This window comes from Diceros bicornis, chromosome 26, assembly GCF_020826845.1.
Source record: "Diceros bicornis minor isolate mBicDic1 chromosome 26, mDicBic1.mat.cur, whole genome shotgun sequence".
NCBI lineage: Eukaryota > Metazoa > Chordata > Mammalia > Perissodactyla > Rhinocerotidae > Diceros > Diceros bicornis.
The window spans coordinates 2,902,211-3,190,568 of NC_080765.1; the positions used below are offsets into that span (position 1 = coordinate 2,902,211).

The window sequence follows — 288,358 nt, forward strand, 5'->3', positions numbered from 1 at the left end:
TCACAGCCATCGTGATGGCCGTAATTTAAAAAATGGAAAATAAGTGTGGGTGAGGATGTGGAGAAATTGGAACCCTCATATATTGCTGTGGAAAGCAGTTTGGCAGTTCCTCAAAAGTTAAACATAGAATTACCATATGCCATATTGCCCCGTAATCCCCCTCCTAGGTACATACCCCCCAAAATGGAAAGCAGTAACTTGAATGTTACACACCAATTAAAAAATACACAAATTAGCAAATGGACAGAGGACTTGAACAGACGTTTCTCAAAAGATGATATACAAATGGCCAACAAGCATATGAAAAGATGGTCCACATCACTAATCATCAGAAAAATGCAAATCAAAACCACAATGAGATACCACCTCACATCCATTAGGATGGCTACTATAAAAAAGAAAATACGTGTTGGTGAGAATCTAGAGAAACTGGAATCCTTGTGCACTGATGGTGGGATTGTAAAATGGTGTACCTGCTATGGAAAATAGTATGGCATTTCCTCAAAAAATTAAAAGCAGAACTACCATATGATCTAGCAATCCCATTTCTGAGTATATGTCAAAAAAGAATTGAAAGCAGGATCTCAAAGAGATATTTGCACACCCATGTTCATAGCAGCAGTAGTCACCATAGCCAAGAGGTAGAAGCACCCAGATGTCCACCAACAGATGAATGCACAAACAAAATGTGGTATTTACACACAATGGAATGTCATTCAGCCTCAGAAAGGAAGGGAATCTTGTTCAATGCTACAACATGAATGTATCTTTAGGACATTATGTTAAATGAAATAAGCCAGTCACAAAAAGACAAATACTGTATGATTCCACTTATATAAGGTATCTAAAATGTGAAATTCATAGAAACAGATAGTAGAATGGTGGTTACCAGGGCTGGGGGAAAGGAAAAGGGGCGTTGTTGTTTAATGGATATAGAGTTTCAGTTTTGTAAGATGAAAAAGTTCTGGAGATTTTTTTCACAAGTATGTAAATATACTTAACACTACTGAACTGTACAGTTAAAAATGGTTAAGATGGTAAATTTTATGTTGTGTTTTTTACCACAGTAAAAACAATAACTCACACAACTCAACAGCAAAAATCCAATCTGATTTAAAAAATGGACAAAGGACTTGAATAGACATTTTTCCAAAGAAGACATATGAATGGCCAATAGGTACATGAAAAGATACTCAGCACCACTAATTATCAAGGAAATGCAAATCAAAATCACAATGAGATATCACCTCAAACCTGTAAGAATGGCTGTTATCAAAAGACAAGAGACAACAAGTGTTGATGAGGCTGTGGAGAAAAGGGAACCCTTGTGTACTGTTGGTGGGAATGTGAATTGGTACAGCCATTATGGAAAACAGTATGGAGGTTCCTCAAAAAATTAAAAATAGAACTACCATATATCCAGCAATCCCACTTTTGGGTATATATACAAAGAAAATGAAATCACTCTCTTGAAGAGACAGCTGCATCTCCATGTTCATCACAGCATCATTCACAGTAGTCAAGACACGGAAACAACTTAAGTGTCCATCAACAGATAAATGGATAAAGAAAATGTGGCATATATATACAATGGGATATTATTCAGCCATAAAAAAGAAGGAAATCTTGCCTTTTGCAACAATGTGGAAGGACCTTGAGGGCATTATGCTAAGTGACATAAGTCAAACAGAGAAAGACAAATACTGTATGTTCTCACTTATATGTGGAGTCTAAAAAAGCTGAACTCACAGACATAGAGAGTAGAATGGTGGTTGCCAGGGCCTGGGGGTAGGGGAAATGGGGAGATGTTGGTCAAAGAGTACAAACTTCTAGGTGTGAGATGAATAGGTTCTGGGGATCTAATGTACAGTATGGTGACTATAATTAACAATACTCTATTATATACTTGAAAGCTGTTAAGAGGGTAGATCTTAAATGTTACCATCACATACCCCAAAAATGGTAATTCTGTGAGGGAATGGAGGTGTCCACTAACCTTATTGTGGTAATCATTTCACAATATATACATGTGTCAAATCATCACATTGTACAGCTTAAACTTACATATGTTATATGTCAATAATACTTCAATAAAGCTGGAAAAAATAATAACAATGTATTGTGGGGTTCATATCATGTGTAAAAGTATCATAACAATAGCATAAGGGCCAGAAGGGCAGAAATGAAAGTATAATGTTATAAAGTTCTTATGCTATACATGATGTGCCTAACTATTACTTGAAGGTAGGCTCTGATGAGTTAAACATGTATACTATAAACTTTAAAGTAATCACTAAAATAATAAAATGAAGAATATTGCCAATAAGTCCACAAAAGAGAAAATGGAATACAGGCATACCTTGTTTTATTGTGCTTTGCTTTACTGCACTTCACAGACACTGCGTTTTACAAGACTCTCCACTAGCAAAAAAGATTACGATTCACTAAGGGCTCAGATGATGGTTAGCAATTTTTTAGCAATAACGTTATTTTTTTTTTTGCTGAGGTGGATTCTCCCTGTGCTAACACTTGTTGCCAATATTCTTCTGTTTGCTGAGGAAGATTTGCCCTGAACTAACATCTGTGCCAATTTTCCTCTACTTTGTATGTGGGTCGCTGCCACAGCATGGCTGCCAAAGAGTGGTGTAGGTCCGCTCGTGGGAACCGAACCGGGGCCACTGAAGCGGAGCACGCCGAACTTAACCACTAGCCCACAGGGCTGGCCCCAATACAGTATTTTTTAATTAAGGTATGTACATTGTTTTTTTAAACATAATTCTATCACACACTTAATAAACTATAGTGTAAACATAACTTTTATATGCACTGGGAAACCAAAAAATTCAGGTGACTTGCTTTATTGTGATAGTCACTTTATTGAGGTGGTCTGCAACCAAACCTGCAATATCTTTGAGGTATGCCTGTGACAAAAAAGTACAGTCATGTACTGCATAACAAAGTTTCGGTCAACAAAAGATTGCACATATGATGGTGGTCCCATAAGGTCAGTACAGTATAGCCTTGGTGTGTAGTAGGCTATACCATCTAGAGTTTTATAAGTATACTTTGATGTTCACACAACAACAAAATGGCCTAATGATACATTTCTCAGAATGTATCCCCATTGTTAAGCGACACCTGACTGGACTGAATTAATCCAAAAGAATGCAGAACAAGAGGAAAACAGGAACACAGAACAAATACAAGACAAATAGCAAGATGATAAAAGCAAACCTAAAATATCAATAATCACATTAAAAGTTAATGGTCTAAACATCCCAATTAAAAGGCAGAGGATACAGTAAAAAGTATCTGACAAAATTCAATACCCATCCATGATTAAATAAAAAATCTCCCAGCAAGCTAGGAAAAGAAGGGAACTTCCTCAACCTAATAAAGGACATGTTAGAAAGCTGACAGCTCACATCCCACTTCATGAGGGAAAACTGATTGGGACAAGGATGTGTGCTCTCATCAGTTCTATTCAATATTACCATGACAATAAAGGCAAGAAAAAGAATGCAATGACATACAAATTGGAAATGAAGAAGTAAAAATGTTCTTTATTCGCAGATGACACGATCGTGGTCACAGAAAATCCTAAGCAATCTACCAAAATATTGCTAGAACTAATGAGTGAACATAGGAAGATTATAGGAAACAAAACAGGGTCAATATACAAAAAATCAATCATATTTATATATGCTAGCAACAACTGAAATTTTATATTTGAAAACACAATAGCAATTATAATATGAAAACATGAAATACTTAGAGATAAACTTAACAAAATATGTGCAAGACCTCTACACTAAAACATTACAATAAATCTGCAAAACATTTTTGAGAGAAATTAAAGAAGATATAAATAAATGGAGAAATGCATGTTCATGGATTGGAACATTCAATATTGTTAAGATAGTCATTGTCCTCATATTGATCTAGAGATTCAGATCAATCTCAATGAAAATTGCAGCAGGGTTTTTTTTGGTAGCAATTGACAAGCTGATTTAAAATTTATATGGATATGCAAAGAACTCAGGATAGCCAAATCAGTTTTGACAAAAGAAACAATAATACTAACAAAGTTGGAGGACTTACACTACCTGACTTCAAAACTACAGTAAAAGTTATAGTAATCAAGACAGTATGCTGTTGGCATTAACATCAACATATAGCTCAATGGAACAGAATAGAGCTCAATGGAACAGAAAAAAGACTAACATATATCTGGTCAACTGATGTTCTATATTGGCACCATTGTAATTCAATGGGGAAGATGCTGGAACACAGGATGTATTAATTATCTACTACTGCATAACAAATCACCCCACAATTTAGTGGCTTAAATCAACAAACATTTATTATTTCACAGTTTCTATGAGTCAGGAATTTGAGAGTGGTTTAGGTGGGTGATTCTGGCTCAGGATCTTTCATGAGGTAGCAGTCAAGAAGACATCGGCACGGGCTACAATCACATGGAGGCTCAACTGGAGCTGTGGGATCTGCTTCCAAGATAGCTCACTCACATGTCTATTTGGAAGAGGCCTCAGTTTCTTGTTAGCTGTTGGCAGAAGGCCTCAGTTCTTCCCCATGCGGACCTCTCCATAGGACTGCTTGAGTGTCCACAACACATGGCAGCTGGCTTCCCCCAGAGCAAGTGATCCAAGGCAGAGAGAGCAAATGGGAAGCCACACTGCCTTTTATGCCTTAATCTTGGGTCACACACCATCATTTCTACCACATTATTCATTCATTATTTCTATTCTTTAAAATCAAGTTGTTAAGTATAGCCCACACCTAACAGGAAAGGAATTAGGCTCTATTTTTTGAAGGGAGGCATATCAAAGAATTTATGGACATATTATAAAATGATATCCATAGATATCCACTAGATATCCATATGGAAAAAAATGAATATCAACCCCTACCTCACACCATTCACAAAAAATTAATTCAAAATGGATCTTAGAACTAAATAAAAGATTTTAAACTATAAAACTTCTAGAAGGAAACATAGGACATAATCTTTGTGACCTTGGGATAAGGAAAGATCTCTTAGTACACAAAAAGCACCTACCATTAAAAAAATTCAATGATGTACAGCAATATGGATAAATGTCAAAAACAGTGTTGAGTGGAAAAAGCAAAGTGGCATAATGATATACGCAAAGTTAAAGAATACCAAACAATAATATACCTAATATGGATACCTACATATGTATTGAGAGTATAAATGCATGCATAGGAAGAAGACACACAGCTTCAATATTGTGTTTACCTCTGGAGAGGAAGAGAAAGAGGGGAATGGCATCCAGGTGGCATACACAAAGGAATTGCAATGTTGTCTGTAACATATTACTGTTTTTAAAGATCTGAAACATGGCAAAATACAAACATTTGGTAAATCTAGGTGACAGATACATGGAATATTCATTATATTACTTTCTGTACATTTCTGAGGTTTGAAATACTTTATAATAAAATGCATTTTTAAAGGACCCAGGAGATTTGGCAATGGGAGATTATCGGTGAACCTGACTAGGAAAGTCCCTATTATCATGTTTTATATTGAGGTTGGCAAACTATGGGGCTGCCTGTTTCTGTAAATAAAGTTTTACGGGAACAGAGACAGACTCATTAGATTATGTACTGTCTGTGTCTGCTTTCCCTCTACAACAGCAGAATTGAGTGGTTGTGACAGACACCATATGGCCTTTAAGTCTAAAATATTTACTACCTGGCCCTGATTTACATCATCTACAGTGCTTGGCTTAATGTCTTAAACACAGGCTCTCAAGAAATGTGCCGGTGCTCATAAACAGTGCCTGTTGGCTCGTTTGTTCAATCAATATTAATTGAGCTCCTACTAAATACCAAGTAATGTGGTAGGCGCTGATTATATATAGTCAACAAGACAGAGATGGTCCCTACTCTCTAATTTTCTTTGTTCTGGAGATCCAGGTTGCCTCAGGGTTTAATATAGTAGGACTTCTTTGTGCTACTTCCCACTAGAGGGCAGCCTGAAGCTTGTCCGTAATGGCGCAGTAATAGTTGTTAACCCCAACAATCTAAGTACTATCAGTGAAGAACTGTCATGACGGACAAAATACCAAACTACCTAAGGTTTATATTTATTCTCAAGATTGTCACTAAAAAAACTATAAAATGGGTTATTTTTGTCTTTGGAACTCCTAGCTTCTATTCCTTCACACTTTCTGCCCTCTTCCCTGCAGAGGTGGAGTGAGCCATTATAGGTACCACCCGTAAGTAAAAAATGTGGCAGACACTATCAGATGCATCGCTCACCAACAGATCAGTCAGGGTAGGGAGAGATAGGAGATTCCTGGGGAAGGATGGATCAACCTGGTAAGCCTAGACCTACGGGCCAGAAGCAACTCTGGAAGCAGAGACATGTGTTTGCCTGCTTGCACATAGCCACCAACCTGGATGTGTACCCACATTAAAAGAAGAGAAGAAACAAATACCTTCCATTTATTAGTTCACTATTTATTGTCCATCCACTACCTACTTTGTGCTATACAGGATATAGCAGTGAGGACTACATGTAGACACAGTACCAGCCCTCAAGGAAGTCAGGGAAGTCAGATTTCCCTGCACTACATAACGATGTTTCAGTCAACAACGGACTGCATATACAATGGTGGTCCCATAGATTAGTACCATATAGCCTTGGTGTGTAGTAGGCTATTCCGTCTAGGTTTGTGTAAGTACACTATGATGTTCACACAACAACGAAATCACCTAATGTTGCTTTTCTCAGAACATATCCCGTTGTTAAGCGGCACATGACTGTACTTAGAAATGCACTGAAAGTACCAAAGAAGTAAAGACCCTTTCAGTTACTAATAATGTAATAAACCAATAAGGAGTATAATGGCATAAAACAATCATTTTATTATCCTCAGAGATCCTGTGATTCCAGTGGACTGGCTTGTTTTTGTGCCACAATGTCTGGGGCCTCAGCTAGGAAGACTCAAATGCTAGACATGATTGATGGTAGGGGGTTGGAATCATCTAGAGGCATCTTCACTCACACAGCTAGTGGCTGAAGCTATTGTGGGCTGAATTGTGGGCTGGAACACGTACACATTTCCTCTCCGTGCTCTCTCTCCATATGGGCTAGTTTGGGCTTCCTCCGAGTATGGCAGCTTAGTTAAGAGCGAGAATTCCGAGAGAGAAAGGTGGAAGTGCATAGCATTTTCATGATCTAGCCTGGGAAGTACCATAGCATTGCTTCTGCCTTATATTACTGGTCACGGCAATCACAAAGGTCTGCATAGCTCCAAGGGGAAGAGACATACCCTCCCCCTCTCCTCGATGGAAGAAGCATTAAGGTCATACTGCAATAAGAGCACATGGGATGGGAGGTATTACTGTAGCCATCTTCAGAAAATACAGTCTGCCTCAGGCTGTCATGATGGCATAGGATGGGGATATAACCTAGCCTAAGGGGTCAGTCAGCAAAGGCCTCTATGAAGAAGTCTTGTCTTCAGCTGAGGGGGTGAGGGGCTAAGAGGAGCCTGGGAAAGAGTTTCAGGTAGAGGAATCAACATGTGTAAAGGCTGCAGTCCAAAGAGAGGCTGGTGTGTTTGAATGATGTGTTTCAGTGTCACAAAAACATAGATGGCAAGGAAAAAGTGCTGCAGGAGGAGGATACAGAGGGAACATACCATGTGCCCTCTGTGCTGGACCTGCTGAGAATAGGAGCAGCCTCCAGTCAGTGGTATCTTAGGAAAAGAGAGGCCGGAGAGGTCAGTAGTAGGCAATGACCGCTCCCAATCTGGTGAAAGTGGGGGAAACACTGCCTAGTTTCGTCACCATCCTACCCCAGTGGCCCCAGTATGGAAGATATAATTGAATCTGCTCAAGTCTCATCCAGATGAAGTAAGAGAAGTCTGGAGAAAATAACTATGCCAAGGCTCCACGTACCTCTAACACATGCCGGAGGCAGCTATGGAAAAAAAGAGACTGCACAAGGTGTATCAACAATGCAATGGAGGTGGGGAGATCCAGCAAGCCTACAGGCAAAAACTCAAGTTGCTATCCTGTAGCCATCTGCTACCCTGTACTCTTTCCTCTGGTCCTCAATTCAGATCAATGACTGAGTGGGGTGTTTTCCCCTCATTTTATACTTTGGACTGGATGTGTCTCCAGCTGCTGGTCTTGTCTCGAGTCAGATCCAAGAGGTTTGTAAAATATGGATACTGTGTGTCACTGTGCAGGTATTAATACATTATATCAGACAAAATTATAAATATCTGTATGCAAATGACAAGAGAAAAAACCAGAGAGTTAAGTACGGACTAGATCATGAAGGACTTTGTAAATTAGGTTAAAGTCTGGCTCCTGTGCTTCTCTAAACATAATTTCAATCCAGCTGCAGACATATGACACAGATTATGTGGATACTAAATCACCTGCCACACTCACTAAGCTTCTGAAATTTTTGCTTATCCTGCTTCTGCATAAAATGCCTTTACTCACCTGGGGAAAAGCTACCTATTTTCTAAGATTCAGCCTAAGTGTTACCACCTCTCTGAGTTCTTCCTCAGCCCCAAACATACGGCCACTCCCACACTGGTGTCCTCCCACTCTCTCTTGTACAGACTATTTCCATTGCATTTATTTACTTTATTGTGCTCATTCACATATATTACTCCTCACTCTAGTCCCTGGGCTCTTTGAAGACATGTGTCTTATTTGTTTATCTTTGGATGCTCAACATGGTGAGCATGCAATAAATGTTTGCAGACTACTGCACGAGTGAAAAGTTCATCTTCAAAATGAAGCTCACAGGAATCGGACTCCCCTACTTTGGTGGGAGACCACAGACATTTCAGACTATCTTTTACTTGAAGCTGAAGGCTATGCCAAAATGAAGGGTATAGCAACCACCACCATCGCGTAATGGCTGCTTATTCTATACCAGTCGCTGTTCTAAATGCTTGACGTGAAGTATTCTATTTAATCCTCCCAACAGTCCTACTGCAAGTCCGAGGGGTGAAAAGGCTGAGGCTGGTCACCTGGAGAAGAGGGCCCAAATGGACAGATGAAATGAGGAGAAGATCTGGAAAGGTGCCATGAGCCAGAATACAAAGGCAGAGGGGCTGAAAAGCGGGGTTCTTTAGGAAGATGGTTTGGGCTATCGACTGGGGTTAGGTGTTTCCTGCCTATTGCAGTATGGAACCATGAGACATAATCAATACACAAAATGGGTAGGATTTTCATCACACGGGAGCAAATGTACCATTGCTAAAATGAGAAGTAATACTCTAAAACTTATCAAGAAAACAATTCAGAATGCCTTATGTCATTTCTGGTTCCAGAGAAGATGGAGTAAGCACATTACAACATATTCCTCTTGCTAATTACAACCAAACTGCTGTTCAAAACACATGAAGCAACTATCAAAAATCCTCTTGAGGGCTGGCCCCGTGGCTTAGCGGTTAAGTGCGCGCTCTCCGCTACTGGCGGCCCGGGTTCGGATCCCGGGTTCGGATCCCGGGCGCGCACCGACACACCGCTTCTCCGGCTATGCTCAGGCCGTGTCCCACATACAGCAACTAGAAGGATGTGCAACTATGACATACAGCTATTTACTGGGGCTTTGGGGGAAAAAAAGGAGGAAGATTGGCAATAGATGTTAGCTTAGAGCCGGTCTTCCTCAGCAAAAAGAGGAGGATTAGCATGGATGTTTGCTCAGGGCTGATCTTCCTCAAAAAAAACACAAAAAAATCCTCTTGAAAGGTGGAGAAAGGAAAGCAAACTGGCTAGGGGCCCGGGTACTTGAGGGATGATCCAGCGGTGAGTCCCCCAGGTTAAAAAAAAGAAAAAGTCCCAAGGAAAACCCATTCTCTGTAGCCAAATGACTGGTAAGAGGGTAGCCCTGCAGGATGCTACTCTTAACTATAGCCACCCTGCTCTAGGCAAACACCACGAAAGAACGCATACCTTCCCCCCTCCCCATCAGGTACTGCAGAGACTATGGGACAAAGCCCTGTTGACCATCCCCACCTTGTACCACCAAAGCAGAGGTGGCACCTCTCCCCTCCCCACCAGGCACTGAAGAGACCGTGGGGAGGAGTCCTGCTGACTATCCACAACCTCCACTAACTGAATAATAGTAAAAAGGTGGCACTCCATCCTCTCTCAAATAGAGAGTGGGAGCTAGAAAAAGGGATTCTTTAAATATGTGTATGAAGTACTAGACATACCTCCCCAGGCAGCCCATGTCTGAAACCAACCAGTATCAACAGAGCAAAAGCTCTGAGAATTGAACTTCAATGTGGAATACTCTGAGGATTCTAATTGGCCTCTGAGTAGCACACAAGTGGGGCTGGCCAGAACAGCTCTGCAAAGGCTCTGAAAACTAAACTGATCTTCAAACGAGAGCTCACAAAATTGGGCCAGAATGTGCATTCTGAATATAAACATATTGACTGCCTGCTAAAATAGAAGATTTAATAGGAACTACAGACTCATAATATAATACTCAGAATGTCCAGAATAAAATAAAAAACTACTCCTCATGCTAAGAACCAGGAAAAACAACTCAAATGAGAAAAGACAATCAACAGATGCCAATACCAAGATGACAAAGATGCTGGAATTACTGAACAGGATTTTAGAGCAGCTATCATTAAAACGTTCCAAGAAATAATTACGAACACTCTTGAAACAAACTGAAAAATAGAAAGTCTCATCAAAGATAAACAAGATATTAAGACCCAAATGGAAATTTCAGAACTAAAAATTACAATAAGTAAAAAACTCACTGGATGGGCTCAACAGCAGAATGGAAATTTAACAGAAGAAAGAATCAATGAACCTAGAGATATATCAGTAGAAATTATCCAATGTGAACAACAGAGACAAAACAGAAAAAAAATGAACAAGTGCCTATGGGACAATAACAAAAGATCTAACACTCATGTTACTGGAGTCCCAGAAGGAACGGAAAGAGAGTAGTGCACAAAATATATTTGAAGAAATAATGGCTGAAAACTTTCCAAACTTGGCAAAAGACCTAAGTTTACCAATTCAAGAACCTGAGCAAACTCTAAAACAATAAACTCAAATAAATCCACACCCAGACGCATCATAATCAAGTGTCTGAAAATTAAAGATAAAGAAAAAATCTTGAAAGCAGCTGGAAAGAAAGTATTACCTACAGGGGAAGAACAATTCGAATGACTACAGATTTCTCATCAGAAACCATGGAGGAGAGAAGGAAGTGGCAAAACATTTTTAAAGTGTTGAAAGAAAAGAACTGACAATCCAGAATTCTATATATATCCAATGAAAATATCTTTTAGGAAGAAGGTGAAATAAAGACATTATGAGATGAAGGAAAATGAAGTGATTTGCCACTATTAGACCTGCTCTAAAAGAAGTGATAAAGGAAAATTCTTCAAATGAAAAGGAAATAAGAGAAACTTGAAACATCAAGAATAGGCCGGCCTGGTGGTGCTAGCAGTTAAGTGCGCGTGCTCCGCTGCGGCGGCCTGGGGGTCGCAGGTTCGGATCCCAGGCGCACACCGACGCACGGCTTGGCAAGCCATGCTGTGGCGGCGTCCCATATAAAGTGGAGGAAGATGGGCACGGATGTTAGCCTAGGGCCAGTCTTCCTCAGCAGAAAGAGGAGGACTGGCAGATGTCAGCTCAGGGCTGATCATCCTCACAAAAAAAAGTATACATATACTATGTGGGCTGGCCCCATGGCTTAGCGGTTAAGCGTGCGCGCTCCGCCGCTGGCGGCCCAGGTTCTGATCCTGGGCGTGCACTGACGCACCACTTCTCCGGCCATGCTGAGGCCGCGTCCCACATACAGCAACTAGAAAGATGTGCAACTATGATGTACAACTATCTACTGGGGCTTTGGGGGAAAAATAAGTAAATAAATAAAATTATTAAAAAAAGAAACATCAAGAATGAAGAAAAGGCAATTTTTAGGGTAAATATCTGGGTGAATATAATCTTCTCTTGAATTTTTAAAGTTATGTTTGATGGGTGAAAGCAAAATTATAACACTGTCTCATGTGGTTCGTAATGTATGTAGAGGTAATATTTAAGAAAATATCACAGAGGAGGGAAAAGGGACCTAAAGGTGGTAAAGTTTCAACATTCCACTTGAACTGGTAAAAGGCTGATATGACTAAACTATGATAAGAATGTATAATATAATCTCTAGAGCAACCACTGAAAACCTATACAAAGATATATTAGAAAACTATAGCTATATTAAAATGGCACACTAAAAAATGTTCAAGTATCCCATAAGAAGACAAGAAAAGGGAAACAGAGGTACAAAAAAACAGAGAGAACAGAAAATAAGTAAAACGGAAGACTTAAATCCTAACCCACCAAAAATTATATTAAATGTAAATCGTCTAAACACACCAATTAAAACAACAGACCGTCAGAACATATGTTTTAAAAAACATGACTCAGAGTGATGTCACATAAATGGCAGCATAAGAAGCTCTAGGGGTTGCTTTCTTCACTGAACCAACCATCAAGCTGGGAAGAGTGACTGGAATTAACTATTTTGGAACTCTAGAACATGACCAGAAACTTTTGCCAACCAGGAGTCCTTATAACAATGAAGGGAGAGGTTGCTGATCTTTCACAAGTCAGCAGCCTGTGCAAACCAGCCAACATCCCCCCCTGCCTCAGACATGCTGCAGCTGTATAGAGAGCAGCCTGTGTTCCTGAAGAAGCTGGCTGATGCCAGGGCAGCCAGTGGAAACCTTGTCCTCCAAAAACTGGGGGTTATGCATTTTGGTCTCATGGATCCCTGAGGGTCAGCACAGATGCTTGCCTTGGATTTGACCCTCTCCACAGCATCGGCTTCCCCCAGGGGCATCTACAAGATTTAAAGAGACAGAATCCTCCTCCCCTGCTCCTATTTAGAATCAGACATCTGTGTCAAGTCACTGACTGACTGCAGAGAAAATGTAACAGAAATTTTAGTGACTACACAAAAACAAGGAATACACACTTTGCAAAAATGGTTTGGAAAAGTAACAGCCCCCGCCCTCAACAAGCAAAAATTAGCAATCCCTGATGACTACAAGAATCACATTTTGAGAGTTACCACATTATAACACTTAGAGTGTAAATCTCTCAACAAAAAATTATAAAACAGACAAAGAAACAGGAAAGTATAAACCATTCATAGGAAAAAAAGAATTTTACAGAAACCATCCTGAGGAAGCCCAGACACGGGACTTATACTAAACAAAGACTTTAAATCAACAGTCTTAAATATGCTCAATGAGCTCAGGAAACCATGGACAAAGAACCACAGGAAATCAGAAAACAACAGATGAACAAAATGAGAATACCAATAAAAAGACAGAATTATAGAAAGGAACAACCAGAAATTCTGGACTGAAAAGTACATCAACTGAAATGAAAAATTCACCAGAGGGGTTCAATAGCAGATTGGAGAAGTAAAAGAAAAGACCAGCAAACTTGAAGATAGGTCCTTTGAAATTATCCAGTCTTAGGAGCAGAAAGAAAACTAAATGAAACGGAACAGAGCATGAAGGACCTGTGAGAGAGCAGTAAGAATGCAAAGAACAGAATGAGGGCAACAGCAGTATAGGACCTGGCACCTCACGGAATGATGGGGCTGGAGAGCTGGTTAAGAGTCAAACCCGACAGTTTCATGCCCTGGTGACTGGTGAATTTAGTTAGTGAACACACAGGAGGTGGGAGATTGGGAGAGGAAGCGAATATCATGACTTCAGATTTAGACAGGGTCTGAGGTATGAAAAAAGGCAGATAAAGCTGCCCTACAAACAGATGAAACGCAGTCCTAGGGCTCAGAAGAGAAGTCCTGTTTGACGAAAGCGATTAGGAGCCATCTAAACAACCTCGGTAATGGAGGAGATCATGGAGCAGACCAACATCTGCTAAAAGAGTGCCAAGAACAGAACCCTGAACAGAGATGGTGCTGAGCTGAGGAACAGAAACCAGGGAAGGAGCAGCGGGCAGAGAAGAGGAGATTGAATGTCATCGAAGGAGTGGCATGGTGGGACCCAAGAGCAGGAGCATAGGAACCAGTGACCAAGGCGAGGACTGAAAGGCTGGACCGACTCCTAAGCAACAAACGCTGTGCACCTACTACGCGCTGAGCTGCCTTTTAATTATGACGTGCTTGACAAACCCAGACACACAACACTCTACGTCCAACACCTCATCTGGGTCGGAAGCCGCTGGTGACCAGCCCAGAGGCGAGCCCAGGGGACGCGCGAGGCCTAGGCGGCCTGAGGGCGTGGAAGGGGCTTACCTGACAGCGCACCTCCGGGCGGTGGGCCAGCCACGGCCCCGCAACCGGCCGGCCCGGGCGGCTGCGGCCCGTGAAGCCCCGACGTGCGCTAGTCTGGGCCGTGACAACCCGTCCCCAGCCTCCCAGGCCAGCCTGCCCAGAGTGGGTGGAAACCGCGTGGTCCCGACGTGCACCGCGCGCGTCTCGCGTCACTGCAGGCGACTTGCGCGAGAGGGGCGCGAGGAAGCCGGTTGCCGGGCAACCGGGCTAGGCCGCTCACAGCCGGCCCTGGACTGCCACGGTCTTCGGTTCCCGCAGGGAAAGCGCTTGGTGAGGCTCCCGTCCTGTGTCATCACCTTGCAGGCCCCCAGGGAATCCAATTCGATAACTCCTTTCTACAGGATGGGGGAATCTACTCAGTCCCAGTAACCCACGCTCCCTGGGGTAGTGAGTTCCTCCAAGGCTGTAGCTCTTTGAGACCCAAATCCCCCCTCAGCTCTGCCCCTTGCAAGGGCAAGGTTTTTCTGGGACCCCCAGGGACAGAGCACCCGCACACAGCTGATGATTTCCCAGAGGTTGTTTGGCTTTTGTAAAGACTACCCGGAAAATGGCGCATTTAGAATGAAGCCAAACCCAACGGGCACTTTTCTTCACAGTTGCTAAGGGGTTCCCCCTGGCACAGTCATTCTGTCACAAGGTCTGGCCCCAAGTGAACAGCTGACTCCCTGTTCTACTAGTCTGAGCTTTACAGAAAAGCCCTTTTGGTGGGTTTCAAACTCTGAAATTCCTCCCACGTACCACACACTCTGATTCTGTCACCTCTCTTGCTCCTTCATTTTATTGCGAATAGTTCACCTTCCAATTCTAGGTCAAATACACTTTTCATCCTCATTCCAGCCGTAGGTCCCTTTTGCTCTAACCAGCAGCTCTCTGGGCTTCTCTTCTGTCCCCAAATAGTTTGGCTATTATGACCAATCATTTCAGTTCTCACCTCAGTGGTTTTTCACTTTGCCTTCTTTGCCCATCTCCATCCCTTGCTAAACCAGGTTGTATATTTTCTCCAGTCCAGCTGCAGGGAGTGCAAACATTGCTGGCGAAGAGCAAAGAACAGTGCCGTCACTCCTCCACAAATGCATGCTTTCTAACGACATCGTGCTCCTGTCGCAGACTGGAAGTTCTTTTATCCATCCTTGTGACCTTGCCGTCACATTAACTACATTTCCCCCAAACCTCCTATAGTCTGCCACAAACTTTCCACTCAATCCCACTCTACTTTCAGTAAATGATCTCACCTACATCTACTTTGCATCTGTATTTTTTGTATACATCTTTTAAAGAAGAATGTGAAATATAGAAAAGTATGAAAATATCACAGATATAAAATAATCCACCCAGAATAAATAAATATTGTCATTTTGTCATGTCTCTTTCAAACCTTTTTTCCCAAATATTTTTAAATGAAAAAAAGTCTAGAGGAGGAAAATTATCTTTTTCCTTTACCCTTCGAAGTTCTCAGCGGGGGCCCCTGTAACAAAAAAACAGATTAACAAGAGAAAAGCATAGAAATTTATTTAATGTAGGTTTTATGTGACATGGGAGCCTTCAAAAGGAAATGAAGACCCAAAGAAGTGGTTAAACCTGAGTGTTTTTATGCTAGGTTTGATGAAGAGTGGAGAGTCCTGGAAAAATGTGATAGGATGAAAAAGGGTGTGAGCTGAGTGTAGTGCACCGGGGGAAACAGCAAGACCTGTTCAGGTTCCTCATGGCATCCCTCCGTCTTGGAAATAAGGGTATTTCTTTGCCCCAGGTATAAGGAGTGCACCTCTCACATGACCTGCTTCAGGGGAAGGTCAGAAAGTCCTTCCTGCACATGCCATTTCTCAGATTCCTTCAGCTTAAAATATTCAATATACCAAAGTGCCATATTTGGGGGTAGTATGTCTTGAACCCTGTCAAAAGAAAACAGACCAGGTAAAAATGAAATTTCCTTTGTGCCCTGCCCCAGTGCCACCCCTCATCCTGCTTTTCTCTAGAAGCAACTACCGTCATAAATTTTTGTTTTGTACACAACTAAATATATACGTATCCATAAAAGTGTGATGTTTTGAGTGTTGAGATAGTCAATAATTTCCTCACTGGTTTATATACCATCTGTCATACATTGTTGCATGGAGAGAGAAAACAGATTGGTGGTTGCCAGGGGCTGGGGAGAGGGGTGAATAGGAAGGGACTGCTGAATGGCTACGAGGTTTTCTTTTTGGGTGTTGAAAATGTTTTGGAACTAGATAGAAGTGGTGGTTGCACGACAATGTGAATGTACTAAATGGTTAATTTTATGTTATGTGAATTTCACCACAATTTTAAAAAAAAGCAATAAGAAGCCATTGAAAGGTTTTAAGGCTGGCTCGATCAGATGTAACTTTGGGAATGATGATTAGAATGAGGATGGCTTGGCAGGGGCAGAGCTCCAGTTGGGAGTAGATTTAGGAGGGTATTGAGGCTCTTTAGATGAGAGGCGATAGCTGCTGTCATATCACACCCCTGCTTAAAATCCCCAGCATAAAGCCCCAAATCCTTCAAATGGCATTCAAGGCCTTCTACAATTTGGCTCTTAATCTGGTCATTCTGAGCCAGCACGAGCTTCTGTTATTCTTCGATGTGCCAAACTCTCTTTCACTGCTGTTGGCTTTGCCTAGAGTATTCTTTCCCTCACTCCTCTGCCAACTTTTACTTATTCTTCAGGTTTCAGTCTAATGTCATTTCCTCATGGAAGCTCCCCCTGAGCTCCCTGAATGTATTAGTTCCCTTGCCATGTCCTCCTTTTCATGCACCCTTTGGGTCATGCATCGCACTTGTTCAGTGTCAGCTGCCCTGCCAGACTGCAAGCTCCAGGAGGATGGATGTGTCCCTGTCACTGTATCCCTAGTGCCTTAAATATGGTAGACATTGAGTAAGAATTTCTGGGAGGAATGAATGAATCTGCATCTCAAGGAAATTGCTTATTTCTGTCATACTTCAATCTTGACCTCCTCTGACTTCTTTTTAGCTTTTGATGAAAACTATAAGAATAAAAAGAAGTTTTCACATGTTGACGTATATAGGGAAGCCATTCTGGTTTAAATCTGATTCAGCCTGAAACTTGTTTTTCCCAGAGCAGCCTGACTTAACGGCCCACCAAACACGCATTGTACATCTGCTTCAAACATTTTCCCAAAGCAAAGAATGCAGTCTTTACAGATAGGGGTGAATGTCTCCCTTTCTGGAGCCAGTACCAGTACTTCTTTGAAGATAACCTTTTCTTCCTAGAGAACCAAGGTCAAGTTGACCTGCTGTGTATGTGCTCAACTGCAGCAAAACATCTCCTTGTGACTTTGGGGGAAAAAATTGTATCTCTGTCATGCTTGATTATGTGGTCTTTGTTCTGAAATGGTATATAACCATGCTGTAAACTGTGCTGCTCCAGAGCTTTCTTCCCTGGGGAAGAGAGCACTTCTAGGCTAGTCCTCAGCTCAGTATCACTCTATCTTTCTTATCTATAGCTTGGTTATTGATTATTTGCATTGACACCTTAAACATGCGTAAATCTTCTCTTTAAAAACACTTTCCTTGATATCATTACATACTAAATTTATTACCTCATTTCTCTCTTTCCTTTGAATACTGCTGGATTTCTTGAAATGGTGTTTCATCTCTTTCATGTATATAATTCAATTTCTAATGTGTATGTCTGTCTTTGTTCCAAGTTTGGAAGGTCCTTAAAGAAGGGACCATCTCTTTCTCTCTTTTTTTGGTGAGGAAGATTGGCCCTCAGCTAACATCTGTTGCCAATCCTCCTCTTTTTGCTTGAGGAAGATTATCCCTGAGCTAACATCTCTGCCAATCTTTCTCTATTTTCTATGTGGGACACCGCCACAGCATGGCTTAATGAGTGGTGTGTAGATCCATGCCCGGGATCTAAACCTGAGAACCCCAGGCTGCCGAAGCAGAGGCATGAACTTAACCACTATGCCACCGGGCCGGCCTGAGAAGGCACCATCTCTTGCTGATTTTCCTCTCTCCTACAGTCTCTTGTGTACAATAAGAACTCAGCAATGTTTGCCGAGTTGACATGATTTGAGAGGACATACTTGTTGCAATATTAGTCATTTTAAACAATATAGGAATTGAATAACATTTAGTTTTCAAAATTTATTTTGAATGTTGGTCCCATAGGAAAAAATGTATTTAATTAGAGGAGACATGGAGATTTCAGAGGAGATTCTGAAGTACAGTCTAGGATGCTGCCAAGGACTTTGGTATTTAACTTAGAAACTTACACTTTCTCTAGAAGCAGTGCTGCTGTGCTATAGTTATAGTTAGCCTCAGAGGGAAAGCACAGTGCACATGGAATAAGGAAGAAGGGTTATGGAGCCCGTGGGCCCCGTACGATGGCCTGAAGCAGATTTACTGAAATGTGAGAGGTGACAGGCAAAGTAAAAGTGGGGTGTGGAATATCTTGTGGGGTGACAGAAATGTGCCATCCTGCACAAAGTGTTTTCAGTTGGCCAGTCTGACTAGTGGACACAGGAGGTGAGGATGAGAGGTGGCCTGTCCTCCTCCCTAAGACCTGTCAATGGCTTACTACTCTCTATGGAACGAAATGAAAACTTCTTAGTCTGGGAGTCAAATTTTTCTTTTTTGTGTGTGTGTGTGAGGAGATCAGCCCTGTGCTAACATCTGCCAATCCTCCTCTTTTTTTGCTAAGGAAGACTGGCCCTGGGCTAACATCCGTGCCCATCTTCCTCCACTTTATATGGGACGCCGCCACAGCATGGCTTACAAAGCAGTGCGTCGGTGAGCGCCCGGAATCCGAACCGGCGAACCCCGGGCGGCCGCAGCGGAGCGCACGCACTTAACCGCTTGAGCCACTGGGCGGGCCCCTCAAATTTTTCTTTAGCTTGGCCACAACTTACCTTTTCAGCTTTATCTGCCATTTGCTCACGTGTTCTATGCTTTAACCAAACCTGAGTACAGACCTTTCCCTAACGTTGCTGCCTCATATTTATATTTTTGTAGCATTTCCCCCCACCTGGTCTATCCTCTTCCCTAATTTCTACCTGTTGAAATCAGATCTATCCTTTAGGGATCAGTTACAAATGCAGCCTTTCCCAATCTTTCCATGTGGCAACAATCTCAACAGCTCCTACAGCATTTGCTTGTAACAGGCATTCAGAACGGCAGTACTTGGCACAATCTTGTCTTTCACTCCTTGAAACACTGGCTTCCCTTGGTTTTCAAATGCCACATTCGCCTGATTTTCTTCCTACCTCTCAAGCTGCTCTTTCTAAGGTCCGTGGCAAGTTTAGTTTCCTGTACCTGGCTGTTTTAAATGCTGAAATGCCTCAGGGCTCCATTCGGGATGCTCTTCTTTTCTCATACTCTTTCCTTGGCCATTTCAGCTATGATTTCAGTTACCATCAAATTCCCATCACCTCGGACTTCTCTGAGCTCTAGGGGCCCACTTAACATCCTCACCTGGATGCTCAGAGGCAGCTCAACTGAGAACATAGTGTCTATGCCTAGCCCTCTTCTAGTGTTTCTTCTCTCGAGCGTTCCATAAGCCAGAAACCTGGGAGCTCCCTCTCCTGAACCCCTCTATCTAAACCCTCTTAACATGTCTTTCCGGCCTGTCATTACCCCCCCATCTCTACTGCCACTACGCTCACCTCATCTTTGACCATCCTTTGCCTGGACGACAACAGCTTTCTTACTGGATTTCTCCATCGACTCTTGCTCCACTCTGACCTGTTCTCTCCACTGCAACTGGAATGGTCTTTTCAAAATGCAAATATGGTCTTGACCCCTTTGCCTAAAGCCCATCAACTACTTCCCATGGTCTGCGTGATGTGCTCCTGCCTTGATCCAGACTCATCTTGTAGCACTCTCTGCCTGGGCTCCAGCCACCCTGGCCTTCCAGTCCCTTTAGGGGCCCATCGCTAGGCCTTTGCACATGCAGCTCTTTCTACTGGGAGTGAGCTTTCCCTCCCTGCTGCCTCAACACCTCCTCCAGAGGCTCTGTCTCTTAGTCCAGCTATCACTTGATCAAGGAGGCTTTTCTGCAGCACCCCCGTGTGCTCTCAGAGCCCTCCAGCGCCCCTTTATGGCTCTTCCTCCAGCTGTAGGCATACACTTGTTTTTGTGATTACTGATTATCCTGTTTCCCTCAATAGCCTGTAAGCTCCAGAAGGGTGGGACCATGTCTCTATTTGCTCTCGACTGTGTTCCCAGTGCTTGAGAGACACTTGATAACAAGTAATGAATACATGAATGCAACTTTTGGGGACAGGGAACAGCAAGCCTTCATCTTTGAAAATTTCAGCGCCTGCACAATGAATGGATGATAAAATGTGTGGATAACTAAGAATGCGGTGTAAAAAGAGCATTCATTCATTCACTCCAAAATGTTTAGAGGTCTACTATATGTTGAGTAAGGTGTCAGAGACTGAGGACAACCATGGTGAGCAAGATTAACTCTGGCTTTAAATCACAACTGTACGTAGTATGCTTCAGCTGTATGCCCTTGGCTATGATTTCATCCAGGCTATCCTCCCACTTGCCCATTCCAGCCCTTTGTTCCTTTTGACTTTGCCAGGGCCATCCCTGGGTGATAAATTTGGCCCACCTGCATAAACTGTAGCTCCCCCTCCCTTCTTTTTTATGGCATCTTAGCATCACTCTGGTAGCCTGATCTCACGATTCCTCATAAGAAATACTCTGCTGGCCAGAGTGACCAGCTAGCCAGGCTACTTTCCTAGAACTGGGGCTTGGCCACAGGACCCTGGGATGATCCCTCAGGTGTGAGTACCAAGCCTCTGGGGCATCTGGTCAAGGCCATGTGCGGGTGGGGGGAGTGGCGAGGGCTGGAGTGCACCTGGGAGAAAGGTTCTGCCTGGGTGGTACCGCTGGCTCACGCCAGACCCAGGCCCCAGAATGCACTTTGAAGCATGGGGCCCCTGAGGTGGAAGAGAGCTGTGACCAAGAATTGTCCATTCTACCAGTGGCACTTCAAATGGAGCAGCCTCCCTCTGCATTCTGCTGCAGGAGGCAGAACCCAGCCGTAGGCAAGTGTTCCGTCTTCTGTATTGGTCCAAATCATCTTCCCACTGGGCAGTTGCCACACTGTTTTCCTTCTCGTTTTCTTGGTTCTCTGACCTCTTTAGTTATACACTCTAGCTTCTGATTACTTGCCTTTCTCTTCTTATGTGATGAGTCATTTGGGCAATTCTCCTGCTTACCAAGCCCAGGCCCTCCCTCTCTCTCTCCCTCCCTTGTGGGTTCCCGTGGCTTAACACACTGGCAGCATTAGGTTGCAGACAGTCCTGTTGGGGAAAGGTTGCCTTGCAACTGGCCCCTTTCTGTCAGCTCCCTCTGCAAATCCTGTGGTAGCTGACTGGCTTGCTCTGAATCCTCTTATGATTGGCATCTTCCATTCCTGAGCAGAATTTGCCCCATTCAATTTTAAGGTGGCAGGTTATTTTTGCATCTTAAGGGTGGAGGAGTATCCATAGCCTGAGACCCCAGATTTTATGCAGAGCCCTGCTTCTAGATAAATTACAGTATTGATCCCTTTGGCACTTTCTGTTTTATCATTCCCAAGGACAGGAGATTGTACAGAGGATGGAAGATGTTCAAGGAGTACAAACTAGAATTTCTCTAAAGCAGCAAAGAAAATGTGATAGCAGTTGTATGCTTCAGAAAATGTTCAGTTTTTAAGATATATTCTGCACCCAGAGATGCAGAGCTTAAGTGGATTCAAGGAACCCCAGGATATAAAGGTAGGCTTTTCACTGGAACCCCAGACCTCAAAACCACTTTGATGGGTCAGTTTTCACCACTACTCTCTATTGCCAGGTTGAAATATTTATTTGAAAAATTGAAAACACAAATGCAATGTATTATACAGAGAAAGGTCTTATTATCATAATAAAAGTATTGTTGGAAGGAAACAAAAGCCAGTGGCTACCTGCCCTGGGAAGGTAGGCACTCAGTGAAAAATGAAATTCATTATAGGAACTATTTTTAACGGAAAACTGGGGAAAAGGTTAAAAATGGAAGAGAAGAACGAACCCAATCCCATCCCTGCAAACCTCATGTGAAAGAGTTTGTTATAAGTTTGAGACAATTGTATCATCACCAAGATTTATCCGAACCCCTCGGTTTGTCCCTATGAGTAATAATCAGCTTAATTTAGGGCCTTCAAACCTGAGGTAGTTGAGGGTCACCTGAAAGACATGTCTGGAAATGATCTACTCTCAGAATCGGACCCAACGGCATCTGTTTCACGTTGCTTTGGCTCCTGGGGTGAGAGGCTATGCCACCACTGTGGGTTCTGATCCTGTATTTGGTCTGGACCTGGGAGACGAAAGACGTAAGCAGCACACAGCTGGCCTGGTTTGCTGTGCCAATGGCTGGCAGGCCCGTGGTGGTAGTTTTCTATGCTACAGGCAGTGCAGTCTCTGGAGGACCGAGGATGGCGGAGAGAGGGCAAAGCCAGTCTGGTTGGAAGGCCAATGCTGGCACTGAAGGCTTTCGTTGGTAGGAAGGATTTCTAGAGACTTGGAAAGGTGGCAGATGGTAGCAAGAAATTTACCAATTATCAAAGACCAGGGTAAGCGGCGCCGGTAGACCTCTCTAGACTGAGGAGCTGGCCAAGAAGTGAGCATTTCCCAGGGGCAAGCTCAGAACCAGCTCCTCCTCAGTGAGAGGCCGAAGCAAACCAACCTGACTAAACGACATGCATTTGTGACCCCCGTGGTACCTGGTGTAAACCCTGGTGTCTGACTTGGCAGCTCAAACAACTCCAGGAAAGGATGCTCTGGACAATATTGCTTCCTCCAGCTACTGGGTTAGGGACTCATATTTAGGTGGGATCCTAGGGATCCTGCTGTGGGCAGCAGAATCAGGAAACAATCCAAATTATAGTCTAATTTAAACTCCTTGTGCAGATATAAAATAACCCCACCAAGGTAGGTTTTTTTCTTCTATTTTTTTCCTTATTATGTACACACATATCCTTACTCTAGAGGTATTAGAGCACTGTATTACAAAATTAAATAATGGATGTAGCTTTATTTCAACCTCTCATCCATCCTAAGCCACTGCTTTGTTGTTGTCCTGCCTCGCTATGATCTATTTTACACTGACTCATGAGACTTCAGTCACTAATGATGCTCAGGGACTAATTTAAAAGGCTGTTAGGTTATTTTTAGCCTTAGGGTGTGATTCCTGTTCTAATCAAGGAACTTCACACCAAGTATAACATACTCATTTTTAGAAAAGCCAAGGCAGGACAATTTGATTTTGGCTGGAGAATGGACTAGTTTCCAATGTGAGCAATGATGAAAGTAATGATACTACATTGGACAAGTATTTCCTCCTGTGAGACTGAAAGGTGTCCTGGTTAAATGCTTTCCGAACTGTTTTATTACTCAGGCTAGGCCCACGAAGGTTGTACAAATTACTGTGGCTTCTCTTTAGAGGGACTGTTATTCAGAGAATCCTAATGTGGCCCAATATACTAGATCTTTTTCCCTGCTGTTGATCTGGAGCACAATTGTTTGAGTGGCTGAGATTCTGGAAGTGAGGACTAGCTACCTCTGGAAATGCTGAGCCACAGTGAGAAGACACTGATTGGCTTAACGGGCACAACCGGGCCAGGGACGCCCTAGGCCACTCCTTCTGAGCCTCGGGGGGAAAACACTGACACAGAGCAGCATTAGACATGGAGCACTCAGCTTCCACTGCCACCTCTTAGCTCGTATGGAGAGCGCTCATGAGTCTTGTAGTCTGAGGAATCTGAGCTAGCGGGAGATGGTTTTTTGAGTGTCCTACATAGAAAATGCAGAGGAGTCAGGGTGGCTTTAGGAAGGAGGTGGGCTTGATTCACAGTGATCCGACAGGAGCCTCACAACCTGTCACACAGCAGCACCTCGCAATGCTCCTTTGGGATGGGTCCTGGGAAGTGCTTATTGGCTACTACCTATGAGTTGCTACAAATAAGGAAGGAAGACACTGCTTGTCCAAGATTGGAAGGTCACTTAAATGTCAGGGTCCATCTGGAGGTGGATAAGTGCTGTCAGGCTGCCCGGCTCCCGAAGGCTGTTAACGCACCCTGTCCTCATCCTGTCTGCAGGGCGGCGAGGGCCCGGGATGTGAGGCTGGGCCCCCTTTCTTGTTTTCCCTGACCCGGATGCTTTGAAGAATGTGCCCGCTTTGGGATCCAAGACGGTAACAGATCGGGACAGCATCTTGGCCTTGTTTCTGCTTCCTGAAGACTGATGTACTGGGGCAGCAACGCGAGCCTTGCCGTAGTCACCCCTAAAATCCTGATTGCTCCAAGCATCTTTTTGTAGGCTGCTGCTGCTGCTTAACGGAGGTTAGTAATAAATATTAAAGGTACCAAACCAAGCACAGGGTTCTTCCCTGCTGGGAGCAAGTTTGACTGATCTTCTGGGTCTGTCAATTAGGTAGAACATGGAACGGTCTTCTTCAGATTCAAGAGGATGCCAAGGCATGCATTTGGAGAAAGGAATTGGAAACCCTGCACACGCTCCCTCTTAGGGCCCTGCCTGGGTCTGAAGGGAGGTGGCATGGAAAATTCATTCCATGGGGGAAGAAGTGTGGCTACTCTCACCAGCTCCATTCGCGCGTGTGATGTGGTTTTTCAGCCTGGTCACGAGGAGTTCGCGTGAAAGGTGTCTCCTGAAGACCTGGGCTGTGTGCACCCTCCTTGCTCTCACTTGTGAAGGTGGGCAGACGCTTTCAGCTAAGCTCCAGCTTTAGGAAGGAAAGGCACTCGCTCTGCTTCTGCCTTTGCAGGAAAGCTGTGGCTCAGCAGCTCCACCCGACCCTGGGGAGTGGCCTTGGCTGACCCACACTCGCTCAGCAGGACACAGCGTGGAGGCTGACGTGGAGCACCAAGTGAAGCCTGAGCAGCACCATCGCTGTTAACTGCTGTGGTCAGGGGCCCCTGAGAGCTCAGAGCTCCAGGGTTGGTCCCTTTGGGAAGTTGGCTAGATGAATGACAATTGAAAAAAGAAAACCAAAAAACCTCAACCAACCACCATAAGAAGCAGTGGGAATCCACGGAATTGCCAAAAGTAGGGAAGAACTGCCTTGGCATTCTTAGCCAGAACACTCCTGTTCTTCTGACTCTGCGCACAGATTCAGGGTAGTGTCCTGGTTTGGAATCCACCAGCCCTCTGACGCTCACAAGTTTGTGCAAATGATGAAACTGAAAAGACTGAGAAGAAAATAGAAAAGAAAATGCATAAGATCTTCCCTCTCTGGGCTCTCCACAAGAACAATAAGCCAGTCTGACGCAGACACTGATTGTTGGGGGTAAAACAGCAAGCAGGACTGGGAGGAAGGTCCTCTTTGTGGGGTGGCCCTGCTCCCCCTCCTCTCTGGACCTGGGCCAGCCTGGACACTAGGGAGGTGGTGAGAGAGCACAGATCATGGGTTCTAACACAAAAGGTGTCACTGTGGAGGGAGTCTTTGCAAGGCCATGCAGGTCCTCGGCACTGGACAATGAGAATGGTGTGGCTGCCACTGGGACCCCCAGGGTTTAGCTGGTGGCTGGGGGAATAACAAACACAGAGATGGGCAACGAGGATTTACACTCTGATGTGTGGGGCGTCGGTGTGGCTCTAATCTTTTTCGGTTACCACTTCTTGCAGTGTAGGTGGAGATGCTTCTGTTCCTAAAAGATAGTAATAATTTATGTTTCATAGCACTTCATGCATGCACATATTCATTTAACCAATAAAAACTGCCATCATGTCGGGCTCTAAAATACATTATAATCATAACCCTCTATTCCCTGAGTTCAGTGTCCAGGAATGACTTGGATACATCTGTGGCTGGTTCCCAAAGTCAACCAAGTCCAACGAGAATCAGCCATCTGGGTTGTGATCAAGTTAGCCAAGTTGGACATGTGGAAAAGCAGCACTCACAGACTCCCTCCAGGCAATGAAGAGTCTCTGGGCTGCTGGGCTGAATATCACCCCCCTGCACTCCATTCCTCCTAGCTCCTGACCTCTTCTATCTTTTGGGTATTGCTGCCCATTGCTGGGTCTAGACAGTCAGAACCTTGTAATTCACGTGCCCCTGTCTGCTGGAGCTTCACTGACCAGCATACATTCACTATTCAACTCTATGCTGGCCAGACACTAAACTCCTGGGGAGTAAACCAGGCTAACTGGGCCTGGAAGGAAATGGTGGTGAATAAGTGACTAGCCCACTGGTCAACACTAAGGTCTTAAAAGGTAACAACAAAAGCTTTCAATTCACCACAGTTTATGCCAGTTTTGGGCTTAAAGGCTACTTATAACTGAAGAGACAACATGCCCTGTGAGTAGAGAGAAGGATGGGTCCTCATGCTGTTATGTTTGAGGAGCAGGCTCTCGTCACACAGCGTCCTCCCCTCACTGCGGGCCGGTGCTGATCCTCCGAGAGGCCTACCTTCTTCCCAGCCCTCAGCAACACCAGCAAGCTCATAGTGCTTTTTTCGAAGCTCTCCCAGTTTTTGGCGCTCCTTCTGCAGTTCATTTTCTAGCTCCAGCACCCTAACCTGTGGGGAAAGTGGAATTTTCTTTTGAGCAGCGATCTGAGAACTGCCTTATCTTGATAATACCTTTCCTCCGTGTTCCGCTCTCTTCTTCCACATTGCTCACTCTATTTCCATAGCTTACCCAGTTCTCAATTTCAACCTGGCTCTGCTCTGATTTCTTCATCCTCTCATTCATCGTCTATCCCTGTGGCTCCTACGCTTTCTCACTCGGACCCTCTACAGGAAATGAATGATGCTTGACCGTCCAAATGCCTAAATGGCAGTAGGGCTTATCTGATGTTCCTCCAATAAATCACTATCTAAAAACAACTATAATGTTCAGCCTATCTGTATGGTGTGTTCCAATCTACTTGTAACCCTTCTCCTCCAATCCTAGTTCCCTGGAAGTCCAGACAGGAACCAAATATGATGGATCTGGCTTCTCTGAAGGGCTGGTACAACTTACAGTTATTATTGTACAGGAAAAGGCACAGACAATCTCACTAAAGGAAGGGTTGGTTCTTGGCTATCCCTACTCCTCATTAATTTTAGTTATTAATTCAAGAAATATTTGCTGAGCACCCATCACGTACCCCCAGCTCTGTTATAGGTGCTGGAGACATAGTGGTGCACAGACAGACAAGGTCCCTGCTTACCTTGTAGGGGGAAGAGAGAAACTAATGAACAAGAAAAGATCAGATCGTAAAGAAAATGACAGAGGACGAGGTGATAAAGACTAAGTAAGGGTGGTCAGCAAAGGCTACTCTCAGGAAGTAACTTTGAGCTGAAACCCAAATGGCCATAGAGATCAGTTGTTCAGAGAACTAGGGAAGAATGTGCCAGGCAGAGGAAGCAGACTCTAAGATAGAAATGAACCTGAGGTGCCGGAAACAGAAAGAAGTCCTGTGTGGTTGATGTGTAAGAGTGTGAGAGGGTCATGAGATGAAGTGGGAGAAACAGGCAGGGATCATTTCACCTGGGGCCCACGGGCTGGGATAAGGAGTTTGGATATTACTCTAAGTGCAAAGGGAAGCCATTGGAAGATTTTAAGCAGGGAAGTGACATGTAGTCATTTATGTTTTTAAAATATGTAGAGAATGAACGACTGTAGAGGGGAAGGAGTGGAAGCAACTAGACCCAGTTAGTTGGTTCCTTTTTTTGTTTTTAAACTTTTTATGATGGAAAATGTAAAACATATACAGAAGGATGGAGACTGGTACAGTGAACCCCATCATGTACCTTTCACCCAGTTCCACCAACTATCAACTCATGGCTGGACTGATCCCAGCAATATTCTTTTCCTATTCTTCCCCCAACCACCAACTCGGCCCACCACGGGATTACTTTGAAACACATACTCGCATACATTAAGATGACTCCTAGGTTGGGGGCTCGGCACCCAGGTCGGGGGGGTGCCATTTACTGAGATGGAGAAAACCAGAAGAGGGACAGACTGGGTGAGAGGGAAACCAAGAGACTTGTTCTAGACATACTAAGTTTGAGATACCTATTGGGCTTCAAGTGGAGATATCAAGTAGGCAGTTGGACAGTACAGAGCTCAAGGAGAAGATCTAGGTTGGGGAGAAGAATTTGGTATTTATCAGCATATAGATGGTATTTAAAGTCAAGAGAGACTGGATAAGACCACTAAGCCAGAGAGTGTAGACAGAAGAGACTCAGGCCCGAGCTCAGTCCTCTCAGTGTTTACACAGAAATTTAGCCGTATGACTTTTCCTAAAGATGCTGAGTGACCCATCTATAGGCTTAACAGTCTCAATCTGGACTTTACTCCAGGACTGTGTCCAGTAACTCTAGGACAAGGATGTTAGGTTTTTTTCAGGATCCCACTGATTCCTGTTTTGCACGGCATAACTTTACTAACAACTGAGAGAAATGGCATTTGATGGATTAACAGAGGTCATACACGAATAATTCATATCAGAAGTTTTTGAGAAAAATTTTCTACAGTAAGACTATTAAATACCAGTTTATGGTCAGCTAGGAGATCCCTGATAATGTTTAGAGGGCCACCAGTCTAAGACTAGTGGGCAAGAGTTAAGAGTCTGATCTTTACTAATCACCTCTCTCCACCTCCACTGTTTCTTCCAGCATCATTTACACCCATTCTTGGGCGAATAGGTACAGCTGTGTTCATTTCCCCCCAAGTCTCTCTCTCACTGGCTTCTCACCAGGGGAATAATATTTGGGGTCGATGTCATGGGCAATAGACACTGACTAGACTTAGAGATGGAGTTCCTACCTGGGAATCCATCTCCTGGCGTTTGATCTGGGTCAGCGTCATGCTTGAGAAGTCCATGTTGTCTGCAAGGATGGCAATACAGTCTTGTCAAGTAATACCCCTGGCGGATTCTCCACCTGAGAGGTGGCCAGTGCCAACACTCTACTGAAATGCTTGGTTTGCCATTTACCAAGACATGTGTGAAAGCAACTGAGGGATGGAAAGGAAGGAAGACACAGTGACAGAGTAACGAGGATCAGACCCCCCCCCAGGGACCATCAGGCCTGTAGAGTCATTTCTTTGAATTCAGAGAAATGGCTAACTGGAAAATCTACCTGAGGCCTGTCACTACAGTGACATAAATAACATGCTTATGTGGTGTCCTACCTTACGAGAAAATAAGTATGAATGTAAAAAGATGAAAAATAAGAGAGAATTTGGAAACAGAACTGTGGGAAATTGGGATCTTGGTGAGGAACATTAAGAACAGCTAAATAGGATGGATAAGAAAAGCATTGCTTCCGAAAGGCTACCTGTCTCCTCAATCTGTGATTTGCCAGAAATGGTTGAGGCCACAACTGCGGCGGTGGCCTGGTTCACGCCCCGGGAGGCCTGCTGCAGCTGGGCCAGGTTCGGGCTGTCCTTATCAGCTTTCACCTGCCAGAACAAGCAGATTTAGGTTTACACAATATGGAGCAGCAACGACTCAATCAAATAGTTGATCTGATGGTTCTTGATAAAGACGTGACCTGTGGTGGTCACCAATCAACTTCTCAAAGATTGCTGCCTATGGGGCCAACTTCTGGCACATCTCTAATATAAAAAATCATTCCTGGGGCTGGCCTGGTGGCGCAGCGGTTAAGTTCGTGCGCTCCGCTTCGGCGGCCCAGGGTTCGCAGGTTTGGATCCTGGGCGCGGACCGGCGCACCACTTGTCAGGCCCTGTTGTGGCGGTGTCCCATATAAAGTGGAGGAACGTGGGCATGGATGTTAGCCCAGGGCCGGTCTTCCTCAGCAAAAAGAGGAGGATTGGCAACGGATGTTAGCTCAGGGCTGATCTTCCTCACACACAAAAATCATTCCTGCCTTATTTGCTTGGTGGCCTCGAACCTGAGCTGTATCAGTTATTTTGATGAAGTGTTCCAGCTGCGGAAACCAATGTGGGACAACAGTAATTAAGGATAATAAAAGATCACTCCCTGGGGCACTATAAAACTCAGGGAGGGATTTTGGTGACAAGCTGTGCATTAGGATTAGTTGGGGCAATGGTTCAAATGTGGAGACACTGGTTGTGGAACCTCAGAGCCAAGCCACGTAATCAGTTTACTGTGCTGACAAATTCCTTATTTGAGTGCTTCTTAAATGCCGTGATTGCCAATCGGAGATCGGCATGGCTGGGACCCTAAAGGCCACTTGTAACAAAAGTGAGGAGAGCTAAGAGGAGCACATGTGGTGCACGGGTAGAGGGGCTCCTTGCTGACAGATGGAAGGCTTTTAGAGGAGGGTGGTATGGGACCCTTGAGAGGCAGAATTTTAATTTGGCTCCCAACCTACTGGGATCCTGGATAAGTCATCTGTTCTTGGGGCCAACTCCATGGTCCAGGTATTCTCTAACCTACCAGACCTTACAGCATCGTAGGAGTCCAGCCTGGGGCCTACCTTGGATGCAGCCACAAGCTGGGCTGTGCTAGCAGCAATTTCATGTGAACACACCATTAGCTCCTCGAATTTCCCTCTGCCTTGTACCACCAGATCGGCTGCATCCCTGAGAGTCAGGAAAGGACCAGAGGAATCATGTCACTGATGGCTGCACCCCTTTAGGATCCCACTTCTAGACCACCCCCATCAGCCTGGCAAGACAGGAAGCACAGCCCGCCTGCTCTGCCCCTGTGCTGCTCCAGGAGGCCCAGGCTGCCTTGTCAACTTTTAATCCTCTTGACTCCTCATCAGCAGTTCATTTCTAGGGGGCAGGTTTTTCTCCCTTAGTCGTTCTCTGGGGTGGATTAGTGGAATGTGGGTTGGGGTGAGGAGTCTTGGGACCAACAGACACTTACACCATGACAGTGGCCCCCCAGCCCACAGCTTTAGAGGCTGAAATGAGTCCTTCCGTCCATCGAGAATTCTTGGCATAAAACTCCTCAGGGGACGCTGTACCCTAGGGAAGTGAAAAACAATAATAACTCCCTTTTATTGAGTGCTAGCTGCTTTTATATTTATTATCCCATATAGCCTTCACAGTAACCAAGAGGAAAGCATCATTATTCCCATTTTACAGATGAGAAATCTAAGATTGAGACAGGCAAAAATACTTTTCCGAGGGTCATGCAGGAAATAAATGGAAGTAAATCCTAGGCTTTTCTGACTCCAAACCCTATAGCATTTCTATTACATCACAATATTTCTACATTGTATATATAAGAATCTATATATTCATATGTGTACATGAATAACTTATGATCTGAGGGGAGTCTAGCTGCCCTGTGTGATTTGCCAAAAGAGGAGAGTACACAGTGAATAATTTAAAAAAATTATTTCTACTTGGATTCTAAAAATGCTTTTATGTTTTGGAAGTGTCTGATACTCTGAGAATCTGCAGATACTCTGTGCTCAGGCCTTCTTTCTATTTTGGGGACAGAAAATATTACCTCTCAGACTGACAAAAAGCACCATCAAAGCAGATGCGGCTTTGTTCTTTATAGGATTGTTTCATGCTCATAAACCTTCCCTGGATCATGGTCTCCTGAGCTACAGCTGCATGCAGGGACGTGAGAACAAAAAAACATAATGATAACGCCAGCAAACGAGTGAGAAGCCAAGTAAGGCTGCCAACAAGAGACTGAGGCAGAGTCTGTCTGTGAATAATTGCGTGTTGACTGTTTTTGGAAAGAGACATGGCAGGGTCCCCCGTGAAGTCAGCACTAGGTTTGCTCTTCAGATTTTCCCAGTTTTCAAAAGTCCTCCCTTCCTCCTCTGAGGGCCCAGACTTGCGATGCCCACTGGGTTTCCACAGCAGGTTCTCTAATGATGTCCACCTGGGTTAATGAGCCCACAGCTGGAGGCTTGGGCTGACTGCTCTCTGGGGACCTGGCAGTGCCCCACTTCTTCCCATGGCATCTGCTGATGTCCACAGGAGTGGCCGTTGCACCCTTAGAGGGACACAGAGGACGAGATGGCAGCATACCTAGATTTCACTGACTGTGCACGAGCGAGTCGAGTAGACCTAGCCTCTCAGAACTGGGTATCTGTAACCGATGCCCAAGGGCCCTCACCCATGCTCACCCGGCCACTCTCCACTATCTCTCTCTGGAGGTCCTTCGAGGCCACAATCAGGACCTGAATAGCTTGCATTAGGCTGGTACAGGAACCAAGAATCCTGCAAAAAAAAAAAAAAAAGCTAGGGCCACAGAACAGAGACCAACAACAATGAAGAAGGCTGTTCTCTTTTTCATTCCTAAACACAGGCAAACCTGGCATGGGAACGAAGGCAGGGACAGCTCTGGGGGTGAAGCCCTGAAGGAAAGGCAGGTGGGTGAGGAGACCTGACGGTGGATCTTCTTCATAAGGATAGTTAGTGATGATTCTTGGGGTTTCTTTTCCCCTGAATGCAACAGCAATATCATCATCATTAATACCGGAACTGACAATGACAGACTCAGCCCTTCTCTGTGCCTGATTCTATTCTAATTAGTGTAATCCACCGCAGGAGAGACGGATCCTGATCACCCAGGTGCCACTGTGCTGCTCAGACTGACCTTTCGTTCACCTCCAATTTGACTCCCGTGTCCCCTGCTCGGGACTTGCTGAGCATCTCCTGTTAAAAAGAAGCAAGATTTCTCAAGGTGACGGGTACTGAGAATCCACTGGCGTCCTACACTTGTGTCCAACATCTTGCGGTGGCTGAGAAACCCAGATCTAGAAGAGCCCATCCAGATCCCTGCAAGAGTCACGAAAAGAATCCAGACCTCTGATCTATTCAGTGGGAAGCTGCCCCAGCAGGCCGGCTCTACAGTCAGGGGGTATCTTGACGTTCTGGCAACTAGGCTGACGTGCACAGAACTCTGAGAGCTGTGGCGCCATGCCAATAGGGACAGCTGCTCCCAGGTCCTGGAGGCAGGTGCTCACACCAAGGCATGTGGCCTGAGTCTTCCATCAAAGGAGCAAATGTGACCTTTCCAATGGTGCCTACTCAGCTTTCCCCTGAGACAATGTTACCATCGGTTTACTGAGTGCCTGGGACTGAGAGAGATGTGCATTCTCTCATTTAACTTGTACACCCCTCTGAGGTGGGTACTATTACTATCACCATCATATAGAAATAGAATCTGAATCTTAGCAAGGTTTATGTCACTTATCGGATGTCATACAACTGGCAAGTGGTCGATCTGGAACTTGAACGCAGAATGGCCTGACCCAAAGTATGTGATCCTTGAGGACACTGCTCACCTTCCCTTGGTGAGGACCTTCTCAAATTCTATCCCTCAGAGATGCTATAAGTTCAGGTTTTGGTTTGTTTTATAGGTGCCTCCGTAGCCTTAATGAATAACTAAGATACATCCAATGGGCAATGCTGCCAAAGGGAAGCTGCAGGAGCATCACTTTAGGAGATCTTCTTTAGGACCACTTCCATACCTCTATTCTGGCCGTAGCGGTTTCAATGGCAGCTGAAGTGGCAGCCATCTCTTTGTCCACCAGGTCCCCCAGCTCCTCCTGTTTGATATCCAGGCCTCTGGGCAGAAGCTCCTGTAAACAGCACCACAAAAGCTGAAATGATCCTTCGACCTCCTCTCTGTCCTCCTGTGGCAGATCTGTAATCCTCACATGATGGCAGAAGGTAGGAGAGGAGGGCCCCACCACATAACACACTTCTGCAAGCCAGGGAAGGACGTCCCTCACAGGCCTTGTGTGGAACTCTACGATATGAACTCGAGAACCTCATGCTCCACCCCCTCTAATCTCACTCACAACTCATCTCCCTCCAGAAAGCGATCCCTGCCTAACCCCACAAAGCCATTCAGTTGTAGCTGCTCGAACCCTAACCCCACAGTTGCACAGTGTCGACTGTATTTGCTGCGTGGGAGATATTTTAAAAACATCTTCAAATGTGGATGATGTCTTCCAACCAGACAGTCTGCCCCCTATTTAACCTTGCTTCCACAGCAATCATGTGAGGCAGTTACTACTCCTGTTCTACAGATGGGAAGCCAAGGCTCAGAGAGGTCAAATGTCTTGACCACAGTTACAGATAAATGGCAGAGCAGGGATTTGAACTCAGGTCTGATGGCAAAGTCCATGATTTTTAAAAATATTATGTGTTATACAAACAACAGTATAAAATAGATATGAATGGTTTAAAGAATAAGAACAATGACCCATGTTATCCACCACCCAACTTAAGGAATAGCTTAAGAAACATCTGTACCTTTGAAAGCTCCTTTGTATCCTGCTCTGATTCCATCTCCCTTCCTCCCTACTCCCCACCTCAAAATAAACACAGAATTCAGGAGAATGCTTACCACGTCTCTTTTTTTTTTTAATTCCATATGAATGCATCCTTAAACAACACAATGTTAAGTTTGCATGTTTTGTCCTTTATTTAAAAGGAATCATACTGTATGTATTTTTCTGACCTGCTTTTTCACTCAGCATTCTGTGTGAGTTTTGTCCTATAATCTAGTAATTCTATTCCTAGGTATATACTCTAGAGAAACTCTTACACGTGTGCATCATGATCATAGTGACACATCCATAAAGCCCCAAACTGGAAATAACCCAAATGTCCATGAATGAGAAAACAGATATATAAATTGAGCTATATTCACACCATGGAATACTATAGAGCAGCGAAAATGAATGTATCCCCATGGATGAATCTCACACACAGGATATGAAAAAGCAAGCTGTAGAAAAATGTCTATAACACATAGATCTAACAATATGTTACTTAGAGGGGAAAAGGATATAGTCTTTCTATTATCTTCTTCGGGAACTCTGATTAAACATTCTATATATAACTTCTATAATCCAAGTTGTAAAATCTGTGATGTATTCTGTGTAACTCCTTCAGTTCTATCATCCGGTTCACTAATTCTTTCTTCAGCTTTGTTTTAACCTGCTGTTGAGTATATATACTAAGTTATTACTTTCAATGATTATATTTTTCATTTCTAGAAGCTCTGTGGTTCTTTTTCAAATATATCTGGTTACTCTTCAATCTATCTTATTCCTTTGTCATACTTTTAATACCTTTTAAAAAGTTCTTTAACATATAAAGTGTATTTATTGTGAACTTACATTCCTTGGGACTTGATCTGTGAAACTTCTTTGAGGTTTAGATTCAAAGCATATTCCTTCAGAGACAATTTGGATCTGTTTCTGCCAGGTGCCTGGACCTCTAACAACCTGACTACTTTACACTTAATTTTCTGTTTGGGTTTTTTAGGCCATATGGGTAGTATGAGATTTGGACCCTGAACCCATAGAAAGGTGGCTTGTAGTTAGGAATTCTCTGGTTCCTTCTCCTCCCAGAACCAAAGTTGAGACAAGATCTTCCCTGTAGGGTAGGCTTTTTTCCCATTCACTCAAGGTATGACCCTTTAGAGTTCCTTTTTGGGGAGGAAGGCTCTCCATTCCAGCCTTTTATCCTACTTGGGTCTAGGGTTTGTTTCTTGTTCTCCTCTGCACGTGTGGCCCATTAAAATCCAAGCTCTAGGCCACCACAGATAGACAAACACTGGCTCTAGTATCCTCTTGGTTTCTGATTCTGAGAATTTCCTTAGTTTTTAACCAGTTCAGATTCAATTAAAATAATTTTTTTTTCAAATTTTATTCAGTATTTTCTATGTCCTTCCAGACAGGAAGCCTGCCTGAGATCTTTCTATTGTACTTTGCTTTCCTTTCATTAATTTAATTTTTCATCTCCTCATGGTGCTCTATGTACTTTGCACGTGCATTCTGAGTTCTCGATTCTGCACTACATGGGGAAGATGCTCTATCTCCAACAAAAGGCAGACTGTGTAATGCTGCCTAGGCCGCCACCATCAATTTAGTATCACTAAAGTATCACCATGATCATGTCATCCTATTGAAGGAAAGGTCAGCAACTCCCCATTGTCCACAGACATTCAAGGTTCCTTCATCCAGACATTCAAGGTTCTCCACTTCACTGCCCACTTCTCCCCAGTATAAGCCTTCCTCCCCGATCCGATCTTTTACAATCTGTTTTGCTCTCTCCATGTGCATATTCAATTAATTAAACATTTGCTGGGTGTTAACCACCTGCCAGATATTATGCCAGGGACTAGGGATACAATATGAAGAAGGTATGGGCTCTACCTTTGAGGACTCATCGGGGGGAAACAGACAGGTAAGCACGCACATTACAGTGCTAGCCACCAACACTGTAAGATGAAGGGGGTGGGCAAGAGGGGCCCGGAAAGGTGACGAAGGGCCAGACTGTGAAAGTCCTTGTATGTCACGTTACATCATTTGATTTTTGTTATCAAACAAGTGGAATCATAATCAGATTTCTGGTTTTTGGAAGACAGCAGAGGAAAAAGAGGCCAGAGGCAGAAAAACTACCCAGAAGTCTGTTTTAACGAGTCCAAATGAGAGATGATGAGGATCTGAACTCTGGCCCTGATCTCTTCCTTCCCTGAACTTATCATTACCACGTATTTTAGGAATTAATTAAATACTGCTTTGTACTGTACTCTTAAAATAGATCTCACAGTTCTCATCACACTGTATAGAAATGGCTGATTTCCTTATTTTTCTTCCCCATACAGACCATCTTATTTGTCCCTATATGACTACACCTAGCAGAATTCCAAGCACATAGAACACATTTGCTACATCTTTACTGAATGAATAAATATACAGTTATCTCTATTTTAGATGTTCCTTGCCCAACCAGATAAAAATCCTTGAAAACACGGAAACTGTGCTTATTCTTCCTTGCTATTGCTTAGCACAGTGACGACTACATAGCAGATTTTCAATTAACAGCCAATGAATTAAATATAACTGGAAAGTCCTTCAGGGGGCAGATTGTTCAGCTCTAACTCTCACTTTCTAGAATCAAGCTGTAAGTGCACAAAAAAGTGGCTTAAATAACACTGATTCCCATAAATCACCCACATTCACACCCAAGGACAGTAACAACCTTCCCCGGTAACACCACTGATAATACCTCGCCAATGGCAGCAATCTTGCTGAGGCAGCTCCTCACGGCTGTGCTGTCGGCCTTCTCAAGGGTTCCTTCTTCCCCCAGGGAAGCCAGATAGACGAGGGTTTCCCTGCCATACTGCTTACAGGCCTCAGTCAGTGCTGGAGAGGCAAGGTGACAGAGACTTTTAAAGGCCCCTCTCTGCTCCCCTGCTTTCCTGAACGGCCCCTCACCCCTGGTACTCACAGTCTGCAGGCTCTGGCGGAGCTCTAAGGCAGGTGGTGCTCCCGTGAGCAATGGTGTCACTGGTCAAGTGGGCAAGAAGGGTTACCGAGTGCAGAAGCCCACCGATGTCTGCCAGGAGTGTAAAAGAAAGTTGCTCAGCCCTGCCTGAAGGGTGTCGCTTTCATACCTGCTTCTTTCCCGCTTTACAAGTTGCATGCACTCCTTTCTTGGTGCATAGGAACTCGTTGCTATTTCCACATTCCAGTGTTTCTGAACCCTGCCCGGCCATCACTAGTGATAGACCCTATCCTTCGCCTTTCTTACCTTCGGGGCAGGCCAGATACTGGCTGCAGCTTTTATCCAGTTGCTCAATGCAGCTGGAAACAGACTTGACGGTGGAGAGAAGGTGATCTGTGAGAGGGAAGACAGGGGAAATGTCAGAGTTCTCACGGCTCACTTCATGCCCGTTAGCTAAGCCACCTGATGGATGAGCCTACCTAGTGAGTGGCCCCAGCCCTACAGGAGCTGCCCTAAGATGGGGGAGGGAGGAAAGATCATTGGCTACGCTGGTACGCGATTCTCCTACTGTAGCTTCAGAAGCTGTGCTTCTGAGCCTATCTGGTCCCTTAGCCAAGTTCCAACCACACCGCCAGCCTAGATTCTGCCTCTCATTTCTCATTACTGCCCATTGTATCAGATCCAGGCTTTCCTGGTAAGTCTTTCCAGGCCCTTGGACTCTCACTACTCTTGAGCGCAGACCCATGGCTCTATTAGGCTAATCTACCCTCATGGTCTGCACGCAACACAGTCATTCCCACTACTGTGCCTCTGTGCACAGGTCTGTGGAGGCTGTGCTGCACAGGAGTTAAAATATGGGCTCTTGAGTCACACTGCATAGGTGTGGCTCCTGGCTCTACCAGTACTGGCTGTGACCTCAGGCTGTCTGTGCCTGCCTCCTCATCTGAACACAGAGGCATAAGAGCACCACCCTACAGCATCACTGTGAGGATTCGTGGGACCAGGGCGCGTAAAGCACTTAGAACAGTACCCGGCATACAGCAAGCACTCAGTAAATGTGTGCTGTTTTCATTGTTAGTATTCCCCACTTTTCCTCCCCTCCACGGGTTCATGTCTCTCTTTTTCCTTCAAAACCCAGCTCTTACCATCTCTTCTCAGGATCCACCCACAATTGCCCACTTTCTGGCAGTCCCTCAGTGAATTAGGTACTCAGTGTGCCCTTCATCTCTAACTGTTGTTTCCTCACAGATGGGGTCCCTGCTGAATGAGAGGTAATAGTCCTGGCTGTGTATCTCACCATACTGAGACTTTTCTATCTGATAATAAAAACCAACCATCAGCTGTTTCCTCCTGTCCGCCTTGTGCTCAATGGGACCTCTCATGACTTTGCCAACATGTCCCCTATGCTTGAGAATGAGCTGTAATGAGATCTGCTCGTCGCCACGTCCAGGACTGCATGAATCTCCTGGGCCTGGATGCTCCCCCACCTACTGTGCTCAAAGGCTCCCCTCTCATCCAGAGGCTTCTCTGACTCGGCCTCTGCTCCACTCGCATGCCCTTAGGACTCAAGTACATGCAGAGTGGGCCCCTCTTCACACCTGTGACTATACAGGGATTTTTTTTCACTGTTTCTGCCCCTCCATGCGTTAGGACACCTCCCTGTCTAGACTTGAAGTTCACGAGCAACCATCCCTTGATGCAGACCACATTTTCCTTCTTAGAGAGACACAGGATTGCCTGGCCCTCCTCCTACTGGCCTTTGGAATTTTTATCAGGGCTTTGCTCCCAGTGGGCCTTTCATTAGTGGGATCCACGACTAAAGCACAGTTATCACACCTGGGGGCTTTATAAAATACTACTGCCCAGGCCCTGTGCCACAGAGCTTCTGAATGAACTGATCATGGGGGCGGGGGTGGGCATCCCCAGGCAATTCTGACATGCAGCCAGGTAAGAACCCGAGCTCAGCGTCACATGGGATTCAACACCGACACTGAACAGCATCAAGCTGTACGGCCTCAGCACCCGCAAGCCCGGCAAGGGAGGAGCACCTGCGGGTCCGGTGCAGCTGATGAGAGCGGGCTCCTCAAGCTGCCTCAGGGCCTCTTGTACCATCTGCTCTGCAGCCTTCCTCGACTCCACCAGAAGCATTTTTCGTTGGTCCTTTGCAAGCTGACCCATAGATTCCTAGAAATGGTCCAGGGAGGTTAAAGTCTGCCGTAGATTCCATAATCAGCCTTCGAGCAGCATCCACCTGTGACACAGCTGGGATTCTCGGTATCTTAGCTCAAGCTACTGCCAATGAGGCCCAAGCCAGTTAGCTTGACACAGAGAAAAACTCTTTTACTTTGTCCACAGGTGTGTGTCCCCGAGCATAGGAGGCTACGGGGATAGACCACTGCAACAAGTTGTCCACTCTAGGGGAGAGAGATACGTCCTTTCTATGAAAAAGAAAGAGCTTGCTTTCCCTCATCTGCTCTGTGGGTGACATACGGCAGGCTGGCATTAGGAGCGGAGCCTACAGAATGCCTTCACAATCAGGCTGACAGCTCCAAGCCCCTTACATAGACCCCTGGCCTCCATGAATATACCACTGAGGCCCCTGGGTGTGAGGTCTGACTGGTCAGCTGGAGCGAGTATCCATTACTTGCCTGTGCGCTGGACAGTTTGAGCTGGGCGTCTTCCAGCTGTTTCTGAAGAGCAGACAATTCCTCCTCTCGAGAAGCCATGGTGTTCACCAAGCTACCCCGCTCCTTCTCTAGTTCGGCGATCTGGGTTGCCCATTTGTCTTGTGACTGCAATGGTGACCACGTGGAAAGAGTGAGTTGCTGGGAGAATTAAACTGTCCCCTTCCCAGAAGTCCAAACCCACCATGAGGCCACAAGGAACAGGAGGTGCTCTCTCTTTAATCTGCCACTTCCATTCTCCTGAGAGCGTACTGACCACCGATGGGACCAAGCTGGCCGTATGCTGGATGGTGATGGATGCTGGGTGATAGCAATCCCAAAGCCAGAGGGGAAAGCAATGAGGAAGGGAGAGCAAGGAGGTGATGCTCACCTGGGCGGAGGTCTCCAGGCTGCCCTGGACAATCTGGAGTTCCTGTTTGCTGGTGGCAAGTTCTTGCTTCAAGTTCTCTAGTACTTCCGTCTGTTCTTGAGTCTGAAAGGGAAGAAAACCAGGAGCATTCTGATCTGGGTGGTGGTTACAAGGGATAAACACATGTAAACATCCCCGAGCTATAAATGTGAGATTTGTGTACTCTTTTGTATGCAAGTTTTGCCTCAACAAAAAGTGTGTGTGTGTGAGGGGAGGTGAGAACTTAAGAGTGTACCAAAAATTTTCCTTCTGGCCAAGTGGAATGGCCAGCAGAGAACTGTAGGAACACTTCCCAATGCATGCTTGAGCCCGTAACACTAACTAAAGCAGAACCGGATCTTTGATTCAGGCTTCCCAACACTTGGCTCACTGCTGAATCTCAACATCTTGAAATGATTCTTCTTCTTTCTTTTCTTTTTCTTTGTTTCCTTCTTTCTTTTCTAAGTGCTGTTTTTCAAAGAGTAGGTTGTGACTCAGTAAGAACTCACAGCTAACATTTTTTAAAAAATGAAATAGAGCAAAAACATATCCAAATGCATTCACATAGTAAAAATAAGTATTGCTTTGTGAAACTTTTATTTCCACTAGATAGATGTATTTTTTTACTTTGGGTCACAGAAAAGCGTGCAAGCCACTACTCTAAGTGTAAGGCATTCAGTTTTATCCATCCAACATCTCTTCCTCCACGCTGATCTGCCTGCCAACCCTACCCCAACACATGGGCGTTCTCCTGGCTGTAAGTCTTTGTAAACGCTCGTCCCCCTCTTTGGTATCCACGCACTTTCAATTCTTCAAGCTGTCCTGGAGACTCGCCCTTGGAAAGCCTTTGTTGATGAACTCCGCTCAACCTGGGTCCCTTCAGCACTTCCTGCCTCTAACCGTGTATGCGAGGGTAACCATGTCCTGTTCTACATGGCCTCCTGCAGCCCTCTCACAGGCTCTAACCCACAGAACTGCTGTGGAGCAGACAAGGGCTTTCGATCTGTGCAGTGCCCAAGGTCTGCTTCCAATCGAACAGACCCCTCTCACCTTCTCCGCGTACCTCTCCTTCCACTCACCTTTCGCTGGGCCTGCTCACTCAGGCGTTGGAAGGAATCCTCTAGCTCTTTTTTCTCTCGTTCCAGATCCACCTGGGCTTGTCTGGCCACAGACACCTGTTTGGTCACCTCCGCATTCTGTAAGGGAAGAACAGTGTCTTGAATTGGCTCATCTCAGGCTTGCAGGACATCTTCCTTCTAGAACAAATGACAGCATTCAGCCCGTGAGAGTCCTAGAGTTGGACACAGAATGACTTTCCTACTCAGGGAAGCCAGAATAAAGCCGTCATCTTCAGAGAGTCGACTCTCAAGCATTTACGAGAATAATAAAGATGAGGGATAACACAAGAGGGGCTGGCATCTCAGGTGGAGCTCAAGATAATGGGAGGCAAGTGAGCCTGAAAAGCTGTGGTTCCCAAGAAATGGTGGCGACCCACTAGAAACTGGTGAGGGCACTGGACCTGGAGAAGCCACGAAGCCTGAGTTGCTATCTCCCCTGTGGTGTGGGGTCTGCGCACAGCAAGGGGGAGGCTGAGGGTCCTACCTTCCGCAGCAGGTCAGCGTGGTTCTGCACCAGCTCACTGTACTTTTCCTTTAGCTTGCTGTACCGCTGTTCGTTGGCTTGGGCTTTCCCTGTATTGTCAAGGGCTAGGTGAGGAGTGTACCCTTGCTGGGACACTCTGCCTGCCTTCCAATAAGCCAGGGTCCCTAGAAGATCCTCCTTTCTTTTCACAAATGCATACACCATCTCCCTCAAAAATCCTACTTAAATAAACTCCTCTGGGAAGTTTTCTTGAATAAAGAATTCTCCTGACTCAACCCACTCCACTGACTCCTGCCTCCTGAGCATTTATACACACAGTGTTTACTTTATCAGGCTATCGCTCCTTCAAAGATCCACCCTCCCAGGGCAGGCACTCCATCGTCATCTTCTTCTGCGTTCCCCATCTCCGTGCCTCACGTGGGGCTCTCCACCTGCTGGACTCCAATCCGCCCTCTGACTGGTGACAAGAGTTGACATTCCTGACAGCTCTTCTGGGCAGACGCAAGCCTGGGGCTCGGCCGCCTCATCCTTCATCCTGAGTCTAGCTAGACTGCACTCTGCACCCCCACCCTCATGCCTACCCCCCACAGCCTCTCACTCTCGATCTCTGTCAGGCTCCGCTGAGCCTTCTCTGTGTCTTCTCGCTTCTTCTTGAGCTCGTCCAGCTCCGCCCGGAGGAACTCGCTGTCGTCGGCCGCCTGCTGCCGCAGGTGCTGCTGCTCGGCCAGCTCGGCCTCCAGCTCGCTGATGCGGCCCTTCAGCTGCAGCACGGCCCGCTGGCTCTGTGGGAGGGACATAGGTAATGCGTCCGCTCGCCTCATGCCATGGTTGGGTGTGCTGGGCAGGAGAAGTGGGTCCTACCATGTTTCCAGAACCAACCAAACAAATACCTAGGTTTTCCTAACAAGCCCACTCCCAAGGCCTCATGAGAATTGAGCCTTCTGGTCATTACAAGCCACCCAGCCAACAACAACAAGGGATGAGGGCAGGGGAACTCTGGTCCTGTTAGACTGGGAGCAGTGATGGACGAGCTGGAACGAGGAAAGAGAGGATGTCCGCTTGTCCCGTGAGTAATGCCTCTGACCAGCCATGGGTCTGAGGGGCAGGCATATTTACAGCACGGCAAACGGCCATCAGAGGTACAGATCAAACCTTCTTATCGCCGTGTGAGAAGAACAGGTCTTTCTCAGCACAGCTTCACAGCCAGTCGGTGATCCCAGCTGTCTCTGAGGATCACAGGGACATGATGGAGCGTGGCATAAATGCCATTCGCAAGGCAAGTACCATGGAAATGTATTACAATTGAGACCACGGAAGACCAGGTCCTTCTGGCTTTGGCATTTCTACTAACGAAATCCCCTTAAGATGTGGTCCAACAAGCATCTATGTGAAGCAAATTTAATATGCAAATCTGTCACGCTATGGGGAAGCCCAGGCACAGATCAGAGCCCGACTCATACCTCAGTCTTGAAGTTCTCCAGCTGGGCTTTCAGCCCGCTGACCTCTCTGTACAGCTGATCAATTAAGTGACCCCTGGGAACAGAAGAACAAGTCTGCTTCCACCCCCTTCCTTTTAAATGTGAGCTGGGAGATCAGGGGAGGAAGTTAAAAGTTGGTGTTAATTTGGGGACAATTCTCTGAAATTCCATAAATTATACTTTAAGACTATCAGTGTTACCAGATACTCATAATACCCACGGGTCCTCAGTTATTTCAGCCTCATTTGATTTGCCTCTGGGACCAAAGGGGCCAATATTTGAGGGTCAAGACATTTATCTAAGAAGCCCAAGTATCATGAAGCATCCATCTTTGGTTAGGTGTTATGAGTCAGATCACGGCTTCACTTAACTTCTGCACCACCTGCTTTAACCCAGCTTAGACTCACTTCTCATCCTTGTTCACACCATTTTGACTGTTGAAATTGAAGGGATCACTGCTGAATGAGCTGCCAAAGATGTCATCAAACTTGTTGTCAAATAAATTCTGTGGTGACCAAAAAGGATTGAGAACAAAGTTAAAGATCCAGAGAATTCTGTGTGGGGGTCAAATGAATGACATGTGAGAATGGACCCTTTCTTAATTTGGCTCAAATCCCTTTACGGTCCCTCCCAGGGACCACAGGGCAGGGTGCTCAGTCTAGGTTAGTGCTTGGGTTAAAAGGTGGCTGAATCTGGTTAGAGCCAAGGAGCCCTGGCCAGAGCCTCTCCCACCCTCTCCCCTGCACTTGGGGGCAATGGGAAGGGCCAGGTCTCTCTCCCAGTGGTCCTAACCTGCTGGGAGGCATCCATGTCCACGAGGTCATCCTTCTCTAAGACTGGCTCGTTGTCAGGGGATGAGGCCTCGGCTGGGATCACCACCACAGGGCTGATGTGTTCTGACAGGGCAGAGGCTCGTAGGAAGTTAGGTGGGTTCTGAAGAGGCAAGACACATCCTCAAACCGTGCTTACCTGCCGGGCCTGCCAGCCTGGACTCAGCAGATCTTGGGGTGTGGTGGGGCACACTTACCTCAGGCAGCTGAGGGATCTGAATGAGTCGCTTGAAGTACTGTAGGTTGCTGGAGCGGTAGAACAGATCTTTCAGCCTAGGGATGGAGAAGGGCCTGAGGGGTGCTGGGAGCCTTCACCAGCCCCGGGGAGGGGACAGGGCAACCACCCACTTTTCCTACTGCCTGCCTAGCCTAAAGGCGCAGGCTGTCAAGGAGATGGCCTCCATGGCGCTGGGATTCAATTATGACGCTACAAAGACAGACTGTTTACAGCCAGTCCTCACGTATCTGGTGGTGAGGCAAGAGTAACTGAAACTACAAAATCCTTTGGGTGAGTAGATAATCCAAAAACTAATTTCTGCATCATTGTAGAACATATGCTGCATTTTGGCAACGTATCTTCCTAGGAATGTTTGGTGTAGGGTGATATTAAAATAAATTTATTTTCTCCGAGAATAAACCAACTAACCATAGGAAAAGGGAAGGGAACTTAAGTACTAAGGGAGATCTCCTTTTAATGAATTCACCATGTTTTAGAGCTATTTGTTCTCTCTCCAGTTAGACTATAGCCATGTGCTGCATAACAACACTTTGGTCAATGACGGATCGCATCTATGATGGCAGTCCCATAACATTAGTACCATGTAGCCTAGCTGTGTAGTAGACTATACCATCTAGGTTTAAGAACTGTAGGGGAAGAGACATTTTACTCTACCCTTCTAGGTCCTTCTGGCTGGTCTAAGAATTAAATTGACATGAGACAGATTAACAGAAGAAAAGCAAACAAAAGTTTAAATGGGAAAAACCCAGGAAAACTGAGTAACTTGCCAAAATGGCTGAAACCCTCACCTTAAATACCATTCTCAGAGCTAAAGACAAAAGATGTTGGAGGGTGGGGAGAGTCAGGGACTTCAAAGAGAAGGCAGTTCACAGCTAGGCGAAAAGGAGCAAATGTCTGGAAAACAAGTGCTTGGCCACCCAGAAACAGAAGACACAGAGAGGAGCCCCAACAGGCTTTTCTAGGTTCCTCCCTGACTACCATCTAGTTCATGTTAGGCTAAGGTGACAGCTCGCTTCCTGACACAGGATTTTTTTTTTTTTTTAGAAAGATTGGCCCTGAGCTAACGTTTATTGCCAGTCTTCCTCCTTTTTTCCCTTTCTCTCCCCAAAGCCCCACTAGATAGCTGTATGTCATAGCTGTACATCCTTCTAGTGGCTCTATGTGGGATGCCACCTCAGCCCGGCTCGATAAACGGTGCACAGATCTGCACACAGGATCCAACCTGGTGAACCCCGGGGCCGCTGAAATGGAGCGCGCGAACCCAACCGCTATGGCACTGGGCCGGACCCAGAGACAGGTTTTTTTATATGAACTCTTTTAGGCAGTTAAGGGGGAGGTAAAAAAGAACGCTGAGTCTTTTCTTTCTTAAAAAAAGTCAGCCTAAAATAATCCTCATGTTAAAGAGACACATTTTTGGGTGGTAAACTTTGTTCCCCTTCAAACACTCTATGATGTTTGCACAACGACGAAAGCACCTAACGACGCATTTCTTAGAATGTATCCCCATCATTAAGCAATCCATGACTGTAGAAGCTTCTAGAGGGCAGAGACTGAGCAGGCATAGAAGAGTTACTCAACAAGTATTCGCTGGAGAAAAACAATCTATCTATACTGTGTCCTAATCTTGGATGAATATGGGAACGAAGAAACTAAAACCTTTTTTCATCCTCAAGTCTCTATTTTGAATCTAAACATGGAAGGCCAAGAAAGCTGAGAGCACCAGACATACTTTCTGAGATGAAAGAGGATCATGGATCTCAGTACCCTCTGTAACACAGAATTTTCTCCAGCTCGGCCCAATAAACTAAACTCCTGGGGTCTCATCACAGCCCTTCAGACGCCAACTTAGGACTGTCCCTGTGACGTCATTGCTGCTTTCTCTGAATTCGAGGACAGTGAGGCCTCAGAGTCACCATGTCTACGTGGAAGAGAAAGTCAGGCGGCTACTCATGGGAGATGTTTTCATAAGCTAGAAAAAATTAAAGGAAATAAAATCACCTGACCACGCATCCCCCTCTTTCTGGGCTGGAGCCAACAGTAACAGGCTTTACTGCTTTCACAAGCTACTGGAATTCAACGTTCCAGGAAATCAGCCCCAGGGCCTGTCTCCTAGGATTTAATAAGTCATTTATTCTAGAATAAACATACGAGGCTTTTCAAACGGAACAAGGAAACCAGGAGGTTAGTGTGACCCTGAATTTGTCCTGATTGCTGCTTGGGGACCAGCAAGAGAAGCCTAAGCTTGGGATTTGGGAGCTATGCTTTCCCTGTTGTCAAGGGTGAAGAAATGAACAGGAAAAACGAGAGCGTCAAAACAGACAGTGCTAAGCCACGAGGCCTTCTTGCTCCTTCGGTTCTCCTGTCTCTCGCTCCACTCCTTCCCCTCTTCCTGGACACATTTAATTGAAAGATGAGCGGTACTTCTCACCGAGTCACCCATTTTCTTTCCCAAATGCTCCAGAATAATTTACCCCTTAGTGAGACAAGGTCTTCCTCTTCTAGACTAGATAGCTGGCTTATTAGCTCATTAATTCATTCAAATATTTATAAACACTATATGCTTAATTGCATGCTATGTATCAGGTGCTGGGGTTATAACAATGGACAAGACAGTCAAACAGATATAAAGTTGTGCTAAGAACTATGAAGGAGACAAATAGCGTGCTGTGATGGACAATTCGGGGGTGGGAGCTGGAGTTGGAGGAATAGGAGATGGGGAAGAAGACTCCACTTCAATAAGGCGGCCAGAGACTGCCTTCGTGAGGAGGTGACCAAGGACGACCCGGAGCTAGCCAGGCTGAGAGAAGAGCCCAGAGAGAGGGAATAGCAAGCATGAAGGCCCTGACGGAGGAACGTGCTGGGTGGGCTCCAGGAACTGGAAGGGGACCCCGTGTGGCTGCAACACTATGAGCACTGGAGACGAGGTCAGACATGGCAGGCAGGCGCCAGACTGTGCAGGGCCTTGTAGACCTCAGAGAAGAGCTTGGATTTATTCTCAGTGGAATCAGAAGACATTAAACGGTCTTGAGCAAGGGATTTATGTTTTTACAAGGCTGTTCTAGCTGCTGGGTCAGGATAGGACGGTAGGAGGCAGGAGTGGAAGTCCCGGGCATCCTGTCAATGTTGGAGGGTCCTGTTAGGCAGCAGTGGGAGCTGAAGAGATGGAGATACGGTTGGAGCCCAGATACATCTGTAGAGCATCAACTGAAGCTGCTAATGGATGGACATGGGGGACGAGGAAAACGGTGAGTTCCAGATCTCTGGCCTAAGTGGATGGTTGCAGTATTTATGGAGATAGAAAACACTGGGGAGAAAGGTTTTTTGAGGAAAACTTAGAGTTCAGTCTGATATTTAAGTTTGGGGTAGAGATGTCAAATGACAATGAGAGATGGGGATTTGAAGGTGAGGTTCGGCTAGAGAGAGATACATTTGGCAGTTGTTAGCACGTACGTGGTGTAAGACCAAGAGAAATTAGGGAGAAGAAAAAGCAAAGAGGATGAAGCTCTGGGCACAGAGCAGGTGATGAAGGAACCCATGAAACCTCCTTCTGGTGCTTCTGTGGGATTTAGTGGAGAACTGACAGCTTCCTCAGCCCGAGTTTGCTGCTGTCCTAGTTATTTTCCTTCACTTTATTGCCTTAAAATGCAGATATCCTCATCCTTCAATTATTTTAAAGCAAGTGATCTCGCAGGGATTAACCGATTTTATAGCACTTCTTGGTCTGCCTTCATTTCCATCACGTAAGCCACTTACTTTGTGAACTGCTCCAGGAAGCGGTCCCGGTGGCCTTGCAGGGTGTCAGCTGGGAGGCCTGGAGGAAATTGGAAAAGAATGAGAAGGAGAGGAGGACCAGCGGGCAGGCAAGCCACAGCAGGGCTCTGGAGGGGGGGGACCATCCTTCCTGGGGCTTGTGGCCAGCCCTGTTGGGGGGCATTCCCGGTCTAGAACTGCCCTAGCACTGGGAACCACGTGGCCCAGTGGGACCAGCAGAGTCTGGGGGCACTGATCCTCCAAATCTTTCCTTCCGTTTGCTCCCAGAGTGCGAGCCATTCTGGGCACAGTGGGCTGGGAGCTGTGTCCCTGACCACAGAAGAAGCAGTGACCAGACCAAGCAGCAGGATGGACCATGGCAGGTCCTGGTGGTGTGGTTCTCTCCCAGGGGTGTATGCACTGGGTGGGGCCCAGGGTGGACGTTATTCTGGAAAAGATCCACAGAGCCTGCCCAAGAGGATGCCTGTCAGAAAGCAAAGACTACAGGACTAAGACTCGGGGATCTAGGTCCAGTGTCTGCCTGGTCACTGCTAATTCTATGACACTGGACGAGTGGCGGCCTCTTAGGGCCAACCTCCTCCCCTACAGAGCAGGGTCTCTGACATCCTTTCACCTCCCAGATTGTGTGATTCTGTGTATCTCAGCTATAGATCACAACTCAGTGATCTTTTTATTTTTTAAATTTAAATTTTAGTAATTTTCGAATATTCATTTGGTATAAATAGGACACACATAAGGTGTGATAATTCCAAAGGGCAAAAGGGTACAGCGGATGACAATGGCGCTTTACCTCAGTGATCTTTCTCCTATGAACCCTTAACCCCAGTCCAATCACGAGAAAAACATTGGACAAACTCCAATTCTACAAATATCTGACCAGGACTCCTCCAAACTGTCAAGGTCCTCAAAAACAAGGAAAGTTCGAGAAACTGTCAGAGCCAAGAGGAGCCTAAGGAGACAAAATGACTGAATGTAATGTGGTCCCTGGATGGGTTCCTGGGACAGAAAAAGGACACTGGGTAAAAACTGTGGGAATCTGAATAAAGTATGGACGTCCATTCACAATAATGTATCAAAATTTGTTCATTAGTCGTGACAAATGTATCATATTAATGTAAGATGTTAACAACAGGGGAAACTGGGTTCAGGGATATATGGGAACTCTCTGAACTATCTTTGCAACTTTTCTGTAGATCTAAAACTGTTATAAAATAAAACATTTATTTTTAGAAAAGTATATACTGTGTGGAGTGTCCCTCCCCCCTTTTCCTCCAGCCACGTGGTTCCCCGGCCCAGAGGCAGTCTGCGCGGGTCTTGGCCTTTAAACCCAAATACTTAATTACTTGCCTCTTCTCCTAACTCACCACTTCATAAGGAAGTGGAAATGATGTAGTGGGCAACTGGGTTCCATAGCATCACAGCAACAACTACAGGTTCATCTATTCAGAGCTTCCTAGCAACCGCCTGCCTTCTTCTCTTGGGGTTTAGTCCGATCTCTGCTCTCTTCAGGCACGCCCACTGCTCCAAAGCCTTTCTAACCCTTGAACATCGAATTCCAGTCTCCCTTCCACAAAGCCTCCTGGATTAATCAGAGCGATGCTGCTTCCTCTGTCCTGTCTAAGTAACCAGATCTCCTCCTTGTCAGTGACCACAGTTCCAGAGCAGCCCTTGTCCTCGACTTCTAAAATAAAACCTTGCTAGGATCCACTCATGCTTTGACTTTTCTTGGTTTTCCACCATCCACACACTTTGCATGTGTATGTCCTTCACGGTGGCCACCTCAGAGTGGCCCAGGAACAACCTAGATTCTAAATTAGCACATGGTTTAACAATGCAGACCCTGAACCCACCAGACAGACTAACGTGGACCCTGCAGGATCCACACACACCATTTCAAACAAGAAGCACACAAAAGTATGAGAACTTCTGCAAAACCAGTAGTTTCCGATATATATTGTACGAAAGCATCCCGGGGATCTGTAGCTAGTAAGGGATGGCCCTCCATTTACCTGAGCAGCTTCTGTTTTATATTTTATATTTCTCCACAAAATTCCATTTGTACAAAGAGACTGTGATGATGAACATTTTGGAAACCACTGCCTTTGCTCCTGTGGTCTAGGCCAGGTCTGTTATCATTTGTGTGGTTCCTAGAATACATGACGTGTATGGATGGAGATGTGGTAAAGCCAGTAGTGGAGGGAGGGGACATCCTGGGACATCACTATGGCAAGCCAGGCACTCACGGGGCACACCAAAGCTGACACCCTGCTCTTCTAAAGTCGCTCCAGGGTCTTTTGGAACAGAAGCAGACAGGGCACTGAATGGAGCTGTATTTCTCCAGGGACAGCCTCAGGCTGTGACCCTCCCTCTGGCCAGAAGCTCACGGAAAGGACTTGGCCCTGTCAGGGGTACTCACAGGAGTGGAGTTTGAAGAGCAGCTTGACGGTGTAATCATAGAGGTGGCTGCAGTCCAATATGACCTGGATCAGCGGGGCGAGGCGGCACTGCCCAGCTGTCGTTACTGACACGGAGCGGGACATGTCCAGGGAGTTGAACACTAGGGAATAAAAGGCGGAGAGAGGCAGCAGAGCTAGGAGATGAAGGTGGCCTTCTCAGAGGGGCAGAAGGCAGGGGTCTAACAGCCGCCGAGGACCTAGTCTGTGCACACACTGTCTCATTGAATGCATTTAACCCTACGACACTCCCATGGGATGGGTAAAGGTGTCCCCGCCATACAGGTGAGGGAACTGAAGGGAAGTGACCTGAAGGTGGTCAGAGAGCCAAGAAGTGGTTTTGCTGAGAGGTGGCGAGGTAAAAGACAGAGCCCACGTGGTCAGCAGCAGCCAGAGCAGGAGCCTGTGCTCCTGTTGGCCAAGATGCTCCATGTGTCCTAACAGCTGAACTCTGCTCTACCTCTAGAGGAAGCCCGGAAAGAAGGGATGTACTCACAACCTGGGGGAGGGCCTAGAATGAGGAGAATCCCTTCCTTCCTGTCTTTGAGGAGCTTCATGGTCCCTGCCCCCAGTCTGGTCAGAAAGACAGAACACATCATCTTTCAGAGTTTCTGATTTAATGGGGAGATGGGCTATTGTTCAAGGGAAGCCCTCAGTTTTACAGGACTCAATTTCAGGGTTGAAGGGGCTGTTGAGATAGCTACCGCAGCCCCACTCCTCTCGCATGAACTCAGTCGGACGGTAACCTGACGCTGAGCAGCGCCTGACCTGGTGGTGCAATAGCTAATATGGGGGGAAAATAGCAAGCGTTGGTCGGAACACGAAGAAGGGAATAAGTCAGCCTTGGCGTCCTGCTGGCCGGCCGCAGGGCTGTTGGGACACCAGAAGAGGGACATACAGGAGCCCCAGGGGGACGATTGGAGAGCCTGCGAGGGCCAGGGTGAGGGGCTGGGAGGAAGACAAGCCATCAGGGTCAAAGGCTGATGGAGGGCCTTGGGGGGGCCGGTCAATGGAAGCATTGCCTTCCACTCCCCCGAGCTCCAGAGACCCCTCCACAGTACCCTCTGCCCCCTGCCCCTTGCTCCTAAACCAAGCAGCTCGATGCCTGGCCGTGGCCCCTCAGCGCACACCACCGGCCAGGGCTGATTTCCTGCCTGCAGTGGCTGCCCACCGCCTCTGCAGACTCTGCAGGTGGCCGGCAACTTCCCCCTCAGGCCCTCAGTGACTGGGACTGCCCTGGAGCAGTCTAGAGCCGCTGTGCTCGCCCTTCCCTGACTGCACTAATCCCTGTTAACTGGCTTAGTCTGGCAGCCGGAAAAAAATCCCAAGCTATTCTAATTAAAAGGCAGCTGTTCTTCTTGACACAAATTAAAAGCAGCTGTCACTGCAAGGCGGCCATCCCCAAGTCTACTGGCTTCCTCAGGCTCCACTCTGGCAAGGAATCACAGACTGCTCCTCTCCCGGCCTGCCCTCTGCTGTCCAGGAATACCCCCCAGCATGCGGTAACATCCAGTGCAGTGTGACTGTGGACAAGTTACTCAACCTCTCTGTATTTCTGTAAAGTGTAGATGCTTCTAATATCACATACCTCATAAAGACCTTGTAAGAACTGCATGAGAATGTCATGCAAAGTACATAGCATTGCGCAGTGGGTCTCAACTTTGGCTTTGAGATTGATTAGAACCAACTGGGGAAATTTGAAAACTACTGTCTGCCTGCAACTCCCCCTCCACACCCCCGCATTGCTTTATTTGGTCTGGGGTAGGGTTGGGGCATTGGTAGGTTTCAAAAGCCCCCCAGCTGATTCTAATATGCAGCCAGGGTTGAAAACTATATTTCCTAGCTCAGTGGTTATCAAACTTGAGCATGCATCAGAACTGCCGGGAGGACTGTCTGGTAGAATTCTGTGATGACGGAAGTGTTCTATACGGGCTGTCCTATACGCTAGCCACATGTGGCTACTGAGCGCCTGAAATACAGCTAGTGTAACTGAGGAGCTGATTTTTTAATGTTATTTAATTGTAATTAATTTAAATAGTCACACGTGGCTAGCGGCTACCATACTGAACAGTGCAGACCCGGGGGCCTTATTAGAACACACATGGCTGGGCCCTACCTCCAGAGAGTCTGATTCAGTAGGTCTGGGGTGGGAAGTGAGAATTTGCATTTCAAGTTCTCAGGTGATGCTGATGCTGCTGGTCCAAGGACCCCACTGTGAGAACCACTGCAAGTGCTCAAAATAAATGTTAACTAATTTGCCCATGTTTCCCGCCGTTGAAAACAAGTGGCACCCTTCTGGGGTATCGGTTGGAACCCTGCAGGTCACAGACTAGGACTCAGAAGCTAGAGAGACTTCTTCCAAAGCCACTTCTCTTGATTTTGGTGGCACGCAGTAGGTGACTGGGGACAGGGAGGGGAGCTGGGGAGACATGCAGCAGAGGGCTCTTCATTCCAAATCAACGCCTGCCCAGGAATGTGAAAGCCACTGCCATTTAACCATGTAGGGGTTTGTGCAAAGACTTGGGGTAGCTCTCCTCGAGAAAACTCTAAGTATCACCTCTTGTGTCTTCACTGGTGCTTATCTAAAGCAAGCTTACTTGAATTTTTCTGTTGAGCATTGCTCTATTCCAGGCACTGGGCTAGAGGAGAGGGCCTTCAAAGATGAGCAGGGCATGGGTCCTGCTCTGGAGGAGGAGCTCAGCGTCTAGCGGTAACAATACAAGCGATCAACGCATATCAAAGCAGCCAGGTATCACTGGATGTGGGAGCCAAAAGGATGACTGAGCTGGCCACTAGGGCGGGGCATTCGCCTGCATTGTAGCATACACGTTCTCCTGGCCTCCTCAAGTCCTGTGGGGTGTTATCACATCTCTGCTCACTCCACTCCCAGTCTGTCAGGGCTGGAAGGGACCCTGCAAAAGCTGAAACATTTGACTTGCTTCCCACCCACTGCAGCAGTGGCAGGCAGGCTCCGAGGAGGCCAGAACTGCTGGCAGAGAGCTTGGGTCAGCGGAGTGGCAACTTCTAGACAGGACTCTCCCAAGGATGACAATTCCTAGTGTATCACTTAGACCTGCATTCAAATCCAGCACGTTCCAAGCTGAATGTCAATGAATTCTGAATTATCCACATAGGCCCTTTCCACCCAGAGCTAAATAACTAAAAATTAGCACACAACATGCAGTTGTTCGCACACTTTTACGCAAACATTTCCAATGCATTTAAAAAAAATGCGTCCACACCATTTCTCCTACCTGGCTGGGAATGCCTCAGGGCAGGGGCTGTATTTTGAGTGTTGTTTTGACTTCTCCACTGACATTTGTTTTGAGCAGGACTTCTCCCTGCTCAAATAGGTTGCTAATAGGCTGAATACCTTATTTCTCCCACAAACCACGGTTTCTATTTCTGCTGTTTCTCTGACTACATCCTGCACTGAACTAATGGGTCAAGCAGGAAGGAATGTGCCGCCCGGTCACAGGCCTGGTACAGCGCAGGGTCACAACAGCCTGGTTGAGAGTGTCTGCGGCACAGATGAGCATGCCGAAGGAAGGTGAAATTTAGGGCGAGACAGTCTCTGTCCTTCATGAGGGAATCAAAGCGCCGGGAGCAGGCCCTGCCTGTCCACATGCTGAGAAGGTTGCCTAGCTTCTGCATGAAAGCTCGCAGTTTGGAACGTACTCTTCTGTGGAGTTGGACACTCGTCGTGGAACATGTTGAATCTTAGAAAACTAGCTCTTCCGTTCCCCAGGGAAAGAAGAGGGAGCCAAGCAGGGAAGGTGGGAAAGAGAGGGCACAGGAGAGAGGGGAACTGGCTGCCTCCTTCCCAAGTCTTGCTGGGAAGTGTTAGGGGCTGACAGCCCAGAGGCACCAGAACTCTCGGCAGAAGGGGGCCCAGAAGAGCGGCCAACTGCCCCGCTAGCAGAACAGGACTTCGTGGGCTTCTCACGTGGACTTGGGTAACAACCCAACTCAATCAGCTGTCTCCCCCCGCTGCTGACCAAACAGCCGATCGGAGCCCTTCCTGCTGAGCAGAAATCCACCCTGAGTGCCAGCCCAGCTGGAGCAGACAGGGCTGGGCCACCACAGGGCTGTCAGAGGTTGGACTTGTCCTTGGACTCTGGAGAGGCCAGCAGGGCAGCAGTGGTCTGTCTGCTCAGATATGAAATCACTGACTTGGAAAACGTCCAGGAACTTCAGCCCCTCCCGGCATGAGGGATGGAGAGAGCAGAGACAGGGTGTGGATATCTCCATTTTCCTGGCCCTGTGCTGCACAACTTGTAGGGAAAGCGGGGCTAGGCTGGCTGGTCCAAGCAGGGAACAAGGCTGGGAATGAGGCAGTTCCCATGAGGGCCTGGGCCAGATGGGACGGAGAGACTCACCAGTCTGGAAGAGGTTAAGTTCGCACTCCAGGTAGTCGAACATCTCCACTGTTAGCTGGAAACTGGGCCCAAGAGGACAGAGGTCTTAAACTCCATAGCCTAAGGCCAATGCTTCCCCTGTCCCTTCCCCCGTGCTCTATGCTGCTGCCTCCAGCCCCAATGCACACGCGCGTGCACGCACACACCAGCTCCAATTATTGCCCCCCCATTTGAAGATCAAGCAGGGTGAATTCAACAGTGACAGTGGCAATGGGAGAGGGCAGGTACCACGCTGGATTGGGAGGGTGGAGGGTAACACGGAGAAGAGAGCCCCGGAGTGTGCGACAGCCTGGAAGGGTTCTGGATGAGGCACCAGCAGCAGGTGGCCCCGAGGCCAAGTCACCCAGGGACTTGAGTTCCCACCCCAGCCACTGCCCCTGCCATCAGGCCCTCTGTGACCCTAACTGGAAGTGACAGCATCTACAAAGGCTTTCTTCCCCACTGGGTCCAGAGCATGACGATGGCCACTCACAAGTTGTTAACATCACTCTCTCCAGCCTCATCCAGCTGCCGGTCACTCATCTGAAGGTTGCCTGGGAACCTGGGATTCTGGAAGGGAGGCAGAGGAAGGATGTTAGAACTGGGCACCTCAAGAGCTCACGAGCCAATGAAGCTGCCATCAAGCAAGCTGTCTCCACTGAGCTCAGGCAGTGGAAGGCCGGATTCTGCTGGTACGGCATGTACTCATATGGCGCCTCCACACACAGACCCCTAGAATGGCTCACAGCAAAGAACATCCATTCCCCATCACTGGAGGCAAAGGCTCCACCCATCCCTGGGAGCCAGGAGAGAGTCCTCCCTAACAATCTGTGCCCCGGAACATTCTTTTAAAAATACTCTCCTGTGGCACAGTGACACCGAGCATGTGAGAACAGTCCGCTCCCAGCCATCCACAAGACGCAGGCATTTGCTCATCCCCGGAACATTCTGAATCCTACCCAGGCTTCCCCCTGTCCTGTGGCCATTTCCCAAAGCCGCTACTGTGAGTTCAGGGAAGGCAAACCCATTCTCATACTAGCTTTAGCAAAACATAATTAGTAAAATAAACCTGAAGTTGGGAAAATATTACATCATGCACCCCAAAGTCAGGAGAAATTGTTTTGTATCATTAATCTTGCTGAGTATCTGTATCATTCCCTCTTCCCCAGTGCGGTCTGTCGAGAGTGGATGGAACACAGGGCAGAGCCTCAGGTGGAGATGGGCACAGATTGATGGGCGGCCAGTCCATCGGGGGGTTCTAAACCCCAGTGCTAATACTTTAGGCTCTGAAGGCAGAAATCCTCCACTCCAGCACCTCACCCTCTGGCTTGACACCCAGCCCTCTGTCTGTGAGGTCCTCTCCTGCTCTCTGGCCCCCACTCCTGCTCCTGTCTCAGAGCTGGCCAATTCCTTATTGCCTCCTTCTGGCCGTATGTACTTCCTCCCTCAGTCTGGACGTTACGGTGACCTGGTCCCCTCCTCCCATGCCCTCGCCACTCTTGCCTGTCCTTCCACTACACTGCTGTTAAACTTGGTGAGCCTGCATCTTCGTCACACGCTCCGTGCTTAGGACCAGCTGCCAATCTCCCCGGAGAAGGACTCACAACTGGCATCACTATTAACTCATGCTCTCTAGCCTTAGCACCCCATAACAGTCCTTGCTGCCCCAGCCAATTCCGCTTTCTGTCAACAACTGTCCCACTCTCACACCTGGTGCCTGACTCCCAGCACGTGCCTTCCTTCTTACACCATGCAGTAACTCCCTCAGCATCCTGCTTCCCTCTCCCTCCCCCACTTTGAAGGTACCCAGCTGTCCTTCTGTCCCTCCAGCTTCAAAAGAGAAGGGCTGCTTCTTTCCTGACTCAGGATTGGCCCCTCCTTGTGTGCTCTTCACTCTGATCTAGGTTCTGGTTCATTCTGTCACTCATCCCACAAGTCCTGATTGAGCCCGTGCTCTGGGCTAGATGCTGGGCCACACACGAGACACAAGGAGACACGCACACATGTTCTCTGTCCTCTCGGAGCCCACTGTCTCCCTGCGCTCCTGCCCCTCTTCCTGTCACTTAAACCTTTCCCACGGCCCCACATCTCCCTCCAGTTATCGCCTCTCTCTCCTCCCTTCCTGACAGTCTTCAGGAAGTCCCACAGATGACTGTCCTAGTTCTGGCTCTCACCATCTTCCACATTGACAGCCTGGCTCTCCCCGAGTCACCCTCCACACTGTGACTAGGATGGTCTCACACAGCTGCCCAGTCACCTGCCACTCTCCACTCTGCCCACTCCTCGCACTAATGTGGATCTACTGCTAGTTGCACACGAACAGCAAATTGTTCCGGGGCTCGTGCCCTACATCTCCAGCTGATCCCTCTGCCTGGAACGCCCACCCCACTCTTCTTCATCGGCCCCCTCCTCTCTATCTGCCATGTGGCCGACTGGGGTCTGGGGAGGGGGGAGCATACGCTGCAGGAGAGAGGGAGGGATGTGAACTGCGGGGCCAGAGGAGGACTGCGGCCGATGGCATTTTCCAGCGATGGCTATTACAACACATCCCATTCAACACGTTCTCTTTACAACGTGACTTTGACATTTCTTCCTTTGAGTCTAGGTATCTCTGTGACTGCCTCAGTCAATACAGGACAGTGCCAGGGGTGTTTCACGACTTCTGAGGCTAGGTCATAGAAATGCCACGCACTTCTACCTTGTTCTCTTGGGATGCACGCCAGGCTGTGAGGAAGCCCTGACTAGCGCCGCGACGACATGAAGAGAGAGATGCCAGGCCGGCCCCTCCTGTTCCAGCTGCAGCCAGCATCTGCCTCAACCACATGAGGGACCTCCGGCCAGAACTGCCCAGCGAAGCCCGCCTGGAACTCCTGCCCGCGGGAAGTGTGAGAGATAACAATGGACTGCTGTCGTTTTAAGCTACTAAGTTTTGGGGTGCTGTGTTATGCAGCACAGAACTGGAACACTCCAAGGCCGAGCTCGGTGTCACTGCCTCTGACAAGCCTACCAGATTGTCTGAGTTGGGGCCAGACGCCCCCTCACATGCTTTGTACCACCCTCTGCCTCTCTCAGTTCCAGTGCTTAGTGTACGTGTCTATCTTCTTTCCCTCCACCACCTCTCTCCCACCAGACTACGCCGCCCCAGGGCAGGGGCAGAGTCTATCCACCTTTCTCTCTTCAGAGCCTGACCTAGTTCTGGCCCAGGGAGGCACTCGACCACACACGAGGGGAGGAAGGGGCAGCCACTGAGCACAGAACAGTCTTTGGTGTCCTATGGGCACCTCACAACTGAGGAGTCACGTGGCTCAGGCAAGGGACTCGAGCACTCTTCCAACTCTACTTTCTCAGGATATAATAATGTCTACTTTATAGAGTTGTTGTGAGGACTAAATGATGTACAGAAAAGATTTAACAGACTAGGATTGTTTCAATGAATCGAAGCTACCCTCCAAGTACATCAAAGACAACAAATTATGTTATTTCTTCTTAAATCTCCTCCCTTCTCTGTTTCTACTGCCAGCTCCCTCATCAGGCTGTTCTCTCTCCCACCTGGCATGCCATTCTCTCCCACTACTTACTAGCACCACACCCATCCCTCAAGGTCCCCTTCAAGCCCCCTTCCCTCCTTTTACCCTTTCAGACACCATGACCCTCCATCACTTCAGAGCGCCCCTACCTCTTGTCTATAGGCACACAGCTGCTTTGCACGGTCACACGGCTACTGCCAGGATGTAAGCCTTCTCCCCCAAAGAATCCACAAACTCCTGAGGAGCAGACCTATCACCTATTCTTATATGCCACCTGGAACCCAGCATACAGTTTTACACGTTAGGTGCCTGAAAAGTACTGACTAAAGTCATAAATTGATTAAAAGAAGATTCTGTGTGGAAACTCACTACATAAATGGGATGAATTGTTTTTATTAACAGGAAAGTCAGTTCTTCTAAAACATTTTCGTAAGGCAACCTAGCGGATAGGGTTCTTCTATTTGTAAAATGGGGAACAAAAGGTGCAGAGATATGGGCCCAAATCCCACCCCCTCGTCACACCCTGGGCCCGACTGTGGTTGCCGGATAAAATGTTTTCCTCTCATACAGCTGGGATGTGGTATAAACACTCCCGGAGGGGCCCAGGCTGTCTTAGTCCCAGAAAGACCTGACAATTAAGCCCACAGAGGGGTGAGGGGGCTGTGGGGGAAGGAGCCAGCGGTGGTGGCACAATTGTCGGCAAAGACTCACTTTGGTGTGGTACTCCATCTTTGTTCTCAGCAGTTTGAGGTAGATGCTACAAAGCTGTCCATATCCTTCACTCAGGTGGCCCTTTCAGGAAGAGGAAAGAAAGTAGGTGTCAACACTAAGGACCTTTGGGTTGAAAGCCAGGACTTACTTACTTTCTTTCCCTATCTATCTATCTATCTACCTACCTACCTACCTACCTACCTACCTATCTATCTATCTATCCATTCATTCATTTTTGTGAGGAAGATTGTCCCTGAGCTAACATCTGTTACCAGTCTTCCTCTATTTCTTTGTATGAGTGATGCCACCACAGCATGGCTTGATGAGTGGTGTGTTGGTCTGCACCCGGGATCCGAACCTGCAAACCCCGGGCCACCAAAGCAGAGCATGCGAACCCAACCACTACGCCACTGGGCCGGCCCCTTGGACTTCCTTTGTTTAAAGAATTTTTTTTCTTGTGATTATGAAAATCACAAACGTCCATTGTTGAAAATTTGGAAAATATAGAAAACTACAGACAAATAAATCATCCTTAATCTAACGACCAGATATAATCATGGCTAAAATTTTAGGGTATAAAGTGTTATTTTATTTTTTTCAATTTAAATAGACTTTATTTTTAGAGCTGTCTTAGGTTCACAGCAAAATTGAGCATAAAGCACAGGGAGTTCCCATATACCCCCTACCCCCCCACACACAACCTCCCCCACTGTCAACATCCGGCACCAGAGTGGGACATTTGTTACAACTGATGAACGTGCACTTTGGGTCCCTATCACCCAAAGTAAAGTTTACATTAGGGGCTGGCTCTGGCAGTGTACATTCTGTGGGTTTTGACAAACGTATAATGACATGTGTCCACCATTACAGTATCATTCAGAGTAGTTTCACTGCCCTAAAAATCCTCTGTGCTCCACCTTTCATTTTTTATTTTTATTTTTTTTTGATAATCACTTGATACTTTATTACTTTTGAACAATTTGAACAATTTTTCCCATTCAGGAAAGTTGGAGGGCAAGCTAAACCTGACACATCATTTTATTTATTGAATGTATTTATACTTCACCTCTTTCCAAAAAAAAATCTGAAGCTGCTTAAAACAAGAGCCATATACAATCTTGTTAATCATAAAAGATAGTCTTGCAAAAAAAAAAAAATGTTGGTTATTTTTCCCCAAAGAAAGCCAAATTGTGTTTACTCAGTATTTCTTTAATTGGTCTCCTTTAATATGGGAGCTTTGCATAACTTTGTTTTTTTTTTTTCCTCTCTCTTTCCCTTTTTATTTTTTTTTAATTTTTTTTTTTTAATTTTTTGTTTATTGCAGTAACATTGGTTTATAACATTGTAAAAATTTCAGGTGTACATCATTGTACTTCTATTTCTCCATAGATTACATCATGTTCACCACCAAAATACTAATTACAACCCATCATCACACACATGTACCGAATTATCCCTTTCACCCTCCTCCCTCCCCCCTTCCCCTCTGGTAACCACCAATCCAATCTCTGTCCCTATGTGTTTGTTTATTGTTGTTATTATCTACTACTTAATGAAGGAAATCATGCGGTATTTGACCTTCTCCCTCTGACTTATTTCACTTTGCATTATACCCTCAATGTCCATCCATGATGTCACAAATGGCTGGATTTCATCGTTTCTTATGGCTGAGTAGTATTCCATTGTGTATATATACCACATCTTCTTTATCCATTCATCCCTTGATGGGCACTTAGGTTACTTCCAAGTCTTGGCTATTGTGAATAACGCTGCAATGAACACATGGGTGCATGTACCTTTACAAATTGGTGTTTTCAAGTTCTTTGGATAAATACTCAGCAGTGGGATGGCTGGATCATACGGTAGTTCTATCCTTGATTTTTTGAGGAATCTCCATACTGTTTTCCATAGTGGCGGCACCAGTTTGCACTCCCACCAGCAGTGTATGAGAGTTCCCTTCTCTCCACATCCTCTCCAACACGTGTTGTTTCCTGTCTTGTTAATTATAGCCATTCTGACAGGCATCAGGTGATATCTCATTGTAGTTTTGATTTGCATTTCCCTGATAGTTAATGATTTTGAACATCTTTTCATGTGTCTGTTGGCCATCTGTATATCTTCTTTGGAGAAATGTCTGTTCAGGTCCTTTGCCCATTTTTTAATTGGGTTGGTAGTTTTTGCCACCTTTTATCTTAAAATATAAAATAGAATCCATTTTTTTTACTTAATATACTGCATTTTTTTCTATCTTTTTAAATTTTCTTCCATATCATTATCTTTAGTGACTGCCCAGTACATACTATAATTCATCAAACCAATTCCCTACTGTTGTACGTTTTTTTGTAGGCAACTTTTTCTTTTTTTTTTTTTTTGTGAGGAAGATCAGCCCTGAGCTAACATCCATGCTAATCCTCCTCTTTTTGCTGAGGAAGACCGGCTCTGAGCTAACATAACTATTGCCAATCCTCCTTGTTTTTTTTTTCCCCCAAAGCCCCAGTAGATAGTTGTATGTCATAGTTGCACATCCTCCTAGTTGCTGTATGTGGGACGTGGCCACAGCATGGCCGGAGAAGCGGTGCATCCGTGTGCGCCCGGGATCTGAACACGGGCCGCCAGTAGTGGAGCGCGTGCACTTAACCGCCAAGCCACGGGGCCGGCCCATGTAGGCAACTTTTTCTATCATAAACTATATTTCAATGAACATTCTTAGAGTATAATCCTGTGTGTAAACATGAGGACTTGCTTTGGATAAATTCTGGCCAAGGCTTCTTATTTAAGAATTGTAAGTCTCCCATCCTTAGTAATCACATTCTGGCTATAGGCTCTTTCCTTCCTTCTGTCTGTCCATCTAAGCACTGGAGAGGAGATGCCTCCTCCAGATGGACTCTGACAGACTAACAGCATCTACAGTATTACATGTGGGATGGGGATTTGCAATGGGACCCATCTTAGCTGAAGAATAAGCCTCCCATGGAGTCTGCCCATGCCATCATGTCCTGGGGGCCTGGGAAGAAGCCAGGATTAGCAGAGTGATGCTGGCAACTCCCAGTTATATACAAAAGAGGAGGGAAATGGGGGCACAAAGAACCCTTAAACTGAATACCTGTGGCTCCCATATAAGTTTTGACTTCTACGTTTTTTTTTTAGTGCATATATATCCTCTAGAGTAAAGGAACCCCATTGAAACCTGTCTCAAAGGGCACCAAAGGGGAGTGAGTAATCAGGGGAGGTTAAAAATAGCAATGGCAGAGATGACAGTATTTCCTAATGTATTAATTTTCTATGAAAATTCATATTTTATTGATTTTTTACATTATACTTGTCCACCATAGAAAAATTAGAAAGTAGTAAAAAGTAGAAAAAGCAAAAAATATGCTCATCACCAAACTATACTATACTATACTTCACATGAAAATGCACAAGGATCAAAAAGTAAAAGATGAATGAATCACAGGCTTGAACGTAAAATGCAAAACTATAAAACTCCTAGAAGATGACAGAGGAGAAAACCTAGCTAACCTCGAGTAGGGTGATGACTTTTTAGATGGAACACCAAAGGCACCATCCATGAAAGAAATAATTGATAAGCTGGACTTCATTAAAATTAAAAACTTCTGCTCTGCAAAGACACTGTCAAGAAAATGAGAAGATAAGCCACAGACTGGGAAAAAATATTTGAAAAAGACACATCTGATAAAGGACTGTTATTCAAAATATACAAAGTACAGACACATACCATATAATGATGTTTTGGTCAACAATGGACAGCATACTCAACGGTGGTCCCGTAAGATGAGTACCACGTAGTCTAGGTGTGTAGTAGGCTACATCATCTAGGTTTGTGTATTGTAGGGGAGGAAGAAATTTTCCTCTACCCTTCTGGGTTCTTCTGGCTGGTCTAAGAAATTGACTTGAGATAGATTAACAGGACAAAAACAAACAAAAGTTTAATAACATGTATACATGAGAGAAACCCAGGAAAACCTAGTAACTTCACCAAGATGGCCGAAGCCCTCACCTTAAATACCATCCTCAGGTAAAGACAAAAGAAGATGTTGAGGGTGGGGAGAGTTGGGGACTTCAAAGAGAAGGCAATTCACAGGTAGCTGGAAAGGAGCAAACATTGGGAAAACAAGTGCTTGGCCACCCAGGAACAGAAGCACACAGCGGGGGCCCAACAAACAGGCTTGTCCAGGTTCCTGCCTGGCCACCACCTGGTTCATGTGACACTAAGGTGAGAGCTCAGTTTTAATCTGAATTCTTTTAGGCAGGTAATGGGAGAGGCAAAAAGAAAAACTTTCTCAGCCTTTTGTTTCTTAAAAATAATCAGCCTAAAATAATCCTCATGTTAAAGAGACACATTTTGGTGTGGCAAATTTTGTTCCCCTTCAGTACACTCTGTGCTATTCACACAAGGATGAAATTGTCTAATGATGCAATTCTCAGAACGTATCCCTGTCATTAAGTGATGCATGGCTGTATTCTTTTTTTTTTTTGTGAGGAAGATCAGCCCTGAGCTAACATCCGATGCCAATCCTCCTCTTTTTGCTGAGGAAGATTGGCCCTGGGCTAACATCCGTGCCCATCTTCCTCCACTTTATATGGGACGCCGCCACAGCATGGCTTGGCAAGCAGTACGTTGGTCTGCGCCTGGGATCCAAACCCATGAACCCCGGGCCGCCAAAGCAGAGTATGCGAACTTAACTGCTATGCCACCAGGCCGGCCCCATGACTGTATTCTTAAACTCAACAATGAGAAAACAACCTGACTGAAAAATGGAGAGGCCGGCCCAGTGGTGTAGTGGTTAAGTTCACGTGCCCTGCTTCAGTGGCCCAGGGTTCGCAGGCTCAGATCTCAGGTGCGGACCTACACACTACTCGTCAAGCCATGCTGTGGTGGCATCCCATATAAAGTAGGGAAGAAGGGCACAGATGTTAGCTCAGACTGATGTTCCACACCAAAAAGAGAAAAAAAAGGGCCAAAGACCTTAACAGACACCTCACCAAAGAATATATACAAAGCTGGAAAATAAGCATATGAAAAGTTGCTCCACATGATATGTCACCAGGGAAATGCCAATTAAAACAACAATAAGATACCATTACACACTTAGAATGGCCAAAATCCAGAACACTCACACCACCAAATGCTAGTGAAGATGTGGAGCAACAGGAACTCTCATACATTGCTGGTGGGAATGCAAAATGGTGCAGCCACTTTGGAAGACACCCTGGCAGTTTCTTACAAAAATAAACATACTCTTACCATACAATTGGGCAATGGCGCTACTTGGTTTTTACCCAAAGGAGCTGAAAACTTATGTCCAAACAAACACCTGTACACGGATGTTTGGAGCAGCTTTATTCGTAACTGCCAAAACTTGGCGCAACCAAGATGTCCCTCAGTAGGTGAATGGATAGATAAACTGTGGTCCACCCAGACAATGGAATATTTCAGCACTAAAAAGAAATGAGCTATCAAAACATGAAAAGACACGGAGGAACCTTAAATGCATATTATTAAGGGAGAGACGCCAATCTGAAAAGGCTACATACTATATCATTTCAACTATATAACATTCTGGAAAAGGCAAAACTATGGAGACAGTAAAAAAATCAGTGGTTGACAGGGGCTTGGGGGGCAGAGAGGGATGAACAGGTGGAGCACAGAGGATTTTTAAGTCAGTGAAAATATTCTGTGTGATACTATAATGGGGGATACCTCTCATTATACAGTTGTCCAAACCCATAGAATATACAACACCAAGAGTGAACCGTAATGTGAACTATGGACTTTGGGTGATTGTGATGTGTCAATGTGGGTTCACCAATTGCAACAAATATACCATTCTGTGGTGGATGTTGATAATGGGGAAGGCTATGCATGCGAGGGGCAGTGGGTATATGAGAAATCTCCATACTTTCCACTCAATTTTGCTATGAACCTAAAATAGCTCTAAAGAAAAATAAAGCCTTAATTTAAAAAAAAAGTAAAAAGATTTCTAACTTCAGAAACTCTTAGTCAAATGGAAGAGACAGAACTACACAGGAAGAAAGACCCTAAGGAATTCCATTTTGGATAACAAGGCAGGCCAGGTACCTGGGTTGACTGTCCTACTGAAAACTATGAACAATATTGGGTAAAATATTAAAACCTTCTTTTTGAAGGCATTAATGAACTAACAAGAGAGTAAGGAATCCTCAGGACAGGGACTGAATAAATACAGACACCAGGAGAGTAAACGGTTTGCTGGGGTGATGGAGTTAAGAGGAGGGGAGACTCCGCCACAGCAGGTGAACCTGAATGCTGGTTTTCTGGGCCTCAAGGGCCAGGTGGTGAATAGGAGGCAGGGCTCTGGCCTGCCCAAGTTGAAGAGTCTAGTGGAAGATCCAAGAGACTGCCTCCTCGGAGCAGGGGAATTAAGGGTAAGTTGGAAATAACACACACTCGCACTGCTGCACCGAGGCTTGCAGAGAAAATCCACCACCTCAGATCACTGTTGTGATCAGAGAGCAAAGATTGCTGCTGGGAATTGGACCCATGAGCCAATCCTCAAGGGGATCTGCCTGGAATTCACAAAACCTTAAGCTGAGAATTTAATTTAGAGTGATCTCAGTGGAAGCAAATGCCAGTTCTCTCCGGAGGAACCTGCCTTCATTACCGACTTCGAAGAATCCCCACAAATAAAATTCCAAGGAAAATGAGCAGCTCATAGTAAGAAATAACTAAGCACAAAAAGAAACTATATAGCATGAGCAAAATTCACCAAAAACAACAGATGGCAGAAACAGATCTCTAAGGGCTTTAGATAATGGAAGTATCAAAAGTGATATATGAAATGACTATGTATAATATGTCTAAATAAATAAAAGACTGTTTCAAAATATATGCAGAGCACAAGAAATTATAGAGAATGCCAAGCAGATTTGGGGGGAAAAAAAAACCTCCAAGAAATGAAAACTACAGTAGCCCCCCCTTATCCAAGGTTTTGCTTTCTGTGGTTTCAGTTACTCGCAGTCAACCATGGTCTGAAAATATTAAATGGAAAATTCCAGAAATAAACAATTCATATGTTTTAAATTGTGTACTGTTCTGAGTAGCATGACGAAATCATGTGCTGTCCTGCTCCATCCCACCCAGGATGTGAATCTTCCCTTCATCTAGCATACCCACACTGTATATGGTACTTGCCCGTCAGTCACTTAGTAGCCGTCTCAGTTATCAGATCGACTGTCACGGTATTGTAGTGTTTATGTTCAAGTAACTCTTATTTTACTTAATAATGGCCCCAAAAGGCAAGAGAGTGATTGATGCCGGCAATTCAGATATGCCAACGAGAAGCCATAAAGTGCTTCATTTAAGTGAAAAAGTGAAAGTTTTCAACTTAATAAGGAAAAAAAAATTGTGTGCAGAAGTTCCTAAGATCTATGGTAACTTTTATGCCAGTACAGTCACGTGTTGCTTAATGGCAGGAATACATTCTGAGAAATGCATAGTTAGGCAATTTTGTTATTGTGGGAACATCATAGAGTGTCCTTACGCAAATCTAGATGGTATAGCGTATACAAACCTAGGCTCCATTATAATCTTACGGGACCACCGTCATATATGCAGTCTGTTGACTGAAACGTCGTTATGAAGCACATCTGTATATTGTTAAAATTGTTCTATTTTATTATTAGTTATTTTTGTTAATCTCTTATGTGCCTAATTTATAAATTAAACTTTATCATAGGTGTGTATGTATAGGAAAAAAAATAGGATATATAGGGTTTGGTACTATCTGCAGTTTCAGATATCCACTGAGGGTCTTGGAATGTATCCCCTGCAGATAAGGGGGGGACTACTGTACACTAAAGTTGAAAACTTTAGGGAGAAGTTTAACAACAGATTAGACCCAGTTGAAGAGGGAATAAGTGAGCTGAAAGCCAGATCTAATGAAATTATCCAGAATGCAGTATAGGGATAAACAGGTAGAAAAAAATGAAATAGTGGTTTAAACACATGGGAGATAGAGTGAGACAGTCTAACATACTTCTAACCAAAGTCTCAGAGGAAAAGACAGAATGGAGGAGCAAAGGCAATATTTGAAGAGACAATGAGAATTTTTCACAACTGATAGAAGATAATAACCCACAGACTTAAAGAAGTCTAAAGAATCTAAAATAAATTTACACCTCGACATGTATTAAGGTCTTAAAAATGACCAGAGAAGAAAACACATGTTAGCTTCAAAGTAGCAATGGTGAGTTTGACAGCTGACTTCATGAAAATGATGGAAGCCAGAAGTCAGTAGAAGGATATCTCGAATAATATCTTCCATATGCTGAGAGAAAAGAACTGTCATCCCAGAATTCTACAGTCAGAGAAAATATCTTCCATGAATGAGTATGAAATAAAGACATTCTCAAACAAGTAAAAACAGTTGTTTGCCACCAGCAGACTCTCACTAAAGCAAGTTCTAAAGAAAATAATTCAGGCAGAAAGAAAGTGATCCCAGATGTAAGGTCTGAGATGTAAGAAGAAATGAAGAGCACAGAATAAAACAATTAAAATATCTTATAGGGTCTAAAAAGAAAAACATAACCAAAATCAAAATACATGACAACAATAACATACAGGGGAGTGAATGCAGTTAAAATATTCTAAGATCTTTGTGTTATACAGGAAACAAAGATATGAATTTTAGACCTTGATAAACTAAGCATGCATTTTCTAATTATTACATAACATACCAAAAAATAAAAAATAAAAGTAGGTGGTGTTTTTTATTTTTATCTCCCAACTAGTAATGAGGGAAAAATGGAATAAGAAAAAAATACCCAATCAATCCAAAAGAAGGAAAGAAACGAGAGATACAGAAACAGAACAGATGGGGCAAATTGCACAAAATAAGATGGACGATACAAACCTAAACATATCATGCATTATAATAAACGTAAACGGAGTAAATTCCCAGTTAAAAGACAAAGACTACTATCTTGAACAAAAAAAAATCCAACTAAATGCTATTTACAAGTACTATTTCTAAGACATAAGAATATAGAAAAGTTAGAAGTAAAAGGATAGAAAAAGATATACCAAGCAAATTCTAACAAAAAGGGAAAAGATCTAAGTTTTCCATGTTACAGGGATGTAATAGAAAGCTCTCTAGCACGCAGTTGGGAGATTTGGGGACAACTCTCAGCTTTGTTCAGGTTAACTAGCCTTGTGACTTAGGAAAAGCTGCTTCCCACTCTGGGCCTGTATTTCTCATTTGTAATAGGAGACTAGACTATACAACTGCGAACATTTTGTGGGTGCAGACAGATACAGGTAAGAACTTGAAGGAAAGGACTAAAGTAGTAGTTCTCAACCAGTGGGGGCTATGGGACATGGCAGGATCAACTGGGGAGATTCTTCAAAAGGCAGATCATCTCTTGTCCATATACATACTCCTTGGATATCAGAATCTAGAGGGATTCTGGTGTGTGTATAAAAACACTCTTTTCAATTGATTCTGATATTGCCACCTACCTCCTCCCTTATCCTAAGACACTGAGAATCCCTAGACAGGAAAGAAAAAGCACTGGCATTAAGAACTGAGAATGCTAGTTCTCAGTGCTACTTGATCCCAATGGGGCCAGTGGAAGGGAAAGAGAGAACTGTGGCAATGTCACTGTTGAGGGATCCCAATAACTGGAGAACGTTGTGACATGAGGTTCCATTGGCAGGAGAAGCTCCCAGGCCCTAGAACTTCCCTACAGCTTCCAGGGACCCCAGTAAGACTCTGGATATCATGGTATTATTTGGAGGCATCCTTGACCCCTCCTTCATGCTCATGAGAGAAATCCTAAATAAGTTAAGAGAGACAAATTTGTTCCATTTCATAGTCTTGGTTCTGTGTCCTGTGGGGAAGGATAAGGAGGCACAGGTGGCCCCGGGGCACAACTCCAAACTCACCCACATCCTGCTCATGTCACTCAGTTCGTTTTTGTATCTCAGAGAGTCCTTCAGGACCTGGAGAGGGAAAAGAACAGCCTACAATAAGAGAAGGAGAGGAGATGGAAGATGGTACAAGATGGTCTTGTGATGGGGAGGAGAGGCTGACAGAGAGAGACAAACCCGCCTCTAACTGGCAACCAAAAGGCCAGGAGAAGGGGGCAGATGCCACTCCCAGTGCAGGAGCAGATGGCGGCCTCTGTAGCCCAGGCAGTCGTACCTTCCCCACACGGGTCCCTGACTTGCTAGCCATCCCCTGCAGCCCCAGGAACTCACATTTGGGTGTCCATCTCGGAGGAGTTTGTGGAACACGTGGCAGAACTTCCAGCAGAGCACAGCGTTGCTAGAGAGGGGCAGCCGGTTGACAACAGACCAAAAGGTCTGCGCCCCTTTCTCATGGTGGGTGCCCAGGATGCACGGTGATGGAGGGTCATGGAAAACAAAGGCACTGGTGCTGCCCCAGGCAGCCAATCCCTGGGATGGAGCCTGCAACAGGCCACTGCGGAGGGCCGTGCCATTGTTCAGGGCACAGGGCACTACCCAGGACCAGGCACTGCTTATAACTGAGACACCACAGATCTGTATATTTATCCTGGCATTTTTTGGCAGATGGCAATAAAGTGTCTCATTTTAATAAAATCCATTTTATTAGACAATTTCTCCAGAGATGGCAATGTCTTTTGGGAGGGATGTCTTTTTCTAATTTGCACAAGAGCTCTCTAGGTCAGCACTGGTCCTGATTTGCCTTTAGTGGGAAGATGCTTTGGTTGCAACGAGGGCTTTGCCGCAGGCAGACAGACTCTGTCCTTCCTCTGGGTACGCTGAGTATGTGATGGGGCCTTTGGGGCAATAAATACAGCTAACATTTTAACAACAACAGTTTCTGAAAGTTCTTTCCTATCCATTATTCAAAAGTGAGGGCACGCTTCAACTCTTCATCAAGTGCCCTGGCCCCTGCTGGGGACGCCACTCCCTGGCCTACTCACGCTCTTGGCTCCACCTGACTCCTCTCCATTTGGGCACTCTGCTCTTGCCCTGAAAGCAGCAGTCTTTAAAATATCATTTCCTAAAACTTAAAATGAGTCTTACACCCCACCTCTTCTATAAACCTGCCTGGCCTCGTTCAGGGGTGCCTTCATCTCCCAAAGATCTTGAATTCCCTGTATGTGGAATCTTGGGGCCGCTTCCTCCTGAGATCCAATCACAAACACACCCACCAGCCACGGACCGCCTGCCATGGTTTGCATGCAATAAATGTCCACTAGCCTCTCGTGATTTTAAGTTAGCACTCCAGACCTCTGTAATTAGTGAGCCCTTTTTGGGGTGAGTAGAGAATGTCCAGTTTTGATTGTTTGCTTAAACAGGCTTCACACACCCCGTAACTGGGCACCATCAACCCCAAAGATAGCTCTTTCCCTGGAACTTTCGGCTCCTTTATCAAGGCTCAGGTAAGGAGCACAGTGCCATTTAGGGCAGAAAGACCTACCTTGGGTCAGAAACTATATGACTCATACGGCATGCATGTTGTTTTGCTTCTGAGCTGGAAGGTCATATAAAGTTCCTTCCCTAGCCTGAAATCTGCATTTTGAGAGGGGGGCTTGAACACAGACTTTTGGGTTTGGAAGCTGAAATCAGCATTCGGTCTTGGAGCGATTTCTGAAATAACTTACGGTTTTACCTAAGGCACAGCCCCCGCGGACAAGGAAGCCAAGGGGAGAGATGCGCAGCCCCCTACGCTCTCCTGTGCCGACAGCTCAGGCTGACCATGGGTACATTACCCGAGAGTGGTCTGCCGAAACAGAAGCCAGCGCAGGTGCAGAGCCAGCCAGGCACCCGACTTGGAAAAAGGCAAGAAGACCTTTCTGCCCTTCTTTGATTTTATAAGCCTTTTTATTCACCAATTAAGTGTCAGGCACTGCAAAAGATGCTCAGGGATATAAAGAAAAGTAAGACTCAGTCCCCAGCTCTCCAGGAGCAAATACTATGGTGGGAGGGGCCGACCTATTCCCATTAGACAGCCGGGATGAGTGACGGGCTGAACAGCATTTCTGAAGTCAGACTTCCAAATGCTCCTTCAGGTGGCATCAAGCGAGGGCCGCCGATGCTCTTTAAAAGAATTGATCAAGAATAAATGTTTTGTGATATCTTTAACTAGGCTTTAGAAACCCTACTGTATGGAGTTGATCTTTTCAACGTTTATCCACCACTTAGAAATTGTGAATCAGAGACACACAGAATGTTAGAGCTGGAACGTTAGATCTCTGAAATCTTCTTCGGCCAACTCTTTCATTTGACAGACAAGGGAACTAAGGCTCACTGAGGCCCCACTGGGCCCACTCAAGGTCCAAAGTGAGCCAGAGAGCTCCAGAAGCGGGATTCTGGAACCCCCCAGAGGCGTCCCTTCCACCGCCCCAGGCAGCCTCCCCGGAGGGTGTGACACAGCCCTGCAGCTGAAGGCCTGGTCCCCTCCGTGCCAATCCCCGACCCAGAGGAGGACACTGGCCCATCACAACTGTCTCTCTCTCACTTCATATCTTGCATCAAACTGATAAGTATTCTCAGCACACAGGTATCTGGACTGGGTAATTCCCTCTGAGAAAATCAATTGGGCCACTTATAATGAAGGTTTTTCTTGGTTTGTTTTTAATTACGGTAAAGGAACCAAACGTGAGGCAGTAAAGCGCCTGTCTGGGAATAGAAGGGCAAGGTCCAGCTAGGCTCACTGTTGGGCCGGGCTTCTGGGGTACCCAGGAGAGGTTCTATAGCCCCCATCCCACAGCAAAGCCCTAATTTCAACCAAACTGCTTTCCCTCTGGTGAAGAGCAGTACACGCTGACAGCAACGTTTCCTGGGGGCCTGCCACGTTCTGGGCATCTAACCTGGAGGGTCTCCTCCAGGGGCTGAGATGGGATGGCCTCAGGAGAGCTGTTCTGGCCTGACTGGACTGGCTGTGGCAGAGCCGTCACGAGGAGCCCGGGGAAGGGGGAGCTGCCCATCCCAGACAGAAGCGCGGCCACCCCCTGCCCTAGAGGGTGCCCTGCTCCGGCCGGCACACACAGAGACAAAGGCTCAGCCCTGCTGCCAGCCTCTCCTTCGGCCTTTGGGGATTAAGCCCTCCAGCTCCTGGACTCTATACCTCAAGGCAGATCCCAAGGGACCCACCAGCGAGTGGGGCCTCACTTCCCTCCACCCGTGATGGTGGTCACCCAGGACCTCTGCCAACTCAACGTGGTGGGCTTGGTGCAAACTTTCAAGTACCCAGTTCCCCAATCCACCTTGAGGTCCCTGTCTTCTTCCCTTCTGGCTTAGGGTGAACCCCTGTATCAGCTGAAGGCCAACCACTGCAGCTGAGACCTCTGTTTTGCTTTCATGCTCAGAAAAGGGGAGATGATCAGGTCCCCAAGGGGGTGGTCCGTGTAGGGCAAAGTGCAGGGCCTGGAGCACTTTGATGCAAGTTAAAATCTCTCCTGTGCCCTGAGGAAATATCTCAAAGGGAAGTAACTTCAAAGGACTTTGCAGTTCTGCAAAGGTGAAGTCCTAGGAGAGGAGTGAGGTTGTTGGCGAGTAGCAAAGGACGGGGCTGGATGTCCCCTGGTGTCTTCCACCCTGCTGGGCTGTGGTCTGAGGCCAGCTGCTGCCAACCCACGCTGCTCGAAGCCCGCGGGGCCTGGCCTGTGGGGGCCCCCCGCAGCTGAGCAAGGACACCTCGCCCTGACCTCAGCCCCATGGTCTGAACCCCTCAGGGTCTGTCTTCCAAGCAACATCCAAAAGGATATTTCTGGCGTGTTTTTCCTTTACAGCCACTTCCTGCGTATTAATGGCCTTATTGATGCTGACAGTCTGAAAAACAAGAGGGGGGAGAGAGGAGGAGGAGGAGATGAATAAGCTTCTGAGAGGGACTAAGACCCTCCCAAACGTCCCACCCCCTTCTCTCCCTCCAATGACTCCTCTCTGGCTCTCCACTCTCCCAAGACCCCTCTGCCCCACTGTCCCTATGCAGGGCCCCCAGCGAGGGGCAGAGATGGGCAGCACTTCCAGGCCAGCTGGCCCAGGCTATCCTAAGGCAGCGGGCTTTGCTGCCTGGCATTGGCTGTGCCCAGCTGCTGTGCCTGCCTGCCACTCATTCACTTGGCACAACAACACGGCAATTAAAGCCTGCACAAAGGGATGCTTTTCATCCCGCAGGGAAACATTATTTCTCTGGGAGCGGGAGGAGGAGGCGCTGAGATGAGGCAGCGACTGGCCCCAAGACCATCCAGCCGCCCACTATTCCGCAGAGCCTTCCCTGTCCAGGTGGGACCTGGTCACTCACGTCTTGTTTCCCACTCCTGGACACTTTCCAACTCCTAACCAAATTCCCTTTAATTTCCTTACTTACATCAAAGGGCATTAAAAATATGCACCCCTTTCCAGTGGTTTTTAAACATATCTCTTTTCAATTTAGCAAAGCATGTATACACGTAAATATAACTTACACAAATACACACACGGGATCATAGCATGGAGGCTGCTTTTTTTAAGTACAGCTTCTCCCTTTTTCTGTTTTCTTTTGCTTCCCTTCCACAGACGTCATCTACCCCAACCCATGTTAACAACCTGTTTTGCACCCTACACACACACACACAAACACACACACAAAACCTACACATTGAAGGGGTTAATTTTGCCACTGTTCTGTAAAAAACGGGACTGTCATGTACAGAATTTTCTACATCTTGCCTTTCTCACTTGAAAATATCTCATGAAAAATTCTCCGAGTGAACTAGTAAGACTCTAGTTCATTCTTTAAAAGGACAACATAAAATTCCACAGTGTGCGTGGGTGGTGATTTATACAAGCATTTCCGTGTTGGTAGGCAATCAATTTATTTCCAGTTTTTTTTTAACCACTGTAAACTATTTTAGTAAACACTCTTATACAAATATCCTTATTATTGGATGCTTTTACTTCCAAGGGATAGATTCCTAGGAGTGAGATTACCAGGTCAAAGTTTTTTTTTTCTTAACTTTTCATCATGGAAAAGTCCACACACACACACACACACACACACACACACACACACACACACACGATCAGCCTAATAAGCTTGCACGCAGTCAGTCCCCAGCAGCACTCGTTGTGAACTTGCAGCCAGCACGCTTCCTTATGGACGAGGGGTTGCAAGCATTTTCTGTAAAGAGCCAGTTAATAAATATTTTAGGTTCTGCAGGCCAGCCACATGGCGTCCATCACAACTATTCAACTCTGCTGTTGTAGCACAAAAGCAGCCTAACTGATACTAAAGGAGTATGTAACCTAACGAGTGTGGCTGTGTTCCAACAAAACTATTTACAAAACCAGGTGGTGGTCTGGATTTGGCCTGCACCCAGGGTGCTGACCCCTGCTCGATATCATCGGCCACTGACCCTTGTACTCCCTGGATTATTCTGAAGTAAATCCCAGGTATTGTATCATTTTACCAGCAAATAATTCAGTATGAACTTAAAGGGAAAAAAACAGACTTTTAAAAATTAACCATAATGCTATGATCACACCTAAAATTTTCAGAATAATTCCTTAAAATTCTCAAATGGTTAGTTGGCATTCACATTTTGTCAAAAAAACACCTTTCTTGCAGTTGTTCTAATCCGGATCCAAATGGGGTTGCCATCTTGCCTTTTAAAAAGGCTCTACCAGTTCACATTTCCACTGACAATGTACAGAGGCATTCCCACCGCCAACAGGGGTTATCACTTCTCATTTTTGCTGGTCTGTGTAGTGACATTTTTCTTCTTCTCATTTCTGCTGGTGATGGGTGTAGTGACATTTCATCATGATTTTAATCTGCATTTCCCTGACTGCTAGTGAGTTCTGAGTATTTTCTTATATGTTCTCAGGGTCGTTGACTGTCTTACATAGTTAAGTGTGGCCACCTCACCTTTTATAAAGAGCTTTGACGCTTACCTAAGGTTTCTCCTGCCCATGGATTATACTTGGAGACTCCTAGGTTTTCTTCTAAGTGTTTGTTTGTTTTTTACATTTGAGTCTTTATCTGGAAAAAACACATACATACATATATGTATATGTACATATAGTATAAAATACGTTATGTTATTTCTAGGCTTTACCAAGATATGTTCTTTGGTGTCTGGTTTATATAACTTTTGGGTGTATTCTTTAAGTCCACTTTTCCATGTATTTTTTTTCTCCCTACCAGACTCAACTCTTGAACAACATAAGCTCTCTTGCGGTTGAATTATGTCTCCTCCAAAATGATACGTTCAAGTCCAAATCCCCCAGGACCTGTGAAAGGGGTCTTATTTTGAAACAGGGTCTTTGCAGATGTAATTAGTAAAGATGAGGTCATAATGGATTAGGGTGGGTCCTAAATCCAATGACTGGTGTCCTCATAAGAAGGTCATGTGAAGACACAGGGACACAGAGACACACAGGGAGAAGACGGCCATGCGAAGACAGAGGCAGAGATTAGAGTTAACGTGTCTATAAGCCAAGGAACACCAAGAAGTGCTGGGAGCCAACAGAAGCAAGAAGAGGCCAGGCAGGATTCTTCCCTAGAGCCTTCAGAGGGAGCATGGCCCTGCTCATACCTTGACTTTGGACTTCGAGCCTCTAGAACTGTGAGAGAACAAACTTCTGTTGGTTTAAGCCACCTAATTTGTCAGGGCAGCCCCAGGAGGCTAACACAGGGTCCTTTACCCATTGGAGGTAAGACCAGTCAAGAAAGAATCTCATCTAAAAGATGCTGCAGGAAAGAAGTAACTAGTTTATTCCCCCACATTTCCCAGCGGAGTAGCACGTGTGTCCTAGGGAGGCCCAGGGCCCGCTTCCTCGGAACAAGTCCTCGCTCGGACCTTGTCTCCCAGCCTCCGCTTCCAGGCCCGTCCCAGGCCATCCTCCTTCCCTCAGACTTCTTGAGTTACAGCGGTTTACACTGTCTCCAGGACAATGAAGTGATCCTGACTGCAGACGGAGCTCTGGGCAAAGTCACCATGTCTGCTGAGCCCTGAAAAGTTGGCTGCATTCCGTAAGGAGTCATAAGGGACATAAACATGTAAGTGACAACAAGAGACCCAGATCCGGTGAGGTGCTGAACTGGATGTGGTCAGGTTCCAGGGAGTCTGGCAGAGACAATAGTAGTATGGGCTGTGAGGTAGGGGAAACCCGTGTTGGCCGAAAACGCTAGAAATGCTAGGCCCCGTCAGGGCCTCGAGGGAGGATCCATGAAGAGTGGGATTTAGATTTATTCCACAAATATTTGTTTATACTGACTGACCAATTGCCCAAGGTTGTGGTCATTATGAGTCTTGCTTGCAAAAAACCCCCACACCACCTTAAAATTCCCTTAAGCAACATAAAATAAAATACCATGAGTTTGTAACTATAGATCCTGTACGTGTGAGTTGGCTCAAAATTGGAAATGTTCTGTGCTCTGAATGTTGAAAGGAGGGAGAAATCCCTGGAAACTTCGATGCTGCCCAGGGAAGACTTCTTAGAGGAAGAAAGGGGCAACGAGTCCCAAGTGCTGTCCCTGCAATTTACCTACTTCTCCCATTTACACTTCCTACAAACTCGGGGCACTTACGGCTATTGTACAGACAGGCTGAGCAACTTGTCCAAGGTCATACTATTTGGTTCCAACCCTGGTTGGCAGGATCCTCAAGCCCAGCCCCGAACCACTGTGACAGCTCTGGACTGTGGAGGGGCTTACAGGGGGCGGGGTCTAGGTCAGGGTCAGGGAGCACAAGACACCCAGGCGGAGGAAGGCACCAGAGTGGAAAGGCCTGGAGCATACAGGCTGGTGCAGCTGCACGGAGGGAAGGGAGGAGTGGGGATGAAGGCAGAAAGGGAGATGGCGCTGGGTGAGCGAGGCCAGTGGCCGGAAGGGACAGAAGCAGCTGGCAGAAGACTGGCCAGCAACAGCGTGAGAGCTGGAGTAGAGGATGACGGAGCCCACAAGTAGGGAGTTGACGGAGGGAGCTATTAATTGCAGAGAAGTGTAGGAATAAAGGCCTCAACCAAAATGGTGAGGCGCGAGTTGGGAACGAACCCAACATGAAGTGGGCTCTATAAATGAATGCCAAGAGCAACAGCCAGCAGGAGCTCCCGGCCACGGGGACACAGCAGGTGGAAGTATCCAAGATGCTCAGAGGTTCTGAACCTCGACCGGGGGGAGAACAGAGGCAGGGTGTTGCAGGCGGAGGGGACACTGTAAGCAACGGATGAGGCCAGGAGGGTTTTGGGTGAGAAAGAGCCATTTTTAAAAGAATGAGGAAGTGAACTAGCAGTAGCAGTGGTTATAATCAAGATAATAGCAGCTAATGACTGCTTACTACCAGGCCCTTTGCTAATAAAGAAGCATTTTGCATGAAGTATCTCATTAAAACCATGTAACTCCACATCCTACAAGTGAGTGAGTATTAGTATTAATCATCTCCATTTGACAGATGAGGAAACCAAGGCTTCGGAAGGCTATGTACATTGCCCAAGGCCACTCCCAGCAAGTGTGGAACTGGGACTCAGACTCGGCACTGTGGCTCCATTGCTCAGGCTCTGAGTCACAATCCCCGTACTTAGACATGGCCCACATGACAGAGACACAGAATCCAAACGATTTCCACAGACTGGAAAAATGGGCTAAACTTCACAAGATGCAATCCAACAGGTATAAAGGAAATTGCCTATATTTAGATCTAACTCACCAGCACAGGGGAAATATGACTCAAAGCAGCATCTATAAAAATAATTCAGGTGTTTTCTTTGGCTGCTAACTTAATCTAAGCAACACTTTGATGTGGTTGATCAACACACAAGTCTGAGCTCTGGATGTATTAAAAGGAGTATATTGTTCAGAATGAGGGAGGGGATGGTTCCAAATCACTATGCAGATCAATTCAGGCATAAAACACTGTTCAGTTTTAGGCTTTATACATTATGAGGGAAACTGACAAACTAGACCACTTCTAAAAGAGAGTGACCTGGATTGGGATGGACCTGAGACCTGAAAAAAACTCACAGGAATATCAATATTCTGAAGGGTGGTCATGTGGAAGGAGGAATAACTCCAGATGATCAAACCTAGACCAATGGGTAGATGTACAGGGAGGCACTTTCTGGATAAACTTAAAGCTGTCTCATGAAAGACAGAATTCCCCATTTTTAGAAGCATATAGGCAGAGGGGAGGCAACCTCTCCTCAGGGTTATCGTGAAAAAGACTGATAGGCTCAGGCTGCATTAGATGATTTTTAGGTTCCTTCCCATTTTTAGACTCTGCAAAGGCCCTTCAGATGATAGAGGGCTTTGGATATCAGGGCAGGAAATTGTTTCCTGATGGATACTGGGGATCCACAGAAGGTTCTTGAGCAGGAGAGGGACCTGATACAAACACCCCTCCATCCTCCTGAGTTTGAGGAATTACCTCTTCAGTGTCCCGACTAAGGAAAGCGGGGAACAACCTTTATGTGAACATTCAGAGTCACAGCCCCCACACGAGTCCAGCACACTAACAAAGGGCCTGGCGTAGCACTGGGCTTTGGAACAAAGTTTCTGCCCAAACCAACAGCTACGAGACCTCCACAGGCCCTGCCCACCCTTGTCAGGACTGCCCTGGACCTTCTCTTGCAGTTCTCGCAGGTGCACAGCAGCCCCCACTCACTGCAGCCAACACACCCAAGTTCTCCAACCAACACTTCCCCAGCAGAAGTGCCTGAGAGGCAGGGTCAGGCCCAGGGTGGCAGGCCCGCTGCTCGGTTTCCGAGCCAAGACATTTCATCCTCAGAGGCGAGGCTGAGCCCAGCATTCTGGGCTCTGAATGCAGGCTGTGGTCCTTCAGGGCCCTCGGCACATCAGGCTCCGGGACGTTTCCAGGGCAGAAGTTCCCGGCTATGACAGTTTCCTGGGCTTATGTAACACTTTGTGCCTGGAATGCCATCCAGCGTCACCCGCTCCTCCACTGCCTTCTGCATTCCACATCCCGCCCCACTCTCCCGGCACAGACCAAACTTCACCTGCCTTTAGAATTGCCAGACCACTCTGGCCAGTCATTTCTTCTTCTTATCTTCTTTCTTTTTGAATTCCTATTTGTCTTCAAGCGTTTGACGCTTAGTATGTTATATTGTCTTACCTCCCCATCATGATTAAAATCCTGGGGCAAGGACCCTGCCATCTCCCCTGGCGGCCCACGGTTGCTAAGGCAGGGCAGAGAATCTTAATAAATCATTAAATCATTAAGGGCTGATGGTTTCCCGGTGCTCCTCCCTCTGAAGAGGACCAGGTACGTGATTCATGGTCTCTTGAGAAAATCTACTTGCTTGCCTCCCCTCCCCAGACGCTCTCTGAAGGAAATCACTGGGTTCTGAACCGGCAATGCCTGGGGGCCCTCCCCGGGCAGAGGGCAGGCAGTTCAGGGCTCAGTTTCTCACCTCCAGTCTAGGCTGGAGAACATCCTCTGAGTACAGGCTATTCTCCAGATGCCTCTGGAGTCCCACGGGACCTAAGGCCAGGCAGCGTCCCACTGAAAGGGCAGCACTGTACACCACATCCTGACCCAGCAGTCCCTGGTGCCCCCAGCTGGTTCCGGAGAGCCAATTACCAACAGGCACCACACGAAGGGCGGCTTTCTCAGCCTCTCTTCCTCCCCCTCCCGGTCCTCTGATCCCTCAGGACAGCCTCAGCCAGGCTGCAGCCAATGGAAAACCCTCAGCCTTGCTTCTGCGGGGAGCAGGGCCGGGGCTCGGCCTGCAGGGGCCAGCTGCGCACTGTCCGGTCATGCACGCAGCTCTTGGCCGGGGCCCTGCACTTGGGCTGCCAAGGCCGGGCTGGCTGGCAAATGTTCCATGGCAGGGACAGGCAGAGAGGAGGTGCCTGGGTGGGGGTGGCAGGTCCTGATGCAAGGGACTGGAGGGCCCACCACCCAGGCCAAGAGGAGGAAAATGTGAGCCCAGGCAGGGCAGAAGGAGAAAGTAAGATAGAAGGGAGACAGAGAAAAGAAATGAAGAGTACATGGCAGGACGGAGGCACATGCTCAGCAAAGGCATAGGTGGCCACCACCAATGGCCTCGGCGATGACTGCCCACCTTGGGGGCTGAGGGCTGGGAACTGGCGACGCCTTACGGATGAGTGGGTGCTCCCATTAACACTTGCGACTTAATGTAGGCTTCATCCTTCTCCCACCCCAGCCTGCATTCCTGCAATGGCTTCCAGAGTCCATGAGCCAAGCTCAGCCAACACAGGCTGAAAGAATCTTCTTCCCAAGTGCCTGATCCTGAGACGCAGAGCAGGAGGGATCCTCTGGGCCGTCCACCCCACCCGGGGAGGAACAAGGCTGGCGATGGGGGACGGTGGGGTGAGATACCAGGAGAGACTGAATGCAAAAAGCTGCTGTGCATCACAGTGAAGGTGGGGACAGCTCGAGTTCACAGCTGGGACCTTGAGCCTGAGCGAGGAAGACAGAGTTCAGAACCACGCCCAGATCCCAGGAGCCTGGGGGAGGGATGAGCGAGGCACAGAAGGCTGAACACAGCCCTCCGCTGCCAGGTGCCTTCAGCACTGAGCGAGACTGCTCTGGTCTCGGCTGTGATACTTGGAAGCTGGCGTCACGCCTTTTTAACTCTTCTCTTGATCAGCAATAATAATAGAGTAGTCGTCGTTCTTGTCACCAGATTAGTAGGTAGCAACAGCAGCAGAGCCTCTACCAGGCACTGCACTCGGGGATTTGCTTCTGATCCTCCCTTTGGCCCTGGATGGCAGGGAGTCTGACCCCCTATTTTCCAAGTCAAGGTGCCCGAAGCAGCACAGGCCGCAGCAGGTGGAGGCAAGATGCAAACCCAGGTCCTCCTCTCCTCGCCATGCGACAGCACAGCGACTCCCTGTGGTCCGGCACACGGTCAGCGCTGCCCACTGTCGGCCCCGCTTCCTAGCCGGTGACTATGGCTGCTCCCTTAGTTTCTTTGGTGGCTCGTCCCCAGATCTCTACCCATATTCACTCCTTAGTGATGTCAACCGGGCCCACGGCTTTGAACTCTTAACTTCTGCCAGCACGCCCACCCACTCACCTAACTATTCCTCTCCCAAGCTCCCTGGAAGTCATCCTTCATGCTGCCTTTGCCTCAGGCTCCCATGCAACCCAAGTAATGCTGTCCTTCCACCCCCTAAATCCCTCCGCTTCTCTCCATCTCCTCTGCCTCCACCCAAGCCCAAACCACTACTATGTCCCCACTGGACCACTGAAATAGCCTCCCAAGTAGATTGGCCCTCTCCAAGCTGCTCTCCAACCAGCAGCCAGAGTGACCTCAATAAACCAAGCATGAGATGCCGCTGCCCTGCACAGAGCCCTTCACTACACGTGGAACGAAGGTTGCACTCCCATGCAGCTGACAAGGCCATGCATGGGCATCAACTCCCATTCTCCTCTCTACTCATCATGCCCCAACCACACTGGCTGCCTCTTTGTTCCTCAACCATTTTTAACTCTTTCTGTCTCTGATGCTCCTCATGCCTGCAATGATTTTCCCACCATTCTTTGCAAGGCGGGATTTTCCTCCTTCTTCAGGCTGTTCAAATACCACCACCTCTGAGGCAGCCTCTCTAATCTGAAGCATCTCCCCACCCTTGCCCTGCGACATCTCCTTATCAGGCTGACAGCCATCCTGGTTACTTCCTGCAGAGGCCCTTATCACAACCTGAAGTTCCCTTGTTTGTTTTTGTGCTTGTTGTCGGTCTCTCCCCACCAGTGAGCTCCGTGAGGGCAGGGCCTGTGTTCCTGCTGTTCCCCCAGTGTGCACACACTGTGCCTGGCACGCAGACGGGCTGATGGAGGAAGAAGACCTGCTCTGCTTCAGTCCTCTCCAGCAGACGTCCTCAGCAGCACTTGAGACCTCGTTTGCTCCACTCTCCTGTCTAGAATGCTCCATCTTCTCCTTCCCCCAGTCACATTTCTTTCTCTCCAAGTAAAAATCTTGCTGATGTTGAAGTATAAGCTGCCCTAACTAATGACGTCCAGCTATTCTTGCTTACCTTCCTTTGGGACTGTACTTAGCGAGGCTCCACAGAGCTAAACATTTTGACTCATTTCCACGTTTTTATAAAAGGTATTTGCTATGGACTGAATTGGTTGACCCCTCAATTCATCTGCTGAAGACCTAACCCCCAATGTGATGGTGTTTGGAGGTGGGGCCTTTGGGAGATCATTAAGTTTAGATGAGGTCACAAGGATGGGGCCCTCATGATGGGATTAATGCCCTATAAAAAGAGGCCCCAGAGCACTCTCTCCATCATGTGAGGGAGGACACAAGGAGAAAGTGGCCATCTGCAGGCCAGGAACAGAGCCCTCACTGGGGAACTGAATCAGCCAGCACCTTGATCCCGGACTTCCCAGCCTCCAAAACTGTGAGAAGTAAATTCCTATTAGTTGAGCCACCCAGTCCATGGTATTTTATTCTAGTAGCCCACGCTGACTAAGACAGTATTTTTTTTTCTTTTTAGTACTTCGTGTACCTTATGTGCTTCATAAGCTGGGGACTACTGCAATCAGGGTCACATCTTCCCCTTCTCTCCCAGTCGAAAGCCCCCAACCATTCTCTGGCTTCTGGAGAGGTGGTGAGTAACTGAACTGTCTGGGTCACACAGATTTCAAAGGGTTTAGCAAAAAGAAAGGTGCTACTCTGCAGTTGGATAATCTGGAAGGGAAGATGGAGTGAGGAAATTGAGAATATTAAAAAATGTCAACCACTTCTGCAATGGACGAGGTGTACGGACCCGTGCTGGGAGGAGGGTGGCCAGGACGGTGAAGCACCCGGAAGAGCTGAAGAGCCCAGAGTGTTCACAGTGGGAACCACTGGGGGAAGCAGCCCAAGTGCCCACCCTCGGAGGACGGTAAATAAGACGTGGTCTGCCCAGGCAGCGGGACGGGATTCAGCCTCAAGAGGACATCCAACACGTGCTACAACACGGATGAAGCTTGGGGACACGATGCTCCGTGAAACAAGCCAGTCACAAAAGGACAGATACTGTTCGATTCCACTGTATGAGGTCCATAGAACAGTCAAATTCAGAGACAGAGGGAGAACGGTGGTACCAGGGGCAGGGGTGGGGGTGGGGTGCGAGGGAGAGTTATTGTTTAATACATACAGAGTTTCAATTTGAGAAGACGAAAAAGTTCTGGAGAGGGATGGTGGTGATGGTTACACAGCAATGTGAATGTACTTAATGCCACTGAACCATACACTTAAAAGTGGTTATGGTAAATTTTATAGTATGTGTATTTTACTACAATAAAAGCACACACCCACACACACAAATTTGTGAGGAATTGATGCATGCTACAACATGGGTGGACCTCAAAAACATTATGCTAAGTGAAAGAAGCCAGACACAAAATGTTACATGTTGTATGATTCCATTTATAGGAAATATCCAGAACAGGCAAATTCACAGAGACAGAAAGCAGACTGCTGTTTGCCAGATTCTGGTAGGAGCACGGAATGGGGAGTGACTGTTAATGGAGATGGGGTTTCCTTTTGGGGTGATGAAAATGTTCTGAAACCAGATAGTTGTGATAGTTGCACAACATTGTGAATGGATTAAATGCTACTGAATTATACACTTCAAATTGGTTAAGATGGTAAATTTAATGTTATATGTACAACAATTTTTTTAAAAGCGTGTAAAACACTGAGGAACTGTGATTTTGAGTGAAGACCCACTACACACAGGGCAGGGCCACCATCTAGGCTGTGAGACTGTGCTACACAACTCCACGTGGGCCTCTCACACAGACTGTGATGGATGGTCTGTGCAACTGGACCAGCTCCCCGGGTGCAGGACACTGTTCTAGGTGCTGCTGGAGAGCGCACAGATGAAAGAAAGTGGATCTTGTCGTCTGAGTTAACTGTTTACAGGGAGATAAAGACCGTCCTCTTTCCTCTTTCTGTTCTTCCCTTCCTTCTCCTCTGACCATGCAATTTCAGAAGTACTTTATGAAAAAAGAAGCCGACATGGGTGCAAAAGTTACTTATGCCGATGTCTGTGAGTGGCACAGACTGATGAGCAGTATCAGAAAGCTAAAGCCAAAATGAGATGAGGCTTCCAGAAAATGTGTAGGACACCCAAAAGGGCTATCTTATTACATGACAAGCAAAGGCCGAAAAAGAGACAGGCACACAGCTTTCAGCTACTAGCGTCAAGTCGATGATAAACTCCTATTTTGCTTTGGTCTTTTCTGTCTGGAATGATCTTTGAACCAAAAAAGGCAGAAAAAGCATTGAAAGAGAATACCAGGTGAGTTAGGAGATTCTCAGAGCCCCAGGGCTGAGGGAGTTCAGGCTCCTGACTCGGAGGAACAGCAGACAGGGATCAGAAGGCGCGGAGCTGACGCGCACTCTCAGGGGTCGTGACAAGGTTGTAGGGAGGGGAGTGCTACCCGAGGCCAGACATGGTGAGGATAATCGTGATTTACCGGAAGAGAAGAAGGTAAGACTCCACACGTTACCCATGAGAGATTCCCAAAAGGAAAGGTGGCACCGAGCACCAGGAGCCAACATGAGTTCACGGAGGCCAATCATGCGAGACCGACCTCATTGCCTTCCTCAACTCTAGGCCAGTGTTTCAGGAAAAGCAAGCAGACGTGGCATGTCTGAACTTCCATCATCAAAGCATTTAACAAAGTCTCTTACAACATCTCGCAGACAAGGATGAGAAAGGACAGGCTACTGTCAGCCAGATCTGGCCTGCAGCCTGTTTATGTATGGCCTGTGAGCTAAGACTGGTTTTTACATTTTTAAAGGGAAGAAGAGGAGGAAGAAGGTGAGGAGAGGGGAGAAGCAACAGCAGCAGCAGCTGGCCACAAAGCCAAAAACGTTCACTATCTGAACCTTTGCAGAAAAAGTTTGGTGATCCCTGGGCTAGACAGGGAGGTCCATGAGGGGAGATGTCCGCACGTACAGGTGCTCATTATGGGTTATGGTCACTTCGGGGACAAGGCGTACAGTTACCCCACCTGTGTCACCCCTTCCTGTGTTGACCAGTGAGGCTACACAGAGGGCACAGTGATTGATCTGACTGATGCTGGGAGCAACAGCAAATGCATTTGGATGATATTCGTAGAGTATGACCATGGATGAAAACCAATAGGGTGCTGGATCCAAGTGCATGTGGTCGAACAGCAGACTAGGTCAAAGGGTTGAACTATTCCCAGGGAGCTCCTAATAAGTTCGTTAACAATATGATGTAGCCACTATAATAAAGTGAGATTTAAGAAGCTAATTTCATTTTGAGCTACATCAACAGAATTATGAGATCTAGCAACAAGAGCAAATCCTTGGTTTTGCAGCTTCCGACCTCACTTGGAGTACTGATTCATCCTACCACGTGCCAGAGATTCTGCTGGCACCGAATAATGTGTTCGGCTCTGGGCACCCCATTCTAAGAGGAATATGGATAAAGTGGGCATGTGCGAAGGAGACCAACTAGGATGTTGGACCACAGACGGTGGGGTAAGGGAACAGAAACCAGGGAACATGATGGTGGGGAGGAGTGATGAGGGGGAAAGGGCACAGGGGTCTTCAGATAGCTCAATTCCCAACACCTGTGAAATGGAAGGCCTCAGAGCTAGAATGGGGACCCTTGAGCAAGAATTAAAAGCCAGGTTCTGTATTCATCATCTCCCCAACTGGAAACAATCCCAACGTCCTTCAACTTGGGGACAGATCAACAAACTATTGAGAGCCATACCACGGAAAGCTACTCAGCAATGAAAAGGAATAACTGATTCAAGCCAACAACATGGATGAATCTTACAAGTATTATGTCAAGTGGAAGAAGCCAGACTTAAAAGGCCACATATGACATCACTCCATTTATATGACATTCTGGAGAAGCTGGAACTACAGAAATAAAGAAGCAGACTAGTCATTTTCAGGGCCTACGGTGGGGGAAGGGGTGACTACAAAGGGCCATGAGGAATTTGAGGGTGATGGATTTATCCTAAATCTTGATTGCGTGGAGTTCACCTAATTGTAGGTGACTGTCAAAATGTGTAGAGCTGTACACTAACAATGGTGAACTTTCTGTTGTTGTTATGGCCCTCGAGTGGATTCTGACTCCCAGCGACCCGTGGACAGCAGAGCAGAGCCCTGCCCGGTCTCGTTGCTCCATCCCCTCACCTTCCAGTGTGATAGCAGACAGTGCTCCACTACTATTCACAGGGTTTTCATGGCCAATTTTGTCACAAGTGAGTGGCCAGGTCCTTCTCCCTAGTCTGTGTAGTCTGGAAGCTCCGCTGAAACCTGCCCACCACGGGTGACCCTGCTGGTTATTTGAAATACTGGTGGCACGGCTTCCAGTGTCACAGCCACATGCAGCCACCACAGTATGACAACTGACAGATGGTGGTGTGGTTTCCTGACCGGGAGACAAACTGGGGCCATGGTGGTGAGAGAGCCAAATCGCAACTACTAGACCACTAGGGCTGGCTTGGTGAAGTTTACCGTCTGTAAATTAGGTCTCAATAAACCTGGCTTTAAAAGTAAAGAAGCCAGGTTCATTGAGAGGTGGGCAAGGAGACTTGGGGAGGTGGGCACTGACGCTTGGCCTGGGCTGGAGGTGTTCAGTCATTGGAGGAGTGTTTATACAAGATGGTTTTTAAGACTCCCTTGACCCTGTGACCCCATGATTCAGGGACCCCACAATTTGCCTCTTCTCTCTTAAACTTCATTTGTTCAACCAGATTTCGTGTCCGACACTGCTTTAGGTACTGGGCACGCAGCAGTGAACAAAGCAAAGCTCTCATGGGACTTACATTCTAGCGGAGGGAAGCAGACAATCAACAAAACAACAAGTAAATAGAGTATATCAGTAAAAACAAGTATATCAGATGGTGATAAGTGCTCACAGAGAAAAAACGAAGCAAAAAAGGGAACTAAGAGCGGGGGGGCAGAACAGCTGCAATTTTATAGGGGATGGTCAGAGATGGCCTCCCCAGAGAGGTCACATTTGAGCAGAGCCCTGAAGGAAGTGAGGGAGGAGCCGCGTGGATATTGGGGAACAGCATTTCAGGCAGAGGGAACAGCAAGCCAAAGTCCTGAGGCAAGAGTGTGGTGGGTGTGTCTGAGGAAGAGCAGGAAGTCTCGCAGGGCTGGAGCCAAGTGAGAAGAGGGCAGGAAGCAGACTATGCAGGGCCTTGTAGCTCACCGTGAGAACTTAGAGCAGAGGAGTAACAGGATCTGACTCTTTTCAAAGGATCACTCTGGCCGCTGCATTGACAATAGTAGGAGGAAGCAGGGGCGACAGTGAGGAGACTGTTACAATACTCCGGGCTGGACACGCGATGGACCAGGGTGGTGGTGGTGGGAGGGTGGGAAACGGAGAGCATCTGGACAGATTCTGAAGGTAGCGTTGTCAAGATGTGCTGATGGTTTGGATGTGGAGTGTGAAAAGAGAGGAATCAAGGATGGAATCAAGGAGCCCGGGTTTTTGCCTTAGGGACTAAAGGATGAAACTACCATTTATGGAGCAGGGACAAGTGGGGAGGAGGCAGGTTTCTGGGGGGAGCAGGAATGCGGTTCTGGTGATTAAGACCGAGACGCCAGTGGGACATCCTATTACATGGACTTCCCTGGAAGGCAGGGAGCAGACCAGGCTGGACACAGAGATTTGAGAGTTCTCAGGTTGGACACGGCCTCAGAGCCATGAGGCTGAATGAGATCACTAGGAAGAGACTCGTTAAAATGTAGAGAAGGGCCAGCCCGGTGCCCTAGTAGTTAAGTTTGCACACTCTGCTTTGGCGGCCCCGGGGTTTGCAGGTTCGGATCCCGGTCAGCAAGCACCGCTCATCAAGCCATGCTTTGGTGGCATCCCCTATACATAATGGAGGAGGATGGGCACAGATGTTAGCTCAGGGACAATCTTCCTCAGCAAAAGGAGGAAGGCTGGCAAGGGATGTTAGCTCAGGGCTGATCTTCCTCACCAAAAAAAGAATAAATAAATCAAGAAGAGGCCCAGATGGAGCCTGGAACATTCCAACCAAGTCAAGGAGATGAGCAGGAACTGAGGAAGGAGACTGAGAAGCAGCAGCCAGTGAGGCAGGAGGGGAACCGAGGGGGTGGGGTTCCTTCTACCAGCGCAGAAAGTGTTTCAGTTTAGAGGGAGCGAGCTGTCAACCGTGTCAGAACTCGCGGAAGGGGCAGGGAGATGAGAGTTAGCCACTGCATATGACAAGGACGGCACTGATGACCTGGCCAGAGCCGCTGCAGGTGAGTGATGGAGGCAGAAGCCTGCGTGGGGAGGTGAAGAGAGGATGGGAGGAGAGGAGAGGGAGACAGGAGACAGTCTGGACAGAATGGCCATTCCCCACCCCCGCAGGGCCCGGGGCTGAGAGTGGGATCCTGGGATGCATGAACAGCTCCTCATCTCTCCCCTTCCTTCCCTTCAGGCCCTCCCACCATTTAGAATGGCAGCTCTGTGGCTGGTTCTCCTTCCCCAGACAGGGTCAGATAGACGAGGAGTACGGACAGCGCGGAATCTTTTCAGACTTGGGGTGGAGGCGCTGCAAATAACTGAAGATAATAGTGGAGTAACGAATTCCCTTTATGTGAGAAGAAAACTGATTTTTACTCACTGGTCTGAACCCCTGCAAAATCACAAATAAACGGGAAACAAGTCTTTAAAAAAAAATAGTTCTTGGAGTTATTTTGCCAGAGACAAATACCTATCTTTTCTTCCCTGAAAACCGTCCAGGAAACTTGTAAACCCCTAGAAAGCGCTTTCCCTTTCTACACAACAAGACCCCTCTCCCACCCGCCCCTCGTGCCCAGTCCCAAGGCTCCTCTTATCTGTGAGGGACACGGCGAGAGAGCCAGGCGAGCAGCCCCCTGTGGGAATGCTCCTCCACACACTTTCAAACCTCGGGGAGGCCTCCCACAGCCAGCCCGTCCCCTCGCTGCCGGGCGCCCCTCACACTCTCGTCTGCTCTGCCACCACACTGGCAGAGCCCCAGCTCTGTATCTCCAAAGCTCCCCAGAACTTTTACCACAGGTTCCAAATCAGATCATTTGGCAAGGGAGCGACCGGTTACAGAAAGGGGGATCCTGTCCTGGCCCTCCTGACCTGAGAAGAAGCCAACAAGCTCAGTCTTACCGCCTTTCCTCATTGATCATTATTGCTGCTCAAGAGTCCCCTTCAGCCACGTCATCCTGTCACACCCTTAGCAAAGATCACCACATTACCTGTACTTCTGTCCCCCAACCTAAAAGCCCATGCCCATATCACCCACGGACATGAAGAGCCCAGCTCTCATGTGGGTCTCAGAGCCATTCCTTTCCCCTGCACACCAGCTGTTACTCCCCACGAGAGAACTTCTAGGACAAGCCTCAGGGTGGTCACGTAGGCCTTCAGAAGGCCTGGAAGGTAGGGCATGAGGATTCGATTCTTAGACACTGGGTCTCAGGGAAAAAGACAAGCTGGCCTATCCCCCCTGTCCCCCATCTGAGGGAGCCATGCCTTCGGAAAAGCACCCCCTCCCTTACAGTTCTGCCTTCCTGTCACAGAGGAAGCCTCGGTTCTGCTTCCCCAGCAACTGGAACTGCGGTGCCACATTCACAGGTGTTGCACCGAGAATTTATCAGGGTCGCTCTTTGGGCAAGTCACTCTGCTAGAAAGGGAGGCGCTGGGCAGGCCCACGAGACGTACCCCGATCACCCAATATGGACCGGCCAGGCTGGAGTGGCCTTTCGCAATGCCCTCGCCTTCCAGAGAGGCAGCTGGTCTGCAGAGTTGAAACCCTGCGTTCTCTCTCCCCCAACCACCAGTATTGCCCAACTTCCTCTCCTCCCTCCCCCTCCACCACGCCCTCCACACTCTCCACCTCCCCAGATGTCTGACCGTGGTCTTAGTTCTGTGTCTTTTCTTTTAGCAATCCAGAGCAACTCTTCTCTGACTATCTTAAGCCACAGGGGGAGGCGGTGCCTGACTGCCAGCTGGTCCCCGAGCATAGGAACCACCCAGTACCCGCTCTGTGCCTCTTCCAGGGCCCTGTCTCTAAGAGTGTCTCCGTCTGTCAAATGAAGGAGTCAGAAGCCACTTGTCATCTCCAGACAATGCCAAGGCCTGCCACTCCCCCCGCCAAACATCCTTCAGATCTCTATTTTTCGTTCTATTTCTACAGCAAACACCCCCCCACACACCCATATTACTATATAACTGGCCCTCTACCTCTAGTCTCCACAAATGACCCCAAATAAAGCAGCAGGAAGAAGTCTCCTCAGGAGTCCTCCCCGGGGGAGGTCTACAGTGGCTCCTGATCGTGTGGAATCTCCAACCTGGCGTCAGCAGCGCCCTCACTGCTTCAGCTTCACCGTCTCGCTTCAGGTGGTCAGGAACTGTGGCCCAAGTTTCATGAAATGCAGTTTATAAACAAATAGAACCCCATTTACACAACGGGGTGGCTATGCGAAGATATCTTATTTGACTCTAACAAACGATGCTGTAACATTCAACATTCCCAATTTACCTGTTTGGCTCATTCGAACGTGTAAACACCAGGTTTGCTTGAACAATCATGACAGTAGCATTTCTCATTTATTGTCTGGCCCTGCACAGTCTTCAAAGAGCTTTCAAATGCAGTGTTACTGACTCTGAGAAAGCCGTGGGAGGGAGGCAGGGCACCCTTTATGAACAGGCGGGCACAGAGAGGTTGAGCCACACAGCGGGGCTGGCGCCTGCCCTCTCACTCAAGCACACACGCCACATTCTACTAGTCAGATGGTTACAACCGAACTCTTAGCCAAAGCCAACTTGTTTACTCAACCTCTGCCCTGACCTCAACTCATCTGTTATCTTCAAGGCAGATTTCTCTCATCTTATAAAAATTTCAACCTACCCTACTGCAGATGTTATAATCTTTTGGTCTGGTGAGAACCCCTAAAAGGAGAAAGTTTTTCAGAAAACCTAGCGTGGGTACCTGACCCACCTCTACACAAGTCAACCTTCTACTATTTTCACAGAAGCAGGTTCTCATCTTGGTTGCTTGCTGACTTTCCACCATGCCCTCTTGATGCACAGGTGTGCTTTCTTGGAGGGACCGACTCTCATCTGAAGGGAAACAGAGACTCGGTGGTGGCCCTGGGAAGCCCACGTTCCCTGCGGGCAGACACTCTGGAGAGCACCCGAACAAAACTCCATCAGGCAGTGGCCACAGGACCTCGCTCTCCTCTAAGACATCAGCAGGATGGAGGATGTACTGAGAGGGGATATTTCTGAGCCCTGAACGTCAGCCCCAGACAAATGAGAGTGTCCTGTAACAGTCTCTGGCCAAATTCACACCACCCACCTTCTGCAAAGAAGAGGATGCTCGTCCAGCCTCGTCAGTTCTGCAGAGTATAAGCTCAGAAGTGGGAAGGGCAAAGAGCACACCGTTGTCTCTTGGGTCAGTGGTTCTCAAACCTGGCCGTATGTGATATCACCTGAGAACCTAACCCTGCACCTCCAGTACACACCCACACCCCCATAACAAACTCCTTTGCTCCACCCCTAGATTGGATTCATTTGGTCTGGGAAGGGGCCACTGCTCATCGCATTCTAATTCTGCTCGTGTTACAGGAGAACATTCTATGACAGTATCTCAGAAAAAACTCATCTAAAGGAAAAGCAGGAATGAAGAGGAGGCAGAATGAGGGCAAAGAAAACAGGAATAATAAAGATGGTGGAAAAACGGAAAATGAAGAGATTTCCTCAGCTCAGACAAGCATACCTTGATTTAAGTAAACATAAATTTTGGGGGGAAATATGAATTGACACTAAGGACAAATTAGGAGATGATTATTCATTTTACAAAAGAACTTGGCATCAGATTTCTTTAAATAGCAATCTCTGCTAGCACATTTAAAATAGGATTCCATTTACAGAAGTGTGATTTATATAAAACCACATCTGTTACATAAAGCTCAGAAGAGCAGCTCTCCTCCCACGTAATCTGGCTAACTATAGAACTGGCCCAGTACAGAGAGTCACCTATTTTCTTCCAAAAGACCCACCCCTGCTCTCTGTCACCCATTTCTATATTTTACCTGATTATGGTTAACAGATTCTTAGAGGCCACCCAAGTCTCTTCTGGACTTCCCTAAACTCAGAGAACAACTGCTCTGAATTCTTTTCACATGCATTCATTCATGCAACACACATTTCTTGAAGGCCTATCATGCCCTGGGCACTCCTCTACCCGCCCTCTCACTCAGGCACACACTCTATATTCTACTGTTTAGGTGGTTATAACTGAACTCTTAGGCAAAGCCAACCTGTTTAGGGGGCCGTAACAAAAAACGACATCTCTGGTCCCGCGGATCTTATATTCTAGTGAGACAGAGTAAACAGATAGATAAAAAGTAGGGGGCGTGAGGTGACGACAGCTGCTATGGAAGAAAAATACGGCGGAGAATGAGGCTGGGGCATACTAGGCTGGTGTTAAAACCTTACACAAGGTCCTCAGGGAAGGCCGGACTAGAAGGTGACAGAGGGACACATTTGAAAGTGATGAGGAAGCCTGGGAGACAGCTGGGGGAAGAGTTCCAGGCAGAGGAGCAGGCAGACCCACCCGGCAGGTACCAGGAAGAGCTCGAGGTTAAATGTGGATGGAGTTGAGAGGTCAGAGGAGGGAGGGGCCGAACCACGAGCGGCCTCGTGGCCACCGTAAGGACTAGCCTCTGTTCTAGGCAAGACACGAGCCACTGGGAGGTTTTAAGCCAAGAGGTGACATGATTGACTCACTTTTTTAGAGGAGCCCTCTGGCTGCTGTGCTGAGGAGAGGCTGCAGGGACAAGCGTGAGAAAGGAAAGGACAATTAAGACACTGCTGCATTAATTCCGGCCAGAGATGATGGTGGCTCAGACCAGGCTGGTAGCAGTGGAGGAGCAGAGATGTGGTCGGATTCGGACACCTCTGAAGGCAGAGCTGACAGGATGTGCTGATGTTTTGGACACGGGGTGAGTGGAAGGAAGGAGTCAAGGACGGCACCGTGATTATTTGCAGAGCGACTCACAGGACTGAGCTGCCATTAACAAGATGGAGAGACTCATGGAAAGAACAGGTTTAGGGCAGGGGATAGGAGCTCATTTTCAGACATGTTACATATGAGATGCCTATCAGATATCACAATGGAGCTCTGCACAAGCATGGGATGCGCGAGTCTGGAACTTGGAAGAGGTTTGAGCTAGACCTCTGTGGCAGTCATCAGCAGAGAGACAGGATTGAAGACCACCAAGAAGTGAATGCAGATGAGAGGTCTGGGGACACCCAACACTCAAGACAGAGAGATGGGAGGAAATGAGTAGCGGACACAGAAAAGAAACAGGAGGCAGGAGGCAAACCAGGAGAGTGTGGCATCCTGGGGGCCACACAGAGAAATGTATTTCAACTGAGGGTGAGCAACCGTGTTGAAAGCTGCCGATGGAGCAAGCAGGATGAGAGCTGAAAACTGACCAACGGACTCAACACCACAGGACCTTTACCAGGGCTTTTGGTAGAGTGGAAGCGGGGACAGCCTGATGGGGGATTCACGAGAGAAAGGCAAGAAGGCAAGCTGGAGGCGGCAAGCGCTGGCTTGTAAGAGGCAGAGAAAGAAGGAGGCGGGGTCTAGGTTTCCTTGTTTCAAATGGGAGAAATTATAACATGTGTGTATATCCGTGAGGGGAGAAAAGGGAGTCTCTGGATCAGGGAAGGGGTCTAGTGCACAATAGGAGGCGACCACCCGGGTAGAGTAACAGGCCAGCTCACAGAGTATGCAGGCAGGTGTAGGCAGATGTGCTGGCCAGAGCTTGGCAAGGATTCTCGGGATCGCCTCTCTTTTCCCAGTGCAACAGGGAGCAAGGTCATGGGCTGAGAGTGAGGGCGGGGGAAGAGAGGGCACCAAGTATCATCTAGGAAAGTGGCCGGCTGCCCGGATGGACGAGGGGAGTGTACAGGCCGGCCAGGGAGCAGCACTGAAGGCCCATTCCACTGCTTGAAGAAAGAAACGAAGCCAGCCCTCTGCCTCCACTTTTCCAGGCCACTTCTCCCCGATCTCTTTCACTTTGCCTCAAATCAAGTCTTCTCCTCCTCCTCATTGCCTTTCCAGTTTTAACACTGTTTGGACCTTGAAGGAATCAATACCCAGCTAACTTGGTCACTTGGGTGTCCTTCTTCTTCACTGAGGCCTTTCAGGAAGGAGAAATGGAAGGGACTGGTGCCCACTTTGGGAAGACAGGCAGCAGGGACCTGGCAGTAGATGGGTGCGTGTGCGGGGAGCGGGCTGTGGGGTGAGGACAGGAGTCCAGGGGAGGCGGAGAAGTCTAAACCAAAATATCCAGATTCCCTCTCAGTTCTTTCTCAATTTCCTTCCTTCTCTCCTCCCTCCTCCCACTTCCTTTTGGATCTCAATTTCCTGATCTAAAACACAGATTGAATAGTCTTCGCCTCACCAGGGGTTCAGGCTCTAATTCTCTAATTCACTTAACCTCTCCTGGGCTGTAATGGATCCCAGATTCATTTGCACACATTATTTCATTTAACCCTCAGGGTAACACTGGGACTGCTCATTCCGTGGACAAGATGGGGAAACTTGAGACTCTGAATGGTTAAGTGACTTGCCCAGCTAGTTGTGATTCAGCTAGTAAGCAGTAGAGCCAGGATTTTTACCAAGATTTTATTCCAAGTTCAGGCCCACCAATCCCAGCTCTATCCTTGCAGGCCTGGGAAGGACCATTCAGACGCATTTCCGCTGAGAGAACACGTGGATCCAAGTCAAGGCCTAGGTTCCAGGAACTGAAGTCCTTATTAACACACAACTAAAGCACAGGCCTCCCTGATCTCAGGTCAGAGCCAAAGAGAAGAGAGTGGAGTGAGTAGTGCAGGCCCTGGTCACCCTCGAGAGGCCATGGAATGTCCCAGCTGGCAGGGAGGAGCCCTGATGGATATTTCTAGCCCTGGACCCAGGGAGTAATAACAAGCTGGGAGGATTTCCTAAACGGTTTTCTCAAGCGGAGAGAGAGGTGGCTGCTAACTCCGGTTTTCTCAAGCGGAGAGAGAGGTGGCTGCTAACTCCGGAGGCGGATTTCATCACCAGCTGTGGGGCTCTGATGTGACTTCCTCAGAAAGCAGAGCAGCCAGGAACTCTCACTTCTGTTTCTTGAGGGGTGAAAGGGCCCTTCCTTAGGGGAAGAGCCACAAGATTTAAAAGAAGTGTAGGGGTGTGGAGGGAGTCACCCAAAGGGCCCCAGGCAGGGATGGGCATCCAAGCCTGACATCCCACTGGTCTCTGGGCGGCCAGCTCCTGGTGGTCACAACGTGGCCAGACCTCTCTTTCTAAAGCACAGCTCCAACTGTGCCAGACATGTCCAGGGGCTCACCACCGCACCCCATGCCTTTGTATCATGCCACTCCTATAACCTGGATTAACCACCCTCCCCAAACCATCCCCATTTATTTAAGTCCTGCCATTAATTAGTCAATCATGGTTTTATTCATTCACTAAATTCATCCACCAAACATATATTAAGCAAGTGCCATACTAAGTTAACTCACAGGTGAGTAAGATAAGACCTAAGTTCTGGCTTCAAGGAGTGTGGTCTAGATGGGGAGAAAGATGGTGGCACTGTGTGCACAGCTAGTTAGAGAAGAGATACTGGTGAGCACAGAGTGTAGGGGGTCCTGGGGGTGGGCATCTAACCAAGGCTGAGGGGCCGGGAATGACCGCCCTTCCCTGGAGGAAGAATTGGCCTGGAGCAGGGGCCTGCAGGAGCATTCCGGTGGAGAGGTTGGCACCAAGGCACAGAAGTGGGGGCCAGTGCCCAATGTGGGGCCTGGCGAGCTGTCAGCGTTGCCAGAATGTGAAAAAGCAAAGGGGAGGCCAGGACCAGAGAGCCCAGTTTCCAGAGTTGTAGGGCAACACAAGAGAGGACAGTCCAAGCAACCTGCCCCTGGATGCACCACTCAGCTCAAAATACATCAATAAAAAGAATTCTTAAAAGTCAAACCTTAAAGCCCGAGTCCTTAAAGCATAAAGCAGTGAATGGATAGATGCTCTTAGATATGTGTACAAGGATGTCACCTCAACAGTGAAAAATGGATATAGCTAAACGCCTATTAATAGGGGACTGATGACAATGGAAGGATACATCGTCGCTACTCATCTGGAAATACAAATAATTGCTGACAGTTACTGAATGCTTGCCACCCACCAGGCATTGGTCTCAGCGTGTGACATATACAATAACTCCTCTACCCTCACAACAACCCTTTACAGAGGGTACTAGAATTATCCCCACCCTACAAGGGGAAAAACCCTGGCACACACTGCCTAGGTAACCTGCCCAGGTGAGTAAGTGATAGAGACAGAATTTGAACCCCCGAAGCCATGCCCTTGACCACTCTGATACACTGTTTCTAGATCTACAGCACAGTGAAAGCTAAAATACAAGTCTGCAAAACTGTTTTATGGTATGGTCCCATTTTGTTTCAATGTGTGTGTATTTGTCTATGTGTACATCCTCATATTTGGTTGAATAAGTGAAAATTTGGCCATTTTTGACTTATAAAAACAGTACTTTCACATGGTTCAACCCAGCATGTATGCACGTGTGCAAACACACGTACACACACAAAGAAAAGTCTGGAAGGATCTATACCAAATTGTTAGCAGTAGTTATGGATGGTGGGAGTATGCCAGATCTTTATTTCTTTATACTTTTTCATATTTTCTGAAAAATGGCATAAGTTAAATATTTTCCTGTGGATGACCTGTTTCCTCATAGCAGCTGCCAATGATCACAGCTCTGTGATATTAAAATGTACCCACAACGCAGGAGCCCTGGCCCCTGAAACTACGGCATCGGACGCCAGTGCACTCACAGCCATCTCCCCTGGGAGCTGAGAAGCCAAAGCGTGGGCAAAAAGCTGCCACAGGAAGAGCCCAAAATTCAAAGTGAGGAGCCCGACCAGCTGAGTGACTTCTCCGAGACTCAGTTTCTGCACCTTGAACATGAGAGTAGGAATCATGCTTTTCTGATAATCGAAGAGATAGGAACCAAAGTGCTCTGTCACCCCACCCTCATTCTAGCTGATGTTATCTGGGTACGGCTGAGAGGGTCTCCTAAACTGTTGATGGCACCATGCCCACACCCTGGACCACAGCCAGAGAACCACTCATTTGACACTCGGCTCCTTAATGGAGATTTGTTGGAAACAAAAGTGTCATCTCTCCAAGGTCTTCATAATCTGGAAGGAATTGATGAGCGTCCAGTGCTCTCTATAAAGTACGGTTGACCCCTGAATCCCAACTTGAATGGACTGCAGGAAGTCAGCAAAGGGAAGCTGTGCACAGGGCAAGTGTCCCAAGGTCTAGGCTCAGGCAGCTCTCAGCAGCCACCCAAGGAGTACATGGGGATGCACAGCCTCAGCCAGACAGCAAGCCATGAACAGATCATGACTAGGGGTCCCAGCATCCACTGGCAGCCAAGGAAAATCCCGGTTAGGAATGACTGGGCCACCCCCCTTGAACAATTACCCAAGCATCCTTTGGGCAGCTGCCAGCACCTCTGCACTCTCCATTCCCTTTCCTGGGTCACTTACCACCTTCCAACATCCTACACAATTTATTCATTTACATTGTTATTGTCTAGACCCCCCACCCCCCACAAGGCAAGGATCTTTGTTTGGTTCAGTGAAGCATCCCAAGTACTTAGAACAGCCTCTGGCATAGGGAGGGTATTCCACACAGATACTTTCTGAATAAATGAATGAACGAATGGCCTAACTGAAATGTCACCGTCCCCAAGCCACTTCCTGTACCACTTGGCAGAATTAATTATTCCTGCCTCTGAGTTTCTACAGGACTTTCCTTGAATTTCTAACATGGCACTTACCACACTATATTATAATTTGTCTCCTCCACCTCCTTGAAGGCAAGAGCCTTAAATTACCCCATTCTCTTTTATATTCGCCGTGCCTGGCATAGGGCCTCAGTGTTGCTGACTCGGGGAACAATCTTGACATATGTACAGGACAAAAAGGACGATGGCCAGAACCCTGGTTGACCCCACTGGGAACATCGCTGTCTGGCACCAAGACTGCTGATGTGGATCTTTGAGCTGGCAGGGCAGTGATATGGTAAGACCACTTTCCAAAGAATCCGGCCTGGGAGAAACCTAGCCAAAGAAAGCAATTTTAGGTCCCAGAAAACGAGGCCAGAGTATGGGCTCCAAAGAGAGGTCATGATAGAAAGTTAATGAAATGCTCATTTCAAAACAACTTTCCCTCAACCCACGTTTGCAGCCCCCACGCTTGTCCTGGTCCCAGTGAGGACGATCTTCAGCACTGGGACCAGGAGGGCTAAGCTTGTTGGCCAGAACAGCTCATCCAAGTCTGACCGTCTAGTGGAGACGGCCTCGCTGACTGGTGCTACTGGACACTTGCTGGTCATTTGTAACTTGGGCCTTCCGCCCTACATCCGTTCCTCTCTCCTCCGCTTCCTCTGGCCCTTCTCCAGCTTTCTCAGTGAGGCCCTCCCTCCAGTGCCAGCTCATTAATCCCGCCCTCTCCCACGCTAGCACAGCCCTCAAACGGACTCTGTGCCTTTTATCACACGTACTGTAATGACTTATAACACGTCTGATTGCCCTACTAGACTGAGCTCACCCAGCAGAGGGGTCATTCTGAAACAAGGAACGTTCTATCCCTTCAACTAAAGTTGCCTAAGTGAATGAGCAAAGATATTCATAATTATAGCCACGGCTTATTAAACCCCTCTCATGTGCCAAGAACTTTTTTTTTATTTATTTTCTTTATTGTGAACCAAAAACTTTAAGCAGAACATCTCAACACCTCGCAAGTCTGAAGACACCAATCCACAGGAAGCTGACGCACAGCGAGGTCAGCTAACTTGTCCCTGCTCCTAGAGTGGCACATGGTGGCATCAGGACTTAGCCCCTGGCCTGTGTGACTCCAAAGCCTCTGGTTAGCATCTAGCGCAGTCTCAGGACACAGAAGGTGCTCCCCCATCCTCTGTGTGCAGGGGGTGGGGTGCTGTGGAGCCCAGCTGGCTCCCGCTCCCACTCCCACGTACAAATATCCCTCCTACCCTCTAAGCCTGTCCTACTTGCCCACAGAAACCACCTGCGGATCAAAGACTCATTAGGACTTGAGGGAATCTAAAGGAGACACGGGGATTGTTTCTTTTTTCTTAAAAGACCTATGGCTTCATTTCTCTGGGGCCCCAGGCAGCATGAATTTGTCTGGCTGCTGGAATCCACTTGCTCAGGGGCAGCAGCCAGACCACATGCCTGTCTGGCTCTGCAGAGGACCTCTCAGGCAAGAAAGGAGACACAGGTGGAGCGGAAACAGCCCCTGGACGTGCTCTTCAAGATCACCCAGCTGTGTGTGCTGGGCGGAGTGGAGCAGGGGGAAGACAGCAGGGAGGGAGGGCCATTTGTGGGCTGGGCTATCTAAAACCTAGGTTTGCATTTGAACTTAGCTCAGACTGGCAGGGTCACTTGGAGGGGCCTCTGAGGACACTAAATCCTGCTTCTCGAGGCTCTTTTGAGGAGAAAATAGTCCAGGTGAGAGTGTTCTGTCAACTAAAGTGCCGTCCCACTCAGTGCATTTCAAGTGAATCTCCGTCTCCCCCCCCTCGACTCTGAGCCCTTCAGTGGACAACCTGGCCACCCTCAGCTCGGGATCCCCAACATCTTAACATCCACACCCAGGGGCCTGCGCATAAAGTGGGTGTTCAACATGCGTCTGAACTGAACCGAACCTCATCTTGGTAGGATAAAATCATAGTGCCCGGTGACAATAAGAGATAGCAATTGTATGATAAATCAAAACCTCTTTTTTTCTAAGCATTTTTAAAGGAGACAAATAACAGGTTTCCTTTCCCACTGGCACCCGGCTGAGGCCAATGTCATCTCTGCTCCCTGACCTCACTCCAGGGGCTGGCTGGAGAAGGCAGCTGATCCGTGATGCTCGGCTGGGTTTTAGAAACCATGGCAGGTGATGCACAAAGCCAGGAGACAGCGACCCACTTCTCCGGAACCGCTCCCCAATGTCACAATGAGCCGCCTTTCCCATGAGGCCAGCAACACTAGACCTCAGCCACGGAACTCACAGGTCTCGGAGGGCTGTTCCCAGAGCCTGAGTGCCGAGCCAGAGTCTCCAGGTGGGCAAGGACTCGGAAGCCATGCTCCTCCAGGGTCCCTGAGCAGCTCCAGGGCCCAGGGAGGCTCTCTCCTTCTTTGGGGAGCTGACTCCGCCATGGGCTGGCTCTGCTGTGGGGGAGTCCTGGCCAGCCAAAACCTGCCACCTCTTGAAAACAAATCCCACCCTCCAGAGCCACGTGGAGTCCAACTCCCTCTTCCCCTCGGCAGCCCTCAGTGAGCCCAAGACGGCAATCGGCCCTCTTCTCTTCTATGGGCTGAACTCCTCACCGGATGAGGCAGACATCCGCCTCACCTCCTCTGGACATTCTCCCCGGGTCAGAGGTGTCACACCTTTTTTGACTCTGACCCTAGTAAAAAGTACATTCTATAAGGCCTGTCCTCACTTGTGTGCAGACGCGTATACAACAAAACCAGTGTCACGAACTAATGCTTGCCCTCTTACGTGGCACACATGTGGATGTTTTCTAATCTATTTCACTCTTTTAAATGCTGGCTGCGACCACTAAACCGATTTTGTGACCCAGAGCTGAAAACACGGCTCTGGTTTGACCAAGCCAGTCATCCACATTCAGCTTTAACTGACTCCTCAGCTCAGACACTACGTGGGAGGACGCCTTCCTTTCCACGTAGCCATCAGCTGACATGACTGTGAGTGGGGTCCTGGGAATCATCTACACAGGCATCTCCCTCGCTGGGCAATTCCTTCCCCTGCGCCCCTCCTCAACCCAGCAAGCACACATGCACGCCGGCAGTACAGTACGGCGGGTCCCCTGCCCCACCGTCAACAGGACTTACTCAGAACACCTGAAATGCTTTTCTCCACTCCTCCCATCTTCCTGCTGTGTGAGCTGAGGATCCGAGGGGTCAAGTGTCTCACATTTGAGGGGGGAGCCGAGATTCATTAAGAAACTCAGAGTGTTCAAGACAGCTATAGGTGACTGCCAAGATGCAGTCTGCATGCACATGGGTGCTAATTCCCGCTCCCTGGGTCTTTTCCCCGAAGGGACCCAGAGGCCAAAGGTCCCCACCTCCAGCTCACCTATCTGCATGAACTTGTGTCCATTCTAGAATCCAGTCATTAAAACTTCTTCCTTACTCTTATTTACTGTGTCACCATAGCGTACCTTTTGGTCATCAGGAGAACTGGGTACAAGGCCTGGTTCCACCACCTGCTGGGGACTGGGACGTCACTTTTCTGAACTCCAGTTCTCTTATCTGTACAACGTGGCCAATTATTTCTGCCCTGCCTTCCTCACAGGGTTGTGGTGACATGAATGGGTGTGAAAACGCTTTGTAAACTGTCGGGCACTGTGCAAATATCAACTGTTATATGAACTATACGTTCTTTCTAAGAACTGACAGTGTTGACTCTGCTTCCCAAATTACAGCACTTGTGTGTCCTGCGTTCAGGAAAGGCACAGACTCCACCATCAACCCCCAAAGGGCATCTGCCCTTTGCCCTGAGTGTGGGGTTAAACCAGCTCTCCCCTGGGCAGACATCTGATGTCATCAAAAATCCATTGGTCACAGCAGCTGGAGAAGCCACTGTTCCTGTCACTGTCACTGGTACCTTCATTCAGAAGGATAACTAGACCTGGGAGAACTGGTCCCAAGAGCAGTCAACTGAAATACAGCCTACGCTCAGCTCTTCAGGCCAATCAAGAAAATAAAGCATGCGCACATGCGTGTGTGCGCGTGCACAGCGTGGGAGGGAAATAGTCATCTTAGACGAAACTTTGGAGACATTCATAATAGCCACGATGTATGGAAGACTTACTATGCCAGAATTATTTCCAATCTTCACTAGGATGCTCAAGGCAGGTACTATTGTTCTCATTTACAGATGAGGGTAAGAGGTTAAGAAACTTGCTCAAAAGCATGCAGGGAGTCAGGAGAACTATAATTTGCTTTTTCTCATTCAGCCATAAGCAAGAGAAACCTCCAAGGCTGATGCTGGGCTCTGCCAAGGATGTTAAAATGCTGGGTCTGAGGTCAACCTTGAAGTCAAGGGACCCCAGAGTGAGGACTTCAAACCAGAGATGGGGCTTTCAGGGTCAGAACAGAAAGTAACTTGGGCCTTCCACAGAAATGGGCAGCAGATGCCAACTCGCTGGGGTGGGTGGGTTCTTTTTGCTACACAGCCCAGAGTCTGTGCTCCTTACAAAGAGCAGAGGACAATTATTTCTGAGCTGGGAGCTTGGCTGCTCAATGATTAATGAGAATCTAATATCACTTTTGTTTGGACCCCAAGCTAAAAGAGGAAAGAGGCAATACGTGTGCCTCTCCTCTGCCCAGAATTCTCCAGAGGTTTCCCAGTGCCTACCGACCAAGGTTGGAAAACCTTGGCTGGCACTCAAGACCTTTCTGGTCTGGCCCCAACCAATGATCTCAACATTTCCTCAAACCTCTGTCCCAGTCAGACGTCCTCAGCCTCCCCCAGTGGGCTCTGCCCATGCCGCTTCCTGCGACTCTCCTAACAGGCAATGCCCCTCACTGCTCTCAGCAGAGCCAGCTCCACCCAGCCTTGATGAGCCAGCCTAGGGCCTCAGCCTCCTCCTGAACTCTGCAGCCCAGTCCTTTTGCAGACCCTCACAGTCCTTGGAGCTGTGGCCCTCTGATCAGGGCCTCTACTGATAGCTGTTAGGTTGGACCACATCTCTCTGGACCCTTCAGCTGGGTGTAAAGGCCCCGAGGAGCAGGGAGGCCATGTTATGTTTGTGTCTTTCACACAGCACTTGCTAGTTAAATAAACATTGTTGAGTCAATGAGAGATGGATGGAGGGAGGTGGTAGTGTCAGAAGTGACCCCGACCTCTAAAGACAGAAGTCCCTGAACCCTATAAGCTGGTCCTCACAGACCAGGCTTTGGAAGGAATCTGAGCTCAGGGCCAGAAGGAAGCTCAGAGGTGATCTGGTTCAGGTTCCCTGCCCCCCCACCATAGCCCAGACAGGAGACTCTGGTCTTGCTAAGAGCCCTCTAGGAAAGGGCCCAGCTGCTGCTCAGTTTTCCACCTCCCCACCCCCACGGCTGCATAGAAGATTTTTTTGAGGGGTAGTTCTAACACTACCGGCTTCATTTTAAAAGAAAACGAACTTTCACGGCGCACAAATGGGGAATGGTGGTCCAGCCTCTCAGCATGCCATGGACAGGTATGTGTCCTCACATGAAGATGGGAGCCAGGGAGGCCCTGCACCCCCGCCCCAGGGGCAGCACTCAGTCAGTTTGAGACGGGTTTCCAGCCATGGGAAGGAATGACTCTCACCCATCATCTGCTTCCCATCCCACCGGCCCCTACCCAAGACAGAACGCCAAAGGCCTGGCAGGGCCAGGAGCTCACCTGCCTTCTCCATAGAGATGGTTACTTCAAAAAGGCACTCGCTGGAGAAAACTAGCCTAATTCTGTACAAGATGAACATGCAATTCCAGTCCCTTCTCCTCCCTAAGGTACAGACAGGCCCAGGCCCTCCTCTCCCCGGACACACAGCCCTCTCTTCAGAGTCCTCCAAATCACATCCTGCTGTCCTGCGAGGGCTGCCCCTCAATCAATCCATGAACAACAATGTATTCAGCTCCTACTGTGTTCCTGGGGGCCCTGGGGGAGGGATCAGCCCCCTACAGGGACTCAGATGCTTAGGAGGCAGCCAGGGTCTTACAAGTGGTAAATCTATGCCAAAGATTCCGTTCCTGCCCCCTCACCGGCTAGGATGGTTAAAGTCCTTGCTCCTCTCCCCGCCCTCGCAGGCCACCCACCTGTGCCCCCCTGCCCACTGGCTCGGTCCAAAAATCTTCCATAAACTTCAAATAGGTGTGCGAAGAGGGACTATGGAGGGGACAGGATGAGCCCTCCTCCCGCTCCCTGCCCTCCCGCTACCAGGCTGGTTTCCTAATTTGGGAGGCGAGCTGCACAGCCCTCTCCCTGGAGTCCAGCGAGCTCTCCCAGGCAGCCCTGGCGGCAGGGCGGCGGGAAACCGGGAGCCCCATCCCTGTCCGCCAGCGCCTCCAGAATCCTGGCCCGGCTCCCTCCTCCAGCACGCCGGAGTTGGGGCCAACAGGCAGGATCAACAATTCAGAAACTTTCAATGGATCACGCGGGCTGGGAGGGAAAGAGAGAAGGTGGGGGGACGGGGGAGGCTCCAGGGCTGAGCCCCAGCTCTTCACTTACCATCTTGCTCACATCCATGACCGAGGCTGCAGGGCACCCCCCACCCCTTGAGATCCCGCTTCCCCCAAACGCGGCTGCCGGCTAATTCAGCCCCGATGGTGCCATGCTGCGGGGAAGGCGGCCGGCAGGGCCCCCGCGGACCGGGGAAGGCGGCGGCGGCAGAACCGAGGCTGGACGGGAGAAAGGGAGGGGAGGGGGAGGGGAGCGGGAGGGGGAGGGGGCCGAGCGCCGAGCCGCAGCGCGCACCGGGGGCGGGGGAGGCGCGGGCGCACCGGCGCGGCCGAGCCCCCCGTGGGCCGGGGAATCCCGAAATCCGCCGGGGGCGCCGCGGTGAGGGGGGCGCGGGGGCGGGGACCGATGGACGGATTCCCGGGGCGGAGGCTGCGGCCCGGCGCGCGGCGAGGGTGTGATTTGAATAACAAAAGGTCGCTTCTCCCCGAGCCCGGCGGCCAGGATCACGGAGCCGGCAGCGAGGCGGCCAGGCCCGCCAGGAAGTGTGAGTGAGTGTGTGTGTATATGTGTGTGTGTGTGTGTGTGCGCGCGCGCGCTGGGGTGGTGGGATCGGTGGGACTCAGGAAGTGAGCGGGGGAGGCGGCTGAAAAGGAGGGAGAGCTGGGGGGCGCCGCGAGCCGACATTCCAGTGGGGGCAGGGGGTCCGCTCGGCCCCTCCCCACTTGGCTTCGCTGGACAAAGGCAGAATTCAGTGCCAGTTGTCGGCCTCCTGCGGCAAATTCCGAGGGGACGCCCAGATGAGTCTGGGGTCTCCAAACAGATGGGCGAAGGGAAGGAAGTGGGACAGGTATCCCCAGAAGGCTTTGAGGCCCCCCCGCCAAGTGAGACAGAGCCAGCCCTTCCTTGAGAGAGGGGAATTGGCTTCTAAATGATGTCTGCCCTGAGCGCAGAGCTTCTTTCTGTCAAGCCAGAATCCCCGAATCTCCATTCCTTACTCAATTCCTCATCCACTCTTAGAGGAATGGGAGGCAGACACTCCGCTCTGCAGGAGCCGCAGTTGGTGGCAGAAAAGGGCTCCTGGCGAACGCTGTTTTGGGGCACAGTATCCAGAAAAAGCCTGGATGCCCAAGCCTATGGCTTCAACACAGGCTGCCTCAAATCCTCAGAGGAGCAGGAAGGTTTTGGTCACAGCTGAGTCAGCAGGGACCTGAGTCCACTTATACCAACCCTGCTGTACACAGAGAAGGGGAGTGATTTGCCCAGGTCACACATTTGGCAGGGACTGGGGACAGGAGAAACCTCAATAAGGACAGTGCAGCCCAAGCTGGAAAGAGCTTCCATGGTGCCATGGAGCGCCCAGCTTCTAAAACCCTTTCCGATGAACAGGTGATGGGACCCATCCACAGCCCTGGCCTTCTGGACCCACATCAAGGGGCCGGGCATGCAGCACTGGCAAGTCCCCCATCCTGGCCCCACGGCCTGCTGGGCTGACTCGGACAGCCCCTTCCCCTTCAATCTGAGTTCTCAATCTATGAAAAAGGGACTGTTTCTCGCCTTCCTTCTAGGGGGATGTGAGAACACGGCGATAAAAAAGATGTAAAAGCAGAAGTCCAGGAACTATATAAGGGGCTTCTGTCATGGTGGTTATTTTCATTTCCAGGGTCTGGAGCCCAGTCAAGGGTCCCTCAGCTTCAGGTCTCTCTGTCTAACCCCGAATCTGGACTGCAGACTGACGCCCCATCCCAGGGCTGCCCCCGCAAGCCCAGCTCTTCCTATGCTGTGCCCCAACTAGGAAAGTCAGGAGGGCTGCCCTGGGCTGTTCTGGTGTGCTGGCTCCCATAGTCCCTTCTACCAACTCATGTCCACAAGAGTGAACCCAAGTGTGGTGGGAGGCAGGAGGGCAGCATGCTCCCTTGTCCTCATCCTCCAACACTGACACCCAAGGGAGATCAGGGCGGGTGAACCAGCAAAAGTCACCCAATGCAGAAATGAGTTTTGGATTATCTGCTCCTTGATGAAATGTACCACCATCTTTTTTCTAAAAAAAAAAGAAGATGGATAGATTCTATATGTTTAAAAAATATTGTGAACTCTTAGGTCTGGGGTTCATCAACAGATCAAGGTCTCCCACTAGATCTTGGTGCCTCTGCTGGTAAAGCCGATTCTCTCATTGCTAAAATGGAGATAGTGACACCCACTTTGCACACAGGTGGTAAAGGTCAAATGAAAGAACTTCTCAAACCTCACCCGTAGGCTGAATAACGGCCCCCAAAGATATGAGGTCCTGATCCCTGGAACCTGTAAATACTACCTTATATGGCAAAGACTGTGCGCATATGATTAAGGATTCTGACATGGGAAGAAGATCCTGCATTATCTTGGTAGACCTTAGGTACAATCACACGAATCCTTATAAGGGGGAGATCTGACACACAGAAGAGGCATGGCAGTGTACCACAGGGCAGAGATTGGAGGGATGTGGCCACAAGCTAAGAAATGCTGGCAGCCACCAGAAGCTGGAACAGGCAAAGAACAGATTCTCCCCTAGAGCCTCTAGAAGGAGCATGGCCCTGTCAACACCTTGATTTTGGCCCAGTGATACTGATTTCAGACTTCTGGCCTCCAGAACTAGAAGAGAATACATTTCTGTTGTTTAGCCACCAAGTTTACGGTAATTTGTGACAACACCCACAGGACATGAATACACCGCCCAAGGTCAGTGAGGGCTGGTGTCTCCAGACAGGTGCCTGTCTTGGGGCTGCCCCTCCATAGGACTTCCTCGAAGGGGAGCTCCTCATGTGATGGCAGGAGAGGTCAGCCAGAAGCAGGCCTGTCTTGCTCCATTTAGGAGGATGCCCTGGCAAATACATGTAAGCATGTATAGACATGGATACACACCTGCACACACATACAAACACAGGGAAGGAGCAAACAGCTTCTTAAGAGAGCTTAGGCTTCACTGCCTTGGTTAACCCATGACCTGCTAGGCCTGCCCAGCACACAAACATCTTTGGATGCCTGCCTTTCCTACCACTCCTCTTGGGAACACGGGTTCAAACTTGGAGAAGAGGTGATGAGGAGGGGCCTGCCTGGGGATTCCCCATTCCAGAGTGGTTGTGCCATGAGGCATCCTGTGGTCTCAGGTCATTAAGAAAAGACATTTCTAGCTGTGCTGCTGCAGAGAAAAGCAATTTGAAACATGCATGATCTGGGGCTGTGGGCCCCAGAAGGGGGAGCCTCTTTTGAATAAATTAGATAGAACGAGAAACAGTGGGTCCAGAAATAAGAATGCTGTGGCCCTCAGGCTGCTACTCTGTCCCTTCTTCGCCAGCTCCAGGCCACTATGTCTGAGAGCCCACTGGACATCTCTAACTGGGGGGGTCTCAGTTTCATGGGCACCTCATATTGAAGGGGTCTAATGAAAAAATTTTCTTTTCCCTCTGTTTTCACATTCTGTTCCCTCTCCTTTGTTTCCTGTCTCAACTAATGGCTCTACCTCTACTTAACTGCTCAAGCTAGAAACTTCGAGGTCAGCCTTAATGCCTCCGTTGACAACCCCCACTCCCACCTCATCTAATCAGGCCCCATATCCATGCAATTCTTTCTGGCAAATAGCTTCCAATCTATGTCTTCCCTCCCAATACAGACTGTTCCTGCACTGGCTAAGACTTACAACAACAGCCTCCTGACTGGCCTCCCTGCCTCTAGTCTCTTCCTGTCTAATTCATCTTCCACACATCTAATTATCTAATTGCAGTTCCCCACTGGCCCATCCCAAATGGAAACAAAACAAAACAAAACACCAAAAACTCTTCCATGGTTCATTACCTCTCCAGGTCCTTATTAATCTGGCCTCGTCTCCCTCCATTTTAGTCCACCTTATCCCATCCCTCCCTCCTACCCCCTCAGTGACGTCCCATCAATCCGCTCACAAGCGTTCAAGATGCTGCTGGAATGCCCTTCCCACTTTCTCAGCCTGGGAAAATTCTTCCTCACCCCTCAGGATTCAGCTCAGATGTCACCTTCTCTGTGAAGCCATCCCTGACCCATCCAGACATAGCCGGTCACTGAGGAGTCCCTTCCTACAATGGACAGCCCCTGGGTCGGCCTGCATCACCCTGGGATGGATAGTCCGTGCCCTGGGCTCTCCCTGCTCACCTGTGAACTCCCTCAGGTAGCTCTCCCTCACTGCCCCTGCATCCTGAGTGCCCTGCCCCTTACTTTCTAACCTGCCCCAGGGCTCTCTTCAGCAGGATTCCACACCCACGTCACTGTTCTACCTTTAACATCAACTAAAAACTACGGAGTGGACCCAGGAGGCCTGTACAGAAGTCGCAGAGGACTTGTCCTGGTAGAGGGTGACACCTACTGGAGAACAGTGATTCTGCAGCATAACCCTACAAATACCACACTGATTCCAGCTGGCAGGCTCAGGCTGGACTTGACAGAGTACTTTAGAGGTGTGAGATTCCATTCATTCCTGGTCACGAGGTTTGAACTCAACAATACTCGGCCGATACACAGCTAATAGGCAGGGGAGCCAGGGCTGAATACTCCCTACAAAGGGCCTTATGTACTGTATGTTACTATGTTACCACTAACAGTATATGCAGAGGGCTGTAAAGTTTACAAAATGCCTTTTTGTCTATTATCTCATTTGATCCATAAAAAACTGGGTAAGGCAGATAGAATGGGTATTATTATTACACCACCTATTTTTCAGGTGAGGTGTTGTAGAAGAAAGAGTGTAAACTGAAGCCTGGGGAAGGCAGTGAGCTGGGGAGGGAGGACCAAGGGTTCTTTAGCTCAGCTTATAGTGTTCGAGCATTTGATAGGGAGAATGTGATGAAATATTATTACTTGCATTATAAGGATGGATATTAAAGAAAAAAGAAAGTGTAGGCTCTGGAGTCAGACAGACCTCAGTTGAATTCTGACTCCATTACTTTCTAGATATGAGCAAGTTCCTTAGCCTCTCTGAATTTCAGTTTTCTTATCTGAAAAGTAAGGCTAATAAATATTACACCTCCCAGGGTTGATGTGGGAAGGAAGCAAACCAATCAATGTACATAAAGCACACGGCACAGTGGGAGGCTGTCCCCGGCTTGGCTCAACACCCTCGTCTCTCCATTTACTTGGTTGCTAGCTTCTGAGAAGTCCTGGATAATTTTTTTCTTAGCTTAAGTCATAAGAAAAAAGGATAGAAAGGCAAAGGTAACAGTAGTCATTCTGATTAAAATGACAGTAAATAAATAGGTCTATAGGGAGGAAAAATAAGTAGCTAAAACCACTCACTGACCACACCCGGCTGAGCTGCAGGGGACATTAGCCACCACCACTAGCTCAGCAGCTCCTACTCTTCCCGTGGGGACCCTGCAAGCAGAGCCTTGGCCAGGGGGACTGAGATCCCAGCGTGGCCTGTGATCCTGCTGGCTCCACAACAGAGTATTCCCACTGGGCTTTCCTTGGGCAGAATGTGGCCTTTCACTGAGACACTTTGACTCCAGTGGGAAAAGCCTTCTGCTGCCTCTCTTTGTAAGAGCATGATTACACATAAAAGTTGAAAAAGGAAAAACCCTCAAGAAACACACGAGTTCCTCGACCTAGAGTATATCTCAGAATACGTGAAGGGTACAGCATCACATGGCAAGTGGGAAGGTGGGTGCTGCTGGGGGAGAGGGGGCACTTGTGTCATGCTGTGAATAATAATAACGGATATTAATAGCTTATAAATAATCACTTATTATTGAGTTCTTACCATGTGCCAGACACTATGACAAGCACTTTACCAATATTATTTCTTTTGGTCCCCACAACAACCCTATATACTAAGTATTACTATTATTATCCTTATTTTACAGAGAAGGACCTGTAGAAAGAAGAGAGGCTGCGTGGCTTTCCCAGGGCCCCACAGCTAATAGGCAGGGGAGCCAGGGCTGAAGGCAGGCAGCGTATTCCAGAGCCCCCACTCGGAGCCCCAGTCTGGGTTCATGCTGAAGACCGATGTGCAGTGTACCAGGCACCTGGTCCTGCCCTGCCCGTGGGGTTCCTGTTCTCACTCGGGTTGGCAGGTGGTTTATACTATGTTGGTATTAGAGTGTATTTTTATTTACGGGGTTGCTTTTCTTCATTCTAAAACCTAGTGAATTAATTGTGAGGACACTGAATTCTGCTGCCTTCTCTTCCTTTCCCTAAGTGATGGGCATAAGTTCCCAGAGCCAGGTACTGGGCACCTGTGATTCAAATGCAGGGCCTGCTAGCTGCCTCTTGGACCTCAATCCCATTCCCTCTCCCTGGACCACCAAGCACGCTGCTGCATTATAGGCTTATCCACTGTGGGTATGCGAGGATGGGCCGGAAGAAATGACTCTGTGCGTAGTTGAAACATTTCCCCTGAACACAGTTTTCATTATTAACACACTACACAGGCCTATATTTTAGAGAAAACTGGCATTGCCCCAGGTATCCTAAAATCTAAAACTGAAGTTAAAATAAATATTGACTAGAAAACACCAGGTAGAAAGAAGATGATTGCAGCTTAGGCAGGAAGCTGTACAATGAACGAGCTACTAGGACACAGCCCAGAAGATCCCGTAGCCATAGGGAAATGAGGTGAAGTAAGAGACAAGCAGAGAATGCAGATGGGAGACCCCAGAGTGAAAAAAGTGCTAGGAAGGAGCGGGAGCCGCTAGGGAGGGACTGAAATTCCCACTGTAGGTTACAAACAGGTTCAGCTGCCATCCCAGCATCTTCTTAGCTAAAATCTTTCAGATAGGACCACTGGGCAGTCTTTCTCTTGACCTCTTGGAGCACACCTCTAATTTTATACGGAATCCTAGTTATTTGCTTTCAAAATGCAAACTTCGTTTTACAGAAACCTTTCACCAGCATCCAGGTACCGGTGACACGGCAACAATAAACCGTGAGGCTGAGCGATTCTCTTGGGGAAGCCCCGGCTGGTAGGGGCAGTTGGTGGCACTTAGGTTCCCCACCTGGATGTTTCTACTGAGCTCAGACCTCAGCTTTCTGAGTTGCCACAGCTGCCTGCAGAAGGCTCATCCTTTGTGGTCCTGAAGGGCCAGGTGGTCAGCAGCTTAAGTCATCTGATCAGAGTCCTGGGCTCACACCACAGCCAGGTGCCTGCGGGAACCCTTGGCTCCCCTGTAGACAGGCCACCAGCTCTCCGTCTCACCTAGACCAGCAACACGTGTGTTGATATTCACAAGACGGCCCAAACAGGAGCATCTCTGTAAGTCTCCATTACGAGTACTGAGCAGGCAAAGTGCCACCAAACCCTCGCAAGGGTTCTGGCCTGGCCTCTCAGCAGCCGCTCAATAAAGACTTAGTTACTGAAGTGTGGTCACAGTGATGTGTTGTTGAGCCTGCATTAGCCCTAATAAACCTCTGTGCCATGCTTTGCCCATCGCAGGGTATACGGGAGCAAGGACTGCCTGCAATGTGCCAGGCACCAGACCAGATGCTCTGCCTACGCTGTCCTGTCTAATCCTCCCAAGCTACAAGGCTCACTCTACAGACGTGGTGGACGCTGAGCTACAGAGAGGCTAGTGACTTCCCAAGGCCCCACAGATAGTGACTACTGCAGGTCATCTGCCTGCAGGTTCCCTGCTTTCCCTCTGTATCCACGGGGAAACTCGGGCACGGCAAGGGTTCGGATCACTGTCACCTGACAGTCTGTCAGCCTTCTGGGAGCGAAGCCATGGGAGCCTCTCCATCAGCTGGGACACGTTGGCCCCAGCGCACACTCTAGGCACCAGCTGGGGATGTCAGAGCTGCCCCTGGGGACCCTCGTGAGCTGCAACATAAATGAGTAATCAGATGAGGTCTGAAGTGCCACTCAGAGCCAGGAACAGTCAAGTGCTCTGCATCATCAGGCCCCCTCCAGGACCAAGGGTGTTTCAGGGGATACCCAGGAGCCCAGGAACGCAGCCCTCTACAGAAGGTGCCTGGAAATATACTCCCCTGGTCAGGGAAAGGGCTAGGGGTCTCCTAAGAGGGAGAGCTGGCAGTCATGGGTGCCCCTCTCACCCTGGCACAAGTGTGCATGAGCCCGTGTGCCTTAGCCCTGGTTTTATCATCTGTGGACCTTGAAATCTAGAATTCTGTTCTAGTCCCACCTACCAGTGGAAATCCCTTTAGGATTTCAGCTGCTGCAGCTGCTGAGCCATCCCAGAAACGTGCTTCCCTTCAGAGGCATGGATACACACAGAGGGCGGATGAGTGGGCAGATGACAGTTCCAAATTGAGAAAACCAGAAGTGTTCCCAGAGTTCTCAGGCAACTCAGGAGGACGAGATGGGCCCGGCAGTGCAGGGCTGCTACCAGGCCCCTGCTTGTCTGCACAGACAAGGACAGCCCCAGGCCCCCATTTAGGGAGGTGCCATGGGCACTTGCACATGTCACTTTACCCCTGTGGGGTCCCAAGAGAGCAGTGTGCGGACAGAGCTATGAAGGGAGATGGGTGTGGGGAAAGATCAGGGCGCGTGCAGGAAGACCGGGCCGCAGGGCTGACCATGAGGGGCAGAGCGACCAAGTGTGGCAAGTAGAACAGGCCAAGCGCGTCTGTGCAGAAGCAGAGCCATCTCACTGGGCAGATTAGTGGGGAGGGAGAGGGGTTCCAGCCAGAACACTTGGGCTCTGCCATGTAGGCAACCGAAAGCCAGGCAGGCCGCTGTGTGGGAAGAGCCACATAGGGACTCAAGAGGGAGAGGACTGAGCACCTCTTCACATCTGGAGCTCAGGTTGAGGCTGGCGGAGCACCTGGTGAGGGTCGAGGGGAGTCAGGCAGCACAGGGCGGGCTGAGTGATGGCTCCTGTGGTCCCCCAGCCTGTAGATTCTCATGCCCAGCCGTGTTCGAGGCCCGCCGCTGGGAGTGGTGCCTGGCAGGCTCTGGAGAGGAGCCAGACGGGAAGCTGCCAGCAGTCAGGGTGAGGCAGGAAGACAGGAGCCTGAGCCGGGGCCAGGGCTTCCAGAAGTGAGCAAGGGGAGAGGCGGGACGGCTGCAGGGATGAAGGAGGAGCCGATAAAGATCTGACGCTGGGGACTGGGAGCAATGGTGCTGTCAGGAGGGGTCAGGAGAAGGGCCCTCACTCACCGGGGCGGTGCGGGAGGAACATAGTCTTCACCACATGAAGTCTGCACTGCTGGTTGGCCACATTCCGAGGGAGGTCCTGTGGCCTCACTGCAGCTCAAGTAGGTGGGGCCCAGAGAAGCAGATTCGGGAGGCACCTGTGAGCCCAGGGAGCCGGGAGGGCCGTTGGGAGGCTGGCTGGCTCCCAAGGGTGAGCGCCCAGCTCAGGCCAGGCCCAGGTGAAGGCAGCAGAGCTCTCAGAGGATGGGCCATTTTGCTGGCTATGGGCTAAGGGGAAGTTTTGTTTTTAATCCCTTTTGGTCCTTAAGTACAACTTGCAAACTGATCCTTTCCCTTCAATATTTATAAGGGACACTTCTTAATGAAATCCTAGAAAAGCACTTTTCGAATGCTTCTAGCGCTTGGAGTGTGACCTAAATCCTCCTCCTCATCAACAGTACAGCAGCCCTCCACATTATTTACCAAGCCCCTGTTATGTAGGAGGTGGTGCCAGGCGCAGCAATGCCCACCTCTGAATGTGAGAAATCGGAAGTTAGGAAGCAAGGCAGAGGATGGAGGGAGACGGAGGTGGTTGTTGCCAGCAGTGGCTCTTGGCCCCAGCTGCACACTGCAATCACCTGGGAAGCCTGGGCCCCGGCCCAGGGCCACTGCTATAGCTGCTGTGGGGACAGCCTGGGCATCAGCATTTTAAAGCTCCCCCAGGAGATGCTGATGTGCAGCCAAGACTGGGAACAACTGAATGACTGCAGCTAGGACTCAGGGAACCCCGCTCCAGGCCTGGCTGAAGCTGAGGGGTATGGGAGACAAAGAAATGAGGCACTTCCCTGACCATTTCTCCTATACTGGGAATTTCCAAGCTTCCACCTGGAATTTTCCATCCCTCAGCCAAAGGTTCAGTGTAAGCAGGGATCTCTGCACCCTTTGCCCCTGGTAGATTTCTTTTCCTTCTTTACAGTGCCATTCCACCATCACGCCCCCCCCGACCATATTAAACACTGGTGTCCATGGGCCCTTTACACACATTTGACATTACAGGGGAAAGACACACCCCACGGCTGACCGACACAGAAATGCCTAGCATACCCCTAGAACCGATATCCGTTCTGCAAGGAGACCCACTGAGGATGAAAGGTGGCCTGGACTTAGGATGCCGCTGGCAGCAGGCGGGTTCTGGGCAGCAAAGATTTGCTGGACTTCTAACGCCTCTCCAGGCAGGCTGTGGGTGGCCAGTGGGAGTGAGGGGGCCTGTTAGAGGCACCGAGACAGATGGGAGCCACTCAGCCAAGCCCTTGAGTCAGCAGACGGCCTGGAAACCCCAACTCAGGGGGCCCAGGCTGCCAGAGCTCTCTGCCCCTGCCCTTCCGGTTCCTCCCTGGAGGCAGGAAGTTTGGGCACCCTCAAATGGCAGCTCAGAAGCCGCCAGCCTCTCGCTCGGAGGAGTTTTTCCACTGCTCCTTCCCAGAAGGACAAGTCCAGGAATGTGTCTCTGCCCAGTTATCGAATAAGCAGAGACCTGTCCCAGGGGCATGGACCAGGGCAGGAGGTATCAACTCAGGGATGTCGGTAGTGACCAACGCGGCATTTCCACGCTGGAGAGGGCGGCAGCCAGGCTAATTCCATGTTATTACAGCCTTACAGGAAGCCAGCCTGGCCTGGCTGTCAACCAGCAGCAATTTATGGGCCTTGGGGGCAGAGGGAGGGAGAAAGGGGAAGAGAAAGGAAAACACAGCCCTCCTCCCCCACAAAAAAATTGATCCCGAGTTATTTTTAGGTGCTTACTCATCCCACACATTTCTTTTTAAAAGCCACGACATGGGCTCTCTTCAAAAACCATTTAGCAGGAGATAGCTGCTCACACAGGCGCAATAGGGAGGGGGGCACCTGTGAGCACTGGGCCTGCATGAAAAGGCGGGAGAGTGACAAGGTCTTCAAGGAGCCTCCTCACAGTAAAAACAGCCCAGGATTCTGCAGGCAGAGTAGGGAGGCTGAATGAAGAGAAGCTTTCAAGTCAGAATCGCAGAGTTCAAGTCCTACCTCCAGCTTTCTCTTGTACTGGGGCAGGTCACTAGGAAAATCAGATGGGACCCTGGGCTGGAACCCTGGCCACATGTGGCTTTGGGCAAGTCACTCAAGCTCTCTGTGCTCAATTTCCCCATCTACAAAATAAGGCTAGTTAATGTATGTAAAACACTTGGAAAATTGCCCTCATTCCTAGTGTTATATGAGTTAGCTACCATTTCTATTATAGCACCACACATACGTTAATTATTACTGTCAGTAATAATAATTTAAAGTAAATATGGAGTAGGATAGAATATGAAGCCACAGAAGGCCTGAGGTAGAGAAGAGGTAAAATTGCAGAAAGTTGTATTCACAACTCAACGCCTGCCAAGGATGGCTGTGGAAGAGGCCTTACCCCCGTGTAGGCGTGAAGGCTGAGACTGAGTTTCTCCTCCTGTAAATGGGGTAGCACCTGCTCTTGGGGCACTAATGCAAATGGAAGCCCACAGCACGGCCCACAGGAGGCGCTCAGTGATGCTAACTGACTCTGAAATCACCTCTCCTTAGTGTGACGGCGACTTCGGTGGGTCAACTTGACTGGGTCACAGGTTGCCCAGATATTTGGCTAAACATTATATCCAGGTGTGTCTGTGAGGGTGCTCCTGGAGGAGATTAGCATTTGAATCGGTGGACTGAGCACAGAATATGGCCCTCTCCAATGTGGGTGGCCACCATCCTATGCTGAGGGCCTGAACAGAACAAAAAGGTGGAGAAGGGGAGAATTCAGTTCTTTTTCTGTTTAACTTCTTGAGCTGGGACATCGGTCCTTCTCGGCCTGGAACTTACACCACCAGCTCCCCTGATTCTCAGACTTTTGGACTCAGACTGAATTAGACCGCCAGCTCTCCTGGGGTCTCTAGCTTGCAGATGGCAGCGTGAGCCGATTCCCTATAATCAATCAACCAACCAACCAATCTCTCTCTCTCTATGTGTGTGTGTGTGTTCTGTTTCTCTGGCTGCCCATTGAATCAGAACCAGACCCCTCTAAATCTGTCCTCTCTCTGCCAGCCATCACCCCTCTTTGCACGGCCGCCTTCCACCCCCCGCCTCCCCAACACCTGCCTGCCTCCCTGCTGCCCCTTCTGCCTTCAACACCCCATACATATTAACCCAGCCCTTATCGACCTCTCTCTTCTAGTTCCATCCAGTAAACCTTTATTGAGTGTCTACTGTATGCATGGCACCGGGTTAAGTGCTGTGACTACTGAGATAAATAAAGCCAGGGTTTCAGCCCCCCAATCATTTTAAGACAATGTGGGGGTTACCTCCATAAGAAGTGGTGCAGTGCCCAGGGAGCATCAAGGAGGGGCTGGGGGAAGGAGCAAGAGGCCAGGGACATCTTCCTGCAGGAAGTGACAGAAAAAGGCATTCCAAGCAGATTCCGCAGGGCCCCTGGGGGCGGGAGAGGAGCACCAGGAGTGGAGCCGGAATTCCAGAAGCCCTCACTGCCTGCCACCCTCATCCAGATGGCCCAGGTCAAAGTGGTCTGAAGCCCACTCTTCCATGTCTGTTCACCTCCCACAGGGCTGCTCCTTCCTCTCTGAAGTCCTCCCAGGCTGAGCACCCAGCAGGCCTCAGCAGAGCCTCTAGGGCTAGGGTTCACTTCTGTCATGGTATCTCGGTCTTAGGTGGTGAGATGCTGGGGACAGCGGTCTCCTCACCTCCCGACCCCCCACCTGCCACCTCAGGGATCATTCAGAAACAGGCAAGTCACCCCCTCCTTAAAAACCCCAAGAGCTCCCCAAGCACAGCTTTCAAAGGGGGACCCCAAGGGCTTTCCTCTGGCTTGCTGCCTCCCCCTGAGCCTCATCCCACATCTCTCCTGCCACAGGGCCTTTGCATGAGCCAGCCTCTCTCCCTACAAGGCCGCTCTGTCCTCTTCTCTGCTTCTCTTCCCCAGGCAGAGAAACACACACACGCTTATCACTTCTGTGAAGTCTTCCCACAGCACTCTTTGCACATCTTTAGCTCTGGTGAGATTACTTGGGCCTGATCTTTGGGGGCAGGAACCTGGTCTCATTCCAAGCCCAGCTCTCTTCCAAACTTCAGGTGAAGCCCTTGAAGCATATGTGCAGAAAAAATTCCGCCATTACTAACTATACTGACATCACTAGAGGTGACGATCCCTTTAATAAATGGCGATAGTATGGAGGCAAAGCTTACTTCATGTTCTAGAGAAAAGACTGGTGAATAACAGATATATGTCAATTGCATTCACTAGAATACATGATTTGAGTAACACAGTCATGCACCGCATAACGACGTTTTGGTCAACAATGGACCACACGTACGAAGGTGGCCCCATAAGATTGGTACCATGTAGCCTAGGTGTGTAGGAGGCTGTACCACCTAGGTCTGTGTAAGCACACTCTATGATGTTCGCACAATGATGAAATTGCCTAACTAACGCATTTCTCAGAACGTATCCCCATTGTTAATCAACGCATGACTGTAAAGGTTTGGGAACAAACAAACTGTGACCTCATTAAGCTGAGGAATTCCTGCCCCTCCCCCAGGTTGGGGTCACCTCTGCTCTGAAAATCCCACTGGCGATGAAACACTTGATAAGGTTGTTGCCCACTGCTGCCAGACCCCACACACACGTCACGCCTCACACACACTAGTAATGTGATGTGAGCCATCTTACTCTGTGAGCCACGATGTTCTCTGCCCATAAAATGGGTACAAAAAACATCGCTCTTACAAGAGGTTGTTGTAAGGATCAAGTGAAAAATAACATATGTGAAAGTACTCAGGAAACTATTAGTGCCCGTAAAATTTTCTGAGCTCCAAAAACATCCCTTTATTGCTAAGTTTATTAATAAATAATAAAATCTGTCCTTGTGGGTGTAACAGGTTTTATTACATAGAGTCTCTTGCCAATTCTTGCCCCATCAGCCTTGCTGCACCTCCCTTTGCCTGGCTCCTAGGATCTGGCTCAACTAGCGTCCCGGTAGGGCAAGGACTCAGGCTCTCTCTGCATCGCTGCATGACCTAGACCCAGGTCCTTACCCTCCCAGAGCCTGTTTTTTGGAGATGATCAAGGGATGTGGAGAGGGTTAAATGAGATGACTGACATCCAGTGCATGGGACATGTGCTCAGTGGCCGTGAGCTCCTGGGCCACCTTGGAGGGCTCCTGGGGGGCAGGGCTCAGTAACCAAACCAGATAAGCAGATCTCTGTTTCCCAATGGGGCCAAAGTGAGGCCAAGGTGTCACCCGGCACCATTCCTAGTTAGACCTGGTGTTGCAGAGAGCCTGGTGACAGTCTTCCCCACCCTCCCCCAAACTCCTCTAAGAAGACGCATGGAGGCCACAGCTCTCCCATTCTTCCTGGGGGTGTCAGTGGGGGGAGTACCTGGAATCTTTTCTCTCTCCTCCCCTCACACAGAAACCCCAAAAAAGGCTCTCCTCATGGAGTTTCAAGTTGCCTGACTTGCAAAGTACCTGGCCTGTTCTTTGTTTTACATTTTAAAATCCATTTTTCTCCTTAAAGATGGAGACACTTCCTTAAAATACAAGCTCTCCACCAGCATTTCTTGCTGTGTTTTTCAAAAGTCTAGCGATGGTGCCAAAAGAATGGGAAGGGAGTGAGGACACTTGGGACTTGATCTTGGGCCACTGAGTGGTGAATGAGGCCAGAGCCGTTCTCTCTCTTGTTCGTGGCTGAATCCCAGCCTCCAGACAACGCATGACAAAGAGCAGACACTCAGTTAACAGTGATTGGACGTATGAATGAATGTGTGCAACAAATCGTCTAACCGATGTGCCAGGCCCTACCTGAGTGCTGGGACACACACAGGACTCTGCAGTCCCTGGCGCCGGTGGGCACCTGTGGCTTTAGCAGAGGCTTTCACACCCAGATCGCAAGTCTCGACACCCAGTGAAGCAGGAGTGCAATCCGGTGAGCTAAATGAGACACAGAGAAACTGAGGGCTTGGCCGAGAAACAGAATCTGTGTTTCTCGTCACATTCATTCACCAGTGTCATGCTGCAGGCTCTTTCCACTGCACCTCAGTTCTTCTTGCTGTCCTGTGATACAGTTATACGGAAAAGCGCGATCTTCCAGTGGTCTGGAGCTCATCTGTCCCCCCAACCACCCAACTAGGCCAACCTTCGCTTGGTACCACCATGTGCCACGTTCTGTGCTTGGCGCCAGGGGAAAGGGAGAATGCGGGCAGGTGAATGCAAAAATGGAGTAAGACCAGGTCTCAGGGATTGTTCTTTCTACCAACAATGAAGGAGACAAAACATCTCCTCTGTGGCCACTGTGGAAAGTTTGGTGGCTCCTCAAAAAATTAAACATAGAATTACCACATGACCCAGCAATTCCACTCCTAGGTATATATATACCCAAGAAAATTGAAAACAGGGACCCAAACAGGTAGGTGTCCACTAATGTTCATAACAACATTATTCACAAGAGCCAAAAGGTAGAAACAACCCAAACGTCCATCAACAGATGAATGGGTAAATAAAACATAGTATATATACCCAATGCAATATTAGTCAGCTATAAAAAGAAATGAAGTTCTGATACATGATATAATGTGGATAGATCTTGAAAACATATGCTGAGTGAAATAAGAGACACAAAAGGACAAATATTGTATGGTTCCACAGAATATGCAAATTCACAGAGACAGAAAGTAGATTAGAGGTTACTGGAGGACGGGGTCAGAGGGGAAAAGGGAGCTATTGCATAGTGGGTACAGAGTTTCTGCTTGGACTGACGAAAAATTTTGGAAATAGTGGTGATGGTTGCACAACATTATGAATGTGATTAATGCCACTGAATTGTACACTTAAAAATAGTTAAAATGGAAAATTTTATGTATATTTTACCACAATTTTTTAAAAGGAAAAACACACACAAAATATGATAGCTGTAGTGTAGGAGTAGACATGAATCTGTGGAACAGAACAGCAAGTCTAAAAACAAAGCAGACTATTCAGGTGGTACCAACACAATGAGAAAAGTGCTCATGGCGGGGGTGGGGGTGACCGAATATAAGAAAGCAAAACGACTAACTTAGAATAAAATACAGAAAAATCTGTTTATAACTTAGCAATGAGAAGACCTTCTTATGCAAGATAGAAAATGATGACACCATAAAGGAAAACATGTTTCCTGTGGCGGTACAGTCTTTGAACTGGACAATCTGGCAGGATCTAATAAAATTTCAAATACCCACAAATACACATATCCTCTAACCCCTGGGATCTATCCTAGAGAAATGTTCCCAAGAGCCACGTTCAAGGGCATTCCCTGAAGCACTTTTTCTAAGGAAAAAGCAGAAACAACTTAAATGTTCCCACAATAGCAGAACGTTGAAATAAACAAGGGCACGGCAATTCTAAGGAATACTATGCAACAGTTAAAAAGAATGAGGTTGGTCTAAAAATGCTAGGAAAGAAAATAAAAAGCAAAACTCGACACCCTGGATCACTCCAAATGGATCTGCTCGCTTACCAGCCTCGTCCTCATTTTCAAAGGATCCGGTAGGTGGAGCACACACCAGTGTGACGCCATCTGAAGAGCTGCCACACTTGAAACAAGGGCTTGGAGCGTCCTACTCCAGTGGCTACTCAGAGGAGGGAAAGTCAGGAAAGGGGCAGCTGGGCTGGGGTGTTGGTCCTCGTGCATGTAGTGGGGGCCAAGGGAGAGAAGGAAGCAGGAAAAAAACCTATAAAAACAGCAGGAAAGCAAGCTAAGGTAAGACAATGTGAAGGTCAGAGGTCATACCCAGTGCAGGAAAATTCCAACCATACAGGCCGAGACACGTTAAGTGATATCAACATGTCCTCAGATGCTGTTCTAGGTCATTTTCTCTCCTCTTACTTCTGGCCAGTCACAGGGTTGAAACTTAGATCATTCATGGAGGATCCTCTGTTATAGCAAAGGAGGGCAGCCTTGCAAATGGCTTTTCCCCAAATCCTGAACCTGCAAAAACACTTGGCTTTGGTCTCATTGAGTGTCCTAGTGTCCCCATGTTGGTGCCACCCCACTCCACTTCTTCCAGCTCCTTCCTATCTCAGGAAGGGGAGGGGTCACGCACCTTCTGAGGATCCATTATCATATTTCAACCTCACAATTACTGTAATTAGAAAGGTAAGCAATATGCCCAAGATCATGCAACTAACAAGGATCAAGGCCAGGATCCGCATCAGAACCTGGGTCTGTTTACACCTAAAACGCATGCTCCTCCCGTTAGCTGATGCTGCTGAGGAAGCTCTTACCGAGTACCCGTCATGTGCAAGAACACTGGTAAGGCTCTAGGGGATGTAAAATTAGTCAAGTCCTGATCTCAAGACAGCCTAAGTGTGCTGGTGAAGAATATAAGCGAGAGTACATGGGAAAATGACATCATATTCGATTGGTAAGAGAAGCATTACCAGAGCGCTACAGAGGTCAAGGGTGGGGAGAGAACACAACAGGCAGAGAAAGACCATGGAGACAAGGAATGTTGTTTGTTTGGGGCATGTCCAGAAAATAGCAAAACCAACATGTGATTTGTTGGGCTCCTTCCAACCCTTTCTGCTGTGCCCTAAGAAATCCCTCGTGCCATTACAAAAAAAAAAAGCAAATGACAACAAAAAACCAACAAACCAACACAAAGAACTCCCCCTATCCTCAAAGACTTCTCAGCACCCTCTCTCTCTCCATCTCCTTGTTTATTATTACAGATGATTATTACAGTGTACAGAAGAGAAGAGACCAACAACAGAGCCTCAGAGGAAGCCTCCATCAAGGATGGGAGGAGCGGCCACTGCGGGACACAAGAAAGCAGACAACGCGGTAGGAAGGGTTGAGGACTGGGGGCTGCCCCAAAAGGAGGAGGACGTGCTCAAATCCTGCAGGGAGATCCTGAGGAGGAGAACTGGGTGCGATATCACGGCAAGTGCTATGAAGGAAGGAAGTGGGACGTTTCCCATTGCCCCAGAATCGGCTGCGGCAACCCAAAGCTGGGGCCCAAGTGGTGATATGTGTTCCACATTCTACAGAGGGTCAGACAGCTCCCACCCAGTTTCCTAGGAGGCAGCCAGACCACCAGACTGCTCAACAAACCACTTAGGTTGTGCAGGATGCAGGATTGCGCAGGGGAGGGGTATCACTGACCCAGCCTGGGGCTCAGGTGTGATGATGCCTGAGCTGAGTTTTGAAAGACAAGCAGTAGCTGCCATGGTGAAGCAGGGCGCTAAGCCTGTTCTTGGAAAAAGTGGGGTAGCTGTGTCACAGGTTGGTGTCACTTGGACATAAAATCCAAGGCAAGGAATGCTGGCAGGTGCGCTGGACACTCAAGAGTCATGGAGGAGACAGCCTGCATGACAAGACTATCCTGAAGGTCTGTGACTCCAATGGGATGGGGAAGCTTTTCCAAATTGCGGGTGCTCCCTCCCCAACCAGGAGATTTCTTGCATGCTGCTCTTACCCCCAAACTATAGCAGACGAGACTGACTGATGGAGGGGGACGTGGTCAGTGATGGGTGTTTGGCAGGGGACATGAGCAGGTCCGAGTTTTAGAGGCACCACTGGCACCTGTGCGGAGGACAGCTCCAAAGATGGCCAGGTTGAAAGCAGAGACCAGTGAGGAGGCTGCTGCCATGGTCCAGGCATGAAATGATGAGGCCTGACGCTGAGCAGTGAAGGATGGAAAGAGAGGAGGGAACAGAGTCAGGACACACCCAGGAGGGAAAACGCAGCAGGACAGGGTCATAGCGTAGGAGCGCAGCAGTGGCGGGGCAGGCTGACTTGTAGTTTTCTGACTACAATTAATTAATTAATAGAGCAATGGTCCCACTAAGGCAAGATGGGATGGGATCCGAGCACAGAGGTGGTGTCAGCTTCAGACAGGAGGAGAGAGACCTCCCATCTTAACAGGCGGGAGGTGGAACGGATGGGTTTGAGTTCACATACATTTAGAGGTCCGGTGGAGGGAAGCAGAGAGCATTTGCACCTGAGGACTTTGGTTTTCTGTATAAAGCAGAAGACAAATAAGCAAGGAGGGATGAGCTGGAGACCTGAGGAGCAGGAAGGTGAAACAGTCACTATTGAGAAAGGGGTGAGGCAGAGAAGAGGGTCACTGAGCAGTGCTGGAGGCCCAGGTGTATGCGGAGGCCATTTTGTCTTTTGATTTTGTTTATGGTATCTTTTCTTGTACTAAAGCTTTTAATTTTTACATAGCCAAATCTATTGACTTTTCCTTTATAGCTTCTAGGTTTTCTGGCATGCTTTAAAAAGCCTCCCCCCTATATGGCAGTTTCAAACCAAAACAAAACAAAGCAGGACCATATGTGCTGATATTAAAAATATCCATGTATAATATGGATAATATATATATTAGTGAAATAGCTCAGGAAGTCGATATTGATAACATGCTTGCAGACACACAGACTGTCTCAGGAAGATCATACAGACTGTAAGGGGGCTGCTTCTGGGGAGGTGATTGGCTGGAGCAGATGTTACAGAAGTCACAGGGCAGGGGGCAAAGGGGATATGAGCAAGACGGACTGAAGGCAAGGACCCACTGGCCAACAGGAGAGAGAGCAGATGTGTTTCAGACACAGAGCGGTTCCTGACCCAAGAACAGGGATCACCAGGGAGCAGAGGAGAGTACACAGGATAGACCACATTTTGTACTAAGGTTTGTCATAAACCTATTTGGTACTAAGTACAAAAAGGTTAAGTAGCTTTCACAAAGGTACATAGCTAACAGGGCGTTGCATTCTGGCTCCGGGGCCTATTTAACCTTCACCGTTATGCTATGTCACCTCTCACAACAACACACGACGTGGAAAAGCAGGTTTGAGCACAATTTTGTTAAAAAAATTAGAAATATATATGTGTATGTGTATATATGTCTGTGTGTGTGTGTATATATATTTATATGCAGACATTGGAAAGAAATACATCAAAATGTTAACAGCAGTTATCGGGGTGGGATGTGAAAAAAATTTTTTTAGCTTTTCTACAATTAGCATTAATATTATTAACAGAAAAAAATGTTATTTAAAATAATCACTGGAATGGGCAAGCATCAAAGACATTTTACAAAAATAGACACTCCGGAAAAAGATACCTTGGCAACATACCCTGAGAATTTGAATAAACAAAAAAGTATTCTGCTTGATTCACAGGGTCATAGTGGAAAGAATGTGAGGTTTAGAAGACGCTGGGTTCAGGCTACTTGGCAAAGTGTTAACTCCCAAAGCCTCCATTTCCTTATATAAAATAAATGTGAAAATAATAAAACTTGCTTCACATGGTTGTTGTAGAGACCAAGTGAGACACTGCAGATGAAAAAAATTCTGTCAATCAATTAAACCATGTTAATTTAATATTATTATTCATTCTAACTTTTACTCTTGTATTAATGCAGTGGCATATACCCAACTCAAAATTAAACTGTGATTGCAAAATACAGTGCCAATTCATGACTAATCAATCACTTTGATTTCATAAAACAGACATTCCATTAAAATCAGGCTATGGCTTGTATTACTGAGCCATAATAAGAGGATGAATATCCCAACTCAAAAAATCATTGTTGGGTACAATTCAAGAGGACTACTTCCCTGACAAGCAGCCCTGCATACCCAGCCCCAGGGCTCCATGATCTCCCTGGAAGCCAAGGCCATGTTCTCCGCCTGCCTACAGCTATTTGAAGCTTCCAGGCATCCTCTGCCCACAATGGCTCTTAATCCTTTCTGTACCAAACCAAAGACAGACTCAGTGCTCTAAAATGCCTACCCGTCTACATCCCTTCTTCCCTCTTGCCTCAGTGTTGGGAGGTGTCCCTCTTCCTGCTGAGGCCAGCTTCTCCAAAGGATTCCTGTCCTGAGCTTTCCTATCTTATAAAGCCATCATCCCCATGGGCCTTAGAGCACTATCAGCTCACCACTAGACTAGACTGTAACAATCTCCCTGTTTCCACTCTTGGCTACCCATGGTCTATCCTTCTATGCAGCCAGAATAATCTTTTAAAAGTTGAGATAGAATTCAGATACCACAGAATTCACCATTTTGCATTCCCATCAGCAAAGTACGAGGGTTCCAATTTCCTTGACGGGCCCAAGGCGATGATTGCTTTAAAACTAACTTATGTTTCCTTCCAAAAGTTTTATAGGTTTAGCTCTGGCATTTAGGTCTTTGATCCATTTGGAGTTCATTTTTGTATAAAGTGTAAGGTAGGGATCCAACCTCATCTTTTGCATATGGATATCTGGTTGTCCTAGCACCATTTGTTAAAAAGACTCTTTTTTCCCCATTGCATGGTCTTGCTGCCCTTGTTGAAAATTAACTGACCACACAGATATATGGATTTATTTATGGACACTCAATTTTATCCCACTGATCTATATTTCTATCCTTATACCACTAACACACTATCTTGATTACTGTAGCTTTGCAGTAATTTTTGAAATCGGGAAGACTGAGTCTACCAACTTTGTTCTTCTTTTTCAAGATTGTTTTGGCTATTTGGGGTCCTCTGAATTTAAAGATGAAATTTAGTATCAGCTTGTCTATTTCTGCAAATAGGCAGTTGAAATTTTGATAATGATTGTATTGAATCTGTCAATCTATTAGGGGAGTATTGCCATGTTAACAATATTAAGTCTTCTGACCCACAAACATGAGATGCCTTTCCTCTATTTAGGTCTTCTTAAATTTTTTTCAACGTTTTATAGTTTTCAGTATACAAGTCTTGCATATCTTTGGTTAAATTTATTCCTAAGTATTTTATTCTTTTTGATGCTATTATAGATGGAATTATATTCTTAATTTCATTTTTGGATTTTTCACAGCTAGTGTATAGAAATACAACTGATTTTTAAAATATTGATCTGGTATCCTGCAACCTTGCTTGACTCATTTATTAACCCTAATAGTTTTCTTTCTTTTTTTTTAAGTTGTTGTTGTTGGATTCTTTAGGGTGTTCTATACGTATAAGATCATGTCATCAACCAATAGAGGTAGTTTCACTTCTTCTTTGCCAATCTGGATGCCTTTATTTCTTTTTCTTGCCCAATTGCCCTTGTTAGAACCTCCAGTACAATCTTGAATAGAAGTGGTGAGAGCAGACATCCTTGTTTTGTTCCTGATCTTAGAGGGGAAACTTCAGGCTTTCACTATTAAGTATGATGTTAGCTCTGAGTTTTTTGCAGACGCTCTTTATCAGGCTGAGGCATGTCTTAATTTCTCCTTTATTTTTGAAGGATAGTTTTACCAAATATAGAATTCTTGGTTGGTGGTTCTTTTTCTCCTTTCATCACTATGAATATGTCAACCCACTGCCTTCTGGCTTCCATGGGTTTTTTTTTTCTTCTTTTTTTTAATGAGAAATCAGCTGTCAATCTTATTGAGGATCCCCTGTACATAATAAGTCACTTTTCTCTTGCCATTTTCTCTCTGTCTTTGGCTTTTGATAGTGGGATTATTGGGTGTCTAGGTGGGGATCTCTTTGAATTTATCCTCCATGGAGTTCATTGAGTTTCCTACATGTGTAGATTAATGTTTTTTTCATCAAATTTGGTATGTATTTGGTCATTATTTCTTCAAATATTCTTTCTGCCCCTTTCTCTCTCTCTTCTCCCTCTGGAACTCCCATTATGCGTACGTTGGTCAGCTTGGTGGTGTCCCAAAGGTCTCTGCCCCACAAGTTCATTTATCTTCATTGTTTTTCTTTCTGTTCCTCAGACTGGATAGTCCAAGTTCGCTGATTCTTTCTTCTGCCTGCTCAAATCAGCTGCTGAGTCCCTCAGGTGAGTTATTTGTTTGAGTTATTGTTTCAATTCTACAATTTTTTTTGGTTCCTTTTTATAATTTCTATTTATTATCTCTATTTGAGACTCCATTTTCATACTTTCCTTTCATTCTTTAGATATGGTTTCCTTTAGTTTTTTGAACATATTTAAAATAAGCTGATTTAAAGTATTTGTCTAGTAATTCCAACTTCTGGGCTTACTCGGGGAGTTTCAATTCATTGCTTTTTTCCTCATGTATGGATATTTTCTTATTGTTTCTTTGCATTTTTCATAATTTGTCCTGAAAACTGGACATTTCAAATAATATAATGCGGCAACTCTGAAAACCAGATTCTGTCCCCTCCATAGGGTTTGTTGTTATCGCTGTTATTGTAGTTGTTGCTTGGTGACTTACCTGAACTAATTCTGCAAAGTCTGTATTCTATTTCATGAGTGACCACTGAAGTCTTTGCTTAGTTAGCTTAGTGGTCAGCTAATGATTAGACAGAGATTTCCTTAACCTCCTGGAACCAATAAATCTCCCACCCTTTACTGAGGGGCTCTGTATGAGTGTTGGGGCATGCCTTCAACACTCAGCCAGGCAGTTTATAACTCTGCCTCAGCTTTCATGTCCTGCTTGCACTGAGCTTCAAGGTCAGTCAGGAGTGAGAGATTATTGCCTTTTCAAGTCTTTTCTGAACATGCACACAGCCAACACATGTGCATGGCCTTCTGGATTCCAGGAATATGTCAGAGCTTTTAAAAGCCCCCGATGGACATCCCATTCCTCCCATCCCATCCCATCCCATCCCATCCCCATCCTTTTGAGCTTTATGTTAGTCTATTGTTTACCCCAACTGTAATCCATTGCCTCAGGCAGCTGTGATGTTAAAATATTTGACAAATGTCCCTGGTGAAAGGCTTTTAGCATTGGGACAGTTTAAGTAAGGTCAAAAAAGGACAAGCCTTCCAAGTGCGGTCTTCAAGGGAACCACTAGATAGGTCAAATAATGAACATTCTATCTGATCTGGCTGCTGCCTAACTCTCCAACTTCATCTCCTACCCCTCTCTGCCTCACTCACTCTGCTTCAGCTACGCTGGCATTCTTTCAGTTTCTTGAACAAGGTTGTTCCTGCCTTGGGGCCTTTGCACATACTATTTCCTCGCCCTGAAAAACTCTTTCCTGTGTGATCCCTGCTTGGCTATTTCCATCACTCCATTATGGTCTATGACTAAATGATACTTCATCAAAACAGTTTTCCAACCACCCTCTCTTTATAAGCTCCTTCTCACCCAACCCCCACCTCCAACACTTTCTATTCTCTCTTTTTCAATAGTACTTATCACAATCTGGCATCATATCATATATGCACTTGCTATTATCTGATAATAGGTTGGAACCTAGGTTGTATGAGGACGAACTCTGTCTAACTTACATGCCTGGATCTGCTAATAAACACTTGCTTAAAAATGAAGTAGCTCCTATGATGGATTTGTATTCTGTCAGCTTAGCTAAACTGGACTATACTTCCCAGAACTCCCTTCCTTATATATAGTTCCAAATTAGAATGAGACACTTTGCCCCAAGTTGGAAGGCAGCCATGAAGGAGCAGCCATTTTCCTTTATGCTCAGGAAGCTGACACAGTGCACCACACACAGTTGTAGCTCATGCACATTGTCACTTCTCTGCTGGGTCATCTGGTTGGCACAGAGCCTGATGCATGGTTAGCTCTGTGACAAAGAACACCAGCAGTCTGCGTGACACCCTCATTATCGAAGTTGGAGGAATGAATAAGTGAGAAATCATGTGGGTTCCAATCCATCTTCTGTTCTGGCTCAGCCTCCGAGGCTCCAGCTTTCTCTTGCTTACCCCACGTCACATCCCTCTGCCCTCTCAACTGTCTCCCTATGGCCTTCAAAGTCCAGCACCAGACACAGAGACAACTTCACATAGACAGGGTAACGGGCTCCCACAACTGCACACGGTCAAATCTTTAAAACAGATCCCTTATTACATATATTTTCCAGAGGTTCTGCTTCTCTGACTGGACCTAACTGATACACCTGCTCTGTCCTGTAACCATTCTTTCTTAGTTTATTCCCATCTGCTTTTTAGAAAAGTTCCCCAACTTAAAAAAAAATAAAAGTCCCACCTCAACGTCACACACCCTTCCAGCTACGGCTCCCTGTTCCTTTTCCCGGTCAAACTTCTAAAAGCCTACCTTCATTCGCTGTCTTCATTTCAGGAACTCTTCTTGCTCTTGCTGGATCAACAATAATCTCCACTTGCAAAATCCAAAGAACACTTGTTTTAGTTCCCATCTAACTAGAGCTTGGGTTTTCAGCAGTGTTCTCCGCGGCTAACTACTCTGACCTCCATGAAACTCTCTTCCCTTCGCCTCCATGGCACCAGGCTTTTCCGGTTTCCCTCCTTTCTCTCTTCATTTTCATTTTCTTGGCTGGCTTTTTCTCAACCTGTGTGTTAAATGCCGGCGTCCTGGTGACAGACACAGACCCCCTTGGCCCTCTGTATTCTCTCCTTCGGTAGTCTCCTCCACCCCCATGCCTCCAGTTACCACCCATAGCACCAACATAACTTCCATCTCTCTGACCTCCAGATCTTCTTAGCAATGTCCACAGTGACCTCAGACTTAACATCTCCCCAGTCCACCCCTGACTGTCCCTGCAAATCTGATGACACCATTGTGCTTTCGGTTGTGGCCAAAGCCTGAATCCTGAGAATAATCCTGGACTGTGCTCCCTCTCACGTCTAACCAATGACCAAGTCCTGGCAACTTTGTCTGTTAAATGTCCCCATCCACTTCTCTCCATCTCTGTGGTCATCACCCTCATCCTCCTAGCAGACCCCCTGTCCCCCCATCCCCTTCTTCACAATCAAGCCTCCCTTTCATCCATCGTACTATTTCATTCAAATATTTATGGGGTCATGACTATACGCCAGAAGGATCTTTAAAAAGTGCAGATGCAATCATGACATTCCTCTGCCTCAAACCTTGGAAGGTTTTCCATTGTCCTTAGGATAAAATAGAACACTCTCAATGGGGCCTCAAGGCCCTGTACATCTGTCTTCCACTCTTCATCTCCACCTTAAGCCCTCCCTGTTGACCCTGCAGGCACTCCACACCATTCCTGAGTGAGCAGCGTCTTATTTACCTTCTTGCCTTTGCACCCTCTGCCTGGAATGTTCCTCCTGACCTCCTCTTCCATCTAATTCCTGCTCTTCCTTCAGATCTTGGCTTGAACCTCCCTTCCCGCCATGCCCAGACCAGGATGGTTCTCCTATTATTCACCCCACAGCACCTCCTCTTCTTTATGGCCACATTGGCCCAGCATCACATGTTGAACATCTGTCCACCCACCAGACTCATGACAGTGGCACCTGGTCCTGTCTTGTCCACTTACCGTATGTGCCAGCAGGGCTGGCACAATGCCTGCTCGTGGCAAGCAATCAATAAATGCCTGTTAAATAAATAAATTTAAAGGGTTTGAAACCTATTTATCTGGGCCAATAACCTCATTTTACAGACAAAAAAACACCCCAAAACAAACAAACAAAAAACTAGCCCAGAGGGTATTAATATTCCTATTTCCCAGGAGACAAGAGTTTTGGTTGTTTATACAGGCCTTTGACCTTGGAATGCTTAAAGAGGCACTGATAGATAGATACAGACATGCACGCACACACACTCCAAAACACACCTGCTACAAAACTCATAAACAGGAGCAAACTATTCTGACCATGTCCCCACCTCCTCCTTGCTAATGTGTCCCCAGAGCTGCCCTACAGGGATTCTGCTGCTAATCCATTCCCACTCTGCTGGTCAGGCAAGGGCATAGTACTATGGGATGGGGCATTCTATTCAAGGACTCTGGGAGTGAGGCTGGAGGATTTAAATGAGCTCTAAGAACAAACATCAGTATTCATCATTCACTTGAGATTTACGAAGGACTGGGAGGTGCTGAGGCCCTGGACAGGGCACCGCAAAGAGGATTCAAGCAAGCATCAAACGAGGCTGTTTGACCAAATGAGCTGTAAAGGTCTCTTTTGACCCCAAAGGCTGTTCCTGTGAGGTTCCTGGGCAGGGGCTGATCTGAGGAAGATGGTTTTGGTAGCTGTGTACACACTGCAGGAGAGGTGGCCTACCAGGAAGCAAAGGCTTTCACTCCAGCTCGTGGGAGAGATGCATGGGACAGCAGGATGTACATGTGTGTGTGTGTGCATGTGTGTATGCATGCACACGTGTGGGGATGCGCTTCAGAGAAGCTGGAGGGGTAAGAGGAAAGCCAGCTTGGAGGAAGAAATGAGACCACTCGGGGCCCCTACTTTTCCGGCATGAAGGAGAGAGGCATCCTGAGGCTCTAACCTCTGGAAGTGCGGCTTGTGGAGGTCCAGAGGTCACGGGCATCTGCGTACACCCACCCCTGCCCCCGTCCTTACCACCTGGTGTTGTGGAAAGAAGAGCACCTGTTCCTCATTTGTTAAAGGGTCTGTTCTGGTCTCTGAAGTTCATCATGGAAAAACTAGGAACAAATGAACATTTGTACAGTACTTAACAGTTTACGCAACACTTTTACGTGCATCATTCCATAATGGGAGGCAGTGTCACTTGGGTCAAATCCCAGCACTGCAGCCAACCAGCTATATGAACTGGAACAAACTATGTACTTCTCTGAGCCTCAGTTACCTCATCTCTCAGTTAGGGTTAGAGACACCTCTAACTGCCTCGGGGGTGGATGATTAAATGCAGTCAAGTACGGCCCAGCGTCTCGCACCAGAGGCACTTTGCACACGTCGCTGATCTTTAGTATTATTATTTAGCCCTCATAATAACTTTGCAAATAGGTATTATCCCCATATTCTACTTGAGGAAACTAAGGCACAGAGAGGTTAAGTGATTCACTGGGAGTCTCACAGCTACGTGCTAGGATGCCGCTCCTTCTAGAGCACCACGGTGCCATTACTGGGACAAGGGTTTCAAAGAGTGCAGTGCAGGGCAGAGTTAAAAGTGGAACACCACGGGCTACACGTTTCCAGGGGCCAGCAGGCTGAAGCCAGATGACACGCCCAAAGCTGGCTGCCCAATACTGGCTGTGCCCTTCCACCAGGGGTGCTGCCCTAGGGTCTCCTCCATCCCTCCCCCTGCCACAGGGGCGTGGCAGAGCTGAGCCTCCAGCCTCCCAGCGTGGCCAGGACAGATGAGCAGACAGGGCTCTGAAGTGAGCTGGCAGAGCAGAGACCCAAGCTGGCCCGCTCTGTGCTTTCAGGTCTGCGCTCCCGGAGCTGCAGCGCCAGCTTTCCCCTCCCGCGCCTCCCAGGCTGCTGCTCTCCCACCCTTTCTTCAAGCACCGTTTCTCCAAGAAGTCTCTGAGACCATCCACTCTGAAACCCCTGCGTCTGCTTGGCACCCTCTCCACCACCCAGGCTGCTTGCTTGGTCGCCATAACTCGCCGCCAAGTCCCAAGGCCTCCTTTCAGGGTTAGACACTCCTCCCCGACATTCTCTTCTTCCCCACCCTGTCTTAATTCTCCTGTTCCCCTCAGCCTCTTCATGAGCCCCTCTTCATCTAAAGAGCCCTCAAAAGCGGGTGCTCCCTAGAGACCTGCTCTTGGTCCTGCCTGCTGGTCACCCCCAAATCCTCATTCCCACCACCACCTCTCCTCTTTGCTCCAAGCCTATTTTTCTTTCCCTTTTCCTTTAATTTCAATCATACAGAAAAGTAAAGAAAAATCCAATGATACCCATGTACTCATTACCCAGCATTATCAAATCTCAACTTTCTGCCCCATTCGGCAGGGTCGAAGCTCCTCGGGCATCCTTCTCTGACTCCTTTCTGTTCCCTCACTCCCCAAATGTAAGTACCATCCTGAGTTTGGTGTTTATCATTCTCCTGCATGGTTATATAACATTTACTCATATGTGCATATCCAAATCAATATGCAGTGCTGTTTTTCATGTTTTCAAACTGTATATCAACGGTAGTACCATTTCTGTTACTTGCTCTTTTTTTCTTACATCCTAACCAGAAGCTGAACTCCCACTTGCTTTCTTCATGTGTCCAACATTTATAGTTTTCAGAGCTATCCATGCTGATCACACTGTACCAATTTATTTGGCCATTCTCATGGGAACAGACATTTAGGTTGTTTCCAACTTTTTACAATTACAAACGGATTATTCAGTGCTTCAGTGAATAATCCTGTTTACATGTCCTCGTACACATGCCTGGGAGTAAAACTGCTGGGCTCAGGAGACGTACATTCTAAACTCTGTTTCCAAACTGATCTCCACAGTCGTGACCATGTCCACTCTCAGGACCAGGAAAGGGTGCCCCAGTGGTTCCAGCTACTTGTCAGCATTCTTGTTCTGAGACTTTTAGATTTTTGCCAATCTAATGGGTGTGAAATGGTCTCTCATATGTTTGTTGGCAGTTCACATCTCCTCTTCCGTGAAATGCCTATTTACATGTAGGCCCACTTTTCCATTGGGCTGCCTGTCTCCTTTCACGTAGATTTGTATTAGTTCTTTATATCTTCTGATCACTAATTCTTTGTCAGCTTTTTGCATCATAATATCTGCTTCAATCAGCAGGCTGTCTTTTTACTTACAATGGCATTTTTGTCGACAAAGTTGACAATTTTATCAATATTTTCCTTTAGTTTTGTGTTTTTGGTGTCATATTTAAGAATTTTTCCCCTACTCTAAGATCATAAAGATATTCTCTCATATTTTCCTCTAAAAGTTTTCAAGTTTTGGCTTTCAGTTAGGTCTTTAATACACTTGGAATTTATTTTTAGTTAAGGTATAAAGTAAGATCCTAATTTTATTTAATTTTTTTCCATGGAAAACCAGTTGCTTCAGCATCATTTATTGAAGAATCCTTCATCGTGTGGGTTCTCACAGAAGCAGACTCTGAGACAAGGATTCAAGAGCAAATCGCTTATTTGGGAGGGGGCAACCTGGAAGGGGATCTGGAAGGTGAGATAGGAATTTCTCTTACCATCACATGAGCAGTCCTATGCGTCTGAAAGGATATTTGTTCTCTAGCCAGCATTTCAAGTGTTTGTGGCAACAGAGTTTTCAGGTTGTCTGGTCCACTAGAAGGCTATAACCCAAAGACTGCAGTGGCCCCATGACCTCTCCCCCTGGAGCCCACCTGGCTGGCACCTCACTAGAAACAGAAGCCAACTGTGCTGGTGCCCCTAGACTGCTCCCTCCACTCGATGCCTTTAAATCTCGGATGACACACACACAATCTGGGCCCAACCTTCCTTCCCAGCCTCATTTCCCCTGTGCCTCCTCCTTCCCAACCCACATCCCCAAACTCTCGCTGCTCCCAGAACCCAGCTCTCTTTCACGCTTCTGGGCCTTTTTCCATTTGGTGTTTTCTTCACTGAATTTTTTCTGTTGTGCCCTTGGCCGTTAAGTTTCTTCAAGGCATAGCTCAAGCATTACCTCCTCGTGAGCTTATCCTCCCCACCTAGAGAGAGTCCTTCACTTCCTTCCTCGCACCCCTGCAGTATCCAGACACACCTCAGCTAGTACACTCATGCTGTCTGTTGATGAGTCTCACTCCTCAATCAACTGTGGGCAAAGCTGGGGTCTTTCCTGCATCCTGGACCCAACGTGGCACCTGCCCACGCTGCTGGTGCCCCACTGTGTGTGCCACAATCCTGGGAGGTGCTGCTGTCTGTGAACCCACCAGGGCTTCCCTCCCCGGGGCAGGGCAGGAGCTCGCAGAACTTCCTGTGATCGGAAAGTGAGACCCACCGCCCCCACCACCACCACCACATAAACAGAAGGTCCTCAGCCCACAGTGAGTGGCCAAGGCTGAGTGGACCCAGGGAATGTGGAATCTGGGCTCCAAAGGGGAACCCACCATGCTGTGTCTGCAGGAGTGGGGGTGGAGGGGCTCTTGGCAGAGACCCTCAGGGAGTAAATGACTGGAAGGCGGCCAAGTGCAGCCCGGATAAGAGGGAGCTAGGTTGAGGAAAGATTTGCTTGGCTGCCCCTCCGGATGAGGGCACTGGGCACACAAAGCTCCACCTGTCAGGCCCTCCACGCAAATCCTCTGCCCGGTTCTCCCAGGCCTGGCTCCGTGCCCGCCACCCGCAGCTGCCTCCCTCCCCCTACTCTCTCCCTCGGCCTTTGGTCCTCTCCCGGGAACAGCTGCACCACACCAGCTGGTGGGAGGTGGTTCATCACAGGCGTCCTGGCTCTAGCTCCTAATAGCAACCTTCAAATCGCTGGGGCCTCCCCAGGAGCCAGCAGCAGAGAGTGGCCCCACGGCACCTGGCTGTCCCCGACTTGAGTGACAAGCAAAGGACTAGTGCTTCCAGCTGACCAGGGCCTCTCTTCAAGACCCCCTTCGCCCCTCTGAGGTCCCCTGGCTCAGCTTCACATTGCGGCCATGCCCAGGACCCCTTTCCTCCCTCTGCAGAGCCTTCTGGACAGCCTGCAGGCAGCCCAGACAACAAGCTGATAAAGCAAAGAAGCAGAGTGATTGCCTAAAGAGAAACACAAAGCAGACTTTTATTTTACTTTTTATAAAGGCAATACCAACTCATTGCAGAAAGTTATTTATACATGTATATATGCACGTATGTATAAATATATGTATACATTTACATATGCATATATGAATGTATAACATAAATACAATTTTCAGCTGTGTCCTGGCACTTGGGGGCAGTCAGTCTCCCTGGAGTACAATCACTGACCGCGTCAGTTTCCACAAGGAGCCCGTGCCACAAACCATGAGAACAAACAGAGCAGTGAGGGTTGTCGACAAAATGAGCACTCAGGTATCCCAGGCCTGGCTGTTGGTAGGGAGATGTCAAAGGAGTGGGTTGTGACAGGTGCATGGAATGTGCCATCCTGAAACTTGAAAATAGCATCCTCCTTTGCTATGCACACGTGGAAGATCGCCTGGAACCCCGATGGGTTTATTTGATCTTGAATGTGGACTCCCTGGGGTGAGGGGCTCCTTGACGTTTGTGTCCTTGGTCCCTGATGCAAAACAGGTGCTAATGAGTGTTAGAGAATCAACTTCATACATGTTGCATTTCCCAGCATGCTCAGCAAAGAGTCAGATGCCCCAGCCCTAGTAAAGGCAGAAGACTTGACTTAAATAATCCAATAGGGAAAATGAGAGCCCAGCAGAAGCCGCAGTCTCCACTTTCCTTCCCTCCTAGGTGATGGAGTCCTGGGAAAACTGCCCTAACTGAGACATGTCGGATAATCGTGCAGCAGCTGAGGAGACGGTGTATTTTTGATTACTTAATATTTCTCCACCCAAAGGTAACATTTCTACTTATTTCCTTCCTTTTTCTAAGCTTTCTTTTTATCTTCATTTCTACCAATAAATAAAATCTTTAAAAAACAAAAGAAAGGTCGTTAGACCATATTCCAGATAAACTTTTTAACGTCATCTTCCCCCTGAAGTTTAAGGATTTCACATTATTAAAAATAATATAATTTTACATGACTGCAAAATATTGCATCCTATGGATATATTCATTCATTCAACAACTACTCATTTTGTGCCTATTATGTGCTGGGTATTTTTCAAGCACTAGGGTGTATCAGAAATTACTCATTCACTTTCTGTTGAATGCATAGGTTCTTCACAATTTTTCATATTAAACGAACACTGTGATAAACATCTTTGTATGTTAAGCAGGTTTTGTATATTTCAAGTTATTTTCTTAGGGTACATTCTTAGAAGTTGAATTACTGGGTCAAAAAGTACCAATATTTTTAAGATTCTTGACACATTGTGCTCAACTGCTTGTCACACCAATTTGTACTTTCTTTATCAGAAGAGTGCCTATTTTGTACATCCTGATATTATTCAATTTTGTCACTAGGAAAAAATGTATAAGTATCTTATTAGGTTAATTTTTTTGTACTTACTAATTTTTCTTGTGTTGATGAATTTTTTTCTTCCTTTGTGAGCCATCTATTCATGTCCAGTTATCTACTGGAGACTGTGTCTTACTTAGAGGTTTGTGTAAGTTCTTTATATAATAAAATATTTACTCTATCACTTTGAAAAACATATTATCTCTTTTTTATGGTATCTATGATTTTTATCCTTTTACTAATTTTAATTTTTTAATAAAGATCATCAAAATCATACAAGAATATAGTTTAAAAATCAAGCAGTAACACTGTCAAGAAAGAGAAAAGATAACCCACAGAATAGGAGAAAATATTAGCAAATCATATATTTGATCAGAGTCTAGTATCCAGAATATATAAAGAACTCTTACAACTCAGCAACAAAAAGAAAAACAATCCAATTAAAAAACAGGTAAAGGACATGAATAAACATTTACCTAAAGAAAATACACAAATGGCTAATAAGCACATGAAAAGATGTTCAACATCATTAGTCATTTGGGAACACAAATCAAAACCACAATGAGATACCACTTCACACCCACTAGGATGGCTATAATTTGAAAAAAAACAAAAAACAAAAAACAGAAAATAACAGGTGTTGGCAAGGATGCAAGAAATTGGAGCCCTCATACATTGCTGGTGGGAATGTAAAATAGTGTAGCCTCAGTGGAAAACGGTTTGGAAATTCCTCAAAAAGTTAAACACAGAATTACCATATGACCCAGCAATTCCACTCCTGGGTATATATCCCCAAAGAACTGAAAACAGGTATTCAAACACATACGAGAACATGAATGTTCATAGCATCACTATTCACAACAGCCAAAAAGCGGAGATAATCCAAACGTCCTTCAATTAATGAATGGATAAACAAAGGTGGTATTATCCATGCAAGAGAATATTATTCATTCAGCCATAAAAAGGAATGAAGTACTGATATATGCTTTAACGTGGATCAACCTCAAAAACATTATGCTAAGTGAAAGAAGCCAACACACAAGGTCACATAGTGTAGGACTCCCATTGTATTAAACTTCCAGAATGGGTAAATTCATAGGACAGAAAGCAGACTAGTGGTTGCCAGGAGCTGGGGGATGGGGGAAAAAAGACGGAGGAATGGGGACTGATTCCCTATTGGGTATGTGGTTTCCTTTTGGGGGCGGGGGATGAAAATGTCTGGAACTAGATAGAGGTAGTGGTTGCACAACATTGTGAATGTACTAAATGCCACTGAACTGTCCATTTTAAAATGGTTCATGGTTAATTTTATGCTATGTGACTTTTACCTCAATAAAAAAAATCAAGTGGTAAGGATAGCTGCTAACAAGCAGCTGCTTGTTGCCCCTTCCACCCTCCCAATTCTACTTCCCAAGAGAGTCTTGCTTTTTACCTCTTTTCCCTTCTAGTAGGTAAGAACAACTTAGATATTTCCAATTAGCATATTTACATTCTTTTACTAATTTTAAATCTTACCTAATGACTTCCTATTATGACAGATAAAACATAATTCCCCTAGATTTCCAACCACCTCTCCTTCCTCATCTTCTCAACATAGTCATACAAATATTTCAGTTAAGTAATCAGTGTTTAAATTATGATATAAATGTCATTCAGCACAGAGCCAAGTGGAAAACTATGAATACATTTCCATGCTTGTTCAATTTTTTGTTTTTCTTGGAGCTAATAATCCCTTTGTTATTTTATTTGCATAATTTTCTACATACACATTCTGAAACTTCCCAAATACTCTCTTGTGCAAGATATTCTGTGGGGTGCCCTCTTTCCAGAAGGCACCCCTGGGCACCCTTTGCCTGTACTGGATCCACTTTGCCTGAATCTCATGTTTTCCTCTTCCTCTTGTCTTGTTGAAGGGCATCCTCCAGTAAAAAGGATTCACAGAGAGAAATTTTTTTGCATCCTAGATAATCTGAAAATATCTTTGTTTTGCTTTCACACTTTATTAGTCATTTGGCTGGGTATGAAATAATAGAGTGAAAATCATTTTCCCCCAGAATGCTGAAAGCATGCAACTCCTAGCATGCAGCATCGCTCTTAAAAAATTCAGTACCATCCAATTCTCATTTCTTTACCTAATGCCTGTTTTTCCTCTCTGGAAGCTTGTAGAATCCCCTCATCAACCTTGGTGTCCTAAAATTTCACAATGCTGTGCCTTGGTGTCTCTTTTGTCATTTTTTGTGCTGGGCACTTGTGGTTTGCAGACGGGATCCTTAATTTCCTCATCTCTTTTTGCCTCCATTTCTCTTTCTGGAACTCTAAACATTTTGATATTGCACCTTCTAGATTGATTCTCATGTCTCTTCTCTGTTCTCTGTACTTTTCAAGTCCTCCCCTTTTTGCTACTTTGTGAGAGATTTCCTTGACTTTATCTTCTCCACCTTCTAATGAAATTCCGAGTTCACTGCTCTCTTGAACTCCATGAGAAGACTGCTGGAAGTTTCCAAAGTTTTCTTCTGAACTTGCGTTGTCTTTGTTTCTTACAGATGGCTTTTTCCTGATTGTTTAAGTTCTTTTCTTCCTGCAGAGGCTTTTCCAGCCTTAAATGTCAGCTGATCCTTGGTTAGCTATTTATACTAGCAGTGAGGCTCTAAAAGGTTCATTGGAAGTTCCGTGTGGAAGTCCCAATGGTTGGGCTCATCAACTGGCAAATTCCGTTTTAGGGAGAGTGGGCGGGGAGCCAACCTCTCACAGGGGCCCTCCCAGAGATCTGGTTGTGGAGGGTATTCTTTGAGGCCTTGGGTTTCTCCAGAGAAGCATCTTCTGACTGCCCGCCTGGGAGGGGGATATCCTTGGTTCATCCGGATGGAGTGAAGGTTCCAGACTAATCCCCTTGTTTTCAGCACTGCGGTACCCCACCCTCTGCCACATGGAGTTTCTGAGTTAGGAGCTCCTCTGGGTCAGTTTCTCCAATCTGGTCCACAGCTGCAGGATAAATGCCTGTCTGCTGGAATGCAAGGCGGGGGGTGGGGGGCGAGTTCTTACAGACTGATATCCCCTCCACTTGATTTCAGTCATGCCTCCCTGCCCCACTCCCACTCCCACCGTGATGCCTCCAAGCTCAAGCCAGTCTGGGCCCAGCAGAGCATATTTGCTCTCCTGTCAGCATCTCTTCAATTCTTTCCAGAATGTGTTGAAATAGCTCATTTGATAATGATCCCTCTCCCATTCTTTGTCCTTGTGGGTCTTTATCATTCTCATTTCTTTCCTATTATTGTAGCAAATCTTGGGAGATAAAGGTGTGTAACCAATCTGCCACTTTAGCTGGAGTCCTTTGCTGTGTTTTGACATATGAAGCCTGTTTAGGGTTGAATTACATCCCCCCCAAAAGATATGTTAAAGTCCTAACCTCCAGTATCTTATTTAGAAATAGGGTTGTTGCAGATATAAATATAATAGTCGAGATGAGGTCATCCTGGAATAGGGTGGGCCCTTAATATGACTGGTGTCCTTATCAATAAAGAGAGACTCAGGGATGCACATGGAGAATTCCTTCTGAAGATGGAGACAGAGGTTGGGGTGATGTGCCTACAAGCCAAGGAACACCAAGGATTGCCAGCAACAACCGGGAACAAGCAGCAGCAAAGCAAGATTCTTTTCTGTAGGTTTCAGAGGGCGCATGGCCCTGCTAACAGCTTGACTTTGCACTTCTAGCCTCCAGAACAGTGAGACAACAAATTTCAGTTGTTTTAAGCCACCCAGTGTACAGCACTTTATTACAGCAGCCCCAGGAAACTAACACAGAGCCCTTAACTTACTGTGATAACATAAGTCAATGGTTTTTTCACTGTGATATTTTTGACTGCTTTATAACTCAGAGGTCCTCCCCTACCCCACAATCCTTCTATCTTCTTCAAGGAATTTTTTTTAGTGGTTTGGTTTTTTTTTTTCTCTCTCCTTCAAATTTAACTTTTTAATCTATCTGGAATTTATCTAGGCATACAGCCAAAGGTGAGAATCTAAAACATCCTCTTCTCTTCCCAAAGAGCTAACCAAATGGGGCTCGCCTAATTTATCAAATGATCTTTCCATTCCTATTGACTTGTGAGGTCACCTGTCATATAATTAATTTTTTTGTGTATAAAAGTATGTTTCTGGGCTATTCATTCTATTCTACTGATCTGTTTATTCTTAAGCCATTAATTAAGTCACTGTTTTATTCATTAAAATGTGTTTTGATATTTAGTAGGGCAAGTTTCTCCTCGCTGCAATCTTTTTCAAAGTTTTTAAGTTATTCTCATTTTAATCCTTCCAGATAAACTTAAGTTCCAAAATAAATCCTACTGGGGTTTTGGTTACAAATGGGATAAGTATAAATTACATTAGGAAGAGCTGATATCTCTACAAATTCCATAGTTTCCATCAGAAACAATGTACGTCTCTCCATTAATTCATCTGCTTTATATCTCTCAGTAGAGCTTTATATTTTCATCAGACTCCTCTATCTAAAATACCCCCCCAAGTCACTCCTTATCTCTTTATCCTACTTTGCATTTATAATATTCATCATTATAAGAAAAATAAGAAAAGCAGCTAATATTTAAGGGGCTCACTCGATGCGACGCACTGTTGTAAGCTCTTTTATAAGTATCATCTCACTAAATTCTTGCAACAACCTGAGTCAGTACCCATTATTTCAACAATAATAATTTTTTATTATATTATATAACAATAATTATTATTGTTGAACAATAGGTAATAATAATAGGTATCATTGTTGATTATTAAAATAATAATTGTATTATTTCAACAATATGAGTCAGTACACATGAAAAAACTGAAGTACAGGGAGATAATTAGTTCAAGGTCATCGCAGAAGAACCAGGTTTCAAACCCAGGCAATTTTACTCTGGAGCCCATGGTTTTATCTAAAAGTCAGTATTTTTACTATTCAGCTGTAAAAAGGAACGAGGAAGCCTTTTATATGCTGATATAAAACAACTGCCAAGGGGCCAGCCCGGTGGCATAGCGGTTCAGTTCGGGAGGTCTGCCTCAGTGGCCATGGGTTCGTGGGTTTGGATCCCAGGTGCAGACCTACATACTGCTCATCAAGCCATGCTGTGGCAGTGGCCCATATATAAAGTAGAGGAAGATGGGCACGAATGTTAGCTCAGTGACAATCTTCCTCAAGCAAAAAGAGGAGGATTGGCAACAGATGTTAGCTCAGGGCCAATCTTCCTCACCAAACACCACCACCACCACCACCACCACCACCAACTGCCAAGATATTTGGTTAAGTGAAAAAGCAAGACTCTGTACTATCATTTGTATCAAAGTGGGGACGAGGGTACTATCCCAATCTATTCATATTTGCTTCCATACAAAAAGAAAATATTTGGACAGGCACCACAAGAAATTAGGAGATGAGTGGTTCTCCTGGAGTTGAGCAGGAACTAGGCAGTAGGGGGACAGGAGTAAGAGGCAGGCTTTTCATTTTTTTTAACCAAGTGAATGTATTACCTATTCAAAAATTAAATAAATTTTTAAAATTTTAATTTAAAATAAAACGCATAGCAGATGCTTAGAAATATATTTTGAATGAATGACTGGAAATCTCACAAATTCTTATAAAGGTATATTATGGTCTTGCTCCTTTGGTGAATAGGATCTGTTTTCTATTATCCTTTCAAGCTGATTGCTGATGTATAGGAAAATATACTATTGCTTTTTATATAACTTGCTCCTAGCACTTTTATTCCTCTTTCTTTTTTTTCGTGAGGAAGATCAGCCCTGAGCTAACATCCGATGCCAATCTTCCTCTTTTCACTGAGGAAGACTGGCCCTGGGCTAACATCCGTGCCCATCTTCCTCTACTTTATATGGGATGCCGCCACAGCATGGCTTGACAAGGGGTGCATCTGTGTGCCCCGGATCCAAACCTGCGAACCCCAGGCCACTGAAGCGGAGCGCATGCACTTAACCGCTACGCCACTGGGCCAGCCCCAGCACTTTTATTCCTTATACTGACCTTGTCTATTAATTCTCTTTTCCATGATTCTCCTGGGTTTTCAGTGGCTAGCTCAGGGAACTAGGCTGGTTCCATAAATGTGTTTGAGCAGGTTGGGGCTGAAAATAGGGAATGACGAGGACTGTGGTGAAGGAAAGAGTGTGTTCTCCATATAAAGACATTAAGTTCCAATTTTTGAAAAACATTGTGTGGGCCAAACAAAACAAGCCTACAAAAGAATCCAACTCTCGGGACACCAGTCTGCGGCCTCTGCTTGCAGGATTCCCTGTTCACCCACACTCTCCCCGTCTCTTGCCCTCTGCTACACCCCTCGGTCCTCCAAAGCCTTCCTCCAGGCCCACTTGCCCCAGAAGCCTCCCTGGCTCCTCCAGTGTGCGCTGAGCTTCTCTTCTCCTCTCTGCGGCTGTCAGCGTTAGAATCACTGCGAGCCGCAGTGTGGCCCTGAGCTCTTTGATAAGCAACTTGAGACAGTCAATCCTGCCTCCCTGGGCTCTTCCCACCGTTTTGGCATCCTCTGCTTCCGTGGTTAGCGGACTGCAGTGACCGTTCAGCCCACCCATTCTTCCTCAGGTCTAGGAGCAACTTGAACTCAGCAATCAAGTCTGATTCACCCCTGCCTGCTGGCGCCTGGCACTGCAGGCGCTTGGGAAACCTTATCTGCTGAATGATGAACGCTGTTGGGGCAGGTCTGCTTGGCAGGCATTCCAACTAACCCACTTATCCAGAACCCTGACAGAACTTTGTAGAACAAGCCAAAGAGGACAACAGAACCCCTGCCCTCAAAGGACCCGGCGGAGCCTCCATGAGGGCAGGATCTGGTTTTTACATCTGACACTTAGAGCAAGCCCTCAAAAATGTATTTGTTGGCTGACTGACATGGAGCTTACCATCCAGGCAGCCACTCAAAATATAGCCACAGCAGCAACAGAAGACAACGTATGAGGAACACCAACAAGAAGGGGCTCAGGATGAGGTGTGAGAAAGGTCTCATGGGGCTTCATGACCCTGGTAGGGAGCACCCACGAAGCCCCTCACTGAGACATGAATACTGTTTTGTTTTGTTTTTTGCTGAGCTAATGGCCAATCCTCCTCGTTTTGCTGAGGAAGATCAGCCCTGAGCTAATATCTGTGTCAGTCTTCCTCTACTTTATATGTGGGTCGCCACCACAGCATGGCTGGTAAGTGGAGTAGGTCTGCGCCCAGGATCTGAACCCGCAAACCTGGGCTGCTGAAGCAGAGCGCATGGAACTTTAACCACTCGGCCACAGGGCCAGGCCCAAGACGTGAATACGCTTACTCCTGAATGAGAATGATGGGTGCCACCTCTCCCAAGGCTATGAGAACAATCCTGTTTCATTCTTGCAAAAACTCTACTCTGTACAGTTGTCCTCATTTTAGAGCTGAGGAAATGGAGGCTGGGAGAAGTTAAACAACTTGCCCCAGATCACACAGTGGATATGCCTTGCAGCCAGAACCAGAACACTGATCTTGATTCCACCTCCAGCGTTCTTTCCTGAGAGCTTCTAGGCAGGAATTCTGAAGAGAGAGGGCAGGGGTTTGAATGATCTGACCTATGGAGAAGCCCGGGGTTAACTGCTCTCCCCTGCACTGTGGTGGAGGTTTACAGTAAGTAAGACAGATTCTTCCTATGCTCATGGAACCCCATCCTGGCAATGGTGAGGGGAGGGAGACAGATGATGAATCCTGAAAACAAATAAACAACAAGATGATCCTACCCAGAGACAAGGGTTGTGAAGAAAATACAATGAGCTGACGAGATGCAGGGGGAGGGTAGCTTTTTAGGGGAGTCAGAAGAAGCCCCTTTAAAGAGGTAACAATTGGGCAGAGAGCATACAGCAGACACAAAATTTCTAAGACAGGAGCAAAAGAGGCAGAAAGGCCAAGAGGCTGAATCATAGTGAGCAAGACAAGGCTGGTGAGGGCATCAGGGCAGCTTACAGAGGACCTTATAGTTCATTTAATGAATGTGGATTTTATTCTGAGCAATTAAGAAGCCACTGGAAGGTTTTAAGCAGAGCAGTGAAATAATCTGATTTTTTTTTTTTAAAGATATCTCTGGCTGCTTTGTAGGGGACTAAGACTTGGGTAAAGAGAGCAGATTGAGCTGTCATACATTAGATCTCTCCCACATGATAGGTAGACATGCTAGAAAAAAAAAACAAAAAAAAAATCATTTACATGTAGATGAACTTGAAAGCATCTCCAGGTACCGGAAAGCTACTGCAGCAAATGAGATTTGAAGCTACAAGCTATGGGATAAACAAACCAGATAAATGCTATAAGGGACCAAAGTAGAGGCCACTAACTGTGTGAGCATCAAGGATCTGGAACTGAACTCCTGGCCAAAGCTGCAAGCCCCAGATCCTTCGTGGGGAGACTACAGAAAAGCCAGAGTCTCTGACCTGGGCTGTGCGTGTGCCAAGGTCCCCCAATACTCGTGCTGTCTGGAAGCTCTGTCCTGGAAAACCAAGTAAACTTGACCTGGAAGCAATGAGCGCTGTTCCCAGCAGAGACAACCACAAACCTGCACGAAGGGTCACCTCCATAATACAAGACTCATGCAGGACCTCACAGAATATAATCTCCACCAAAAAGGACCTCAGAGACAAAAATGACAAAAGATACAGGGAAAATCAAATGCTGTGCAAAGAGCAGATTCAACAAAGAGAACGAAATACTCCAGGAACTGTAAGTAATAGTCCTCTGAAAAGGACTTTAAAATAAGAATGTTTAAAATATTCAACAAGATGATGGAAGAAATAGAAAACACACAGCAAAAATAAGACATTATAGAAAAAGAGCAAGTGAGTTTTAAAAAGAACCAAAGGAAAATTCTAGAAATGAGAGTAGATTTAGACATAACTAAAGAGAGAATTAGTGAATAGGAAGATGTATCTGAGGAAATCACCTAGGATGAAAACACAGGAAAAAAACAGACAGGAAAAATGAAAGAGAAATTAAATAAAATGGAGAGCAGAACGAGAAGTTCCATGATGTGTTTAATAAGAGCTGCAAAAGGGAGAGTAGTGAAAAAAAATCAGAGGCAAGAATCAAAGATATAATGGCTGAGAATTTTCCAGAATTAGAGTAAATGCTAAAACAAATCCCAAGAACAATAAACAGAAACATCCAGTGCACATAGTGCACCACATTAAAAGAAAAGAATCTTGAAAGCTATCAGAGAGAAAAGGTAGATTATCCACAAGGGATTGACAATTAGACAAACAAGTACCTGAAGACAACAGAAGAATAGCCTCCAAGTGCTGAAGAAAAAGGACTAATTGCATGGTGAGAAGGCAGCAGGATCCTAATCCTGTTGCACCTGCTATTCTACCTCCACTTGTATCCCAGCAGCTCAGGCAGCAGAAGGGGGAGTGCCCAGGATGCCAGCTTTGGGAAGGTTCTCATCATGGTTCCCATGGGCACCTGGCACTGCTCCTGCCCCACTGTGTCCACAGTGACTGCTTGCAGCCAAGATGACAAGAAGGAAAGTCAATTCTGCTGGATGGGCACTAAGGAGAAACTCCTAAAAGATCAGCAAATAGTTATCTAATCTGACCATGGAAAAAATGGAATCTTAGGCAAAAAATAATAGGAAAGGATAAATCTTCTGACCAAAAAAGTCTCAACAAAAGGGGGAAAGGCAGCAAAAGAAAAGGGGCAGAGAAGGATCAGCAAGCAGAGACTTAAGAAGACTTAACAACAGAACCAGAACCTAAAAAGGAGGATATTTTAGGCCCCAGTGCAGTCAGAAACAAAGCAGTCTTGGACCAGTCTTAGTAGTGGTTTTTCATACCCTTTCTCCTACAGTTCTAAGCAGCTTCATCAACTATTTTGGAAACGCATATTTTCTGGAGTTCCAGAAACATAGTTTTAAGAAGCATGGAATCCCATCTTATCCTATGTTTTAATATATCTTTAAATAAGTACAAATGCCTTTTTAAGAGGTAAAATCATGTGCAGTTAATTTCAATATAACCAGAAATTAGTGGAATTTTGGATTAAGGGAGGTTTTGTTTGATGTAAACTCAACATTCCATAGACTGTGAAGAGCATAATAAAACAATCCTCTAACATACACACAGCCAAGATGACACAGTCACTTTAAGTGACCCATCTTTCATGTTTGTGTTTTTTCCCTACTATTATTGTCTCTGTGTCTTCTATATGGTCTTTTGTCTCCTTATCAGAACTGTACACTATCTGTGGCAATATCCTGCAAGGGAAGGTCTGGAATTTCCCAAAATCTGTTAATGTGTTCTGGATATAATACATAAGATAACACATCCTGTGTTATCAGGACATTCCTCACAAAATGCTTAAGATTTAGCAATATCTGAAGATTCTGAGCTCTGGTATCCTCTACTTGTGGGTAAACTGTCTCCAAATTTTAAGCTGGAACAGGGCTTAAGTAATTCTTTAGCAACGTATTGTAGCTACATTGCATAGGCTTTTTAATACTAGCATGAATTCATGACGTTTGTGTACTGACCACCAAACAAGTACCATTAAAATCTTGGTTTGTTATAACAGCGGGGAAAAAAAGACAGGGGAACGCAGACATCTTCAGACATACAAAGACTAAGAGAGTTCACAGCACAGAGCTTCTTACAGAAAGAGCTACAAAGTTTCTCTCCCAAAGAGATACAAGTTCAGCCCCAAAGAAAATTCAGAACTCCTAGAAGAGTTCTATTTATATTCTAGAAGGCACATTTGAGAAACAAAAACAACATCAGCCTAAAAGTTTTATATTCTCTTGACATTATCCTGACCACCCAATGAGCCCAAGGTGGAGGCCAGAGGAGAGAGTAGGTGGGAAGCCATCGGTCCCCATGAAAGCCACGCCACCCTCGTCCATGCCATCGTGACCAGCATGAGAATTTCAGTCCAGACATGTTTCTAAGGCATGAACTGCTTCCTGGCCTCTGCATCCGCTGCTCAATTTTCACTGGTAAAGATCCCAGGGCCCCATCCCACCCCTTCTTCCACCCTTGTCACCAGCACTTGGGAGAGAATGATGCAGGGCGGGCTCCCCCACCGGGCGCCCTGCTGGTCCTGGGGCTGAGGCAGAGCAGATCTCAAGGTACCTTCCTGAGCACCGCTCTCCTGGGCTCGGCTGGGAGGCACACTCGCCTGAGGTCACTCTGCAGGGCAGGAGGCACTTTTAAATAGACAGAAGAAGGAATTATCAAGAAATGACTGCCTGGCAACAGAAATCTAAGCCCCAAGGCCCAACCTGGTGATGAACATCTGGTGATTCCATAATTAAGACACTGACACCACACCATCGCTCTGCTCCCTGTGGGCCCACAGAAAATCTGGTGTAATTTCACTCTTCTTTCCAGAAAAAAAAAAGTTATTTTCTTCCTCTTCTTCTCTGTTCAGACATAACATCATCAACACAGCTCTTTAAATATCTGTGCCGGGAGGCTATATTTAGTGACTATTTGGCCCTTAAAATGAGCCTGATTTCCTGTGGCAAAAAGTTCTCAGCAAGGAGAGAGGCCCAGAGAATCGTTAAGCACTAACAGACAACTTTAAAGCTTGAAATGTTCAAACAGTGTCAGAAAAGGAGGGTTACATTGCTTTTTCTGGATAGGTGACTGGCACCCAAGATAGGGGGAGAAAAATCATAATAAAAGGGTGTGTTTGGTCTGAGCACTTCCCAAGTCATCATGGAGAAGAGCTTGACATGGGCAACTCTCTGGGCCAATAAGTGTATGTGGTACACAGCCCTCACTCAGAGAGGCAGGAGGGGAATCCGTTCACTCTCACTCACTCACCCACCCACCCACCCACTCACTCACTCACCACACCTGCACATTTCCCAGTGTGCAAAGCCCTGCGGTCTACAGGAGCTCTAGGTCATGGAGCAAACAAGATACACAAATCGTGGGACTTAGGCTATCCCCAGAAAGGGCCCATGGCGGGGCATAAAGTGAGTGCTGGGGGTAACCTGGAGGGTGGCAGGCACTTCCACTGGGTCCATTCGGGAAGGCTTCGGGGGGGGGATGGGGGTAGGGGTGGGAAACAACCACCAGCACTGGCCACTGCTCTGGACCCTCTCCTTCAATCCACTCAATGAGCCCAGATGTCAGTACATTATCCCTTGTTACAGACGAGTAACTTTCCCAAGATCCCCACAAGATAATAAGCCAGCAAAACTGGAGCTGAAACCAAGACTGCCTGATTGCAAAGTGCTTACCTACCAGTTGTAGGCCCACCGCAACAGGCGAAGGCTGACAGAGGGCATCTGCTAGGCTGCTGCAAATGTCCCTCTCCATCTCTGCCCCCAAGACCTGGGCACACGGAGCAGCTCCTCTTTGGAGCGGGCCAGACCTTTTCCCTCCTCCGACATAGCCTGGACTATTCCCACTTTCCCTTCTCAGAAACCCCTGTCCTGTCCCTCTGTGTGTGCACATCTCCAGTGTCCCCAGGATGACCCAAGGGAGTGACGGAACGCACATTTACTAGCCCTAAGGTTTGCCAAGAAACGTGCATTCTTTTTATTTTTAACATTTTAGTTTGAGATAATTTTAGACTTTCAGAAGAATTGCAAAAATAGTACAGAGTTCCCGTAGATGCTTTGCCCAGCTTACATTAACTAACATCTTACATAACCATAGAAGAATCATCAAAACTAAGATGTTAACCTTGGTACAATGCCGTTAACTACACTACAGGTTAATTTGGATTTCTCTAGTTTGTCCACTACTGTCTGCTTTCTGGTCCACGATCCAACCTAGGACCCCACCTTGCATTAACTGTTATGTCTCCTTAGTCTCCTCCAGTCTGTGACAGCTCTTTTGTCTTTCCTGGTCTTATACGACCTTGACATTTTTGAAGAGTACTGGTCAGTTATTTTGTAGAACGTCCCTCAGTTTGGGTTTGTCTGATGTTTTCCCCATGATCAGATTAAGGTTATGCACTTTTGGCAAGAAAACCACATAGGTGATGTGCCAGCTGGGTGTATCATGTCAGGGGCCATTCATCTGAATGCAACGCCTTCTTGAGTGTCTCTGGATCCCCAGGGTAACCTGTGAGACAGGTACTGTTACCCACAGGCGGGCCAGTGTGTTCAGGGCATGGTCCAGGAAAACACCTCCTGAGATCTCTTGGTAATTCTTCCTGTGGTTCTGCACACCACCCTCTGGAACAGTGCACCCGAACCCGGGGACTTCCCGTGTGTGTCCTCGTCTAGATGACCCTCAGTTCAGGCCTCATCAGGGAGCAGATAAACCAGGAGACCAGGACCCATTCATACTTATCCAACAGCCATGTGCCTACTTTGTGCCAAATAGTACACTAGCCCCCAAAACCTACGTGTTACTAAGTACTGGTAAGAGAAGGATAATAAGAGCTGATGTTCTGAGCGCTCACTACGTGTAAGGCAACGTGTTGAGCATTTTTCACGCATTTTGTCACTCACCACTTTCACCAACCCTACGATGTAGGCATTTTTATTACTGTAGATGCTCTTTCAATGGATCTCTACTTGACTGATTCCGATTAACCTACGCCTGCCAGCATCTCTGCAAAGCAGTCTGCCTGGGACCCATGCTAGGCGAACTTTCTGGCTCTCAAGTCCATGCTCATCACCTCTCTGGAGTCTTGGGGCACAACCTGGACCAGACACCAGGTTGGATCTGCCTCAAATTTGGGCACTGACTTACAGTATGTCCCTGGGCATGTTATTGATCTTTTCTAATCCTCACTTTCCTCTAGGAAACTGGACTGAATCAGAGCCACACCTCAGATAATGACAGGAACCAAGGAGGTAAGGTCAGTGCATGAAGCAGGCTGGTGGAAGACAACTGGGAGTGGTGGAGACTGTGGAAAATCAAAGTGTTTATGCCCTGGCTACAGGTTTCAGATTTATTTTTAAAATTTAAAGAAACACCTGCAGCTGCCAGCTTGCAATCACTTCCTCAAGAATCTCTCATATCCCTTCCAGCTCTAACATTCTCTAAGTCAAACAGATTCAGTAGTTTGGGCCACAGGTTTGCAGCAATGGCATCATATTCAGACACTCCATGTGGCCTCTGACTTAGTGTCAAAAGGTTCTTCTGGAAATTACTTTTGTTATATGCTACAACCTAGGCCTATTGGCTAACACTGGTAAGGCCAGGATCAGAGAACACTCCCAGAGTTGTGCAGTGCTCAGCCTGTGCAGATGTACTGGGCAGTCCTAAGCAGAAGGCAGAAGATGGTGCCTGGGCAGAAGTGACCAACTGCAAAAGGCTTCTCACCTGGTAAGTTTTCTGAGTGAGTGACTTTGGCAGGCCAGTTCTTTTGGGGGGCCTAGGCCCATGTCACTAACGCAGAAGTTATCCATTAAAATTAAGTCCAGCCAAAATTAAGCCAGCCAAGAGGAAGTGTGTCATAGAGAGGGAAAGCCAAACAGAATTCAGTGTCAAAGTTGAGAATCGGGACAGCAAAGTTGCTGTAACAAGGGCCAGGTGTGGCCAAGAGGCAGTCAACTCCGACAGGGCTGCTACTTCAGGGACTGCACTTCCAGGCAATCAGCAATGCTCTATGCCTCTGGGGCAATCTCGTCCAGTCCCCTCACTGCACAGACCCTGACTAAAGACCTGTGAAGGGGAGGGGCCCCAGCAGAGCAGAGAGAATCAGAGCCAGGAGAAGCAGCTTCCAGATTCTTAACCCAGCGCCCGGGGAGCTCCAGGCTGCTCTGCAGCTAAGCCCAGGAGTACGGGGACATTCCAGACCACCATCTGAGCCCGAGCAGGCATCAGGACACAGCAGGCCCACCCTGAGGGAAGCCACTCATTTATTCCCACCTCTGCTTCCTGACTCTGTCAGCCCTCTTTCTAGCAGAGCCACCGTCATGATCCTATAGTAACACTGGGATTTCCCACCCGCCTCTTTTAATAGACAGCCCAGCACTTGATCAAAAACAAACTTTTTAAGGTTAAGTAAATTATATCTGTGATCCTCAAACTTGGAATTGCACCAAAGAACGCCATGGCCCAGCAGGAAAGAATGTTTTGAACAGGCTGCTGGATTGTTTTTCCAGGAGAAAACTTCTGTAAGAGCCAAGTGTGGAAGTCCAGTGCTTCATCTACGGCCACAATAAGCATGGATGAAATAGCGAGTGTCCCTCTAGATTTAAGAGGGTGGCCTGCGGCCCCGGGCTTAGCGGTTAAGCGCACGTGCTCCGCTGCTGGCGGCCCGGGTTCGGATCCCAGGCGCGCACCGACGCACCGCTTCTCCGGCCATGCTGAGGCCACGTCCCACATACAGCAACTAGAGGGATGTGCAGCTATGACATACAGCTATCTACTGGGGCTTTGGGGGAAATAAATAAATAAATAAAATCTTAAAAAAAAAAAAAAAAAGGGTGGCCTGTCTGTGCAGCGAGGCACGGGCTCCACTTGGCCTTCTTGCCCTGGAGCACGAGTTACCTGTTATCACCCTGTACCACGCTTTATCACTGCCACAACAAATGACCACACATTTAGCAGCTTAAAACAACACCCATTTATCAGCTCAGAGTTCGGAGGTCAGAAGGCCAACGGGGTCTCACTGGGCTAAAATCAAGGTGTCAGCAGGGCTGCATTCCTTACTGGAAGGTCTAGGAAGAATTCAAGTCCAAGCTCATTCCGGTTGTTGGCAGAATTCAATTCCTCACAGCTCAAGACCTGAGGTCCCCATATGCTTGCTGGCTGCCAGCCAGGGGCCACCGTTAGCTCCTAGAGGCCTCCCTTGGGTTCTTGCACATGGACCCCACATCTCAGAGCCAGCAAAGGCATGCTCAACCCTTCTCACACTTGGAATCTCTGCCGCATCTTTCCACCGCCTGCGGCAGAGAGGGTTCCCCGCTTTTAAGGGCCTGTGCAATTTGATTGGGTCCACCCGGATAATCCAGGCTATGGTCCCTATCTTAAGGTCCCTCATTACATCCACAAAGTCCCTCTTACCACGTAACATAACATTCACAAGGGGATATGTTGGTGGGTTGGGGGTGTGGGTGGTGCGTTATTCTGCCTACCACATCCTACTGCACGCTTCTGAGCCGCAGAAGGAACACCCATCAGCCCACCTGTGGAGCATAAATCAGGAATACTGGCTCCCAGTCCACTGGCTCTGGGTGTACCATGACTGGACACGGAAGCCTCTCTCTGCGAATACGTCCCTCCCACTGAATTCTCCACTCCTAAAACACACTCACCTTTATCCTACCAGTGTTACCAAAACTTTTGCTTTAGTCCAACGTGTCACAGATCACATACCTTCGCCTCAGTGTTGGGTGCCTGCCTTGGAGTGGGAACTGGGCCTATTCCATTTTCTGTTATAGCAACAACCAAATGCAATCAGATCCTTAATATGCATCATTAGTTCATTCAACAAACATTTATTGAGGTCCTACCGAGTGCCAAGTGCCGTGCTGGGGGTGGAGAGGCCCACAAAGAAGGCTAAGCTACAGGGAAGCTCAGAGTCCACTATGGGACAGACACCCAGATAAACACGTTCACACGGAAACACACAGGAATACCACCAAATAAATCTGCCTGGAAGAGTGTGGGGAAACTTCCCGGGGAGGGGCCATCGGAGATGGGACTTCAAGGATGAAGAAGAGTTGGGCAGGGCATAAAGTGGGAGAGGCGTTCTAGGCAGAAAAGAATGGTGCCACCTGGAAAAACACAGAGGCATGAAGCAGTGGGCCGTGCTGGGAGAGCGCTCAGGAGCTGGTGGGTGGGCTACAGGGGAGGGGAAGGGAGGACATGAAGGCTGGTCAAGTTGGCTCGTGCCATGCCAACGGCTCAGAGTGGTGCATAAGAAACAGAGGTTTGTAAAACATGGAGTGATATACAGCTAAGGAGAGGGTAAATCTCACAAGGGTAGAGACTGGGGGCAGGAAGGCCAATTGGGCCGTGCAATAACTAGTTCAGGCCTGAGACGAAGGCCTGAACTAAGGCGGAGGCAGTGGGTGGGGAAGTGGGAGCACAACAGAGAGCAATCAAGGAGACAGAAACAGTAGGACTCTGTGACCGGCTGCAGGGGTGCAGGAAAGTGGGGTGTCAGAGACGACTGAGACAATTTCTGCTTGAACAGCCAGGGATGGTTTATAAACTAAGATTCTCAAAACTGAGAACAAAGGAGAATGAGCAAGTTCGCGGCAGGAGATGGAGTTCAGATTTAGGTGTGTCGGGTTTTTGTTACCAGCAGCAATGGGCCCAGACTGTACAGGGAGGGCCCATCCTGGGATGAGGATCTTAAGGGAAGCAGGAGATGTCAAGTCACTTCCAGGCATGAGACAGGGAGTTGACACTCAATAGGAAGTCCCCAAGAACCCCCACAGTTGTGTCCAAGAGCTGGTCTCTTCAGGGGCCCTCCTGCTGCTCCAGTCGTGCCCATGTGAACCCAGATTCAGTGTTTGCTCAGTTGGGTTCACAGTTCAGAACTGGGACCAAAGACGACTGATGCTCACTCAGTCCTTCGTTCAAGGATTTTATCCTTCATCCCACAAACCCTACCAAGAGTCGCTCGGGGCCACACACTGCACCAGGAAACTGAAGTTACAAAGATGAATAAGGGACGCCACATATGTTTTTGGAATGCCTACCGTGTTCTGAGCCCAGAGAGGTAGAGCCCTGGGCTGACCTGTTACTCCCAGGGAAGTTGCCCTGGATCTTGCTCAGAGAAGAAACTGCACAGCTCATGCCTGTGCAGCTCTTTCGGAAGGATTATAAAAAACGGAGGGAAGAATACAGCATCAGTCGAGACACATCCAAGGAAAACCAAACAGAGAAGGCATTTGCTTTCAGCCAATACGGGAGAGGGGACACATGACAGGCGAGTAAGACATAAGAAGCAGCAGGAACCGCCTAACCTAGAGCTGTCATCGTGGGCTGGCCCAGGGACCACACAGCCAGACAGAGTCCCAAAGAACCACAGTTAGAAGGTCAGTGTTGCTGCCATGTTCCCGGTGACAGGCCCCAAGCTCCACATTCTCGAAGTGGCTCATCCTGCAAGACTTGATCTAAACCTTTGGAACAGGGGCCCAGCGTGAGGTTACGTGTCCAAAGTCTACCACCCAGCTCTTTGGTTTTATTCAAACATGCTTCTTTTGAGCCTGGGGACACACTTTCTTCTCTCATTCTCTCCTAGGAGAACTTTTCATCACCTCATCTATTTTGTATTTAACAGACATCCTGAGCCTTAGCTGGTGCAAAGCCCTCTGCTAGACACTGAGCAACTCGCTCAAAGATGCGTGAGGAACAGAGGGCCCGTCCGCCTCTAGGGAAAGAGACACAAGACGCAAATGAATGGAACCCAGGGCAACATGCTAAGTGTGGGCTAAGGATAGGTCTCCACGTCACAGCTGCATGTCAGAGCATGCTCGGAATAAGCCACTTGTACATGCACGATTCATATACCAGAAGCTTCCCAGTGCCAGGCCAGCATCAGGAGGCCTTCACAGGGGATAGTGTTTGGGAGAGCTCTCAGGGGGTGGCTGGCTATGTCAGTGGCAGGTTCTTAGCCTCCTCAAGATACTGTCTCCTACTCCCTGGGAAGAGGTGGTTTTTTTCTGTTTTTTTTATTTTGAAATATAAGTGCACAAAACTACACAAAACCAAAATGTACAGCTTAACGGGTTATCACCAACCACCAGGCCAATAAACAGATTCATGGCAGGACTTCAGCAATTCCCATTGCCCACCCTCCCAATCACTGACCTCCCCTGCACCCAATGAGAATCTTCATCTCAACTTTTATGGTAATCACTCTTGTTTCTTTACAGTTTTACCATCTAAGCAAGCACCCCTAAATCTCAGTTTTGCTTTGCCTGTTTTAATATAAATGGAAGCATACAGAAAGTGTCCTTTTGGGTCTGCCTTTTCATTCAACATTATATTTGTGAGATTCACCTATGTTGTGAATGTAACTAAGTTTATTCATTTTCCTTGTATAGTATTTCATGGAGAGACTATATCACAATTTATTCATCCACCTACTGTCGATGGCCTTTTGGATTGTTTCCAGTTTGGGGTCATTACAAAATATGATTAAAGGGGCCGGCCCCGTGGCTTAGCAGTTAAGTGCGTGCGCTCCGCTGCTGGCGGCCTGGGTTCGGATCCCGGGCGCACACCGACGCACTGCTTCTCCGGCCATGCTGAGGCCGCGTCCCACATACAGCAACTAGAAGGATGTGCAGCTATGACATGCAACTATCTACTGGGGCTTTGGGGGAAAAAATAAATAAATAAAATTATAAAAAAAATCTATGATTATGAATATTCTTGTAAATATCTTCTGGTGCATGTCTATGCATTTCTGTGGGGTATATGGCTGGCAGTGGAATTGCTGGGTCATTGAGTAGGCAGATCTTCAATCCTAGGATAATACCAGACTGTTTTCCAATGCGGCTACACAGTGTGCAGCCCCATCAGCACTGCACGAGCATTTTCACCGCTTCACATCCTTGCCAATACTTGGCACTGTCAGGTTTTTTTTTTCACTTTTATTTCAGCCATACTGATGGGCATATACTGGTATCTCATTGTCATTTTAACTTGCATTTCCCTGAATACTAATGAAGTTGCACACCTTTTCATATGTGTATTGACCATTCATTTATCCTCTTTTGTGATGTTCCTCCTGCCTATTTTTCTATTAGTTTGTCCTTTTTTTTCTTTTACGTGTAAGTTTTTTACATATTCTGGATACAGGCCCTTCAACGTTTATGTATGTTGCAAAAATTTTCTGGGAGGAATTTCAAATACCTGTCCAAATAAATCAATTGAAAAAGACTTAGAAACAAAAATTTCTGTAGCTCTTCTAAGTTACCAGCCCCAGACCAGGCTTCAGCTTTGAAGGGAGATATGGAAAGGAAAGGACACAATTTGAGATCAGACCCACCAGGTTCAAGCCTTGGCTGGGCCACTTCCTGAATGCCCTTAGGCAAGTCACTTAAGCTCTCTGAGCCTCAGTGTCCACGCTTGAAAACTGACCATAGTCACCTATTGCACAATTGTTCTGTGGCGTAAAAGGGGTTATGCATAAACGTGCTTTATAAACTGCAAACAGTGTTGGCTGTTGTTACACCAGGAAAATTCGGCCACATTGGCTTCCTGAATGGCCGCGACCAGCTTCCTGAGCTGTCTCACAGCACTAACAGCAGAGGCGGCAGCAGCGACCTTTCAGACCCAAGAAAATCCCCGTGCTCTCTTCCACTGTCTAAGCCAGAGGACACCTTAAACCCCATCCTTCTCTTCATGGTGTCAGACTGTTCTGCCCACAGCTGGGAACAGGCCTCCTCCCTGCCTGGTCAGGCAGGAAAACAGGAAGCAGCCCCCACCCTGCCAGGAGGTAGGGCTGACAAGTTCCCTTTCCTAGGTGGGCATCTCTCCAGGCCATCAACCTTCCTGGATGCAGAAGCACTGGCTGCCGGCCCGCCGAACCACCGCACCAGGCTGCGCCCCGCGCCCCACCCAGGTCTCCTTAATTTGTCCTGAGGTAGTGGAATAAGTGGGTTGATGGATGGGGAGTGCAAAACGGTCCTCATCAGTGCCTTGCAGGCAAGGAAACCTTTCAGTGCCCAAGTGGGGCTGGGAATCTGCTCTGCTGGGCCACACAGACACGCCCCATCCCTCCCTAAGGTACAGCACCATCCTTTCATAAGCCCCGCGTCACTGGACCAGGGCCTCATCCCTCACACTTGGGGCCCTTGGGAACTCTTTTCAAGGGAGTAGTTGAGAGCTCAGAAGAAATGCGTGTCCTGACTGCACAGTGTGAAAGCCTGCTTAGAGGAGTTTTATAAGCTAAAGTATTCAAGACCTGGAAGGACCCTCAGAAATCTTTTCCAGCCTCCTCGGTTTTCCCTCTCTGAGGAGTGCTCTCCTATTACTCTGCACTTATCCTAACATCCCTCATGCCCTGCTGCAGACCCCAGCACATGCACAGGTCACTGCCATCAGCCACATCCAGGTGACTGGGACACTAGGCCAGTCCCTCTCCCTTCACGGTAATATCTTCCAGCTCAGAAAGGTCCCAACCAAAGCAGAAATCAGCCCTGGGGAGTCCACGACCACATTTTGGGAATGCTAATACAGTGTTCTGAACTTTACAGAAATTCGCATAATGGACTTGGAGCCCTAGTTCTGGTTCTAGACTCTGCAGACTCTCTCCTAACTGGGTTCTCCAGCCTCACTCTTGGGAGCTGGGCAGGGGCTGCCAGGGTGCCTGGTGCACAGGCCTGGCACACGGGGCAGGCACTCAGTAAGAATTCATTATTGGAGAAATCAAAGGAGACAGAAGGAGAAGCTCCAAAATGTACAAAGAAGAGCTCTGCAAGCAGGGGCCTGCCCGCAGATCCTCTGACTGCTGCACATTCTCACATGGGCAAACAGGCCCCAGTGCCTGCCTCATGCACAGGCCCCTCGGCCCTGAGACCCTGCCCCTGCCCCTAGGAGCTCACAGTCTGGAAGGGAAGCCAGGACGTGGGCTTGGACATCCCGGGACGGGGGAGAGACAAACAGGAGCTAAGGGCCCCTGCTCACTTGAATCCATACATGGCCTAGTGGGAACCAGACTGAGAGGCTGTCCAGTGGGGGATGCAGCCTAAGCTAGGGACTGAAAAGGATAGGGACTAGGGACCCTGATGGCGCCCATCATGCAGGGCCTCTAGGGAGCCAGCAAAGGTTCTTGAAAAAAGGGAGCTATAGAAGCAGTGCTGGGCTTTACAGACAATCCATCTGGCACCAGGCTATTTAGGGGCAGGGAGGATGGGATTACGACGACGCAGGCAAGAGGCAGTAAGGGCAGGAACAGGGAGAAGCAAAGAGAAACATCGCAGAACAGAATGTGGCTGTGAGGGAAAAAGGGAGGGAGGACTCAGAACTAACTGACGCCAGGGAGATGACGGGGACCAGTGGGGACTGGACACAGGCATTCAGAAGCCGGGGAGGCCCACGCTGAGTCTGGGGCATGTATGGCTTACCTGGGGCAGATGCCCAATGGGAAGTGGTCACAGGGGCTGGGAAGTCAGGAGGCAGATGTGGGGAGCTGGCGTCATGGAGGTGAGAGCAGAAACTAGCAGGCGGAAGTGAGGGCAGAGGAAGTGAACAGGAGGTAAAAAAGAAGTGGGATGAGGACAGCCCCTGGGGGACCCCAGTCATTATGAAGAGGAAGGAGGAAGAGAGCCGGATGGGCCAGCAGTGACACAGGGATGCCAATCGTGAAAAGCCAGGCTCCGGGGCTGGCGTTCCTGGGTTTGAGCCCCAGCGCTGACACTTACTTACTTTAGAACCTTGAGCTAGTTATTAACTTCCCTAAGCCTCAATTTCCTCATCTATAAAACAGGGATTATAATTCGTAAGTTTGTTGCAGGAACTGAGAGGGGTGGCTTGTGTGAGGCCTTCACCGCTTATACATAGTAAGTGCGGTAAATGTTGGCTATTCTCACTGGTATTAGTGGGAGGAAACCAAAAGAGTACAAAACCACAGACCCAAAGAAAGCTTAGGGTCCTTCCTACATTTTCAATACCAACTAAGAGGGCAAACAGGGGACGGGGGGTGCAGTACCTGTTATCTTAGAAGCCATTCCTGTGCAGCCAGGGTCAAGAACCACTGATCCCTCTGGTCCAAGCCGAAAATTTTTCAGCTGGTGAATCGAAGGCTGAGCATCTGATGAAGAGCATGAGCAAGATGGTGGAAAGAGCCCCTGACTTAAACATGGAGAAGAGGACATGGCCATCCGATTTTGAAGCCCTGACTTCTCTGTTGACTTGCTGTGTGACCTTAGACAAGTCACTTGGCCTCTCGGAGCCTAAGCTATTAAATAGGATAATGAAAAGAAATCACCTAACATGTTCCTAGTGCCCAGCAGGCCCTCAATAAATATGTTTCTGTCTCCTCCTCTCTAGAACCTGAGTCTCCTGGCTCTTCCCAGCACATGATTCATTAGGATCTTGTACTCTGTTGTGGGCTCCACCCAAAGAGACTGTGGCTCTCTAAGGGCTGCTCTGTGTGTCCAGAGCCCCATCCTCTGATCCCAGCATTCACCTGCCACCGAGCAGGGCTGCTAAAACCTCGGTGTGCACAGCACGACCCGGGGTCTGGTTGAAATGCAGGCTCTGAGTGAGTAGGCCCGGCACTGCTGACAGCTCCCACGACGCCAGAGCTGCAGGTCCTTCCTCCGTCCTCCCCACAGAGGAGCCCCACAGTGGCCAGTCCACCTCCCTGCTGACTCAAGAGCCCCTGTGGGGCTGGTCTCTTGATCTTCCTCATCTCTGTGTCCCCTCCACGGTCTATGCTCTCTAAATGAATGCCAAAAAAATAAACAGACCACAGAAAAAACCATTTCCAGCTAAGGAAATACAGACAGGGATTTTGTTTGCAAGTGGCAGCCCTCCTGGTTCATTCCAGAATTGCCGTCTTGGCCGACATGAGGACAGTGTGGTGGCAGGGGCCCAAGATCTGAATCCCGACCCTTCCACTCACCAACCAGTGGTCCTGCACAAGTTACCAGCTCTCATCCATAAAAATACCCCGCCCCCATGCAGCCTCCATGATGGCCAAACAGGCTTTATAAACTGTAAAGTGCTCCAGGCAAGGTGTCATTATTACAGCATCTTTTTTGAGGGCGAGAACTACTGTTCATCTCCCTAGAGCCTGAAGGTTGCTTGTGACGGGCAGGGTAGGGGACACACCAGGGGTCTGGTTGGAGATGGGGCTTGTGGTAGGCGGGTCTGGGGTCCCCACTCTGGCTGGAACAAGGGCCGTGTGAAGTGTGAGGATGATGCCAGGATTGTTGAGGAGGGAAGGCTTCCCAGAAGAGACTGGCAGGAGTGAGGAGACAAGCTGGTCTGAGGGCACAGGCAGCCGGGACACCGGCCTGAGCAGAAGGAAGGCAGAGAGATCCGAGTCCTTGCAGGGCACAGGCAGGGCTCCTGACCCAGGGTGCAGGAGACAAGGCTGCATCGGGAGGGAATGTGGCCACTAGGGAAAACGTCAGGTAACGACAGATGTCCCCTGTAGCCCAGGGCTGAGCGACACCCAGGCCAGGGCTTCCCGGATGGAACTGAGCAGTCACTTCCTCCCCTCGACCAGCCAGTTCCCATAACACAAGCCTCAGGTGTGGGGCACACACGCCAGAACCAGACACGTTGCCCTCAGGGGGGGGGGGCGCAGTCCTGGGGTGAGGGCTCCAACCTCCTGGTAATTATCCCGTTACCTAGGGACACTCCTGGCCCTTGACTGGAGTTAGTCAGAGGCTGCACGATTACCCACACCTGTGCCTTCTTAGGTCTCAGCTCCCCAATCACGTTACAGCAATCATCATTGAAATAGTGCTCCACAGTTTACAAAATGCCTTCACGTCTATTATTTAATTCCCACAATAAACCTGCCAGGTGAGTATTATCTTTATTTTACAATAAGGAAACTGAGGCTTAGAAAGGTTAGACAGGGCCGGCCCCTGTGGCTTAGCGGGTAAGTGCATGCGCTCCGCTGCTGGCGGCCCGGGTTGGGCTCCCGGGCCTGCACCGACGCACCGCTTCTCCGGCCATGCTGAGGCCGCGTCCCACATACAGCAACTAGAAGGATGTGCAACTATGACATACAACTATCTACTGGGGCTTTGGGGGAAAAACATAAATAAAATAAAATTATAAAAAAAAAAAAAGGTTAGACAATTTGCCTGAGGCTACTCAGCCTATCCACGTGCCCAGCTGTAAAACTCACCAACCTCTTCCAACTCCAATGCCAGTGCTCTGCCCAACACTCAGAGGCAACACAAGACAGACAGTGGTTAAAGGTTGGGACCACTTCCAGCTGTGTGACCTTGGGCAAGTCACTTAACCTCTCTGTGCCTCTAGTTTCTTAAAGTAAAATGTGGCTGACACCCACCTCATCAGTCCTTGTGGAGATTAAAGAAGGTAAAACAATAAAGTAATTAGAACAGTGCCAAACCTAATAATTAGTTACAATTATCATTCTACCTTGGCTGACTCTCATGGTCTCTTACCTCATTAAAATTTTCTAACTCATTTTTATATCTTATAATACATTTGATAGATAGTCATTAAACTAAATTTTTGCAGGTTGACTAAAGCTAAGTTTCAGGATGGTTCTCTTTTCTTTTTCTTCACTCTTCTACCCTCTAACAGTGTCAACAATAGAAACACTGTCTTTTCCTGATCCAGTTTACCTCCTCACCCCCCCCACACACAAGCCACTAGATCAAATCTGGCCAATTACAAGTGTCCCACAGAAAGCAAAACACTGGAAAACACTGACCTAGACTCTCCTTGTTCAGCTATCCCTGGATAGTGAGGGGATATGCCAGTCATGAGTGGAAACTGTCACAAACCTAATTTCCATCACTACAATGGGTCAAAGCTTTATGTGTATTTCTCTATTGCTCCAGTTTTTACTTATTTGAGACTCTAGAAGGAATGGGTTATAAAATAACACCTATTTATTTTTCTTTTCCATTAAAAAAAGAAGAACATTCACACTGTTTTCTGGAGCAAGAAGCCTCGTGTGACCAGGCAGCTAGTCGAGGCAGTAACACCCGTGGTGGACAGGCAGAAGGAAAGCTTCCTTCTTTTCAGTGGTCCAGGCCACAAAGCCAGAGAATAAGCCTCAAACCCAGCTGGACCCTGGGAGGCAGAAGTGAAAGGCCATCTCTCCCATCCTGCCTGGAGTAGGATGATCCAGGGAGAGAACACTCCCCACTTTACATCACCCAGACACCCTTGTAACCAGATGGGCCACAGGCACCTGGAAAGAAGAGGATGAAGTTCCCTGGGGGTGAAAAGCTTTATCCTCCGTAAGCTCCATATTTAGAACACTCGGGTCCTCACAGTCTTTCCTATCCAAAACCCCAAAGCCCTTCCCTCACGTGGTACTGTGTTTGGGGGAAGAAGGAGAACGCAGCAGGGGAACCAGCGCTGGCAGTGGTGGCCCAGCAGGGTCTCCAAAGGTCCCACTCTGAGAGCGAGAGCAGAGAACGAGCCTGCCCCCATGACCTGGGCACTAGAATTAAGAGAAGTGCTATGCCATTTAAAATGAACTTTGCATACAAAGAGCTGATGAACACCAGAAACATGTCAGCTTTATTCAGTCAAATCAATACACCAGGCATTAAAACTCTGAGGTAAAAATGGATTGTGGCTTTTTGTTGATGACACTGAGGAATTTTGGCCCCCAGCCCTGGCTGGACAAACAGGGCAGTCTGCCTATTAGCCGTCAGGCATATCTTGGGGGATGAAACCAAAACCCCAAGTTGGGGCTCCCGGCACCTCTGGGCAGCCCGTCCTGACCAGTGGCGGACGGTGGGGCCAAGCGCGTCAATTCCTGCCCCTGGCCGGCCCCCTCCTCCAGTCCCCAGTCATTTTCCAAGCTCGTCCACACTTCGCATTCCTACATTCCTTCTCACCGCTCAGACCCCTTTGGCCCGGCCCGGGGAGGCCGACAGCTGGGATGCTGTGTGCCAAGCAAGAGGCACCGGGAAGGCGGTGCTCGGGGTGGGGGGATGCCAGTGCAACCGAGAAGCGATCGCGAGGGGAGAAAAGGGCTCCCCATCCTTCACATCCCCAAACCAGCGCCCCACTCTCCGCCGCCACACTTGCGTCTCCGAGCGGCCCCCCAGTACGCTTCCCCTTCCATTCGGTCCCTTTTCGGTGCCTTCCCCTCTCACCTGCCCTGTGCCGCCGGGACCAGCCACCCTGGGCCGGGCCGCCCGGATCGTGCCGTTCCTCGGGGCCGCCCTGCCCTTTTCCCCAGACCAGCTGGGATGCCCGGGTCCCCGACCTTCCCGGGATCGCCTCGACCTGCGCGCCAGAGGCTCCCTCTCTCGGCCCCCCTGCCCCGTCCTCCCTTGGGCCTGCAAGACCCTTACTCCCTTCAAAGCCCCTCCCGGACGCTGCATCTCTCGGGGTGCCCTAGCCGTGCAAGCCCCGCGGTCCCCCGGTCCTCACCTGAGTCCGCTCGAAGCTCTCCCGTTCGGCCGCCTCCACCCCCGCGCCCGCCCCGCGCCGACTCAGCACCTTGGGCAGGGGGTTGGGCACCTGCTTCATGGAACTGGCCATCCGGTCCATGTCGCCGCGCGGATCCGAGTCGCGGCCCTCGGCCGCCCCGGGATCCCCACGGAGCCGCCCGGCCCGCCCCACCCGCTGGGATCCGGCGCTAACGGGACGGCCCCTGCCTCCCATTGGCTGGGAGCGCCGCTACTCTCCCTAGGCCCCGCCCCTCCCAGAGACGCCCCCGCCCCCGCCCCGCCCCGCCCCGCCCCGCGGCGCGCTCCGCCCGGCTGGGCCCTCGGGACCGCGAGGCGCGCAGCGACCGGCCCGGAGGCCTGTCCATCACCGGTCCGCGGCCCCCTGCGGGGGTGGGGCCTAGGGCTGCCCTGACCTGCCCTCGCCGCCCCTGCCACCGCGCCCGCCCGCGCCCGGCGCTTCCCCGCGAGCCACGCGCTGCTGCTGCCGGGGGCGCTGCGAGGTCCCGGCGCGGTGCGCGAGGGTCACGCTGGCCGCGGAGTCGGGCCTCCCGCGGGGGACCCGGACCCGCCCGGGAATGGCCTGTCTACGCTTTTCGGGTCGGGGACGAGAGAGGGCGGGATGGACCGGCTCGGCGGCCGGAGCCCCGGGAAGCGCTGCGCCCAGGCCCGGCTCCCGTAGGAAGGGCCAGCGTCTGCCCGACCTGGCGCCGTGGGTGGCGGCCCCCTACCCAGCTCACCTGCCTCCTCCCTCAGCCTGACCCTGCGCTGAGTCCCTGTCCATCCGCTTTGTAATCCTCACACACCCGGGAGCGCTGGGCCGGGTCAGTGGGAACCTCCTGGCATCTTCTTTCCAAACCCTACATCATCTTGACCCGGCCAGAACGTGTTCGTTGGTGGAAACCCCTGTGGATACTTTGTTTATCCACGGCTCCGGGCTACCCCTCCCATCCTGCTCAGATGTCAGCTGGAGGGAAGTGTGATCCCTAGCGGAGATGCTGAAGAAAGTTAGACGTTTTCCATTAAATTTTCATGTTAAAAAAATGCTTTGAAACTCAAAGAAAGGCATTAAAAATATTTAAACTAAGAGCTTTTTATAAAAGTTCACACATTCAACACAGAAGTGAAAGAGGGGGCGGGCCTTTGCAGGCGCTACGGAGCTACTGCAGGCTTTTGCACAGACCTGCGCTTTGCCGGGCTGGCATTGTGTGGACGGCATTGCGGGGCGAAAGGGCAGGGAGGGACTCTTCGGGGAGACTCCAGCAGTACGTGAGAGACCGAGAGGGCCTACCCCGGAATGGAGAGGAGAAAGTTTCCTCCTGTGGGCGGTTCTGTGAGGAGGCCCAGACAAAGGGAAATAGGCGGAGGGAGGAGGCAGCGGTGGGGCCGGAACTTCTGGAGAGGAAGGATTGAAGGGTGGCAATGTGATGGAGGGGAAATTGCCTTGAGACTTCATTTGCATAGCAAGCACACTGGTTTCACCATTACTGGAACTGAGGGCCGCGTTTCGGGGTGTTTAGGGGCTGTGATGTTGTATGAGTCGGAGCAGCAGCGGGGGAGGGATTGCACCCTGGAAGGGCTAATTGAATTGAGAAAGGAACTATGTGCAAAATTGTAACCTGGAATAAGGGGATCAGCCAGGGAGGGTGAAGCACCCGGGGATAGAACAGTGGGAAGCTGTTACCAGCCCTAGCCCTGAAGGGACACGGGGAGGGCGCTTACCGGAACCAGGTGCGAGCTCTAGTCTTGGGAGAGGAGGCACCCGACAAGAGCCGTGGCTTTAGGTAGAAACCCAGTCACTGGAAGAGCCCAATCTCTCTCTATCCCTCCCGTCCTCTGATTTCCTACTAGTGCCTCCCATTGGCCGAACCCAGGGGGAAGGAGGGCAAGGACGATCCGTTAGTACTACCCCCACCCCTCCTTCCAGGCACAGAGCCGAGTGGAGGCTGGATCTGGAGCAGCCCTTGGAAGTTCCCAGCCCAGGAGCTCACAGGACTATACCTACAGGGAAAACAGACAGGGTTCATCATAATATTACCTCTGTGTGCCCATTCTTAGTCCTGCCCCCACCTCATGCTCTGGACCCAACTAAAGAGTGATTTATGATCCTTTGCCCAGAGTTTATAGCTGCAATAAACAGGGGCCCTTTAAACAGGGATTAAGGGATCAGCCTACTCCTTATTAGAATAAACCCCAGTAGGAATCAGGAATTTGTGGTTTGGAGACACCCTGTGGAGAAAGACTCAAGCTAGTTACCTCTGTGAAACTCAGCAATAAAGAAAAATAAGGATTTCTCACTTGCTGCAGCAGCAAAACCCTTTGCCAAGGGTTGAGAGAAACCCTCCTCCAGGATGTAAACTACAGGACTCTGCTAGCTTCTTTCAGCTCTTACATCTCTCCCAGCAATTTAGGGACCATTTGTCTTATGCCTTCTCAGGATGCCCGGTTTTCAGACGTGGAATCCTGATCTCTGGGAAACCCACAGAGACAGACCCACAGATATATAGTCAAGTGATTTTCCACAAAGGTGCAGGCAATGCAATGGAAGAAAGATAATCTTTTCAGCAAATGGTGCTAGAACAATTGGATATTCATGTGCCAAAAAAAAAAAAGAACCTCAATCTTTTCCTCACACCATATACAAAAACTAACTGAAAATGGATCATAGACCAAAGTGTAAAAACTAATACTATAAAACTTATAAGAGAAAATCTTAGTGACCTTGGGTTTGGGAAAGGTTTCTCAAATACAACACCCAAAGCATGAAGTATAAAAGAGGGAAAAATCAATAAATAGGACTTCTCTTTGCTCTTCGAAAGAATGCTATGAAAATGAAAAGGAAGGCACAGACTGGGAAAGATATTTCCAAAACATTCATCCAAAAAAGGACTTGTATTTAGATTATGCCAGGTATACATTTTTTAAAATTATTCTATTGAGGTCATATTGGTTTATAACATTGTGTAATTTCAGGTGTACATTATTATATATCAGTCTCTGTATAGACTGCATCGTGCTCACCACCAAGAGTCTAGTTTTTATCTGTCACCATACATGTGTGCCCCTTTACCCCTTTTGCCCACCACCCTACCCTCTTCCCCTCTGGTAACCACTAATCTGTTCTCTTTATCCATGTGTTTATCTTCCACATATGATTGAAATCATATGGTATTTGTCTTTCTCTGCCTGGCTTATTTCACTTAACATAATACCCTCATGGTCCATCCATGTTGTTGCAAATGAGACCGTTTGGTCTTTTTTTATGGCTGAGTAGTATTCCATTGTATATATATACCACATCTTCTGTATCCATTTAACAGTTGATAGGCACTTGGGTTGCTTCCACATCTTGGCTGTTGTGAATAACACTGCAATGAACATAGAGCTGCATGGATCTCTTTGTATTGTTGATTTCATGTTCTTTGAATAAATACCCAGTAGTGGGATACCTGGATCATATGGTATTTCTATTTTTAACTTTTTGAGAAATCTCCATACTGTTTTCCATAGTGGCAGCACCAGTTTGCATTCCCACCAGCAGTGTATGAGGGTTCTCTTTTCTCCACACCCTCTCCAATGTTTGTTATTTCTTGTCTTGTTAGTTATAGCCATTCTGTTGGGTATGAGGTGTTATCTCATTGTAGTTTTGATTTGCATTTCCCTAATAATTAGTGATGTTGAACATCTTTTCACGTGCCTATTGGCCATCTGTGTATCTTCTTTGGAAAAATGTCTGTTCATATCCTCTGCCCGTTTTTTGATCAGGTTGTTTTGTTGTTGTTGTAGTTGAGTTGTATGAGTTCTTTATATATTTTGGAAATTAACCCCTTGTCGGATATATGATTTGTAAATATTTTCTCCCAGTTGGTGGGTTGTCTTTTCATTTTGTTCATGGTTTCCTTTGTCTTGCAGAAGCTTTTTAGTCTGATGTAGTCCTATTTGTTTATTTTTTCCTTTGTTTCCCTTGCCTGAGTAGATGTGGTTTCAAAAATATGCTGCTGAGACCAATGTCAAAGAGTATACTGCCTACATTTTCTTCTAGAAGTTTTATGGTTTCAGCTCTTACATTCAAGTCTTTAATCCATTTTGAGTTGATTTTTGTGTATGGTGTAAGGTAATAGTCTACTTTCATTCTTTTGCATGTGGCTGTCCAGTTTTCCCAACACCATTTATTGAAGAGACTTTCCCTTCTCCATTGTATGTTCTTGACTCCTTTGTCGAAAAGTAGCTGTCCATAGACTTGTGGTTTTAGTTCTATTCCATTGATCTGTGTGTCTGTTTTTGTGCCAGTACCATGCTGTTTTGATTACTATAGCTTTGTAGTATTTGAAGTCAGGGATTGTGATGCCTCCAGCTATGTTCTTTTTTCTCAGGATTGCTTTGGCTATTTGGGATCTTTTGTTGTTCCATATAAATTTTAGGATGCTTTGTTCTATTTACGTGAAGAATGTCATTAGGATTCTGACTGGGATTGCATTGAATTTGTAGATTGCTTTAGGTAATACGGACATTTTAATGATGTTTACTCTTCCAATCCATGAGCATGGAATATCTTTTCATTTCTTTATGTCTTCTTCAATTTCTTTCAATAGTGTCTTATAGTTATCATGTATAGGTCTTTCACCTTCCTGATTAAAGTTATTCATAGATATTTTATTCTTTTTGTTGTGATTGTAAAAGGGATTGTATTCTTAACTTCTCTTTCTACTAGTTCATTATTAGTGTATAGAAGTGCAACTTATTTTTGTAGGCTGATTTTGTACCCTGCAACTTTGCTATAGTTGTTGCTTATTTCTAATAGTTTTCTGGTGGATTCTTTAGGGTTTTCTATGTATAGAAACATGCTATCTGCAAACAGTGAGAGTTTCACTTCTTCCTTTCCAATTTGCATTCCTTTTATTTCTTTTTCTTGCGTAATTGCTCTGGCCAAAACGTCCAGTACTACGTTGAATAAGAGTGGTGAGAGTAGGCACCCTTGTCTTGTTCCTGTTCTCAGAGGGATGGCTTTCAGTTTTTCCCCATTGAGTATGATGTTGGCTGTGGGTTTGTCATATATGGCCTTTATTGTGTTGAGGTACTTTCCTTCTAGTCCCATTTTATTGACAGTTTTTATCATAAATGGATATTGGATCTTGTCAGATGCTTTCTCTGCATCTATTGAGATGATCATATGGTTTTTATTCCTTGTTTTGTTAATGTGGTGTATCACATTGATTGATTTGTGGATGTTGAACCATCCCTTCATCCCTGGTATAAATCCACTTGATCATGGTATATGATCCTTTTAATGTGTTGCTGTATTCGATTTGTCAATATTTTGTTGAGGATTTTTGCATCTATGTTCATCAATGATATTGGCCTGTAATTTTCCTTCTTTGTGTTGTCCTTGTCTGGTTTTGGTATCAGAGTAATGTTGGCCGAATAGAATGAGTTAGGAAGCATTCTGTCTTCTTCAATTTTTTGGAATAGTTTGAGAAGGATAGGTATTAAATCTTCTTTGAATGTTTGGTAGAATTCTCCAGAGAAGCCATCTGGTCCTGAACTTTTGTTTTTCGGAGGGTTTTTACTGTTTCTATCTCTTTACTTGTGATTGGTCTATTCAGAATCTCTATTTCTTTTTTTTTTTTTTTTTTTTTAAATTTTTTTTTTTTTTTGTGAGGAGATCAGCCCTGAGCTAACATCCGCCAATTCTCCTCTTTGTTTGCTGAGGAAGACGGCCCTGGGCTAACATCGGTGCCTATCTTCCTCCACTTTATATGGGACGCCGCCACAGCATGGCTTACCAAGCAGTGCGTCGGTGCACGCCCGGGATCCGAACCAGCGAACCCCGGGCCGCCGCAGCGGAGCGCGCGCACTTAACCGCTTGCGCCACCGGGCCGGCCCCGCAACTAATTTTAATTTTTTTTTTTTTGTGCGGAGATCAGCCCTGAGCTAACATCTGCCAATCCTCCTCTTTTTTTTTGCTGAGGAAGACGGCCCTGGGCTAACATCTGTGCCCATCTTCCTCCACTTTATATGGGACGCCGCCACAGCATGGCTTACCAAGCAGTGCGTCGGTGCGCGCCCGGGATCCGAACCAGCGAACCCCGGGCCGCCGCAGCGGAGTGCGCGCACTTAACCGCTTGCGCCACCGGGCCGGCCCCTCTATTTCTTTTTAATTCAGTTCTGGGAGGTTGTATGAGTCTAAGAATTTATCTATTTCTTCTAGATTATCCAATTTGTTGGCATATGGTTTTTCATATTCTCTTATAATCTCTTATATTTCTGTGGTATCCATTGTAATTTCTTCTCTTTCATTTTAATTTTATTTATTTGCACTTCCTCTCTTTTTTTCTTTGTAAGTCTGGCTAAAGATTTGTCAATTTTGTTTATCTTATCCAGGAACCAGCTCTTAGTTTCATTGATCCTTTTTATTGTTTTTTAAGTCTCTATTTAATTTATTTCTGCTCTAATTTTTATTATTTCCCTCCTTCTGCTGACTTTGGGCTTTTTTGTTCTTCTTTTTCTAGTTCTGTTAGGTATAGTTTAAGATTACTTATTTGAGATTTTTCTTGTTTGTTGAGGTAGGCCTGTATTGCTATAAATTTCCCTCTTAACACTGCTTTCACTGCATCCCATAAGAGTTGGTATGTTGTGTTTTCATTTTCGTTTGTCTCCAGGTATTTTTTAATTTCTCTCTTGATTTCTTCATTGATTGAATGGCTGTTCAGTAGCATGTTGTTTAGTCTCCACATACTTGTGCCTTTACGAGATTTTTTCTTGTAGCTGATTTCTAGTTTCATAGCGTTGTGGTCAGAAAAGATGCTTGATATGATTTCAATCTGCCTAAATTTATCAAGGCTTGCCTTGTTTCCCAACATATGGTCTGTCATTGAGAATGTTCCATGTGCACTTGAGAAGAATGTGTATTCTGCTGTTGTTGGATGAAATGTTCTATATATACGTCTATTAAGTCCATCTGGTCTAGTGTTTCATTTAAGGCGACTATTTCCTTGTTGACATTCTGTCTGGATGATCTATCCATTGATGTAAGTGGGGTGTGGAGGTCCCCTACTGTTATTGTGTTGCTGTCAATTCCTCCCTTTGGGTCTGTTAGTAGTTGCATTATATACTTTGGTGCTCCTGTGTTAGGTCCATATTTATTCATAAGTGTTATGTCTTCTTGGTGGAATGTCTCTTTTATGATTAAATATGTTCCTCTTTGTCTCTCATTGTCTTTTTTATCTTGAATTCTGCTTTGTCTGATATAAGTATGGCAACACCTGCTTTCTTTTGCTTGCCATTTGTTTGGAGTATCATCTTCCATCCCTTCACTGTGAGCCTATGTTTGTTTTTAGAGCTAAGTTGTGTTTCCTGGAGGCAGCATATTGTTGGGTCCTCTTTCCTAATCCATCCAGCCACTCTGTGTCTTTTCTTTTTCTTTCTTTTTTTTTTTTGCTGAGGAAGATTCGACCTGAGTTAACATCTGTGCCCATCTTCCTCTATTTTGTATGTGGGTGGCTGCCACAGCATGGCCACTGACAAGTGGTGTAGGTCTGTACCTGGGAACTGAACCTGGACCGCCAAAGTGGAGCACACTGAACTTATCCACTAGGCCATGGGGCCTGCCCAACACTCTATGACTTTTGATTGGAGGATTCAGTCCATTTACGTTTAGAGCAATTATTGATATATGAAGGCTTAATACTGCCATTTTATCTCTTGTTTTCTATATTTCCATTGTTTCTTTCCCCTTGTATTTCTGACTGCTATATCAGTGTGATGGTTTTCTCAGTTTTCTCTTTATTTATGATATGTGGCTCTGCTCTCATTTTTTGTTTAGTGGCTACCATGAGGTTTGTATAAAAGATATCACAGAGAAGGTAGTCTATTTTCTGATAGCCTCTTATCTCCATTAGCCTAAGAAGGTTCCATCCCTTTCCTCTTCTCCTTCTGAGTTATTGTTGTCACAAATTATTCTTTTTTGTGTTGTGAGTTTGTGACTAAATTGAAGTGTTTATAGTCATTTTTGATGCTTTTCTTCCCTTTATCTTTTATGTTATAATTAAATGTTTGCTAACCTGTTCTGACAGAGAGCTGCAATTTTCTGATTTTGTTTGTCTATTTATCTCCTTGCTCAAAGCTTTGTAAACCTTTGCTTTTTTGTTTCAAGTAGGAGGGCTTCCCTCATCATTCTTGTAGGGCAGGTCTAATGGCAATGAACTCCCTCAGCTTTTGTTTATCTGGGAAAGCTTTTATTTCTCCATCGTATCTGAAGGATGGTTTTGCTGGATAGAATATTCTTGTTGCTGAAAGTTTTTCTTTCAGTATTTTGTATATATCATTCCATTCTCTCCTAGCCTGTAAGGTTTCTGCTGAGAAATCTGCTGAAAGCCTAATAGAGGTTCCTTTGTATGTTATTTTCTTCTGCCTTGCTACCCTTAATATTTTTTCTTTGTCATTGACTTTTGCCAGTTTTAATATTATATGCATTGGAGAAGTTATTTTTGCATTGATGTAATTAGGAGTTCTATTGGCTTCATGTACTTGTAAGTCCAGTTCTTTCCCCAGGTTTGCGAAGTTCTCAGCCATTATTTCTTTGGACAAGCTCTCTGCTCCTTTCTCCCTCTCTTCTCCCTCTGGAATACCTATAATCTTTATATTGCTTTACCTAATTGAGTTGGATATTTCTCAAAGAATTTCTTCATTTTTTAAAAATCTTGGTTCTCTCTCCTCCTCCACCTGAAGCATTTATATATTTCCATCCTCTAATTCATTAATTCTGTCCTCCATAATGTCAGCTTTATTTTATATGGTTTCTAGATTATTTTTTATTTCATTAATTGTGTTCTTCATATCCAGAATTTCTGTGTTTTTTTTTTTTTCCCAGAGCCTCAGTGTCTTTGGTAGATTACTCCTTCTGCTCATTAATTTTATTCCTGAGCTCATTGAACTATCCTTCTGAGTTTTTTTGGTAACTTGTTGACTTTCTTTATGACAACTATTTTGAATTCTCTGTCATTTAAATTGTAAACTTCTGTGACTTCACGATCAGTTTCTGGAGACTTGTCATTTTCCTTCTGCTCTGAATTGTCACTGTAGTTCTTCATGGTGTTCGATAAATTGATCCTTTGCTGGAGCATTTGTGGTAATATCAGGTTGCAGATTCCACCTGCCACTGCTGGTGGGGGGGCAGGAGCTGTGTTTTCTGATCCCATCCCACCTGCTGGTAGTTGTGCTGGTAGGGCTACTCTGCATTTGCATGCACTAGCTGCAGCTGCTTGGCAGGTTGCGCTCATGTTGGCGGGCCTCTGTGCTCAGTGTGTGGGTTGCTGTCATGCAAGCAGGGCCACTGTACTAAGCAGGGGACTGGCTGAGCTGCAGCACTAGGCAAGAGGGGCAGGGGCTAAGCTGCCGCCACTCAGTGGGAAGCATTCCCATAGGCAGGGCCACTGCAGCATGATGAGCACCTCTGCTGGCCAGGCTACCACTCCAAAAGCACTCACATGCAGGCCAGGCTGCCCCCGCCTCCACTTACAGTCACACCAGGCCAGCCGCCGTGTGAGGATCTGCGACCTGGGTCACTGCCACCAGGGAGGAGAAAGAGTGCACTCACCTAGTTCCACTGCTTCCCGGGGATCCAGTCCACCCACCTTCAGATGTATGGCTGCATGGATCTCTCAGGTGTCCTGTTGTGCTGTGTAGGGAATCCTCTGTTGGTTAATGAATGTCCATTCAGTTGTAACTTAGAGAGGAGAGACAAAAGGAACAACTCACCCCCCAAGATGCTGATGTCACTCCCCCAGGTGTACATTTTTAAAGTTTACCTGGTTTGGCTTTTGGATTGTCCACAGAGATCAGGATGACTTAGGCACAAGGGTACCACATAGAGGGCCATGTAGGGGATTTCAATGACAGGGATCTGAGTCTGAGCCTCTGCTCCACTGCATTTTCATTGTGGGTTCTTGGGAAAGTTGCTTAATGCTCTGAGTCTCTTTCCCAACCATAAAGCAGGAAGATAGGAACACAAGCTTTCATCCATTCAGCAGGCATTGTTGAGTGCCCACTCTGGAGGAGGAATAGTCCTAATCAGGTTATAAGTTTACTGCTTGGTCATGGATACACGTCCTACACAAGAAGGCAAGTGCTAGAGTAGAGGAATGAGAGCGCCACGTTTCCCCAGATATCTGGGGGATTAAACAAGAACAGGATCCCATTCATGAAAACTATCTTTCTACATGTGTGTATGTGTGTGCGTGAATACATAAGAAAAAAGGATAGAGTTAGGTCTATATTTACTGAACTGTAGGGATGTCCAGGATAAATTGGCAAGTGGAATAGCAGCAAGATGCAAAGTGGTGTGTATAGAATGATTCTACTTTGGTAAAAACCAGCAAACAAAATTCCCATATAGTTGTACAGATGCTTTTGTATGTGAATGAACAGAGAAAAGGGGGTGAAATGATATAATCCAGGCTGCTAATAGTTGTTATGGGGTGGAGGTAGGGTTATATTTAGAGGGAGATTACTGCTTTTGTATATCTTTTAATGGAAAAAATGAAAATAAGAACGTTTTAACATAATAGTTGATAAACACAGAAACAACAAAAACACACCCCAAGAAGTGCTTTGTATGGTGGTTAAAACACACTCTCAGCTTATTACTAGCTGGTACATAGTATGGGCTTCAAGACTGAAAGCTTTTCTTTAGCTATGTAGGGATGATTTATACTTTATCTAAAGGCTTTGCCAGATCTTGAAATGTTCATGCCAGTACTCAAAGCGTTAAGTGTGTGTATTTGTGTGTGTGTGTTGTGTGTATGTAGGCGGGTCATGGTAGTTTGGAGAGAAGGGTGGTGGCCAGTAAGGGGCAGCAGAGACCTGCCAGGAGTGGTCTGGGGTGCCCCACACCTCACCATGGCAGGTGAGCTGGAATGGAGTGCCTATCCTGGTTGAATCAGAAGCTAAGGCAGAACCTGAAACTGGAACCAGGGGCTATGTCAAGTTAGGAGCCAGAGAGACAGGAACTAAGCCAAAATGGGAACCCAAGCCAAAGCCAGACATGCAGCCTGCAAGCCAGGAGTGAGCAGACAGCACCGAATTGACCCCAGTGATGGGCCAGGGTCAAGTGTCTGCAGGGAAAGCTGATCTCCTCCTGCACTAGCTAAATAATGCCATTGACCAAGGTGAAGAATACTTTCAGGGGAAGATAACGAGTTCACTTGTGGACACACAAAGGTTCACATGCCACACAGAGATGTCCATCAGTCTACTGGAACATCAGAAGGGCTGTCAGAGCTGTAGATGTAAGTTGAGTGTCACCCTCCTAGAGATGATAGGAGAAGCCGTGGGCCTGGATGAAAGAAGAGAGAAGGATCCAGACAGAAACTTGGAGCAAACCACATGCTGGGAGAAAATATGTGCAAAACATTTATCCAACAAAAGACGTATATTTAGAATATACCAAGTAGACATTTTTAAAGTTCACCTGGTTGTAAATTATTCACACAAGTCAGGATGACTAAGGAACAAGAGAACAGTGTGAGGGACTAAGTCGGGATTTGCAATGACAGGGATCTAGGTCTGAGCTTCAGCCCCACTGTGTTTAGTTATCACTCAGGCAAGTGATAAGAAGCATCCACAAGAAATGGTCAAGGAAAAGAAGCCAAAGGAGACTGAAGAGATGAGGTAGAAACTGAGGAAATGAAAACTGAGAAGTAGAAGGGAGGCCAGCAGATTTCAACGTCACAGAGCCCAGGCAGGAGAGCATTGCAAGAAAAAAAGGTTTATTTTTTTAAGTGTCAAAAACCACAGAGAGGTCAAGGAAGAACGACTGGGGAAAAGACCTAGAAAGAGGAAATGTACGCCTTTGAGAGAGTAGCTTTGGGTAAATGTATGGACGCTACAAAGCTCAGGTGTCCCCAAGATTTGATAATTTGCTAGAAGGACTCAGAGAAATCACTAAGAGCTGTTATACTCATGGTTACAGTTTATTACAGTGAAAGGACATAGATTAAAATCCACCGAGAGAGTCCAGAAGGATTCCACACTCGGAGCTCCCACTTGTCCCCTTCTGGTGAAGTCATGGACAGTGATAACTTCTCCCAGCAGCGACGTGTGACAACATGCCAACCAGGGAAGCCTCCTCAAGCCTGTGCAGAGTTTTATTGAGACTCCAACACATAGACATGGTGGCCACCTGTGTGGCTCATCTTTAGTCCCCAGCCCCTCCAAAGGTAAAGCTGATACTGCGTGGCCCAAAGCCCCCATGATGAATCACATTGTTAGACTGTCCAGTGTGGCCAAGTCCCCCCAGGTAAACAAAGGCCCTCTTATCAGGCAGGTCATTGTGAGGGCTTCAAGATCACCTCGCAGGAGCTGAAGGCAAAGGCCAGGCCTCTCTTTGCGCAAGGTCAGTGCTTTACTACATAGATGCTGAATTGCAGTGAGTTGAGAAGTGAATGAAATATGAGTAGGGGAAGTAGTCATTGTGGCACTATTCCAAAACAGCTGTCAGGAAAAAGGAAGGTAAAGGGCTCCATGAAGAAACAGGGAGAAGCAGATAAATGGAAAGATAAGGAGGGGCTGCAGGGCTGCAGAATGCAGGGACAGTGCAGAGAGGAGTCGAGGGCCATGAGACAGAGGACGGGGTGGAAGAATCTGGTTGTGTCCAGAGAGGGGTGAGTTTGGGAGAGGAATGCTGGGGCAAGGGTGAGGCTACCCATCTGGTGGTAAGACTCTGAAGTGGGATGGGGTGTTGCTTCCTGGAGAGGAGGAAGCAAGGAATTGGGTGATGAGAGTTGATGGGGCCATCCACCCTGGAGGTGAGATTGCCAGAGCAAAATTAGAAGCAAAGTTCCTTGAAGGGAGAAATCTGTGAATAAGGGTGTGGCAGGATAATATTTTGAGATACTTGTCACTGAGGTTCCTAGCTCCCACACCACGCCATCTCCCCACCCACATGATTCCTTTTGCCATGGCCCCTTACCCAGGGCATTTCCTGCCTCAGGGGAGGAGAGATACTTCAGAAAAGCAGAAAGAAATGCTTTGAGGTTACAGAAGCCTAGGGTTTGCGTTTCAAAAGCCTGAAAGGGCACAATTATGCCATTAACAATAGACTAGGAAGAATAGAGGAAGGGTCAGGCTACCCCATCCCCAGACCAGAGAAAGTTCCCTGACCAGCGATTTGGGGAGAGCCAGGAGGGGTGCAGAGTGCTTAGACAATGGTCTGTTTTTTTGCAAATGGGCTCTTTGTCCCAGCTCCCTGGGCTGAGTCCTGGGGTTGGAGGGAAACTTGACACAAACCATAGAGAGTTCGGGAGAATCTAGGGCAGAGGGAATCCACATTCTCCTTTTCCTAGGTGAGTTCCAGTGCAGCATTGAGATCCCAGAGACAACCTGAGTCTGAGAGAGCCCCTGGGAGCTCCACATGCTCCAGTGTGGTGCAGAGAGCAGCAGAACATTTCCATGAACCCAGGAGCCGTGGGCTGTAGCCCAGGGAGCCGGCAGACCTGAAAAGGTGGACATGGCAGTGACCTGAAGGGACCAGGCCCTGAGGGTAGGGAGGGCACAAGGACGTCTCTGGGGTGTCAGTGTGGACAGGTGTTGACAACCAAGGATTCGATGCCTCCCCATTCCTTGACACTACAAGAGCCTCCTGGAGAAAGGCACCATAAGACTCTGAACTGCTGGAGATGAGCTCTGCCCTCCGGAAGACCAGGAGCTCAAAGGAGAACTCCAGCTCAGTTATGGAACAACAAAGGTATGTTTCTTACACGTCTGACTGGGAACTGTACAGTCTGGATAATTAGGACTTACAGATCAGAGAAAGATTGGTTTCTGATACAGTGTTTGGACTTAAATTCCATTGGTGTTTGCCCAGGGTTCTGTTTCTCAATGCCCTATCAGTTTTCTTTTCTTTTTTTTTTTTGATTTGCAAGAGGATTTTTTTATTAAGGTATAATTGACATACAACATTATATTCATTTCAGGTGTCCAACATAATGATTTGACATTTGTATATACTGTGAAATGATCACCACAATTAAGTTAACCTCTGTCACCATAGGTAGTTAACAGATTTTTTTTCTTGTGATGAGAACTTTTAAGATCTACTCTCTTAGCAACTTTCAAATATGCAATACATTATTAACTATGGTCACCATGTGGTACATTACATCCTCATAACTTATTTAGTTTATAACTGGAAGCTTGTACCTTTTGGCTCCCTTTACCCATTTCGCCCAATACCTGCCCCCCACCTCTGGCAACCACCAATCTATTCTCTGCTATCTATGAGCTGGATTTTTTTGTTTTTTGTTTTTTTAGATTTCACATATAAGTGAGATCGTATGGTATTTGTCTTTCTCTATCTGACTTATTTCACTTAGCATAATGCCCTCAAAGTCCCTCCATATTGTCATAAATGTCAAGATTTCATTCTTTTTTATGGCTGAATAATATTCCATCATATATATCAGATTTTCTTTATCCATTCATCCATCAGTGGACACTTGGGTTATTTCCACGTCTTGACTATTGTAAATAATGCTGCAATTAACATAGAGAGTGCGTATATCTTTTCGAGTTAGTGTTTTTCTTTTCTTTGGTTAAATACCCAGAAGTGGAATTGCTGGATCGTATGGTAGTTCTATTTTTAATTTTTTGAGGAACCTCCATACTGTTTTCCAAAGTGGCCGCACCAATTTACATTCCAAACAACAGTGCACAAGGGTTCCCTTTTCTCCACATTCTTGCCAACACTTATTATTTCTTGTCTTTTTGATAATAGCCGTTCTAACAGATGCGAGGTGATATCTTATTGTGGTTTTGATTTGCGTTTCCCTGATGATTAGTGATGTTGAGCATCTTTACATGTACCTGTTGGCTGTCTGTATGTCATCTTTGGAAAAATGTCTATTCAGATCCTCTGTGGATTTTTTTTTTTGTGAGGAGATCAGCCCTGTGCTAACCTCTGCCCATTCTCTTTTTTCGCTAAGGAAGACTGGCCCTGGGCTAACATCCATGTCCATCTTCCTCCACTTTATATGGGACGCCGCCACAGCATGGCTTGCCAAGCAGTGCATCGGTGTGCGTCCGGGATCCGAACTGGTGAATCCCAGGCCGCCGCAGTGGAGCGTGCACTCCTAACTGCTTGCGCCACCGGGCCGGCCCCCCTCTGCTGATTTTTTAATTGGAGTGTTTATTTTTTCGCTATTGAGTTGTATTGGTCCTTTATATATTTTGGATATTAACCCCTTATCAGATATATTATTTGCAAATATTTTCTCCCATGCAGTAGGTTGCCTTTTCATTTTGTTGATGGCTTCCTTTGCTGTGCAGAAGCTTTTTAGTTTGATGTAGTTCTACTTGTTTATTTGTGCTCTTGTTGCCTTTGCTTTTGGTGTCAAATCCAAAAAATCATCACAAACGCCAATGTCAAGGAAAACCACCCATGTTTTCTTCTAGGAGTTACATGGTTTCAGATCTTACACTCAAGTCTTTAATCCATTTTGAGTTAATTTTTGTATTTGGTGTAAAATAGCGGTCCACTTTCATTCTTTTGCATGTGGCTGACCAGTTTTCCCAACACTGTTTATTAAAGAGATTCTTCTTTCCCCACTGTATACTCTTGGCTCCTTTGTCATAAATTGACCATATATGCATGGATTTATTTCTGGGCTCTCTATTCTGTTCCACTGATCTATGTTTCTGTTTTTGATACCAGACCCTACTGTTTTGATTACTACACCTTTGTAATATAACTCGAAATCAGAGAGCACGATGCCTCCAGCTTTGTTCTTCTTTCTCAAGATTGCTTTGGTTATGCAGGGTCTTTTGGGGTTCCATACAAATTTTTGAATGGTTTGTTCTATTTCTGTGATGAATTCCCTTAGAATTTTGATAGAGATTGCATTGAATCTGTAGATTGCTTTGGGGAGTATGGATCAGTTTTCTTGATTATGGGGAAACACAGCCTTTCTTGAGTAATACTTTTTCTCTGTAGTTTCTAATTGTCTCCAACCGATGAGAAGGGCTGCTAGGGTCATTTTCGGGAAGGACAGTAGGGGACAGCCAGACTCCAGCAGCAGTGAGCAAGAGAGGGTGGAGGCCCTGTGGGCAGGGTGTGGGGCTTCTGTAGGCAGCAGGAGACTGGCCCATAGTGGGTGGCAGGGCACATGGGGAAGAGGGCCAAAGGCACTGTGAGTTCTCAGTTATGCCCCATGATGAAGCAAGGTCCCCTAAAAAACCCATTTCCTTGAAAGACCCTTTTTGTCCTTCCCAGGACCACATCTGTGTGTTCCTGAACACGCGACAAGGAATGTTTGCCAGCCTTTTGCCCCTACGCTATCTCTCCATCCTTTAGCGGCAATGGGCTGTTATGGACTGAATTGTGTCCCCCCAAATTCATATGTTGAAGTCCTAACCCCCAGTTCCTCAGAATGTGACTGTATTTGGAGATAGGGTCTTTGGAGTGGTAATTAAGTTAAATGAGGTCATTGGGTCAGCCCTAATCCAGTATGACAGGTGTCCTAATAAGAAGAGATTAGGACACAGACACATGTAGAGAGAAGACCAAGTGAGGACACAGGGAGAAGGCGGCCATCTAACAGCCAAGGAGAGAGGTCCTAGAAGGAAGCAACCCTGCTGACACCTTGATCTCATACTTCCGGCCTCCAGAATCATGAGAAAATAAATTTCTGTTGTTTAAGGCACCTGGCCTGTGGCACTTTGTTTCGCCAGCCCAAGCAGACTAAGACACTTCCCACCCACAACCTTAACCCCCTCCCTCTTATGTGAGGATTTCACCTCCTCTTCCAGGGGCTTATACACCTCTATAAATATACTCAGTTGAGAAACACAGGAGAGCAGAACTTTGCTTGTATTTCCATCTTGCCACTTGTCCTGTGGCTCTGATCCCATCTCCCATTCATTCGTCGAATGTCTGTGGCTGATTTTGTGCCGGGCATAAGGTCTTCACAGGCAAAGGGACAGATGTGGTCCTCGCCTGCATGGAGATTGCAGTCTGGTGGCAAGACATGGTTAGCCTGACAAATAATACCACAGACACACAAATGCCATGTATTCAAAAACAGTGAATCACTTGAAACAGAATGGTATAGAGGAAGGAGCATGAGCTTTGGAGTTAGACATATCTGGGTTGTAATCTTTCTTTCTTGCCTGCTTTTTTTCTTTTTCTTTTTAATTGTGAAATTTTTGTTGTACATTATTGTTTATCAGTCACCATATAAGTGCATCCTTCCACCCCTTGTGCCCAACCCCCCACCCCCCTGGTAACCACCAAACAGTTCTATCTGTCCGTGTGTTGGTTTATCTTCCACATGTGAGTGAAATCATGCAGTGTTTGTCTTTCTCTTTCTGGCTTATTTCACTTAACATAATACCCTCCAGGTCCATCCATGTTGTTGCAAATGGGACGATTTTGTCTTTTTTTATGGCTGAGTAGTGTTCCATGGTATATATATACCACATCTTCTTTATCCAATCATCAGTTGTGGGACACTTGTGTTGCTTCCATATCTTGGCTATAGTGAATAATGCTGTGATGAACACGGGGGTGCATAAACCTCTTTGGATTGTTGATTTCAGGTTCGTTGGGTAGATACCCAGTAGTGGGATAGCTGGATCATAAGGTATTTGTATTTTTAATTTTTTGAGGAATCTCCATACTGTTTTCCGTACAGGCTGCACCAGTTTGCATTCCCACCAGCAGTGGATTAGAGTTCCCATTTCTCCACAGCCTCTCCAGCATTTGTTGTTTTTTGTCTTGGTGATTGTAGCCATTCTAATGGGTGTAAGATGGTATCTTAGTGTGGTTTTGATTTGCATTTCCCTGATGATTAGTGATGTTGAGCATCTTTTCATGTGCCTATTGGCCATCTGTGTATCTTCTTTGAAGAAGTGTCTGTTCATTTCCTCTGCCCACTTTTTGATAGGGTTGTTTGTTTTTTGTTATTCAGTTGTGTGAGTTCTTTATATATTTTGGATATTAAACCTCTTACCAGATGTATAGTTTGCAAATATCTTCTCCCAATTGTGAAGTTGTCTTTTTGTTGTGTTGATGGTTTCCTTTGCTGTGCAGAAGCTTCTTGGTTTGATGTAATCCCATTTGTTTATTTTTTCTATTGTTTCCCTTGCCCGGTCAGACATGGTACTTGAAAATATGTTGCTAAGACCAATGTTGAAGAGCGTACTGCCTATGTTTTCTTCTAGAAGTTTCATGGTTTCAGGTCTTACATTCAAGTCTTAAACCATTTTGTGTTAATTTTTGTGTGTGGTGGAAGATAATGGTCTACTTTCATTCTTTTGCATGTGGCTGTCCAGTTTTCTCAACACTATTTATTGAAGAGACTTTCCTTTCTCCATTGTATGTTCTTGGCTCCCTTGTCAAAAAGTAGCTGTCCATAGATTTGTGGGTTTATTTCCGGGCTCTTGATTCTGTTCCATTGATCAATGTGTCTGTTTCTGCACCAGTATCATGCTGTTTTGGTTACTACAGCTTTGTAGTAGTATATTCTGAAATCAGGGAGTATGATACCTCCAGCTTTGTTCTTTTTTCTCAGGATTCCTTTGTCTATTTGGGGTCTTTTTTGCTCCATATAAATTTTAGGATTCTTTGTTCTATTTCTGTGAAAAATGTTGTGGGAACTTTGATAGGGATTGCATTGAATCTGTAGATTAGTGACTTGCTTCTAATGCATAGAACAAAGCAGAAGTGACATTCTGTGACTTCAGAGACCAGGTCATAAAATACCCTACAGCTCATTTGGGGGAATGTTAGCTGCCATGTCATGAGGACACTCAAGCAGCCTAGGGAGAGGCCCACAGGGCAAGGAACTAAGGAGCCCTGCCAACAGCCATGTATGTGAGTGAGTCATCTTGGAAGTTGATCCTGCAGCCACAGTCAAGCTTTCAGATGACTGCAGCATCTGCCAGCCCACTGAATGAAACCACATGAGAAACTCTAAGCTGGAAACACCTAGCTAAGCTATTCCCAAACTCCTGACTGTGAAATAATAAATATTGATTGTTTCGGTCACTACATTTTGGGGCAATTTGTAGATAACCAGTAGGGTGCAGAAGCTGGAGCCGCACAAAAGGTCTTGTAGCAGAAACTGTTGGGTGGAGCCATCCACTCCTTCTTCAGCCTTCACCCACTTGCTCAAGATTCAAAATCTTGGGAGAGAGTATCTGAGCTTCGGTCAGGCTGGGCCAGACAGTGAGAGGAAGGATGGCGGCCCTTTGGCAGTTTTCTGTCTTAATGGGCAGGCACTTGGGTTTACCCTCCCTCCAAGGCTGTCCCTATTGGGAGCAGGGTGCTGTTGAAGAGGAAAGAGCCCAGGTACAACAGGTGTCTGCTACTTCTGCTCAGGGAACTCAGATTCTTAACACATGGAAGAGGAACTCACAATGAAAGTGCCAGTGAGGGTCAGATGGGAGCTCCTTGCTCTCCTGAGCCTGTGGGGTGGGAGATTCTGCCTGCTCTTAAAGGAGTTTCAGGCATCAGTAGCAGACGAGGAAGGAGATATTGGGTCTGGAATCTTCTCAGCACCCAGTGCACCAGGCAGCTGGCCGTTTCTCCTTAGACAGTGAGGCTGTGCAACAGAGGAGAGCGCAAACTTTGGAATTAGCCAAGTGCCAGACCCACTTGCTAACTAGGTACTGATCACTTCACCTCTCCGACCCCCAACTTCCTCATCTGTAAAATGGAGATTGAACTAATTCCTACCTCAACAAACTGTTGGATCCAAGAAAATAATGCTGTAGTTCTTTTTCTTTTTTCCTTTTAAAAAGATTTTATTTCTATCAAAGTTATAACGTATGAAGTTTTAAAATATCAAATAGTTCTCTAAGGCTAATAACCAAAAGAAGCAGTCTCCTCCTTCTTTTTCTTCTTCTTCTCTCCTCCCCTCTCCTCCCCTCCCCTCTACACCCCCTCCCTCCCCCTCCCCTCCCCCTCCCCTCCCCCTGCTCCCTCTCCTCCCCTCTCCTCTCCTCTCCTCTCCTCTCTGACTCTCACTTCCCAGGGGCAGCCACGTTCAATTCAGTGTCCCTTGGAAGCTCCAGAAATTCTAGAAACATTTTATTTGAATTTCATTTAAATTTTATATATATATATATATATATATATATTTGTGTGTGTGTGAGGAAGATTGTCGCTGAGCTAACATCTGTGACAATCTTCCTCTATTTTGTATGTGGCACGCCACCACAGCATGGCTTGAGGTGCAGTGCACAGGTCTGCGCCCGGGATCCAGACCCGTGAACCCTGGGCTGCCAAGGTGGAGCGTGTGAACTTAACCGCTATGCCACTGGGCCAGCCCCTAAATGATATATTTTTAACCCTTTAAAAAGCAATGACCCAAGGGACACCTCACCAAAATATGTTATAAACCAAATTTTGACATACATGAGATCATTGATTGATTTTATGTTAATTTCACTTCTAAATTTGAATAAATTATAAATCTCAGTGGTTTCCAATCATCTTTTTTTAAATTAGGGAAACTTTTTTCAAAATAAAATCTTTTATGGAATCATAATATGAAAACCAAGTAAAACTGGGACGATGATTTTGAAAATACTTTATATGCTATTAGATGCCAAGGAGAACATCACTGACCTTCAGAAAGCAGGCAGCAGCAACCTGCAGGGCAGCTAGAGTGCTCTCTGAAAAGTGTGGCATAAATCCGCCTCACCTGGGGGACCTCTGATCCAATGCACCTGAGAACCCTCTTGCTAGAAGTTAGAATCAAGTTGTACTGACCAAATCCTGGAATGCAAGGCCTCCCATCTCCAGGCTTCCTGCCCTCCCATTCCAGGCCCCTTACTCTCCATTAACAGGAGTCAAGAGGGATCTGATCTTCCCTGAGTCCATTTTGGCTTCCCTGGGCATCAGTTCCCTCCAGGGCCAGCAGGAAGTCTTGCCCACTAGGAGAAAACCCAGCTCCCCTGGCCTGCCTTCATCAAGAGAGCCCCAAAGAGAGCCCTGCCCAGCAGGAGTAAATCCACCCTCCTCTGTAGAGATCCAGAGTGAGACCCACACTGGAGAACCAAATCACACCTCCAGGGCTCCTACCCTCCACCCAGGGGTCATCAGGGGGCCCTGTGGGCTCTGGGTAAACTGACTGCCCACCTACCCCCACCCTGGCTTTGCCCCACTGTCTGCCTTGACTGCACCAGGACTAATCTCCTCAGGCCTCTCACCCTTGTTATGTCCGTAGCCCCGAGAAGCCCAGACCCCCAGGTCTCACCTCTCCTCCCTGCTCTAATCCCCACACAGCCCCATCCCTGCCCATCTTGTCCCCATGTCCTACCTCTCCCCAGTTCTAGAAACCCCTCTACTGTACACTATGGCACTCGTGTCCATCAGCAGCAGAACTGCTCATACCCTCGACCTTCGCTCGCCTTCTTGCTAGTGAAACCTGGCTCTCCACTCAGCGCTGCTGCTTTGCAACTCTCTCCAGAGGGGTGGCCTCTTTCTCCCGTGCCCTACTGCTGCGAGACAGGGTACGTGTCCTCCTGGCTTCTCAGGGTTGCTCCCTCACTGTCTTCTCTGCCCCCTTCCTTCAACCCCTCAGCCTCCACTCTCGCGTCAATCAGCTACACTGCCCAGCACCCTCATTGCTGACACCATTTATTGCCCCCCGTCACCCTCTCACTTCCTGATTGTATTGACCATGGCTTTTATTCTCTGCTGCTTTCTTGGGAGCTCGCCGGCCCTGGAGGGATTACCCCTCCCTAGGTTGGCTAATTCCCAGACATAGCAAACTACTCATCTGGGAGCACACCTTCCACGTACAAACCAACCACCCCAGAGTCCACACCCCAACCACCTCCTTATGGAGCTCTCACACTCCGGGCCACTATCCCCCTGCCCTAATCACCCCACTACCAGAAAACTGGAGACAGCCCCTATGCCCCAGAGCCCACTAAATTACTCAAACTAGCCAATCCTAAACCTGCTCACCCTGCCGTGCCCTTTCCTTCCCACAGAAACCACAACAAAGGCTCCTTCCCACCTTCCCCCTCCCTCTGCCTTCTGACCGACCCTGGTTCTTCCCTGTGTGGCCTTGTGCAGTGTGGCATGCCCCCTTCTCTTGGGACCTGTGAGTATAACAGTCTTTTCAATGTAGTCATCTCCTGATCTGCTGGTCTTGCCATATCTGAATTATAATAAAACCTACATTTTAAGACACTGATGATTTTAGCTTCCTGCCTCGCTGCCACTCCTGCCAATATGACTCTCATCCTGATTCCTGGTGATTGCCGTATGCACATAGATGATCCTCGCACACTCTGGCCTCTCAGTTTCTTGTCCTCCACCCAATCTCAGCCACCCATTCCCAAGTTCGTACCCTTGACCTCGTAGATACCATTCACCCAATTTTGTGCTTTCCTTTCACTGGCCACCACCTTGTGTCTTCCCATCTTCCTGCTCCAGCACCGCAACTCCAGTTCACTGTGGCTTGCAGTCATCTGAGTCTGCCACCCTTTCATTGCAGCCTACCCCTGCCACAGTCTCCCATTTCTTTCTTAGTTAAGAGCCACAGTCCTGGCAATAAGCCACAAGGCTCTACGCACTTTGTACCCCATTGTCTCTCTGATGTCACCTGCTACTCTTCTTTACCTCCTTCACTCCTCTTTCATTATACTGTCTCCTCTAACAAAGCCAGGCACGCTTCCACCTCAGGCCCTTTGCACTGGCTATTGCTGTTTCCTGGGGCCTTCTTCCTGCAGATACCTGCAGGGCTCATGCCCTCAGCTCCTTCAAGTCTTTGCTCAGGTGGCACCTTCTCAATGAGGCTTTTCCTCATCCCTCCACTCCCTGACCCTCTCACCTTGCTCTATTTCTTTCAGAGCTCTCACCACTTTCTAACACACCCTCTGGTTTACTTATTTCTTATGTTTATTGCTTATTGTCTAGCTCCCCCACTAACATGTGATCTTGTGAGGACAGAGAATATTTTTATTCACTGCTGTATCCTCAGCATCTGGAAGAGGGCTTTGCATATTCTGCGTGCTCAATAAATATTTATTTAATGAATGAACAGAATATCAGCACCTGAGAGGACCCCGAGATCATCTTGTCTATCTTTCTTACTGTAACAATAACAAAATGACAAGAGAAGCAGCAACAGCAGCCGACGTTTGTCAGTCACTTGCTGTGTCCCAGGCACTGTGCTCTCAGCTTTTCATGCCTGATCGCTCAGTCCTCAGAGCACCCTCACGAGCTTAGTATCACTACAAGCTCCGCGTTGCAAGGAAACTGGGGTTGATGGAGGGTTCAGGTTCGGGGGCTTATCTCAGGTCCCCAGATTGATAAGTGGTGGTGCTAGGATGCAAACCCAGGCAGCCTGAGTCCAAGCCTGTGCTCTCGGCCACCTGCTAGGCTGCCTGCAGTGTACAGAGCGTGTATGCAGAAGGGCCCTGTATGGGAAAACTGCTTCAACACGCCAGGAATTATCACTGCGTAAGACACTGGGGCCCAGGAACCTGCTGGGTGCGGAGATGCCCTTAATCAAGCTCCTTCAATCTGCTGGGGTTGCTGGTTAGGAGGAGGGAGGAGGAGTGGATGGAAGCAGCAACGCGACTCCTCCAGGGCGGGTGGGGCAGCCAAGCAGAGCAGCTCTTGGGGCCTCCCAGCCTGCGCTGTCTCAGCCCTAATGCGCTCAGTGGAAGCCTGATGCCCCAGGAGAGCCTTAATGGACCCGTGGAGTCACAGCTGCAGCTGAGACAGAGGATTAATAATGGAGGAGGCCAGGTCATTAACAACCAGAGCAGGGAGGTAGAGGAAAGAAAAAGAGTGATTGGCTTGTAAGGATCCAACCCCCATTCTGGCCAATCCTTGGCTCCCATCTCCCCAACCACAGCCTCTCTCTTCTCTGTTCCAGGGTCCTGCTATCTACAGATCCCCAAATCCATTGATATGTCTGGGTTCCTCACCTGTCAAGAATCCACCTCACCTGGCTTCCATCCTACCTCAGCACATTGGAATCTGGGCCTGGGGGTTGGAGAGGGTTCGTTGAAGGGCAGGAGCAAGTTTATTTAGAAAAAGCTTCTCAGTGATTCTAAGATGCTGCTCCCTCGGCTGTGTCCACTGAGAGCCACTACTGTGGAGCTCTGGTCATATTCCTTCCTTCCTCCATCCAGTACACTGGTATTAAGAAGTTACTGTGCATCAGACGCTGGATCAAGGATGTATTAGATTTTTCATGGGGTGGCGTAATAGAAGCAGAGTATTTTAGAATAGCATCAAAGCACGCGAGCCCTGGAGAGGGCCCCGGGGGACAGCAGCATCTGCACTTGAGCCCTGGGTGACCTCGGAGTTCATCTCTCCCCATCCCTCTTGTCCTGCCTGCTTGGGACCCGGGCATTTCTCACGTAGACCATACAGTGAGCTCCCTGCCTTTTTTAAAAAAAAACTATTTTTTCTAGTGGTAAAGTATATATAACATAAAATTTACCATTTAAGCCATTTTAAGTGTATGGTTCAGTGGCATTAAGTTACATTCACAATGTTCTTCAACCATCACCATTATCCATTTCCAGAACTCTTCCCTCAAACCAAACAGAAACTCTGTCCCAGTTAAACAATAACTCTCCACTGCTCCCTCCCTCCCAGCCCTCTGGTACCTCTATTCTACTCTCCGTCTCCCTGAATTTGCCTGTTCCAGGTACCTCTTATAAGTGGAATCATATAATATTTGCCCTTTGTGTCTGGCTTCTTTCACTTAGCATGATGTTCTCAAGGTTCATCCACGTTGTAGTGTGTATCAGCGTGTTGTTTTTAAGGCTGAATAATATTCCATTGTGTGGATAGACCACATCTTGGTTGTCCGTTCGTTGGTTGATGGACATCTGGATTGTTTCCACCCTTCGGCTGTTATGAATGATGCTGCTATGAACATGGGTGTATCTTTGCTTTTGATTGTGTCCCTCAGCCTGTTCTCCGTACAAATGTCATTTGTTGATTTGATTTCCTAAAACATGGATTTGATCATTTACTTTCCTGCTTAAAATCCACAAAGGGCTCCCTATTGCTCACACAGTTGAGTCCAGACACCCTGGCTCCAGCCTATGAGGCTTTTCTCAATCCAGCCCTCCCTTTCAGCTCCCCTCCACCCTTTCCCCTGCTTTGCTCCTTCCGGTTCTCCAAATGCATTCCGGCCTTCACGGCTCCCGATGCTTCTGCTCTTGCGTCTGCGTGGAATGCCCTTCTCTGCTTACAGAAGTGCCACTCATTTGCCGAGACCCAGCTTAAAAACCCAGCCTCCTTGGACCCTGAAAGTGAATGAGCCCTACCCTCTGCCTCTAGGTTAGAAAGAAGGGATCGGAATTCCCACCTCTGCCACTCGTTAGCTGAGTGACTTTGAGCAAGTTTCCTAACCTCTCTAAATCTCTTTTCTCATGTCTAAAGTATATCATTGAAAGATATTTTTCAGAAAAAGGCAAAATCATGGCTCTCATACAGGTATAAAAATGAACACAGGTTAAGATTTTATTTTCCCCATAATGAGGGAACCAAGCAGATGTTACACCTGGTTCAAAAGAGAATCTGAAAAACAGACACCTTTATAGATGAGGAATATTGAAATGAATACTCAAACAGAGGCAAATTGATTTTTCCACCAAGAAGGGAACTGAGCCTCTATCGAACGGCACAGAATCCATACGTCTGTCAGTTGCTTACCTTACAGAGCTGTAAAACAGTTCCCACAGAAGCAGAATCTCATACAGCAAATGGCACGCTATGGACAACGCACAGCTTTCTCTACTCGACTTTTGTCCCCACCCATGTTTGTTTTTCCTTTCCTTCTGGGCACAGGGAGACTGAACTTCCAGCCCCTTTTGTGGCTGACTGAGGCCTTGTAGCTTGGCCTGTACAGTGAGCTGTGAGCGGAATGCACATGTGTCACTGTGGGCCACCACATCTGGCCACTGGTTCAGAGTTCTTTTTCCTGCCACTGCAGGCATGGAAGTGTGGTCGAGACAGACCTCTGCTGGCCTGGATCTCGGAGTGACTGTCTGCAAAGCTTCCTACCCACCCAGGTTGGACGTATGAGTGGGACATAAACTGAGATTTGGGCTTATTTGTTCTGCAGCAAAACTTAACTTATCCTGACTGACTCAAAGGAAGTTGTGATACAAGCTCATTCTGCAGGGCCTAGCATACAGAAGTCACCCACAACTCACTGCTCTTTCCTCCCCAACACTCTACTGTAGCACCTAGTACATCACATTACAATAGTGTGTTACTGTGTCTATACTTCTTACTAGAACATGAGTGCCACAAGGCTAGGGACCATGATTTGTTGGCGTTTGTATTCTCAAATAGCATCTGACCATCTGGTGGTTCCTAATAAATATTTACTGAATGAATAAATCAGGTATTTATTGAATTTGAGCTCTGTGGCTTGAGCTAGTTTTAAATTTTTGGAGCCTTAGATTTTTTATCCCTAAATTGAAGAAAAAATCTCTGAACAGAGTTGTAAGGAATGAAAAAAAAATCATGGATATGTAGGAGTACTTTATCAATTTTAAAATTATGCACAAATGAGAGGAATTGTTATAAATTAAAGAAACGCAAGCCCCCAAAGTCGGAGTGACTGAGCTCAAACCAGAACTCAAACTTGAGATTTTGAGACTTAAATGTCCAGAGTTGAAGAGGCCCTGAGAAGACCTTCGGAAGTCTCCCGGGGGGCAGCCACCACGTGGATCTCCAGGGTCCTACATGTGTATGCATCTCTTTTTTTGACCAAATGGAACCGGAGGGTGAGTGACTCACTCTGATGTCAGTGACTCAGCAGGGAGGGAAAGTGTCCCTTTCCTGGGATGAGTCCGGAAGGCCTTGGAGAGCCAGTGACCATGGGACGGAGCAAGGACCTCATCTCCTGGCAGTTGCTATGGGAGCATATGCTACCCAAGTAGCCCAGGATTTCTCTCAAGGACCAAGAGATTTGTTTGTTTCCTATCAGTAAAGAATAAAAGAGGATTTCTCTGATGTTCTGGTCTGAGGGCTGAGATTTTCGATTTTTGTAGGTGACCAGTGGGGTCACGTTGTGAACGGCATGAGGAAGTGGACAAAACCACAGGATGTGGATTAAGAGAGACTGGTGCTGGCTCACATTCCACCACTCCCCGAAGTGTGATCTCAGACGCACAGCTTCACGCCTCTACCTCTGTTTCCTTGAAAATGGGAGTCATTCTGTCTTACTCACCTCACAAGATTGAGGAATACTCTAGATGTGTTTTATAAATGATAAGGCAACACTCCATAAATGTTAGTTATTTTGGCAATCCGTATCTCATTGCACGGTACAAATTGGACAGTAATTACATGTCAGCTCTCTATTAGACCATGAACTCCTAGGAATCACGGAAAATCTTTGCCACTTTTATGGCCCCCACCCGTAGCACCTAGCAGAGTGTCTAGCACAGAGTGGGTGAAAACAAATGGTTGTGCAATCGATGAAAAGAAAAGAGGAATGAATGGGAAGAACCAGGTGCAGTGTGGACGAGGATGTTTATTGCTGCAATTGCCTCTCCCTTACCAAACTGTCCATCCTTCTGGACCAGCCCCAGCCTCCTTCACGAAGCCTGCACAACTACACCCGCACGTGCTGATCTTAGATTGCTCACGAGCATGCTTTCATGCATTGAGGGAGTCCAGGAGCTCTAAGGAACCCGAACATCTATTCCAACCTCCTTGTTTTACGAACGAAGAAACTGATGCCCAAGTAGATGGCGTCTCCAGTCAAACTCACACAGGTCTCTTATCTTGTAGAGAGTCTATATTGCTTTGTGTGTACTTCATTTCTCCCCTCCCCTCCCCAGCCCTGCAATTCCTGAACCGTACCTTCTAAAGATTGAGCTAAGTCTTCTTTTTCTCATAGTTCTCCCCGGGCTTCCTCTCCTAGTGCCTGCAGGTGACCTTGGATCTCAGGTAGATCCTCAGTAAAGACATCATAGAATGGATTTCGCTGTAAATTGACCAGTTGTGGCGGGAGAGGTAATAGGAGTCCTTAAAAGATGGTAGGAGACCATTGCCATCTTCTGGTAAGCATGCAGAACTACAGATAAAAGTCCGTCTTGCTGACAGACCCACCAGTTCTGGGCGTATGAGTTGGCCATTGACACCAGTCTAGCAGGCTTGCATGCCTTCTCTTCTTCCAGTACATATACCACTCTGACTCAGAGTTGAGCCTGGGCAAAGGGTGTCTGGCAACATTCGTCTCTGGTGGCATAGTCCACGAATGTTTGCTGAGTCTTTCATTTGTGTGAAGATATTTAGACTTCACTCCTGACCTCGAGGAGCCTGCGGTCTGCTAGAGAGCTAAGAGAATAAATAAATATATTACAATTGTAATCAAGTACCATAGAGGGGGAAAAATATACCAGAGTCCTCAGAGACAGGAGGGGGCTGCTGTTTGGGAGCATGGAGGAAATCATCAAGACCCCATGGAAAACATGACCTTGACATTCTCATCAAATAGGAGAGGCATTTTGCCATTTGGAGTCTAGTTTGGCAAGTAGAATTTTGGCAGGGAGAGACTGGAAATGGAGATGGGTATTCCAGCAGAGGAAACAGCATTTAGGAGCTGGAAGGAAATTACCACTTAAAGGCCTGAAGTGAACTAGGGGTTGTCTCATTATTCAGGAAAGCAGAGTGGCCCGGGGTATTTGTTGGGTGAGTGGTGGGTGATAGGCTGGGGCCTGGTGCAGTGAAGGAGATGTTGTCAGTGCCCCACTCATGCCCTCAGGCCTTACCACTGTATCCCAGCCTGCCAGCATCTGCATCCGTTTGAGGGCTCTCTCTGGTGGCCCACTCTGCCCTCAGACACGGCAGGTAGGAAGTGCACTCCCCCACCCCAGCAGCTGTCAGCTCATGACTGATTGGAATCGGTGTGTAAATACTCCTGCTCCCTTGTCCCTTGGGTTGGGTTAACTCTGAGACATATGTTTGACTATCGTTTCCTCGAGGTCCCCAACAGGGTTAAGCTCAGTTGGCTGCAGTGGTGACTTGCCAGATAACACACCCATAGTGGCTGCCTTCCCTTCCCTGTCTCACTTCCCCATTTCCTACTGGTGTCTCCTGAGATCACTTTCAAAATATATTAAGTACACTCAAATTCTTATCTCAAGGCCTGTTTCTGGGGACACGCAACCTAAACATCATGGAAGACCTGGGATCCTAAGTTAAGAAGATTGGACTTGGAGCAATAAGTGCTTCCTTATTGCCAAGTCATATTAGCCATTATTCGCAGATAGTGTCTTATAAACTGCCAGCCTCTCCACCTTCTCTTCTGTGGGTGTGGGAATTTCTCAGCCAGTCTTAATTTAGCTGGGTACATATTGCTATGCAGTGACCCAAGAATGCATATATCCCAATCTCTGCCCTCACTTTGAAGATCCAGCCCAGCCTAGTGGAATGCTGCATTTTTACGTCTACTACTGGTCATAAATTTCCAAGATTCCTTCTTTTATCATTTCCTTTCTGTTTAAAGAACTTCCTTCAGCCGTTCTTTTACAGCAGGGAGCCAGAGCTCTCACCCCTACCAGCCAGTAATAAGGTATCCCTTCCTACTGTAAGTGGATTAAATATGCCAGTTAAACACACAGGTTGGCAGAACAGATTTTTTTTTAAATGACCCAACTATATGCTGTCTATAAGAAATTCACTTCAAATATAACTATGTAAGTGGGTTAAAAGTAGAAGGATGGAAAAAGATATAGCATGCCAATATTAATCAAAAGAAAGCAAGAGTGGCTATATTAACATCAGATAAAGTAGACTTCAGAGCAAAGACATTACCATGGACAGAGAGAGACATTACATGACGATAAAGGGGTCCATCCACCAAGAAGATATAGCAATCCTAAATGTGTGTGCACCAAACAACAAGGCTGCAAAATACGTGAAGTGAAAACTGATAGAAACAAAAGGGAAATAGACAAATCCACAATTTATACTTGGAGACCTCAACACCCCTCTCTCAACAACTGATAGAACAACTAGACAGAAAATCAGCAAACATATAGAAGAACTCAACATTATCAACCAATAGGATCTATTTGATGTTTATAGAACACTCCACTCAGCAACAGCAGACTAGACACTCCTTCCAAGTGCCCGAGGAGCATCTACCAAGATACCCCCTATATTCTGGGCCATAAAACAAACCTCAAATTGAAAAGAATTGAAATCCTACAGAATGTGTTCTCTGACCACACTGGAGTAAAACTAGAAATCAATAACAGACAGATAACAAACAAAACTCCAAATGCTTAGACACTAAACAGACTTAAAATAATCCATAGGTCAAAGAGGAAGTCTCAAAGGAAATTTTAAAAATACACTGAATTGAATGAAAATGAAACTACAACATAATAAAATGTGTGAATGCAGCTAAAGCAGTGATGAGAGGAAAACTGATAGCACTAAATGCTGACATTAGAAAAAAGGAAAAGTTCAAGTCAATAATCTAAGCTCCTACCTTACGCTAGTAGAAAAATAAAAGCAGAATAAACTCAAGCAAACAAGAGGGAGGAAATTATAAGGAGAAGAAATCAATGAAAATTGAAAACAGAAAAACAATAGAGAACATCAGAGAAACCAAAAAGCTAATTCTTTGAACAGATCAATACAATGACAAATCTCTAGCAAGAATGACAAAGAAGAAAAGACAAAATTATAAAAATCAAGAATGAAATGGAGGAAACCACTATAGACTCTGCAGACTTCAAAAGGATAATAAAGAAACATCTGGAACACATCTACACATGTGAATTCAACAACTTAGGTGAAATGAACCAGGTCCTCAAAAAACACAAACTATCACAACTCACGCAATATGAAATAGATAATTTGAATGGCCCTGTAACTATAAGGATACTGAATTTGTAATTTTATTTTATTTTTTATTTAGTTATTTTTTTTATTGTGGTAACATTGGTTTATAACATTGTATAAATTTCAGGTGTACATCATTATACTTCTATTTCTGCATAGATTACATCATGTTCACTACTCAAATACTAATGGCAATCCATCACCACACTCATGTGCCTAATCACCCCTTTCACCCTCCTCCCTCCCCCTTCCCCTCTGGTAACCACCAATCCAATCTCTGTCTCTATGTGTTTGTTGTTGTTGTTATCTGCTACTTAATGGGTGAGATTATACGGTATTTGACCTTCTCCCTCTGACTTATTTCACTTAGCATAATACCCTCAATGTCCATCCATGTTGTCACAAATGGCTGGATTTCATCGTTTCTTATGCCTGAGTAGTATTCCATTGTGTATATATACCACATCTTCTTTATCCATTCGTCCCTCGCTGGGCACTTATGTTGCTTCCAAGTCTTGGCTATTGTGAATAACGCTGTGGTGAACACAGGGGTGCATGTATCTTTACACATTGGTGTTTTCATGTTCTTTGGATAAATACCCAGCAGTGGAATAGCTGGATCGTATGGTAGTTCTATTCTTAATTTTTTGAGAAATCTCCATACTGTTTTCCATAGTGGCTGCACCAGTTTGCACTCCCACCAGCAGTGTATGAGAGGTCCCTTCTCTCCACATCCTCTCTAACGCTTGTTCTTTTTTGTCTTGTTAATTATAGCCATTCTGACGGGAGTGAGGTGATATCTCATTGTAGTTTTGATTTGCATTTCCCTGATAATTAATGATGTTGAACATCTTTTCATGTGCTTGTTGGCCATCTGCATATCTTCTTTGGAGAAATGTCTGTTCAGATCTTTTGCCCGTTTTATTCAGGTTGTTAGTTTTTTGGTTGTTGGGATGTATGTGTTCTTTATATATTTTGGAGATTAACCCTTTATCGGATATATGGTTTGCAAATATCTTCTCCCAATTGTTAGGTTGTCTTTTCGTTGTGTTGATGGTTTCCTTTGCTGTGCAGAAGGTTCTTAGTTTGATGTAGTCCCATTTGTTTATTTTTGCTATTGTTTCCCTTGCCCGGTCAGACATGGTGCTTGAAAATATGTTGCTAAGACCGATGTCGAAGAGCGTACTGCCTATGCTTTCTTCTAGAAGTTTCATGGTTTCAGGTCTTACATTCAAGTCTTTAATCCATTTTGAGTTAATTTTTGTGTATGGTGTGAGATAATGGTCCACTTTCATTTTTATGCATGTGACTGTCCCGTTTTCCCAACACCACTTGTTGAAGGGACTTTCCTTTCTCCATTGCATGTTCTTGGCTCCTTTGTCAAAGATTAGCTGTCCATAGATGTTTGGATTTATTTCTGGGCTTGCGATTCTATTCCATTGATCTGTGTGTCTGTTTTTATGCCAGTACTCTGCTGTTTTGGTTACTACAGCTTTGTAGTATATTTTGAAATCAGGGAGTGTGATACCTCCAGCTTTGTTCTTTTTTCTCAGGATTCCTTTGGCTATTCGGGGTCTTTTGTTGTTCCATATAAATTTTAGGATTCTTTGTTCTATTTCTGTGAAAAATGTTGATGGAACTTTGATAGGGATTGCATTGAATCTATAGATTGCTTTAGGAAGCATGGATATCTTAACTATGTTAATTCTTCTAATCCAAGAGCACGGAATATCTTTCCATTTCTTTGTGTCATCTTCAATTTCTTTCAGCAGTGTTTTATAGTTTTCAATGTACAGATCTTTCACCTCTTTGGTTAAGTTTATGCCTAGGTATTTTATTCTTTTTGTTGCAATTGTAAATGGGATTGTATTCTTTTTTTTTTTGTAAGGGAGATCAGCTCTGAGCTAACATCCGATGCTGATCCTCCTCTTTTTCTGCCGAGGAAGATTGGCCCTGAGCTAACATCTGTGCCCATCTTCATCTACTTCATATGGGACACTGCCACAGCACAGTGGGACAAGCGGTGCGTCAGTGCGCACCTGGGATCCAAACCCGTGAACCCCAGGCCACCAAAGTGGAGCTTGCACACTTAACCACTTGTGCCAGCAGGCCGGCCCCTGGGATTGTATTCTTAATTTCTCTTTCTGCTACTTTGTTGTTAGTGTATAGAAATGCAATGGATTTTTGTATGTTGATTTTGTATCCTGCAACTTTACTGTATTCATTTATTACTTCTAAAAGTTTTTTGGTGGGTTCTTTAGGGTTTTCTATATATAAAATCATGTCATCTGCAAATAGTGACAGTTTCACTTCTTCTTTTCCAATTTGACTCCCTTTTATTTCTTTTTCTTGCCTGATTGCTCTGACTAGGACTTCCAGTACTGTGTTAAATAGGAGTGGTGAGAGTGGGCATCCTTGTCTGGTTCCTGTTCTTAGAGGGATAGCTTTCAGTTTTTCACCATTGAGGATGATATTAGCTGTGAGTTTGTCATATATGGCCTTTATTATGTTGAGGTGCTTTCCTACTATACTCATTTTATTCAGAATTTTATCATAAATGGATGCTGTATCTTGTCAAATAGATTTCTCTGAATCTATTGAGATAATCATGTGATTTTTGTTCTTCATTTTATTAATATGGTCTATCACGTTGATTGATTTGTGAATGTTGAACCATCCCTGCATCCCTGGAATAAATCCCACCTATCATGGTGTGTGATCTTTTTTATGTATTGTTGTACGCAATTTGCTAGTATTTTGTTGAGGATTTTTGCATCGATGTTCATCAGTGATATTGGCCTGTAATTTTCTTTTTTTTTTTTTTAAAGATTTTATTTATTTATTATTTTCCCCCCCAAAGCCCCAGTAGATAGTTGTATGTCATAGCTGCACATCCTTCTAGTTGCTGCATGTGGGACGCGGCCTCAGCATGGCCGGAGAAGCAGTGCGTCGGTGCGCACCTGGGATCCGAACCCAGGTCGCCAGCAGCGGAGTGCGCGCACTTAACCGCTAAGCCATGGGGCTGGCCCCTGTAATTTTCTTTTTTTGTGTTGTCCTTATCTGGTTTTGGTATCAGGGTAATGTTGGCTTCGTAGAATGAGTTAAGGAGCTTCCCCTCCTCTTCAATTTTTTGGAAGAGTTTGAGAAGGATTGTATTAAGTCTTCTTTGAATGCTTGGTAGAATTCACCAGGGAAGCCGTCTGGTCCTGGACTTTTATTTTTGGGGAGGGTTTTGATTACTGTTTCGATCTCCTTACTGGTGATTGGTCTATTCAGAGTCTCTATTTCTTCTTGATGCAGTTTTGGAAGGTTGTATGATTCTAAGAATTTATCCATTTCTTCCAGATTGTCCAATTTGTTGGCATATAGCTTTTCATAGTATTCTTATAGTCTTTTGTATTTCTGAGGTGTCCGTTGTAATTTCTCCTCTTTCATTTCTGATTTTACTTATTTGAGCCTTCTCTCTTTTTTTGTTGGTGAGTCTAGCTAAAGGTTTGTCAATTTTGTTTATCTTTTCAAAGAACCAGCTCTTGGTTTTATCAATTTTTTTCTATTGCTTTTTTAGCCTCTATTTCATTTATTTCTGCTCTGATTTTTATTATTTCCCTTCTTCTACTAATTTTGGGCTTTGTTTGTTCTTCTTTTTCCAGTTCCTTTAGGTGCATTGTTAGATTGTTTATTTGAGATTTTTCTTGTTTGTTGAGATAGGCCTGTTTATTGCTATAAACTTCCCTCTTAGAACCGCTTTTGCTGTATCCCACAAATTCCGGCATGTCGTATTTTCATTTTCACTTGTCTCCAGGTATTTTTTGTTTTCTCTTTTGATTTCTTCACTGACCCAATCGTTGTTCAGTAGCATTTTGTTTAATCTCCACATATTTGTGGCTTTTCTGATTTTCTTCCTATAGTTGATTTCTAGTTTAATACTGTTGTGGTCAGAAAAGATGCTTGGTATTATTTCAATCTTCTTAAATTTATGGAGACTTGTTTTGTGGCCTAATATGTGATCAATCCTGGAGAATGTTCCATGTGCATTTGAAAAGAATGTGTATTCTTCTGTTTTTCGATGGAATGTTCTGTATATATCTACTAGGTCCATCTGTTCTAGTGTGTCATTTAAGGGCAATATTTCCTGATTGATTTTCTGTTTGGATGATCTATCCGTTGGTGTAAGTGGAGTGTTAAAGTGGAGTGTTAAAGCCCCCTACTATTATTGTGTTACTGTCTATTTCTCCTTTTATGTCTGTTAATAATTGCTTTATATATTTAGGTGCTCCTACGTTGGGTGCATAGATATTTACAAGTGTTATATCCTCTTGTTGGATTGTTCCTTTGATCATTATGTAGTGCCCTTCTTTGTCTTTTGTTACAGTTTTCATTTTAAAGTCTGTTTTGTCTGATATGAGTATTGCTATCCCAGCTTTCTTTTCATTGCCATTTGCATGGAGAATGTTTTTCCATCCCTTCACTTTCAGTTTGTGAGTGTCTTTAGGTCTGAAGTGTGTCTCTTGTATGCAGCATATATATGGGTCTTATTTTTTTATCCAATCAGCCACCCTATGCCTTTTAATTGGAGCATTTAGTCCATTGACATTAAAGTAGCCATTGGTAAGTACATACTTACTGCCATTTTTTAACTTTTTTTTCTCGGTGTTTTAGTAGTTCTTCTCTGTTCCTTTCTTCTTCTCTTGATCTCTTCCCTTGTGGTTTGATAGCTTTCTTTAGTATTATGTTTGGGTTCCTTTCTTTTAGTTTTTTGTGTATTTATTGTAGGTTTCTGCTTTTTGATTACCGTGGGGTTCATATATAGTAACCTACGTATGTAGCAATCTATATTAAGTTGATGGTCTCTTTAGTTTGACTTCTATCTGAAAACTCTACTCTTTAACTCCCCTCCTCCCACATTTTATGTTTTTGATATCATATCTAACCTCTTTTTTGTGGGTTTGTATCCATTACCTTCTTATTGTGGAAATAGATAATTTTTCCTATTTGTGTCTTCTCTTTTCCCCTTAAATAAGTCCCTTTAGCATTTCTTGTAGTACTGGTTTCTTGGTGACAAGCTCCTTTAATTTAGTTTGACTTCTATCTGAAAACTCTACTCTTTAACTCCCCTCCTCCCACATTTTATGTTTTTGATATCATATCTAACCTCTTTTTTGTGGGTTTGTATCCATTACCTTCTTATTGTGGAAATAGATAATTTTTCCTATTTGTGTCTTCTCTTTTCCCCTTAAATAAGTCCCTTTAGCATTTCTTGTAGTACTGGTTTCTTGGTGACAAACTCCTTTAATTTTTGCTTGTCTGAGAAACTTTTTATCTCTCCTTCCATTTTGAATGATAACCTTGCCTGGTAGAGTATTCTTGGCTGTAGATTTTTTCCTTTTAGCACTTTAAATATATCGTGCCACTCTCTTCTAGCCTGTAAGGTTTCTGCTGAGAAGTCAGCTGATAGCCTTATGGGGTTTCCTTTGTATGTAACTTGCCTTTCTCCTGCGGCTTTTAGGATTCTCTCTTTATCTTTATTTCTGGACATTTTAATTATGACGTGTCTTGGCACGGGCCTCTTTGGGTTTATCTTGTTTGGTGCTCTCTGTGCTTCCTGTACCTGGATGTCTGTTTCCTTCCTTAGGTTAGGGAAGTTTTCGTCTATTATTTCATCAAATAGATTCTCCACCCCTTTGTCTCGCTCTTCTCCTTCTGGGACACCTATAACACGGATATTAGTGCACTTGATGTTGTCCCAGAGGTCCCTTAGACTATCCTCAGTCTTTTTAATTCTTTTTTCTTTTATCTATTCAGCTTGGGTGATTTCTGCTAGTCTTTTGTCCAGATCGCAGATCCGTTCTTCTGTGTCATCTACTCTGCTTTTGAGTCCCTCTAGTGAATTTTTCATTTCCAGTATTGTATTCTTCATTTCTGATTGGTTCTTTTTTATATCTTCCATTTCTTTGTTGACGTTCTCACGGAGTTCATCCATTCTTCTCTCAAGATCAGTGAGCATCCTTAACACTCTTAGTTTGAACTCTCTGTCAGATAGGTTGCTCATTTCTGTTTCACTTAGTTCCTTTTCTGGGGCTTTGTCTCGTTCCCTTACTTGGAACATATTCCTTTGCCTCCTCATTTTGCCTTTTTCCTGGTGCTTGTGTCTATGCATTAGGTAGTTCAGCTATGTCTCCTGCTCTGGAGAGGTGACCTTATATAAGTGATGCCTTATGAGGCCCAGCACTGTGCTTTCCTCAGTTCCAAATGTTCCAGGAGTGACCCCTATGTGGGCTACATGTGTCCTTCTGTTGTGGCCTGTTTGCTCTTCCCATAAGTGCCCAGGGAAGCTGAGCTGTCCCCCTGGCCAGCTGTTGTAATGCTCAGCTGCTTGTAGTTGTTGTGGGCCCTTCAGTCTCTTTATCAGGTGTGGGGAGTCCCAGCACAGTTGGCTGCAAGGTCTAATAGCACATTCCTGTTGCGGTATTTCTATTAAGTGAGTAGGCCCCCATCAGGGCACATTGTTAGGCTCAGGGGCTTACAATTGCTATAAGCCTCTAGCCTTTATGTTTCTTGTCAGCTCTCTGAGGATTGCAGCTGGGGGCGCTGGCCTCAGGCACAGGAGCACCCAATCGTTTCAGGCGTTGGAAGGTGGGGCAAACTTCCTATGTGGTTCTTTGAGAAGCACAAGTCTTCTGCAGCTGACAAGCCCCACTGCCCACAGGTCCACACACACAGTCAACACAGTCCTGCTATGTGCGTGGGCCCCGACCTCCTGAAGTGGACTCAGTCTCTCCAAGGCAGGAGCCCCACACTCTCCACCCACTCCTTGTGCACACCCTGCCCTACAGAGGTGGACCCACTCACTAGGCTTCAGAGAATCCAAGCAGTTCACTTAGTAGGCCCACAAGTTGCCCAAGGGATTGTTGTTGGGTGAGGCCAGTCCCTAGGGTGGGCTGCCTGCCCTGGCTGAGCTGGATTAAATCGACGCTCTGGTGAGTGGGGCAGACCTTGGGCTAGCAGGCCAGGGGAAGAACTCCAATGGTACCTGCCAGCGTCTGAGTCAGCACGCCCACACCAGGTCACAACAACGGCCGCCGCCAATGTTCCAGTTCCTGGAGAGGTCTCACCTCTCACTAAGAGGCACTCAGAGCCTATCAGAGGAGTCTCTTTTCACCAAAGGACTGTGCACCTTTCTTTCTGGTGGTTTTAGGTTGCTTTCTGAAAGGGGTGAATTTGTGCCTGGGCCCTTTAAGAGCCAGCTTTAATTTCTTTGTGAACCAGCTTTTCTGGGGGTATTCCCCAATGTTGTTAGTAGCTAGCAAAGTCAGATATTATGCCACTCATCTCGGTTGTGCTGGGTCCAAAAAACGCCTACAGTGGGCACGTTCCCCTGCTCAGGTTCCCCACTCCTCCAAGGAAGGCTGCGTACCTTTGGGCTGCTCCTGGGCAGCTATGAAGCATTGCAGCTTGTGAAGGTGGCGTTTTTTCTCTCCAGAAGGGAGTTTCTCCCTCTTCCACCTCAATTAGGATTGTTGTTTGTTGCAGGGGTTCCTCTTGTCCGGTTTTCAGTTTTCTATCAGGGGTAATTTTTCCAAGAGTGGTTGTAAATTGGCTGTGTCCACGGGAGGAGGTGAGTTCAGAGTCTGCCTACGCTGCCATCTTGACTTCTCTGTCCACTGAATTTGTAATTTTAAAACTCTCAAAAAAGAAATCTCCAGGCCCAGATGTTTTTACTGGAGAATTTTACCAAATGTTTAAAAAGGAACTAATATCCGGGGCCAGCTTGGTGGTGTAGTGGTTGAGCTCATGCGCTACGCTTCGGTGCCTGGAGTTCGTGGGTTTGGATCCTAGGCACGGACATACACACTGCTCATCAAGCCATGCTGTGGCAGCGTCCTACATACAAAATAGAGGAAGATTGGCACAGATGTTAGCCCAGGGCAAATCTTCCTCACCAAAAAAAAAAAAAGAAAAGAAAGGGAACCAATATTAATTCTACACAATCTCTTAGAGAAAGTAGAAATGGAGGGGGCATTTCCCTATTAGTTTTTATTTAGAAATACCCTGATACCAATACCAGACAAAGACAATACAAAAAAGAGAGAGAGAGAGAGAGAGAAAGAAAACTATAGACCAATATCTGTAATGAATATAGACACAGAAGTCCTTAACAAAATCTTACAAATAGAATTCAGCAATATATGGAGAATTATACACCATGACAAGTGAGGTTTATTCCAGGGATGCAACACTGGCTCAGTGTTTGAAAATCAATCCATGTAATCCATATTAACAGACTAAAGAAGAAAAATCACACAATGATATTGATGCAGAAAAGCATTTGACAAAATTGAACACCCATTCATGATAAAAACTCTCAAAAATAGGGATAGAAGGGAACTTCCTCAACTTGATTTTTTTAAAAGTCTACCCCCCCCAAAAAAAACCCCAAAAAACAAAAAACTACAACTAACATCATACTTAATGGCTAGCGACTGAATGCTTTCTCTGGGAGACTGGGAACAAAACAAGAATGTCCACTCTCACCACCTTTATTCAACATAGTGCTTGAAGATCTAGCCAGTGCAAGAAGGCAAGAAAAGGAAATAAAAAGCATACGGATCAAAAAGGAAGAAATAAAACTGTCCCTGTTTGCAGCTGACCTGATTGTCTGCTTAGGAAATTCCAAAGAATCTACAAAAAAACTCCTAGAAATAATAAGTGAGCTCAACAAGGTCTCAGAAAACAAGAGCAACGTACAAAAATCAATTGCGGAGGGGCAGAGTCAAGATGGCGGCGTAGGCAGACTCTGAACTCACCTCCTCCCGTGGACACAGCCAATTTACAACTACTCGTGGAAAAATTACCCCTGAGACAGAACTGAAAACTGGATAAGAGGAACTCCTGCAACAACGGACAATCCTAACTGAGGTGGAAGAGGCAGAGACTCCCTTCTAGAGAGGAAAAACGCCGCCTTCACAAGCCGCCAGCTTCACAGCCACCGGGAGCAGCTCACAGGTACGCAGCCTCCCTGGAGGCGCGGGGCCCTGAGCCGGGGAGTGCCCCCGCTGTGGGCATTTTGTGGACCCAGCACAATCAAGACCAGCGGCATAATATCTGACTATGCCTGCTGCTAAAGCATTGGGGAGCACCCCCAGAAAACCCGGTTCACAAAGAAACTAAAACTGGCTCTTAAAGGGCCCGCGCACAAACTCACCCGTTGCAGAAAGCATCCTAAAATCACCAGAAAGAAAGGTGCACAGTGCTTCGGTGACAAGAGACTCACCTAATAGGCCCTGAGTGCATCTCGGTGAGGGGTGAGACCTCTCCAGGGACTAGGACATTGGCGGCGGCCATTGTTGTGGCCTGGTGTGAGCGTGCTGACACAGACGCCATTGGAGTTCTCCCTGAGACCTGCTAGTCCAGAGTCTGCTCCACCCGCTAGAGCACCGATTTAATCCAGCTCAGCCAGGGCAGGCAGCCCACCCTAGAGACTGGCCCCACCCAACAACAAGCCCTCAGGCAACGTGTGGGCCTACATAGATTGGTGACTGGATTCTCTGCAGCCTGGCAACTGAGCTGACTTGAGCCGGGCAGGGTGTGCACAAGGAGCGGGTGGAGAGTGTGGGGTGGTGGCGGAGTGTGTGGGGCTCCCACCGTGGAGAGACTGGGTCCGCTTGGGGAGGTCGGGGTGCTCACACGAGGCAGGACTGTGTTGACTGTGTGTGTGGACCTGTGGGCAACAGGGCTTGTCAGCTGCAGAAGACTTGTGCTTCTCAAAGACCCACATAGGAGGTTTGCCCCACCTTCCAAAGCCTGAAACAATTGGGTGCTCCTGTGCCTAAGGGCAGCCCCACCCAGCTGCAATCCTCAGAGAGCTGACAAGAGACCTAATAGGCTAGAGGTTTACAGCAATTGTAAGGCCCTGAGCCTAACAACCTGCCACACTGGGGGCCTACTCACTTAAAAGAAATACTGCAACACAAATGTGGTATTAGAACTTACAGCCAACTGTGCTGGGGCTCCCCACACCTGATAAAGAGACTGAAGGGCCCACAACAACTACAAGCAGCTGAGCATTACAACAGCTGGCCAGGAGCATAACAGCCTCCCTGGGCGCCTATAGCGAGAGCTAACAGGCCACAATAGAAGGACACACGTAGCCGACATAGGGGCCACCCCTGGAACATTGAGAACTGAGGGAAGCACACTGGAAGCCTCCTAAGGCATCACTTACATAAGGTCACCTATCCAAGAGCAGGAGACGTAGCTGACCTACCTAATACATAGACACAAGCACAGGGAAAGAGACAAAATGAGGAGGCAAAAGAATACATTCCAAGTAAGGGAACAGGACAAAACCCCAGAAAAGGAACTAAGTGAAACAGAAATGAGCAACCTACCCGACAGAGAGTTCAAACTAAGAGTGTTAAGGATGCTCACTGATCTGGGGAGAAGAATAGATGAACTCAGTGAGAATGTCAACAAAGAAATGGAAGATATAAAAAAGAACCAATCAGAAATGAAGAATACAATACTGGAAATGAAAAATTCATTAGAGGGACTCAAAAGCAGAGTAGAGGATACAGAAGAACGGATCTGTGAGCTGGAAGAAAGAGTAGAAGAAATTACCCAAGGTGAACAGGTAAAAGAGAAAAGAATTAAAAAGAGTGAGGACAGTCTAAGGGACCTCTGGGACAACATCAAGCGCACTAACATCCGTGTTATAGGTGTCCCAGAGGGAGCAGAGCGAGACAAGGGGGCAGAGAATCTATTTCAAGAAATAATAGATGAAAACTTCCCTAACCTAAGGAAGGAAACAGACATCCAGGTACAGGAGGCACAGAGAGCCCCAAACAAGATAAACCCAAAGAGGCCCACACCAAGACACATCATAATCAAAATGTCCAGAATTAAAGATAAAGAGAGAATCCTAAAAGCCGCAAGAGAATGTCAAGTTACATACAAAGGAAACCCCATAAGGCTATCAGCTGACTTCTCAGCAGAAACCTTACAGGCTAGAAGAGAATGGCACGATATATTTAAAGTGCTAAAAGGAAAAAACTTACAGCCAAGAATACTCTACCCAGCAAGGTTATCGTTCAAAATGGAAGGAGAGATCAAAATTTTCCCAGATAAGCAAAAATTAAAGGAGTTTGTCACCAAGAAACCAGTGTTACAAGAAATGTTAAAGGGACTGATTTAAGGGGAAAAGAGAAGACCACAAATAGGAAAAATTATCTATTTCCACGATTAGAACATAATGGATACAAATGCACAAAAAAGAGGTTGGATATGATATCAAAAACATAAAAGGAGGGAGGAGGGTAGTTAAAGAGTACAGCTTTCAGACAGAGGTCAAACTAAAGTGACCATCAATTCTGTATAGAAGAAGTAAGGAACAGAGAAGGACTACTAAAACACTGAGGGAAAAAAAAAAAAAAGTTAAAAAATGGCAGTAAGTACATACTTATCAATAGCTACTTTAAACGTCAATGGACTAAATGCTCCAATTAAAAGGCATAGGGTGGCTGACTGGATAAAAAAACAAGACCCATATATATGCTGCATACAAGAGACACACTTCAGACCTAAAGACACTCACAAACTGAAAGTGAAGGGATGGAAAAAGATACTCCACGCAAATGACAATGAAAAGAAAGCTGGGGTAGCAGTACTCATATCAGACAAAATAGACTTTAAAACAAAAACTGTAAAACGAGACAAAGAAGGGCATTACATAATGATCAAGGGAACAATCCAACAAGAGGATATAACACTTGTAAATATCTACGCCCCCAATGTAGGTGCACCTAAATATATAAAGCAATTATTAACAGACATAAAAACAGAAATAGACAGTGACACAATAATAGTAGGGGACTTTAACACTCCACTTACACCAACGGATAGATCATCCAAACAGAAGATCAATAAGGAAACATTGGCCTTAAACGACACACTAGAACAGATGGACCTAGTAGATATATACAGAGCATTCCATCCAAAAACTGAAGAATACACGTTCTTTTCAAATGCACATGGAACATTCTCCAGGATTGATCACATATTAGGCCACAAAACAAGTCTCCATAAATTTAAGAAGATTGAAATAATACCAAGCATCTTTTCTGACCACAAAGGTATGAAACTAGAAATCAACTATAGGAAGAAAATCAGAAAAGCCACAAATACATGGAGATTAAACAAAATGCTACTGAACAACGACTGGGTTAACGAAGAAATCAAAGAAGAAATCAAAAAATACCTGGAGACAAATGAAAATGAAAATACGACATGCCAGAATTTATGGGATACAGCAAAAGCGGTTCTAAGAGGGAAGCTTATAGCAATACAGGCCTATCTCAACACACAAGAAAAATCTCAAATAAACAATCTAACAATGCACCTAAAGGAACTGGAAAAAGAAGAACAAACAAAGCCCAAAATCAGTAGAAGAAGGGAAATAATAAAAATCAGAGCAGAAATAAATAAAATAGAGACCAAAAAAACAATAGAAAAAATTAATAAAACCAAGAGCTGGTTCTTTGAAAAGATCAACAAAATAGACAAACCTTTAGCTAGACTCACCAAGAAAAAAAGAGAGAAGGCACAAATAAGTAAAATCAGAAATGAAAGAGGAGAGGTTACAACAGACACCTTAGAAATACAAAAGATTATAAGAGAATACTATGAAAAACTATATGCCAACCAATTCGACAATCTGGAAGAAATGGATAAATTCTTAGAATCATACAACCTTCCAAAACTGGATCAAGAAGAAGTAGAGAATTTGAATAGACCAATCACCAGTAAGGAGATCGAAACAGTAATCAAAAACCTCCCCAAAAATAAAAGTCCAGGACCAGACGGCTTCCCTGGTGAATTCTACCAAACATTCAAAGAAGACTTAATACCTATCCTTCTCAAACTCTTCCAAAAAATTGAGGAGGGGGGGAAGCTCCCTAACTCATTCTACGAAGCTGACATTACCCTGATACCAAAACCAGACAAGGACAACACAAAAAAAGAAAATTACAGGCCAATATCACTGATGAACATTGATGCGAAAATCCTCAACAAAATACTAGCAAATCGCATACAACAATACATTAAAAAGATTATACACCATGATCAAGTGGGATTTCTTCCAGGTATGCAGGGATGGTTTAACATTCGCAAATCAATCAACGTAATACACCACATTAATAAAATGAAGAACAAAAATCACATGATCATCTCAATAGATGCAGAGAAAGCATTTGACAAGATCCAGCATCCATTTATGATAAAAACTCTGAATAAAATGGGTATAGAAGGAAAGTACCTCAACATAATAAAGACCATATATGAGAAACCCACAGCTAATATCATCCTCAATGGTGAAAAACTGAAAGCTATCCCTCTAAGAACAGGAACCAGACAAGGATGCCCACTGTCACCACTCCTATTTAACATAGTATTGGAAGTCCTAGCCAGAGCAATCAGGCAAGAGAAAGAAATAAAAGGGATCCAAATTGGAAAGGAAGAAGTGAAACTGTCACTATTTGCAGATGACATGATTTTATATATAGAAAACCCTAAAGAATCCACCAGAAAACTTTTAGAAGTAATAAACGAATATGGTAAAGTTGCAGGATACAAAATCAACATACAAAAATCAGCTGCATTTCTGTACATTAACAACGAAGTAGCAGAAAGAGAAATTAAGAATACCATCCCATTTACAATTGCAACAAAAAGAATAAAATACCTAGGAATAAACTTAACCAAAGAGGTGAAAGGTCTGTACACCGAAAACTATAAAACATTTCTGAAAGAAATTGAAGAAGACACAAAGAAATGGAAAGATATTCCGTGCTCTTGGATTGGAAGAATTAACATAGTTAAGATGTCCATACTTCCTAAAGCCATCTATAGATTCAATGCAATCCCTATCAAAGTTCCAACAACATTTTTCACAGAAATAGAACAAAGAATCCTAAAATTTATATGGAACAACAAAAGACCCCGAATAGCTAAAGGAATCCTGAGGAAAAAGAACAAAGCTGGAGGTATCACACTCCCTGATTTCAAAATATACTACAAAGCTATAGTAACCAAAACAGCATGGTACTGGCACAAAAACAGACACACAGATCAATGGAATAGAATCGAAAGCCCAGAAATAAACCCACACATCTATGGACAGCTAATCTTTGACAAAGGAGCCAAGAACATACAATGGGGAAAAGAAAGTCTCTTCAACAAATGGTGTTGGGAAAACTGGATAGCCACATGCAAAAAAATGAAAGTAGACCCTTACCTTACACCATACACAAAAATTAACTCCAAATGGATTAAAGACTTGAATGTAAGACCTGAAACTGTGAAAGTTCTAGAAGAAAACATAGGCAGTACGTTCTTCGACATCGGTCTTAGCAACATCTTTTCAAACACCACATCTGACCGGGCAAGAGAAACAATAGAAAAAATAAACAAATGGGACTACATCAAACTAAAAAGCTTCTGCACAGCAAAGGAAACCATCAACAAAACAAAAAGACAACCTAACAATTGGGAGAAGATATTTGCAAACCATACATCTGATAAGGGCTTAATCTCCAAAATATATAAAGAACTCATGCATCTCAACAACAAAAAAACTACCAACCCAATTAAAAAATGGGCAAAAGACCTGAACAGACATTTCTCCAAAGAAGATATACAGATGGCCAACAGACACATGAAAAGATGTTCAAAATCACTAACTATCAGGGAAATGCAAATCAAAACTACAATGAGATATCACCTCACGCCCGTCAGAATGGCTATAATTAACAAGACAGGAAACAACACGTGTTGGAGAGGATGTGGAGAGAAGGGAACTCTCATACACTGCTGGTGGGAGTGCAAACTGGTGCAACCACTATGGAAAACAGTATGGAGATTCCTCAAAAAATCAACGATAGAACTACCATATGATCCAGCTATTCCACTGTTGGGTATTTATCCAAAGAACTTGAAAACACCAATTTGCAAAGGTACATGCACCCCTGTGTTCATTGCAGCCTTATTCACGATAGCCAAGACTTGGAAGCAACCTAAGTGCCCATCAAGGGACGAACGGATAAAGAAACTGTGGTATATATACACAATGGAATACTGCTCAGCCATAAGAAACGACGAAATCCAGCCATTTGTGACAACATGGATGGACATTGAGGGTATAATGCATAGTGAATTAAGTCAGAGGGAGAAGGTCAAATACCGTATGATTTCCTTCATTAAGTAGTAGATAATAACAACAATAAACCAACACATAGGGACAGAGATTGGATTGGTGGTTACCAGAGGGGAAGGGGGGAGGGAGGAGGGTGAAAGGGATAATTCGGTACATGTGTGTGGTGATGGGTTGTAATTAGTATTTTGGTGGTGAACATGATGTAGTCCATGCAGAAATAGAAGTACAATGATGTACACCTGAAATTTTTACAATGTTAAAAACCAATGTTACTGCAATAAACAAAAAATTAAAAAAAAAAAATCAATTGCACTCACTTCATATCATATGCAAAATTAACTTAGAAGGGATCAAATACCTAAATGTAGGAACAAAAACTCTAAAACTCTTAGGAGAAAATATAAGTATATCTTCTTGACTTTGGACTAGGCAATAATAGTTTCTTAGATATGACACTAAAAGCACAAGTAACCAAAGAAAAAATAGATATATTGGACTTCACAAAAATTAAAAACTTTCAAGTGAGCACTATCAAGAAAGTGAAAAGACAATCCACAGAATGGGAGAAAATATTTGTAATTTATATACCTAATAAGGGTCTAGTATCTAGAATTTATAAAGACCTCTTACAATTGAACAATGAAAAGACAAACATCAAAGGATTTGAATAGGCATTTCTCCAAAGAAGATATACAAATGGCCAATAAGTATGTGAAAAGATGTTCAGCATCATTAGTCATAAGGGACATATAAAATGAAACCACAATAAGGTACTACTTCACGTCTTACTAGGATGGCTGTCATGAGAAAGACAGACAATAACAAGTGTTGGCAAGGATGTGGAGAAACTGGAATCCTCTTACATTGCTGGTGAGAATGTAAACTGGTGCAGCTGCTGTGGAAAACAGTTTGGCAGTTTCTCAAAAAGTTAAACATAGAGGTACCACACACCCAGCAATTTCATCCCTATATATATACCCACAAGAAATGAAAACATGTGTTCATACAAAAACTTGTACATCAATGAACAGCATTATTCATAATAGCCCAAAAGTGGAAACAACTCAAATATCCTTCAACTGATGAATGGATAAACAAAAGGTGGTATAAGCCATGCAGTGGAATATCATTCAGCCGTAAAAACGAATGAAGTACTGGTACGTGCTACAACATGAATGGACCTTGAAAACATTATGCCAAGTGAAAGAAGCCAGATGCAAAAGGCCACGTATGATTTCGTTTGTATGAAATGTCCAGAATGGAAAAATCCATTGAGACAAACGTCGATTAGTGATTGCCAGGGCTTGGGGGAGGGGAGAATAGGGAGTGACTCCTAATGGGAATAGGGTTTCTCTTTGGGGTGATGAATATATTCTGGAATTAGTACTGATGATGGTTACACAACCCTGTGTATATACTAAAAATCACTGAATTGTCCACTTTAAAATGGTGAATTTTATGGCATGTGAATTAAATCTCAATAAAAATAAAATTTAAAAAATCGATTGTGTTTATGGAACAAATGGGGCAGAAATAGCCCCACACAAGAACTGAATTGTAAAAACAATTCAATGGAGGAAGAATAGTCTTTTCAATAAATGGTGCTGGCGTAATTGAGTGTCCACAGGAAACAAACAAACAAACAAACAAACCTTGACCTAAACCTCACACCTATACAAAAATTAACCCAAAATGCACCATAGATTTAAGTGTAAACATAAAACTATAAAAGTTTTAGGAGAGGGGCCGGCCCGGTGGTGCAAGCAGTTAAGTGCGCGCGCTCTGCTGCGGTGGCCCGGGGTTCGCCGGTTCGGATCCCGGGTGCGCACCGTGGCACCGCTTGGCAAGCCGTGCTGTGGTGGCGTCCCATATAAAGTGGAGGAAGATGGGCATGGATGTTAACCCAGGGCCAGTCTTCCTCAGCAAAAAGAGGGGGATGGGCAGATGTTAGCTCAGGGCTGGTCTTTCTCACAAAAAAAAAAAAAGTTTGAGGAGAAAACATAGAAAAACATCTTTGGGACCTAGGACTTGGTGAAGAGTTCTTAGGGATGATGCCAAAACCATGATCCATAAAAGGAGAAAATCAATAAATTAGACTTCATCAAAATTAAATCTTTTGCTCTGTGAAGACTGTGTGAAGGTGAAAAGACAAACTACAGACTGGGAAAAAATATTTACAAACCACAGATCTGACAAAAGACTCATGTCAAAACTCAGCAGTGGAAACCAGCAATCTAATTAGAAAATGGACAAAAAACACATGACATTTCACCAAAGAGGATATATGGATGGCAAATAAACACATGGAAAGACATTCTATATCACCAGCCACTAGCAAAATGGAAATTAAGACCATGACAAGATATAGCTATATGCCTAATAGAACAGCGAAAATAAAAAATAGTGACAATACCAAATGCTCACAAGGATGCACAGAAACTGGATCTTTCATATGTTGTTGGTTGGAATGTAAAATGACACAATCACTCTGGAAAATAGCTTGGCAGTTTCTTAAAAAACTAAACACACATTTGGTTTAGGACCCAGCCAATGCATTCCTGGGCATTTATCTCAGAGAAATGAAAACTCAGGTCCACAGAAAAACCTGTTTGTGTGATTTTTTTTTTTCGCAGCTTTATTGATAATAATCCCACGCTGAAATCCTATAAAAGGGTAATGGTTGAGTAAACTGCAGTCCATCATACCATGGAATACTACTCATCAGTGAAAAAGAATGAACAATTGATACACACCACAACTTGGATGGATCTCAAGGGCATTATGTGAAGTTAAGAAAGCCCATCTCAAAAGGTCACATACTATATTATTTCATTTATATAACATTCTTGAAATGACAAAATTACAGAGAAGGGGAACAGATATGTGGTTGCTAGGGGTTAAGCGTGGTGGGGGAGGGGGCGCGCAACTGTAAAGAGTTAACACTAGTGATGTCTTTGTGGTGACAGAATAGTTCTGTATCTTGGTTGTAATGGTGGCTACATGCATCTACACATGTGACAAAACGGCAGGACTGTACACACTTCATACCAACGTCAGTTTCCTGGGTTTGATATTGTATTATAATTATGTAAGATGTAACTATTGGGGGACACTGGGTAAAGGATACACCTGACCTCTCTGTACTATTTCTGCAACTTTCTGTGAATCTATCATTATTTTTTAACAACCTGTTTAGGCTATGCAGACACAGGCATCCTAGGGTTGGTAGGTAGATAATATTCATGTTTATTAATTAATATCTTATGAGAAAACACTGCCAAATATGGAGGCATCTCATTTAGTTGGCACCCGCAAGCTATGAAATGCTGCACAGAATTTAATTTCCCCCACACATAGACTTATTTCTCTAAACAATGTTAACACATTTAATGGGCATTTGTCAAAACGTATTAAAATTGTCCTTGCTTTTTTTGTACAAACAAACAAAAATATAAGACAGAATTCAATACCAGAATCGGTTCAGGGATTGGGGGCCTGCCAGGCAGTCAGTCACAAATATTGACTCCGTTTCTTTTCTTTGAAGAAAACTCAGGTTTTATTGAATAAGAATGTTTATGAGCAAATCAAATCTTTATGAAAAACCTTTATTAAATAAACTCTGGCAGAAGATGCCGTCTCATCCCCACCAGGCCCACAAAGCGTTCTGCTGAAGAAATTCTCCAGGCTCCGTCAAGAGCAGCAGAGCCAAGACACTGGACGCAGGGTCCAGCGTCCTTGGGCTGGAAATCTGGCTGTCACAATTGTTGCTGGGCTCTCAGTAAAGAAATGTATCTTTGCACCCATTTTTCCTTCGGCTGTGCACAGACTTTCTTGCCTCTTTTGGTAGTGAGTCTGTGGAAAAGAGACGCTAACAGTCAAAACTGAGAACTTTTGACCCCTGGAAAGGGATGGAGAGAGTGGGGCAGCTGCTTGTCTTCCCGCCTTGCCGTACCCTGTCACACTGTCCCAGTTCCCTCTTTTGGTTCTTGCCCTCTCTCCCCTCCGTTACCCTGCTTTCTGCTGGAGACCACGCTTCCAGGCCCACCTCCCCTGGGAAACATTCTCCAACAACTCTAGTCCGAAGCATGCAAACTGTACTAGGCCTCTTAACTCTTTTCTTTTAATATGACAGCTTTATTGAGATATAATTCATACACCATACAACTCGCCCATTTAAGTGTATAATTATAATTCACTGGGTTTCAGTATATCCATAGATGACGTAATCATCACCACTGTCAATTTTAGAATATTTGCATCACCCCAAAAAGGAAGCTCATATCCATCATGCCACTTAATTCTTAACCACGTTATCATGGTTTTTCGCCATGCTGCTTACAGATGGTTCCTGCATTCCACGCCGTGAGCTCATGAAGAGGGGGGTCGTGGTTGATGGCCCTGAATCTCCTCCAGCCTTGAGCACCCTGAGAGCACTCAGAAATGACGAGAGCCTAGGTCGGGGGTGCTCTGGCCTGGAGCACCTTGCAGGGCCCAGCACACGCAGGGGAGAAGAGCCAAAAGGATGAGAAAATAAGGGAGAGGAAGGGCTCTGTGCACGTTGAAAGCGTGGCTGCCATTTCTTTGACATCATTCCCATTGAGGGATGGGGGGCTATGTCCCCTCCCCTTGAGTTTAGGCCAGGCTTAGGGACTGGTCGAACAATAGAGTCTGGCAGAAGTGATGCTATGTGACTTCCTAGGCTAAGCCATAGAAGGTGGTGGAGCTTCTGCCTGGTTCACTGGAGCACTTTTGCTGGATCCTTGAACTACCTTGTAAGGAGTCTTATCCCCCCAGGTCCCATACTGTGAGGAAGCCCAAACTAGCCCCACAGAGAGGTCACACAGAGAGGCCCCGAAGAGAGAGAGATGCCGCCATCCCCAGCTGTTTTGGCTCCAGCACCATCTGACTACAACCCCACAAGAGATGCCACACCAGAACCACCCAGCCAAGCCCTTCTGGAATTCCTGGTCCCCAGAAACCAGGAGAGAGAAGAAAATGATCGTTGTTGTAGTAAACTACTAAGTTTTGGGGTGGTTCACTATGCAGCAATAGATAATTGATAGTAGCCTCTCACCCTCCTCTTACAAACGAGGAAACTTGACTTGCCCAAGGTCACACAGCTTGTAAGTGACAGAACCCCTACTTTGAGCCCAGCTCAGGGCTCTTTGCCAGCTGTTGGTTAAGTGTTGATGTCTGTAAAGCTCCAGAAAGCCAATCAAGACACAAAGGAGAGGACCCAGGGCATCTTGAGCCCCGGAGTGCCCCCTCCATATCTAGGCACTTGAATGTGTATTTCTTAACTGTCTCAAAATGACGCCATTCAGGTTTGTCCCGGGGGTGCCTTCTCTCTCCTTCTGTACCGTGCTCCGATGCTCAGGCACCCCATGTCCTCAGGAGAGTGACCAGCCCTCCCTGTAGATGTGCACTTAAAGGCAGCTTCCATTTGTGGAAGGTTTACTGTGTGCAGGTGCAATGCTAAATGCTTTGCATATATTATCTCATTTAGTCCTGCCGGGGACCCTATGAGGTGAGTGTCATCTCTCCTGTTACCGACGAGCCCGGCATGACCTGGCTCCTGTCTGCCTGTCTGCCTTGTCGTGACATGTTCATTCTCCCATGCAGCTGCTGCTCTCTGCCTGGCGCATCCATGCTCCTCCCTGCCCCGTACACCTGGGCCACGCCCCACTTATTCTGAGGGTCTTGGTGTAAATGTCACTTTCTCTGGGCGACCCTCCCGACACCAAGTTAGACCCTCCTGTGACTGTGATGAGGGGTGGCAGAATATCCTACCCCAAAATATCCCACTGTGGGAGATCACGATTTGGCCATCCTAAAATATATCTCTTTACCTTGGTTGTTTTCTCTGAGGGACATTTGACCTCCCCCACTAACTGCCTAAAGAATTTGACATGGTGGCTCCTTCCTGGAATAGATCTATCATGATGGCTGTAAAGATAATGTAGGATAAATGTTACAATAGGAAAGGCACCAACAAGCCCATCTTATCAGAAGTTCTGTCTCTCTGGCCACATTCTCTGGATGGCCCTGCAAGGAGTTGCCAGATAATCATTTACATTTATAAGGGAAATCTTCATTTGTAAAGGTATCTCCCTCTCTGTTTTGGGAAGGGGGGGGATGGCCTCATTTCTAGAGGCTTATCAACGTGGAAGGTGAGGCCTTAAATCTGCATAATAACCTTACTCTTGTTTACTGTGCTTTAGTGGTAATCTCCTGTAACTGACTCCCCCCACCCCCAACATCCTCCTTTGTCGTTGGCTGAACATGGTATTTAAGACGAGAATTTCTGCTATTGTGTTGAGAAACGCAGTGTCCCTGCTTTCTCCCATGTATACATGTTATTAAACTTGGTATTATTTTCTCCTGCTAACCTGTCTTGTTGATTATTTGGCCAGCCATAAGAACCTTAAGGAAAAGGGCAGAGGGAGATTCTCCCTCTTCCCCCACACCACTTTGGCATAAGAATTATTTTGAGCTAAAAACATTAAAACAAACAAACAAACAGGGGGTGCAACAAGGGTGTTCTGATCTCCCCTTTTCTTCCTGAAAGCAGGAGATAAAACACCCATGTTTTATGAAAAATGTCCTCCCTGTACAAGGAGGAAAGAAATATTCTTATTCCCAGAGACAGTCAAGGCCAAGAGAATTCTGTACAAACAGACCTTGTTAAGATAACTCTTACCTTGAGCCCCTGTAAGTTTTAATTACTTTTCCACAATTGCCTCTCTTTGTTCAACCTGGTATAAAGGCATTTAGATTTGCCACTTCTCTGGGTCGTCGTTTTCCAGTGGGGACTCCCACGTACATGTAAAAATCTATGTGCTTTTCTCCCGTTAATCTGTCTTATGTCAAGTTAACTCTCAGGCCCAGCCGGAGACCTGAAGAGCGCAGATATCAAGTTTCATCTCCCTACAGTGACAAGCTCCCTCCTGCTCTCTCTCCTGCTGCCTCCTTCAAGCACCCATCACAACTGTGATGAACCATTTTGTGCAAATGTCTTTTAACGCCCCCTTTCTGATGCTAGATGTAAGGTCTCTAAGGGCTGTCTTGTTCTCTCTTTCATACCCAGCACTTACCACAGCGCCTGGCATGTGCCTGGCACATGGTAGGAAAGTTAGGAAATCAAAGCTCAAGGTCACACTTGTTAGTGGCAGAGGCAGAGTGGCAACCCAAGTGACCAGATTCCCACCTGAGACTCATCCTGGCACTGTGGGGTCTGCCCAGCATCTATCCGATTACGTGGCTGGGAGGGACCCCGAAAGCACAAACGAGGAATACTCACATCACAGCCCGCTGAGAGCAGCTGCTCCTGGTGAATTCATAGGAACGCACATATTTCCAGGGAAGGATCTTGTGGCTGTACTGGAAGCAGCAGAACTTGGCCACATCACTGCCACCTGAGAAACAGAGGAAGGAGCTTGGAGACGCGCCTTTGCTTCCACTCCCAGTCAGCCTGGGAGGGGAGTGGGGCAGCTACATACGTATGGCAGCTCCGAGATGGACACTCAGGATGAAAACCAGGAGAACTAGGGGAGCCACCGGGAAGCTCTTCATGGTGCTGCCACCCAGGCCCTTCACAGCCTTCTGCCCAATTCCTCCTGTCTCAGCCAGACTCCCTTTTATAGGGCTGAGCGGTCCCTGAAGATAATTCCAGAGAATTTTGTGGTTAAAGACAAAAGCTGCTCTTTTGACCCTACAGCAGAGGAGCAACCTGATACCCACGAGAAGGACATTAGAAAGTGAGAACAGGTCATCTGGGGGAAGGGAGGAGCCAGCACCCACTGGAGTCTCCAGCTCACTGCTGTTCTCTGAGTCAGCACTTCACTTCCTTGTTTGAAAACACAAGCCGAGGAAATAGTAATTCCAGTGTACTGACTTAAATTACTTCATAACACAATTGGTTGTTCCAGAGAGATTTCTGGCTCTTGGCTAAAACTTTTTTGCCTCCTAAAGATTGCTTATCTCTCGCTGGTGTCTGGACAGTCTGGGACACGAGCACAGAGCAGCCCATCCACAGCAATGGATGTTCAGGGACGACGCAGCGTATGCCCTGCCTGTGGTCTTAGTGCAACTGATGACCCGACATGCAGTGCCAGTGCTGCCTGTGGACAGTTAGAGCCGTCTCACCTGGTTTAGACCAAACCGGATAGAACATCACAATGGCCTGGAGCTTAAAATATATGTATATAATCCCTGTCTCCACTTTGCAGCTCCTGGGTCAGGCTCTTTGGGGGGGGGATCCAGGAATCTATATTCTAGCCGCATTTGGCTAAAATGGGGAAAGCGAATTCTGGAAAGGGGCAGTGACTTCTGCCAGGAGAGTCTCTGGGAGGGGTAGACCGAGACTTTCAGATTCATGTTTCATGACTGCACTTCATCATTCCCACCTCCCAACATGCCTCTGGGCTTTAAAAATTTGAGTTTAAGGTTAAAAAAAAAAGGCCACTAGCCATCCGGAACCATGGAATTTTTCAGAGTTAGCTGGGACCTTAAAGCTCATCTAGTCCAACCCTTTAAAACACACCCCCCCAGAGTCATCCTGACTGTTTTGACTACTCCGAGTAATGGGGAACTCACTGTTGAACTCATCTCAACCTAAGACAGCTCTGATTGTGACAAAGTTCTTTCAAGTTCTTTTTAAAATTTGCCTGAAATCTATATTCCCATTGCTTCTACCTATTGACCCAGATCTATAGAAAAATGCCTAATGTTTCTCTTCTCTCTTTTTGGAAGGTGAGGCATTTGAGGTTTAGGCAGATTTGAAGACCGTTGTTTTAGTTTGGATTCCCCTAGAAGTGGCCCTGAGATAAGGATCCCAGTGCAAGTAATTCATGAGGGAGGTGACTCCAGGAGACACCAGCAGAGGAGGGGGAAGTGAGGTGGAGAAGGGAGGGCACTAGTCCCGGGCAGTGACCAAGCAGGTTACCACCACGGGCAGCTGAAGTTTGGTTCCACCGGGGGATTCTGGGAGCCGGTGCTGGAGTTTGGTTCTACCAGGGGACTCTGGGGGCTCAGAACAAGCCTGAGTTGGCCCACCGGCAGGTGAGGAAGTGAGAATATTTACCCCACAGGCTTCTGCATGTCCGTGGTTGAGGGCTGCGTCCCACTCCCGGCTTGTCCCATGAGCAGACTGAGCGTGCTCTGTGATCAGAGAAAAGGCCCGCAGGTAGAGCGCAGGGCCTCCTCAGCAAGCAGGCTTCAGCTTCCAGAAGTGAAGATGAAAGGATATGCGCAGGGCCCCAGTGGCCCTGCTACAACCATTACCATGTTTGCCCCGGAACCGGTCGCTTCTTTGGGCTAACCTCCTCTACGCCCTCAGTTGGCCCCACACCATTCTAATGGCCACCTTCACACACCAGATTCGACTTTAATGAACTGTGCTTTAATGAGCTACATTGTGCTGGGGACCCAAATGTTTCATAAACGGGACAAAATAAACACTAATCATAAGGGTTGATAAATAGCTGATAAATTGGACTATATTAAAATTTGGACCTTTCATTCACTAGAAAACACCAGTAAGAGAGTGAAAAGGCAATCTTCGAGCTGGGAGATTTTTGCAATTGAATAGTTGAATAGTGTCCTCCCCAAATTCACATCAACCCAGAACTTCAGAATATGACCTTATTTGGAAAATAGGGTCTTTGCAGCTGTAATTGTTAAAAGAAGGTCATATTGGATTAGGACGGGCTCTTGTGATATTGTGATTTACCGTAAGTAACATATTTTTGGTCTACATTCCCTGGTACACAGCTCCTAAAACTCTTGTAACTTTCTAAGCAGTGGGAGCATTTTTTATTTTAAAATTGGTCTTTTGTCCTCAGTTCTTGAAATAGCTCCAGAGCAATAAAGGTGAAAGGAATATCCTGTTATTTGTAACAAACCTCTTTCAACAACACTTAAGTTTATATTGATAACATAATTTTTGGAAAGCCCTTAGGTAGCCGCAGGATGGGAGCTGGTTGCCAGGGGCACCAGCCATGTGATGAGATGGTTGGAACTTGGAGACCTACCCCCTAATCTCTGGGGAAAGGAGAGGGGCTGGAGGTTGAATTAATCCCCAGTGGCCAATGATTTAATTAATTATACCTACATAATTATGCCTCCATAAAAATCCCAAAAGAATGGGATTCAGAGAGCTTCTAGGTTGGTGAACACATGGAGGTGCTGGGAGGGTGGTGCACTGGGAGAGGGCATGGGAGCTCCGTGCCCCTTCCCATCCCTTGCCCTCTGCGTCTCTTCGTCTGGCTGGCCCTGAGTTATATCCTTTATACTAAATTGGTAATCTAGAAAATAAATCTAGTTTTCTTGCATTCTATAAGCCACTGTAGCAAATTATCAATGGGGGTCGTGAGAACCTCTAATCTATAGCTGGTTGGTCAGCAGCACAGGTGACAACCTGGACTTGCTATTGGCATCTGAAGTGGGGGAGCAGCCTTGTAGGACTGAGCCCTTAACCTGTGGGATCTGATGCTATCTCCAGGTAGATAGTGTCAGAACTGAGTTAAATTGTAGGATTCTCAGCTGGTGTCTGAGAATTGCCGGGTGTGAGGAAAACCCTCCCACATCTGGTGTCAGAAGCGCATTGTTGAGAGTAGAGTGCTGTAGTGAGTAGACAGACAACAGAAGAGTTTTTCCCTTTCAGTTCTAAATCCAATGACTGGTGTCCTCATCAGAAGGCCGTGTGAAGAGACGGAGACACACAGGGAAGAAGCCATGTGAGGGCAGAGGCAGAGATCAGAACGATGCGGTTGTGAGCCCAGGAATGCCATGGAATGCCGAGAGCCACCAAAAGATTGTGGAAGGGGCAAGGAAAGATTCTTCCCTAGAGCCTTCAGAGGGAGTGTGGCCCTGCCCACACGTTGATTTCAGACTTCTAGCCTCCAGAACCCAGAGGGAATAAATTTCTGTTGTTTTAAGCCACCTGGTTGTGGTAATTTGTTACAAAGCCCTAACAAACTCATACAACATGCATCTGTAAAAGGGCCAGAATTCAGAATACATAAAGAACGCCATAACTCAACAAAAAAGACAGACAACACAATAGAAAAATGGCTGAAGTTGAAATACTTTACGAAAGAGGAAACCCAAACAATGAATAAAAAGGGGCTTAATATTAGTCATTAGAGAAATGCAAACTTGAACCACAATGCATACAACTCCCACACCCACCAGAATGGCTAAAATGAAAAAGATGGAGCACACCAAAAGTGAGCGAGGATATGCGGCTCTGGGAGCTCACAGACTGCGGCGGGGAGTGGAAGATTGTGGGCAGTGTTCCCTGAAGCTGAACCTGTGCACACCCTAGAACCCCAGTCCCGCTCCTTGGCGCAGATCCATCACAGATGTGTACCCACGCTCACCAAAGGCGTTGCTCCTATTAGCCTGAAACCTGAAACTACCCAAATATCCACCAACAGTGGAACAGAAAATAAATTGTAGTTTATTAACGTAATACGACGATATCATACAACAATGAGAATGAACTATGATTACACTGTGGGAGATCAAGATTTGGCCACCCTGAAATATATCTCTTTACCTTGATTGTTTTCTCTGAGGGACATTTGACCTCCCCCACTAACTGCCTAAAGAATTTGACATGGTGGCTCCTTCCTGGAACAGATCTTCTATCATGATGGCTGTAATGATAATGTAAAATAGATGTTACAATCGGAGGGGCACCAAGCCCCTTTTATCAAAAAACTCTATCTCTCCCTGACCACATTATCTATAGATGACCCTGAAAAGAATCGTCTTCCTGCCCTCTGAAGTCTCAGGCCACTACCCGCCCCCAACACGTTCCTCTCCTTTAGCTGCAATACTTAAGCAAGTAGCTTAGACAGAGGGACGAGTTGCTCATTTCTGAGTTTCTCTCATGTATACATGTTATTAAACTTGGTATTATTTTCTCCTGCTAACCTGTCTTGTTAATTATTTGGCCAGCCATAAGAACCTTAAGGGAAAGGGCAGAGGGAGATTCTCCCTCTTCCCCCAACAACACGTAACCATGTAGATGTATCTCATGACCTAATATTGAGTATAGAAGCCAAATATGAGAAATATTGCAGGATTCCGTGTATATAAAGTACCAAAAAAGCAAAGTTAATCGGTAAAGATGGAAGTCAGAACAGTGACTACCCTCTGGGGGTAGGGACTGGACAGGAGGCCCATGGGGGGCTCCAGGGGACTGGTGTGCTCTATTCCTTAATCTGGGTGCTGAGACACCCTTCACCCTTGTGAAAACTCATTGAGCTGTACTCTTAGGATTTGTGCACTTTTCTGTATGTGAATTACATTTCAATAAATTAGAAATGGGAAGGAAATTATATGGTGAAGAAAATATAACAAATAACTACAGTTAAGGAAATGTTTCATCGGAGCCGTGACCTTCCCGTTTTCCTTCCTTCTGTTACGGCACCAGTCCGTTTTTGCCCGCTGCCCAGAAAGCCAATCACTGAGACGACCAGATTGCAGAGAGAGAAGGTTTAATCACAAGGCAGCCAAGTGAGGAAAACGGGAAAACAAGTCTCAAACCTGCCTCCCCGAAAATAGGGACTCAGGGGTATTTATGCGGAAGGGGGCAAGGGGGTCTGATATGATTGGAGGGAGGAGAGATGAGGTAATTGACGATCTGCGAAAGTGCAGTCAGCCTTCAGGCCTCTTCGTAGGACACATGTTCACAGAATGGAGGCATTAGCCTGCCCTGAGGGTGGAGTTCCAACCTCTTGCCGTCAAAAGGGCCCAGTTGATGGGTTGGTGGTCTCAATCTGGCCTGAGGTCGACAAGGGGTTCAGTTCCTGAAAAAAAATAGCTCAAACACCCGTATTACCATGGTTACCCAGGCTCCAGGGAGATGTCATCTGCAGGAACCTAGTGAGAGTCAGACAGTATATTGCCCAAAAAGCACAGTTAACAATGAGTAAGTTTATCATGCAGATTTAAGTCCTTGCCTTCCATTCTGATAAATTTCTAGGTAAGGCCGTCCCCCCCTTCTTCCTGGTATAGGGAAGAAGATACCTTTACAGATGGAAATTTTTCCTTTCAAATGTAAATGTATCATAAAGGGTAACCAGAGCTAAGAATGGGCTTAGCACGGACCCACCCAGACACCGGAGATGTCTATGGTGATGGCCTATTCTGGGGGCAGGCCTCCCATCCCAAACTCCTTTGGTTAGTTAGTGGGGGTGGGGGCCAAAATGTCATTCAGGCAGAGACATATTCTGAGCTGGCAAATTCCAATCCCCCATAGTTACTAGCTGCTTAATCATCACTGGCTGTTGGCCGGTTTCACTTCCCCCTCTCTCCTTTGTATTCAGAACGTTTCTCATTTCAAGAAGAATTGCTGGCTGGCTATCATGTGCACTCACCTTGTTTGCACTGTCTCTGCTCCCTCCTTCCAGACCCGGCCTCTCCTCAACCTGGCAGAGGCCCTACCAAGGGGTGTGGCCCAGCTTCAACTTCCAGACTCCCTGCTGGCTCTCCGGAGTTTGTCTTTGCTGCCACAGTCCCTGGGACCTGGTGTGCCCCTGGGAGTCCAAGTGAAGACCTCTTCTTAGCTTAAATAATTATGTCTGCAAAAACCCTATTTCCAGGTAAGGTCACATTCTGAGGTTCTCGGTGGACATGAATTTGGGGGGATATGATTCAACCCAGTACAGATGTATTGCAAAAATCTTCTCCCAACCTGCACACTGCTTTTCCACTCTCTTGTTGGTATCTTTTAATGAATAAAAGTTCCAAATTTTAATGTAGTCCAATGTATCAACTTTACCCCTTTATGATTAGTAATTATTGTGTTTACAAGACACTTGGATCCTTCAGCCAAGGAGCATGTCTATAAATGGGCTTCAGCTAGAATTCCTCCTCCTTGGTACTGGTGTGCCTGGCCCTCTGACCAGGGCCTTGAGTGTGTCCCTAGTGCCAGCCCCTGACTGGTGGCCCTGGATCCTGCTCTGTTCCCACCAGCCCTTTCCCTATGGCTGAAGCCCCTCCCCCATCGCCTCCGCTTGTTGGCTGGGCTCCTGCTATGTATGTATGGATCTCTCAGAACCTCCCATCCCATAAGATTTCCAAAGTCTAGACTGTCATCTGCATTTCCTGCTGCTAGGGACACTCTTCCAGAATCTGGCCTACTGTTCTGTTGTCACGGGCACTGGGCTGGGACAACCTGGCTTGTCTCTCTAGGCCCACCTTCCTTAACTGAGTTGCTTCTCCTGCATTCCCCTCATTATGGACTGAATTGTGTTCCCTCCAAATTCAAGTCGTGACCCCCGATGTGACTATATTAGGAGATAGGGCCTTTAAAGAGGTAATTAAGGTTAAATGAGGTTATAGGGTGGGGCCCTGATCTAATAAGACTGGTATCCTAACAAGAAGACAAAGAGACACCAGGGATGCATGAGTACCAAGGAAAGGCTGCGTGGGGACACAGTGAGAAGGCAGCCGTCTGCAAGCCAGAGAAAAGAGTTCTCACCAGAAACCAACCTGCTGGCACCTGGATCTTGGACTTCCAGCTTCCAGGACTGCGGAGAAATAAAGGTCTGTTGTTTAGGCCACCCAGTCTGTGGTATTTTGCTATGGCAGCCCAAGCTGACTGACAAGCCTCACCCCCTGACTTCCCCACCCCTCCGTTGTGTCTAGGGTTGGTTTCTCCCAGAAGAAGATCCTGAGACACAGGTTTCAGTACAAACAATATACTTGGGAGGAGATGGTAGGAAATACCAGCAGAGGAGTGGGAGAGTGAGACAGAGAAAGGAAGGCACCAATAAAGAAAGGACGCCTTATCAAGCAGGTTACCACTGGGGGCCATGGGCTCAGTCCTGCTGGAGACCTCTGGACGTGAACCAGAGTTGCTAACTGAGGGCCAAGGAAGCAGAGACATTCATCCTCCACCTCCTATCGTCACGGCTGAGGGCACTTGGGACTCTCCTCTGCGAGGGCCAAGAGGAAGCCCTCAGGTGGAGGACCTCAGGTACCTGCAGATAGAGGACGGAAGGAACAGTGACAATGGGAGGGTGGGTGCCAAGGGACTGTGGGCTGGGCACCACCAGTGTCTGCTACACGTGGACTCGTGGGTAGTGGCAGAATATCCTTCCACTGCAGGTGGAACGCCCCATTCTGTGTCTGCAAAGATCACCCTCTGGGCCTGTGACCCATGTCACCTGCTCAGGGAAGCTTTCTTCCATCCTCCCTTCCGAGCTGGATCCGGTGGCCCTCCTCTGCTCCCAGAGGACACTGTGCAGCATTGAGTCACAGCATCATCATCCCTTTTCACACTCAGCAGCTCACACGTCTGCCTTCCTTCCTGGACGGGGGTTTCTTCATTCGTCCCTTCACTGACATTCGTTCAACAATGTTGTCACTGCTCTCTGCACTGTGCTGGCTGCTGAGACCAGAAATAAACAAGACATGGGCAATCCTTCCTATTGGGGAGCGTATATTTGAGTGGAGGGAATAGACGTCAAGCAGAAAGTGATTACCCAATAAATTATCAATTATATCTGGGGCATGCGCTTTGATGGAGAAACACAGGGAGCTTTGAGGGTGTATATTGAGGGAATGTGAACTAGGCTAGGGGGTCAGAAAAGTCTTCCTTTACCTTCGTACTTAGCCTTGAAGGGCAACATGCTGGTTCTTCTCCATTTGCACACACCCCTCCCCTGCAGTTCATCCTTCTCTACCCTCTGTGCTCTGCTCAGGGTGTGGGGATGACCTCCATGGACCGCATCTTCAAGCTTCCTGGCCCTCTGGCTGCCCTCTGGCTGCCCCCTGGCTTCTGCTTGTCCTGCTCCTCCCCTGCCTGGCCATCGCTCTGGCAGCGGCCCGTGTTCCTCCATGCACCCAGCTCCTGTGGGGCAACCCCTTTGCCGCAGCTACTGCTCCCTTTGGCTCCCTGGGCTCTGCAGCCCTGTTCTCGCCCACACTCCTCAGGCCTGGAGGTGGCGACAGCTCCCTGCTGCTGCTAGTCTTTGGGTGCCTTGCCATTCCTGTGTGCTTCTGAAGCCCCCTGCACATCTCTGTGCACATCCCTTTCATTAAAGTCTCTTTCTGTAGACCCTTTTGCTTCTGCCACATGCTTCCTATTGGGACCCTGACCAAAAAAAGACAACTAGACTAACAGATAGAAAGAGCATTCCTGGGAGAGTGAATGGCATGTGCAAGGGCCGTGTGGCAGGAGGCAGCAGGTCGTATTCTAGAAATTGAAAGAAAGCCAGCGTGGCTGGGGCAGACAGCAGGGGTGGGAGGTGAGAGGGGTGAGATGGAGATAGGGGTGCCGGCTGGGGTTGGATCATGCGGGACCCTGTTCAGCAGCAGCTACCACGAGGGGCTGGCTGTGTGCCAGGCACTGTTCTATAGTGCTCCACCCATATGAGCTCTTAACACAGCCCAATATGGCAGGTCTATTACTATTCTCTTTTTACAGGTGAAGAAACTGAGGCACACCTAGTAAGTGGTGAGGCCAGGATACAAACTCATGGCTACAAAGCTTACGCTCTTCATCTGCAGGCTCAGGGCCGGATCTGGGTTTTGAGGAGGGTAATGCTTACACAATCTGGTGTCCCTCTTTAAAAAAAGGTCACAAAGGGCCAGCCCGGTGGCTTAGCAGTTAAGTGCACGTGCTCTGCTACTGGTGGGCCAGGTTCGGATCCTGGGCGCGCACCGACGCACCGCTTCTCCGGCCATGCTGAGGCCGCGTCCCACATACAGCAACTAGAAGGATGTGCAACTATGACATACAACTATCTACTGGGGCTTTGGGGGGAAAAAAAAAGGAGGAGGATTGGCAATAGATGTTAGCTCAGAGCCGGTCTTCCTCATCAAAAAGAGGAGGATTGGCATGGATGTTAGCTCAGGGCTGATCTTCCTCACAAAAAAAAAAAGGTCACAAAGCTACCAAATGAGGTGCAGAGCTTTGGAAAGGGCCATGCATGGGAGAGGCCCTGAAGTTGAAGCTTCTTGAGCTTCATGGTGAATCCCCTCCAACTCTGCTCTACTGCTCCTATGTGGGGTGTGTGCCAAGCATTTTCTTCTTTCTCCTAAATGCAATGGGGAGACATTAAGGAGTTTTAAGCAGAGGAGCGACAATGTTAGAGGAGTCATTTATAAAGATCCCCATAGCTGCTGTAAGGAGGGTGCACCAGAGAGGGACAAGGGTGGGGTGTGGCAGACCAGTAAGAAGGCTCCTTGTTTGTCTTCACAAGCCTTCAGCACAGTGTCTGGAATCCATTTATTTCACAAATGTTTGCTGAGTTCTTACCAGGTGTTCAAGGCTCTGGAGGTCATGGTGGACAAGGCTCAGCCCCACCCTGACCGAAGCTGAGCGAAGGGAAATGGACCCCCATCTGCTGTCCCAGGGAGACCTAGCCATCAGGGAGCGGGAGAGACCAGAGGAGGCACAGTGTGTTGGGAAGGTTTCCCCAGCACTGGGCGGGTCCCCAGGAGGTAGGCAGTGTCCCGGTTTGGGTCTCATAGAAGCAGGAAGGAAGCAAGAAAAGGAAAACATGTTTCCTGGAATCAGAAAAAGACAGCCCTTTTTTTGTTTATTACCAGTGATGGTGCTCAGGGCAAGCTACCCCAGGAGGCCCCACTCTGGTATGCGGATTATTTCGAGCTGAAGACAATAAGGACTCAGAGAACTCAGGAAGAATATTTGAGTTACCCCTCCCAAACTGCCTAAAGAATTTGAAACAAAAGATCTGTTTCAGGAAGGAGTTATTATCATGACTGCTATAAAGATAATGTAGGATAGAGGTTACAATAGAAAAGGCACCAACAAGCCCATCTTATCGGAAGTTCTGTCTCTCTGGCCACATTCTCTGGATGGCCCTGTGAGGAGTTGCCAGACAATCATTTACAAGGGAAGTCTCCATTTGTAAAGGTATCTCCCTCTCTGTATTGGAAAGAGGAGGGATGACCTCATTTCTAGAAACTTATCAATGTGGAAGGTGAGGCCTTAAAACTACATAATAAACCTTACTCTTGTTTACAGTGCTTTAGTGATAATCTCCTGTAACTGACACCCCCACCCCCAACATCCTCCTTGTCTTTGGTTGAACATGGTATTTAAGACGAGAATTTCTGCTATTGTGTTGAGAAACGCAGTGTCCCTGCTTTCTCCCATGTATACATGTTATTAAACTTGGTATTATTTTCTCCTGTTAACCTGTCTTGTTAATTATTTGGCCAGCCATAAGAACCTTAAGGAAAAGGGCAGAGGGAGATTCTCCCTCTTCCCCCGACAGTTTTGGCATAGTCGCCAGGAGCCACACTGGCTGGCAAGTTGCCTTCTCTGGCTGGAAGATCTGCCTTCTCCCTGGACTACTGCAGATGATGAGATACGGGAACGCCTGACGAAAGCCGGCAAAAGGTAAGACTTCTTACCACGTCAGCCTCCCGGAATCTCTATCTGAGGAGTCCAGTGGAAGGAAGTGGTGAGAATTTTTTCTCTTTCTAAATTTAGATTGGCAGGAGAAAATATTTGGGAAATTAGTTTCTTGTGCTTTTAGTGACTCTTGGTTTAAATTTGGTAGAGTACTCTTGGTTTTGATCTTGATCCCTTTTCCTCCCAGAGATAGTCTCTGTTTTTCTCTATTGACTGTGTCTTTTGTCATAAGAAGGAAATACCATAGGGTAGGACGCAAGCATAGGCCCTATAAGCCTGCTGTCCGGGCCAGCCCCACAGACTGGTGAGTTTGCGGGTCTCACCAGATCGGCGTCTACAAACTTTGCTGTGGGTTAATATGCACATGAAGTGAAGGCCATTGCCAAGGGCATCTTGGAAGCCAAAAAGGCCGCAAATTTGGTGGGCACGGGTCGAGAAGTTAAGAGCCATTAGGGCGCTCGCCACTTTCAGAAGACTCCTGTGACAGGATAAGTTGGGTCACGGAACGGGGTAGGTGATGCAGGTCCCCCGCCAACTGCAAGAAAATGTCCGTGCAACGACGAGGTGCTCTGTAAAGCACACAGTCCCCAACCCCGCGGCATCTCCCCCGCTAGGTATTATTCTGGCTCCAAGAGACCTAAGGAGTGGCTAAAGCTGTCATTGTGCACATCAGAAAAAAAAACCGGATGAGGTTTTTCCTTCTGTCTTGTTCTGTGTTCTGAGAAAACTTGGCTTTGTGACCAGTGAGAATATTCTCCTTGGTCTCCACCATACGGAAGGTGCATTTACTGGAGTGCACCTTGGTGGCCAGTCGAGTAGACTGGGGTTCCGAACTGTCTCTTTGTCCGGCTGTGCCAAGCACTCAGGGGAGTTTGTAAGGGCCCAGTCCATAAAGGCTTTTGTCGTCTTAACCTTCGTTGCTTGTTAGTGCTAGAAAAATCCCATTCCAGTATTGCCTGCCCGGTGTCACAGATTAACGGGTTTGTGACTGGAGGCCTCCCACACTATTGTGGGAGACCGGAGACACCGTTTACACTACACCATCCTTACCGCCTGTGCAAAGAAGGTCTTTACTTTTGTCGGGGGAAGAGGAAGAATCTCCCTCTGCCTTTTTCCTTAAGGTTCTTATGGCTGGCCAAATAATCAACAAGACAGGTTAGCAGGAGAAAATAATACCAAGTTTAATAACATGTATACATGGGAGAAACTCAGAAATGAGCAACTCGTCCCTCTGTCTAAGCTGCTTGCTTAAGTACTGCAGCTAAAGGCGAGGAGTGTGTTGGGGGTGGGTAGTGGCCTGGGACTTCAGAGGGCAGGAAGACAATTCTTTTCAGGGTCATCTATAGATAATGTGGTCAGGGAGAGACAGAGTTTTTGATAAAAGAGGTTTGGTGCCTTTTCTATTGTAACCTCTATCCTACATTATCTTTACAGCCATCATGATAACCACTCTTTCTTGAAACAGATCTTTTGTTTTAAATTCTTTAGGCAGTTTGGGAGGGGAAACTCAAATATTCTTCCTGACTTCTCTGAGTCCTTATTGTCTTCAGCTCGAAATAATCCACATACCAGAGTGGTGCTTCCTGGGGTAGCTTGCCCTGAGCACCATCACTTTCTCTGAATATCTTTGAGAGTGAATTCTGTGGATCATGGGGGCTACATCATCTGTGCCCTCACCAGGGACGCCTCTTGCGTCCATGGTAAAGATTTATTCTAAGTGTAAAAAGTTACCTCCAGGTCTTTCCTTAAAAAGGCTTATTAGATTGAGTCACTATTGGAATAAATATACAAATGAAGATCCTACTCGTCAATGGCCAGATGATGGATCCTTTGAATTGGAAAAACTTCTGTTGGGGGAAGAGGGAGAATCTCCCTCTGCCCTTTTCCTTAAGGTTCTTATGGCTGGCCAAATAATTAACAAGACAGGTTAGCAGGAGAAAATAATACCAAGTTTAATAACATGTATACATGGGAGAAACTCAGAAATGAGCAACTCGTCCCTCTGTCTAAGCTGCTTGCTTAAGTATTGCAGCTAAAGGCGAGGAGCGTGTTGGGGGCGGGTAGTAGCCTGGGACTTCAGAGGGCAGGAAGACAATTCTTTTCAGGGTCATCTATAGATAATGTGGTCAGGGAGAGACAGAGTTTTTGATAAAAGGGGCTTGGTGCCTTTCCTATTGTAACCGCTATCCTACATTATCTTTACAGCCATCATGATAGAAGATCTGTTCCAGGAAGGAGCCACCGTGTCAAATTCTTTACGCAGTTAGTGGGACAGGTCAAATGTCCCTCAGAGAAAACAATCAAAGTAAAGAGATATATTTTTGGGTGGCCAAATCTTGATCTCCCACACTTCTATATTTGAAAAATATTTTAGAGAGCTCTCAACCCAAGCAGCTGCCTTATTGGTATTTATGGGAAGATCAAATTGAAAAGAAAACCCAGAAAAGTATAACAGCTAGCCTTAGGGACTCTCTTAATAAAATGAAAGAACAAAAGTTGGAGTTAGAACAAAGATTGAAAGTCAAATTTACTGAAAATTCCCTTTCTCCTCCCTCCTACACTCCCTTATATCCCCAACTCCCTGTCCCTGACTCCCCAGAAGATCTTTTGGATCTCTGGGCCCCTGGCCCAAATCCTCCCCCTCAAGACTTAGCTCCTCAGCCACCTCCTCAGCCAGTTCCCTTAGGTCCCAGGACTCCAACTTTTCCGAAGGGCATTCAGCTGCCTGTTTTAACTTCTCTCACTGTTGAAGACTTACAGGGGGCGCTTAGGCCTGACCTCCAAGCGAGGGGCATAGAGGTTACTTGTGTAAATGCTGAAAACCAAGAAGTAAATTTAGTAGAAACACCCAGGAAGTGCAGGAAGGTTCGTTTTGCTGTGTCTTACAACTCCTCCTACTTTCCAGGGCTCTGTAATCAGGCTCTGTCAGCTTCAGACATTCCTATGCAGTGTCCATTGCGGATGTATCCTGGACCTCCGCTGCAGAGAATTCATGTCCCCTGGACAGCAGCTGATCTATTAAATTATAAAACTCTCCTGCCTCCATTGTCAGAAGACCTTCCTAAATTTAGAGAAGAATTAGAAAGATTAGTGGCTATTCATAGCCCCACCCACCGAGACCTTGACTGGCTGCTAAGGGGCGTTCTTCCAGCCCATGACTACACTGTAGTTATCAGACAGGCCAGACGGCCCCTTGGAGAAAACCCCCCTCATAGAGGAAATAGACGGCCAGACCCTCTCCCAGGCCCTCCTGCAGATGACCAGGAAGTGGCACAACTAGAGGCTGATATTCAAGGTTTAATAGGAGCGATTCTAGAGGCGTTTCCTCCTAAAGTTAATTGGTCAAAAATTGAATTATGCACTCAGAACGAGGGGGAACATCCTAAAGCTTTTGTTGAACGGTTTATTCAGACTTTCCAAAGACACACTGCATTGAATCTGGAAGCCCCAGAACATAGGAATCTCCTAATTTCTGCTTTAGTTGGAAATTTTCTTCCTGATATAAAGAAACAAATTCAAAACAGTGTGGTTGGTTGGGCAGGGCAACCATTAAGTGTAATAATAGAGGCTGCTACACAATTCTTTGAAAATTGTCAGCAAGAAAGCAAAAAAAAAAAAAAATTAAAGACAACTCTTCTTGCTTTGCAAATTAAATCTTTTGAAAAGCAAAAATTCAACCCTGAAAGTAAACTAAAGCCCACTCAGAGGTCTCCCTATTTGCCTTCGGACAATTGTAGGTATTGCAAGACACCAGGGCACTGGAAAAGGGCATGTCCCCCTCTTAAGAAAAGGGAAAGTTTAAAAAATGTTCCCGCTTGGCCCCAGCACCCCCAAAAGGCTCATTTTTCTCCACCTGAGGGGCATTTCTCCCTCAAATGATGGGGTCAGCCGATCCTCAGTCGCACCCCTGAGCCTACAGTTAAACTTAAAATAGAGGATCGGGAACTGGATTTCTTAATTGACACTGGTGCGACATTCTCTACTATCCGTTCGAAGGATTTATCTCTACCTGTTACCTCTGATTCTATCAAGCTGTTGGAGTCTCTGGACAGCCTATTTCACTGCCCATATCTAAGCCCACTCCAATATCTTTAGGCCCCTTAACACTCATCATGCTTTTTTAGTTTCTGACTGTTCACCAGCAAACCTCTGTGGCCGAGATTTGTTATGTAAATTCAATGCCACTATAAATTGTAATGAAAAAGGTGTTTTTATCTCCTTGCCTTCTGACCAAGCCCCAAGTCTCCTACTTTCCATGATAAAAACTTGTCCTGATTTAAATCCTCCTGAGGAAGATGAGTCTTTAAAGAATGTCCCAACCAGTCTTTGGGCTACACATACAAATGAGGCAGGATTGTTGCTTAGTGCTGAGCCCGTGCACGTTACTTAGAAAAAAAATAAACCGTTTCCATCAGTAGCCCAATACCCGCTCTCCAGAGATGCCCAGTGAGGAACTGAACCCATAATAGACTCCCTTTTGCAACAGGGTGTACTAGTTTTTACTTCCTCGCCCTGTAACACTCCAATCTTGCCAGTAAAAAAGGAAGGCAAATTTGACTCAGACGGGAACCAAATCTATAGATTTGTACAAGACCTCAGAGCCATAAACTCTTTTGTAATTCCTCGGCATCCTGTGGTCCCTAATCCAGCTGTCATCCTGACCTCAATACCTGCTGATGCAGCCTGCTTTACAGTAGTTGACCTCTGCTCAGCTTTCTTTTCAATCCCATTACACCCTGACTCACAATTTCTTTTCGCATTTACATTTAAAGGGAGACAATTAACATGGACTCGAATACCTCAGGGATATTGTGAGTCCCCCTCAATATTTTCCCAGGTCCTTAAAGCTGACTTGGATTCTGTAGTCTTTACTCAAGGCTCCACTCTTGTTCAATATGTTGATGACCTTTTACTCTGTAATCCAACTAAGCAGGGGGCTCTTACAGATTCTCTCATTCTCCTGAAAGCCCTAGCTGAACGAGGCCATAAAGCCTCCAGGTCTAAACTTCAGTGGGTGCAAATGACTGTTACCTACTTAGGGCATGAGATATCTCAAGGCATTCAAAAGCTAACCCCCAAACGCCTTGAGTCAATTTTATCCATCCCTCTCCCCAAAACAAAGAAACAGCTACGTAAATTTCTAGGAGCTGCTGGTTACTGCCGCCAATGGATTCCTAATTTTGCAGCCCTTGCTAAACCTCTATATTCTCTTCTCCCAGATATCGCCCCAGAGCCTATTTCCTGGCCCTCAGAGGCATTAAACTCCTTTGAGGCCTTAAAAATAGCTTTGTCCATGCCTCCGGCTCTTGACTTACCTAATTTTGACAAGCCTTTTCATCTATACTGTCATGAAAATAATGGAATTGCTGCAGGCATTCTAGGGCAATCTTTTGCCTCTCAAATACGTCCTATAGCATATTTCTCATGCCAACTAGACCCTGTGGCATCAGGCATGCCCCCATGCTTACGTGCGGTGGCTGCAGCTGCCACCCTGATTGATAAGGCCAGTGCTCTTACATTAGGCTCTCCCATTCACCTCTATGTCCCACATTCTGTGTCAGCTATTTAGCAAGTTCATAGGACACAACACCTCTCTACACGGCGACAGACCGCCTATGAGCAGGCTCTTTTAACTAACCCTTCCATCATCTTACATCGTTGCAACACTTTAAATCCAACTACTTTACTGCCCCTTCCTGATGATGGAGAGCCCCACTCCATTCCACATGATTGCCTTACAACTATAGAAATGGTCTCGAAGCCACGAGAGGATCTCTCAGACATCCCTTTAGACAATCCAGACTTACTTCTGTTTTGTGACAGCTCCTGTAAACGAAATTCCCGGGGAAACATAATAACTGGTTATGCCATAGTTTCCCCACATGAAACTCTTAAAGCCTATTCTTTGCCCACCATAAGATCAGCCCAAGCTGCTGAACTCATAGCTCTTACTAGGGCCTGCACATTAACAAAAGAAAAAACTGCCGCTATTTACACAGACTCCAAATACGCTTTTGGAGTCTGCCATGCTGTTGGCACAATTTGGAAATCCTGTGGATTCTTAACTTCTGCAGGAACTCCTATTGCTAATAGACACTTAATTGCAGCCTTATTACAAGCTATTCACCTTCCTTCTAAAATTGCCCTTGTTCATTGTTCAGCCCATACTAAGGAGACTGATGTCATATCTTTAGGGAATGACAGGGCTGACAGAGCTGCTAAACATGCAGCTCACTATGGACCCCCTTATCCGTTTTCCACCCAATTTTTAAACCTGCCTTTATCCCTGACTGATGTTATTAACTATCAGGCAAATGCCCCACAATCTGAAAAAGACAATTGGATACGAAAGGGTGCCAAACAATTATCAGATGGATTATACATTGGACCAAATGGACTTCCAGTAGCTCCTTTTCTTTTGACTTTTTGGCTTGCACTTATCTCCCACCAAATGGGACATATGTGCAAACGGGGGATAGTTAAGGAACTAAGAGACAATTGCTTTTGCCCTGGCATCTATAAAATTTCTGACCAAATTACCTCCCAGTGCACAACTTGCAAATCTTACCAAGTTTCTGGGAGAAATCGGTGTGATCCAGGAAGTCCTCCCAGGCCCACGCTGCCTTTTGCGGCACTCCAAATGGACTTTATAGACTTGCCCTCAGCTTTAGGTTACTCTCACTGTTTGGTTATTGTCTGCATGTTTAGTGGATGGACTGAATGCTATCCCACCAGACATGCAGATGCCACAACAGTGGTAAAGAAATTAATAACTGAAATTATTCCTTGCTTTGGCGTTCCTTTATGGATTGAATCAGACCAAGGAACTCATTTTACAGCAGAGATAAACCACTTGCTTACAAAAACTCTGGGGTATTCATTAAAATTTCATACCCCATATCACCCTCAGTCATCAGGGCAAGTGGAACGTAAAAATCTAGATATAAAAAGAACTCTAGGAAAAGTCTGTCAAGAAACTGGACTTAAATGGCCAGAAGCTTTGCCCTTGGCCCTTATGAAGATTCAAAATACTCCAAATAGAAGGCATGGACTGACTCCTTCTGAAATAGTTTTTGGACGTCTGATGCCTACTGGCGTCTCTAAACCTTCAATTCCTGGATTAAATGAATATTATGGGAACTTAAGTGAACAATTTGATGCTATGACTAGTTATATACAAAAATTAACTAGTATACTTGAAGCATATCGTCAACAGGTAAAAGAGGTGTGGCCCCCACCTTCTGACAAGCCTTGCCATCCCTTTCGACCAGGAGACCGGGTGTACATCAGGGTCTTTAGAAGAAAACACGCACTGTCACCTCGCTGGGAAGGACCTTATGATGTCTTACTGACGACCTGCACTGCCATCAAAATAAAGGAAAAATCTTCCTGGATCCATGCAAGCCACGCCAAATAGACCCAGAACATCGCTCACAAGACAACTGGGAGATAATCCCCACAGGTGACCTTAAACTAAGGATTTCGAGGGCCAAAACCCAGGCCCCAGAAGCAGCCGACATCACGAAGTAGACAGCTTTTCCCAAGATAACGGATCAAGAAAACCTACTTTGACCCATTTCCTCCCCCTTGCTTTAAAACTCCCTATATATATACACACTCACTCACACACACATAAACTATTAGTGGATATATATATATATATATTTTTTTAATCATTGATTAGAAAGCTGACTGGAGAGTGCTGGTCTCTATCTGTCCCTCTTCCCCTCTCTAAGTCTCCGCTATGGGCTCTTTTCCGATCTGTGTCTTGCTTTTACTAACCCTCTCCTTTTCAACAGGTCGGGCACAGACCAAACACCCCCTTATGCCAGTTTACCAAGCCCTAGCCACGCTAACTAATCAATCTGACTGTTGGTTATGTCACCAGCTAGATAGTGCAAAAGAACCTGAACTAGTCTTTGTTCCTGCTGATATGAACACCTGGTGGACTAAGTACGGAAAATGGATGAATAACAGAGTATGGTATCCGCAACAAGGGAAACTTCACTCTGCTTCTTCTCCTGGTGAGTCACTTGGGCCCCAGAAAGACTACTTAGAAGGTCAAGGACTGTCCCTTGCCCAAGTACAAGCAATAGGTGAAAGTTTTTCCCTCTGCATTGAAAATAAACATGGCGCTGGACCTTTCCTGGGTGACATACCGAGACAATATTGCAGTCAAACTCTGTGGTTTGATTCCGCAGGTGGCATCTTCAGAACTCTCAAGGGAATTGTAAGCGACTCTATCACTACTCCCTCTGGCACAAACATTTGCCAAATCACCAAGTGCTCTGGATGGCTTACGAGCCACCTGTGTACAACTTGGGGTATCGCAGTTATCCGCATGGTTAAGCTGCCCAATGCCACAGACTATATATGGGTGGATCAAAAATCTGGACTCACCTGGTCAGGTGACAAGACCAGGCTTTATAGCTGCCAAAATCAGACTGCAGGCCTCCTGTACCAGCTATTCCGCAATCTGTTCTGTTCTCTCAGACTGACAGGAGCTCACGGGAAATAGAGATGTTTAGGTAATAACAGTGCAAGTGGCACAGATCATGAAATAGTCCAGATCCTGGGAACTACAGACTCAATTCTAACCTTGTCTTTAAACTACACTGGTCTTTTCATTTTATGTGGCAACAAAGTGTATAAAGGATTCCCACTTAATTGGTCAGGACGATGCAGACTCAGATACCTGGCTCCTTCTGTCACCAAACACTCCACCTGAAATGCCAGCCAAATTACAAACTTGGGTTCGTTTGTTCATAAGATTGTGCCACATAAACGTGCCAGTCGAGAAATCGTGGAAAATCCACTTGTGTATCACAACTCCAAGTTCTTTTCAGCCTTGAGAGTCCTATTCCCTAGCTTTGGAGATTATGAGTTGGAAAAGGCAATCTTAAATCTCTCTATGGTAATGGAGCAAGAGTTCAACACCACCATGCAAACCTTGAACATACTCCAGTCAGAGAGTAACAGCCTAGCCTCTGCGGTGCTCCAAAATCGACGTGCTCTGGATGTGCTCACTGCCCAGCAAGGAAGAGCATGTGCAATCATTAGAGAAAAATGTTGCTTTTATGTGAATCAAACAGGTCAAGTAATATCTAACTTAAATCTATTAAAAGAGAAGATTGACATTTTTCATCAGATGAACGAAGCTCACACATTTTATTGGACTGACTTATTTCCAGGATTGGGGGACTGGTTTAATAGAGTGTGGGGAAATGTGCTCCAATTTGTTCTTTTCTGCTTGTTCATCCTCATTCTAATCTATGTTCTTTTCTCTCTTTGCAGACTTCTTATCACTCGGATACTAACACGATTTCTCTCTCCACAGTCACCACCTCAGCTTTTAATATGTGAAACTTCTAGGGAAGTTTCAGAGGAGGGAACTGATAGTGCTCAGGGCAAGCTACCCCAGGAGGCCCCACTCTGGTATGCGGATTATTTTGAGCTGAAGACAATAAGGACTCAGAGAACTCAGGAAGAATATTTGAGTTTCCCCTCCCAAACTGCCTAAAGAATTTGAAGCAAAAGATCTGTTTCAGGAAGGAGTTATTATCATGACGGCTATAAAGATAATGTAGGATAGAGGTTACAATAGAAAAGGCACCAACAAGCCCATCTTATCGGAAGTTCTGTCTCTCTGGCCACATTCTCTGGATGGCCCTGTGAGGAGTTGCCAGACAATCATGTACAAGGGAAGTCTCCATTTGTAAAGGTATCTCCCTCTCTGTATTGGGAAGAGGAGGGATGACCTCATTTCTAGAAACTTATCAATGTGGAAGGTGAGGCCTTAAAACTACATAATAAACCTTATTCTTGTTTACAGTGCTTTAGTGATAATCTCCTGTAACTGACACCCCCACCCCCAACATCCTCCTTGTCTTTGGTTGAACATGGTATTTAAGACGAGAATTTCTGCTATTGTGTTGAGAAACGCAGTGTCCCTGCTTTCTCCCATGTATACATGTTATTAAACTTGGTATTATTTTCTCCTGTTAACCTGTCTTGTTAATTATTTGGCCAACCATAAGAACCTTAAGGAAAAGGGCAGAAGGAGATTCTCCCTCTTCCCCCGACAATCTCTCCATTTATACTCATAGAGTTCTCTGAGGGAGGTATTCTTATCTCCTTTTTCATCCAAGGACACCGAGGTTCAGAAAGGGGAGGTGATTTATTCAAGATCACACAGAACCAAGGTTCAAAGCCAGGTCTGTCTCATGCCTGTGCCCTGTCCTGCCTCTGAGTGTGTTAGGCTCCTATCCCCTGTCCCCCTCCCTGGAGAAAGGGCCTCGAGGTTAGCTGGTGCCAGGCTCTGTCCTGGAGCCAAAACTACTCTGCAGTTAAGTGATGATATCAGAGCAAAAGGCAAATAATGGCTGGATAGATAAGGTGCTGCGAGGTTGTACGGCTGCGTGGGCTGGCAAACTTTCCATGAGCCAGTACAAAAAGGGACATGCAGTCAACCCCAGAGGCACAACATCCAGAACATAAAAGCAAACCTCTGGTTGACAGGCCTGCAGCGCTTCCCAACTCTGAGTCCCGAGAAAAGTTTCTCCAGGTGACTCTCAGAAAGGGTCACTGGGCGATGTGACCAGGCCATACCCACAGCTTCCCGACAAGAAGTAACATTCTACAGGGCTTGTCATTCCTCAGAAGTTAGAAAGCCAGGAAAAGAATGATGAGATTTCCAGGGAAAGCCGGTCACAAGATGTTTTTTCCTGGAGTCAGGCAATGTGGAGGCCAAAGACCATATTTGACAGTGGTTATTACCCTTGGCGAAGAAGAAGCAGTCAGACTGGAGACGGGACTGTGTAGGATCCAAAGAGGGTGGGAGTTATCGAACCAAGTGGGCTCGCCTCCTGGTGAGTTAAATAAGACTCTACACCAGTGGAAGTTGTCTCACAAAGTAAAGCGTATTTGCAGCAAATAGGAGGCCATGAGGAATCATTTCCAAAGTCATGGCGTCCCCAAACCAAGGAAAGCAGGAACTTTTATTTCGGTTGGGGAATGAATATTCGAAAGGGAGAGGCAGGCATTGGCTTGCACAGGCTCAGTCGCAGAACATGCTTCCACATAATGAGGCCTAAGCTCCTTCTGGAGAGATCTTTGCATTAAAAATAAGGCAAAGGTCATGGGCATAGCTCTTGTGGTGAGGCTTGGTCAGCTTCAGGATGGTTGGTGGTTACATCTCCTTAACATACAAAAGGAAAAGAAACAACTTGGAAAAACAGTTAATTGCTTCCAAACCCACCTTTGAGTTTCTGGAGGTGCCTAGTTGGTGATGGGTCGGGGGGTGGAGGGGGTTGGGTGCCTGGGGCCCTCTTGCTGTCCTGTTTGGACTGAACATTCGAGGCCTGTGAGTCTACCACAGCAGAATGATTTCCCCTGAAGCCTCCCTGTGTCCCAGGCAGAATGCTGGATTGAAAGACCTGGGCAGGCAGCTTTATGTGGAGGAAAACTTCATGTGTCCTGTAGGGGTTTTCTGGAAATTGACAGGCCTGTAATTCTGGGAAGTTAGAAAACGACCCTTTTAATAAAGAGGTTCTGTTAGTGCTGCCTAAATAGCTATGATAGATATGTAGATATGATAGATAGTTAGCATAAGTTAGCAAAAGGGAAGCCATCTTGTAGAGGAGAACCACATTGGAGCTATAAATGACCCTGATCCACAAGACACCCCCCTTTTCTGAGTTAGCAATGCTTCAGTTTGCACGTGGCCTGGATAAGGCCACACCTGCTTGTGAGCAGTATGCACGCTCTTCTACTTTGTCGGCCTCGGCATGTACCTAGACCTCCCTATTGCGGTAAGGCAGTAACTTTGTTCTGTAAGTTGTCCCAGGAATGTAACGACCTCCAGAAAGGAGCCCTATGCTGGGATCCATCACTGGTGACAAGGAAAAGGGATGATCCGGCATCTCAAGGACTACAACACCACATGGTCGCATTCTGAGACCCCCCTTCTTTCAGCCCATTTGCCCTATATAACTGCTTCAAAAGTTTGTAGTTTGAAGATGGTTCTTTAAGGACACTAGTCCGCCATCTTCGCCCTTGCTAGCAAGCTGTAATAAGAGACCCTTTCTCTCCTACCACCTTGCCTCTGGACTGTTGGCTTGTCTTTGTGGCGAGTAGAGGACCACTATTTGGCAGTGACAGTTTGGCCTGGAGAAACAAAGCCATGGAATTCTTTGGAACAAAAAGTCTGCAAGGGTTGAGACCTAGAGCTAGAATAGGATTTCAGCAGTTCTGACAACTTCCTTCGCCAAACAAGCCTCCCGCCGCAGGTCTGTTTCCAAGAAGGAAGTGGCGATGGAGAAGGAGACAGAAGCTGCCTCTCTCAAGAACTGAGCCACTGCAGAGACAGCAGGCAGGACTCCCATCATCACCTGGCTGTCGAGAAGCGCTGTCCTCCCAGGAGATGGATGGAGCCTGTTGACCTCAGCAGGTAGCCTGGCTGGTGGGGGAGAGGAGAAAATCCAGGGAGGAGGAGAAATATGAGAGGAGGGTATGAAGCTCTGAGAAGTTCAAAGGCCTTTGAACAAGTATAAGACTTTATGATGTCCCCACCTTTCTTTTGTCCCTCCAGCTGCCACCTGGTAGGAAAGGCTACTGAGACCAGAACTCTGCTCATCAGCTGCCCCAGCCCCTGGGCAAGGAGTCAGACACTTAACCCAGCTTGGCACTTCCCAGCTGGCCCCCTTCCACCCAGATGCAGCCAAAGTCCCTCTCTCCTCCCAGTCCTTTGTCTACCCACGTGGAAGATAAACTCTGTCAACCTTGGCTGGACATCACAATCCCCTGGACTATCTTTGTTTAATTGAGGTATAATTGACATACAACATTGAAACAGTTTCAGGTGTACAACATAATGATTTGATTTGTATTATATATTGCAAAATGATCACCACAATAGATCTAGTTAACATCTGTCTCCACATATAGTTACAAAATTTTTTTCTTGTGATGGGTACTTTTAAGACCCACTCTCTTAGCAACTTTCAAACACACAATAGATTATTGTTAACTATAGTCACCATGCTGTATATTGCACCCCCAAAACTAATTTATAACTGGCATGTACCATTTGATGTCCTTCATTCACTTCACCCACCCCCCTGCGCCCTGCCTCTGGCAACCACTGATCTGTGCTCTGTATCTATGAGTTCAGGTTTTTTGTTTTTGTTTTTTTTCTGTTTTAGATTCCACATATAGATGGATCATACGGTATTTGCCTTTCTCGGTCTGACTTATTTCACTTAGCATAATGCCCTCAAGGTCCAGGCATGTTGTTGCAAATGGCAAGATTTCATTCTTTTTTATGGCTGAATAATATTCCATTACATATAGGAAGCTTGCGGTCACTGACAAACTCAGTGATGGTTCTGGGCTGGTTGCTGCAGAGGCTGTGGGCCAGGGTCATCGATGGTCTGGCCATTATCCGTTTGCATCTCAGTCTCATCCCTGAATGCTCCAGCTCTCTTCCCTCCTTGGAAATACAGTTGTCTGTCAGTGCTGCGGGGGATTGCTTCCAGGACCTCCACGGATACCAAGATCCTCAGATGCTCAAGTCCTTTACATAAAATGGCTTAGTAACTACACATAACTTACACACACCCTCCTGTATACTTTAAATCACCTCTAGATTGCTTATAACACCTAATACAATGCAAATGCTACACGAATAGTTGTTACACTGCATTGTGTAGGGAATAACGGCAGGAAAACAAAGTCTGCGCATTCAGTACAGACTCAACCGTTGTAGGCCTTTCCATCCACAGCTGGTTCTGTGGACAGGTTGTTGGGCCCCTCTCCCTGGTCTAACAGGTGAAGCTAGCAAGCAAACTGCACAGGCTTTAAGTCAGTACAATAACGTCCACGCTGTCCTGTGAAGCAGCCGTGCAGGCCATCTTCAGCCTGTGTCAAATGACATTACGACTCCTCACCTCATGGTTGAAGATGCCAGCTGGAGACATTGACAGCAGGAAAAGACAAAGGGCAGCTTGCTCTCACATTTCCCCACTGCATCTCTTAGAGATGAAGGGAATAAATAATGACCCTGGTCCTTGCCTCCCTCCACATGTGGATAACATCAGCATCTCTGAACTTGTTTGATGTATAACCAAGAAATTCTTGTTTACGTCACCTTCAATGTATCATCCAGAGAAAAGCCCAGATGTATTCTATCCCTTTTTTTTTTTGACAGATATGAAATCTAGTTCTAAGTTTTTTTATTTTCTTTTTCCCTGCATGTACCCTGTTTGTGCAAGAGAAGTAAGCTGTACTTAAACCCACACAACTCAGAGCAGTTCCTCTGAATACTCTGTTGGACTGTTTCCCAGAAATCTAATTCCTCACCTGATTATCAAATAGACCCCTTTGATCAACCTTTACCCAGACTTTTTATTTCAGTCAATAGTTCAATCCGGGGTTGCTGAACCTGTGGACGCGGAGGGCTGACTATATGCTTTTCTTTCCAGAGTAAAACCTCAGTCATTATTCAGACACCAAGTCTGCGCTGAGGATTTCTGCAGGATCCCTCCCCCGTCAACTGTCCCCTCCTTTGCACAGTTGAGCACTGCTGGATTCTGCTTGGTATTGGAGTTATAAGAACTTGAATAGCTGCTGTATACGGAAGGTCTACTGCCAGGCCTTTCGGTGCTTTGCAGACTCTGTACCCGAAAGCTTGGTTTGAACGGTGCAGGGTTGCTCTGCCCCCACCTGCAGAAAGACCAGCCCTGCCCACACGGGCAATGACCGATGGAGAGGGAGTGTAATGCTGGGGGTGGGGGGGTCTCACATCACTTCCCAGCGGATTGGGCTGTAATTCCCTCTGCTTGATAACACTTGTTGGCTGCTCTCCTTGCCTTGTTTTACCTCCCCATCCTCATGGTGTTGTTCCCTGTACCTTCCAAATATAATATTTGCACTCAAATCTTTGTTTCAGGGTCTGCTTCTGGGGAAAACCCAAAGTCAAAAGGTCTCATTATCCCCATTTTACAGATGAGGGAAACTGAGGCTCAGAGAGCTTAAGTGACATATTTCAAGGGCATGCAGCTTACAGGATTGGTATCAAACCCACACAGCTCTTGATTTGTGACTGTGCGTGTGTGTTATTTTTCTCCCTAATTCTTTGAAGCCAGAGACCATCTTTTATGACCTGATAGCCACCTGACGCCCACAACAGCTCCTTGTGCAATAACGTGTTCTGTTGAACATTTAAAAAAAATTAATCGAATCAGCAGTGCATGTGTGTTTTTCAGAGTTCATGACAGGACTCCCAAGAGCAGGCCAAGGCCACTCCTGGGATGCCCTGGGCTCTGGCTGCCTTCATCCCCTCCCAGCCTCGGATGGGCCATTGAGGCACACGCTCCGTTGTTCACACCCCAACCCTGCCTCCCAAGGAAGATGTGAACAGGCAAGACACAACCACCTTCAAAGGAGAAATCACATTTTACTTGGATTGTTACTTGAGAACAGCAAGTGTGTCTAACAGTCTTGACACACAAATCACACAGTATCTCATGCATAGGGTAAAAAGCTGCAGTCCTTCTCCCCCCTCAATCCCCATCCCATCCTCTCTTCACCAAAATGTGGGGAAAGACCAGCTTTAAAGGCATGACAGGTCTTTGCCCCCAGAGCATCATGGAGCGAGCTGTGCCGCAAAGCGGAACATCTCCTAGAAGCCGTATCTTCACAAAAGAATCCAGCTACCCAGGCTGGCCCTTCATCCTAATCCTCCACGTCCATTTCGTTAATCACATCCCATGAGAAGTGTTTAAGGAGGGCCAGGATCCGGCAGCACATGCAGCAAAGGGGCCGTCCACCGTTGTTGGGTTTTTACTCACTCGGAATATGCCGGAAGTGGAATAAGCCTGGAACATTCCCAACACACTGGAGAGCTGCAGCTGTTGGCCATCCCCAGACAGACAGACAGACAGCCCGCAGGCAAGAGCAGAGGGCCCATAGAAGCCAGTGGCAGGCTAAGGCACAAGCAGGGTGTGTCCGCAGGTTGGACCTCACGCACCTACGGAGCCTGGAAGTCAGAGAAGGACCGGCTCCGGCTCGAGAGGAGGACAGAGGGCTGCCACTGCCCTCCTTCCATGACCTTCTCCCCCAGCTCGGGGAAGGCAAGTGACCCGGGATGCTTGGAGCTCTTGCTCAGCCCCCAGGAGCAGGCCTCTTCTGCCTTGGGTTTCTTATAGAATGGACACAGCCCGTGAGAGTAATGCTAAGAAACAGAAACATTAGCTCTTCCCCCATCACTGCCGGCTCACCAGGCCTCCCAGCAGGCTGGCGAGGAGGGCGGGGGCCGGGCGGGGGTTACGTGGAGATGCTGGTGGCGGAGTGTCTCTGCGAAGGGGCGGCGGTGCTCATTGCCTGGTGCCAGTGGAGGCATTCTCCCGTAAGGCCAGATGCTTCACGTACCTCTGGACCCAGCGCTGCTTGGGGTCGCCACAGAACTTCTGGCCCTTCTTGGTGGTGAAGCTGTGGGGAGAGTGACAGGGACACACCTGAGACCTGGCAGGGAGCTCGGACCGCTTCACTTTACGAGGAGGTGGGTGTGTGGAACCCCACAGAGGACAGGCTGCTTCCCTGGCCTCCTGGCAAGTTACTGACATGATGTCTTCCCTCTGTGGTCTGCCTCTCTGCTTCGGAGATCCTGCTCAGCGTCTTCCCCGTCAAATGGGGGAGGCGTGGCCCTGCCTTTAGATGACACTGAGTCTGAAGGGAGAGACACAATGTCTACCCGCAAGAGGAGAGGAGAACATGCCTTTAAAAACCCCAAGCAAAAAGCAGATGCCTCCAGTTCACACACTGTGCAGGGATGTGTGGCCGCTAGGGTGCCGGGTCTGGAGGGGGCAGCGGGACGCCCTCTTTCAAGTCACCTCTGAGCTCGGGGTGCCAGGCTACAGAACTGGATCTGGTGCCAGTTGGGGAAAATTACTAATAATACTAGCATCATCTTTCTACAGCATGTCGCTGTTCACAAAGCGAGTTCGCACTTGCTGCCTTGTGTGAGAGGCAGCTGTGAATTATTGAGAGTCCCAGGTGACCTTTAGCGGGTCGCCTTTCTGAGCCTGTTGCCCTCTGTGAAATGGGGATACTCAGACCCAGCTCATAGGGTGGTTGAGAAGGTTAGTTAAGACAGTGTTGTGCGCCCTGAATGGTGCCTAGGACATATTTGGTGCTCAGTATACGATTGCTGAGTCCGAATCCTCTTCCTAATCCTATGGGTGAGGACGCTGAGGCTCAGAGAGGCGAGGAGACTGCCCCGGGACCATGGAGCCGGGTCCTCCTGACTTGACCCTCATTGACCCTGGAGGCTCATTTCTCCCTGCTCCTCTCCCGTCAGGTATCCAGGGAGAAAGAGTTATTTACATCACTCCCGCCATGGGGCAGATGCTCCTGGTGGACAGCTGGTAGCTCACCACTCGGCTCTCGGGAATTTTCTTGGAGATGAAGGACATGCAGCAGGAAGAGGGGATGGGCACAGCACCTAAAAGACAGGGAAAGGGAAGAGCCACGGTCTTTCCCAGCTTGCCCGAGGCTCTGGGCTTTGGAAACAGAGCCTGTGCCCTGACTAAACACCTCCAGTCCAATCACGGGGCTGCCCCCTTCTCCACATCCTCCTCCAGCTCTGGGCTGGCCAATCCCCCACCCTCCACTGTGCCATCGCAGCCATGCCCTCGGGATGGCCGTCCTGCCCGAGAGACCCAGGCTGGGGCTGGAGGTCTTACCTGCAGCGGCAATGTGGTGGGCACACAGGGCCAGGAGCACGAGGCCGGCTGTGATGGTTGCAGGGCCTGCCATGTCCTAGAGAGCAGAGGAGGCAGCTCAAGGCTCAAAGCTGGGGTGCAGGGGGAGAGGGGCTGGGGACAAGGGCCTGGTTCCTCACAGAGCACCCTCACCTCCCTCTGCCCTTTATAGGGGCAGCTAGGAGGAACAGGCACCAAAATAGCCTCCCTCCCCACCCCCCAACCCAGCTTCCCTGAAAGTCTGAGCGGCCATAGGCCTGGCAAGGGGAAGTTGTTGCCCAGCTGAGTCACAGGTTATGTGGGCACTCTAAGAAAGGGCGGGAGGGGGCACTTCCCTCCTGGGCAAAGTCCAAAAGCTTTGGATGCAGAATCGGAAGACTGATGGGGATCCTGGCTACGCTGCTCATTCGCTGTGGGCTTCTGAGGAAGTCAGAAGGCTCTCTGAGCCTCAGTTTCTTCAGCTGAAAATGGGTAAAGTCATCCTATCTCCTTCCATTCTTTCATTCATTCGTTCGTTCATTCATTCATTTGCCAACTCTTATTAGGCATGTGCTGCTATGTGCCAGGCTTCTAGCGGGGAGACGGATATGTAATCAAGTGTGTGTGATAATAAACTAGTACAGGCACTGACAGAGTGGGCACAGAGCAAAGCAGATACTGTCCTGTCCATCCAGGGCCTCTCGGACCCTCCGCCATGTCCGTGCACCCCTGCTCTTGGTGGTCTTTCATTCCCGGCCCTCAGGCTGTGGGAGCTGCCTAGCCTGCAGGCTCTAGAAAGTGGGAAGTGCTGAAAACTTACATCCTCAGGGCTTGACCACTGTCTGCCAGAGAGATACAGACTCCAGGCCCAGTGTGACCTACACTGCGCCCAGAGTCCCTGGCGGGGTCCAGCCACTTACCCCTCCTGCAGGACTTTGTCGTCCTCCTTCTCTTCCGGGTCTGCTTCCCCCCTTCCTTGCTTGTTTCCCCTGGAAGCACTTCCTAATAACCCACTTGCCCATGAATCCTCGAATCCTTGTCTCAGGATCTGCCTTGGGGACCCCGACCTCGCGGAGTATGCGAGAGGGAGCGGGGGATACAGGAAGAACTGGCCAGCTCTGCTGGGAGGAACGTGGGGGATGCCCTTGGAGTTGACGGCTGTGCTGAGGTTTGGAGGATGGAAGGCAGTGGTAACCAGGCTGGGGCTCTGGAAATCATAATTATCAGTTCAGTTGTGAGGGACTGAGATGGCTCTGTCAGACAGAGTGGGTCAGGCACCCACCTCACTCAGCCCCCTGTTCCAGGATCCCAGGCTGGGACCCCATGTTTAGAGACTCTTGTCACTGCTACTTCCCTTCCCAATAAGCCCCACCGCAATCCTCCCTATTGCACTTCTCATGGAAACACTCGGCCTTCCCTGGCCTGCTGCTCTGGCCTCTATGGCACCAGGAACGCACTGGTGGGGAGCACAGTGGCAGACATCACCTGGATGATGGCCAGTTGTGCATCTGTGTCTCCCGCTTAACCATGAACACCTTGAGATCAATGTTTCACTTCCATGCCAACCAAGTCCTGAGCAGATGACTTGTCCCATGGCCAGTGTTTGTAGAATGAACATATGATGGACCAAATCCAAGTCACTCTCCTCTGGACCGGGGACTCCCATGGGGTCTCTGCCCTACATGACTGGGTTCAGTGTGTACTCGGGGGAGCCAGCAGGCAGGTCCTCTGACAGAGGCAAGGCCAGCAGCCCTGTCTCCTCATTGCCCTTCTCTACGGAGTGAAAAATGCTGAGCACCCCGCTCAGCTCCTCCACAGCTTTGCATCTTCCTCTCACCAGGCAGCAGTAGGAGTCCTCACCAAGCAGAGTGTGGGGAGCATTAAATGAGGGGCCCTTTATACATTTGGGGCTTTTCATAATTCCATTTTGTGACATCCCGTTCTAACCTCTGCTCCTCGACAGTTCAGAGGGCATAGCCTGCTGTCTGGGTTTTATGACTCAGTGGGTGCTGGGAGTGGGGGGTGACAGGAGAAGGAAGAGACTGGGCAGAGGCAGCTTGCAGGAGAAGAATGAGGACAGGGCTGAGCGGAGCGGGAAGTGCCCACTGTCCGCGTGTTGCAACCAGAGTGGGACGGCAGAAGGTGATTGGGTGGGAGAGTTTGGGGCGGGCGCCTCACCCAGATTAGTAACACCTGTTAGGGGCTTTTCCAAGGCCCTTTAAAAAAACACCCAGTCTTGATGCTCTATCTAGGGAAGAAGGTAAGGCAGGGATTACCAAGCCTACTTTACTAAGGGAAAAACTGAAATCTACAAAAGGTGAGTGACTAGACACCACCACAGAGCCACTTATTCTGGCTCCCAAAATGGGAACCTGCACCCTTCTCGCTTGAAGGGGTGAAATCCAACAGCCAGGGCAATTATTTAAAGTAAGAATGTGAGGAGAAGTTTCTAGGAAAGCTGACTAGAACGGGAGGAGATAAATAGGAAGGGAAAGAGGAGAGAGAGGAGAGGGGGGCAGAAGGAGGGCAAGACAGTAGGTACAGACAGAGCAGACTCGGGGAAGGGAGGTGCAGAGGAAAGAGGAGAAGAGAGAGGGCCAGTGTGACGGGCTCTAGCTCGGACCCTGCCTCACGCCCGGTGGCGGATTCTCCGTCTGAGAAGTGAGGTGTTGGCCAGATCTGCATTTCCCCAAGTGTGGCAGCCACACCACCACGGGTGATACAAGAGCAGGCATATTTCATTTTAATTTAAATATGTCTTGTTATGGTTACTGTCTATGATAAGGAGTTTTATATTTATGGCAGTGATATAAGGTTTTCCCAAAGTAAAAACATATGCGTTGACAAAACAAACAGAGTAAGTAACAGGACAAATGGTAGGCACAAATACAAACATTGTGACAAGGACCCAAGAATATGTGAAGGCTGGGAAACCTGACTAAGGTGCCCTCTGAGGCCTTTCCCCTGCTGTGTTCTGTGCACCCATGAGCAGGCCATGGAGAGGAGGGAGGAGAGGGTTGGGGCTGAGCGAGCACCTGGGAGAAGAGGCAGAGGTGAGGAAAGCAGAGCTGCGCCTGGCAGTGAGGAGGGAGCAGTAGTTCTGCCCTCGCAGAACAGCAGCAGGGGCAGCTGTCCTGGGTGCCTCTCCTGGATGAGCCACACTGTGAACAATGACATAGCACAGAACCCAAAGCCGTGTGAAGCCGGGCCAATGGACAGTAGCCAAGGAGGTGCGGGGACTCCAAGACACCTCCTGAAGAGAAACGACTGGAAGAAGTGAGCTGTTAGCTTGGACAAGAAATGACTTCAAATATCTGAAGACACGTCCCAGAAAGGGAGAATTGGCCTTGATGGCCCTAAATAGTGCAAAAGTAGACCACAGACAAAGGGTTGTGATGTTAGGGTGGGGAGGATTGGGCAGGAGGGGCAGCAGAAGGAGCAGAGCTTGGCTTGCCCACGAAATTGCTAAGTACTTTAGATCCCTCATCTCCATTAAATATCCCCACTTTATACTCAAGGAAACTGAGGCTTAGAGGTCAGGAAAGGGTAGAGCTAGCATTTGAACTGAGTTCTGCCTGAATTCAAGGTTCATGTGGTGCCTCTCACCAATGGAGCTCAGCCTCGATCCTATGGGCAGCAGGGGCACCCACAGTTTTGAGGTGCAGAGGTAAGGAGGCCAGATCTGTGGTCTAGTGACATGATGGGATCCACTGGCAGGTGTGGTAGGAAGGGCCTGGGGGCGTGGAGGCTGACTAGGAAGTTATTGTAGTTGTCCAGGGGAGGGACAAGGTGGGACAGGGGCAGGGGCCAGGGAGAGTTTGATTTGGCTCCACTCTGCACATTAGATCTACCCGAAGAGCCTGGTGGAGAGTGAGATGCAGAATCCGAGGTTCCCCCTCCCAAGATGCCAACCACCCCGCTACATTCCAGGTTGTGGGTAACAAGCACCTGCAGTTTTCCTAAGATCCACTTCTTAGAAGTCATCCCAGAACCCACTTTTTAAAGCTTTTCCCTAAACCCTGAGAAGACTGGCCAGTAGCTATGGCCCAATAGGACCACCTTCTGGATTTGAAAGTCACCTGCCAGGATTGAAATCTTAGCTTTAGCTGTGTAACCAATGTTACTTAACTTCTCCATACCTTAGTGTTCATGTCCTCACCTATACAGTGGGAAATAATGACACTATCTACCTTGTGGGTTATTATGAGGATTGAATGAGAAGACTTATGTCAAGTGCTTAGTTCCCTGTCTGGCATAGATCAAGTGCCCCCCAAAAGGTGGTCATTTTTGGTTTTATTGTTTGGTTAAAACAAGTTGTTTACAAGCTGATGAGCTACTAATCCATGGGCTCTTCCGTGAGCTTTCATATATCGTTGTGTTTAATATATTCTTTATAATAATGACCCTGTAGATTAGATGTTATTAATTATGTTGTACAAAGAGGTGAAGTAACTTGCTCATGGTTACATACTCCACCTCCAGTTTGCAGTCCAAACCTGAGCCATCATACAGGGTGTTACAAATATGGTGGTAGTAAGGGAGAGAAAGGCTAAGAAAGAGAGGGAAAATGGACAAGCTGATCCTAAAATTCAACTGGAAATGCAAGGAAGCCAGAATAGCCAAAACAATTTTGAAAAAAAAGAACAAAGTTGGAGGACTAACACTTTGGGATCAGAACTTACTACAAACTAACGTAATCAAATCGGTTTGGTACTGGCATGAAGATAGACATATAGATCAATGGAAGAGAATTGAGAGTCCAGAACTAAACCCTCAATTAATTCTCGACAAAGGTGCCAAGGCCATTCAATGGAAAAGAATAATCTTTTCAACAGATGATGCTGGAACAACTGGATATGCACATGCAAAAGACAGAAATTGAACCCCTGCCTCACACCATATACAAAAATTAACTCAACCTAAATGTAAGAGCTAAAACTGTAAAACTCTTAGAAGGAAACATAGGTGTAAATCTTCATGACCTTGGATTAAGTATCAGTTTCTTTGATATGACACCAAAAGCACAAGCAAGCAAAGAAAAAATAGAAGTGAGACTTCATTAAAATTTAAAACTCTTGTGAGTCAAAGGACACCATCAAGAAGGTGAAATGCCAACCCACATAATGGGAGAAAATATTTGGAAATAATCTGATAATTCTAGTATCCAGAATATATAAAAAACTCTTACAACTCCACAATAAAAGACAAATAACCCAATTTAGAAACAAGCAAAGAATTCAACTAGACATTTCTCCAAAGAAGATATACAAATGACCAATAAGCACATGAAAAGATGTTCAACATCATTAATCATTAGGGAAATTCAAATCAAAACCACAATGAGATATCACTTCACACCCACTATGATGCCTATTAAAAAAGAAACAATGGAAAATAACAAGTGTTGGCAAGAAAATGGGCACTCTCATACATTGTTTGTGGCAATGTAAGATGGTATAACCACTGTGGAAAAGTTTGGCAGTTCCACAAAAAGTTAAACATAGAGTTACAATATGACCCAGCAATTCCACTCCTAGGTATATACCCAAGAGAACTGAAAACACACGTTCACTCAGAAACTTGCACATGAATGTTCATAGCAGCATTATTCATGGTAGCCAAAAAGTGAAGACAATCTGATATCCAACAACTGATGAATGGATAAACAAGGGTGGTATATCTATACGATGGAATTTTGTTCAGCCATAAAAAGGAATGAAGTACCAATAGATGCATTACATTAAATGACAGATGTCAGATTCAAAAGGCCAGATATTGTATGATTCCACTTACAAGAAATGTTCAGAATAGGCTAGCAGCTATATTTGTTCCTTCCTTGGGGCTAGAAGATGTCATATCGCATATAGAAGCCCTGACTAAATTTACTCAACAAGCCCTTAACAATAGTCAAGCAGGAATAGCCTTATTAAATACTGAAATGTCTTTAATGAGAAAGGCTGTCTTTCAAAACAGAATGGCCTTAGATATTCTAACAGCATCCTAAGGTGGTACATGTGCAATCATTCAAACTGAATGCTGTGTTTTTATACCTGATGCATCTTCCAATGTGTCATATCTGTTAAAGCACATGAAAGAACAGGTGAATGCCTTAAGCAATCCTACACCCAGTCTTAATTTGTTGGGTTGGCTCCCCTTCATGTATTGGTTCCCTTTTTCAATTTGGATTGCAATTCCTATTTCTACCACTCCTTGGAATTCTTGTATTAGTCATAATATTCAAACTAATTACTATTTTCTTTACTCAGTGTTGTAAGACTGCCATGTAGGTTACAATAATGATGGCTCAGCAACTTGAGATGATTGATCAATCTTACAACACTGGACAGATTTCCTTTTCTGACAAAGGCTATGCCTAGGAACTCATTTTAAAACTAATCTTTTCAAATATCTAATTGTCATCATTGTTACTGCACCTGTTCTGTAATTGTAAACAATGTAAGCGTAAGGAGCCATGTAAAAGCACATGTACAATGTTTGTGCAACAACCTAAAATTAGTTGAAAAACCTATGAAATGCTTCCTCTGCTAATATATATATACCTCTATGCTTGTCCACTATACCCGACTATTCCCCCCAACATGGATAACTGGGCAAATCAACAAGACAAAAGCCTAGCACTGAGGAACATGATGGACCCAGGGCAGGTAGCAACCATCCCAGCACTGAGGGACAATATTTTGATCACCAACGCTTTCTATTGAAAGATTATTGATCAAAAGGGGGAAAATGATGAATAAATGAAAAGCAATAAGATATATTGGACTATATGAGGAAGCCATTTGGTTTAAAACTAGTTTGGCCTGACCTTGTTTTTCTAGAAAGGCCTGATGTGGCCTGTTGAGCATGTATTGTACATCTGCTGTAAACATTTAAACATGTTCCTAAGACAAGAATGACACCCTTAAAGATAAGGATTAGCTTCCCCTCATATCACCATTTCTTTAAGGATAAGCATCTCTTCCCAGAAACTAAGGATTAATTACTGACCTGCTGTGTTCACCTTGAGACCAGTGACATGCCGTGCCAGCAAAAGTTTTCTGTGACTGTTGTAAAAGGGACATTCTTGTCATATGTGATGTATGCTCTTTGTTCCAAGATCGTATATAACCACTCTGTACACCTCACTTCTTTGGTGCCCTTCCTTCCTTGAGGTTCCTTCCCCAGGGCTATAGTCCTCAGAGCTGGCTCATATAATAAACTCACCCCAATTTTGGTTTATAGATTAATTATGGATTATTTGTGCCAACATTTCTTGGCATCATGATTAGTGGTTGCCAGGGGCTGGGAGTAGGAGGGAGTTGGGAGATATGGGGTTTCTTTTTGGGGTGATAGAAATGTTCTAGAATTAGATAGTAGTGAGGGTTGTACAAATTGTGAATAAACCACTCAACCATACACTTTAAAGGAGTTAAAATGATGAATTTTATATTATGTGAATTTTATCTCAACTAAAAGTTAAATAAAAAAATAACAAAAGAGGGAAGAAGCTGAGGAAATTTTCAAAATGTTTGTTCAAATGGGAGGGCCTTAAGACTTGGAAGCAACCTAAGTGCCCATCAAGGGACGAATGGATAGAGAAGATGTGGTATATATACACAATGGAATACTACTCAGCCATAAGAAACGATGAAATCCAGCCATTTGTGACAACATGGATGGACATTGAGGGTATTATGCAAAGTGAAATAGGTCAGAGGGAGAAGGTCAAATACCGTATGATCTCACTCATTAAGTAGTAGATAATAACAACAATAGACAAACACATAGAGACAGAGATTGGATTGGTGGTTACCAGAGGGGAAGGGGGGAGGGAGAAGGGCGAAAGGGATAATTCGGCACATGTGTGTGGTGATGGGTTGTAATTAGTATTTGGGTGGTGAACATGATGTAATCTATGCAGAAATAGAAGTATAATGATGTACACCTGAAATTTATACAATGTTATAAACCAATGTTACTGCAATAAAAAAAAAAAAGGGAGGGCCTTAATGGCTTAGTAAGGCCACGCCCAGTCTCAAAGACCTCACCTGCCTCCCTCACATGGCCTGACTTTCATCCACAGTCTGAATTATCAGATTGGAACCTGAAAGGGCACTGGTAGGTGGGGAGCAGTGGGTTTTCCCCAGCTCTCCCCTACCCTGGGCACACTTCCTGGCAAGCAGGCAGAGAAGGAATCTTCCTTCAACGGGTCCCATGGCAGAGTCCTTAGAGAGAGCTGAAGCCTCAGGGCCCCCTTCTTTCTCCCTTTTTCTTCCCTTATGACCCTCCTCAGACCCCAGTGCCTCTTGACTCCCTCTGTCCCTTCTTATATCAAAACCTACTACTCTATAGGAAGGTGATAAAAGGCATTCAATCTACACGTAAGTGACTGATAAGAACTTAAAACAAGAGGCATCTTGTATTCTAGGCCTCTGCAAATGAGGACAATGGGGGCCAGATTCCTTACTCTTGGGGAAGGGCATTGAAAATATATAAAGGGAGGAGGAGAGAAGGAACCCCAGGATGTGGGATTGGAAGAAAAAGTAGCAGATGATCAGAGGTATCATCATTGAGAAACAAGGACACACCAGCAGCAATGAGCATACCTAGCAAAAACATTTCTCCTGGGAGAAATGGGTGATTCTAGTCCAAGGGCAGGGGAAGTAGAGCCTGGAACGTCTTTTTGTGCCAGAAAGTAAGTACGTGCTCAAAGAATCATGGGGATGTGTCAAAAGGACACAGGAGCCAGGTCGTAGGAGCTCACACTGGCCAAATCTGGGACAGTTTGACCAGTAATGGTGATGTGATGGACTGACTAAAATAAGAATCCATAAGCCAATAAATAAATAAATGTGGCTTTGGTTGAATTGTGACCCCCCCCAAAAGAAACGAATATTGGAGTCCTAACTCCCAGTACCTTGGAATGTGACCTTATTTGGAGATAGGGTCTCCGCAAAGATAATCGGGTTAAAATGAGGTAATTAGGATGCACCCTATTCCAATATAACTGGTGTCCTTACAGGAAATGGGAAATTTGGACACAGAGCCAGACATGCACAGAAGGAAGATGATGTGAAGACGCACAAGGAGAAGATGGCCCTTTACAAACCAAAAAGAGACGCCTGGAACACATTCTTCCCTCAGAGCCCTCAGAAGCAACCAATCCTGCTGACACCTTGACCTTGAACTTTTAGCATCCAGAACTATAAGAAAATAAATTTCTGTTGGTTAAGCCCCCAGTTTGTGGTACTTTGTTATGGCGGCCCGAGCAGACTAGGGGGAGAAGAGAAAGCTCTGCCCTACAGTAGAACGCCAACTAATAAACAGAGAAGAAATGAAGGAGTTAGAAAATCATCCAGGGAGGCTAAAACTACTGGGTGAAACTATGATGACAAAGGGGATATTGACATAGTCTCAAAGTATCTCCCCACAAATTACAGGTTAATTACAAAGAGAAAATTAGTAACTTGATAGCGAAGAAAGCTGGGAGACAAATTTTTTAAAAACCATGGGTGTCTTCCTAGTAAGGTTTGAAACTGGATTGGGGGTCAAGGAGAGGGGTGGTGGTGGTATATTGCAAAGTTCTATTCCCAGACCTGCAAAAAACTAGTTGTAGGAACTTGAGAAAGTCACTCACTTCTCCCAAGCTTCGATTTCCTCATCTGTGAAATAGGGGAGTCGGGGGAGAGTGGTCATGAGAAATTATGGATACGGAGCTTTTAGTAAACTTCAAAGCACGGTGCGCCTACAAGTTTTCATTACCTAGTGGGAATCAGAGCTCTAAACTAGAGGAATGAAGCCCATTTCAGGCATTAGACAGCAGAGGAGCAAATATCTGGGTTCAGAATGTGAGACCTTTCTGGGCCCCCAAAATTGGACTTCAGGGCAGTCTGGCTCTGATGTCTCTTGAACAGACTTTAAGAAAGAAGGAAAACGACTTGGAAGACAGGACCAACAATATTGGGGTTGTCCTTTTCTTGGGACTTTGGACTGGATGACAGCTGTCTCAAAATCCCTCCTAGGGTCAATGAAGTGGATGTGCTCTGGGGGTTTGAAAAATTTCTCCCTTCTCATCCTACTAGTCAGATACAGATAACTGACTATCACCCTCTAAATAATGCCCCCTTTGTTGAAATGTGAATGTGTTTCTTGGTAGGGATAACAATTCTCTCACATAAACTCACTAATAAAACTTAATCAAACTAGTCCTCCATCCATCCATCCATCCATCCATCTATCCACCCATCCATCTATCCATTCATCCATCCATCCACTCATTGAACACTGCTGTATGCCAAGTGCCCTGCTCATTATGGGTATAGCAAGGGAAACCATACACAAGTGCCGCCCTAGAGCAACTCAAACTGAGCCATAAGAGACAAAGGCAATTCTGACACAAGTGGTAGGTGCCCAAAAGGAGGAAGTATACCTGGCCACACTGGAGAGCAGGAGAGGTCAGAGAAAACTTCCTGGAAGAGGTGCCTCCTGAGCTGAACAAGGCTAATCAAGGTAGAGATAGGTAGGCTGACCTGGTAGAGAGGAGTGTTCCAGGCCCTGGAAGCCACAGGTATGAAGTCAGGGAGGAGGGGGTGAATTGGTCAGGTCTGGAGTTTTACAGAAATCTCTCTGGCTGCAGGTAACCAGAGTGAAGGGACTGTTGTGTAGGCTGCGGTAGTAGGGATCCAGGACGAGGAGGTGGAGGCAGTAGGGTAGAAAGAAGGGGATGGATTTGAGAACTACTCAGGAAGTGGACTTGCCAGGATTTGTTGCCCCGTTTGGTTGGTGCCTCAACCAACGGGTTGAGGAAGGAGATGGAGGCCATCAGAATAACACTCAGATTTCAAACTTGGGTGCACGTGTTGGGGTGGGGCCACTCATGGAAGAGAAGAATCCATCAAGGGAAGCAGGTCTGGGTGAAAGCTTTTTGGGGCTGTTGGGTTCAGAGTACTAAGGGTTCTAAAAGAGCTTTCTAGTATGTGGCAGGCAAGGCTGTAGGGAGAGGTCTGGACATGCAATAAATTATTAAAGCCAAAAGGACCTTAGGAAGTCTCACCTATCCTGACATTTTGCAAATGGGACCTGGAGGCCCAGAGAGACTGCATAGGTCTAAATGCCCCACCCAGCCCAAGCCCCAGACACTGACAGTGTCGCGCCATGGCAGTGACGTTCTGGGTTCAAGCCCTGCCCCTCCATGCTCTCTTGGTGGCCCCAGCCCAGGTGTTTAACTTCTCTGAAGCCTGGCCCATTTTCTGGAAGATGGGGGTGTAAAAGCCCACCTCCTAGGATGGCTGAGGGTCTTGAGCTTCAGCAAGGGACATCATCCCAGGCCTGTCTTGTATGATTTGACAAATCACCAACAGACCAGACCATCACTTCAGCCATTCTCTCAATGCTCTCCTTGGCTCCTCTGAACTCTTACCTGCTCCTCTTCTTACCCCCATTCCAAGGGGTGAGAAAACCAAGGCTCAGAGAGGTTAAATGACTTGCTCAAGACCCCACAGTCACCGTGCATCAGGGCTGGTCCTCCATCTTTCTGGTGCCCTTGCCATGGCACCAGGCGGGCCCACTCTGTTGCATGGTGCCGATTCCAACACGCTGAGGCCCCTTCCTCAGTAGCTCTTAAATCCATCCCTTCCTGTCGACCCTCACGGCCACCACCTTCACTCAGGCTTCACCAGCTCCCTCTTGGATTCCTGCCCCAGCCTCCTAATTGAAAGTGGCTGAAGATGGACAATGTGTCTGGGGTTGCAAGCGAGGGAGACAGCAGGAGGGTGCCAGGAGGAAGACGGGCGCTGGGGTGGGGAGCACAGGGGACTCAAGGGAACAGGCCGGGGGTCTCACTGCTACCCGTGTACCCTCCACCCTCACTACCAAACACACACACACAGTCCCAGAAGACTGGAAACAGGGAGTGGTCCTGGGAGCCACTTACCAGGAGATAACAAAGTGACAGCCTCAGCACCAAGTGCAGAAATGTTTCCCCTCGCTTATCAGATCTGGGTGGCAGGGAGAACAGGAGGAGAGGAGGGGCCTCCCAGGCCCCCCTCCAAGGAACGGAGCCTCCTGCACATCTCACCTTTGCTTGGCTTGGAAATTCAGGAACCCAGGGTTCACAAGGACTTTTGAGAAGTTGGCTTCATGGTAACAGGCAGGCCTTGACAGGTGCGGATGCAGGAGGTGGGGGGCCATCCTTGTCAGGAGAGCACTGTGAGTCCACTGTCAGGATAGACTTCTCCCCCACATACCCTAAGCCCAGTCCTGGAAGGGGTGTGACCCTGGGTGGGCAGGGTGGGACAGGCAGCAGCTATAAAGCCCCTTGCTCTTTGTTCTGATGGGAAGGCTTCCCAGAGTTCAACGTTACAGGAACAGGAGCGCACAGAGAGTGGCTGAACGTGAGGGCACTGCCAAACAACTGGCCCAGTCTGGGTGGTGAATAGGGACAGCTATAGCCCAAAGGGGCCTAGGGGATCCCCTTGTATGTCCCAGTGTCATTGATAGATTGCCTAGATGTCAGAGGCCCAAGGGGAACATAAGGCAGGGATCAAGGGGTAAAGCTCCTGGCCGGCCCCGTGGCTTAGCGGTTAAGTGCGCATGCTCCGCTACTGGTGGCCCGGGTTCGGAGCCCAGGCGCACTGAAGCACTGCTTCTCCGGCCATGCTGAGGCCGCGTCCCACACACAGCAACTAGAAGGATGTGCAACTATGACATACAACTATCTACTGGGGCTTTGGGGGAAAAAAAAAGGAGGATTGGCAATAGATGTTAGCTCAGAGCCTGTCTTCCTCAGCAAAAAGAGGAGGATTAGCATGGATGTTAGCTCAGGGCTGATCTTCCTCACACACACAAAAAAAGAGGTAAAGCTCAAAGAAGGAAGACATTTGTGGTAGGTGAAGTCATCTAGAGGCAGATCTGATCACCTTGGATGATGGTGAGATCCCCACCAACGGGGGCATGCAAGCATCTCTTGGCAGAGCTCAGAGTAGGAAATGGAAGCTTCGGATGAGGGAGTTCTATCCAGCCCCGGGGGTTCTGGGGAAGGGCCCATCTCAAACTCAATGCCATTAGAGCTCAGAATCCACAGGAGAGATAAACACATAAACAAATAGTTACAATATAGCATGACAAGGCGTAGGGAGAAGAAGGATTAAGACCATGGGCTTTAGAGGCAGTTAGGCCTGGGTTCAGATCCTGGCTGTATCAGCCTCCATTTTGTCATCTATGAAGTGGGGATGAAGCCCTCTGCTTCCCAGGGGTGTGATGAGGAGAGAGAGAACCACGGTACCTCATGTTCCTGGCATGGTGCCTGGCCTGCAACAAATGTTAATGAGGGGGAGTTGTTGCTAGTGCCAGGCACCTGCCAGGTACGAAGGGCTCTGGGAGTGCAAAGGAAGACATGCTTTGCATGGGGGATCAGGAAAGCTGCAGAGAAGAACGGGCAGGAGCTCCAGGGCGACAAGGGGTCAAGGGCATTCCAGGCCAAGGGGAAGAGCATGGGTGGGGGAAGCCTGGTGAGCACTGGGGTGTGGCTGATTTCCAGAAGGTGATGGAAGGAGGTGAGGTTGAGTGGTTGGGGGCAGGGAGCACACAGTACCTCATGCGTCCTGCCCCAAATGCAGCTAGTGTATTGTTCCTTACTGTCCAGAGAAGGCGCCACTGTCCCCACCCTCACATCTAATAAGGTCTCTAGTTTTGTTGACTCTACCTGTCTAACAACTCCCAGAACCATCTTTTCCTTTTCAGCCCCCTTCCGCTGCCTCCCAATTTGCCTCCCTCTAATCTTTTCTGTACACAGATGCAAGAAAGCTCCTCCTAAAATGCAAACCAGAACTAGTCTGCCTAGTGTTCTGCCTAGAATTCTTCACCTGAACCCTATCACCAGCAACCACATTTCATCCATTCTCTCATCACTTCCATAATTTTTACCATTTCTGTCCACAACACAATCTATTGTACACTTAATGGTTTTTTAAAAATGACTTCATCCAAAAATATCCATGAAATCATAGATTTAGTGTACTGGCTGTATTTTTTTCCAATACATATTAAAATAAACCCACAAGTATTAAAGTAAACCAGGAGAGAGAGAGAGAGAGAGTGTGTGTGTGTGTGTGTGTGTGTGTGTGTGTGTGTGTGTGTGTATCAGTCTGTTGCAGAAACTATCCATGCTCTGTCCATGTCCCGTTGTCTTTGCCAATTCAGGGCATGCTAGGCTGACTTCCAACTGCCTCCACCTGGCTGGATCGCCCCCCTGGGGCCAAGCTGACCTGCTGGGGAGGGGACTCAGGAACTCCACATGGAAGAGGCTGAAACCAACACCAGTGATTATCAGCAAACACCTTGGCAGGTCTTGGTCAACAGACAGGTAAGATGGGGCCAGTGACATGCTGGTAAATGTTTAACAACTGGGTCTGTGGGGAAAGCTCTGATTTGCAGCATTTGCTGATTCCTGTGGTATAAATACTCCCAACGTGGCTGATTTCAAGCTTTCAACCTGATGTCACTGAAAGTGGAGTTAAGAAGAGATGCTCACAGTCAGCTCTCCCAGGTTGTCGTGAGCCAGCTTTGGTGTACCACTAGGTGAAGCCCAGGATAAGGACTTATGGGGGGTCATGGTCCTTAAGTTCTGGGAGACGCAAGGAAGGAAAAGAGTGGTGCTGAGAGGGAGGTTGGAAGATATTTCCTAAGCTGAGGCTCACTGAAAGCAGGTAGGTGCAGGAGGAGGGAAAGTTTCTGAGCGTGTGCACAAGGGTCCTTCTGATGGGCCACAGCTGAGGAAGCCAAGCTCTAAGAAGACAAGGAGTCCCAGAAAGGGACAGGAAACTCTAACCACCAGGTTTTCTTGTCTTGCCTGAAGTTAGGTCCTGTCCTCCTCCTTGAGGAAATAGCTCCTGCTTGGAAGCCAAAGAAAGATCAGATTCTGCTGATCCACAAAATCTGGTGGCCAAGGACCTGACTAAAAGGAGAAGTGAAAGGGCATTCTTCCTGAAGCACTGGCACAGCTGGATTTCTTCTCTAAGACAGAAAAATCCGGGTCTGGAGCCAGAGAAGCCCAGCTCCTTCACTGGGCTGCCTAAGGATATCGAAGTTCTGGAGTCAGACGCACTCTTCCCATTTACTTGACCCCAAAACTCATGGAGTCAGTTGGAATAGTTGGGATGTTTCCATGATCCCAAGAGACAGTGGGTGACAGGGAAGCCCCGTGCACTGGAGAGCTGCCTGGAGCTGGAGCCCTGACTCTGCCCTTTGGGAGAATGTGGACTTGGACTGCGGGTTCCTCCTCCATCCACTGGCACCAATGGTGCTTGCTTGTCCCACCTTCTGGAGTTATTGGGAGGCTTGAATGAGAGAGTCACAAAAGCACTTTGCAAACTGCAAAGCATTGAGCTGAAATGAGCAATGGAATGATAGTGATGCCCCATCCACCCAAGACCCCTGGGATCAGCTCTTGCTCATTAGCTCAGTGGCTCAGGCCACAAAGAAAGCCCACCGTGAGCTGTATAGTTAGTTACCCAGTGAGTTTTGGGAGCCTGGGGGAGGTGAGGTCCTAAAGGAGCCCCTGGGGGAAGTGGGAGGCACAAAGACAGACAATGATGCTGAGAGGGGAGGTGGGAAGTCTCAACACCAACACTCGTACTGTGCCCATGAACCATCTCTGCCCTCAGGTGGCTTATAATCTCACCAGGGAGACAAAGTACACGAGAAAGCCCACTTTGCTCATCTTCTCCCTGGTTTCTGCCACTATGGACGATGAACCTAAAGAATGGTTCTTTACAAGGAATGATCTTTCAGACATAGTCTCCTGGAATATGACAATTCCAATAGGAGAAGCTATCTATACAACATGAATAGTTCTGACTATTTTGCAATCTTTGAGAGACATGGGAAGATACTGGATAGAAAGTTGATAGACCTAGATTCTGATTTCAACTCTGCTACTTACTGGCTGAGCAGACAAGTCACTAAATCTCTCTAGGCCTCAGTTTTCCTACTTGTAAGATGGAGGTAATGATCTTCACCCTACAGCCCAGCCCAAAAGCATTATCAAGAACTTAGCTGAGTTAATGGAGGTGAGATGCGAACTCTCTTTCAGATATGATGGCTGATGAGTGCTGTTTGGTTGGACCATGGAACTGAATCTTTAGGAAGAAATGAAGAACATCAGGAATGGTACATATGTAGGTAAATATGAATGACAATCTTTTTTCTTTCAATTTATTTAAAATATATGACTGCTTATAGTAAAAATAAAAAACATTTTATTGTGGGGTTTATTGCATAGGTAGATGTAATACATAGGGTAACTATAATACAAAGAATGAGAAGAAATGAGTCTATATAGTTGCAAGGTTCTTCGATTTTACGTGAAATGGTACAACATTAGCTTTCAGTAGACTTTGAAAAGTTAATGATATAGATTGCATTCTTTACAGGAACCACTAAAAAGGTAATGTGAAGAGATATAGCAAAAGAGCCAATACATAAATTAAAAAGAAATTCTAAACTAAATATGCCATTAACCCAAAAGAAGGCAGGAAAGTAGGAATAGAGGAACATAAAACAAACTAAAGGATAGGATAAACAAAAGCCAAATGAAATGGTAGACCTAAACCCAATTATAACAATGGTTACATTAAAAGTAAGTGGACTTGTGTCAGGGTTCCCAAGACCATCTCTACATTCAGAGATTCACTAGAAGTACTCAGGACTCAGCATATAGCTCTACTCATGGCTAAGATTTATTATATTGATACATTAAAAATGCACAGCTAGATTATAAGGAAAAAAGACTGAAGTGGAGTCTAGAGGAATTCATATGCAGGCTTCCTTGTGCTCTCTCCCCCAGTGAGGAGCCACACAGAGCACACTCTTCTTCCAGCCATGAAAATGCAGTAACACATGTGTGTGTTCCTGTCCAGGGAAGCCCATTAGAGACTCAGTGTCCAAGATTTTTACTGGGGGCTGGCCCTGTAGGCACCCTCTGCCTAACCTATACCAAAATTCCAGACTTGCAGAAGGAAGCAGGTGTCCCGCATAAACCATATTGTTTGTACAAATGTTTTGGGCACAGTGAATCAGCCTTATCAGTTCACTGTCGACTGGGAATATGCCGAGAGCCAAGTCCCTTGATGTCAGCCAAAGGTCAAACTTGCAAGTAGGCCTTTCTAAGGCTAGGCTTCAGGTCTGCTATGTTAACTCTTTTAGCGTAGGACTAAAACTCCAATTAAAAGGCAGAGATTGTCAGACTGGATAAAAGAACAAGACCCCACTACATGCTGTCTATAAAAGATGCATTTTAAATATAAAGACACAGATAGGCTGAAAATAAATGGGTGAGAAAAGATATGTTATACGAATATAAGGAGAGATGACATTTCATAATAATTCATCAGGAAGACATAACAATTATAAATATGTATGCACCTAATAATAGATCTTAAAGATACATGAAGCAAAACTACCAGAATTAAAGGGAGAAATAGACAAATCCACAATCATAGTTGGAGTCTCTAACACAGCTCTCTCAGTAATTGATAGAACAAGTAGATAAAAATTAGTAAGGACTTATAGAGCACTACATCTGAAAAGTGCAGAATACACATTTTTTTTTCCAAATGCACATAATATGGCCACTGAAATACACTATATGCTTAGCCAATGGCTCAATATATTTCAAAAATTGAAATGTTAAAGAATATGTTCGTTGACCACAATGGAATTAAGTTAAGACTAGTAACAATAACGCATCTAGGAAAAGAATTGGAAATTCAAAAACACATTTCTAAATAATCCATGCATCAAAGAAGGAATTACAGGGAAAATTAGAAAAAATTTTGAATTGGATAATAATGAAAATACAACATATCAAAAGTTGTGGGATGCAGCTAAAGCAGTGCTTAGAGGAAAATTTATAGTTTTTAATGCTTATATTAGAGAGAGAGAGAGAGAGAGAGAGAGAAAGGTCTAAAATCAGTGATCCAACTTTTCATCTTTAGAAGCTAGAAAAAGAACACCAAGATCAACCCAAATTAAGCAAGAGGAAGGAAATAGTAAAGATAAGAGCAAAAATCAATCAAATAGAAAATAAACAGTGCTCACTTCAACAGCACATTTTCTAAAATTTGAATGATACAGAGAGGATTAGCATGGCCCCTGTGCAAGGATGACATGCAAATTCATGAAGCTTTCCATATTTTTAAGAGAAATCCATCAAAGACAAAAAAACAAAAACAAAAACAAAAGAAAGAAAGAAAGAAAAGAAACATAGAGCAAATTAACAAAGACACAATTTGGTTGTTTGAAAGAGTAACAAAATTGATAAAATCCTAGGTAGATGGATAAAGAGAAAAAGAAGGGTTCTCCCTACAAATTCTGTACACATTAAGAAGATAAGAGAAATAACCAATGGGTCAGAGAAGAGATCCCAAATTGGAAAACACTCTGAGATGAATGAAAATAAAGATACTATATATACTAAAACTTATGGGATGCAGCTAAAGCAGTTTATAGGGAAATTTATATCTGTACATGCCTACATTTTAAAAAAAGAGAGAAATTGATCTCAAATCAATAACCTAAACTTCAATATAAGAAACTAGAAAAAGAAGAGCAAATTAAACTCAAAGCAAGTAGAGGAAGAAAATAATAACAAATAGAGCAGAAATTAATGAAAAAGAGAATATAAAAATATAGGAAAAAAATCAATGAAACCAAAAGTTGGTTCTTTAAAAAGATCAACAAAATTGACAAGCTTTTAGCTAGACTGACCAAGAGAAAAGGATCAGTAAAATTGGGAATGAAAGAAGGGACATTACTACCAACCTTACAGAAATAAAAAGGATCATAAGGAAATACTATGAATAACTATATGCCAACAAAATAGAAAACTTAGGTGTAATTGACAAATTCCTAGAATGTCACAAACCTCCAAAATTGACTCAAGAATAATTTTAAACTCTGAATACACTTATAACAAGTAAAGAGACTGAATTAGTAATCAAAAACCACCCACAAGGAAAAGCCCAAGCCCAGATGGCTTCACTGGTGAATTCTACCAAACATTTAAAGAAGAATTAATACCAATCCTTCACAAAGTCCTCTAAAAACAGAAGAGGAGGAAACACTTCATAACTCAATCTATGAGGCCAGTATTACCCTGATACCAAAACCAGACAAAAATACCACAAGAAAAGAGAACTACATACCAATATCTCTTATAAATACAGACACAAAAATTCTCAACAAAACATTAACAAATTGAATCTAGCAGCATATAAAAATTATTATACACACCATGACCAAGTGGGATTTATCCCAAGAATGCAAAGTTGATTTAACGTATGAAAATCAATCAGTACAATACATTATATCAGTAGAATAAAGAGCAAAAATCACATGATCATCTCAATAGATGCAGAAAAAGCATTTGACAAAATTCAAAACCTCTTCATGATAAAAAACACTCAAACACTAAGCATATAGTTCCTCAATCTGATAAAGGGCATCTACAAACAACCCACAGCTAACAACATACTTAACAGTGAAAGGCTGCATGCTTTTCCCCTAAGATCAGGAACAAGCAAGGATGTCTGCTCTCATCACTTCTGTTCAACATTGTACTGGAGATTCTAGCCAGGAAAGTTAGGCAAGAAAAAGAAATAAAAGACTTTCCAGATTGGAAAGGAAGAAATAAAACTATTTCTATTTGTGGATTACATAATATTATATATAGAGAACCCAAAATAACACACACACACACATACACACAACTATTAGAGCTAATAAATGAGCTCAGCAAGGATGCAGGATACAAGAGCAATATAAAAAAACAGTTGTATTTCTACACACTAGGGATGAATAATCCGAAAATGTAATTAATAATTCCATTTACCATAGCACCAAAAAGAACAAAATAACCAAAAATAAATTTAACCAAAGAGGTGAAAGAATTGTATACTTTCTACAGAAACTACAAAACTTGGTTGAAAGAAATTAAAGAAGACTTAAATAAATGGAAAAACATGCCATGTTCATGGGTTGGGAGACTTAGAATTATTAAGATGGCAGTACTCTCCAAGTTGATCTACAGAGTCAATGCAATCTCTAGCAGAATACCAGCTGGATTTGCTGCAGAAATTGATGAGCTGACTCTAAAATTCGTATGAAAATTCAGAGGGCCCAGAATAGCCAAAACAATCTTGAAAAAGAAGAACAAAGTTGGAAGACTAACCACTTCCCAATTTCAAAATTTACTACAAACTAAAGTAATCAAAACGGTTTGATACTGGCATAAGGATAGACATATAGATCAGTGGAATAGAATTGAGAGTCCAGGAATAAACCCTCACATTTAGAGTCAATTGATTTTTGACAAGGGTGCCAAAGCCATTCAATGGGAAAGAATTGTCTTTTTAACAGATGATGTTGGGACAACTGGATATCCACATGCAAAACAAAGAAATTGAACGCCTACCTCACACCATATACAAAAACTAACTCAAAATGGATCAGAGACCTAAATTTAAGAGGTAAAACTATAAAACATAGGGAGGAACATGGAGGTAAATCTTCATAACTTTGGATTTGGCAGTGGATTCTTGGATATGACACGAAAAACACAAGCAACCAAACAGAAAAAAGAGAGATTGGACTTCATTAATATTTAAAATTTTGTGCTGCAAAGGATGTCATGAAGAAAGTGAAAAGACAACCCACAGAAAGGGATAAAATATTTGCAAATCATATATCTGATAAGGGACTTGTATCTCGAATATATACAGAACTCTTACAACTCAATAATAAAAAGACAGATAACCCACTTAAAAATAGACAAAGGATCTGAATAGACATTTCTCTAAAGAAGATATTCAAATGGCCAATAAGCATGTGAAAAGATCCTCAACATAATCAGTCATGAGGGAAATGCAATACAAAACCACAACGAGATAGTGCTTTATATCCACTATAATGGCTATAATAAAAGGACAGATGATAATAATAATAAGTGTTGTGAGGATATGGAAAAATTGGAAACTTCGTGCAGTGCTAGTAGGAATATAAAATGGTGCAGCTATTTTGGAAAGCATTCTGGCAGTTCCTTAAAAGCTTAAGCATACAACCCAGCAATTCTGCTCTAAGGCATAAACCCAAGAGAAGTGAACACGTATGTCCACATAAAAGTTTGTACACAAATGTTCATAGCAGTGTCAGGGGAAGAGGGAGGATCTCCCTCTGCCCATTCCCTTAAGGTTCTTATGGCTGGCCAAATAATTAACAAGACAGGTTAGCAGGAGAAAATAATACCAAGTTTAATAACATGTATACATGGGAGAAAGCAGGGACACTGCGTTTCTCAACACAATAGCAGAAATTCTCGTCTTAAATACCATGTTCAGCCAACCACAAAGGAGGATGTTGGGGGTGGGGGGAGTCAGTTACAGGAGATTACCACTAAAGCACAGTAAACAAGAGTAAGGTTATTATGCAGATTTAAGGCCTCACCTTCCACGCTGATAAGCCTCTAGAAATGAGGCCATCCCCCCCTCTTCCCAAAACAGAGAGGGAGATACCTTTACAAATGGAGATTTCCCTTGTAGGATCCCAAAAAGGAAACCCCAACTCCAGTCTCGGGAAGGCGCGGACCCACAGACACAGAAGACCGAGCTTGATGCAAACGCAAGAGGTTTATTAAGCGGAGCTCTGGGTCGACACGTATCTCTCGCAGGAGACAGAGGAGTCGACCTCGGACCTTAAAGGGCAAATTCTTATATAGGGTTTGGGAGCACAAAGCGGGAAAAGGTTGGCGCAGTCTTACATGATTGGCTAATTTAAAACATTTAAACAGTTACATTTTATGGCGCGAATTGCTATGGCGCGAAGCGATTATCAGGTTACACACACGCGTCCCCATCTGGACCCCCTCCACCCCGACCCTCCCAAACTTATCCCTCTGGAGCACTCTCTTGTTCTCAATTCTTCCCCGAACAGTTTAGGGTGGGTCTTTCATGAATAGAGTCAGTCAGGATCGATAAACGGTCCCCCTTATACCAGGAATCCTTAGGGCGTGGAGGTGCCTGTCTCTAAGGTAGTAACTTTTTAATTTTTAATATAATTTTTACTTCCTTCACCCTTATAAATGTAAATGATTGTCTGGCAACTCCTCGCAGGGCCATCGAGAGAATGTGGCCAGAGAGACAGAACTTCCGATAAGATGGGCTTGTTGGTGCCTTCCCTATTATAACGTTTATCCTACGTTATCTTTACAGCCATCATGATGGAAGATCTGTTCCAGGAAGGAGCCACCATGTCAAATTCTTTAGGCAGTTAGTGGGGGAGGTCAAATGTCCCTCAGAGAAAACAATCAAGGTAAAGAGATATATTTCAGGGTGGCCAAATCTTGATCTCCCACAGCAGCATTATTCGTAATAGCCAAAAAGTGGGAACAACCCAAATATCTTTCAACTGTGAATGGATAAATAAAATGTAGTGTATCCATATGACGGAATATTATTCAGCAATAAAAAGAAATGAAGTACTGATACACGCTACATGGATGAATCTTGCAAATGTTATACTAAGTAAAAGGAACCAGTCACAAAGGATCACATATTGTATGATTCTATTTAAATGAAATGTCCGGGCCGGCCCCGTGGCTTAGCGGTTAAGTGCACGCGCTCTGCTGCTGGCGGCCCGGGTTCGGATCCCAGGCGCGCACCGACGCACGCTTCTCCCGCCATGCTGAGGCCGCATCCCACATACAGCAACTAAAGGGATGTGCAGCTATGACATACAACTATCTACTGGGGCTTTGGGGGGAAAAATAAATAAATAAATAAAATCTTAAAAAAAAAATAAAATAAATGAAATGTCCTAAATAGACAAATCTATAGAGACAGAAAGTATATTTAGGGGTCAGTAGAGAGGAAGAGGGGGTAAAAGGAAAGTGACTGCTAATGGGTACAGGTTTTTTGGGGGGGATGTTGAAACATGATGAAAATGTTCTAAAATTGATTGTGGTGATGGTCACACAACTTTGTGAATACACTAAAAACTATTGAATCGCGCATTTTAAATAGGTGAACTCTATGCTATGAAAATACACCTCAATAAAGTTCCTATTAAAAACGTAAGAGAATATTATGAGCAATTTTGACAAAAATTCAACAACTTAGATGAAATGAACAAATTTCTTGAAAAATAAAACTTGCCGAAATGGACGCAAGATGCAAGCAGAAAATGTGATTCATCTTTACATCTGTTAAATAGATTGGATTCATCATCAAAACCCCTCCATGGAGAAAATTCCATGCCCAGATGGCTTCACTGGGGAATTCTAGCGAATATTTAAGGAAGAAAAAAACACCACATTTACATAAACTCTTTTAGAAAATAAAAGAGGAAAGAATAGTTCCCAACTCATTTTATGAGACCAGCATAATCCTGGTACTCTGATAAAACTTGACAAAGAAAGAAAAAATTATAGATCAATATTCTTCATGAATGTGGATGTAAAAATGCTTAATAAGAGATTAGCAAATTGAATCCAGCAGTATATAAATACATAATGGAATTCAAGGTTTAACATTTGAAAATTAACAGTGTAATTCACCACATTAACAGAAAAAAGAAGAAAAATTATATGTTAGGAATAGATAGGAAAACTCATTTGACAAAATTCTATTGAATATACATCATAAAAATTCTCAGCTAATTAGGAATAGAACTTCCTCAATCTGATAAAGAACATTTACAAAAACCCTACAACTAATGTTACCACACCAGGTCTGTTTTTGCCTGCCACCCAGAAAGCCAATCACCGAGACGACCAGATTGCAGAGAGAGAGGGTTTAATCACAAGGCAGCCAAGTGACGAAAACAGGAGAACAAGCGTCAAATCTGTCTCCCCGAAAATAGGGACTCAGGGGTATTTATGGGGAAGGGGGCAAGGGGGTCTGATATGATTGGAGGGAGGAGAGATGAGGTAATTGACGATCTGCACAAGTGCAGTCAGCCTTCAGGCCTCTTCGTAGGACACACGTTCACAGAATGGCGGCATTAGCCTGCCCTGAGGGTGGAGTTCTAACCTCTTGCCGTCAAAAGGGCCCAGTTGATGGGTTGGTGGTCTCAGTCTCGCCTGAAGAGGACAAGGGGCTCAGTTCCTGAAAAAAAAAAATAGCTCAAATATCCATTACCATGGTGACCCAGGCTCCAGGGAGATGTCATCTATAGGAACCTAGTGGGAGTCACATAGCATATTGCCCAGACAGCACAGTTAACAGTGAGTAAGTTTATCATGCAGATTTAAGTCCCTCGCCTTCCATTCTGATAAGTTTCTAGGTAAGGTCATCCCTCCTTCTTCCTGGTGCAGGGAAGAAGATACCTTTACAGATGGAGATTTTCTTTACAAATGTAAATGTCTCCCATAAAGGGTAACTAGAACTAAGAATGGGTTTAGCACCACCCCACCCAGGTACCCGGAGATGTCTATAGTAATGGCTTTTTCTGGGGGCAGGCCTCCCATCCCAAACTCCTTTGGTCAGTTAGTGGGAGTGGGGGTCAAAACGTCATTCAGGCAGAGACATACTCTGAGTTCGCAAATTCCTATCCCCCATAGCAGCTGCTCAGTCATCAATGGCTGCTTGCCAGTTTCACTAACATCTTCATGGTGAAAGACTACATGCTTTTCTGCCTAAGATTAGGAACGAGACAAAAATTCCATTCTCTTTGGAGGTCCTAGAGGTCCTACACTGTCCTGGAGGTCCTAGACAGTACAATAGGGCAAGAGAAAGAAATAAAAAGCATACAGATCAGAAATAAATCAATAAAATCTTCTCTGTTCATATATGATATGATTGTTTATGTAGAAAGTCCCAAGCATCTATAAAATAACTACTAGAATTAATAAGTGATTTTAGCAGGGTCAGAGAATATGCAATCAATATACCAAAATCAATGTATTTTCTATATACTAGTAAAGAATAATTTGACATTAAAAATTCAATTCCTCCAATAGTGTCAAAATAAAATTGTTAGGATAAATTTAACCAAAGATATGCAAGACCTGAACCTTGAAAACTATAAAAAATTGCTGAATTAAATTAAAGACCTAAATAAATGGAAGACTCAATATTGTCAAGATGTCAGTTCTTCCCAAAACGATCTAAGGATTCAGTACAATCCCAATCAAAACTCTAGAAGACTTTTTTGTGGAAAACTAACAAGTTGATTCTAAAATTTACATGAAAATTCAAAAGACTTAGAATAGCAAAATAATCTTGAAAAAGAATAAAAGTTAAAGGGCTTACACTACCTCACTTCAAAGTTTACTGTAAAACTACAGTGAACAAGGCAATGTGGTAGTGATATAAAATTAATCTTATAAATCAAAGGAACAGAAAAAAGCTCCCAGAACATACATACACTTAAATGGTCAATTGATTTTTGACAAAGGTGCCAAAGAAATCCAAGAGGAAAAAAGAAAATCTTTTCAACTCATGCATAGAACAACTGGATGTCCATAAGAAAAAACTGAACCCTGAAATCTAACTCACACCATACACAAAAATTAATTCAAGGTGGATCATAGAACTAAACAAAAAAGCTAAAACTATAAAGCTTACAGGAGAAAACATAGTAAAAATATCTTCACAATCTGGGGGTAGGCAAAGCATTCATTCTTAGAACACACAGAGCAATAACCTTAAAAGATAAAAATATATAAATTAGATTCCATCCAAATTAAACACTTCTGAGCAGTTACGTCTCAATAAAGCTGGGGAAAATAAATCAAACACAACAACAAAAAAATTTAAAAATTCAGCTCATTAAAAGACGCCATTAAGAAAATGTACAGGCAAGCTGAGCTGCAGAGAAGGAGAAAATAATCACAAATTTTATAACTGACAAAGGATTTGTATCCAGAATATATTAAGAACTCCTACAAATCAATATTTAAAGAGACAAACAGGCCATTTTTAAATGATTCAAAGATTTGAACAGACATTTCACAGAGGAAAATATATTAATAATGAGCACATGAAAAACAGCTCAATATCATTAGTCATCAAGGAAATGCAAATTAAAACAATCCTCAAATTCCACTACATGCCCGAGGGAAATAGCAACACCGTCAAATTTCAGTGAAGAGACAGAGCAACTGGAACTCCAGTACATTGCTGGTAGGAATGTAAAACGGTCAAAAGCATTGGAAAAGAGTCTGGCAGTTTCATATAAGATAATCATCCACTTAGTCTATGACCTAGCAACTCCACTTTTACGTATTTATCCAAGAGAAATGAAAACATATGTTGATAATACGACTTATACAAGAATGTGAGTATCAGCTTTATCTGACAGAGTGAAAAACTGTAAACTCAAATGTTCGTCATCAGGAGAGTGGATAAACAAATTGTGCTCTATTCATACAATGGAATGCTGCTCAGCAATAAAAAAGGAACAAATTTCTAATACAAACACGACTGCAGAGATGAATCCCAAAAACATTATGCTCAATGAAAGAAGCCTTATATACAAGAGTATTTCCTTTGTATGCGGTCCTAGAATAGGCTTGCCTGGACTAGAAACAAATCAGAGCAGTGCCTGCCTCTTGGAGAGTGGGCACAGGAAACCATAAGCAATTAAGGGAATGCATGCTGCGGGCTGTGGAGGGGAAGAGTATTGGTGTCTGAGCCTTATTTTTATTTATTTTTTTTTTGTTTATTTATTTTTCCCCCAAAGCCTCAGTAGGTAATTGTAGGTCATAGCTGCACATCCTTCTAGTTGCTGTATGTGGGACGTGGCCTCAGCATGGCCGGAGAAGCGGTGCATCGGTGCGAGCCTGGGATCCGAACCCGGGCTGCCAGTAGCAGAGCGCTCACACCCAACCGCTAAGCCACGGGGCCAGCCCCTGAGCCTTATTTTGAAATGCCTCAAAAAATAAGATGGAGAACAGATGAATGGATGGCAAGTTATGTGATAAGGCAAATACAGTAAAATGTTTTTAAAAAGTGTGGAATCTAGGAGCTGGGTATTTGGGTGTTCACTATACATCTTTTCAACTGTTTTGTACGTTTGAAATTTTTCATAATAAAATGTTAGGGAAAATAAAATGTTAGGAAGATGTAAAGACAATATAAAATTTAAAAATAAAATAAAAACAAAAGCTGAGGGAATTCATTGCCAGCAGACCCACACTCGAGAAATTCTAAGGAAGTTCTTCAGGCTGAAGTATTATGAATAAAGCTAATAATGGACGTGTAAGACCTCAAATTGATTCATTTGAAATATGGTGCTGGAGGAGAGCTCTGTGAACATCCTGGACTGCCAGAAAGATGGACAAGTGGGTCCTGGAGCAAATTAAGCCCAAACTATGGCTGGAGGCAAAAATGATAAAATGGAGGCTGTCCTACTTTGGGCACATCATGAGAAGGCAGGATTCTTTGGAAAAGACAATAATGCTGGGAAAAGTAGAAGACAGCAGGAAAAGAGGAAGACCAAATATGAAATGGATTGACTCCAAAAGGGAAGCCACAGGCCTGAGTCTACAGGAGCTGAGCAGGGCTGTGGAGGACAGGACACTGTGGACATCACTCATTCATAGTGTCGCCAGGAGTTGGAGCTGACTTGAAAGTACCTGACAACAACAAGACCTCTATACTGAAACTAAAAAATACTGCTCAGAGGAAAAAAAATAAGACCCAAATAAACAGAGAGATAATACATGTTCCTGGATTAAGGCTCAGTATCATTGTTTTGGTTAGCTATTGATACATAATAAGATAACCCAAAACCCAGTAACTTAAAAACAACAACAATTACTTATTTACTCACAATTCTATAATTTGGGCAGGGCTTAGAGGGGGAACTCACATCTGCTCCTCATGGCATCAGCTGGGGTGGCTTAACTGGAACCAGAGGGTCTACTTCCACCATGGCTTCGTTCATATGGCTGGCTGGGAGTTAGAGCTGGACTGCGAGCCAGGGCCCTCTGTTCTCCTCTACATGGCCTCTCCGTGAGGCTCAGTTGAGCTTCTTACAGCATTGCAGTCTCAACATAATTCAGTGGTTTACATGTTGGCAGTCTTTGCCCAGCATGAGCATTACAAGAGGACCAAGTCCAATGTGCACACACTTATCAAACATCTGCTTGCATCACACTTGCTGATGTCCCAGTGACCAAAGACAGTCCCATGGCCAAGCCTAGAATCAGTGTGGAAGTGTGAATACAGGGTGTGAATACCAAGAGAAATGGTTTACCACCAAAGCAGCAGTCTACCATGGTTCACCTTGTGGGCCCTAATGCTTCTTGTCTCTCCCACATGCAAAACACACTCAACCCCTCCTTCCAAAATCCCCAGTTTAATCATGATGCGAGATTCAGGCTTAAAGACTAGTATCATATCATCTAAATTCTGGTTGCAGCTCCTCTCAATCTGAAACAAGTTATCTCTTCCCACACGCCCAACATAAATGATGAGGCAGGGATAGGAAAACTAAAAGATACACCCAGATCACATAATCCCAATTTTACTTAAATATTTCAGGGCATAGAAAAAGAAGAAAAATTTCCAAATTTGTTTTATGAAGTGAATATTACATCTGTTCAAAAGATTGCACACCAAAAAAAAAAAAAAAACTACAGACTGATCTCACTTATAAATATTATTTCAAAAATTTTTAAATAAAATGTCAACAAACAGAATTCAAGAGCACATCATATATTATGATCAAGGGAAGTTTATTCAATGCATGCAAGCATCTTAACTATTCAGTATTCAGTAATGCTGAATTAAGGTTCAGTATTCAGAAATCCATTAATTCAATCCACCATATTAACATTGCCAAGGAGAAAAACCTATGGTCATCTCCAGAGATACCAAAAAAAGCATTTGACAAAATTCAATACCCATTTAAAGAATACTCAATAAAAAGGACTTGATTAAAACTTTGTAAATATGATCATATATCAGATCAGTTCCAAGACCAGCATCTTACTTGAAAGGGCAGGCCTTGCACTAAAGCTGGAAATGAGGATGCTCACTTTCCCAGTACTACTTAACACTGTGTTGGAAGTATTTAACCAATGCAATTAAACAAGAAAAGGCAATTAGGAAAAAAGAAAGAGATACAACTTTTTTTTTCAGGTAATATGATTATACATCTGGAAAACCCTAAAGAATCAATGGAAAAATAAAGCCTAAAGGTTAGTTAATAGTCATGTACTAATGTCGGTTTCTTAGTTTTGACAAATGTACCATGGAAATGTAAGACGTTAACAATGGGTGAAATTGGGTGAGGTGTTCACAGAAACTCTTTGTACAATCTTTGTAACTTTTCTGTAAACCTAAAACTGTTCCAAAATTAAAAGTTTACTTTTTTAAAAAAATAGTAATTTGAGGCTGGCACCGTGGCCTAGTGGTTAAGTTCGGGGCCTTCTGCTTCGGTGGCCCAGATTTGGTTCCCAGCATGGACCTACACCACTTGATGGCAGCTATGCTATAGTGGCAACTCACATACAAAATAGAGGAAGACTGGCACAGATGTTAGCTCAGGGTGAATCTTCCTCAGGAAAAAAAAGGTAATTTGGCTGTGCATCCCAAGTGGACTACAGTGTCAGGACAAAATGGACTGCAAAAAAAAAAAAAAAAAAAAATTAAACTATGTTCAGTTATCATAGTATTAGTAATAATTTTGGCATTGTTATTCTGAAGCTATTTTATACATTCACATAAACACACATAGTAGGATAAAGTAAATATATAATTATGATAATATCTTTAGGAACCGAGATTTTAAATATAAGTGAAAAAATACAAATATTAAATGAAAGAAGTTAAATAATAATTTAAAAAACCCATAACCTTAAATTTGTATTGGAAATATCAATATGAATATATATTTTCTCTTTTAAAAGGAAATATAGTATGATTCCAATCAAATGACATTCTGGAAAAGGCAAAACCATGGAGATAGAGAAGAGATCTGTGGTTGCCAGGGGTTCAGGGGTAGAGAGGGAGGGATGAGTCAATGGAGCACAGGGGATTTTTAGGGCAGTGAAACTATTCTCTACGACGCTATAATCGTGGACACATGTCATTACACATCTGGCAAAACCCATATGTACAATTCAAAGAGTGAACCCTAATATATATGGATTTAGTTAATAATAATGTATCAATATTGGTTCATCAATTGTAACAAATGTACCACACTAATGCAAGATATAAATAGTAAAGAAACTGTGTGTGCCATTGGGGAGAGGGGGTTTGTTGAAACTCTTTGTACATTCCCATCAATTTTTCTGTAAATCTAAAACTGATCTTAAGAAAAAAAAAAAAAGGATCTGTTAATTTTTAAGAAAATCAAAACAAAAACAAACAAAAAAGCAATAGAATGATGAACAAAAAATTCTGGCTAGTGGCAACTGGGTGGGATGAGGGGAAGCGGGAGATGGTAGGGGAGGAGCAAGCACCCAGGCAGCCATCTTCAAGGTTCTGGCAATGCTCCAGTTTTTAAAGTGGGTAGAAGGTCTCCGGATGTTCATTTTATTAGTTTACATTCCAGTGAGCAGGAGTTGACCTTGCAGTCTGTTATCCTCACTCACAGAGATTCAACTGACAAGAACAAGCAGGAACAGTAGCAGAGGCCCTTGAATGTGAACAGTTATAGTCAGATATCACAACCTATGATAACTGGTGGTGAAAGTCAGGCCATCCTGGCAAAAAGTCTGAGTTCTGGACCAACAAATTTTGTTTTTAAAAAGACTTTATTTTTTAATTTTTTGGTGAGGAAGATTACCCCTGAGCTAACGTCTGTGTCAATCCTCCTCAATTTTGTATGTGGGATGCCGCTACAGCATGGCTTGCCAAGTGGTGCGTAGGTCGATGCCTGGGATCCGAACCAGCGAACCCTGGGCCCCTGAAATGGAGTGTGTGAACCCAACCAGTATGCCACCAGGCCAGCCCCTAAAATAGACTTTATTTTTTAGAGCAGTTTTATGTTCACAGCAAAATTGAGGAGAAGGTACAGAGATTTCTCATGTACTCCTGCCCCCACACAGGCATAGCCTCCCCCATCATCAACATCCCTCCACACCCCCCACCCCCCACCCCCCCACCCCCATCAGAGTGGCATCTTTGTTACAACTGATGAGCCAGCATGGACACATTGTTACCACCTAGAGTCCACAGTTTACATGAGTCTTCACTTTTGGTAGACCAACCACTTTGCAAGAAACAGTTTGGCTGCTTTCCAGTGCCTACATCCCATGGATGACAGGGGTAAAGAGCAGCGGGGTGTGGCTGTGTCTTGGTATTCATTCTCAACCCTTCCAAAGACTTGGAAACCTGTAATTGTGGGATTATGTGGTTCTTCATACTCCCCCTTGCACCAAAATGTACATAAATATGAAAAATAAATGTATTATATTTAAAAAATTGTTTATAATTTTATTTATTTTTATTTTTTTCCCCCAAAGCCCCAGTAGATAGTTGTATGTCATAGTTGCACATCCTTCCAGTTGCTGTATGTGGGACGCGGCCTCAGCATGGCCAGAGAAGCAGTACGTCGGTGTGCGCCCGGGATCTGAACCAGGGCTGCCAGCAGCGGAGCGCGTGCACTTAACAGCTAAGCCACTGGGCCGGCCCTAAAAAATTGTTTTAGCTTTTAAAAATCTTTAATGTTTAAAAACAAAACCTAAGAGGTTTTGATAGGAGCCAATGGAAGAGTGTCATACCATTTACTGAGATAAGAAGAAAAAAAGAAAAACAAAATCTTTGATAATAGTCAAAAGAAAATATATAATGTATAATTTATGAAGCTGATAATAATAATTCTAGCTATTTGTATATATTTTTTGAAATATGTATTAGGCCCAAGGAATACCATAGAACTGCTCTACCAGTAAAGATTTTATTCTTCGAAAAAGAAATACATGTTTCCTAGTCTGTCTGCTGAAAAGTCCTAGAAACAATGACCACTGTGTAGTAATGAGTACCCCTAATGCCCGGATGGTAGTCTCTAAATACTATTTCCCACTAAAGAAACCAGGGAACTTTGGAGAAAATGACTTATTTCAGTTCTGGGGTAGGAAATGCCCAAAGTAAGCAAAGAAGCAATCCAAGATGACTGAGGTTGTGTTGAAAGGACTCAGGAGCCGGCCTGAAGATGCCTCCCCTGACCAAAGACTGGACAGTGTGAGACAACGAAAATCAATAACTGCAATGGATTAAAACAAAAAATATGTTAAAATGTGTGAGTTCCTAGCAATATTTAAAAAATAAAACTTTGTTGGTTACTGTATTAGTTTCCCAGGGCTACTATAACAAAGCACCACAAACTGGGTGGCCCAAAACAACAGAAATCTATTGTCTCTCAGTTTGGAGGCCAGAAGTCCACAATCACGGTGCCGGCAGGGCCACGATCGCTCTGAAAGCTGCAGGGAAGAATCCCTCCTTGCCTCTTTTGCTTCTGGTGTTTGCCGCAGTCCCTGACCTTCCTTGGCTTGTAGGCACATCTCTCTGCTTCTGTCGTCACATGGCCATCTTCTCCCTATGTGTCTGTCTCCTCCTCCTATGAAGACCCCAATCATGTTGGATTGAGGGCCTGCCCTACTCCAGGGTGACGTCACCTCAACTAAATACATCTGCAATGACCCTATTTCCAAAAAAACTCACATTCTGAGGTCCTGGCGGTTAGGACTTTAACATATTTTTTGAGGGGACACAATTCAACCCATAGCAGTGATTTTTAGGGGATCCTAAACAACCAACTCATTTTGGAAACTAAATAAAAGGAAAGAATCAAGTGATTAACCTGGCTTTCCTGTACAAAGTGTATCTCAGGGCAACCAAGTAGTTGACAAGGGAAAGTCTTCCTCTGAGAAGAATTCCATCTAATAAATGAAAAAGAAACAATGAAATTGAAATATTCCATTTTCTAAACTCCTAATGAAATAATGAAGCCAGGCAATGATCATTTCTGGCCACTACCACAAAAAGAGAGAGAGAAAATGGGTCATTATTTGCCTCCTAATGGAAGGACACAATACCCCTATGCAGTAGTCTTTGCAAAACAATTGAACCTGAATCAGACCAAGCCACTAACCATAAGTTTCCTAGAAATACAGGGGACAGAGGAATACGTTAAATAACACCGTGGGGATGCAATCAGCAATGTAGGAACTCTACAACCAACAACCCAGTTTCTTTAAATAACAAATTCCAAGGGAAAAAACACACCAACTGTAAAAAAATATATATTTATTATAGGGTTATTGGGGAAATTTGAACATGGAGTGGGTATTTGATAACATTAAGGAATGATGAATAATTTTTAGCTGTACTAATGGCATTGTGCTTATGTTTTCTTTTTTTTATTTATTTCTTTTTAATTTTTTTTCCCCCAAAGCCCCAGTAGATAGTTGTATGTCGTAGTTGCACATTCTTCTAGTTGCTGTATGTGGGACGCGGCCTCAGCATGGCCGGAGAAGTGGTACGTCGCTGCGAACCTGGGATCCGAACCCGGGCTGCCAGCAGTGGAGCGCGTGCACTTAACCGCTAAGCCACGGGGCCGGCCCTATGGTTATGTTTTCAAAGAGAGTCCTTCTATTTTTCACATACCTACTGAAATATTTACAGCTGAAATGATACGATTTACAGCTGAAACGAAATGATATATGATCTGGAATTTGCCTCAAAATAATACAGAATGGGGAGAGGAAGAAGTGGGAGAGACATACATATGAAGAATGACTTGCCATGAATTGATGATTGTTGAGCTGAATGATAAGTAAATGGAAGTTCACTGTAATACTCTCTCTACTTTTGTATATGTTTAAAATACTCTATAATATAAAGGAGGATAAAAGTAATATACTATTTCACAGTAAAAATATTCTAAAAATAAACAATATGGAAATAGATATTTTGTAGATATCACAAATGGCTGCTTATGGATTGAGATAGGATTTCCAATGATGACCTCACATACAGTTTTAGAAAGTGCGCTATTTAAAACCTGGGATGACTTGTTATGCTGTGCTCTGGAGACTCTCCTGAACGATTCAAGACGTTGCTCCAGATATACGTCAGTTGGAATAAAATCGTTTCATCAAATGTGAGAATGGGGGAAACAGTATTCTTAATCAGTACATTATTTCCTATAATAGGTGCAAATACATGAAAATTCAATATTGTAAGAAAGAGAGAGACTTAAGAAGCATTGCAACTGAGTGTACCGTGTGGCCCTAATTGGGGTCTCATTGGAACAAACGAGCTGTAAAAAGACATTTTTGAGACAATTGGGGAAATTGAACACAGACTGGGTATTAGGTGATACTAAAAAATTGTTGGTTTTAAAGGATGTCATAATGATATTACAGTTATATCACCAAAAGAAGCCTCATTTATTAGAGACAAACAGAAGTATCTACGGGTGAAATGATATGCTGTCTGCGATTTACTTTAAAATAATAGCAAAAGTGGGGGTGGAAGAATAATGAAATGAACAGTAAAATATTGATTACTATTGAAACTGGGTGCATCCTTTGCTTGAAAATAGCTTGAAATTTTCTATTGTAGAAAGTGAAAACAAGAAAGAAAAAATGATGCATTTGATCATAATCGTAATTTATCATCATCAAACATAATCATTTGATCATAATTGTCACTATGATGATATCACACTAGGACTAAATAATACCCACAACCTGCCTTGGCCCCTTCACGTCTCCTTGCCACAAGCTCTTCCAAGGTGGTATGTGCACAAAGGAAGCTCAGAAGGATAAGTAACTCAGGCCTTGGTCTCGAATCTCAGCGCAGAACCCCGGGAAATGGCTCAGCCTTGATTTCCCTGAGCTCATTAGCTCTCAAGAACCTCAAGCCCAAACAACCCTTCATTAGGCTGCTTGATTTTTTTCAAAGGCCAAACCTGAATTCGCCAGTTTTGTCCTTCAAAGGAGTCATTGCGGCAACATCCAGAGTGAAGCTGGCTTCAGATGCTTTCCTTAATCTTCCTGGGCCTGGCTGCCACCAGAGGCAGAGAGTGAAGATGTTATGTCCCGGAAAATGATTAACTGATTCAACCAGGGACTCTGACACATGTTTACATAGTGATTGTCTGATACCTGAAATTTGCTTCAAAATAATATGAGAGGCTATGAAAAAAAAGGAAAATAACATGTTGGCGAGGATGTGGAGTAATTGAAACCCGGATTTCTGGTTCCAATACATTGCTGGTGGGAATGTAAAATGGTGCAGCCACTATGGAAAACAGTTTGGCAGTTCCTCAAAATGTTAAATATGGAATTAACCCATGATCCAGTGTGTTAAGCACGTCTTTTTATTTTTTGTATTTTGATGCTTTGACATCTGGGGCCTTGCTCACCCTGGAGAGACTGCCCCTCCCAGGGTTAGCTAATTCCTCGATATAACCAACAACTCACCTGGCCTATCAGTGGGCCTTTCACATGCAAACCAACCAATCCAGAGCCCACACTGCCAACCACCTCCTTTATCAGGAGGCCTCACACTCCAGGCCCTATCCTCTGCGCTAATCACCCCACAGCCAGGTATCACACAACTAAGGGCAGCCACTATGACCCAAAGCCTGCTGAAATTATTCAAACTAGGCAAGCCTAACCCTGCTTACACTTCCTTGCCTGTTCCTTCCCACAGAAACCATAATAAAGGCTCTTGCTCACATTTTCCTCCCTCCCTCTGCCTCCTGACCGACACTGGTGCCTCCCTGCATGGCCCTGCATGATGTGTTGTGCCTCCTGTTTCTAGGAATCTGTGAGTATTACAAACTTCTTCCTTCATGACAGTGATTTCTGTGTCTGCATGGCTTACCATACTCAATTAAAACAAACTCCAGATACCTTTAAAACATCCAGCAATTCTACTTCTAGGTACATACCCAAAAGAATTGAAAGCAGGCACTCAGACTAATACTTGTACAAGAATGTTCATAGCAGCATTATTCACAATAGCCAAAGGGTGAGAACCATGGCTTAGCGGTTAAGTGCGCGCGCTCTGCTGCTGGCAGCCCGGGTTCAGATCCTGGACGTGCACCAACGTACCACTTCTCCAGCCATGCTGAGGCCGCGTCCCACATACAGCAACTAGAAGGATGTGCATCTATGACATACAACTATCTACTGGGGCTTTGGGGGAAAAAAATAAATAAATAAATAAAAATTAAAAAAAAAAAGAAAGAGTTCATGTCACAGTCTTGAGTCCAGATTCCATAGGAGAGCAGACTGGAAACTCAGGGAGGATTTCTATGTCACAGTCTTGAGGAGAATTCCTTCTTCTTCGGGAACCCTCAGTCTTTGCTCTTAAGGCTTTCAACTGATTGACTGAGTCTTATCCACATTATAGAGGGTAATCTGCTTTACTGAAAGTCTACTGATTTAAATGTTAATCACATCTAAAAAATACCTTCCCAGCAACACCTAGACGGGTGTTCCACCAAACAACTGGGCACCTTACCCCAGCCAAGTTGACATCATCCCAGGAGAGAGGCCAAATGTTTCACTTTCCCTTCATTCTGAGGCCTGCCGCCCACGCCTCGTTTGTTGTCCAAGGATGGGCTTCTCTCCAGGAGGACTTACAGTGAAATTTCCACTCCTTTCAGAGGAAACACAACTCCCACTCACAGTGATAAAGGACACTTCCTTAGTACTGAGTCAGGATGATGAGAATTGAATTCTGGTTTCAGTTCAGTTGCTGACCGGCTGTGCGGCCTGATTTTCCACCGGCTCCAGGCCTCCTGCTGACCCCGGGGCCCACTACACAGGAGAACCCTGTGGAGCAAAGCAGAAGCGCAACAGACACTTGTGAGGTCGCCTTAGCTTTAGGAAGCCTTATCTGATCAGAAAATAGCTTCATTTTCCCCAGGCCAGCCCTCTCTGCACCTCTTGCACCCCAGCTTTGTGTCACAGTGTTCATGTTTTGACCCAAAGAGCAGCATTCAGGTGTTTGCAGCTTGGACCCAAAGCTGAAAGTTAGTCTCCTGCTGAGGAATGAGAACTTACCCCTGACGAGTGTCTACCACATGCCAGACACTGTCAGAGTTCTGTCCGACCCTCAACCCAGCCTGTAAACAAGAAAGATGCCATGATCCTCACGTGGCTATTCACAGTGGGGTCCCAGGGCCAGCACAGGGCCAGGAAGCACCCCTCTCAGAGGGGCACGTGATCAGGAACAACAATTTACATTTCCACACAAGACAGTAACTCTTCTTAAACGTTTCCCCAGGTAGAGGTGACTTCACCAATTTCCCACGATACTGGCTTATCATGTGTGAATCACTTAACGATTCCCCAGTACAAGAGAACAGTCATCCCATGGATGAGGCAAGCCCGCCCTCCTGAGACCCAGGACACTGCCTGAAGCTTCAAAAGACTAGTTTTTCCAGACTCTACTTATTCCAAACCCGCAAACATTCACACTTGACAGCCTTCAGCTATTTTCGGATGTGCTCATCCCTGCATCCTCTCTCCTCCAGTCCCCCAGCCATTCCTCATGTCACCTCTTCTCAAGCCCCCATCCCACCCATCTTGTCAGCTCCTCCCCGCACTCACCCTGTTCAATGGTTCTCAACTGTGGCTGCTCATGAAGCTTTGAGAAATATTGATGCCTAGAAAGTTTGAGGAGAAACAGGATATTGGTATGGTCCTCAAGTATCTCCTCCAAGACTGTATTAAGTATAAAAGGAAAAATAGTAACTTTCCAGCGGAGAATCCTGGAAGACACCACTTTAACCAAAATATCAAGGTGAACATCAGCAGTAGTAAGAGTTTATTAGAAAAAAACAGCCAGTGGTCTTTCCTCCTGTTAGTCTCCTTTACGTTCACACAGAACACTTAACTTCTGACACTTCTAGTCACCAAACATGTGGAGGTTTTCCCCCACCAAGCAATCCTGTACGACACCAGCTGGGTGTCCTACAATTTAACTCAATTCTGCCTGGAGCTGGCATCAGATCCCACAGGTTAGGGGCTCAGTCCCACGAGACTTCCCCCCTCTTCAGATGCCAATTATAAATAGTAGGTCCTCAGGTTGCCCAAAACTTCTGTCCAACTTGGCTACAAATTGGAGGTGCCCATAACCTCCCCCCTCTTTGGATTTGATTAATTTGCTAGAGTGGCTCACAGAACTCAGGGAAATAGTTGCTTATGTTTACCAGTTTATTACATAATAGAGGACATGCTCAAGGATGCAGATGACCAGCCAGATGAAGAGGTCTGGGAGGGCCCTGAGCACAGGAGCTTCTGTCCTTGTGGAGTCACGGTGCTTCACCCTCCTGATACATGGTGTGTTCACTAACCTAGAAGCTCTCTGAACAACATACTTCTGGGATTTTATGGAGGCTTTCTCAAGTAGGCATGATCAATTATTAACTCCATTTCCAGCCCTTCTCCTTTCTCAAAATAATTGGGAGCAGGGCTGAAAAGTCCAAGCTTCTAATCATGGCTTGGTCTTTCCAGTGACCAGCCCTCATTCAGGAGCCCACCAAGAGTCACCTCATTAGAAAAGAAGACCCTCCTATTAACTAAGAAATTACAAGAGTTTCCCGAGCTCTGTGCCGGGAACTGGGGGCAGAGACCAGTATATATTTTCTGTAATCTCACAAAGATATATTGACATCATGAATCCTCTGATATGATACACTGAGAAGGACACAACTCCACTATACAGTATTCTGGACAAAAATGTGTAACCTCAATCTAATCAGGAAAGAGCAAATCGACAAACACTTTACAAAATAACTGTCCAGTACTCTTCAAAAGTGTCAAGGTCATGAAAGGCAAAGAAGAACTGAGGGACTGTCCCAGATTGAAGAAGGCTAAGGAAAACTGACCATTAAGTGCAAAGGGGATCCTAGACAGGATCCTGGAACAGAAAAAGGGTAATAGTAGAAGAATTGATGAAATCTGAATAAGGTCTATCATCCAGTTAATAGTACTGTGCCAACATTAATTTCTTAGTTTTGGTCACTGGGCTGTGGGTATGCAAGATACTAACGTAAGAGGAAGCTGGGTGAAGGGTATATGGGAGTTTTCTGTACTATTTTTGCAACTCTTCTGTAATTCTAAAAAAACACTTAAGTTTAAAAATTACTGATGCTTGAGTCCCTTTCCCAGAGATTCTGATTGGACTAGGGTGTGGCCTGGACATCAAGAGTTTTGAAAGCTCTTAGGTGATTCTAATGTGCAGCCAGGGTTGAGAACCATTGTTCCAGTTTGTCTGTCTCCTACAGAGTGTAACTTCCAGAACCAAACACTACAGTCTGACAGGAAAACAACAGGACCTTTGACTCCTTCCTTCTGGACACTGGAACTTTATCAGTGCAGCCTGGAGCCCATTAGCTTCCTTCACAGTCACAGACCTTAGCCCACCCCCAGCTTCTTCTTTTCTAAAAGCTCCAGTCTTTCCTCACACGCTGGCCTGCCGTGCCGGCCTCTTCTTTCCTGGCGTTGCACATGGTTTTGTAGGCTGAAGCCTGGATATCTAGTCTCCTTAGATTGGCCCTTTGCTCCAGCCCGTCAGGATCCTGAATGCTTCCAGCCACATTCTCTCCTCTCCCACTCCCCAGATTTGGGCACACACTCTTGAGAATGACACCAGCGACGGCGTTGGACAGGAGGACAGAGCCCTACAGCCCATCCGCAGCTGTCCTGGTTAGCATCTGTCCGGTTGCCTCTCTTAGGGGGCTGGGCTGGTGGTCCCAAGGGGCAGAGCTGACCCATCAAGGAGCTTATCGGAATTGTCCAGGACTAGGAAAAGGCAGAGGGAAAGTAGGAGCCAGGTCTTTGGAGAGTACCAAAGGTCAAGCCAGGGAAGCTGTGTCTTGTTACCAAGGTCAAGGGAAGGAGAAGACAAGAGGCTGGGAGGCATGCAGATCCTCAGATAAAGAGGTCAGCGAGGGGCTGGCCGGTGGCGCAGCGAGTAAGTGCGAGCTCCGCTGCGGCGGCCCGGGGTTCGCAGGCCCGGATCCCGAGCGTGCACCGGAGCACTGTCTATCAAGCCATGCTGTGGATGCGTCCCATAGAAAGTGGAGGAAGACGGGCACGGACGTTAGCTCAGGGCCAGTCTTCCTCAGCAAAAAGAGGAGGATTGGCATAGGTGTTAGGGCAGGGCCGATCTTCCTCACACACACACACAAAAAACCAAAAGAGGCCAGTGAGAGCGACGATGGGAATAGAGTGAGGGCCAGGCTGAACCGCCTCCAAGTCCCAGCGCCCTGGCTGCCAAACCCTGCCCACGCCGTGCCCTCTGCCCGGATTGCCCTTTCTCCTGAGGTCCATTGTGAATTCCTATTCTTTTAAGACACTGCCTAAGTGTCATCTCCTCTGTGAAGCCTTCCCCATCTTTATAGGTAGAACTGGGAGAGAATGGAAGGAAGGGCAAAACTTCTCTCCTCTCTTGGGTCTGGCAATCAGTTGACGCCTTAATACAAATATGGGGAAGTCTGGAATGGTTCCGGAAGTGGAGAGATGAACTGCTCCTGGCCTCGAGGAGGCAGCAGAAACTAGGCGGTTGGTGGCCCGTGAAGAACACGCCTAGTTAGAATGCATTACATGGGCGTCTGACTATGAACCCTGGGAGGGCAGAGCCTTGTTATCTTCACCTCCCCAGCCAGCGCTGAGCCCAGAGTAGCGCTCTGTGACCACACCTCTCCCCATCGCCTGTTGGCCGTTCTTGGGTGGACTTTTGAATGATCCACTGACCAGCCTGAGAATAACACCACTCCTCTGGGTGAGCAGCTCTGCAGAACAACAGAATCTGAATCCAAATGTATCTCGGCAGTTAGAACAGTGGAGTGGAGTAGCTATGAGGACTTTTAACGTGGAGGTTTGGAAAGACCTAAATCTAAGCCAGTAAACCCAATAGACTACTCAGAAATCGTGGCTGAACTGCAGCCCATGTGAGACAACTCAGGCCTTTGGCTGATTATAGACAAGGGGAGTCAATGATACAACGAGGCACCTACCACAGCTGTGATGGCCCAAAGCCGCAAGGCTGGGGGGACAAAGTTCCTAGTAGGGGAACTTGGGCCGTGGTCTGCTCTGTCCACATAGCCCAGGCTGCCCCTGGGGTGGGCTGTTTAGTCTAGATGCTGCCTGATCAGAGGGATGTGTTTTCCAAGTTTAAACCATCCATAAATAATTCCACTACCTAGAGGCAATGCCTGTTTACCTTTTGGCTTATGTCCTTGTAGTCTGTTAGATATATCATATATATGAGAGCTTATGCTGTTATGAAGTTTTATATTTTGCTAATTTCACCTAACCTTATAACATGAACATTTTCTCATGTCATTAAAAATTATTTGGTAAACATATTTTTAACAGCTTTATTGAGATATAATTCACATACCATACAATTCATCCATTTAAAGTATTAATTCAATGGCATTGAGTATATTCACAAAGTTTTGAAATCACCACCACAATCGATTTTAGAATA

At 46.0% G+C, this 288,358-nt stretch overlaps 3 protein-coding genes and 1 non-coding gene across 7 annotated transcripts; 1 reads left to right on the forward strand and 3 right to left on the reverse strand.

The window, feature by feature from the left end:
* Positions 1-23,738: 23,738 nt before the first annotated feature.
* HIP1 (huntingtin interacting protein 1) lies at positions 23,739-164,826 on the reverse strand. 4 transcript variants are annotated; one of them, XM_058569014.1, is made up of 32 exons: positions 164,672-164,826; positions 73,371-73,434; positions 69,871-70,013; positions 69,556-69,612; positions 59,613-59,693; positions 55,868-55,944; positions 55,357-55,418; positions 50,941-51,081; positions 48,507-48,564; positions 44,713-44,788; positions 44,478-44,618; positions 44,093-44,190; positions 43,668-43,740; positions 42,806-42,989; positions 42,208-42,296; positions 41,685-41,801; positions 40,588-40,689; positions 40,182-40,325; positions 39,582-39,717; positions 37,840-37,926; positions 37,537-37,644; positions 37,315-37,451; positions 33,756-33,866; positions 32,879-32,937; positions 32,406-32,499; positions 31,181-31,281; positions 30,786-30,891; positions 29,661-29,784; positions 29,149-29,210; positions 26,801-26,909; positions 25,958-26,039; positions 23,739-25,580 (listed from the first exon to the last, which is right to left on the reverse strand). In XM_058569014.1, exons 1-31 carry the CDS (start codon positions 164,789-164,791, stop codon positions 25,987-25,989), a joined length of 3,114 nt encoding a protein of 1,037 aa, XP_058424997.1. In that variant the 5' UTR covers positions 164,792-164,826; the 3' UTR covers positions 23,739-25,580; positions 25,958-25,986. The 4 variants fall into 4 exon arrangements, with proteins under 4 accessions (XP_058424997.1, XP_058424998.1, XP_058425000.1 ...); XM_058569015.1 differs by lacking the exon at positions 164,672-164,826 and adding an exon at positions 104,930-105,103; XM_058569016.1 differs by lacking the exons at positions 23,739-25,580; positions 25,958-26,039; positions 29,149-29,210 and having other exon boundaries at positions 26,828-26,909.
* Positions 164,827-214,296: 49,470 nt separating this feature from the next.
* CCL26 (C-C motif chemokine ligand 26) lies at positions 214,297-218,431 on the reverse strand. The gene is made up of 3 exons (XM_058570549.1): positions 218,249-218,431; positions 218,050-218,164; positions 214,297-214,601 (listed from the first exon to the last, which is right to left on the reverse strand). The coding sequence occupies exons 1-3, from the start codon at positions 218,319-218,321 to the stop codon at positions 214,505-214,507; spliced, it is 285 nt and encodes a 94-aa protein (XP_058426532.1). The 5' UTR covers positions 218,322-218,431; the 3' UTR covers positions 214,297-214,504.
* A 27,094-nt stretch (positions 218,432-245,525) lies between these two features.
* On the reverse strand, positions 245,526-246,966 carry CCL24 (C-C motif chemokine ligand 24). Its single transcript, XM_058570550.1, has 3 exons — positions 246,894-246,966; positions 246,535-246,652; positions 245,526-245,640 (listed from the first exon to the last, which is right to left on the reverse strand). The coding sequence occupies exons 1-3, from the start codon at positions 246,964-246,966 to the stop codon at positions 245,526-245,528; spliced, it is 306 nt and encodes a 101-aa protein (XP_058426533.1).
* Positions 246,967-264,978: 18,012 nt separating this feature from the next.
* LOC131423008 (U6 spliceosomal RNA) lies at positions 264,979-265,085 on the forward strand. Its single transcript, XR_009224182.1, has one exon. It is a non-coding gene; the product is annotated as a U6 spliceosomal RNA (small nuclear RNA).
* The last annotated feature ends 23,273 nt before the right edge of the window (positions 265,086-288,358 follow it).

What these genes read in the sequence shown, in the direction of transcription:
- HIP1 (XM_058569014.1), bottom strand. Translation starts at nt 164,791, where the DNA reads ATGGACCGGATGGCCAGTTCCATGAAGCAGGTGCCCAACCCCCTGCCC. An exon ending in AGATGGAGTACCACACCAAA is followed by an intron (nt 55,945 to 59,612) that starts GTGAGTCTTTGC and finishes CCTCCCTTCCAG; the next exon opens with AATCCCAGGTTCCCAGGCAA. An exon ending in TGGAGAACTTCAAGACTGAG is followed by an intron (nt 42,990 to 43,667) that starts GTATGAGTCGGG and finishes TCCCTCCCACAG; the next exon opens with AGCCAGCGGGCCGTGCTGCA.
- CCL26 (XM_058570549.1), bottom strand. Translation starts at nt 218,321, where the DNA reads ATGAAGAGCTTCCCGGTGGCTCCCCTAGTTCTCCTGGTTTTCATCCTG. An exon ending in CCATCTCGGAGCTGCCATAC is followed by an intron (nt 218,165 to 218,248) that starts GTATGTAGCTGC and finishes TCTGTTTCTCAG; the next exon opens with GTGGCAGTGATGTGGCCAAG. An exon ending in TGCTCTCAGCGGGCTGTGAT is followed by an intron (nt 214,602 to 218,049) that starts GTGAGTATTCCT and finishes TCTTTTCCACAG; the next exon opens with ACTCACTACCAAAAGAGGCA.
- CCL24 (XM_058570550.1), bottom strand. Translation starts at nt 246,966, where the DNA reads ATGGCAGGCCCTGCAACCATCACAGCCGGCCTCGTGCTCCTGGCCCTG. An exon ending in CCACCACATTGCCGCTGCAG is followed by an intron (nt 246,653 to 246,893) that starts GTAAGACCTCCA and finishes CCTGTCTTTTAG; the next exon opens with GTGCTGTGCCCATCCCCTCT. An exon ending in TGCCCCATGGCGGGAGTGAT is followed by an intron (nt 245,641 to 246,534) that starts GTAAATAACTCT and finishes CTCTCCCCACAG; the next exon opens with CTTCACCACCAAGAAGGGCC.